Raw genomic sequence first — 288358 nt, forward strand, 5'->3', positions numbered from 1 at the left:
AAACTCTCTAAATTGAGGAACTGAAGAAAATTTGAAAACTATCTTTAGAGTGGTAAGAACTTCAGTGAAAAGTGAAAGCAGATTCCTCAAGAGTCCCAGTGCTTTACCTGAGGCTTGCTCAGCCAGGTTTACCTTGGGCCAGTTATCAGTCACGATCCCGTCAGTATAAAAACGTGCTAGGGGTATAGGAAATTGGTGCTGGCCATTAGCACTCTGCCCTGGGCTAACAGAACACCAGCTTCCTATCTGAATGTGTGCCCCTCCCAACACTGAGATATTTCTGAACTTCTAATGAGATCTGAACTCAAGTTTAGTCTCCCTAAGCCATGGCTCCTGGGCCTCACCCAGCTTGCCTTTCACTGTTGCTATCTTAGCAGACCTGACTCCTGATTTAGCCTTCCCACATTCCATCTGTCACCAGTTCTGCAGTTTCTTCCTCCACATCTCTCTCATCATCCCCTTGAATCCTGATTCAAGCCCTGGCAATCCTGTCCTCGGCCTTATTACATGGCTTTTGAGAGGGCATGTCTTTGAAGAATGAAAAAGCATGCTTCTGTGTGAGGCAGACCCAAGATGTAAATGAGGCAAATTAACATACTCTAATTTGTACCTACAAAGAAGGAAAACTAATACTTATCAGGTACCTCCTATGTGCCAAGTAATGTGCCAGTTATTTTCAGACCTTATGAGGGCAGGCATTACAATTATTTTTAAATAATATTCTTAACACAGAAACTACTTTACTGTAGCTGTGCCTGCTCTTCAGGAAGCACACTAGATCCCAGTGGCAAATATTACACAGATAGAGTTCTATCTGATGCAGATGCCAGTTTGGCTCACTTTCAATCAGTCTTCAAATTTCCTCACTCCTGGGCACTTCTGTTCAGTCACCCAAGTCTAATCTTTTCTTTAAAAAAAAATTAATTAATTAATTAATTAATACCTGCGTTGGGTCTCCACTGCTGCACGTGGGCTTTCTCTAGTCGCGGTGAGTGGAGGCTACTCTTCGTTGCAGTGCACAGGCTTCTCATTGCGGTGGCTTCTCTTGTTGCAGAGCACAGGCTTTAGGCGCGTGGGCTTTAGTAGTTGTGGCTCTCAGGTTCAGTAGTTGTGGCTCCTGGGCTCTAGAGCGCAGGCTCAGTAGTTGTGGCACACGGGCTTAGTTGCTCTGTGGCATGTGGGATCTTCCCGGACCAGGGCTCAAACCCGTGTCCCCTGCATTGGCAGGCGGATTCTTAACCACTGTGCCACCAGGGAAGCCAGCAAGTTTAATCTTTTCATAGTCAATTCCTTCTCTACATCTTGGGCTGAGTAGCCTACTCTTGCCTCCACGCTCATCAGTGGCTCTGCACCTTTCCTGTGTACAGAGTATGGAGAAGCACCTGGGCTTGTCTCCATTAACCAAGAAATGGTTTCCCTGCCTGCCAGCCATGTTTCTAGCTCACCTAAATCCCATTCCCCCCAGATTACCGCCTAATCAACTGTTCTTTGGAAGTTAGAATTTGCTCTAAAACTCCAAGTCATGTGGATATTTAGTACTTGTTAGCCACTTTTTTTTTACAAAAAAATTTTATTGGTTATCCATTTAAAATATAGCAGTGTGTACATGCCAATCCCAAAGCCACTTCTTAATTATCCATAAAAACTGGGTAAAGTTTCGAATAGGAAAGTCCATATTTAGACAAAAATATATATTTAGCTGATAGTATTACTTTCCTTCCTTCAGTCCTGACTTCACCCTGTGAGGAATCGTGAAGCAGCATCACTGGGTTTTATCTCCACCCCCTTTCCAGTCAGGGAAAAGGCCCAGAGGTGAGGGAAATCACAAGTATTGTGAACCCACAAAAACAAGGCCGGCTGGCAACTCATGAGTCATGCTCCTCTTTGTATTTTTTTAAAAATAGCTAAAAAATTAGCTAAATCAAGATCTTTTCTTAGGTCACAGGCTGCTGTAAGAAGTACACTTTTCCAGTAGGTGGCAGTATTTTCTTTCTTCAGTTTAAGCAGAATTCAATTTGCCTCAAGGTTTGTTGTTTTTGTTTCTTAGTTTTACTATTCGCTTAGTAAACTGCAGGTGACAATAGATAAGTTAATGAAACTGATTTTTTTCACTTTCTTTTAAAAAATCACTCTTGGAGGCTTCTAAAATCCCCAGGTAGGGAACTTCTGCTTTGGCTGCAGTTGATAGCAAGGTATATATTGAGATACACCATGCTCTAAACCTTCTCCCCATTTCTTGATAGAAGTTATTACTAAGTACTAGCTAATGATAATAATGTTTTGGGGAAAATATTTCAAGATTTCCTGCCTCTGTAATAATAAAACAAAATTAAAACACTGACTCTAGAACTGTTTTTAGGGCAAAATATTCATTAAATTATGCAGACACCTTTCTTGGCTGGTTAATGAGCTTAAGAAAATTATCCACACACCCTATTTTAATGTTAACACCTATATTTTTGCAGCTCCACAAGACCTTTCAATACCCCAACAGATGGTTAGGCGCTGTCACATGTCTCACAGGAACTAAGCGGTGCAGAAACTAGGTTTGAGGATGGAAGGAAGAAATGATTGAAAATCCAGGAACATATGCTGGAGTTAAAGAAGGAAGTGGTAAATCAGTGGAATAATATCTCAGATACTTTACCTTCAGAAATACTGTATTAACCAGAGTAGGGGAGGCAGGATTTGAAGCATAGGCTTCACTAATTTATCAGAAGTACTCTTATAAAGAAAGCCTCAAGTTGCTGGAGAAATGTTCCAGGGCTCACTGTTTTCACTGAAAACACAGAGACAGCCTGGATTTGGTCAAGTCCTCCTGTGAATATTCGATTACTATTAGAAGGCACAGCGATTGTTAGGTTTTAGGGTATTTTAAACCAATCCTCTACTTTCGAGACTACCCGAGGGCACTTTCCCAGCCCTCCCTGAACTGCTTGGCCTCGGCGCTGCACCTCCACCCCCATCCTCTTGTGCGCGGCGAGGACCTCTGAAGCCCTCTGCCCGGCCTCGGCCTCGTGCACTCTGCAGGGCCAGATAAACGCTGCCCAGCCCGGCGACTCAGACGCGCTGACAGGTGGCCTCGCCCGCCTCCCCGCCGCCTGGGGCGGCGCTCCTCTCCGCTCCAGGCCCGCAGCCGGAGCCGCAGCCGCAGCCCGCGAGCCAGGTGTAGCTGCCCGGCTGGCCCCAGAAGTCAGGCGGCTTCCCCAGGGGAGAGCAAGGCCGGAGAGGGGTGTGGGGCTAGCCGCGAGGCCGCCCACAGGAGCAAAGGGCATCCAAGGTCCGACCCGGGCGAGGGGTGAGCAGCCCGGGAACTTCTCGCGCTCCTCAGACCCGGGCCGTCCGGCGTCCGGGCTCTTCAGCACTGCGTACCGCCCCTCGGCCTCCTCCGCCCTTCGCGTCCTCGACCCCCGGAACCCGTCCACGCCTCCAGCGCCCTTGACCCCACGTCTCTGTCACCCCCGGGCCCCAATTGGGCCGAGGGGTCACCGGAGTCGGTGAACCACATTCCCAAGGACGAGCAGCCGGTGGCAGGACCGTGCCCTCTCAAGCGCCCTCTGGGTCCCCTCCGGCCTGCACTCCGGCGTCTCGAGCGCCCCGGCCCCTCCGGAACACGCAAGCAGCAGAGGGCAGGCATTCACTTGGACCCCTCCCCTTCCCCAAACTTCTTCCCTCCGCCAGGCCGTTCCTCCAACCCGACCCCTCTGCGCCATCCGGCTCCTCCCTCTCCGCTCCCCTCCCCTTTTCTGGTCCCCACTTAGGAATCCGCCCCCCCACCCCCGCCGCAGGCCGGGCCCGGGGATCCTCCCCCGACTCCCCCCGCTTGCCGCCGCTGCCGCCGCCGCCCGGGTTCCTCTCCCCCCTTCTCGGGCGCTCCCTGCCAAGCCCATGATGTAATGGTGTATGTTAATCAGTAGCATGTGGGGAGCTCCGGCTCGAGCGGCTCAGTCCTCCGCGAGCCGACACTGGAGGCAGCAGGAGCGGCGGCGGCGGCGGCCCGGACCCGCAGCGCCGCACTCTCTCAGCGCCGCCCGCCCCGACGGCATGGCCCGCAGCCCGCGCTCCGGGCGCCCCCAACCTCGCTGAGAGCCGCTGCGGTCCCGGACCCGCGTTTGGGGCCGCGAGCCGCCAGGATGAGCCGCTCCCAGGTGAGCGCCCTCTCTTTTTGCCCCAGGTAGGGGGCCCGTGGGTCACTGGGTCCCCTTCCCGGAGGGGAGAAGTTCTGGGAGCCGGGAAGTTCTGGGAGCCGGGAAACGGGGTGCTGGGAGCGAGCCGCCTCACGAGGGCTGGCTGAGTCGCTGGGCTCTCTTCGCCGTCCGCTGGCTGCCACCCGAACAGGGTTAGGACTGGGGGAGCCCCCGTAACCGAACTTTTCTTCTTTGCGGTCCTTCGGGGGCGTGTGCGGGCGGCGCGGAGCCGCAGTTCCCGCGGAGCCGCCCTGCCCGCCGGGGGAGGCAGTGCTGTAGGCTCGGCTGTCTCCGCGCTCGGCGTTCGCCCGTAGCCGTGCTGCCTTCGGCCTGGGACGCGCGGGCGAGGCGGTGGGCCGGACAGACCCGCCCGTAGGCGGCGGCAGCGGGGGCAGGATGCCTACAGCACACACACGCGTACACACTCACATACACACAGACGCACACGCACGCACACATCTGATCGCTCAGGGCGAAGCAGGCCCTCGGAGACCTCCCGGGTGGGCTGGAGCGGCGCGGCGCGGGGTAGCCGGGGCTCCGGCTGCGCCTCCGCCCGCTGGACGCTGAGCTTTGGGTGGGGAGAGTTTATTTTTGTCTCGAGCTGTTGCCGCGGCTGCTCACGGCCTAAATCCAGAGGGGCGCCTGGCGGTGGAGATGCTGGCTGTTGCTGTAGATGGAGCTGCAGCCGTTCGGCAGCTTCTCCGGGAGGAGGAGGTGGCGGAGGAGGAGGCGGGAGAGGAGGAGGAGGAGGAGGAGGAAGGAACTCGGGCTGCTGCTGCCTCCGCCTCTGCTTTGCATTAGCCCCCACCCCCACCCCCGCGCCCCTCCGCAGCCGCATTGCAAGTTTTCTGCGCGAGAAAGATCTGTTGCTGGTGCGGGTGTTTGCAGGCACAGTCCCCGAGGCCACCCCGGGTGGGGTGTGTGGGGAGCACTAGCCGTTCGCAGCGGCAGCAACAGGAAGCCGGGCGGTCTCCTCACGCACCTGGGAAGGAGGCTTCTTGCCTTTCCCAGAACGGGAATAGCTCCTCTCCAGCATCCGGGTGCGAAGGGGGCGGCCGGAATTTGGGGGACCAAACCCCCCGCGGGGCGCCCCCCTCCACCCCTTCTAATGCACTCGTTTCCCGCGCGCGCTCCCTCGCCGGCCGAGGTCTCACTGCAGCCTTTTCTCTCCTTCCAGTGGTGATCGCCACTCGGGAATGCGGGTGTGAAGGGTCCGAGCTGCCGCCCAGCGGGGGAGAGACCCCGGGACGCCGGAAATCACCATCCCGAAGCTGCGAGAAGAAGGCGGGGGGGAAGAGAGCATTCTTCAGTTTGTGTGCCTTGTGGGGAAAAAATTTTTTTTAATTGTTATTTTAAAAAAACAAAACAAAAAACATTTCCGTGCTACTGTCTGTCATCATCTCTGGGGAAATCAGCCAGAACCACCAGAACGTAACTGAAACCAGACGAGAGAGGCAGGAGCCGAGGCAGTACCTGCAGCGTCCGGGCACCAGAGCCACCTTGGAACGGGAACGCGTCTCCGGCGGCCGCTGGGCTGCGGCTCCACCAAACTTTGGGGCGGGCGGGGCGGGCTGGGGCTCGGAGGGGGCTTTGTAGACCGAGGGCCGCCCCCTAACCATGATGTTTCGCGACCAGGTCGGGGTGCTGGCGGGCTGGTTTAAGGGCTGGAACGAGTGCGAGCAGACTGTTGCGCTGCTGTCGCTGCTCAAGCGCGTGAGCCAGACCCAGGCCCGCTTCCTCCAGCTCTGCCTGGAGCACTCGCTGGCCGACTGCACCGAGCTGCACGTCCTCGAAGGCGAGGCCAACAGTCCCGGTAAGTGCGCGGCCGCCGCCGTCCCGCTGTCCTGTCCACGCCCCCCACCCCTTCCCAGCCTCGGGCCTGGCCCCGCCCCCCGACCGCTGGTCCGTGGCGACAGAACCTCGAGGCCCCCGGGTCCTTGGCGTCTCCCGCCACCGGCCCCCGCCCCAGGCCCTGCCACCCACTAACCTCCGCTGGCCGCTTCGTTGTTTTGCCCACTGTCAACTCCCTCAGTCCATTCCATGTGGTAGCTACGGTAGCATGAATGATTGATTTTTCTCTCATGCAGTTTCCTGGGAAATAAGTAAGTCAGGTCACGTAGAGTCTGGATTTTCTGGGCTCTTCCCCCGCCCCCCCCTTTCTTCTTCTTTTGGGCAACGTGGCTCTCTGGATTTCAGCAACACATGAAGCCTGGGACTGCCCTTCAGAAGACAAGCTTTGATGAGGCTGTATGAGGAATACATGAAAATCCAATTTTATTATTCATTTTTCCCCACGGATATTCCAATTTTAGAGCTCTGTCTTCAGAATAATTTGTAGGTGATGCTATAGACTATTAAAATATTTGCCGTTCGTATACTACGTGGTTATACTTAACTATCACGACATTATTTATATTGATATACGTCTTGTAGAAAGGGTCTCATAGGGAGCAGGCGTGAATCAGGGTCCTTAATGCTTTTGTCAGGAAACTTTACTGAACATAACAGAATTGTTTCCTCTTACCCTGCTAGTGTATTTACAGACACCTCGACTAGCATAGAAAGTGAATGTACTGAAAGGTTCAGCAGTTTGCTGTTTGCTAGCACGGGTGGTGACAGACTGAAATTATATCCGGGCCTGGGGGTGGGAGGTGAGGCTGGGGGATGGGGAAAGGTCTGTTGGTTGTAATGTTGCATGGGGAAAATTCTTTAGTTCATGCTGCAGCAGGAGGGTGAACAGAGCCCCCAGTGTTTACACAGAGAAAAGAATGCAGGGTCCTCTTCCAGCTGTTCCATGTTAGAGCCGCCAGCCTGCAAGACTCAGCAGAGGGCTGGGCTGCCATTTGATGACGGGGTCCAGTCCAGGGCAGCAGGGCCTGGGAGACACGAAAGTGAGTGTGCCGGCAGCGCAGCAAGAGGGGGGCTGGCCTGCTCCTCCCTCCTCCTCCCTGGTGTTGTGCCCGTGGTGCTGGAAACACTAGGATGGGATGTTTCCATATATAGAATCCTAGGCTGGCAGTGACTGCTGGAAATCCTCACAGCCCTTTTCCTGACCAGACAGGACTGCACCCAGAGGATCCGGTGCTGCCTAGTGTGGTGGGCCATCCTGAGGGAGATCCCACAGGTCCCACTGGGATTCAGCCTGAGCCTAACAGCCCACCCTGTTGGTTACTCACAAGGGTGGCAGTGGCAGGGCCCCCTTCTCTTTCAGTTCTGTGTTTATAAATAGCTGAAGGGCCAGTCTCCTTCATAAGGGTGTGGAAACATAACTAGGATAACTGATGACCTGCTCTCTTTACTTCCATTCTTTTTTTAAAAAAAAAATTATTTATTTGGCTGCGCCGGTCTTAGTTGCCTCACAGGGGATCTTTGTTGCCGCGTGCCAGATCTTATTTAGTTGTGGCATGCGGGATCTAGTTCCCTGACCAGGGATCGAACCCCGGCCCCCTGCACTGGGAGCTTGGAGTCTTAACCACTGGACTATCAGGAAGTCCCTCTTTACTTCCATTCTTAATGTGACAGGGTAGCCTGGATCACCTGCTTGATTTTGCTTTTTCAGGTTTGACAAGCAAGGTTATATAAACTTTTGCGTTTTATAGAATGCACAGAATTTAAGTACAGTGATTTATGTTGAATGCTTGACCTCAGTGCTTGTAGGGGCTGTTTAAAACAATGATAATTAATCCTTAGGTTACTCAAATGTTAGAGGAACATTTTTTCCCTTTGAGTAAAGGAGAAGACTTTTCCCAACATAGCAGCCATCCGTTTAGTAAGTGAAGCCATTAGATGTATGGAATTAAAAAGAAGTTGCTTAGCTTAAAAATCTTTTACTTTAATAAACCAAGAAAAAAATTGAACTTCTGTGAGTTTAAAAACATAATTTGGTTATTTTTCCCCTCAAAAAATCTTTTTTAACCATACTTATTGGTGTAAGCTGCCTACCTATTCATGATGCTAAATGCTGTAGATATATGAAACCATAACCATTATGTAAGATAGGGACCATTTTCCAGTTTCTGGATTAATCTTTCAACCTGGATATTTTACTTCCTTGGAAACTTTGCACTTGTTTTGTTATGTGGCCAGGACAGAAATTTATTAGTGAGGTCATGTGATGGTTTGGTTTACTTCTGCATTAAGGGATCATAAGGAACATCGAGATTTGCCCTAGAATGCCTGTCTGGAGCACAGCTCTCTTACGTATCTGGAACCTAGCCAAGTACCAGGCAAGGGGCAAAAAACGCCTACTCAGCATTGGAATAGATGGCGTAAAGTCTGGGAGAATACTTCAGATGTTCTTTCAGAACTTACTCTTATTTTAGATAACAATCCTAACTTTTTTTTTATTTGAAAAATGATCCATAGAATATATGGGGTAGCACATTTAGAATGGGGTGAGGAGTTGCTGTAACCAGTGGTGAAAAGTGACCCCTGACAGCTTGACAACTAGGAAAGAAACAGAAAAATTATAACTTTAGATACGAGAGTTGGGAACAAAAGCCCTGAAGGTTTGGGAATATTAAGGTAGGAACCCTCAATCGGACTTGCAGACATTACTTAGTAATAACATAAATCCATGATGGCTATTTACCATTAATGAGAGTGAACTACCAAAAAAGATAAATTTTTAAATACACTCTTTGAGAAGAGAGGGAAATATGCCATAAATGTTGGAAATATTAACACTCAAGGTAATTAACCTCCAGAGCTCTTTTGGCATGTGAAGCTATTACCCATTCAGAAAACTAGGCTGTTTAGAATGACTCATTTATTGGCTGGCTGAGGTTTCCTATACCAAAATCATCATGTGTGACTTACTTTATTTTGTAATCATCAATTGAACAAACACATATTTCTTCTGGTGTTCAGAGATTTTAAAACTTGGTGCATGAGAACGAAATTCTTATCTGGGGCTTGACCTCAGTATAACAACAAAAAAATTACTAATAATGCAAACTTGGCTCTGTTTTCTACAGGACTAACGTTAAATAGATAATCCTTCACATTAAACATGGTTTATTTGAGATCCATGGGACGTATTTTGATACTAACTTTTTGTTCTCTTAAATTTAGCATTTATTGAGATTCTAGTGGTTCACTGGTTCATCCTTTGCCTCAGGTTCGTGGTCATCTGAGATCCAAAGAACATGGTTGAGTTAGTCCTTATGGATTTGTTTGTGTGTTGTGTGTGTGTGTGTGTGTGTGTGTGTTTTACTCCGGATTTGGTCAGTGGGTACTGGTCATGCTCAGCTCTCTAAAGTAGAGGCTTGTTTCCAGAATGCTCATAACCTTAGATACGTGCCCTTCAGCCACCAGCCCAGGTTAACATTGAGATTTCTGGCCAGTCTCAGTTTGTAGCTCTCTGTTTTTGGTGCTAAAATGTCATTTGATACCTAAAAATGGAACCCGCTGAGTTTACTTGGAAATATTCAAAGAAAAATGGATTGTGTGGCACTAGTTTAGGACTTTTGTCATTTGAACTTGAAATATTTTTTCCAGTGGAGATAGTGTAATAAATGGAGATTCACAAGTGAATCCACAAGTTTATTAATTCACAAAACAGTGCATATTTTGTGGGGAAATTGCATATGTTTGTAGTAAATAAATGGCAAAGAGATTGTTGCTCTACTTATAATTAAATACAAGAGAAAGGATTATCTGAAATGGTAGTGTTAAAGACAAAATTAATTGTGGAGATTGAAAAGGGCTTGTGGGTGTATTTACTCTCATTAGAGGGCAAAGATGTGGGTCCTATGTTTTTATGGTTTTTGGTTTCCATGGTATAGGTATGCCATACCTTAGTTGATTTTTTAGATCATAAATTGAGTAAAAGGAAAGCAGAAGAGTATAGGCTTTCCAGATGATATTTCCTAGATAAGATCTTGTTTGTAGTTCTTTCTTTTTCTTTTTTTTTTAACATCTTTATTGGAGTATAATTGCTTTACAATGGTGTGTTAGTTTCTGCTTTATAACAAAGTGAATCAGCTATACATATACATATATCCCCATATCTCCTCCCTCTTGTGTCTCCCTCCTACCCTCACTATCCCACCCCTCTAGGTGGTCACAAAGCACCGAGCTAATCTCCCTATGCTATGTGGCTGCTTCCCACTAGCTATCTATTTTACGTTTGGTAGTGTATATATGTCCATGCCACTCTCTCATTTTGTCCCACCTTACCCTTCCCCCTCCCCATGTCCTCAAGTCCATTCTGTACGTCTGTGTCTTTATTCCTCTCCTGCCCCTAGGTTCTACAGAACCATTTTTCCCCCCTAGATTCCATATGTATGTGTTAGCATACTGTATTTGTTTTTCTCTTTCTGACATACTTCACTCTGTATGACAGACTCCAGGTCCATACACCTCACTACAAATAACTCAATTTTGTTTCTTTTTATGGCTGAGTAATATTCCGTTGTATATATGTGCCACATCTTCTTTATCCATTCATCTGTCGATGGACACTTAGGTTGCTTCCATGTCCTGGCTGTTGTAAATAGAGCTGCAGTGAACACTGTGGTACATGATTCTTTTTGAATTATGGTTTTCTTATGGTATATGCCCAGTAGTGGGATTGCTGGATCGTATGGTAGTTCTATTTTTAGTTTCTTAAGGAACCTCCATACTGTTCTCCATAGTGGCTGTATCAATTTACATTCCCACCAACAGTGCAAGAAAGTTCCCTTTTCTCCACACCCTCTCCAGCATTTATGGTTTGTAGATTTTTTGATCATGGCCATTCTGACTATGTGAGGTGATACTTCATTGTAGTTTTGATTTGCATTTCTATAATGATTAGTGATGTTGAGCATCCTTTCATGTGTTTGTTGGCAATCTGTATACCTTCTTTGGAGAAATGTCTGTTTAGGTCTTCTGCCCATTTTTGGATTGGCTTGTTTGTTTTTTTGATACTGAGCTGCATGAGCTGTTTGTAAATTTTGGAGATTAATCCTTTGTCAGTGCTTAATTTGCAAATATTCTCTCCCATTCTGAGGGCTGTCTTTTCATCTTGTTTATGTTTTCCTTTGCTGTGCAAAAGCTTTTAAGTTTCATGAGGCCCCATTTTTGTTTGTTTGTTTGTTTTGTTTTTTAATTTAATTTTATTTATTTTTTTATACAGCAGGTTCTTATCCTGTCATCCGTTTTATACACATCAGTGTATACATGTCAATCCCAATCTCCCAATTTATCACACCACCACCTCCCACCCCCCGCTGCTTTCCCCCTTTAGTGTCCATACATTTGTTCTCTACATCTCTGTCTCAATTTCTGTCCTGCATACTGGTTCATCTGTACCTTTTTTCTAGGTTCCACATATATGCGTTAATATACGATATTTGTTTTTCTCTTTCTGACTTACTTCACTCCGTATGACAGTCTCTATATCCATCCACGTCTCTACAAATGACCCAATATCGTTCCGTTTTATGAGTAATATTCCATTGTATATATGTATCACATCTTCTTTATCCATTTGTCTATCGATGTAGGCCCCATTTCTTTATTTTTTTTAAATTTCCATTTCTCTAGGAGGTGGGTCAAAAAGGATCTTGCTGTGATTTATGTCATAGAGTGTTCTGCCTATGTTTTCCTCTAAGAGTTTTATAGTGTCTGGCCTTACATTTAGGTCTTTAATCCATTTTGGGTTTATTTTTGTGTATGGTGTTAGGGAGTGTTCTAATTTCATTCTTTTACATGTAGCTGTCCAATTTTCCCTGCACCACTTATTGAAGAGGGTGTCTTTTCTTCATTGTATATTCTTGCCTCCTTTATCAAAGATAAGGTGACCATGTGTGCATGGGTTTATCTCTGGGCTTTCTATCCTGTTCCATTTATCTATACTTCTGTTTTTGTGCCAGTACCATACTGTTTTGATTACTGTAACTTTGTATTATAGTCTAAAGTCAGGGAGCCTGATTCCTCCAGCTCCGTTTTTCTTTCTCAGGATTGCTTTGGCTATTTGGCATCTTTTGTGTTTCCATACAAATTGTGAAATTTTTTGTTCTAGTTCTGTGAAAAATGCCATTGGTAGTTTGATATGGATTGCATTAAATCTGTGGATTGCTTTGGGTAGTAGAGTCATTTTCACAATGTTGATTCTTCCAATCTAAGAACATGGTATATCTCTCCATCTATTTGTATTATCTTTAATTTCTTTCATCAGTGTCTTATAATTTTCTGCATACAGGTCTTTTGTCTCCTTAGGTAGGTTTATTTCTAGGTATTTTATTCTTTTTGTTGCAATGGTAAATGGAAGTGTTTCCTTAATTCCTCTTTCACATTTTTCATCGTTAGTGTATAGGAATGCAAGAGATTTCTGTGCATTAATTTTGTATCATGCAACTTTACCAGATTCATTGATTAGCTCTAGTAGTTTTCTGGTAGCATCTTTAGGATTCTCTATGTATAGTATCATGTCATCCGCAAACAGTGACAGCTTTACTTCTTCTTTTCCAATTAGGATTCCTTTTATTTCTTTTTGTTCTCTGATTGCTGTGGCTAAAACTTCCAAAACTATTTTGAATAATAGTGGTGAGAGTGGACAACCTTGTCTTGTTCCTGACCTTAGTGGAAATGGTTTCAATTTTTCATCATTGAGAATGATGTTGGCTGTGGGTTTGTCATATATGGCCTTTATTATGTTGAGGTAAGTTCCCTCTATGCCTACTTTCTGGAGAGTTTTTATCACAAATGAGTGTTGAATTTTGTCAAAAGCGTTTTCTGCATCTGTTGAGATGATCATATAGTTTTTCTCCTTCAATTTGTTAATATGGTTTATCGCACTGATTGATTTGCATATATTGAAGAATCCTTGCAATCCTGGATTCCATAAACCCCACTTGATCATGGTGTATGACCCTTTTACTGTGCTGTTGGATTCTGTTGCTAGTATTTTGTTGAGGATATTTGCGTCTATGTTCATCAGTGATATTATCATGTAGTTTTCTTTCTTTGTGACATCTTTGTCTGGTTTTGGTATCAGGGTGATGGTGGCCTCATAGAATGAGTTTGGGAGTTTTCCTCCCTCTGCTATATTTTGGAAGAGTTTGAGAAAGATAGGTGTTAGCTCTTCTCTAAATGTTTGATAGAATTCGCCTGTGAAGCCATCTGGTCCTGGGCTTTTGTTTGTTGGAAGATTTTTAATCACAGTCTGAATTTCAGTGCTTGTGATTGGTCTGTTTATATTTTCTAGTTCTTCCTGGTTCAGTCTCAGAAGTTGTGCTTTTCTAAGAATTTGTCCATTGCTTCTTGGTTGTCCATTTTATTGGCATATAGTTGCTTGTAGTAATCTCATGATCCTTTGTATTTCTGCAGTGTCAGTTGTTACTTCTCCTTTTTCATTTCCAATTCTATTGATTTGAGTCTGCTCCCTTGTTTTCCTGATGAGTCTGGCTAATGGTTTATCAATTTTGTTTATCTTATCAAATAACAAGCTTTTAATTTTATTGATCTTTGCTATTGTTTCCTTCATTTCTTTTTCATTTATTTATGGTCTGATCTTTATGGTTTCTTTCATTCAGCTAACTTTGGGGGTTTTTGTTCTTCTTTCTCTAGTTGCTTTAGGTGTAAGATTAGGTTGTTTATTTCAGATGTTTCTTGTTTCTTGAGGTAGGATTGTATTGCTACAAACTTCCCTCTTAGAACTGCTTTTGCTGCATACCATGGGTTTTGGGTCCTTGTGTTTTCATTGTCGTTTGTTTCTAGGTATTTTTTGATTTCCTCTTTGATTTCCTTAGTGATCTCTTGGTTATTTAGTACTGTATTGTTTAGCCTCCATGTGTTTGTATTTTTTCCAGATTTTTTTCCTGTAATTGATATCTAGTCTCATAGCGTTGTGGTCAGAAAAGATACTTGATATGATTTCAATTTTCTTAAATTTACCAAGGCTTGTTTTGTGACTCAAGATACGATCTATCCTGGAGAATGTTCCATGAGCCCTTGAGAAGAAAGTGTATTCTGTTGTTTTTGGATGGAATGTGCTATAAATATCAGTTATGTCCATCTTGTTTAATGTATCATTTAAAGTTTGTGTTTCCTTATTTATATTCATTTTGGATGATCTGTCCATTGGTGAAAGTGGGGGGGTTAAATTCCCCTCCTATGATTGTGTTACTGTCAATTTCCCCTTTTATGGCTGTTAGCATTTGCCTTATGTATTGAGGTGCTCCTATGTTGGATGCTTAAATATTTTCTATTGTTATATCTTCTTCTTAGATTGACCCCTTGATCATTATGTAGTGTTCTTCTTTGTCTCTTGTAGTAGTCTTTATTTTAAATTCTATTTTGTCTGATATGAGAATTGCTACTCCAGCTTTCTTTTGATTTCAATTTGCATGGAATATCTTTTTCCATCCCCTCACTTTCAATCTGTATGTGTCCCTAAGTCTAAAGTGGGCCTCTTGTAGACAGCATATATATGGGTCTTTGGGTTTGTTATTGTAGGTCTTTTCCTTCTCTTGTGTTTCCAGCCTAGAGAAGCTCCTTTAGCATTTGTTGTAAAGCTGGTTTGGTGGTGCTGAATTCTCTTAGCTTTTGCTTGTCTGTAAGGGTTTTAATTCCTCCATCGAATCTGAATGAGATGCTTGCTGGGTAGAGTAATCTTGGCTGTAGGTTTTTCCCTTTCATCACTTTAAATATGTCCTGCCACTCTCTTCTGGCTTGAAGAGTTTCTGCTGAAAGATCAGCTGTTAACTTTATGGGGATTCCCTGGTATGTTATTTATTGTTTTTCCATTGCTGCTTTTAATATTTTTTCTTTTTATTTAATTTTTGATAGTTTGATATGTGTCTTGGTGTGTTTCTCCTTGGATTTATCCTGTATGGGACTCTCTGCGCTTCCTGGACTAGATTGACTATTTCCTTTCCTATGTTAGGGAAGTTTTCAACTATAATCTCTTCAAATATTTTCTCAGTCCCTTTCTTTTTCTCTTCTTCTTCTGGGACCCCTGTAAGTTGAATGTTGGAACATTTAATATTGTCCCAGAGGTCTCTGAGGCTGTCCTCAATCCTTTTCATTCTTTTTTCTTTATTCTGCTCTATGGTAGTTATTTCCACTATTTTATCCTCCAGGTCACTTATCCATTCTTCTGCCTCAGTTATTCTGTTATTGATTCCTTCTAGAGAATTTTAAATTTCATATATTGTGTTGTTCATCATTGTTTGTTTGCTCTTTAGTTCTTCTAGGTCCTTGTTAAATGGTTCTTGAACTTTTTCCATTGTATTTCCAAGATTTTGGATCATCTTTACTATCATTACTCAGAATTCCTTTTCAGGTAGACTGCCTATTTTCTCTTCATTTGTTAGGTTTGGTGGGTTTTTATCTTTCTCCTTCATCTGCTGTGTGTTTTTCTGTCTTCTCATTTTGCTTATCTTACTGTGTTTGGGGTCTCCTTTTCACAGGCTGCAGGTTTGTAGTTCCCCTTGTTTTTGGTGTCTGCCCCCAGTGGCTAAGGTAGGTTCAGTGTGTTGTGTAGGCTTCCTGGTGGAGGGGACTAGTACCTGTGTTCTGGTGGATGAGGCTGGATCTTGTCTTTCTGGTGGGCAGGACCGCATCCAGTGGTGTGTTTTGGGGTGTCTGTGACCTTATTATGATTTTAGGCAGCCTCTCTGCTAATGGGTAGGGTTGTGTTCCTCTCTTGCTAGTTGATTGGCATATGGTGTCCAGCACTGTAGCTTGCTGGTCGTTGAGTGGAGCTGGATCTTTGTTTTGAGATGGAGATCTCTGGGAGAGCTTTCGCCGTTCGATATTACGTGGAGCCAGGAGGTCTCTGTGGGACCAATGTCCTGAACTTGGCTCTCCCACCTCAGAGGCTCAGGCCTGACACCCAGCTGGAGCACCAAGACCCTGTCAGCCACACGGCCTTTGCTTTCTTCTGCCAGTTTTCCCCAGGATTCTCCAGGCTCTGGAGCAAGTGGGATGTTCCAGCTGGTCTTATCCTGGCCAGCAGAAGCTCATGAAGAGGCAGAAAAGTAGTTTTCCTTCTTCTATTTTTAGTGAGTGCTTGGCCAAGAACCAATTTTCTCTAGGGCACCTCATAAATGGAAAAGCTTATCCAGGTTAAAAGTTCTTGCTGTGGCCGCTGTAATTCACGATTATCTTGGGTAAGTTTAACCCGCTTGTTTGGCCTTAAAACAAAATTTATTCACCTGATGCCTCACGCTGGGCCCAGTCTAGCTTCAGTCCAGCCCAGTCTCCTTTCACTTTTTCATCAACAAACATTTACTGACTGCCTACTACTTTCCTGGCCCTGTGTTATGCAGTGGGAATACAAAGGTAATTTACTGTATTCCAGTGCCTGGTGCATAGATACCAAGTGTTGAGTAAATGACTAATACCATATCACAGGTACAGAAACATAGATATAGGAATAAAAAGGGTAGGGGACAGGTTCTGGGAGCATTGTGAATGTACAGCTAATTGCCTGGAGGAGTCAGGGAAGCCTCCACTGCAGAGGAGATATGTTTGAGTTTTGAAGGGTGAATAAGAGTTGGTTCAGTATGTAAAAAGGATTGTAGAGAGCCAGCTTGAAAGTGTTTTCCATGCAGAAGAGATAGCATTTATAAAAACGTTGTCTTATGAAAGGGCCTTGTTGTGTGCAAGAAATAATGAGGTCAGAGTGGCTCAAAGGGTGTAGAATGCTGGGATCTAAGAGAGAGAAGTTAAAACAGAAGTCATGTGTGTGCAGGTCTTTGCCAGCTAAGGAATTTGACTTAATCCTGCAGAGATGATAGAGAACCCAAGAAGACTTTTAGGCATGGGTGTGCTGAGAATGAGGAGGAAAGAAGAAGGAAGTTAAAAGATGAAAAGGGGGTGTGTGTGTGTGTCTGTGTACACTTTTGGGAAAGCTTTGTAATATATGCATGATTCTCTGAGAGGCAAAAATGGGAGAAGTGAGGCAAAGTTTGGTTCAGACAATTTCCATTTTGGCCACATGGTGGCATCATCAGCCAAAGGCAGCTTTGTTGCTCTCAGCATGCTGTATGGGGGAGAAGGAAGGACTGAGATAGAGAGGAAAAGAAGGTATTACCAGGTGACCATTTATTTATATCCATAGGAGGGGATATGTCTAGAGGATTCTTAGAGTATGGATTTTGAATTGGGCTAGTCACTTAATTTCTGAGCCTTAGTTTTCTCATCTGTAGAATGGGACTAATGAAACCTCGTTATTGGCTGGAAGCTACTTGTTAACAATCCAGTAAGGACCTATTCTGTCCCCCAGGTTTAAATTTGCCTCTAATTAATATGAAATTTATATAAATAATGTTTTCCTAAATGATAGGGCATCTTTTTTTTAAGTTTATTTATTTATTTTTGGTTGCGTTGGGTCTTCATTGCTGTGAGCTGGCTTTCTCTAGTTGTGGTGAGTGGGGGCAACTCTTCATTGCAGTGCTCAGGCTTCTCATTGTGGTGGCTTCTCTTGATGCGGAGCATGTGCTCTAGGCACACGGGCTTCAGTGGTTGTGGTACACGGGCTCAGTAGTTGTGGCTCGTGGGCTCTAGAGCACAGGCTCAGTAGTTGTGGCGTTCAGGCTTACTTGCTCTACAGCATGTCGGATCTTCCTGGACCAGAGCTAGAACCCATGTCCCCAGCATTGGCAGGCGGATTCTTAACCACTGTGCCACCAGGGAAGTCCTGATAGGGCACCTTTTATTTAAAGGATTATCTGGAAGAGATTGAAGGTGACTTGGAACCTGAAAAGATATGAGTCTACTTTGCTCCACCTTCTATATTTTAGCTGTATTACTCTATTTTATATCATGTTGAGTCCTAAGAAACACAGCCCTGACCCAGTTTTCCCAAATAACTTGTCAACACTTTTTACCTTTAGTTGGTAAATGTGAAAAAAAGAAATCATTTGGAGGAATGAAATATCTAGGGACTTCATATCTGAAACACTTTTCACTTTGGGTGTTGTAATTTTCTTTGGGTTGGTCTGGGATGACAGGGAGCAGGTCACACACATTTGTGATCTTTGTTGCAAATAAATTGCATTTGGTTGTTTAGCTTGGATGCTCAAAGGTTTTAGCAACTGAGTATGTGTTATAAATAGGTCCCATCAAAGCAAGTAGAAGGCAGACAAACTTATAGCAGTCAAATTGGTTTGTTTATGTTTAAATAAACAAACTGAGAGTGAAATGAGTGTCAGAAGGGCTGAGAAGTAACTGAAAACTCCCCAGTATATCCTAGAGGCTTAATTCTAATAAGAATTGACAACACCAGAGAAGAGAAAATACTCTCCTCCTTGACCTGAGGAAAATTTGGAGGTTTTCATCCATGAGGGAAGTGCCTTACGTAAGTCATTTGCTAGGAAAGCTGTGGTGCTCATAAAAATCCTTTTTTTTCTTTAAAAAATATAATTACTACTTTGAATTTTTAGCCTGTTCCTTTCTTTCCATCTTTTCTAATCATTCCTTCCAAGGCCTTACTGAGTTCATCCAGTTCACATAGATTAAGATGCAGAATCAGACGTCTCCTCTGAGCTATTTTTTGCTTCTGTGGAAGCCGCCTGAGGCAGGAATCTCCCAAGGAAAGCAGAACTTTCAGAAAAGGAGGGAAGCTTTCTCTCAAGGTTAGCTAGTCAAGGCTTGGGCTTTGCTCTGAAGACTGCGCTCCCGGAGCCAGCCGGAGTTCAGAGGAACCTGCTGCTTTTATTATATGTAGGAGCATTTCACTCCTTGGGACTCATAAGCTAGTTCTAGGGTTTTGTTCTCACCTAGGTATCATCATTTTAATACAGTTTTCCTTGTCTTGGTTTAGCAGGGAGAAAAAAATCAATCAAACGATTCAGTGGTTTCTTTTATGCAATAGGTAAGACTGTTAAGTGGTACCTGGAGAAGAGTATCTGGTAAGAAACTGTGGGATCAAGTTCCTCACTACTTATTAATTCACCAAGTCCTGCAGCCGAGAGCTGGGAGCTGTGTCCAAAGGCAAAGGAGGTGTGATGATTCCCCTCAAGGAGCTTACACTCGAGTTGTGGAGGTAAAACAACATACATACAGTTTATCCCTGACTTATGGTAGTTTGCATTAGACAATTTTTTGACTTTACGATTCCAAAAGCGATATGTATGCTGTAGAAGTCGTTCCTGGAATTTTTTTTTTTTTTTTTTTTTTTGCGGTACACGGGCCTCTCACTGTTGTGGCCTCTCCCGTTGCAGAGCACAGGCTCCGGATGTGCAGGCTCAGAGGCCATGGCTCACGGGCCCAGCCGCTTCGCGGCATGTGGGATCTTCCCGGGCCAGGGCACGAACCCGTGTCCCCTGCATCGGCAGGCGGACTCTCAACCACTGTGCCACCAGGGAAGCCCTTGTTCCTGGAATTTTGAATTTTGATCTTCTCGCAGGTTAGCAATGTGCCCCACAGTCCTCCCTCGTGATGCGGGGCAGTGGCAGCCCCCAGTCAGCCACACAATCACAAGGGAATACAACCAATACTCTTAGAAGCATTCTGGACCCATATAACCATTCTGTTTTTCACTTTCAGTACAGTATTCAATAAATTACATGAGATATTCAACACTTTATTATAAAACAGGCTTTGTGTTGGATGGTTTTGCCCAATTGTAGGCTAATGAAAGTGTCTGAGCACATTTAAGTGGGCAAGGCTAAGCTAGGTGGGTTAAGTGTATTAAATGCATTTTCAACTCATAATGGGTTTATCAGGAGGCAACCCCGTTGTAAGCTAAGGATGATCTGTTTATATAATAATTCGACCGTAAAAAGTTGCTAAATGCTGTGCTTCCAGTGAGAGAACAAAACTGGACTTGAGTGAAGTGGAGAGAATAGGATGGGTTGGGTCATCCAAGAAGTAACGAATGGAAGAAGTAAACTTGAGTGGGTCATTTGCAACAAGTGCTTTAGAGCTTACAAGATTCTTGCCTTTTTAGTACCTTTAATGAAAGTTTTGTCAAGAAAACCACACATATAGTGGGGAGTCTGTTGGACCATGTAAGGGGCAGGATTCCAGGCCCTTTTTTTAAAAAAAATAAATTTATTTATTGATTTTTGGCTGCGTTGGGTCTTCGTTGCTGTGCGCAGACTTTCTCTAGTTGTAGCGAGGGGGGCTACTCTTCACTGTGGAGCACAGGCTCTAGGCCCGTGGGCTTCAGTAGTTGTGGCTCGCGGGCTCCAGAGCGCAGGCTCGGTAGTTGTGGTGCACGGGCTTAGGTGCTCCGCAGCATGTGGGGTCTTCGTGGACCAGGGCTCGAACCCGTGTCCCCTGCATTGGCAGGCATATTCTTAACCACTGTGCCACCAGGGAAGTCCTTCCTGGGCCTTTGAAAGATGAGTATGAGTACATTAGAAAGAGGGGAGCGTGGTGCATATTGTCCATCAGGAATGAATTCTTGAATGAAAGAAGGAGCAATCCAAATACTCCTCTGATTTCTAACATGTTTAAAGGAGGAAAACAGCATATCAGCTCACGCCAAAATTTTTTCCCTAAAATTACCCATTAAAATTATGAGACTTAGTAGTAGTTCTCTTGGTTCTTAGTAGTTCTTAGTAGTAGTTCTCTTGGTTCCTTTTAGTAGAATACTTCCATATGTTACTTTGATTAGAGCTAGTGTTAAGAAGAAACATGTTAAACACTTACAGCAGGGATCCCCAACCCCTGGGCCACGGACTGATACCAGTCTGAGGTCTGTTAGGAACCGGGCTGCACAGCGGGAGGTGAGCGGAGGGCGAGCCAGCCCTTCATCTGCTGCTCCCCATCGCTTGCATTACCACCTGAGCCATCCCCGCACCCCCAACACCATCTGTGGATCTTCCACGAAACCGGTCCCTGGTGCCAAAAAGGTTGGGGACCGCTGACTTACAGAAAAAGATAAAAGTGTCTTAAACTAGTTTTCAAAATTTAATATGCATACAGATCGCTTGGGGATCTTGTTAAACCGAAAATTCTTATTGAGGAGGCTTATGGGGAGCCCAGAGTTCCTGCATTTCTAATAAACTCCCAGGTGCTGCTGCTGCTGCAGGTCTGTGGACCACACTTTGAGTAGAAAGATCATAGGCTATTAGAGGTGGAAGGTAATTTAGAGGTAATTGGTGCATTGGCTTTCAAGTTTTATGGATGAGTATCACAAGGTTTTTGTTTGCAAATGAAAACTTAGATGGAAGCTTATGGTAAGTGGATGGTCCCCCTCCCACCAAACCCCATCTCCACCCCCCAACACTAACTTTCCAAGGAGAGCAATTTGAAATCTCTGTGATTTCCCCAGGCTTGGAGATCGTCACAGCCTGAATGGAGGCTGGGATTGAGGAAGGCAGATCTGAGCTATGTTGTAGCGTTTCCCAAGCTTTTTGGCCATGCCCCTGCTGGAATTTCCAGGCATTCTAATGATCAGTGTCCCATGGAAAATGAGGTTCCAGGAAAGATTTCTGTGTGTGAGTGTGTGCTGACGCTATGGACTGTAAAGTTGAGCTGGTAAGAGCAGGAATGTTAACTCCAGAGACCGGATGGGAGAGATCTCTTCCTACTTCCCCAGCATCCTCCCATAAAATGCAACATAGGAACTTCTGAAGCAGCTTATCCTGATTTGTCAGTAGAATTCAAGTGTGTGTGTGCAGCATAAATACATATAGAATACGTACTTTCATTGTATACGTTTATATCTGAGTGAGTATGTGCACCAAATATGTGATTTAAATATGTGACTAGAATGGCGATGGGAAACCACTTTTGAATTTCTCAAGAGTTGTGAAGGAGGGCTTCCCTGGTGGCGCAGTGGTTGAGAGTCCGCCTGCCGATGCAGGGGACACGGGTTTGTGCCCCGGTCCGGGAAGATCCCACATGCCGCGGAGCGGCTGGGCCCATAAGCCACGGCCGCTGAGCCTGCGCGTCCGGAGCCTGTGCTCCGCAACGGGAGAGACCACAACAGTGAGAGGCCCGCGTAGCGCAAAAAAAAAAAAAAAAAAAAAAAGAGTTGTGAAGGAATAATAGAGGAATCATCAGAAGCCTCCATAAATAATGATGTCTCTGAGAAGGCAAAAAGGAGGGAAAAAGTAAGTTCTGTACCTTGTGAGGATATGTGAGGTCAACAGTGATCCTGTGCAAGATACCAGAAGAGTATCTGAAACTTGATATATGAGCATTTGGATGAGGAAATAGGAAGCAGCCTGGTTTTCCTAAGAATGGGAAGACTGGGTCATGGAGAACTAATGTCATTTCCCTTTTGGTGGGGGAATAGGAAAGGAAGGGAGATAGCATTGACATTTGCGGACAGTCTTCTGTATTCTGGGCAGATTACAGGAATTCTGGTAGGCATTCCATATCTAAGTTTCAGCACAGCCTTTGACAAAGCCTCTTATTTCTTGATGAGTAAAATGGAGACCTGGGAGGGCTGGATGAGAGTCACCCACCCGTAAGAGGGCTGGGTGGCGTTAGAGTGACTTCTGCCGCTGTCAGCCTTAAGGGAGGTCTTTGGTGCTGTGCCTTGAGGCTCACACGTCCTACATCATTATTCATGTTGACTGCGACTTAGCCTGGGGTCCCCAAGAAAGCAGAGCGTGAGGCAAGGGCTGGCGTACAGGCAGTTTATTTTTGGCAGTGATCCTGGGGAACAGGAAAGGGGGCTGGGGAGGAGAGAAACAGGGAAGGAGGGGAGGCCAACACAAGCCTGTGTGGTTGAACTTGTCACTGTCATGGGCACTGGGGCTCAGCCCCATGGGACCCTCTGAAGGGCCATGCAGACTGTGCCTCAGAAGGGACGGACACGGTGGGCATTTATCCACGGGCTCCCCTCTCCTCTTAGTCAAGGGTTGCCCCAGGGTGCTAAGTCCCCGTACTTCCAGGTTTGCACATGTGCACGTGCTGATCCTTTCCACAGTGTCCCAGGCATGGTGTTGGAGAAGCCCCAAGGCAGAGAGCTAGAGAGAAGTGGCGTGATGGAGGTGGGGTGCTGTCAGGTTTCACCCGCCTGAAGCTGGTGGCCACAGCAAGGAATGGGGTGTAAACTGGACTGAGAAGGTGTAATTATCAAATCTGTGGGTGAACCCAGAGGGATAGCTGAGAGCTTGATGACAGAATCATGATCCAAAATATTTCCATATAACAAGATGACTATTAAACCACTAAAAGTGTGGGCTCTACATTTGCGTCCCCTAGACCTCCTCTGGGGGAGACATGGCTTATTAGTAGTGTGCACGAAAAGGACTTTGGGCTTTCAGTGGACTTAGAACTCAGTATGAATAATGTCACAAGGGGGTTGCCCCCCAAAGCCGCTAAGCTTTTAACAGTACATTGTATATACAATGCAATGTATAATAATATTTTATTCAGAACAGGTCTTCTCGGCAAGCCAGCCTGTTCCTGGAGTGTGGGGTGCAGTTCTGAGGAACTGCACACTTTGAGGAAGATGAATGAGTCAGGATGTGGCTGGCAGGAGGAGGATGGTGAGGCACTTGAGAACCAGGGGGAACATTCAGGCTGGGGAAAAAAATGACCAGAGAACAGGACAACTGTCATTGGTTGCCTGAAAAGTTAGCTTGGAGTTGAGGTGTTCCGTTCCATATCTGTATAGAGGGCAGTGTGTGGAAGCCAAAGCTCATTTAGCTCAAAGTAAAGAAAAACCTGGCAATGGTGAGAGCTCCCAAACAACGTCACAAGCTGCTTTAGGAGGCAGAGGCTTGAGCTTCACCAGAGGTAGACAAGCATTCAACATCATGCAGGGCACAGAATAACTTCTAAATAAGGTTGGCCCTTATTTCTTGTGCACCTGCTCTGTGCCAGTCACCTTACTGAATTCTTTGCATACATTATCATTTGCATATATTCATCCCAGCACCCCTTTGAGATGAGGTAGAAGCTGTCATTTTTCTGTTGGTCAGGGAGGAAACAAGCAGCTCGGCCTCAGAACGCCTCCATGTGCTTCTCCACTGCAGGGAGACAGTATGGATTTCTCTAGGAAAGAAGCGTGACCTCTTAGTGACCTCCAAAGTCCCTTCTAACCTTAAGATTCTATGATTTCTGTGAATCAGGAATAAAGATAAAACTTATCCAGAACTGTCCAGAGCAGAGGAGAAAGAACGAGAGAGAGAATATGAATAAATGAATGAAGGAGTGAATGCATAAGGGCGGGTCTTAAAAGTCTTCTTCAAATTATTTCCAGCGTATTCCTCCTGTGCTTCTTAGCCTGTTTGGGCTACAGATTTGTGGCACTTTGTTTAGGAAATGCAAAGTAGAGTGATTTTCTGTGCTTTTTTTGAAGTAGGCAGTGTGGTGAAGCTAAGTCACCATGAAGATTAGGGCCACCACATTTAAGAAGAGATGTAATGAACCAAATGCAGTCTTGTTTCTTTTGAGTCACACAATAGCAGTGATAATCTCTGATTGTACCAGTCATTTATTAGCAAAGGTTAATGGTAATTGCTATCTGTGTCTCCAGATCTTTTTTGTTCCCTCTGTGTAGTTCTAAAAGTGACTGTAGGGGAGTTCTCTGGTGTCCTAGTGGTTAGGATTCTGGTCTTTCACTGCCTTGGCCCTGGTTCAATCCCTGGTCGGGGAACTGAGATCCCGGCAGCCACGTGGCATGGTCAGAAAAGTAAATAAATAAAAGTGACTATGGGATATTCTTTATATATGGTAATGGATACCTTTTCTCCCCTCCCACCTTTTTTAGCATTTTGTGGTGTTGGGCGCTGTGCAGATAGCTACACACACACAACTATCTTCAATTATTGAATAGATGAGTGATACGAAGAGGCAGAACTAATGGTTGTAAAAATTAATGCAATATAGTGCAATAATTAGATAATGTGCTTATTATTACCTAGAGTCTAGCACATAGTAAGTGATTAATAACTGGTTTCTGAATTATGTATTTTGTGTGTATATATTATATATATGTATATAAAGTAAGGTAACATAATACTATGTAGATAATACAAATAGTACAATAGTATGTGCATAATACAAAGTAGTATAGTAAATACTGTGTATATAATAGAAACTATATATTGTCTCCATTTTACAGATGAGGAAACTTAGGTTGAGAGTGGTTGTAAATGTGCTGAGGTCATCGAGGTGTTTGTGATCTAAAAGCCCATATTGAATCTTCGTCACTGTAGAATGCTGCAGATCTCCTGCACTTCTTGGGTAAATAAAATGTTGGTGTTTAAAAGAAAAGTACATAAGGGTATTTAATGGTAGTTTGAATAACATTTTATATATTCAATCTTGGAAGAATTCTTTTCAGCTTGTCTATTTTAATGTCCCTCTTATTGATCACATTTTAATCCTATGTAGCTTGACATGGCTTGGCTTCTTTTTTCCTCTGGCATTAAAAAAAAATTAAGTGAAAAGCACTGATTCAAACATTTCCCTTCCTATTAGGGAGATTCATGGGACGGGAGGCTTCTGCCGCCTCTGCCTGAACAGGCAGGACTTGGTGAAGGAAACAGGCTCGGCAAGCTGCAGAGAGGAAGGAATGAGGAATGTGTTATCTAATAGCTCGTGGTATCCGTGACTTTGACAAACTAGCAATTGATGATCCTGGGTCAGGATCTCCTTAGGATTTGGAATTGGGCAAAGCACCAACTTGAGGGCTGTAAATTAAAACAAGCTCTCCCATTGTTTTTAAATGGTGGAAAATTTCTGAAGATTAGGAAAACATATAGTTGGTCTAAGAGTGAATTCTACTTATTTCATTTTCTAGCTGCATAAAAATTAAGGAGGTGAAAGAGGCCTTGTCTACTCCAGCCCCTCTTTTGAAGATTTGAGAAGACTGAGATCCACTAAGGGTACCTGCTAGTAGGGAAGGGCTGGTGTTACACCCAGTTGCTTCTCGGCCATCTATGTCCTAGACCTTGATCTCCCACAACTTTCCCGTGGCTGACTCGGCCACCATGGTCACCACATTGAATGACTGTGCTGGGCATGGGAGATATTCTGTTTACCTGATTGTCAAAGCGTTCATCAGGATGGTCTCCTTCCTCAAAGTTGTTTCCAGACTCCCCCCCACCCTTTTTTGTGTCTTTACCCACAATAAAGCACAGATTTGTTTTCATTGGAGAATGATTAGCACTCATATTCTGAAATGACAGAGAGTTATATCATAGGAAGGTTTGGCTTTATTTTGGCATGTTTTAATCACAGTTCCAGTAATGTCCTCTTGGTTTATGCAGGATCTGACTCAGCCCCTGGAGTTACCCTCAATCCCAGCAGAGAACTGGGTGTCATTCATGACTGCCCCTATGGCCCCTATGGGAAGGATTTCGTTCACTGGTTGGTGAAGCAGTTCCTTTGCATGGCGATGTGGTGGAGCAGCTGAGACTCCTCCTGAGAACATCCCCTGACCCCTCAGGGCTCGCTGGCACCCTGAAGTCACCTCCTTTACAGCATCTGTCGCAAGACCTTGTCATTGTTCATCTTCCAGACTAGTCAGTGTCTTAGTCACTTTTGTCCTCCAGCACTGAATATTGTGCCTGGACTCAAGTGGTTTTGGTACATTTTTGTTGAAAGAATGGATGAGTGAATACAAAGAAATTTAACTTATGGCTCTTGTCCAGACGGGGCTTACATCTTGGATGTGAGAAAAACCTAAATGCGTAAAGACTGAGTGATAAAAACAGGACAAGATGATAATCCTAGTGCTGTTACCAACAAGTATGTGATAAAGGCCAGATGAGAGAAATAGATGTGTTACTTTTCAGTCCCTTACAGAAGACATGGGTTAGCTTAGCATCATCCCTTAGAAATGTATCACTGTGTAAAAATGATTTAAACTCTCTGAGCCTCAGTTTCCTCATCTGTGAAATGGAGTTACCTCTACAAGAGTCACAGGGCTGTTACCAGGATGAGGTGGGATCACCTATGTGTAAAGTACTTTGTAAGCTGAATCATGTTATATAAATGTGGGGTGACATTATTTTCAAATGACCAACTGAAACAATGGGATAAAAAGTTCGGGAATGTGGGTGTTTTAAGAGGTCCAGGAAAAGATAACCATGGGTTCTTTTTCAGGATTTCTCCTTGTTAGCAAGAGCTGAAATAAACACACAGTTCTAGTAATGAATACCAGCCACCTCTGGGCCTGTACCAAGGCCTGGATCTGATGATTCAACTGAGACTTGTAGCTAATGGCCCGGAGTCCCCACAGGCTGGCCTGGCTGTAACTTGTCAAAGTTCGATTTGTGTCCACTTTTATCCTTTTAATTGATTAGATCATTGAGTGCGCTCTCTTCCAGTTTGAAGGACTTCAGATGTCAGTGTTAAAGAATTTCTTTTGGGGAAAGTTACATGAAATGCTGTATGGTGACCACTATATCCCTGCCTGCAAATATTCTGGTATGAGAGTTCATAGAGCCATTGAAAGCATGCCACAGGGATTCTATACATGAATTGGCAGGTCTGGATTCTTTAAAAACTTGTGATAGTTAAGTTTTAATTTAAGCTTTATTATTATTATTTTTTTTTTTTTGCGGTACGCGGGCCTCTCACTGTTGTGGCCTCTCCTGTTGCGGAGCACAGGCTCCGGACGCGCAGGCTCAGCGGCCATGGCTCACGGGCCCAGCCGCTCCACGGCATGTGGGATCCTCCCGGACCGGGGCATGAACCCGCGTCCCCTGCATCGGCAGGTGGACTCTCAAGCACTGCGCCACCAGGGAAGCCCCTAAGCTTTATTATTAAAGAGGTAACTTTTTCGTAAAAGTTATTATCCAACTTACAACATGCAGTGGGAAATCTTTGAGTATTTTTGTATACCTCAGTGAAACAAGAAAATAATTACACTCTGCTTTTTATTCTTTAATGTTATCTTCACCTTTACCTTTCACGGAACAAGCATTAGTTGGAAAAGGAGAACAGTCTTTTGCTGTTGTTCTTGTTTGTTGTTTTTTTTAAACAAAACTTGCTGTTCTCACATTTTTGTTTTAGTGGCAGAATTTCAGTGTTAGCAAATTTTCCAGATTATTGTGGTATTTGCAGATGATTTGAGCACAGTTAAAATATTGAAACTGTGAGCTGTGAGATCAAATTTGGATTTCGTGTGTGATTCTGATATTAAGGTGGTAATGAGTTACACGAAAATCACCGCGGTGCATATAGGTTTAGTTGGCAGTATTTTCGGTAGGAATAATCTGGACAAGAATTGCTACTACTGGTGCTGCTGCTGGTTTTCTTTAAGATGCTCCCCCCTTTTCATTGAGAGAGAAGGATTCCCAGAGTTAAAATAGGAAATGCTGGAGTGTTTTGTTGAACTCCACAGGAAGTCAAATGGTGAGTGGTGTTCATGAGCTTCTCAGTCCTTGGATAGAGCAGATGTGTGTGTCTGTGTGAAGACAAATCAGGAGGTGACTTGCTGTCCCTGGTGCTCCCACATCCCCCTCTGCACACGACCAGCTTGGCACTTAGCACATTGGGTTGCACTTACTGTGTTAGCTAAGGAACGGTTCCAGGGTAAAGGAAGCTACAAAGAGATGACAACGAAATGCAACATGGGGTTCTGGATTGGATCCTGGATTGGGAAAAAAAATATTGCCGTGAAGGACAGTATTAGGACAATTGGTGAAATTTAAATGTGGGCTCTATCTACTATAGAGGATAATACTATATCAATTTTAAATCTTCTTAATATTATCCTTATGCCTTGGTCACATCAGAAAATGTCCTTATTATTAAGAGATGCATGCTGTAGTCTTTAGGGGTGAAGGGACATGATGTCTGCAACTTATTCTCAAATGGTTGTCGTATGTAAGGTGACAGATTAAGAATTGGTGAATCTTGGTGAAATGTATAAAGAACACATTTTTTAAAATAAAAAGTTCAACATGTTTACCTCTCTTAGTTCTTGATATCCTTCACTGAAACGTTGGCTCCAGGAAAGAAAGGCCTGTGTTTTTTTTATCACCCTTGTGTAGGTTGCCAGATAAAATACAGGATGCCCAGGTAACTTTGACTTGCAGATGAACCATGAATAGTGGGACATACTTATAGCACTTATACAAAAAACAAAAAAACAAAAAAAACCTGTTTGGTGTATCTGCAATTCAGAGTTAACTGGGGTTCCTGTATTTTTATTTGCTGATTCTGGCAACCTTGTCCTGAACCAGCAGTGCCCCCAGTAGCGCCAGGGATGTATCTAGGAAATGTCCTCCCTTTATGGGGAATGAATGATATGGCTTTTCGGAATCCTGATCTGAAGGCTCCTATTAGGTAAAACCCATCGTGTCTGAGCACGGAGCTGGGACTTTACCTGTTCTTGGACTTGATCTCCTCCCGTCCTACTCCCTTTGATGGATCTTTTCTCTTTGAGCTGATGCGAGCTTTCTCCATTTCTCTGTAGTTGGTGGAGTCAGCTGGGTTACATTTTATACTAAGTTACCCACATCCTGACACTCCTGACAGCTTTAAGATCTTCTTCTAACCCACTTGAGTAGAATGGATGCTGGAATCTGTTTTGACAGCTGTTGAAAACCTAGACTGTTGCTACAGCAGGTTAAAGAGGTTATTTGTAACACTGGTATTATTGTAACACTGGTATTATTCAGTGAACCTTTTGAAAAGATGTGCACCCTGTTAAGGCAAATTGTATTTTATAGAATTTAAATGATTTTGATGTTCACGGTTAAATTATCAAATATAATGCTCCTAGGAATTATACATGTAGTAATATTTTCCATTAATTTTCCCCACCAATGTAGTAATAGTACATTACAATGATCTCTATTATCAGTGCCTTTTAAAATGCAGGTGTAGAGTCTTTAAAATACAGCTAGTCTATTGCCAGCTGTCCCATTGATAACCTTCCCTTTAAAAATGACCTTTGAGCAATTTATAAAGAATGAATATTTATAGTATTTTCTTGTTGAGCTGCTAAAAGAGGGGTCTATGCAAGTAACAGGTGGCTTCAGTTGGCCTGCGTTCACTGAAATGTGATTCAAATAAAGCATTGCATTATTTTACCATTGGAATTGTGATTATGTGCTAGACTGACTTCATTTTTGGCAAATCGCATGTCAGTGTTGAGGTTTGGGTTTAGGGTAGGCTGTCTTGCGTGTGCAGGAACAGGAGAGCTTTGCAGATGAGACATAGCAGCTGAGGGATGAAATATCCAGGATCTTCTTTATGAAGCAGAGGAATTTTTACCAGAGGAGCTGTTGTTCTACTGGGCTTTAGGGGCAACTGTTCAGGTGAACCCCTTAGACTTAAATGTTCCTTGGTCTTAGCAGAGGGCTCTGTCAAATTAATTATCAGTGCAGTGCTTAGCACATAGTAGGCACTCACAGTAAAATTTGTTCAATAGAATGAAATAGATAGTTATGTTTAGGTTATTATTTAACTTTTTATATGATTTAATTACTTGAATTCGATCTTTCCGTTACTGCCCTTTACTCAATTGCTTGGCAACACACTTGTTAACATGTTTTCTGATTAAAATAAATGTTCCAATCTAAGTTTATTCTAGATAATATTATAATATAAGGAATTAGGGGCATTAAATGGATGAAATGGAATTTGTCACAAAAGCTATTTCTGAGAAGTCTATTTTAGTAAGCGTACTTTCTCCTGTGTCTGAAAAGATTTATTACTTTGTGCAAATCAGGTCCTAGCAAATTGGGTAGAAGAGTTTTTTTTTTTACAAAACAACATTCTTATAAGGAGAATTACGTTTCTATGGGGAAAAACTGAAAAAGAGAGATCACATAAATAACCCCTGTAATCTTATTTCTCATTTTCTCGAATATATTTGAGTCTTCTTTCCTACCATCACTACACAATTTTTTTTTACACACATACACAAAATTAGGACCATATGAACATATTGTAGTGTTTATATGTAGTGTATACATGTGTTATATGCTGTTCTCTGAAAAAATATATTTAAACTGCCTTTTAAAGCTTAATATACCATTCATATTTTAATGCATCACCATTAGTTTTTTTACAACAGTATTTTTAATGACTATAGGATTTCATGGCATGGCTGTGCCATAATTTATTAAACCAAAGCCTTATACTTGGTCATTTAGGTTATTTCCAGTTTTTTACAATGCTGTGATAAGCAGCCTTTAAAGCACGGTTATTACTTTGGGATCCATGCCCAGAAATGCAAGTTCTGGGTCACACATCCTTACAATTTTGTTTATAGTATATTAACCATATTGTCCTTCTGAAAGTTTGGGCAAATGACTGCTCCTGTGAACATTTAATTATTTAATTCTTGTACACTTTTTTCTACAATGGATATAATTAAAAGCAAGCAAAAGAAACCTATTTTTGTTAGGTTCTTATTTTCAGGTACATTTCTTTGATGATTTTTTTTATATTTATGGTTCAATTATAGGTTTTATCCTTTCTTTCTGTCTCTTTTTCAGGGCATTTGTTTTTACTTACTAATTTATGATCATTATCACATATATATATTTTTTCTTTCCAGTTTGTATAATGTGATTTGATGTCCGGAAGTTTAGAATTTTGATGCAGTCAGTCTATTGGTAGGAAAAGGATTTTTGAGAGCAAGTGATATTTCTATCAAAAGCTTATTTTCTCCTCCTGTGTGGTATCATTTAGTTTTCCAGAAGGAAGGAAGAGGAGCTGCTCAGTTTTAGTTTAATTCCTTCAGGAGAGTTTTAAGTTACTAAAATGTATACAACTTATGTATTAAGAATCAAGATATGTCTGTATTTGCGTTGTTTGAATAGTATACCCAAAAGCTCAAATTAGTACCTTCATCCTAGAAAGTTCTCATTTTGGAGTTTGGTCCATTTTATATCAAGGCACATTAAAGGTGGGACAAGAGTTAAAATGGATGAGTGATTCATTGTGTGTGAAATTTTCTGAAGACAGAGTAATTTACATACTCATCTATCAGGAATGCCCAGACTTGGGGATGGTAACAATGACTGCAATAGGCCTGTCACAGCTGATGACTTTCTGATTCATAGACACCTACTGGGTCAAAAAGCCTCATGCTTTTCACTCCAGGGATGGAATTTTGTAGCCATATGTGGTATGAATACTTTGGTTAGATTTTCCATGTTGATATTTTTCTGTCCATTCTGAATCAGATTTGTGCTGCCATGTAAGTAGCAAGACTCAACTCTATGTGAAATTATTTCAGAAGCCAAGCGATATTAACATCAGTTAAGCCAGTGATTCTCAATGTGGGGAGTATGCGTGTCCTTCCAGAAGGTAATAAGGTGACTTGTGTCGTTCATTCACTAACTAATTTTATTTTGTGCCTATTCAAAACTATGTTTTTGGTAAGAAGCGACACCTGTGGTGTTAGAAGCTGAGATCCCACAGTATACAAGACATAGCCCTTTCCTTAATTTGAAAGCAAAGTCCATTGCTTTGATTTGTTTTAATCATGATAGCTTCATTTTAATTTTCAAAGTCAGGAATTCCCTCTTTCCCTAGATGTCTGTGTGGCTCATTTCTTCATGTCCTTCAGGTCTCTGCTCATATGTCTCCTTCTCAGAGAAACCTTCCTGACCACCTTCTCTAAATCTCTTACCCTGGTTTCTTTTATTCACCATGTTCATCACCATATGACATATTAAATTATGTATCTGTTTATCATCCAAACCCCCCTCTAGAATGTAAAGTCCATGAAAGAAGGGTGTTGTCAGTTTTGTTGACTGCTTTCCCACCCCAGCATCAGAAACAGAACATGGAATATAGCAGGCACGCAATAAGTATTTGTTGAATAAATTACTTCAGTGAATATTTGCATGCCTGTGACGTGCTGGCACTGTAAGTGGTGATAAATGCTGTGAAGAAAACTAAAGCAGGGTAGGGCTTCCCTGGTGGCGCAGTGGTTGAGAGTCCACCTGCCGATGCAGGGGACACGGGTTCGTGCCCCGGTCCGGGAAGGCCCCACATGACGCGGAGCGGCTGGGCCCGTGAGCCATGGCCGCTGAGCCTGCGCGTCCGGAGCCTGTGCTCCACAACGGGAGAGGCCACAACAGTGAGAGGCCCGCGTACCGCAAAAAAAAAATAAAAATAAAATAAAGCAGGGTAAAGAGACAGAGAGATCTTAAAAACGTCTATCTTAAAAGGGTCTGGGTTATAAGGCAGGAAGACACTGGTGAGACAGCCTTATCTTCCCTTTTCTTTCTCCTGAGTGTCTTTGCGTCCTCCCCTCTCCCAGCTGTGTCATAGCCACTCTGTTAGTTGTGCCGAGGCTTTCTAAGGCGTGACATTACATTCTTTTCATGCCTCACTCCAAGTGGGCCTTCCCACTTGAGTAACATGAAAACCCAAGTGTGGTCAGCTCTCGAGTTTGTATTTCCCAGACCCTCAGGTGACATGCTTTCCAGCAGCTAGCTTAAAAGTAGCCAAAGGTTGCCTTAGGATTTGAGAGAAAGTTAAATGTTAGTAAGTGTTCAAGGCTGCTTTTATTATAGTTTTCATTTTTTTGCATAATAATCATGTGATTCTGAACTTAAGTTCTTTGAGAGATGCATAATAGAAAGACTTGCAAGTTTTAAGTCAGAGTTCCTTATCTCAGACCTTCCCTTTCCCCACTTGCTTCTGTAGCTTGTCATTCAAACCTTCTAAGATCTCAGCTAGTGTCTCTCAAAGGCAAAGTGGTAGCACCCAAAGAGGATGGATGAGGGCTGTTCTTTGGTTATCACCATGACAGGATTTTAGCACCTGTCATGGGATACCCAACATCCTGCAAGACAGGAGACAGGAGACAGTTTTTCCCATGAGAAAAATGTCCTGCCCAGGTGCCCCTAGCATAAATGCTGATTCTTTCCCAGTCCTTCTCAACAAGGGTGGTCATGGCCTCTATGGGGTACTTTAGAAACCTGTGAGATAGTGTTGGTTTTCACAATATTAGGGGGTGGTCCGCTACTGACATTTAATGGGTGTGGCCAAGGAGGCTAGAAGTCCTGCAATGCATGGGGCAGATGTCCACCTTGGAGAATTTCCCTGCTTCCCACTTGACTTTCCAATGTCCACCAGGCAACAGGGAAGTGAAAAACCCTACTGATAATTATCAGAGCCTACAACCAACGCTATAAGCAAAAGGTACTTTTGCACAACTTGGCTGGAGGTCTGTATTTTTTTTTCTTCTGGACTTTACCTAGAGTCACCTTCCACACTGGCACCATTACTTGTGGTTTGTAACTGGCTATCAGTTGGTGTGCATAGCTGTTGCATTCATAGTGATTGTAGGATAGGGGCGAGGATCTGACCACTTCATTTTGTCTTCTGGAGAGCTCGTGTCTAAAAATGTACATATTGTAATGTATATTCTACCATTATAAATTATTTTCCTTTTATTTCTCCTTTATATTGCAGCTAGATCGTAACATTGATTTATTAGAATTGTCTGTGCATTACGTTATATTACCTGTGATGTTCATTACAGATTATAAAGGGGGCATGGAGTCTGATGAGCTTGAAAACCTTCACTCTAACCTGACAGAGGTTATATTTCTTACTACTCCTCTACATGAACCCTGTTTCAGGCAAAGTTATTTGCTCTGAGTCCCACATTTTCTTTCCCTCCACGTGTGCCTCAAACCACGCCTTCTCCTCCAAGTTCCTTCCATCTCCCCCTCTATAAACCGCACCCACCCATCAGAGCCCAGTTCCCTGGGCAGCCTTGTGAAGTCATCATTCCTCAACTACCACAGCTCAGTGACTTTCTATTTTTCTTAACTACTGTAGCACTTGTAAGAACTCCTCATTCAACACTTGTCTGCAGCCCAGTGGCATCAGGTATCTTTTTATGTTTAAGTTATCTCCTTGAATAGCTTGCAAGCTTCAGAGGGTCCACTTGACCCTGTCTTTTCGTCCCATGCAGTGCCTAGGAATGCTTGATGTTTCGCCAGCTCTCGCTCATGGGCTGCACTCTCTCGTCTTCTTTCCTTTCCCAAATATGAATTCTTTCCTGTCTGTCATTTTGCTCATTACAGAAGTAAAGCACGTTCATTGTTAAGACATTTAGGGAAAAGTAAAAGAAGAAAATAATCATCATTACTGATTTGCCACCCAGAGCCACTCACTGCCTATCATTTTAGAGCATTTCCTTTCAAGCTGTTTTCTCTGTGTATATCTATGTTTTTAACAAAATTAGAACCATGTACTTTATATGGTTTGTATTTGGCTTACCCCCTGCTTACTTCACTTAATGCTATATCACGAGAATTTTCCTTCGTTACTAAATAGTCTTAGGAAACTATTTATATAAAACAGGTTTTACTGAAAATTTTAGACATACAAAAAATAGAACAGTATGATAAATTCCTAGATACCCAGCATTCAGCGTCAGTAACATCAGCATTCTGCCATTCTGAATATGTGTTTTTTTTGCGGTACGCGGGCCTCTCACTGTTGTGGCCTCTCCCATTGCGGAGCACAGGCTCCGGACGCGCAGGCTCAGCGGCCATGGCTCATGGGCCCAGCCGCTCTGCAGCATGTGGGATCTTCCCGGACCGGGGCACAAACCCGTGTCCCCTGCATTGGCAGGCGGACTCTCAACCACTGCGCCACCAGGGAAGCCCCTGAATATGTGGTTTTAAATGGATGCATACCATTCCATTGTTTGGATGATACATAATTTATTTAAGCATTTCTCTGTTATTGTAAATTTAGATGATTTCTACTTTTCTATAATTATAGAGGCTTACGTTTTTGTTCTTCTTGTCATAATTATTATTCATGCTTTCTGGTTAACCTAATTAATTTCTTCATGATTAAGTAACTATGATTATTATTAGTTTTGTATTCTGGGATTTGTATTATATTTCATATCTGTGGCTGGTTTCATTGTCATTTTTCTTTTCTCCATCCATCAAATATTTCTTGTTCTAGCCAGAATGAGTCTCAAATGAATTACAGTAACAAGTTATGTTTCTCTATTCATTTTTTTTTTAGAGAAAAAAACTCCTGAAAACTGGCAATGTAAAAGAATGGTACTTACTTTCTAGATAATTTAAGAGACACTTGCAAGAAGGAAGGAGAAAATGGTTTCAGGAGAAACAATATCTGGTAAATTATAGTCTTTGCCCAATGGAAATTTATTTTACAAATACTTAATTTTGCTTAATTTTGATTGAAAAATGGCCCCTCTTATAGGCTGGAATAGTGACCATCTACCTAAACTAAGGTGCCCTTGAACCAGTATGTATAAGTGTTTTTATCCAGCTGATTTAAGTTTGTATTTTAACAAGTATATTTGGTATTAATTTAAAAACCCAGCATCTTTAAATGGAAAGGACCTACATACAGCTTCTCTTTAAAAAGGTAGTTTCTCAGGCAGTGGAGAGAGATGGTTTTATTAGATCTGGCCCATTGTGAGCTGTGGGAGAAGGAGCAAGTGGGAGACAATTGTATGGGTGGTAGGATTACTAGTTCCCTGTGAAAGCGAAGGAAGGATTACTGTTGCCCTAGTTCTGATGGGATTTCTTCTGCAGTATCTGCTGAAATTTCTAGACCAGATCATATACAGGAAGATGACTCATGTACCTACCTACTCTAAGAAATGACTGTTTCTTGTATTACAAAGTAAAATATGGTTGCTGTAAAACAAAAAGTAGATTTTCAGATTTTTATAATAGATATGTATAACATAGAAAGCAGAAGTCTCCCATACCCATACCCCTTGCCACTGAATGACCATGCTAGCAGTGCTGAGTATGCTCATCTTGATTTCTCCATGCCCATATTAGCATATTTTGTATGAATAACATACAGAAAAGAAATGCTACTTTTTTTTTTTTTTTTTTTTTGCGGTACGCAGGCCTCTCACTGTCGTGGCCTCTCCTGCTCCGGACCTGCAGGCTCAGCGGCCATGGCTCACGGGCCCAGCCACTCTGCGGCATGTAGGATCTTCCCGGACCGGGGCACGAACCCGTGTCCCCTGCATTGGCAGGCGGACTCCCAACCACTGTGCCACCAGGGAAGCCCAGAAATGCTATCTTTTAAAATGCTTGTGTTAATTTGGTAATCAGTAACTGTCCAGACCTTTGACGTATAGAAACCACATGCAGTTTCTCCTGGTTAGAGGTAAGATGCTAAGTACAAATAACAGGACAGAACTTGTTAGGTATAGAAAACTATAGCAGAAGGGAGAACGTAAGAAAAGGAAGGAGTTAAGAGCCCAATATTATTATTCAGAGGTTAGATTTTTATTGCTGAATCAGATTTAATTGGTGGTTGTACTTTTTCCCTTGGGAACACATTAAAATAGTCACTATGACAAGATGACTAAATCATGAATGAATTGAAAATATTAAGCTAGTCTCAGTCATACTAACATATCAGCAACTTGTTGGAGCTTAATTTTTGCATTGCAGTTTAAGTGACAGGAATGTACATTGCCAACATTAGGACTTTTAATTTTGGGAACACTGCAAATAATGAATTTCACAAGGTCTATTTCCAGTTTAGGGCCAACCATGAATGATTATATTGCTACTCTAACAGGTGTTTAAATAATGAAAACAGTAGAATATCTGTATGTGAAATACCACTTTGTTCATTCATTAAAAAAAAGCCTACTCTGTGCCATGAGCTATACTCAGTATTAGAGAGAGAAACTTATAAGACTTGCCCCTGTCACTCTCATCTCCCTCATCCTTCATGTCCCAACACAGAGGTCACCTATGATGTCCAGCCCTTTTAGCTCTACAGACTGACTTAGCAGATTCCTCATTGATGTTCTCACATTTGGACACATCCTACTAAAGCATTATCTCATTGTCTTGTAAATAACGTAGATACTGAGTTCTCTGAGGTCAGGGACCTCATATCTCATAGCCTCAGAGTCAGAATGGATACATAGTTGGTGCTAAATGTATATAGATTAATACATAGTTACTGAATAAATGACTGAAAAGTTCTCAAAATGAAATGAAAAATCTAGTAATGTTGACTAAAATCTTTACCTTCCTAACTACAGTACAAGGGGTCAAGAAACAGTCTTGAGAGGAGTAGTGTCCCTCTTAATGCAGATCTTTAGCGTATGATACTTTTTTAAATTAATTTTTATTGGAGTATAATTGCTTTACAATGTTGTGTTAGTTTCTGCTGTACAGCAAAATGAATCAGCTAAACATATATCCCCTCTTTTTTGGATTTCCTTCCCATTTAGGTCACCACAGTGCATTAAGTAGAGTTCCCTGTGCTATACAGTATATTCTCATACGTTGTCTATTTTATACATAGCATCAATAGTGTATATGTGTCAATCCCAATCTCCCAATTCCTCCCCCCACCCATACATTTGTTCTCTAATGTATGATATTGATACTTGAATATTAAGATAACTGGATTAAGCATTGCTCCTAAAAGTGTTTTTGGGGGGATCTTGGTTCCCCGACCAGGGATCAAAGCTGCGCCCCCTGCAGTGGAAGTGCAGAGTCCTAACCACTGGACCACCAGGGAATTCCCTGCTCCTAAAAGTGTTTAATGGGGTTAAATGGGAAGAAAAGTTTCAATATAACATGTCTTAATGACACATCTCTTTCAAAATTATTTAAAAATTATTAACCATCTTATGTGGGCATTTCAAGAAAACATAAGAACAAGATCTTTGCCCTATGGAGCATATATGATTTCTAAATTTTATTTCTAGTGGGAGGATACCATTTTTTGCCTTTCCTGTTACCTGTTCCAGAGTGGGACTGGTAATCTAAGGATTTTAGTAATTCAGAACTGTGATTTAGAAATTAGAGTTCATGTAAGGTTCAAGAATTAATATCTTTTAAAGCTAGAAAAAATAGAGTCAAGGTAGCCTCACCTCTTTCCCCTGTGGAATCAGACTTGTAGGTGTGGAAGGGAGGGAGCTTGATCTTGTCTGTTTAATATCATAAGTACATCGTGGTATGTGATATGGGAAGATGTGCCAGTCAGGTCCTGGCAGGAAAGAGATTGGCTCCCTCAAAAAGGGTAATGGAGGAAATAGAGGGACTCCTAACAAAATCTAGGCAGAGGTCAGGGAAATCAACAAAACTTGGCAAAGCATCCTAGAGTTAACAATAGAAAGCCATTGTCACTCCTTGGTCCTAAGGAGACAAGGACAGAGAGAACCTCTTGTAACTTGTAAGAGGTTTCGCTGTAGGAAAGTTCTGCCTGACAGGAACTGTGGGCTTTCAGGGGAAGATTGCAGCAGCAGGAACTGGGGGATAAATACCCCAGCCTTTCTCTCTTCCCTCCCTTTGGTTTCCTGCTGGCCATTCCACTGGATGACCCAAGTAAACCCCAGAGATCAGGGAGCCAAGAGATGTAGGCTGAGGAGGGTGGCCTCCTCGGTCACAGAGCAAGGTAAGAAGGAGGGGGGCATGGATCTGGAGGGGCAAATGGAGAATATCCAGCCAGGGAGGAAAGTCTTTAAGTTATAAAAAGTAGCCTTCCCTGTTCATAGCATTCCTGTGTTCATTTGAAGGGTTAACTGGTGTGCTTCATTTGTTAGGATTTTATTGCTTGCAGACTAACCTGTAAATCAGATGTCATGAAAGGGAGCCCCATGTGGAAGAGTTTTGTTTGGGTTACAGTATTTTCTTTAAAAAAAAATCTATATTGTCTTTGGGGAGATCCACATCAAAATGTGAGTTTTTTACTTCTTTTGGCAAGTGGAAAATTTGGGAGCATTGAGCATGCAGTCCTGTATGGAAACAATCTGCTAAGCCTAGTAGTAGCTACCCCTTTAGACAGGTAGGAGCTCTTCACTTTGCCTCAATCCCCACCATTCCCTATTGTGGTCTTAAACCCACATTGCTTCTGCCTGGTCCCTGTAGACATTTGAGTTCATGAACCTGGCTTCAACAAAGCAATTTAGAGAAGGAAGGACAGATGAGTCACACAATCTAGAAAGAGAATGAACTGTGTCTTGGAAGACACACTTCTCTACAAAGGAAATAGAGAGACAGGGAGACCAATCTTGTCCCTAGAGACACAGTCTGAGTGTTAGACTAACTAGGAGAAGGTTTTTCATAGATGAATGAAGTTCAGTTTTACTCTTTTAGGTCAGTCTCTAAGTTTTCTTTTAAACGTTTCATTCTTTTCCATAGAGCAACGGTTGTTGAATGGCATGTGTTCCCAGCTCATCCCTTATTTCAGAACAAGGGCGTGCTAGGGAAAGAGAAAGGCTGAGGTGGGGCCCAGGGGACCTTGAACCAGAGGGAAGATGAGGAGACTCTGGAAATGGGGAGAGGAGCCTTTCTGCTCTTTGGTCCATTCTTTCCTCCTAACGGCTTCTCTGTCCCTTCACAAGAGCTGGGTACATGCTGGGGCCCGAATGAATGGACTCAGAGTTCCCCTCTCCTTAAGCCTGAAGATTGGCTATGTAATTTTAAAAATTGTGGTAAAACATACATAACATAAAATTTACCATTTTAACCATTTTTAAGTGTATAGTTCTATGGAATTAAGTACATTCCCGTTGTTGTACAACCATCACCACCAGCCATCTCCAGAACTCTTCGTCTTTCCCAAAGGGAAACTCTGTGTGCATGAAACCCTAACTCCCCATACCTCCTCCCCCAGCCCCTGGCAACCAGCATCCTACTTTTGTCTCTATGAATTGGATTACTCTAAGTACCTCATATAAGTTGAATCATCCAATATTTGTTCTTTTGTGTCTGGCTTCTTTTATTTAGCACAATATTTTCAAAATGTATACATGTATCAGGATTTCCTTCCTTTTTAAGGCTGAATAACATTCCATTTGTATGTACATAGCACAGTTTGTTTATCCATCCATCTGTTGATGGACATTTAAGTTGTTTCTGCCTTTGGCTATTGTGAATAATGTTGCTATGAACATAGGTGTACATACATCTGTTCAAATCCCTGCCATCAGTTATTTTACTTTTTAAAAAATTTAATTAAATCAATTTATTTATTTGGCCACGCCATGCAGTGTGTGGGGTCTTAGTTCCCTGACCAGGGATCGAACCCGTGCCCCCTCCAGTGGAAGCATGGAGTCTTAACCACTGGACCACCAGGGAAGCCCCAACTATTTGTTATTTTAAACATTACATAAGTAATCCATGTAAAACCCACACAAACTGTAGAAAACTTGAAAGATACAGATAAAGTATAAAAGCAACCATGGGTGACCCCAGCATCACCAAGGATGATGATGATAGCATGTGTGTGACCCTCGCTGTGTGCAAGGCCCTCTGCTAAACAGGTGCTTTACCTTTTTATTCCTCATAATGGCTTATGAGGTAGTCATGATTGTTCTTCTGATTACAAATGAGAAAAGTGAAGCACAAAGAAGGTTAAAATGTTTAAGATTATACACAGAAAATGGCACATCCAGTATTCAAACTCAGGCAGTTTGGTTCTGGAGTCTTTGCCTAATATAACCATTATGTTATCCTGTCCACCAAGGCTAATTGCAACATAGCCACAGCCTTCTAAAGTTTCCCCCTGCAACTATATGCATATAGCTATGTGCATACACACAATGAGGTAATACTGTATACATCCTCTTTTATAATTGGCTTTCTGTATTCAGTAATAAAAGCAAACGTCAACATCTTTAATGATTATGTAGTGGCCAATCTTATGAAGATATCATGATTGTTAAATATTGTTATGACAGAAAAAAATATAGTTTTGTCTCAGTTTTTCACTATTATAAAATACTGTGCTGTACTTCTTTATGCACATATTTTCAAACACTGATCCTCATCTTTTCCTTAGGAAAAATAGTTTTACTATGTCAAAAGTTATTTTTTATCTCTCTCTCTTTATAAAAATTGCTTTATTTTTCTGATTTTAAAAGAAACACAAGCTCATGGCAAAAAATAAGTAAATCAAGACAAAGCAGAGAAGAAGATAAACAACCTGTTTATTAATATAAACAACACTGTCAGGAACATCCTGTTACTCACACTTTTGTGTACTTACCCTGATTTCTTTAGCATAAATTCCTAGGAGAGGAATTGCTGGGGTAATGCACATTTTTTTAAAAAAATTATTTATTTATTTTTGGCTGCGTTGGGTCTTTGTTCCTGCATGCAGGCTTTCTCTAGTTGCAGTGAGTGGGGGCTACTCTTTGTTGCAGTGCATGTGCTTCTCACCACTGTGGCTTCTCGTTGCAGAGCATGAGCTCTAGGTGTGCGGCCTTCAGTAGTTGTGGCACATGGGCTCAGTAGTTGTGGCGCACGGGCTTAGCTGCTCCGCAGCATGTGGGATTTTCCCGGACAAGGGCTCGAACCCATGTCCCCTGCATTGGCAGGCAGATTCTTAACCACTGCGCCACCAGGGAAGCCCCTGGGGTAATGCACATTTACATTTTTGATAGATATTCCCAAATAATATACCTATTTTTAAGATGTTTAATTTCTATTGTCATATTGACCTATATTTCTGGAGTAATAGCCACTATTCAAAGAAGTGAGGTCTCAGATATGGACATACATAAGCCAACATAAAGTCAACCTGTTACGTAGGTCAACCTGTAGTGTGACAGGAACACACTACATTTTTATCTACTAGCGCCATCATTATAAATAATCTCAGCACCTTAAATTATCTTTGTTAAACTATAGGTGGGAAAATTGGAGCCCATAATTTTTTAAATGTTTAATCTTTATTTTTACAGATTCTTCGAAGCAAAATTTACATGCCATAAAATTCACCCATTTGAAGTGTACAATTCAATGATTTTTAGCAAATTTACAGTTGTGTAATCATTACCACAGTCCAATTATAGAACATTTTCATCACCCTGTAAAAGATTCTTTGTGCCCACCCTTAATTCCAGGCAACCACTAATCTACTTTCTGACTCTATTGTTCTGTTTTTTTTTGTGGTACGCGGGCCTCTCACTGTTGTGGCCTCTCCCCTTGCGGAGCACATCATGCGCAGGCTCAGCGGCCATGGCTCACGGGCCTAGCCGCTCCGCGGCATGTGGGATCTTCCCAGACCGGGGCACGAACCCGTGTCCCCTGCATCGGCAGGCGGGCTCTCAACCACTGCGCCTCCAGGGAAACCCTGTTCTGTTTTTAATATAAATGGAATCCTACAATACGTGGTCTGGTTTGTTTCACTTAGCATAATGTTTTCAAGGTTCCTCCATGTTGTAGCATGTATCAGTACTCCATTCTTTTTTTAATGGCTGAATAATATCCCGTTGTATGGAAATATCACCTCTTGTTTATCCATTCATCAGTTGATGTGGAGTCCAAAAATTTTGCATAAAAAATTTTTTTCTTTGAGGTACGAGCAGATTTTTTAAAAACATTGTAGTGCTTGGGTTGTATCAAGAGAAACGGGCTCCAATTTCTATGATAAAAGATTTAGAATTAGAAGAATTGAGTTCTAATTCTGGACCAGGTATTTCTCTGTCTATATGATCTTGGACAGGTTACTTGGCTTGTCTTAATTTTCTCACCTATTCAGTGATGAAGAATGCCATAATTGACTCCCAGTATTATCATAAAAATTAAATGAGATAATACCTAGGTGAAAATATAGAGTACTTTGTAAACTACAAAGCAATATACAAATATACCCATATCATCAATAACAGCACTAATACTATTCCTAAATTTTTCAGGTAGCGTTCCTTCTGATTAGTCCTCAAATTACAGGTTAATTAGTTCAGTGGACATCCCATTAAAACTCTGTGCCTCTTTTCTTCTTAAAACACTGGGGTTTCTCCATTCGAACTAAAAATTTCAGGAGAATTTATGGACTTGTAGTCTTAGATCTTGGAGAGAAGAGACATGTACTCCTGCATACTCCCAGATCATTAATCCTACTTTTATTCTACTCCAAACCTTGTACCACATCATTTCCTAATGCCAGACTGGAGTGAGTAATAACAACCTTTTGGCAGATCAGATTTCAATTTTAAAATCCAGGAAGCAAAGCCGTGTCCTGGCCTTTCTTCTTTTTAAATTATAGCCAAATGTTCCTTTTCTGTTTTTAGGCAAGTGAGATGCCTGGTTTCTGCCAGACCAAAGGGGAGCCAGGCCCCTCCTCTGTACACATCACTGTCATAAACCCAGGCATTCTGGTGAGGCAGCTACTTATGAAATAATATTGCAGCATTAAGTGCCCACACCTGAAATTAGGATCTTTGGAAGACATTTTCCAGGATGTTGTTGCTCTTATTACGGGTTTCGTTTTTCTGTTTGTTCCTAAAAAAGTCTTTATTAAGTTCACCCAGTACTTACGTTGACGTAGCTGCTTGGAATTTGGTGAACTATCAACAGGATGTGATTTCTCTCAGAATTTGTTATTCTGCTGGTACTGTGCTGTGGTGTTTTTGTGACTTGAGTTAGCCACCAGAGAACCCCTGCTCTTTACTTTCTAGACTAACGTGATTTCTCTCTGTTGCCCAGAACTTTGGGCTGGTATCTCTCAAGTAACTGGTTTAGCATGTGAAGCTTATTAAAAGCGCGCTACTGACAAATAATATGGGTCTTGCCTGGAGGAGCTATTGTAGAGCCCTTTTCCTGGTAAGATTTCAAGGCAGTGTCCTTCATTTTCTTAGCAGAACATTAGCCATCAGTATCCACACACTGCACTTGAAATGCTCATCACAACCATAATCCTTCCTTGAGGAAATAGTCTGCAGGGCAGGTTGGTCATCAGTTACTCCAGTTCTCCAAGAGCTACCGTTTTGCTGTGTTAGTACCAGAGACCAGCTTGCTTAGACTATGCTAACTCAGCTGTGCACAGATCTGGGTTTCAGCATCTGGGCTTTGGCTTCTTCCAACAGTTCAAGGAGGAAATGGCCACCTGGCTTCAGCTGAAGTCCCCCTTCCTTATTTTATGGAGGGATTATGCCATAAATTCCTCTTTGAGCTCAGCAGTAGACAATGGACTGTCCCTTCTAACAAATCCATCTGCTTCCACATTTACGAAATTGAGAATTCCTAACCTATCATGTTTCCTTTTTAGCTGTGACTTCCTAAGCTGAGAGCCAAAATTAGTGCTTCGTTACAATAACTCTCATCTCTATTTCCTGGTAGTTATCTCCCCTTTCTTCCATGTGGATTAGCTCTTCTTTCCTTTACTCCAATTATCCTGTACATGTGTTTATTTTAAGGCATTTAAAATCCTTTATGGAAGTAGGTAGTTCAGATTATAAATAAAATGGCATCACTTGCATTATTGTTACAGTCACATTATTGATTGGTCTTTGGTGTTAGTCTCCTGCTTCCCTCTGAATTTCTTTATCCTTTTTGATTCATTCACATTTGGATAGAGATGAAAAACAGGAATAGGGGCCAAAAAGGAATACAATCCTCAACTGAAGCTGGGCAACATTTTTGTAGTTTAAAGTATAAAGTTATAAAGGCTACTGTGCAAATATTTTTATTTTCATGTAAATCAAAGAGCCATCACTTGTCTTAGCTACAGTATAAGGGTTAGAGTAATTGGCTAGTAGACTTTGTTGAGGTTAAATAGTGGATCTCACAGCCCAGGGCTCCCCTGGAGCCTTTAGGGTTGGAATTTATAAAGCATTTTTTAGTTGAATCGCATGTCTGGGTGCAGAGTTGTTGTTTTAAGCAGAAACCAAGGCTGATGACTTGGAGAAAAAACTCAGACACCCTTATGTCACTTTTCATAAGAACTGATATGGGTGCTGGGGTTATAAGGCTACAGTCTGGCTAGAGTGACTTAAAGACTTTAGGATAAGATGATGATTCTAGGTCGTAGGAAAAAGGAGAAAACTCCAAAGGCATCTGGCAAGAATGATGGAGAGAATATCAAGGAAAACAATATAAAAACAAAGGGGAAAGCAAGACAAAGACAGCAGGATCCTGGGGATCCAGGTGGTACCAGAAACTTCTTCTCTTCTTCCTTCAAAGTCTCAGCTGGACCCAGGGAGGCTTGTGGTTTAGAAGGGGGATGTGGGAGTGAGTGGTCATAGCTTAGGTAACCATGGAATCAGCAACCCCTTTACTTGGAACATCTTTCCAGGTCTGGACCATTCCCTTAGGATTAAGTGGAGAATCGCTGTTCAAAGGGGAAGCACATCCATGTACTGCTGTGTTATTTTCAACTGGAATAATGTATTTACTTATTGCTAGAAGATGCCCACCCCTCAATCCCCCGCCTCTTTTAAACCAGAATGGCACCAACAGTGGCTTCAGGGATGAAGGTACGTCCCTTTGTGTCTGTCCTAGTCAAGGCTCCTCTGGTTACATGAAACAGAAGCCAGCGTAAGCTGGCTTGAGGAAATGGGGCTCTATTGCAAGCATACAAATAAGTTCTCAGGGGAGTGGCATGAGACTCCATGAACAGGAAACTTGCCAGCCTCAGAGGGGCTAGAATTGAGATGATCTGGGCCCTCAAGGCAGCTACTTGCTGGATTTCTGTCTCAGTGCATCATGTCTGTCAGTCCAAATGTCTAAGTCCTTGTTACTTCAAGTGCGGACTGGGGACCAGCAGTATGGACCTCATCTGTGATCTTGACAGAAGTGCAACCCTCCCCATCTGAATGTGCATTTTAACAAGACCCCCGGGTGATTTGCTGCCCATTAGAGTTTGAGGAACACTGGTGTAGGTCACTGGCTACTTACAGAGTAGTTTCTTTTCATCGAGTGCCCACCCTAATGTCATCATCCTGGATGGGGGGGGCAGGGCCATGTGACAAACATGAACACCACTGGGGCTTGTAGGAGGGAGAGGCCAGGCCAGGCACGTTGTATACAGTGCCCAAGACTCTTGGACTTTCCTTTAACTTGTAGCATCTCTATCAGGGCCGTGGGGGTTCCCAAGTGCTAAGACAAAGTTGATAGAGAAATCTAGTGATTTACTTAAAAAGAAATAAAACTGGTTGTAGTGCCATTACTACTTTAAAGTGTCATTGTTTTATTTATCTTACTTTCATTAGCCCAAAGATAATTAAACCTGAGAACACTGTAGAATCTATATAATTTAGTTGTACGAATATGAGTTTTGAACTCTGACATAAATGAGCTCTCGGGTAATTTAACAATAGCTACCTTTTGCTTTGAGCTAGCAGAAACTAATCAGTGCTAGTGTTTACAAACCTGGTAGTGCCTAGCTCTGTCTGGAGTCCAGTGTGCATAGCTTGGCTCCCATAATGCCCATTAGCCTGTGAAATTGATTTTTTTTAATGGTTGTAAGGGCATTTGGCCTATAGCCAAGTGTATGATGGAGCAAATGTGTCCTGTTTTAGTATTATTCTATGAGTAAGTAGTTGGACTATTCAAGGACTGGTGTATGTGGATTAGTCATTCCCAGGGACACAGGATTCTTTTGTAATTTGGTACATTTGGTACATAGAAGGCATCTTTTAAAAAGGGAGATCTTTTCTACTTCCATTATTTTATTTTATTTTATTTTATTATTATATATTTTTTGTGGTACGCGGGCCTCTCACTGTTGTGGCCTCTCCCATTGCGGAGCACAGGCTCCGGATGCGCAGGCTCAGCGGCCATGGCTCACGGACCCAGCTGCTCCGCGGCATGTGGGATCCTCCTGGACCAGGGCACGAACCCGTGTCCCCTGCATCGGCAGGCGGACTCTCAACCACTGCGCCACCAGGGAAGCCCCCATTATTTTATTTTAAAGAACTTTTTGCTTTCTTAAAAATTAATTTTAATTTTTTTTTTGCGGTACGCAGGCCTCTCACTGTCGCGGCCCCTCCCGTTTTAATTTTTTATTAAGACAATTTTTTAAGAGTACTTTAAGGTTCTCAGGAAAATTGAGAGGATGGTACAAAGATTTTCTGTAGGGCCTCCCTGGTGGCGCAGTGGTTGAGAGTCCGCCTGCCGATGCAGGGGATACGGGTTCGTGCCCCGGTCTGGGAGGATCCCATATGCCGCGGAGCGGCTGGGCCCGTGAGCCATGGCCGCTGGGCCTGCGCGTCCGGAGCCTGTGCTCCGCAACGGGAGAGGCCACAACAGTGAGAGGCCCGCATACCGCAAAAAGAAAAAAAAAAAAAAAAAGATTTTCTGTAGGCCCCCTGCCCATATATACTATTATTATTATTATTATTATTATTTGAGTGCTTTATTCCCTTAGCTCACCCTTGCTGACCACAGTTGTTTAAGGTATGGTTAGCCGTTTGCTCCTTGCTTGGCTGTTCCAGTTTTTGGTATTTGAAGTTGCTGATTTCTCCCTCTTTAGTAACTGTTTCAGCAAGAATGGTAGATTTCCATAATGCCTTTTAAAGAGAATATGTCTCTGTAAGGCACATGGTACATTTCTCTCTGAACTTCTTGAAGACACATAAATTAAATCTGTATCTTTATTGAAGCAATTCAGGTGATGGGAAAGAGTCTCCTGAATCAAGAAGGAAAGGAGGAACCAGGGATGGTGGCAGGTGATGGGAAAGAGTCTCCTGAATCAAGAAGGAAAGGAGGAACCAGGGATGGTGGCAGGTAATGGAGAGACTTAGGCCCCTCTTCTGATGTACAAAGTGAAGTTCCAGTGCTAAGAAAACTCCCAGTTCTCTGAAAATATAGTAAACTATCAATAAAAATCATTTTTCTTAAAAAAAACTCCCAGTTCTGGGTAAGGAGTGTATGGTGTGTCTGCGCAAGATGGAATTTTATTTTGGGAACACCATTGGAAACCCATTAGATTAGGTGGTCTTCAGTCTCTTGTAGTCTGAAATTTTATGAACTCTTTTTTTTCTTTTTTTTTTTTTTGCGGTACACGGGCCTCTCACTGTTGTGGCCTCTCCCATTGCGGAGCACAGGCTCCGGACGCGCAGGCTCAGGGGCCATGGCTCACGGGCCCAGCTGCTCCGCGGCATGTGGGATCTTCCCGGACCAGGGCACGAACCTGTGTCCCCTACATCACAGGCGGACTCTCAACCACTGCGCCACCAGGGAAGCCCTGAAATTTTATGAACTCTTACGAACGTTGTTTATCAGTCCTAAATGAAGAGAAAAAGAGCTCCCTGCCTTAAATTTATATTCTATCTAATATGCACTTTTAAAGTTTGAGTTTCCATTGCACTTCTGATCTTCTTTTAAATCATGAAATCTATCACTCATACAAAAGAATATATCATATTTATGTGCCATTAAAGATTAATAACCGCCCCTGCTCCTCAGCTGAGAAATAGAGCATCACAGTCTTTGAAGTTGTCTCTGCTAATGTGCATTTCTAGGCCGCTTTACTGTCTCAGACCCGTGTACTGCAGTGTCTTATTTGTGAGCAGTAGCATCAGTGGGTACCCCGTGACAGTGGCCCAGTCATTTTTCCTCATGCCCAGACCTTTTCAGGTTTGCAATCTGTCTGATTCTGGACTTAAGAATAGTTAAGTTTTACCACTTAGAAACTGATCTTTAGTAAGCTAAGCAGCCTGCTGAAAAATAGTAGCATTGTTTGTGATTTTAATTTTCCTGCTCACATGACAGTTACAGTGGCGGTAGCTTCCCTGAGCACAGGATGAATATCTGTCAGCTTGAGGTTCTGCCGCAAAGAAAGCAAGGAGCCGGGATGCTGAAAATCCACCCCGGAGAAAGCGAAAGACCAGGAGAGCATATCTAATGGAAACTGTCTTTAACTCATCAACATTAAATCCAGATAAGTTGGCATTATTTCCTAGGTGCATGCTAGGGGCATTGAAGGCAGTCACACTTTCATTTGTGACCTGGATTTTCTTTGCCATCTATAATTCCAAGGAGGCAAGATTGGATGCATATATTTTTAAAAATATGTGCTTTGGTGAAAAGCAGAGTTTTGAAATAAGGAGACTGAAGGATACTATTACATTGCAGTGAAGTAGCTATCACGTTGCTATTACATTGCGTCACTTAAAATAGGAAGGAAAGCCCCACAGTGATGCAGATGTCTCACAGGACAGTTCTCAGGAGACCCTGTGGATTGCCCATCCTGCTGCAGGTTTGGGCCCATGGCCAAAGGTGCTGGTTCTTTTTTTTTTTTTTAATTTATTTTATTTATTTTCGGCTGCATTGGGTCTTTGTTGCTGCGTGCGGCCTTTCTCTAGTTGCAGCGAGCGAGGGCTACTCTTTGTTGTGGTACATGGGCTTCTCACTGCGGTGGCTTCTCTTGTTGCGGAGCACGGGCTCTAGGTGCATGAGCTTCAGTAGCTGTGGCTTGTGGGCTCTAGAACGCAGGCTCAGTAGTTGTGGCGCACAGGCTTAGTTGCTCCGCGGCATATGGAATCTTCCGGGACCGGGGCTCGAACCTGTGTCCCCTGCATTGGCAGGCGAATTCTTAACCACTGTGCCACCAGGGAAGCCCCTGGTTCTTTTTTAGAAATGACCAGAGCTGACACTAAGTGAGTGCTTGCTGTGTGCCAGCCATCGTGTTCAGCACTGTGTTTACATGTATCATCTCACAACAACTCTATTGAGTAGGTGCCATTATAAATGAGGAAATTGAGGCCCAGAGAAGCTGCAGCACCTGCCAGGGTTGCATTACTTTAATCAGTGTCTCTGCTAGAGTCTTGTAGAGAGAGCATTGCATGGGGTTACAAGGATGAGTTCTGGGGCAGACCATCTGGGCTCACACTGCACTCAGCCACTTACTAGCTCTCTGGCCTTGGGCAAGTTCATTTAACTGCTGTGTACCTCAGTTTTCTCATCTGTAAAACAGGGATAATAGCCTTCCCTTCCTCCTAGGGTGGTGCTTAGGACTAAGAAGTAAAGACTATAAAGCACTTGGTCAGGCCTGGTATATAGTGCATGCTTAGGAAAGAAGAGCTAATTTGCAGAACATGGAGAGTCAGTGTTGAGCATTTCTTGAAGCCTGAGACTATTCAGATATTTTAACATTTTAGAAAATAACTCACTTTTTATTATAAGCAATAATGTTTATAATAGAATGCTTAGAAAATATGTAGAAATAAAATAGGGAAAACACTTTATACCACTATCCAAACACAACTTCTGTTAATACTTTGCTCTGTTTTCTTCTGTGCTGTTTTTAATATCGTTGTGATCATAATTATACTCTATAAACAATTTTGCACTCCTTTACATTTAAAATGATAACATAATGATGAGTATTATCATTGTAATATCTTTACAAATATAATTTTAATGGCTCTGTAATTTCTATACTGCTCCATTGCTTGGTATTTGACTATTATAATTAATTGTTTTCATAAAAATCTTTGTGAATAAACTGTATTTTCCTAAAATAACTATACTTCAGTAAAAAATGGTTAAAAAATAGATTGGGGGCTTCCCTGGTGGCACAGTAGTTGAGAGTCCGCCTGCCAATGCAGGGGACGCAGGTTCGTGCCCCTGTCCGGGAAGATCCCACATGCCACAGAGCGGCTGGGCCCGTGAGCCATGGCCGCTGAGCCTGCGCGTCCGGAGCCTGTGCTCCGCAACGGGAGAGGCCACAACAGTGAGAGGCCCGCGTACCACAAAAAAAAAAAAAAAAATAGATTGGGTCATTAAGAACACACACATATATATATAACTTTAAAAATCGAATTTTCACAGTAATCACTTTCCACCATGACTGACTTTACAAGTAGACTTCTTAAGGAATTCGTGTCCTTAAAACATCCTTGTTAAATCGTTAAAAACAAGTTATTCTTCTGACTCTCTGGTAGAGAAAGAGTAGAGCTTAACTTAGAATAAAGCAATAATGTACTCAATTCGGTGTTTACTAGGTGCCCATTTTTACCTTAGGACTGTTCTAAGTACTGGGTTGGCCCAAAAGTTCATTCGGGTTTTTCCATAAGATGTTACCAAATCCCGAACGAACTTTTTGGCCAGCCCAGTACTAGGAGGGAAAGTGTAAAGATACGTTTAAGGATCAGCCCCACCTTTTAGGAACTAGAAAGCGTGTCCTTTCTATGGTAAGGAAAAGAGCTCAGACCTCTACATGGCTTAGTTCTGGTGTGTGTGTGTATATGTGTGTGTGTGTGTGTGTGTGTGTTCACACGCTTTTGCAGCATTGCTTCCATGCCTCAGGCAGGCTCACATGTAGTTTCTAATAGTGAGAGCTCAAGACTGGAGAGCCCCTTGCAGTCCTGGTTGCCTATCACAGATTGATAGGACTTTACTGTTTACAAGCTGCTTGCGGAATGTTGCTTGGTGCTGCTTAACCTGTGGCACGTGTCTGCTTCTAACGTGTCCCTTTGTGGGAGGCAGGGCTGAGCCCTGGCAGGGAGTATGGCCCTCATGCAGTCAGGCTGGCGCAAGGCTGCTTCTCTGAGGCAGGCACGGTAACCTCAGAAAGGTGAAGGGCACAGGCCCGGTTTGGTCTCCGTGCTCTAGAAATCATCACTAGACCGTCAGCATTCATTCAGCACATTTCTTGAGGGTTTTCTGTAAGACATCTTTTCATAATGTCTGTTTGAAAGGCTGTTTTCAAAGTCCAGAGAGATTTAGTGACTCAGAAAGTTCTTCATTCAGCAAGCTTCATGATACCTGGCACCATGTTTTTGATACCCACCTCTTGTAGTCCTTTAGTTTGGTGGCTGAAGGGAATCTTCAGTTGGGTTTCTTCCTCACTGTGGAAATGCTGAAGAAGGTGTAAGGGTGGTCGACACATCTTCACGTATTTGCCAACGTTGTCTTTGGTGCTACCCAAGAAGAGAGAACATTTGAGCCTACTTTCGGGGGAAATTCCTCTCTGGGCTGTGTATTCCTTCTTGCCTGGTGGGAGGTGGGGGTCAGAGGGTAGCCTGGCCAGTGGAGCTTCCACAGAGTCTGAGTGGATGACTCTTACTGGAGCTGGGTTACCATTGGAGTCATGAGAACATGAGGCCTCGACAGAACAAGATATAAAGGAGAGACAGGAGTTTAGTGATGTCAGTGGTGGAAATAGGGAATAGAGCTAAGGCCAGGGAATGGAGCAGAGGGCCTGGGTTACGTCATCCCAGTGGACATTCCTGATGGGCAGGTGGAGAGAGCTGGCGGTGGAGCTCAGAGAGCTCTGTGTCAGAGGGAAGTTCCTCATGGGGATAGGCAGTCATGGGAGGTAGACATAGTTTCCATTTACGAAGAGGGGCTGGTCCAAGCTCTGAGAAGAGAATGGAGTCTTGGGCCATGCCCATGGTAGGAGATAGTAAGAAGTGTGTAGGAAGAAGGAGGGCTTCGAAGTTAGGAGAAGCAGCAGGGCATCCTGCAAGCCAGGCAAGGAGAAGGGCTCTCAGTTAATAGCATAAAAATGACAGAGAGAAAATCATTTGAATTAAGACCTGAATCTGAGTCCTGGACTTTGCCATTTACTGTGTGGCCTTAGTCAAGTTACTAAAGCTTTCTGGGGAATTTCACACCAGCCAATTGGAGATGATTAGAACACTTTCCATACCTGACCAAGTCGTAGTGTGGATCAGAGGAGATAATGTATTGGAAAGCACTTAGTATACTGAGGTGTCTCATACAAAACTTAGAAAATCTGCTTTGAGTCCCAGTGTCTCAATCCAGACCTTCACCTGTCATGATAACTATTAGTTTTTGTTACACCCTGCCTGATTTTATAGATTCACATTGCACCTGTGTTTTTATCATATGTTCTCAGATATGTATTGAAAAGAAGTGGGGCATAAATAGTAGAAAATAGCTTTCTTCTATATCCTGCCAGCAAATATAGGAAAATGCTAAGCTAAGCCCAGGTAGGGCACGGAGTATGTCTCTTTTGTTTAATACTGGACTTGCTGTGCCTGGCACACAGTAGGTGTTGAGTTAATATATGTGAATGAATGAACAAATGTCTTGCCAAATTCTTTGAGCTGTGAATTTTGCATTTAAGCTAGCTGGAAGAAGGGAATCATACTCAGAGCCACCCGACGTTGTCTTTTTAGTGGGAGATGAAGGCTATGATTTTATTAGGTGAAAACATGGAAAGAATTGTTAGTCATAGAGTCACAGATTTAGAGGTAGAGGGGACAGCAGGAGAAGCAAGATTTATTATTACCACTTTTTTAAAGGTGAGGTGCCTGTACCCAAGAATGTGGAGTAACTCTGGCTGGACAGTTTGTAACAGAAGAGAGGCAGAGGAAGGTAAAATGTTTGTCTTATTCTTTGTACCTGTAGGAGGCAGAATAACGGCCTCCAGAAAATGTCTGCATCCTAATCCCAGGGACGTGCGAAAATCTCATGTTACATGGCACACATGCAGATGGAATTAAGGTTCTTAGTTTAACCTTAAAACTGGAAGATTCTTTTGGACTATCCGAGTGGGCTCCATGTAATCACAAGGGTCCTTAAGGGGAAGTGAGAGGTGGAAGAAGAGTCAATGCCAGAGAGATGTGATGGGAGAAAAAACTTGATCAGCCGCTGTTGACCTTGTGGATGGAAGGGGGCCATGAACCCAGGAATGTGGGTGGCCTGTGGAAGGTGGAAAAGGCAAGGAAATGGATTCTCCCCCAGAACCTTCAGAAGGAACACAGCCCTGCTGACACCTTGATTTTAGCCCAGTGAGACCCATTTTGGACTTCTGACCTCCAGGAGTATAAGATAGTAAAAGTATCATTCTTTTTAAGCCACTAAGTTTATGATGATTTGTTACAGTAGCCAACAGGAAACTAATACAGTTCCAATATGGTCTGCCCCTGATGTTTCACCTCTAGAGAATAATGTGCTTTTTGGTATTCACATGCTTTTGTGCAGGGTTAATTTATGCATCTGGAGAGGAAGGTGAATTTAATAGGACACAGTTTGAAAGAAATAGCTGTAATTGACTAATAAATCATCATAGGTTCCTCTTGGCCACACTGCACTTCTTTTTTCTGCCACATGATTATTCTGAGTGGACCTTTCTTGGCTATCAAAGAAAGTGCAGTTAGTTAAGTCCTTCATGAGTCAGACTGACAGCAAAAGTTAGCAAAATCATTCAGAATATCTTCTTGGAGTGTTTAAACTTGCTTGTGGGATCTTGTATTGTTTAGTCTTTGAAATAAAAGTAAAATTACCATCTCTTTGTGGATATCTTTCCCCAGTAAGGAATTTATTTACTCTCTGAAAAATGGGAGCCTATTATGACTTTTAGAAACCTCTTTTATTGGCACTGCTGATTTTTAGTTGGAGTATCACAGTGATTCGACTATGTATGGTGTGTTTCTAACTTTCAGCTGGTTAGTGAATTCCTTTTGTCTTTCCATCTTTCCACAACCTGGTTTTTGTTTTTCTCTATAAATATGACCCATCCCTTCCAGAGCTAGATTACTTTCATTCAGTTCTGAATATTTAATAAAAGTTTCAAAAGGAAGCAAGAGTTTTTGTAGCATTTTCTCTTCCAAACAAGCTAGGGCTCAGTTCTTCAAATGAGAATGAAACTTAAATGTGGCCAAATCAGCATCGTCATTTGAAATGTTGAGAATGTATTTCTACAAAAATATAAACTGAACTTTACAATGTAAAGAAGGAACAAAGTCATCTATAGAAAAGCAAGTCCAGGCCCCAGAGCTCACAGAATACCCATTATAATCATTCCAGAAAAGCGTTTTCTTTACCGGAGAACTTACCAGCTAGCTCAGCCTGGCACAGCAACAGGCTGACACTAGCTCTTACTATTCTCTCCACTCGGTGTCTGGAAAGTATTTATTTTTTTAGTACATTTCTCTGACCTTTGGTTCTGTGCCTCTCCAGCTGGATATTGCTTACAGCTAAATGTTTTCTGTGATAAAGTTAATTTCCGAAGCTTTCGATTTTTTTTTGAGCCAAGTTGCATGTAGCACTCAGTCTCTGTTGACAAAGTCTTACTACTATAAAAGTCCATTCTGATTTTTTTAAAAAGTCAGGCAGTTTGATTCTCCTGTGAAATAGCTAATAGTCAATGATATAATAGTTTGACTCTGACACAATCTCACGATAGCTCAGCTCTAGTGCATTTTTTAGGAATGAGTGTGGAAAAGATAAGCTATGAAAAGCACTTGTAACCAGATGGAAAAGAGGAAGTTTTGATTCTTTCTCTCTCTGAACAGCAGATATGCCCAAATCTTCAGAATTAAAACAAGAAGCTGATAGGGCCCATGATAGGCTTAAATTTTTTCTAAGGTTTCCCCTAATAATAATGATTAAAAACCAGCATGATGATATCTAGAATTTATAGCACATTTAATTTGTACATTAAAAATCATATTCATTGTGATTACTCAAGGCTATATATAATAATGGCATAGAAATATAGTACTTTAGCCGAAAGGAAGCCTTTGACTCTTGGCTGGGCATATGGGTCTTAAAGAAGAAAAAAACCCTAAAAATCCTAAAAACCAAAGAAGTAATAAGGGAAAATTGATGTTAATAATGTCATAGCTCACTTCCCTTTTTATTCATAAAGCCCCATTTATTAATAGTAACAGCATCAACAATAATCATATTCCTTCTCTGCCCTACAAGTGGCCTTCGAGGTTTCACAGAGCTCTTCATTCTGCCTGGTGGGTGTGCAGTGCTCAGAACACTGGTTGCCTTCCAGAGTGGGCCGAAATTCCCTAGGTAGCCCCAGGTCCCAGAAAACCATTTGATCAAGCTTTACATAGAAATCAGCATAGAGAAGGCATTTGAAGAAACTCTTCCTTATGTTAGGCTTTTCCCCTCTGGTTTTGTCCCCTGGCTTCCTATAAGGTCAAAAAGAGAGCCTGACATACTAGATTCTAGTAACATACTGAGTTTGATGGGAAATAAACCAGCAAGAGCTGTTGTTATTGCTAATAATTAGTGTCAACAGATCTCCTCAATCTGGATGGAAACCCCCAGATGGGCCTTCCCTTGATTGACCCCCCAGATGTGCAGACCCCTTGCTGAGGTCAGCTGGGTAGGTAGTAGTGGGTTCCTTACACCACTGGAACAGGGTTTCTGTTGGTTTCCAAATTGCATCTCTGAATAGCACAGAATTTGACTCTCTTTTTTTTTTTTTTTGCGGTATGCGGGCCTCTCACTGTTGTGGCCTCTCCCGTTGCGGAGCACAGGCTCCGGGCGCGTAGGCTCAGCGGCCATGGCTCATCGGCCCAGCCGCTCCACGGCATGTGGGATTCCCGGACCGGGGCACGAACCCACATCCCCTGTATCAGCAGGCGGACTCCCAACCACTGCGCCACCAGGGAAGCCCTAGAATTTGAATTATTACTTAAACAGCTGGTTATTTATGTTTGGAAAATAACGACTGAAAATTTACCTGGAAAAAATCTTTATTCAGAGAAAATCCTTTCCATCAGATTGCATATAGCTAGTCAGTTTCTTCTAATTTTCCTTTTCTTTTAGCCTATCCCTTAATGTCCATATTTTCATGATAGGATACCATCACTTTTGTATTCACTTGAATATGACAGTGTAATCTGCATGTCTCCCAGCCTTCTTTGAGTCATTAGAAGCTCTTTCCTGCTCCATAGAATTTGGGCTGTTATTAATTTTACTTCTTATTTAAAAATCTTATCTTTCTTTGAATGTAAATGTCTTCATTTTCCCTAATGTCTATTCCGGCAACTCTAATTGCTGTTTCTTCAGTCTAGGGTCATCTTCATTAGATTAATTACTGTGGAAGCCTGTTTCCTAAATGTGCTAATAGCATGAAAATGACTTATTTCCCTGTTCTCTGTCACACTATGCTAAGAAACAGACAAAAAGAAAAATTTGTACAAGAAGACTGAAAAATATCAGTTTTCTTGAATGGCCCTTTTGAGGGAGCTGCACCCACTCATCTACTTGGGTATCAGGACTTGAGTGTGAGGGGCTAAAACCAGTGTGGAGGTTGGAATGGGGTGCTACCTGAGACAGTCAGTAGTGGAAAGAGACACAGTCCTCCTAAAGAGGAAGAGCCAAGGAAAGCAAATATACTCGCTGATTCTAACAGCAAGAACAGGATGCATACCAGGGGCAGAAGCCTTGGCTTGGGAGCTGGGTGGAGATTGGAGGGAGGTGGGAACAGGTTGGGATGACATGAAGCATCCCATGGGACTGGGTGTTTCTGGTTTGCCTCTGTTGGTAGTAGGCTATGGTGTATGTATACTAGGCTGGTTTAAAGGTCTGTGGCTGGTTGTGAGCAGTCATGATGCAATAAAAATGTCTTTACAATGTGCCCAAGGGTTCTCACATATTGCTGAAAAGGTCACCCTGTCTGAGATATTTGGACCATTATGGTGCAACTACTGTTTCTGAGTTCCAGCTGGGGCTTCTGCCTTATAACGCCTGCTTTCCAGTTCCCACGTCCACATGAAGGTGGACCAAGGGGTGACTGATTTGTTTGCACTTGATCTTTCTTCCACACCGTGTTCCTTAAGTTTCATATAGTACATCCCTCATTCTACCAGTTACCCATCATAAGACAGTTTGTATCTTTAAAGCAGAGATTCTCAAAGTGTGGTCTGGGGAACCCTATGATCCCTAAGACCTTTTCAGAGGATCTGCAAGGTCAAACACATTTTTGCAATAATACTAAGACATTATTTGCCTTTTCGCTCTCATTATCTCATGACTGTTTAGAGTACAAGTTCATCGGTAAAGATTCAGATTCCACGTTGCAAGTAATCTTTAAGGAAATGACCAGTTGTGACGTTTTAGCCTTTATCAAAGAAGAATATCACAGTTATCTGAAACTGTATTAAAGTACTCCTTCCTTTTCCAGCTACATTTCTGTGAGGCTAGATTTTCTTCATATACTTTAACTGAAAGAACATCACAACAGACTGAGTGCAGAAGGAGATATGAAAATCTAGCTGACTTCAGTTAAGACAGACATCAAAGAGATTTGCAAAAATGTAAATACTGTGGCCTTTCTCACTAAATTTTTTTTCTGCAAATCAGTCATTTTTCGTAAAAATATGTTATGTACTTTAATGTATAATGGGTTTACTTATTTTAAAATAAATTAATGAATAAATATTTTAAAAATTTCTTCATTTAAATTTATAATATATTTAATCTGGATTTATAATATAGTATATCTGGATAAATATAATCTATATAAACAAAAGTTCTTTGGGGTTTTCAGTAATTTTTAAGAGTGGAACTGGATCCTAAGACTAAAAAGTTTGAGAACCTCAGCTTTAAAATAAGCATTTTATGGATAAGGCAAAAATTTGGTTGTTAAATGACATAAATATATACCATAAAATCAGCTATTGATAATAGAAGTGACTTTTAAAAGGCACTTGGTCTGGATCTCTCTTGTCTTCTGTGCCAGTGGTTAGTGTGTTTCCCTCTTCATTCTTCCCCTTACACACCAGTTGAATCCCCTTAGCTGTAAAACCTGATGTAGGCCTTGTATAAATACGTGGGAAACAGTTACTATTTATTCTCTTTTCATAAAATGTTTCTAGGTGCCAGTAATACTTTAATAAAAGCAAGCAGTTTTTGCCCTTTTTGCCTAAGGGACACGGAGCTTTACAACAAAATTTCATTGATTTTTCAGTTATTTACCCGTTAAAATAAGAGCCAGAGAACAGCCTCCTAAGAGGAAGACTGGAGAAGCCACATTTTTCCCCCAATTTAAAGAGAGAGAGCTTGTGAAGTGGGAAGTGGCTGTGTGATTGTCTAATTAAGTCCTAGAGTCAGAGGTGAGGCCAGGGTCGGGATGTGTTCTCCGGAGTTCAGCTCAGTCATCTCAAAATGTACCATTATTACTGTCACCTTTCTTCGGTGCTCTGCCCAGTGTGTGTTCCATAAAGATTAACTGCCAAAAGTGTAAGTTAGATGCCACATCTAGTGCAGAGGGAGATGGACCAGAAGTCAAGGGCCCTGGCTGCTTCTCTAGGCTTCTCACAAGCTCACCTTGCAACCTTGAACAAGTCACCGAGCCTCCCGTGTGCTCTGGGTCATCTGTCAAATGAGGACTTACCTGCCAGGAGAGGAGGGAGGTAGTTTTAGAATGTAATTTTCTGGTTCTCTATCTCATTGAATGCTCACAGCAAACCTCTGAAGTAACTAGGGCAGGTGTCATTACTTTCATTTTGCAGTTGAGGAAATACCTGAGATTATGTGATTAGTAAATGATGACACTTTATTCTTTTTCCTAACAATACAAAAACATGAACCAGTCTCTTGACCCTTGAGAAACACCTGTTCAGAGCACAGGAGATGTATTTGACTTTTCAAGTTGGAACTCTGAATTATTTCATATAGAAATATTGTTACCTGTGGTTCTTCAGGACTGGATACTTTAAGTACTACATTTCAGGAACATCCTGGGCTACATAGATGTTTGTGGGTTGACCTAGGACCCTCATCACCTCTTATAGCATTGTTTCTTAAAAAAGGTGTTGCAAGTTCTGTATAACCTGTATATAAATAAGCTTTTAGAATACAAAAAAATTCTGCAGCTAGGTACTCTCTGTTCTCTATTTTAATGTTTATCATTTTTATTTTGTGACTTATTTGAAATCACAATATGGTATTACTAATAAGTAAGAATATTTTACCTGAAAGTGATAGTGTTAAAAATATACTATTTCAAAAAGCTTTACTCCATTATTTTATTATATTACATTATTATGTAATATTACATAAAACATTATTAATAATTACAGGAACTTTTTTGCCCACGTGGAAGGCAGATTTAATTATATAATAGAAGTGAGTGGGGAAAAACTTCTCTCATCAGAAATTTCCTGTGTAAGAATAAAATTTCATTGTACTCCATCCTCTTTCAAATAAATTTACTTGTATTTATAGTTGGCTATACAATTTACAGTATATCCTGTGAGACTCTGTATCAACCACACATTATTTCCAGAGAAGATAACTACCACTAAATAGCTGCCTCTATTTAAGTGTAGAGAATGAAAATATAAACCTTCCCATAGGAAAGGTTATAAATTGCCTTGCTCCCTGTGCTCATGCACATTTTATACCTGTCTTATTGTTCTCTTTAGAACTATTCAAAGTTACTCCACACTTTCTTATATTCTGGGGAAAAATTTTTTCCATAACTCTATTGAATTATGTGGCAAGGCCTAGTTTTTGTTTTTAACTCTTTAGAACTTAAGTTTTTCATGAACAGACCCATCTCCCAGAAAGATTACATACTAATCTATTATGTTATTTTGCTCTTCTTATCCCATTAGAAGCCTATTCTGCTGGTTAGAGCTTTGTGCCGTTGTATAAAGCTGCATATGTCTTGGTGGTTGTGTCAGTACTCTTTAAAGCATAGGATCTGCACGTGGGAAGGCTCTGGTTGAGGTCCCAAGCTTGCTGATTGAGGCAAGGTGATATCTCAAATCATCCAAAACAAATCGCCCCATCCTTAGATAAGTGGATATAGTCAGCATAATCTCTCTCATTGGCTTATTCCAGAATTTAATAATTTGGAAACTTGACTTGTGAATTCCTTTGATTAAACTAAGCTTTTATAGAATTAAACTTATTATTGTTGATTTATTATTGCTAAATTGATGTAATTATTTTGTTTTGACAAATTCAGAGCCTTTTAATGCCTATCTTGTCACCAACCTTGTTTATTTTTCCTGAAGTAACAATGCACACTTCAAGAATTCTGAATTTTCAAAAAAATTTGAAACTGTATTTTATAAGGTAGCAATAAAGAAATAATTCTCTTTAATTGAGAAAGGAGAATTTTGAATGTGAGCTAGTGAAAGCTGAAGCCAGAGCTGGAATTTGTTTCCAGTCAACTTACCCTTGAGTAAAATTGATCCTTGATTTACTTATATGTCAAACAGTTATTCAAAACCCTGGTGAGTAACAAAATATATATTTACAAACCAAAGGGTTTTTTAAAGGTACTGAAGTTATGTATTTAATAAAGTGGAGGTGTGTAAATATGGTACCATTTTTTGCAATTCTCTGAGAATAAAGGAAGGAAGGTGAAAAGGTCATTCATTTCCTTGAGGTAATGTATTCCATAGGATATTTCTCCATAGGTATTTCTTTCTCAATTGTGCATGAAAAGATTGTGGCTCCCCAAACACAGTAGGCTCTTTCAATCGGAAAGAAATACAACTGTGCATTAAAATGCATAAATGATCAATAAGTTATATGAACATGCAAATATGAATTACTATGTCAGTAATTTTACTGAAAGCAATAAACCATTTTCTTTTCTTTTTTTTAATTATTATTTTTTTACATCTTTATTGGAGTATAATTGCTTAACAATGGTGTGTTAGTTTCTGCTTTATAACAAAGTGAATCAGCTATACATATACATATGTTCTCATATCCCCTCCCTCTTGCGTCTCCCTCCCACCCTCCCTATCCCACCCCTCCAGGCGGTCACAAAGCACCAAGCTGAACTCCCTGTGCTATGCAGCTGCTTCCCACTAGCTATCTACCTTACGTTTGGTAGTGTATATATGTCCATGCCTCTCTTTTGCTTTGTCACAGCTTACCCTTTCCCCTCTCCATATCCTCAAGTCCACTCTCTAGTAGGTCTGTGTCTTTATTCCTGTCTTACCCCTATGTTCTTCATGACATTTTTTTTCTTAAATTCCATATATATGTGTCAGCATACAGTATTTGCCCTTCTCTTTCTGACTTACTTCACTCTGTATGACAGACTCTAGGTCTATCCACCTCATTACAAATAGCTCAATTTCGTTCCTTTTTATGGCTGAGTAATATTCCATTGTATATATGTGCCACATCTTCTTTATCCATTCATCCGATGATGGACACTTAGGTTGTTTCCATCTCCAGGCTATTGTAAATAGGGCTGCTATGAACATTTTGGTACATGACTCTTTTTGAATTATGGTTTTCTCAGGGTATATGCCCAGTAGTGGGATTGCTGGGTCCTATGGTAGTTCTATTTGTAGTTTTTTAAGGAACTGCCATACTGTTCTCCATAGTGGCTGTACCAATTCACATTCCCACCAGCAGTGCAAGAGGGTTCCCTTTTTTCCACACCCTCTCCAGCATTTATTGTTTCTAGATTTTTTGATGATGGCCATTCTGACTGGTGTGAGATGATATCTCATTGTAGTTTTTTTTTTTTTTTTTTTTTTTTTTTTTGCGGTATGCGGGCCTCTCACTGTTGTGGCCTCTCCCGCTGGGGAGCACAGGCTCCGGATGCACAGGCTCAGCGGCCATGGCTCACGGGCCCAGCCGCTCCGCGGCATGTGGGATCTTCCCGGACCAGGGCACGAACCCCTGTCCCCTGCATCGGCAGGCGGACTCTCAACCACTGCACCACCAGGGAAGCCCTCATTGTAGTTTTGATTTGCATTTCTCTAATGATTAAAGATGTTGAGCATCCTTTCATGTGTTTGTTGGCAGTCTGTATATCTTCTTTGGAGAAATGTCTGTTTAGGTCTTCTGCCCATTTTTGGATTGGGTTGTTTGTTTTTTTGCTATTGAGCTGCATGAGCTGCTTATAAATTTTGGAGATTAATCCTTTGTCAGTTGCTTCATTTGCAAATATTTTCTCCCATTCTAAGGGTTGTCTTTTGGTCTTGTTTATGGTTTCCTTTGCTGTGCAAAAGCTTTGAAGTTTCATTAGGTCCCATGTGTTTATTTTTGTCTTTATTTCCATTTCTCTAGGAGGTGGGTCAAAAAGGATCTTGCTGTGATTTATGTCATAGAGTATTCTGCCTATGTTTTCCTCTAAGAGTTTGATAGTGTCTGGCCTTACATTTAGGTCTTTAATCCATTTTGAGCTTATTTTTGTGTATGGTGTTAGGGAGTGATCTGATCTCATACTTTTCCATGTCCCTGTCCAGTTTTCCCAGCACCACTTATTGAAGAGACTGTCCTTTTTCCACTGTACATTCCTGCCTCCTTTATCAAAGATTAGGTGACCATATGTGCGTGGGTTTATCTCTGGGCTTTCTATCCTGTTCCACTGATCTATCTTTCTGTTTTTGTGCCAGTACCATACTGTCTTGATTACTGTAGCTTTGTAGTATAGTCTGAAGTCAGGGAGCCTGATTCCTCCAGCTCCATTTTTCGTTCTCAAGATCGCTTTGGCTATTCGGGGTCTTTTGTGTTTCCATACAAATTGTGAAATTTTTTGTTCTAGTTCTGTGAAAAATGCCAGTGGTAGTTTGATAGGGATTGCATTGAATCTGTACGTTGCTTTGGGTAGTAGAGTCATTTTCACAATGTTGATTCTTCCAATCCAGGAACGTGGTATATCTCTATTTGTATCATCTTTAATTTCTTTCATCAGTGTCTTATAATTTTCGGCATACAGGTCTTTTGTCTCCTTAGGTAGGTTTATTCCTAGGTATTTTATTCTTTTTGTTGCAATGGTAAATGGGAGTGTTTTCTTGATTTCACTTTCAGATTTTTCATCACTAGTATATAGGAATGCCGGTGATTTCTGTGCATTAATTTTGTATCCTGCTACTTTACAAAATTCATTGATTAGATCTAGTAGTTTTCTGGTAGCATCTTTAGGATTCTCTATGTATAGTATCATGTCATCTGCAAACAGTGACAGCTTTACTTCTTCTTTTCCAATTTAGATTCCTTTTATTTCCTTTTCTTCTCTGATTGCTGTGGCTAAAACTTCCAAAACTATGTTAAATAAGAGTGGTGAGAGTGGGCAACCTTGTCTTGTTCCTGATCTTAGTGGAAATGCTTTCAGTTTTTCACCATTGAGGACGATGTTGGCTGTGGGTTTGTCATATATGGCCTTTATTATGTTGAGGAAAGTTCCCTCTATGCCTACTTTTGCAGGGTTTTTATCATAAATGGGTGTTGAATTTTGTTGGAAGCTTTCTCTGCATCTGTTGAGATGATCATATGGTTTTTCTCCTTCTATTTGTTAATATGGTGTATCACGTTGATTGATTTGCGTATATTGAAGAATCCTTGCATTCCTGGAATAAACCTCACTTGATCATGGTGTATGATCCTTTTAATGTGCTCTTGGATTCTGTTTGCTAGTATTTTGTTGAGGATTTTTGCATCTATGATCATCAGTGATATTGGCCTGTAGTTTTCTTTCTTTGTGACATCCTTGTCTGGTTTTGGTATCAAGGTGATGGTGGTCTCGTAGAATGAGTTTGGGAGTGTTCCTCCCTCTCCTATATTTTGGAAGAGTTTGAGAAGGATGGGTGTTAGCTCTCCTCTAAATGTTTGATAGAATTCGCCTGTGAAGCCATCTGGTCCTGGGCTTTTGTTTGTTGGAAGAGTTTTTATCACAGTTTCAATTTCAGTGCTTGTGATTGGTCTATTCATATTTTCTATTTCTTCCTGATTCAGTCTTGGCAGGTTGTGCATTTCTAAGAATTTGTCCATTTCTTCCAGGTTGTCCATTTTATTGGCATAGCGGTGCTTGTAGTAATCTCTCATGATCTTTTGTATTTCTGCAGTGTCAGTTGTTACTTCCCCTTTTTCATTTCTAATTCTATTGATTTGAGTCTTCTCCCTTTTTTTCTTGATGAGTCTGGCTAATGGTTTATCAATTTTGTTTATCTTCTCAAAGAAGCAGCTTTTAGTTTTATTGATCTTTGCTATCGTTTCCTTCATTTCTTTTTCATTTATTTCTGATCTGATTTTTATGATTTCTTTCCTTCTGCTAACTTTGGGGTGTTTTTGTTCTTCTTTCTCTAATTGCTTTAGGTGTCAGTTTAGGTTGTTTATTCGAGATGTTTCCTGTGTCTTAAGGTGGGATTGTATTGCTATAAACTTCCCTCTTAGAACTGCTTTTGCTGCATCCCATAGGTTTTGGGTCGTCGTGTCTCCATTGTCATTTGTTTCTAGATATTTTTAAATTTCCTCTTTGATTTCTTCAGTGATCACTTCGTTATTAAGTAGTGTATTGTTTAGCCTCCATGTGTTTGTATTTTTTACATATCTTTTCCTGTAATTGATATCTAGTCTCATAGCATTGTGGTCGGAAAAGATACTTGATACAATTTCAATTTTCTTAAATTTACCAAGGCTTGATTTGTGACCCAAGATATGATCTATCCTGGAGAATGTTCCATGAGCACTTGAGAAAAATGTGTATTCTGTTGTTTTTGGATGGAATGTCCTATAAATATCAATTAAGTCCATCTTGTTTAATGTATCATTTTAAGCTTGTGTTTCCTTATTTATTTTCATTTTGGATGATCTGTCCATTGGTGAAAGTGGGGTGTTAAATTCCCCTACTATGAGTGTGTTACTGTCGATTTCCCCTTTTATGGCTGTTAGTATTTGCCTTATGTATTGAGGTGCTCCTATGTTGGGTGCATAAATATTTACTATTGTTATATCTTCTTCTTGGATCGATCCCTTGATCATTATGTAATGTCCTTCTTTGTCTCTTCTAGTAGTCTTTATTTTAAAGTCTATTTTGTGTGATATGAGAATTGCTACTCCAGCTTTCTTTTGGTTTCCATTTGCATGGAATATCTTTTTCCATCCCCTTACTTTCAGTCTGTATGTGTCTCTAGGTCTGAAGTGGGTCTCTTGTTGACAGCATATATATGGGTCTTGTTTTTGTATCCATTCAGCCAATCTGTGTCTTTTGGTGGGAGCATTTAGTCCATTTACATTTAAGGTAATTATCGATATGTATGTTCCTATTCCCATTTTCTTAATTGTTTTGGGTTCGTTATTGTAGGTCTTTTCCTTCTGTTGTGTTTCTTGCCTAGAGAAGTTCCTTTAGCATTTGTTGTAAAGCTGGTTTGGTGGTGCTGAACTCTCTCAGCTTTTGCTTGTCTGTAAAGGTTTTAATTCCTTCATCAAATCTGAATGAGATCCTTGCTGGGTAGAGTAATCTTGGTTGCAGGTTTTTCTCCTTCATCACTTTAAATATGTTCTGCCACTCCCTTCTGGCTTGCAGAGTTTCTTCTGAAAGATCAGCTGTTAACCTGATGGGGATTCCCTTGTGTGTTATTTGTTGTTTTTCCCTTGCTGCTTTTAATATGTTTTCTTTGTATTTAATTTTTGACAGTTTGATTAATATGTGTCTTGGCGTATTTCTCCTTGGATTTATCCTATATGGGACTCTCTGTGCCTCCTGGACTTGACTGACTATTTCCTTTCCCATATTAGGGAAGTTTTCAACTATAATCTCTTCAAATATTTTCTCAGTCCCTTTCTTTTTCTCTTCTTCTTCTGGAACCCCTATAATTCAAATGTTGGTGCATTTAATGTTGTCCCAGAGGTCTCTGAGACTGTCCTCAGTTCTTTTCATTCTTTTTTCTTCTCTTCTGCTCTGCAGTAGTTATTTCCACTATTTTATCTTCCACCTCACTTATCTGTTCTTCTGCCTCAGTTATTCTGCTATTGATCACATCTAGAGTATTTTTCATTTCATTTATTGTGTTTTGAATCATTGCTTGATTCATCTTTAGTTCTTCTAGGTCCTTGTTAACTGTTTCTTGCGTTTTGTTTATTCTATTTCCAAGATTTTGGATCATCTTTACTATCATTATTCTGAATTCTTTTTCAGGTAGACTGCCTATTTCCTCTTCATTTGTTAGGTCTGGTGGGTTTTTATCTTGCTCCTTCTCCTGCTGTGTGTTTTTCTGTCTTCTCATTTTGCTTATCTTACTGTGTTTGGGGTCTCCTTTTTGCAGGCTGCAGGTTCGTAGTTCCCGTTGTTTTTGGTGTCTGTCCCCAGTGGCTAAGGTTGGTTAACTGGGTTGTGTAGGTTTCCTGGTGGAGGGGACTAGTGCCTGTGTTCTGGTGGATGAGGCTGGATCTTGTCTTTCTGGTGGGCAGGTCCACGTCTGGTGGTGTGTTTTGGGGTGTCTGTGGATTTTTTATGATTTTAGGCAGCCTCTCTGTTAATGGGTGGCATTGTGTTCCTGTCTTGCTAGTTGTTTGGCATAGGGTGTCCAGCACTGTAGCTTGCTGGTCGTTGAGTGAAGCTGGGTGCTGGTGTTGAGATGGAGATCTCTGGAAGATTTTCGCCATTTGATATTATGTGGAGCTGGGAGGTCTCTTGTGGACCAGTGTCCTGAAGTTGGCTCTCCCACCTCAAAGGCACAGCACTGACTCCTGGCTCCTCAATTTGGGATGATTTGTTGTCTATTCATGTATTCCACAGATGCCGGGTACATCAAGTTGATTGTGGAGCTTTAATCCACTGCTTCTGAGGCTGCTGGGAGAGATTTCCCTTTCTCTTCTTTCTCACAGCTCCCGGGTGTCAGCTTTGGATTTGGCCCCACCTCTCCGTGTAGGTCTCCGGAGGGCGTCTGTTCTTCGCTCAGACAGGACGGGGTTAAAGGATCAGCTGCTTCGGGGACTCTGGCTCACTCAGGCCCGGGGGGGAGGGAGGCACGGAGTGCGGGGCGAGCCTGCAGCAGCAGAGGCCAGCGTGACGTTGCACCAGCCTAAGGCGCGCCGTGTGTTCTCCCAGGGAAGCCGTCCCTGGATCCCGGAACCCGGCAGTGACGGGCTGCACAGACTCCCCGGAAGGGGGGCATGGACATTGACCTGTGCTCGCACACAGGCCTCGTGGTGGCGGCAGCAGCCCCAGCATCCCACGCCCGTCTCTGGGGTACGCGCTTTCAGCCGCGGCTCGCTCCTGTCTCTGGAGCTCCTTTAAGCAGCGCTCTTAATCCCCTCTCCTCGCGCACCAGGAACCAAAGAGGGAAGAAAAAGTCTCTTGCCTCTTTGGCAGGTCCAGATTTTTTCCCGGACTCCCTCCTGGCTAGCTGTGGCACATTAGCCCCTTCAGGCTGTGTTCACGCTGCCAGCCCCAGTCCTCTCCCTGCGCTCCGACTGAAGCCCAAGCCTCAGCTCCCAGCGCTGCCCACCCCGGCGGGCGAGCAGACAAGCCTCTCGGGCTGGTGAGTGCCGGTTGGCACCGATCCTCTGTGCGGGAATCTCTCCGCTTTGCCCTACCCGGGTACGTGGGGAGTTTCTTGCCTTTTGGGAGGTCTGAGGTCTTCTTCCAGCGTTCAGTAGGTGTTCTGTAGGAGTTTTTCCACGTGTAGCTGTATTTCTGGTGTATCTGTGGGGAGGAAGGTGATCTCCGCGTCTTACTCTTCCGCCATCTTCCCCGGAAGTCTTTTTTTTTTGTGGTACGCGGGCCTCTCACTGTTGTGGCCTCTCCCGTTGAGGAGCACAGGCTCAAGACACACAGGCTCAGCGGCCATGGCTCCTGGGCCCAGCCGCTCCGCAGCATGTGGGATCTTCCCTGACTGGGGCACGAACCCGTGTACCCTGCATCAGCAGGCGGGCTCTCAACCACTGCGCCACCAGGGAAGCCCAGTAAACCATTTTCTTAAAGACATGAGCTCAGGCTTAGTTTGTTAAAATTATGTGAGGAAGAAGAACCTCACAATTCAGAGAAAAGTGGTATAGGAAGATAGTTTAGGTGTAGCCCGTTCCCTGGTGGATTCACATTTTGGTCTTCTTTGAAGTTGAGAAAATGAGCAAATGTCTGGTATCCCATACTGCATGTAGTCATTCTGATGAGCCATTGGATTTCATGATTCGTTTTAAGAAGTCATCCTACCTCTTTTTCCATCAGGGTTGTAACTACCACTACTTGCACATTATCTATAGAATTAATAGTCAGGCACGGATGACGGTAACTTTAAACTGGACCTGGATCACCATTCAGTAAGTGTACCCAAAACAATTTTTTTCTCTGCAACTCATAACTATGCCTCGCTTAGAAACTTCTTGAAAATTGGGTACCTGATTTTAAGCACGATGTAAACTATGTTTTCACAAGTTTATTGATGACTACCTTGTGTGGGAAAGACATAAAGCCTTCCTGACATCAAGACAGATGATACCTTTTAGGCCTGGCCCTGGGTTATTGGAGGAGATTAGTATGAGAGGATTTGTTCTCTAAGGAGCCATTCCATTCATTACCCTGATTTTTTTCAAGGGTGGGCAATTGATTGTGCCCCCAAACTATTAGTCTTTTGGTGACAGACACCATAAGAAGAAACAATTCAGTGCTTTCAATTTGGATGAGGTGGCTTCTGGTACAACTCAGAATAAACCTGGCCTAGAGCTATATGGTATCGCTGATGTACTTTATTTCCAGTGGTGTTCTAGGGTCAGCTCACACCACCTCCCACGAGCTGACAGAGAACAACTCTTCCCAACTGCACTTTCAATGACATCACCTAGGTAGTCTGAAATCAACCATGTTGGTAGTCTTAATACCAGGGAAATTGACACATGCTATAAATCCTGCCCTTCACCCCACAGAGAATCAGTTGTTAAAACATTTACTAACATACTACTGCTTCAAAACCAAGAGATAGTACATTTTGAAGTTTTGAGGTTTTAAACAATACCTACCAAGAATCAATCATAAAGGAAATATCAAATAAGTCTTTTGACATTGAGAAATCACAAATTTAGCCAAACTACCTCCACCCAAGCATTTATCAAATTCATCTCCCTTCAAACTTGAAAATGATCTAGAGATTTTAAGCCTATGTTAGCATAGATAAATATGTCTTCAAATATATATATATATATATATATATATATATATATATATATATATATATATATATATATATATATATATTTTGTGTGTGTGTGTGTGTGTGTGGTACACAGGCCTCTCACTGTTGTGGCCTCTCCTGTTGCGGAGCACAGGCTCTGGACACGCAGGCCCAGCGGCTGTGGCTCACGGGCCCAGCCGCTCCGTGGCATGTGGGATCTTCCCAGACCAGGGCACGAACCCGTGTCCCCTGCATCGGCAGGCAGACTCTCAACCACTGCGCCACCAGGGAAGCCCCAAATATATTTTTAAATGTTAATTTGATTTAATAGATCTTTCCGGGATCTCTCTCTAGTGTGGAGAGAGCCAGGTACAGTTACTAAGGTATATTCCCTCAGGGCTGCTAATCTTGACTGGTACTCACCGAAGTTGGCCAATCACTAAGATGCTTTCCTTTCCTTTTTTTTCCCTTTTGTTTGTTTTATTTTTAAGCTAACACTTGTCCTTTGGAAGATTACTTAGAGATGTCTTGGGCAGGAAAGAAAAATGTTTTATTTCACTATTTATTGGACCTCTATAAAGTAATGTACTTTTTCCTAAGGCTAACTATACAATAGGGCTAACATTCTATAAAAAAAGTCATGTCTTTTTTTAAATGCTGAAAAAGTATATAGTTTTCATATAGGAAGATAAGAAAGCCCCTCTTTATGGATCAATATATCACTTTAAATATATTTTGAGAGTAGGTTTGTAGAATATTTTCCAACGTGAATACAACTGCCATCATCTGTTAATGATTTAAAATAGCATGAATTATAAATGGAAAAATTGCTAAGAATGATAATCCACTTATTGATATAATTAATAGGTAATTACTTCAAGTCAAAATGTTAATTAGCCAAGATCAGTTTCGGGTATTCAGATACAGTTGTTATCAAGACTTTGAAAATGATAACAACTTTCTTACCACTGCATTCTAAATTATATTTAAAATTCTTTAATTCCTTGAAGGCAGGAGAGAGAATCTTGAGATCCTGCCTTCTCATTGACATTTTTCTTTTCTGGCTGTGTCCGTAAGGCACGCCTTAGCACTCAGTGTATTTAACATAACAGGTGTTCTTTCCCTACATAACATATACTTGGAGAAATGACTCGAACTAATTTAATCTAGAACATGTTAAGAAATCGGGAAGGAGATCATGCTTGTGGCTAGGGATAACCATTTTTGTTTCAGCTGGAAGACAAAAACAAAGGTAGGCAAGTCAATTACTTTTAAAAAATATTGTTCTCCTTTGGACTTGGGAGATGTTTGTCTTTTTTCATTGACCTCAGGAGAACTATCATGTGGATGACCTTAAATTTAGCCACACTAACCACTGACAGCATCCCCCTAATTCAGCCTCAGCTGTGATGTGAGGTGATGCATAGCCATGAGACTGGTGAACACCTCTTGCTCCAGGCATCCAACTAATATAGATGGCTACCATTCAGTGGGTACCATATATACTCCAGGCCAGTGTGGAGAGCCTTCCATACATCATCTCACGAGATTGACAATATTATCACCCTCACTTTTCAGATGTTGAAATGAAGGGTTTGGGAGATTAACTAACTCATCCTAGGAGTCACAGTTAGCAGCTGTCAAACCAAAACTTATCTGTAAAGGGACCTCACATCAGTGCCCATCCCATAGGGTTGTTTGAGGATTAAAATAATTAGCAAATGGAAACTGCTGAGAACAGTGACTGAAACAAGAATAGGCACTGGTTAAGTGCCGCCTCCATCATCATCATCAAAACTAGGTCAATCTGATCCCCAAATTGGGGCTAACAGCCCTGCCTAAAGTGCCAAGTGAATAGAATAGTCAGTGGCATTCTCTCTGCTATGGTGGCTGTGGTCTACCCAGAGAATTCCCAAATGAGGCAACAGATAAGTAGTGCAGATTTGTATGGCATTGGCCCTGCCTTCCCAGTTTAGGAACAGCTTCTCTTGGTATAAGGTGGAGTGATTTTGACTGTTTTTAGATCTGAGCTCGTGTTGTTGTTTTTTTTTTAATTGGAACTAAACCAGGTAGGAAAGAAGTCTCAAGGAATACGGGCTAAAGCTATGGGGTTTTATAAGCAAACGTAGGCGTAATTTAAAAATTGAACCCTGGGGGGAAAATCAGTGTTCCATTTCTTTTTCCTTATGTTCAACTGAAGTTTCATATGAGATCAGGTGACGAAGGGAGAAAGGAAGAGATGAATCTGAGAGTTATTTTGAAGGTGTGACCTCTAGGGGAAGGTTTGGTGCATTTCAACTCCCAGATTTCCTGTTTGAATTTTGAAAATAGCAACTCTTGAACCCAAATGGCACAATCACAGAATAGCCTTCACTTGCTAGCACTCACCAACACAGAGAACCCAAGAAGACTATCACCAAGCAAGACCCTCAGGGTTAAAAATGCCCGAAGGCTGTTCAATTTGTGTTTATTTTCAGATCTCCTTTTTGAGGGACAGAAGCATCCCCTAGATTCCAGATCAGATTCTTTCTTTCTAGTTTCCTCTACCCAAAAAACCCAAACCAAACAAAAACAAAAAACAAATCTATTCCCTAAAATGTACAGAACATTGATGCTTTCTAACACATTGTCTAAGAAAAAAAGGGGGAAATCTTCTGATTTGAAAGTGTCCAAATACAATCAGACTCACTTTTGATATGTCAGTGAAGCAGAGGGGAACAATATTTTGGAGGGAATTCTGCAGCAATTAATCCTTTAAGAATTATTTTTATTCATTCATTTAGTTCTTCTGTGTAACTCATAATCTATGAAATTTAGGAATAGAATAATCAGTATTTTATGAAAATTTTCCTCTGGAGGAAGGGAAATATTTCATTGATTTTTCATGTATTAGAATGTGCTACCTTTGTACAATCTTCGTGATTTTGACTTAGAAAACTAATTTTCCTTAATGGGAATAGTTTTGTGGTAGTGACACTAGGATACAGCTTGTTAGTGGGGGAAAAAGCTTATTTCTTTATATTAATATTCTGTTGTTTTTGTTTAAATTAGAAGTTAATCATTTAGGGTTAGTTATTTTGTTACATCAATTTTGATGTTTTACTGAGAAAGGAATAGTTATAATGTCTCTCCTCCACTTTGCATTCTTATTATCTAGTTCTCAGAGAAATTTTTTCTCAAATAACCAGGCAACTGGTGGAGGCACTGTTCAGGGTCTGGCAGAGGAGGTAGGATGTAGGATTATCATGGGCCTCACATGTGCACTTGTGATGTTATGTTCAAATGAACTTACATGTAAAGTTGTACTTTGTGTAAAGGCTTTGGCGTAATAAATGTAAACACTCACAATATGCCACAATTTGGGTAATTCTGCCTTGGCATTAGGAACTTCAAAAAATGGAATCAGGGCTTCCCTGGTGGCGCAGTGGTTGAGAGTCCACCTGCCGATGCAGGGGACACGGGTTCGTGTTCCGGTCCGGGAAGATCCCACATGCCGCGGAGCGGCTGGGCCCGTGAGCCATGGCCCCTGAGCCTGCGCGTCCAGAGCCTGTGCTCCGCAACGGGAGAGGCCACAACAGTGAGAAGCCCGCATACCGCAAAAAAAAAAAAAAAAAAAAAAAAAAGGAATCAGCTCAGGCCTCTGCAGACAGGGCTTTGCTGATTTGCTCTTGAGTGTCAGGAGCAGCGATTCAGGCTGTGGGAAGGCTCCTGGCCCTGGACCGGCATCTAGGCCAGTCTGTCTCAGCCTGGGCTGCCTGTAGGATCATCCTGGAGCTTTCAGCATTACTGATTCCTGGTCTCCGTCCCTGAGACTCTGATTTCATTGGTCTGTCATGCAGCCTGGGTATTGGGATTTTTGCTCCTCAAATTGGGGTTCATAGATCATCAGCATCTCATCGCCTGGGAGCTTGTTACAAATCAGAATCTCAGGCCCAACACCAGCACTACAGAATCAGAGCCCACATCCCAGGTATGTGCCGTCAAGTCTGAGGAGCACTTTTTACAGCCCTCCTAGGCTGATGGGTCTGAATGGCAGCTACGAATGGAAGTGGTTTAGTTCTGTAGCTGAATAATGAATTGATTTAGAAACTGTTGAAACCCATTGGATAGTGTCTAGAATAGATTTTGTTGTTTTGAAAACAGAAACATCACTGCTGCTGAGATCATTTCTATAAAGGCAGACTTTGTTGAGTACAGTTGGGATCATTGGGAGTCACATGATTCTACTGTAGACTGAGAACTTGGCAAAGTTAAGTGAAAATATGTCAAGATATTGCCATGAATGAACCACACTCCTGGGTCCAGTCCTTGGTCTGATGTGTCAACATACCCGGAGGAGATCCATCTCCAGGGGCAGACTCGGTCTCCAAACTCATGAGAGTAAAGTGTGAAAACAGGCCATGGAGAATTTACAGTGAGAAATATGACTGCCACAGGGCAGTGCTTTTTCTCCTTGCAAGCAGACCTAGATGAAAAGGCAGATCATACCAGAAGGTTGTTTGGTGAGTAGGGGATCAGAACAGGGAAATTGGGTGGATGGAAAGGATTATGTTCTAAGTTTGGTCGTTTTCTGTCCCCACCACTAGACTGACAGCCCTGTGAACGCAGAGACTTGTTCTGTTCACTACTGTTCTCCCAGCTCCCAGGAGCGTGCTGGACTTGCATGGCTTCCGCCAATGCTTTCCCCAGTGACTTTCCATACGCTCTGACCCCGTGGCTGGCCAGCTTCTTTTCTTTTGACGTCTTGATGGCCTGGTTGCTCTTTAGTCCCATTAGGTGTCTCTGCTCACCTACACACCTGTCCCAGGTATTGCTCCTGTGTTTTGTCTCTCAGAGGCTATCTTACTTCTCCAGTTTCTAGCTTCTCAGCAGGACCTCGGTGTAGTCCTTGTGTACTTTCCAAATTGTTTTTAGTATCATAAAGCCCACTTCCATTTTTTAAAGACCCTGAGCAGGTGGGAGAGCATTTACATTCACAGCTAAGTCAAGTCCATATCAGTGAATATTGGAGTGTGGGGCAGGGGGCCCAAATCTGTTGATATTAAATGATAACTATGACGGCAACTTTGTTCAGAAATAGCTTGGCCATTGGTGAAAAGGGAGGAAATGCGTAAAAGATGGTTCCAAAGTATTAATCACTGGACGCTGGGAAAATGATGGCTAATTTCATTGGTGGAAATAGAGAAATCAAGATAGGAGTCTGGGGCTCCCCTGGTGGCGCAGTGGTTGAGAGTCCGCCTGCCGATGCAGGGGACACGGGTTCGTGCTCCGGTCCGGGAAGATCCCACATGCCGCGGAGCGGCTGGGCCCATGATCCATGTCCGCTGAGCCTGCACGTCTGGAGCCTGTGCTCCACAATGGGAGAGGCCACAACAGTGAGAGGCCCGCGTACCATAAAAAAAAAAAAAAAGATAGGGATCTGTTTTGAAGAGAACAAGGATGAGCTTGATTTGGACTTGCTGAATTTGAGTTAAGGGAGGGTATCAATGTGGAAACATCATGAACACAGTTGGAGACAACATATGGGAGCTCCCAGTTGTTACTGCATTACCTCCTTTAGAATCTCTTGGCCTGGAATATTCTCATTCTTTCTACTCTCCCTGAACTGTTGGAAGGAAATGGACTATGGCTGCCCAGGACCCTTCTCCTCTAAGTTTGCAACCAGGAAAAATATGAGAAGGATATTTCTGTCTTCATAAGAACTTAGTGTGAAGAGACAGTCTGATGGAACTGGTTTGATTTCGTCCACTCCTATTTAATTTCTATGATATCTTCTCTAGTCGCATGGTAACTTACACATCACTGTGCAATGTGAGAAGGACAAAGACATCAAGTATTACTGAATGACTCCATACGTCTCTTCCAGAACCACTTCCATTGACTCTTACTACACAAACCCTCACTGAGCCAGGGATCCCAAGCATTACTGATCTAAGACCTTTTGGAGACCACCTGCTTTGACATCTATTTCAATGCTAGCAGGAAATTTCAGAAACAACCAATTTAACTGAGCGCAAATGATGTGCTCACTGAGGTTTGGTAAAAAAGCCTACAGTTGAGACCTAGAAAGTAAATGCTGTTTTCCTTCTGAGTCACTTGTGACTTTTAATAGACCGAGAACTGACAGAACTGCCAAGAAAGCAAATAGTTTTATTCATATGACTGTACAATTACTCTCAATTACTGCATTCAATTGATGCGCACCACCATTACTTTGTAATATGTAGGACAACCTGGGAAAAGAGATTTTATTTTTGTGGGGGAAAGTGACCACAAATGACTAAAACTTGAAGCATACAGAAAGATATGCAAGGGCTTCCCTGGTGGCGCAGTGGTTGAGAGTCCGCCTGCCGATGCAGGGGACACGGGTTCGTGCCCCGGTCCGGGAAGATCCCACATGCTGTGGAGCGGCTGGGCCCGTGAGCCATGGCCGCTGAGCCTGCGCGTCCGGAGCCTGTGCTCTGCAACGGAAGAGGCCACAACAGTGAGAGGCCCGCGTACCGCAAAAAAAAAAAAAAAAAAAAAGAAAGATATGCAGTAGTTTTTCTTAAAAAGTATCAGAAAAATCGAGCTTCCCTGGTGGCACAGTGCTTGAGAACCCGCCTGCCAGTGCAGGGGACACGGGTTTGAGCCCTGGTCTGGGAGAATCCCACATGCCGCGGAGCAACTGGGCCCGTGCTCCACAACTGCTGAGCCTGTGTGCCACAACTACTGAAGCCCACGCACCTGGAGCCCGTGCTCCACAACGGGAGAGGCCACCGCAATGAGAAGCCCACGCATCACAGAGAGGAGTAGCCCCCACTCGCTGCAACTAGAGAAAGCCTGCACACAGCAACGAAGACCCAACGCAGCCAAAAATAAATAATTTTTTAAAAAGTATCAGAAAAATAAATACAACTTTTCAGAGGGCATTCCAATTGTAAGGATTTTGTTGGCTAATCGAAGTCTTTGGAACGCACATCTGGAGTTGACAGCCATCGTCAGTCTGTCTGTTCTTTAGGATGAATAGTGACGTGAGTTTGGGTCCCCATGCTTTTTCTGAACACTACAGTGCTGCGGCAAAAAGCCCAATCGTTTCTTTTTTAACAGCATTTTTTGGTGGGTGGCTTCCCTTGTTCCTCCTTCCCCAACCCTCCATCCCTTGCAAAACAAACAAACAAAAAAAGCTTTCAGGAGATCAGGCAACCCAAAGAAACTGCCAGTGATAGTGTTCTGTTAATCCTATAAATATTTCTGTAAACCTGACTCCAGTGAGACATAATTCGGCAACTGGAATAATGGGCTTTCCTGCTGTTGCAACCAGAGTGCAAGTGCTCCAACTTGCTGAGCAATTACTCCCACATTTCTGCCTCCCCACACTGTCATTAGTCTTCCCTACACTAGGTGTGAGATTGTAGGGAAAGTAAGGTAAACACTGCCGTGCTGTAATTAGCTGCCGCAAAGTTCAGTGGCAAAAATAGCAAGAATACGGTTTCCTTCTAGAACCTGGAAAAACCATTTTGATTTGTTTGTGAACCCAGGTGGGGCTCGTTTATTGACAGACTGTTACTCTTCTGATCACCAGGTGATGTTTACACAATGAGATGTTAAGTCCCTCCACACCTCTTTAAAAATCTGTTTCCACATTTGCAAGTGTTCTTGGAGAAAGGACCCCCCCACTTCCTTTCTTCATTTTCTTTCCTGCATCATTTCTCTATACATCGCACCTCTAAATGATCCCACTCTGATTTGATCTCTCTTTGACTTCTGCTTAAAAACTTCTAGTTGTTTCTGAAACATGCTAAGCAAAGTCTGTTTCAAACAATACCAAGGTTTGGTATTGTCATACTGGATAGCAGCTCTACTGCTAGGTGTTTGTACACATACGTGTGTGTGTGTGTGTGCGTGTCTGAGTTACTTTGTCCTTTTAAACACAAGTTTCAGGAAGTCAGGAAAGGTAGTAGCTCTACTTTAATTAATGTCCTCTTTTAGCACCTGATACAGGGTGATTAACACACTTAATGTTAGATGTTAGAGTTTATCTCCTTTCCATCAGAATTTAACTTTCCACAGGATACTATATTTCTTTCATGCTAATCTATATTTTAATGGCCTCTAAATTGTTAATTGGAGGGTAATTAGTTCTAATCTAGTGATAATGCTATGAACATAGAGTAAGAAGCTAATTGACATGGCAGGCTACCAACTAGAATTTTATGAACTAAAACTTTTTATCTCTTGCACAACAGTGAGTGAACTCATTATGGAAGTGCCATTCAGGAAGAAAAACGGCCTTGCCTACGGGTGTTCTGTACCTTGTGGCTGCATCGCTGATTTCTGGGTGATGGCTGACTCCTTTGACTTTCTAAGTAGAACAGCATACCTTTAAACCAACTTTGGGGAAGTTGGTCTAAAAAACTATATGCATATTTGGTTGGCATATTTTTGTTTTCAGTTGCATTTTTGTCCCCACTAGATATAAGGAACTCCTATGGAGGCTGAAGGATGTACAAAGCAGGAGAACATCTAGTAAATCTAGACTCTAGTCGAAATAATAATACATTCACTGAGCAGTACCTAATAGTTTATAAAAGGATTTCATGTATGTGGTTTCATTTGCTCCTCAATTTGAATTATTGAGGTCAAGGCAGGTATTTTTATACCCATTTTATAGTTAAAACAGCCAAGATTCAGAAAGTTTAACTAACTGGTCTGTGATTATGTGGCTGTTGTTAAGTGATAGAGCCACGCCAAGGACTTGAGTCTGTGACTTCTGCTCCAGAGTTTTTTTCCTGATCACATCCTGCTTTTCTCAGCTGTTTACGCATAAAATCTTATTGTGTAATTCTGAGCAATTGCCATTCCCTTAGAAATTCAGAAAAGTTACATAATCATAACCAAGCTAACTCATCATCTTTTTACCTTCCCACTCCCAGACCCCTGAGTTAACAAATTCTACTCCAGTACTGACTCTGTTCTTCACTCAAGCTCAAAAATAAAACTGTCTTTGAAAAGGAGGTAAAAATGATAGAAAGTAAAGAAAATCAGGTCAAGGGGTGCTTCTGACCCTTTTTTCTTTTAAAGAAAATTTTAACTGCTGCCTAAGATGTCAGTTCTCAGTCTAACCCAGAGTAGTTTTTCAGAGACAAAACGTGTTAGTTACGTTTGCTGTCCTCTGGCTGGTCCTAGCCTGAGCTAGTGTACCAGAACTTTATTTAGTCGGCTTTTAAAATTTATTTATTTATTTATTTATAAAGATTTATTATTTATTTATTTATTTTTGGCTGCATCGGGTCTTAGTTGCAGCACGCGGGATCTTTCGTTGGGGCGCTCAGACTCTTCGTTGGGGGTGCGCGGGCTTCTCTCTAGTTGTGGCCTGCGGGTTCTCTTCTCTCAGTGTGGTGCACAGCCTCCAGAGCACGTGGGCTCTGTAGTTTGCGGCACATGGGCTCTAGTTGAGGCACGCGAGCTCAGTAGTTGTAGCACGCAGGCTTAGTTGCCCCGCGATATGTGGGATCTTAGTTCCCTGACCAGGGACCGAACCCATGTCTCCTGCATTGTAAGGCAGATTCTCTACCACTGGACCACCAGGGAAGTCCCTTTTGGTCAAATTTCGATTACTTAGTGCCTGCATATCTGGTACACAATCTGTGTTTTGCGTTCATGTGTTTGTTTGACTGAGATTTACCTTTTCAATCGTTTACTATTCCTTAGAAGCTCCACCAGAATGTAGACAGGAAAACAAAGACAGGAAAATCTAGTGAGTCAGCTCTGCTGTATGTGAGCGGCTCTGTCACAGTGTGGACAGCATAGAAGTTGCTGGAAGATGAGGTCTCAGCGTCCCAAGGCAGTTTCTTTCATCTTTCTCTGCCCTCCCCCGGCTCCTCTAAACCACTGGGAGATGAGAGGGCCCAAGTTCTATTTGTGTCTGTTAGTTTATTTGTAAACTGCAGGTCAAAAAGTAATATTATGTATAAAATCCAGACTGGACAATTGCTCGTTTCATGCAGAGAGAGAGCTTTAAAGGAAATCAGCTGACTTCCTGACTTGCTGAATGAAGTGTGAGTTTTAGTTTCTATCCTGTTAGGAAATGACATGTGAATAGAATACTTGTATGAGCAGGCTTTTATTTTTGTCAATGGCTGGAAACTTGTAAAAAAAAAAAGAAAAGAGAGGTCTGTTTATTTTAGCATATCAAGATTCATTTCTGTGAAACAAAGGCAGAAATGGCAGTTTCTGAACCTTTGGTGGTCTCCATCCTGAGATTCCATTTCTTCTCTTCTTCTGCCCAGAGTTGTTGGGTCGCCATAGCAACATGACTCCTCCCCCACAACCCTGTAAGATTAACTGGATACAGATTTAGCAGCAAGTGAGGCCAAGATCAAAATCCAAATTTAGGGCACTGATCACAGAAAGTGGGAGGTCTGAGGCCAAGGACCACTCTGCATCCCTCTGTGGGCTGCACGTGATATGATGGGCGTTCTGCCCTGATGGCTTAGGTGGCACTGCTCAGAGACCCTGTCAGCCACGGAGAGCTCAACTGCCACACTGCAGATGGGATCACACCCAGGATGAGAGTTGGATAGCTGTGTGGAGGAGTATTTAGTGCAGTAGTGTAACCCTATATCAAATGAAATTGCTGGAGCTGTGAAGTCAGGCATGACACTCTTGGGCAAGGAATGATGGAGAAGGGCATTCAGTAGGTGCTGCAAACATAAAGGCACTCTGTGCCCAGGAATGCTTTCTAGGGGTCTTCGAGATCCTATAAATGGTGATAACCATGACAACAATTGCTCACATTGATTGAGCGCTTAGGTTGCCCTAAACGCTTTGTACCTCGTTTGATCCTTCTGACAATCTGAACTAGATGCTGTTATTTTAAAACAAGGAAACTGAGGCAAGGAGACGTTAATAAACTTCCCCAAGGTTACGTAGTTTGTAAATGGCTGACTGGGATTCGAGCCTTTGCCGTGTGACTCCTGAATCCAGGCTCTTGATTCTTGAAATATTGCCTCTAAAGCAGGGGTCCCCAACCCCCGGGGACCCATGTTAGGAAGTGGGCTGCACAGCAGGAGGTGAGCGGCGGGTGGGCCAGTGAAGCTTCATCTGTCGCTCCCCATCCCTCGCATTACCGCCTGACCCATCCCCCCCCACCCCTGGTCCGTGGAAAAATTGTCTTCCATGAAACAGGTCCCCAGTGCCAAAAAGGTTGGGGACTGCTGCTCTAAAGGATCTTTACTTATCCTCTTGAAGGCTCATAGGTAGAGTGTTCAAGGGAGCTTAACTGTAGTTTTTTTTAATTAGTTTTTTAAAAACTTTTTTTTATTGAAGTATAATTAATTTACAGTGTTGTATTAGATACTGGTGTACAGCAAAGTGATTCAGTTATACATATATATACATATTCTTTTCCATTATGGTTTATTACAGGATATTGAATATAGTTCCCTGTGCTATACAGTAGGACCTTGTTGTTTATCCATTTTATATACAGTAGTTTGTATCTGTTAATACCAAACTCCTAATTTATCCCTCCTGCACCCCCTTCCCCTTTGGTAACCATAAATTTGTTTTCTATGTCTGTGAATCTCTTTCTGTTTTGTAAATAAGTCCATTTGTGTCATATTTTAGATTCCACATATAAGTGATATCATATGATATTTGTCTTTCTCTATCTGGCTTACTTCACTTAGTATGATAATCTCTAGGTCCATCCATGTTGCTACAAATGGCATTATTTCACTGTTTTGTTTTTTTTTTTGCAGTACGCGGGCCTCTCACTGTTGTGGCCTCTCCCGTTGCGGAGCACAGGCTCCGGACGTGCAGGCTCAGCAGCTATGGCTCACGGGCCCAGCCGCTCCGCGGCATGTGGGATCCTCCCAGACCGGGGCACAAACCCGTGTCCCCTGCATCAGCAGGGGGACTCTCAACCAGTGCGCCACCAGGGAAGCCCTATTTCACTGTTTTTTATGGCTGAGTTGTATTCCATTTTGTGTGTCTGTGTGTGTGTGTGTGTATACCACATCTTCTTTATCCATTCATCTGTTGATGGACATTTAGGTTGCTTCCATGTCTTGTTGAAAAATGAGCAGAAGACCTAAAGAGACATTTCCCAAAAAAAGACATACAGATGGCAGATAGATACATGAAAAAATTCTCAACATCGCTAATTATCAGAGAAATGCAAATCAAAACTCCAGTGAAGTATCACCTCACACTGGTCAGAATGGCCATCGTCAAAAAGTCCACAAACAATAAATGCTGGAGAGGGTGTGGAGGAAAGGGAGCCCTCCGACACCGTTGGTGGGAATGTAAATTGGTGTAGCCACTATGGAAAACAGTATGGAGGTTCCTTAAAAACTAAAAATAGAGTTGCCATATGATCCAGCAATCCCACTCCTGGGCCTATATCTGGAGAAAACTCTAATTAGAAAAAATACATGCACCTCAATGTTCATAGCAGCACTATTTACAATAGCCAAGACATGGAAACAGCCTAAATATCCATCGACAGATGAATGGATAAAGAAGATGTGGTATATATATATATATATATATATATATATATATATATATATATATATACACACACACACACACACACACACAATATAGTTTTTTTAAGCACAGATATTATTATAGTTTGAATTGTGTCCCCTCAAAAACGTTGAAGTCCTAACCCCCAGTGGCTATGAATGTGACCTTATTTGGAAATAGGGTCTTTGCAGATGGGATCAAGTTAAGATGAGGTCCTTAAGGTGGGCCCTAATCCAATATGACTGGTGTCCTTATCAGAAGGGAAAATGCCAAGTGAAGAGAGACACACAGGGTGAACGCCGTATGACGACAGCAGCGGGGTTGGAGTGATTGCGGCTGCAAGCCAAGGAACACCAAGGAAGGATAGACAGCCACCACTAGAAACTGGGAAGGGACAAGGAAGGACTCCACCCAGAGTCTCAGAGGGAGTGTGGCCCTGCTGACACATTGATCTCAAACTGCTAGCCTCCAGAACTGGGAGAGAATAAATTTGTTATTTAAGCCACTCAGTTCATTACTGCCACCCCAGGAAGCTAATACAAATATGTTCTTATTGTACCAGGTTCAGTCGATACAGAGGCACACAGTGATGCACGAACATTCCCATTCTGCTTCATCTCCCCCTTCCTATCTTACTGACAACTGCTGGTGACAATTTGTCTCCTTTCTATGCATGTATATTTACGTTCATTTTTATATAATGGGACTGTATTGTATGCATTTTACTGCAACGTTTTCTTTTTAAAGCTTACACATGTATCTTAGAGATCTCTAAGTCTTTAGCTTTTTTTTTAAATTGTAAAATACATGTAGCATAGAATTTACCATTTTTAAGTGTGCAGTTCAGTGGTATTAAGTACACTCACATTGTTGTGTAACCATCACCAGTAGCCCTCTGCAGTGCTCTTTTCATCTTATAAAACTGAAACTCTGTATCCATTAAACAAAAACTCCCCATTTTCCCCTAACCCCTAGCGCTGGGCAACTACCATTCTACTTTCTGTCTCTAGGAATTTTACTACTCTAGGTACCTCATATAAGTGGAATAATACAGTATCTGTCTTTTTGTGTCTGGCTTATTTCACTTGACATCTCCTCAGGTTTTATCCATGTTGTAGCATGCATCAGAATTTTCTTCCTTTTAAGGCTGACTAATATTCCATTGTATGTGTATACCACATTTTGTTTATCCATTCATCTGTCAACGGACACTTGGGTTCCTTCCACCTTTTGGCTATTGTGAATAATGCTGCTATGAACGTGGGTGTACAAATACCTCCCTGAGATACTGCTTTCAGTTCTTTTGGGTGTATACCCAGAAGTGGAATTGCTGGATCATATGGTAATTCTATTTTTAATTTTTTGAGGACTTGCCATACTGTTTTCCATAGCAGCTGCATCATTTTACATTCCCACCAGCAGTCTACAAGGATTCCAATATCTTCACATCCTTGCCAACACTTGGGGTTTTTTTTATAGTAGCCGTCTTAATGGGTATGAGATGACACCTCATTGTAGTTTTGATTTACATTTCCCTAATGATTAGTGATGTTGGGCATATTTTCATGTGTATATTAGCCATTTGCATGTCTTTGGAGAAATGTCTATTCAAGTCCTTTGCCCATTTTTTGTAATAGGCTTGTTTATTTAAGGAGCTCCTATGGATGGACATTAAGGTTGTTGGCAGTGTTTGTCTATAAGAAGCAGCACAGCAATACATAACCCTGCAAAATATATCATTTCACACATGTACAAGTTTATATTTAGAATGAATTCTTAGAAGTAGAATTGCTGGGTCAAATGGCTATGTATGTGCCTTTAGGTATTGATGGATATTGCCAGCTGGCTGTCTGAAGAGATTGTATCAATCCACAGTCCTAACTAGAGTATATAAGGGAAAGTATGTGGGGTAGAGGGAGGGGTTACTTTAAATTGAGTGGTCAAGGAAGGTCACTCCTTGGATGTGACATTGAGATTAAATCTTAGATGATAAGACAGAGCCATCCATGTAAGATCTAGGGTCACAACAGCTGGGGCTAAGCTACAAGGCAGAAGTGGCCCTGGTGTGTCCAAGGGCATGAAAGCAGACCAGTGTGGCTGAAGGCTGGCAGGGGAGGAGGAGGGTACCAGGCTGTGAGTTGGACAGGAAGACAAGGTTCACATAGACTCTACTCAGGAGTGTGTTCTATTGGTACATGCAAGGGAAGCCAGTAGAGGGAATAAAGTTTGGTTTTATAAGATCACTCTGGTTGTGGGGTTGAAAGTAGACAATTGGGGGCAAGTGGAGGGAGGCAGGGATATTACTTAGGAGCTACTGCAGTGACCCATGCAGGAGAGGGCATGGTGCTTGGATGCCTGGGGTGGTGGTAGAGATGGGGGCGGTGGAACCTGTGAGCTTTGCTAATGGATTGGACACAAAGGACTAAGGGCTTGGGTGTGGGGGTCAGAGGGGAGGAAGACAGGGAGAGAGAAGACTCAGGATGATGGTGGCTTCTTGGTTCTGTCACTCACTAGAGGTATGACCTTGGGGAGGTAATCTCACCTCTCTGTACTTCACTGTTCTTTATACAATGAGAGTAATTTCAGTATTCTCATCTGGTGGTTATGAATAAATGACTTAATATGTGTAAAATGCTTTCAGTCTGGGACATATTGAATTTGAGTTGTTTATTATATCTCCAAGTCCAGTGTTGAATAAGCAATTGGATATACAAGTCTAGAATTCAAGAGAGTGATTAAGGGTGGGGATATAAATTTGGAAGTTGTTTGCCTTAAATATCATCTATAGGGCATGAGACTGCATGAGATCACCAAGGGAGAGAGGGAAGATAGAGGAGAGACAGGGACTAAGAATTGAGTCATTTCAGTATCAAGAGTCAGAGAGAAGTGTAGGAACTAGCCAAAGAGGGTGAATTGGAGCCAACAGTGAGGTTGGCTGAAAGCCAGGAGAGCGTGGAGCCCTAGAAGCCAAATGAAGAAGGATCACCAAAGAAGAGAGAATGATGTGCTGTGTCCAGAGCTGCTCATAGGTCAAGTGAGAGTCTTACCTTCTTCCACATGGAATAGAGATCTAGCAGTCAGCACTGTGTGTCAGCATAGAGGAGACTGGGAAGACACCTAGTAGATGCAGAGCTGTCAACAGCATCCTCAGAAGAAAAGGGAAGCATCTTCCTCCAGCAGTTCTGGCTTCTCAAGAAGAGAAATGAGCAGGGATGGAAGGTAGGTTGGTTAGTGACACAGTAATGACTTCTTGACCCTTTTTTGACACTGGTTGTCTTAAACTGGTTCTAAATGGCCTTTTAGAATCCCCAGCAGATGAAATTTATTTCCCTTTTGTTTCATGTACCACTGAGGATCTCTTGAATTCTTGAAATTTTTATTAAGAATTCCTCATACGCCAATAAACAATGCCCAGACTCAAGAGCCTCTCTGCTAACACATTGCGCTTATGTTTAAGGAAGGTCTTGGGCAACAGAACAGCTCAGTTATTGCACAGAGACCTAACGCTCGTAGCTTTTTGCCAAATGGTCACCATCCGTACATCGTTCCTTCCTGAAGGGATGTGAATCCTCAAGGCTATTTTTGCTACAAGGAAAATATGGCACAACATATGGAGTCTTCACCCTCCAGGAGCAGAAGCAAAGTCTTGTCTTTGCTTAAGCAGGCCACTTGGTGAATGCCACAGGCTTAGGGCAACTGCGATCCTCGTGACTCATGGGTGACTGTACCAGGGAGCCACATCACAGAGCAGCTGGTCTGAGGAGCATTCTAACCTGATGTTTCCCAAAATGTTGTGCATGGAATTTGCCCCATTTGTCATGCTAGGATGACTGTTAATCCTACCCAAATTTCTGTGTACATTAATATTTTACCTCGAACCTAAGTAGTAGAATTCTAGAATATTGCCATTCTGAAGGTGAATATTTAGTGAGGGATATTATAAACTTTTAGTCTTATGGATAGTCCCTCTTAAGGAGAATAAACGTGAAAGAAGAAGAGGAGTTATAATAAATGATCAAATAAGCTATTTTTTAAATTTCCTGATTTAAAAGCAGATTCGTCTATAAGTAAAACAGTTTCTACCAACAAGGACCTACTATATAGCACAGGGAACTATACTCAGTATTTTGTATTAACCTATAAGTGAAAAGAATCTGAAAAAGACTATATATATATATTACTATGTATAACTATAACTATATATATATAACCGAATCACTGTGCTATACACCTGAAACTAACACGACATTGTAAATCAGCTCTTCTCCAATAAAAAACAACATCAACAACAACAACAAAAAACAGTTTCCGTTACTATCTTTGAGCAGCAAGAAAGGTTTCTCTAGGAGATTAAGCTAGTCACTTACTGTTTCAGGAGAGATTATACTTTGAGTTATAATAGAATCCTGAAATTAATTTCTGTTATCATGAAAACTGTTTGTAATAATTTGTAGCTAAGCTAGAAATTGAAAAGTTAGTTTTATTATCTGGATCCAGTGTCTACTGATGTTCTAGGAGAGTGGACATGTAGCCAGTTCTATTATAAATGCTGCTGTTGAAAAACATTCCTCCTTATGTTAGACAGGGTTGATTTTGCCTTTTGGCATTTATTATTTGTTAACATCTGACCAAGTTTAGGTTTATTAACCTTAGGGCACAGAATCCCATTTCTCTCTCTAAATGGCTGAGCAAGGTTGGCACACTAGAGGAAGGGACATGGCTTAGCAGCTCTGGACTGTGCCACTTGGTACTTATTGCTCCCAGCAGTGACTTTTATCTCTCTAAACCTGTTTCTTCATCTCTGTTGTGGGGTAGATAACCTGCATCACAGAGTTATCGTGAGAACTGGATTAAATATTTTATGTGAAGTTCTTAGCACAGTGCCTGGTGCATAGGGGCATGGAATACATGGCAGCTATTATTATTTTTGTTGTGGTCTCCTCTACCCTGCAGTCTTGAAGATGTAAGAAGAGAAACATGGTGGTTGAGCCTTGGTGAACTATCTCAGCATCTTTGTTTCTGCCGTGTGTGTTACATGCTTGTCTAAAACACCTTGCTCTCATCTAGCCCCATCTTCTCTTCCAATGGAGGCATCAGGGTTGGGAGTGAGGGGACAGAGGAGGAGGTGGGGGGCAGCCAGCCTCACAAGTGGGGGCCGCCCCTCGCAGCCACTACCAGCTGGGCCACATGAAGCAGCAGCAGCCAGGGTGACCTGTGTCAGTGGTGGTGTCAGTTCCCTCCTTGCCCCTCAGACAGGCTCCTCTCACTCTCAGAATCTCTCAGCATTTCTCTGCAGAACCTGCTTCCCCATGTTCAACCCCGCGGTTTTTAGGTTGTTTGTCCTTTGCTTTGGGGTTTCAGACAGGCCAGCTCATATCACTGAATCCATTTCCTCAGGATGCTAGTGGTGCCTGCTAGTTGCCTACGTTGATTAGATGTTTTGAATGTCAAGTCAGCATTGATTAGAACACACACGCACACACACACGCACACACACACGCACTCACACACACATGCTTACATGCTACCACTTTCTAGTTCTAATACATCTGGCTCACTGATGAGAATGTAAAGAGGTCTAACATTCTTCTATTGACAAACTACTCCCTGATAAAAGTGCCAAATCCTTGTGATTGTGTTTATTTTCATTGGATCTGTTTGGCCAAAAAGTCTGCATAAATTGGCTCATTAGAGGAAAGTACTTGTGTTTGATAAAAAAAAAATAACCTTGGTATTTTGTTTTCCGTGTGCCTTCAAATCACCAGTGCAAGCCTTTTACCCAAGCAAGTCAAGGCAGAGAGTGGCTTCTGTTTCCTTCCCCCAATTAAACAAGACCAAATACCCTTTCCTCAGAAGTGTTTTCTCTTTCCTTCTCTTCTTTTCTCCCTCCCTCTCTATCTCTCTCTGCCTCTCTGTGTCTCTTTCTCTCTTTCTCATAACAGTATCTGGCAGTTTTTGTGCCATGGATTTCCACATTTTACTCTGGTTTGTAAATTTGTTTCATGACCATAAAGATCTGTAGCTAATCCCTGAAATCTCTTAACCTGTGTTTGGGATGTAAGAGGTCCCAATTGACACAGAATCAATTATTTATTGATTTAGAAGGAGAAAAATACAGAACAGCAAAGACATTGTCAGGATTTATAGATCTCATTTTGGTTGATGGTCTCTAAGACAAGCCTGTTTGGGGACTCACCACTGAGGGAAACTGTTCCCAGCAGAAGGGGCTCCTTTTCCGAATTTAGACTGTTCCGGGTGGTCGTGAAGAAGCTGGCAGTTTTGTTTGCAGACTTTCTGGTTTCCTGAGCAGTCTGGTGGTGACAGCTAGCTCTAGCTGTTTCCCCGTGTCATCGCTCACAGGAATGGTGCTGAATAGTCAGAGGTGGCACTAGGCTTTGGGATGGCAGCAGCTTCATCAGTGTGCCCTCACCCCAGTCCTCAATTGTCACAGCAGCAGGTCGTGCCTCGGAGAATAACACCTGCTAGTTAGTGTGCCTGGTGCATTGGGCAGGCTGTGGGGGAAATGCCACAGTCTGATCTCTGTTGATTTCCCAACAGTTACATTCTCCTTGCTTCCTACTGGCCTTCGCCTTCCAGGCAGACTAGGTTTTGTCTTCCATAATAAAGAATTTCCTTTTGGTCTTTTCCACTAGTTTTCTCCCAGGTTTCTTCTCAGGGTCTATAACTTCATTCCACCCCTGCTCTTGAACTTCACCACTCTGGGTTTCAACCTTTCAGTCCTGATGAATAAAAGTCTGCTTTTACTTCCTGATGCTTTTCTCCTCTCATTCAACAGTCTATTGAAAAGAAACATATGTGCTCGGAGAGAATTGCGCTGTATGATGAATTAAACTCTCTGAGCCTTTGTTTCTTTTCTCATCTGTAAAATGGAGATAATAGTATTACTTACTTCTTAGGGTTATTGTCAGTGTGAACAAGATAAAACATATAAAGTGCTCAGAATAGTGCTGTACATGGTCTTCACTCAGTAAAGGCATCATCATCATCATCATCTCTTTTTTCATCACCAGCATCACCAACAATTCTGGGTCTACAGGCAGGGACCCCTCGTAATTTTGATAGTATGATTATGTGTTAGGCTGTACAGATCACAACCCAAGTCTCCTCTGGAACTCATTTCATGTGGTACTAATTTTCCCTTCTATCTTATATTTTGGATTTTCAAGGACTAGTCTTCTTGACCCTTATTTTCTGTACGGTTTTCACCTCACTCATTCATTTACTACATCATATTTAACAAAGCTGCTCTATAAATTAAACTGCATTTAATCAATATAACAGCACTATGAGATGAGGGCATTACCTTCTCCATTTTACATGTGATAACATTTCAGATCAGAGAGACTACATCTTTTGCTTATGATAACCAGCCAGTAAAAGGCAGACCCAAGATGCAAACCCACATCTTCTGACTGCAAGTCTAGTGTAGTTTCCGTATGGAGCCATTTATTGTGTGTGGAGGAGCAAAGACATTTAATTTTCTATCAAGGCTTTAACTAAAAAGTCGGTAAATTTTAAGTTGTTGGAAGGTAACTATTAGTTCTAAGTCTCTTTCTAAAATGCATATATCTAGTCTTCTCCTAGCACTATGCCTTGAACTTACTTACCAGGTTTCTTTCCTGGCATCACACTGAGGACTGAGGTCATGACACCAAGGATGAGACTTTGTCTAGGCTGGAAAAGTAGTCTTAGTGGAGTATGATACAAGGGCTCTCCATTCAACAAGAGTGGCACCAGGTATACTCTGAGAATTGGAGGTGGATATAGGTGACACAAAAACAAGATGTCTGCGAACCTGACATAACTGCTGCCCTCAAATTGGCCTGGCATTGGCTGTAGAAGAATCCTTTTTTAATTCATCTGGTGCTGACCTGGCCCCAAATCCAGGAAAATCTTTGCTCTGCTACCTGGGCAGCAATAGATACCAAATTCATTCATTCATTCAGCGGACATTCACTCAATACCACCCGTGTGCCTGGTGCTGTGTTAGTCACTGAAATAACAGGGATGAAAGATCCTGTGGAGTGGACGATCCAGCTTCCTGGTTCCTGGGTGGGGGGTTGGGGGAGAGAGGGAGAGGAGGAGGAAGGGCAGAGAGTCAGATGAAGAGAAAAGCTTTCTGAATCAAGGGGGAGGCAAGTCTGCCGTAACCATACCTGCAAACCCTGCATTTCTGAACATGGTGTCATATGCCGGTGAGTACTAATAAATATTAGGAGATATATCACACAGTGTTATTGGCCCGCCAGAACCTCTGAATGATGGAGAACCCAGCAGTGAATCCAACATGCAGTTGGAAAGCCCTGAACTGTAAAGGAAAATAACTTCCTTTCCTCAAAGTTCTCAAGGCAATTTACTGATTCAACTGTATCTTTAGTTCCTCTAATATCTGGGTAGGAAGGCATATATTCAGTAAGAATAAGGCATTGAATCAGCAAGCAACTTGGTAAAAATCATGTAGACAACAGGCAAGAGCAGGGGAGTTAGTTAGAACCTCGCTCCAAGAACTCCATCCCTTAAGGAAGATGTACATATTAAAATGGAGTGTTATTCAACCTTAAGAAAGGAAAGCCTGCCATTTGCAACAACATGGATAGATATTGAGGGCATTATGCTAAGTGAGATACGTGAGAGAGACAAATACAGTATGATCTCATTTATATGTGGAATCTAAAATCAAACAACCAACCAAAGAAAAAACAACCAAACTCATAGAAAATGAGATCAGATTTGTAGTTACCAGAGGTAGGGGTGAGGTGGGAGGAGTGGGTAAAATGGGTGAAGGTGGTCAAAAGTTACAAACTTGCAGTTACAGGGGCTTCCCTGGTGGTGCAGTGGTTGGGAGTCCGCCTGCCAATGCAGGGGACGCGGGTTCGTGCCCTGGTCCGGGAGGATCCCACGTGCCGTGGAGCGGCTGGGCCCGTGGGCCATGGCCGCTGGGGCTGCGCGTCCGGAGCCTGTGCTCCGCGGCGGGGGAGGCCACAGCAGTGAGAGGCCCGCGTACCGCAAAAAAAAAAAAAAAAAAAAAAAACAACTTCCAGTTACAAGATAAATGTCTTTACTATGGACTTAATGGGGGTGTAGAGTACAGCATGGTAACTATAGTTAACAATATTGTATTGTATATCAGAAAGATGCTAAGAGAGTGGATCTTAAAAGTTCTCAGAACAAGAAAAAATTTGTTACTATGTGTGGTGATGGATATTAACTAAACTTATTGTGGTGACCATTTCCATGTGTGTGTGTGTGTCAGTTATACTACATACTAAATCATTATGTAGTATGACTGAAACAAATAAAATGTTATATGTCCATTATATCTTAATTTATAAAAAAGAACTCCATCCCCTGCTCTGTTGACTTTACTTCTACTCTTCTTCAACAAATCTGATTTTGAAAAAGAACAATAAGAAAGGGAAAAAAGGAATACACCCTTCAGAATTGTTTGCCCTAATTGTGAAACTCACTGAGTAAGCGCATTATTGGTCTAACTCCACGCGAATGAATTGACTGTGAACCTTCTTCTCAACCCAGTTGTTGGTCACAGCAAGTGCATGCCTCACACCCATGATTGTTTGGTTTCAAAACCCAAAGCTGCTCCTTTGACTTTGTTGCTAAACCAGACATTGGCAAATGTCTGCCCTTTAATGGAAGTACCAGCCTGGAGCTAGGAAGTCTCCTTAGGCCCGAAGATTTATAGCCGGAGCTCTCAATAGGTTGTTGTTATCATATCCAGAAAGTATTTTAAAATATCCCTGAAATGCCTTGACAATGGGCTTAGAAAGTTTAATTTCCATTTAAGCCGGTAGGCAGGGGTTGGTATGCTGTTTGAAGTTTTGTGGTGTTATGAGACACTCAGAGAAATATGTGTGGCAAAGTATTCCAGGTATGTTTAAATTGTCAGTTATTGCTTATTCTGTTGTGCCTTCAAAGAGTGTTTTTGTTAAGGAGGTCACAGGGATTTGACTTCTTCTTTACTGAAGAGAATAGTGGAAAACTGCCTTCTCGAGAACTGAAAAGAAATGAGTCACAGGTTTTTTGTTTGTTTGTTTTTTGTTTTTCACTTTTGGCTTAGAGAAAAGAGCCCTCTCCACCAGTGGGAAGGAGAAAAGAAGGGCTCTAATGGATGGGAGGTGCCCAGCGAAGAGGCTTCACACAGCGCTGGGAAGGCAGGCAGGCCCACGAGAGACCTATTGGGACAAGCTCTCATTTTGGTGGCGAGCTGGGGACACAGTCAGAGGTCAGTTGGGTGATCTGGAGACTTGAGAGCAAACCATAATGACCAGCCATGATGCAGGGGTGGCTACAAACAAAAGTATATCTTCTGTTTAGAAAACTTTACCATTCTGTAGAGTTTTCACACATATTTATTAAATTTGAGCTTGTCTGTCCCACTGCTGGGAAGAATGAGACAGGGAGGTGTGCCATTTCTGAGGTTACTAACTTGTGGTAAACGCAGATCTTCTCAAAGATGAGCACTTATAATCAAATTTGGGGGAAGAGGCTATGGTTGTAATAGATTGAAAACAGGAATTAGTGTGGAAGGTTCTAAATTATACCTAGTTTATGAATTTAAATTTTGATTGATGATAACTAACTTTTATCGAGCACCTATTATATACCAGGCATTTGGCTAGGTACTTGACATAAATGATTTCATTTAATCCTCACAATTCCATTAAGTAGGTAGATACTGTTTTTTGTTTGTTTGTTTTTGTTTTTGTTTTGCGGTACACGGGCCTCTCACTGTTGTGGCCTCTCCCATTGCGGAGCACAGGCTCCAGACGCTCAGGCTCAGCGGCCATGGCTCATGGGCCCAGCTGCCCCACGGCATGTGGGATCTTCCCAGACCAGGGCACGAACCCATATTCCCTCCATCGGCAGGCGGAGTCTCAAACACTGCGCCACCAGGGAAGCCCTGTAGATATTGTTTTTTATCACGATATTACAGATGAGAAAAAGAAGGCATAAGAGGTTGCATGCAGGGACTTCCCTGGCAGTCCAGTGGTTAAGACTCCACGCTTCCACTGCAGGGGGCACGGGTTCTATTCCTGGTTGGGGAACTAAGAGCCCTCATGCTGCTTGGAGTGGCCAAAAAATAAATAAATAAACAAATGAACAAAAGAACCATTCAGGAAAAAAAAAAAAAGAAGTTACACGCAGTTAGTCACACAGTTAGGAACTGGAGGAGTCAGATTCAGGCAGAAAACTGCTGAATCCCTGATCTTGAGTCCTCCCATCACTGCGTGCATACAGGTCCTCTGCACAAGACCATCCTTAAGCTCAAGGTTTAATTACAGTGTACAACTTTAGTTGTAGAGGAGTTATGTTTTTGTAACACTGTAGTAACTTCATGATTATGATTCAGACCTTCGATTAACCCATGAGTGGTGCTGTAGAACCTGTGACGGGCAACACTATATGATAAAGAAGGAGCATAAACCAAAAAGCCCAAGAGCTGAGGGTGAGCCTTGCCTCCAGAGTCAGGCAGTTTGAAGAAATGGGCAAATCCTTTAACCTCTCTGGGTCTCAGCTTCTTCATTTGCAGCTCGACTGAGTTGTACCAGTTGAGAGCCTCTGTCATCTGGTGATCCCATACTCAAATTGTAGGAAAAGTTAGCTGAAAATGCTACCTAGAGTTATTAAGTAACAGTCAGTGAAATGGATACAAAAGGTTAATGGTCCAATAATATGGATTAATTATTTTCAAGTTAACTTATTTGATTTCTAACTAGTACAGTTAAAAGAATTATACAAAATAGGTACAAAAATAAATTTGAATAGGCCTCAAGGATTTAAAGTGGAAAAGTAATAGTCTTTACCAAATGTAAAATAGATAGCTAGTGGGAAGCAGCTGCATGGCACAGGGAGTTCAGCTCGGTGCTTTGTGACCACCTAGAGGGGTGGGATACGGAGGGGGGGAGGGAGATACAAGAGGGAGGAGATATGGGGATATATGTATACATATAGCTGATTCACTCTGTTATAAAACAGAAACTAACACACCATTTTAAAGCAGTTATACTCCAATAAGGATGTTAAAAAGAAAAAAAGAAAAAGTAATAGTCTTATTTCTCTGCCTCCCAACCCCCAGTGGAACCCCCAGTTCCACTGCCCAGACATAACTAGCGTTAGAAATTAGCTCTACATATACAACTATGCAACACATCTTTTATGTGAATTTATAAAAGACTCTGCTAGTTTCTTTAAATTATCTTAATTATAAAAACAATATGTGACTGTATGCACTTGGTAAAAAAAACATTTCGAACAAAACCTGTTTGTAAAAAAGCACAAGACTTTAAATTTATGCATATTGAATTTTATTTCCTTCCACTGAAAAATGAATAAGGCACTCTGCTGGAAAATATTAGAATTGAGAAAATATAACTTTCAACATTATGGAAGTATCAAAGTATTAAAATAAGCTTTCCTTTTGTTTTAGGTCTTTTAAAAAATGACAACAAAAGTCATTTAAGGCATTCTTACTTAAAAAAACTTTCGCATGATGATTCAAGTTTTGAGAATCCAGGATACTTCTCCATTTCCCTCTAAATGAGTTTTGACTGTGAAGAAGTATTATGTTTTGAAAAACCTCTGGAGAGGATTTCCTGTATCTTTCTTTTTTGTTTTTCGTATAGCTGGTAGGATTTTGTTATATAATTCTTTGATTTTTTTGTTTTTCACAATGATCAAAAGTAAAGAAGTGTTGGGGGCTTTCCTAAATTAGTTGCAGTACTCCATCCTTTGTATTGTTACTCTGTGTCTCATTGTAAATCAGTAACTCTTCCTCTAAAGTTCAAGTAAATTGAATCGTGCGATTTTGGGCTGTATGATTTTGACTCCATTCTCTGTGTAGATAGAATGCATGGTTCCAGGGTTAGCTTCCTCTACATGACCCAGCTTAGCTTGCTGGTGCCTTAGAGCCACAGTAGTCCCTGCTGCCTGGGTTCTGCTCAGTATCATTAATGACTTCATTAATTTTCACATCAGATAGTCAAGTTTTAGTGAGGGAGGCTGAATCCAAACCATGCAATTATACAGGGGAGAGCTAGTTGAAGATCTTTTAATACTACCTGTCCAAGAGGAGGCCTAATGAATGGCTTCTCTGCTTGAGCTACCCCACATTCAGGGCCCACATCTGAATTTCAGCTACTGAAGACAGGGAGAGAGATTTTAATGCTCCAAATGCATGGAATGTGTGTACCCACTTTATTTGTTCACTGGGATGATGAACCTTTAAGCACTCAATATAAAATAACACCCACATGTGCTTTCAATTATAAGTCTTTCTTCTCTCTATTATTGTTTTGTTTTTCAGATTTTTTAAAAGACTAGTATGATTAGTTATATCCTGCCCATTTAACCACTTTCCACATTTCACTTTTAAAATGAAATCATCCTTCTTGCATTTAACTAATGGAAAGTTGTTTCACTTGCCAAGCAAGGTTCCACTGTCCCTGAAATAAATTTTCCAAAGAACTGGAAACTCTATGCAGCTTTTATACAAGAAGCAGAATGGAAATGTTCAAATTTATGTTACTCTGATACATATTTTCCACAGTGTGATATTTAAGTAATATCCATCACATTGTATGTGAAGATATTCATTTGACTCTCTAAGAAGAGCAATTGTATTCAGGATTTCTCTTTCATCTTGCTTCCAACTTCCTCAAGTATTGAAGTTTATTTTGTTTACAACTATTGAAAATAACTGATATCATCAGCAGCAGCTGACATAAGTGAGGGGTCGTCATGTATCAAACATTGCTAAGAGATGAACAGGTCTGATCTCATTTGATTATCACAACAACCCTATGAGGAAGACAGTTATTATTTTCTCTGTTTTACAGATGCTTAAACCAAGAATGATGAGGGATTAAATAACTTGCCCAAGGTCCCTGGCTAGCAAGTGGCAGAAAAGGAACTCAGATGCAGGGTAATTCCAAAGCCTAAGTGCTTTCCCACTATGCTATTACCCTTATTAAAACATACTTTTTAAAGAGCTCTCTATGCTTGGCATCATTAACTATTGGCCTTGCCCCCAAGAGCATTCAGTCTAAAATAGTAAACTTTACTGAGCAGATAGTAGGGTGTAACAGCTGAGCAAGCATCAAAAAAGATATAAACTGAATTAATATTCAATTAATTGAATAGCTGTGCTGCTTGACAGGGTACCCACCAGTCACATGTGGCCACTGAGCACCTGAACTGTGACTAGCTCAGCTGAGGAACTGAATTTTTAGTTTTATTAAATTTGAATTAATTGAAATGTAAATAGCCACATGTGGCTAGTGGCTATCATACTGGAAAGCAGAGGGACAGTAGAAGGCAGTAGAAGGATTAAGCCATAGGAGGCAGGAATGGAGGCTGAGATGCATGGACCTGAACTTGAGTGTAGAGAGAAGCCCTTGTCAGCCCTCTGGAAGGACACTTGTTACAGCAATATGAGGAAGCAAAGGGGCAACTGGAGGAGGTGTGGGATTTCAGGCATGAGATGAGTGGGGCAGACACAAGACTGAATAGAGGGAACAAGAGGGACGGACCAAGCAGGACTTCTGTGGTGGGGAACGTGGCAGGATTTGGCAGCTGACTGATTGTGGGTTGAAGTACAGTGGAGGTTGGCAGCTACTTCAAGGCTTCCAGCCTGGTGATGGAAAAACAGCTCCTTTCTGCACTAATTTCTGTTGGCAGAGGGACATCTAGCTTGAGATGCCTTATAAACAGAGTATGTATCCTGAGGCTATATCTGAGAAACAGGTTGGTAGATGGATAAATAGATTTAACATTTGCATAGTGATAATATTTAATCCATGTGCATAGAAAACATTCAGAGTTATTGTACAGCATTTAAAAAATAGTAGCAAAGTCAGTGACTGGAGTGGAGTGAGTGAGGCAAAGTGTGGTAGGAATTGAAGTTAGAGGCGTAACCTTATAGGCTATGGAGCTACCAGGAGCCGTACGGTCCATGTAAAACTTTGGATTATATTCTATTCTAAGTGTGATGGGAAGCCTTTGGAAAAGTTTGATAACAGTGAATTTCATTGGACTTTGTAAATGACCACTCTGAATGTGGTACAGAGAATAGACTTTAGTGAAAGAGTAAGTATGGAACCGGGGAGCTCAGGTAGGTTACTCCAGTATTCCAGGTGAGGGATGCTGATGGCTTAGACCAGCATAACAATGGTGGATGTGGAGACAAGTCGGTGGGTTCTGGAGATAATTTTTCAAGGCGGAGTCAACAGAATTTGTTGTTGGAGGAAATATGTGGTGTGAGAGACAGAGAGGAGTCGGGGGTGATTCTAAGCTTTTGCGCTAAGTAAGTGAGTGGTACCGTTTATTGAGATGGGGACCATGGAAGGAATACTGGGGGTTTACAACCAAAATCAAGAATTCAGTTCTGGACATATTAAGCTAGAGATGCCTATGAGACATCCGAGTGGGGCTGTCAAGTGGGCAGTTGAACATGTGATCCTGGAGTTGTCTCATGATTTGATGAGTTGTGGTTTATTAAGGTTTTTAGGGGAAGGAAGGAGCCAGAAGAGAGAAAGAGAAGCTGACTGACAAGAGTATTCAAGCGTGGGAGACATAAACACCACCCCCGCAAGTCGTAAATGTGGGTCCCAGGTGTAAATCTGGGTGGAAGCCGTAACCTGGGCCTCAGAAGCTGGCCGAACCCCCTGACGCTGAACTGTGAAGCAGAGAAGGCGAGTACCCCAGCACCCCGCATGACTCAGACCAGACGCCCGGACCTCAGGCGACTGCACCTGACAGGGAAGCCCCTGACAGGAGGCCGCCCCTCAGGTGTCTCTGGGCCCAAGGAGAGGAGCCCCCAACAGGATGCCTGGCCCTCAGGTGACTCCGTGACAGGACGGCTGCCCGAGAATTTTAGAAGTTTCTTTGGAGGCTAGAAATCCATACATTTTAAGACTTAACCAGGAGGACCTTCCAGATGGTGGAGGAGTAAGACGTGGAGATCACCTTCCTCCCCACAAATACATGAAAAATACATCTACATGTGGAACACCTCCTTCAGAACACCTACTGAATGCTGGCAGAAGACCTCAGACTTCCCAAAACGGTCTTGGTGCTCCAGCCAGCTGTCAGGCCTGAGCCTCTGAGGTGGGAGAGCCGAGTTCAGGACATTGGACCACCAGAGACCTCCTGGCCCCACATAATATCAGTCAGTGAGAGCTCTCCCAGACATCTTTGTCTCAATGCTAAGACCCAGCTCCACTCAACGAGCAGCAAGCTCCAGTGCTGGACACTGCATTCCAAACAACTAGCAAGACAGGAACACAACCCCACCCCTTAGCAGAGAGGCTGCCTAAAACCAGGCTAAGATCACAGACACCCCAAAACACACCACCAGATGCGGTCCTGCCCTCCAGAAAGACAAGATCCAGTGTCATCCACCAGAACACAGGCACCAGTCCCTTCCACCAGGAAGCCTACACAACCCACTTAACCAACCTTATCCACTGGGAGCAGGCACCAAAAACAACACGAACTACGAACCTGCAGCCTGCAAAAAGGAGACCCCAAACACAGTAAATTAAGCAAAACGAGAAGACAGAGAAATACACAGCAGATGAAGGAGCAAGGTAAAAACCCAGCAGACCAAACAAATGAACAGGAAATAGGCAGCCTACCTGAAAAAGAATTCAGAGTAATGGGGCTTCCCTGGTGGCACAGTGGTTGAGAGTCCGCCTGCCGATGCAGGGGACACGGGTTCGTTCCCCGGTCTGGGAAGATCCCACATGCCGTGGAGCGGCTGGGTCCGTGCGCCATGGCCGCTGAGCCTGCGCATCCGGAGCCTGTGCTCCGCAACGGGAGAGGCCACAGCAGTGAGAAGCCCACGTACCACAAAAAAAAAAAAAAAAAAAAGCATTCAGAATAATGATAGTAAAGATGATCCAAAATCTTGAAAATAGAATGCAGAAAATACAAGAAATGTTTAACAAGGACCTAGAACAACTAAAGAGCAAACAAACAATGATAAACAACACAATAAATGAAATTTAAAATTCTCTAGAAGGAATCAATAGCAGAATAACTGAGGAAGAAGCACGGATAATTGACCTGGAAGATAAAATAGTTGAAATAACTACCGCAGAGCAGAATAAAGAAAAAAGAATGAAAGAGTTGAGGACAGTCGCAGAGACCTTTGAGACAACATTAAATGCACCAACATTCGAATTATAGGGGTCCCAAAAGAAGAAGAGAAAAAGAAAGGGACGAAGAAAATATTTGAAGAGATTATAGTTGAAAACTTCCCTAATATGGGAAAGGAGATAGTGAATCAAGTCCAGGAAGCACAGAGAGTCCCATACAGGATATATCCAAGGAGAAACACGCCAAGACACATATTAATCAAACTATCAAAATTAAATACAAAGAAAAAATACTGAAAGCAGCAAGGGGAAAGCAACAAATAACATGCAAGGGAATCCCCATAATGTTAACAGCTGATCTTTCAGCAGAAACTCTGCAAGCCAGAAGGGAGTGGCAGGACATATTTAAAGTGATGAAAGGGAAAAACCTACAGCCAAGATTACTCTACACAGCAAGGATCTCATTCAGATTCAATGGAGGAATTAAAACCCTTACAGAAAAGCAAAAGCTAAGAGAATTCAGCACCACCAAACCAGCTTTACAACAAATGCTAAAGGAGCTTTTCTAGGCAGGAAACACAAGAGAAGGAAAAGACGTCCAATAACAAACCCAAAACAATTAAGAAAATGGGAATAGCAACATACATATTGATAATTACCTTAAATGTAAACGGATTAAATGCTCCAACCAAAAGACATAGACAGGCTGAATGAATACAAAAGCAAGATCTGTATATATGCTGTCTGCAAGGCACCCACTTCAGACCTAGGGACACATACAGACTGTAAGTGAGGGAATGGAAAAAGCTATTCCATGCAAATGGAAATCAAAAGAAAGCTGGAGTAGCAATTCTCATATCAGACAAAATAAACTTTAAAATAAAGACTATTACAAGAAGAACCTAGGGGTAAAACAGAAAGAAAGACACAGACCTACTTGAGAATGGACTTGAGGATATGGGGAGGGGGAAGGATAAGCTGTGACAAAACAACAGAGAGGCATGGACATATATACACTACCAAACGTAAGGTAGATAGCTAGTGGGAAGCAGCCACATAGCACAGGGAGATCAGATCAGTGCTTTGTGACCGCCTGGAGGGGTGGGATAGGGAGGGTGGGAGGGAGGGAGACGCAAGAGGGAAGGGATATGGGAACAGATGTATATGTATAACTGATTCACTTTGTTATAAAGCAGAAACTAACACACCATTGTGAAGCAATTATACTCCAATAAAGTTGTAAAAAAAAAAAAGACTATTACAAGAGACAAAGAAGGACACTACATAATGATCAAGGGGTCAATCCAAGAAGAAGATATAACAATTGTAAATATTTATGCACCCAACATAGGAGGACCTCAATACATAAGGCTAAGAGCCATAAAAGGGGGAATCGACAGTAACACAATCGTAGTAGGGGACTTTAACACCCCACTTTCACCAATGGACAGATCATCCAAAGTAAAAATAAATAAGGAAACACAACCTTTAAATGGCACATTAAACAAGATGGATTTACCTGATATTTATAGGACATTCCATCCAAAAACAACAGAATACACTTTCTTCTCAAGGGCTCATGGAACATTCTCCAGGATAGATCATATCTTGGGTCACAAACCAAGCCTTGATAAATTTAAGAAAATTGAAATCACATCAGGTATCTTTTCCGACCACAATCCTATGAGACTAGGTATTAATCACAGGAAAAAAACTGTAAAAGATACAAACACATGGAAGCTAAACAATGCGCTACTAAATAACTAAGAGATCACTGAAGAAATCAAAGAGGAAATCAAAAAATACCTAGAAAAAAATGACAGTGAAAACACGAGGACCCAAAACCTATGGGATACAGCCAAAGCAGTTCTAAACGGGAAGTTTATACCAATAAAATCCTACCTCAAGAAACAAGAAACATCTCAAATAAACAACCTAACCTTACACCTAAAGAAATTAGAGAAAGAAGAACAAAAAACTCCAATGTTAGCAGAAGGAAAGAAATCATAAAGATCAGATCAGAAATAAATGAAAACAAATGAAGGAAATGATAGCAAATATCAGTAAAACTAAAAGCTTGTTCTTTGAGAAGATAAACAAAATTGATAAACCATTAACCAGACTCAGCAAGAAAATAAGGGAGAAGACTCAAATCAACAGAATTAGAAATGAAAACGGAGAAGTAACAACTGACACTGCAGAAATACAAAGGATCATGAGAGATTACTACATGCAACTATATGCCAATAAAATGGACAACCTGGAAGAAATGGACAAATTCTTAGAAAAGCACAACCTTCTGAGACTGAACTAGGAAGAAATAGAAAATATAAACAGACCAATCACAAGCACTGAAATTGAGACTGTGATTAAAACTTTTCCGACAAACAAAAGCCCAGGACCAGATGGCTTCACAGGCGAATTCTACCAAACATTTACAGAAGAGCTAACACCAGCAGAGGCAGGAACAGTCTCAAACTCATTCTGCGAGGCCACCGTCACCCTAATACCAAAACTAGACAAAGATGTCACAAAAAATGAGAACTACAGGCCAATATCACTGATGAACATAGATGCAAAAATCCTCAAAAAAATACTAGCAAACAGAATCCAACAGCACATTAAAAGGATCATACACCATGATCAAGTGGGGTTTATCCCTGGGATGCAAGGATTCTTCAATATACGCAAATCAATCAATGTGATACACCATATTAACAAATTGAAGGAGAAAAACCATATGATCGTCTCAATAGACACAAAAAAAGCTTTTGACAAAATTCAACAACTATTCACAATAAAAACTCTCCAGAAAGTAGGTATAGAGGGAACTTACCTCAACATAATAAAGGCCATATATGACAAACCCACAGCCAACATCATTCTCAATGTTGAAAAACTGAAACCATTTCCACTAAGATCAGGAACAAGACAAGGTTGCCCACTCTCACCATTATTATTCAATATAGTTTGGAAGTTTTAGCCAAAAAGAAATAAAAGGAATCCAAATCAGAAAAGAAGAAGTAAAACTGTCACTGTTTGCAGATGACATGATACCATACATAGAGAATCCTAAAGATGCTACCAGAAAACTACTAGAGCTAATAAATGAAGTGGATAAAGTAGCAGGATACAAAATTAATGCACAGAAATCTCTTGTATTCCTATACACTAATGATGAAAAATCTGAAAGAGAAATTAAGGAAACACTCCCATTTACCACTGCAACAAAAAGAATACAATACCTAGGAATAAACCTACTTAAGGAGTTAAAAGACCTGTATGCAGAAAACTATAAGACACTGATGAAAGAAATTAAAGTTGATACACAGAGATGGAGAGATATACCACGTTCTTGGATTGGAAGAATCAACATTGTGAAGATGACTATACTACCCAAAGCAATCTACAAATACAGAGCAATCCCTATCAAACTACCAATGGCATTTTTCACAGAACTAGAACAAAAAAATTCACAATGTGTTTGGAAACACAAAAGACCCCGAATAGCCAAAGCAATCTTGAAAACAAAAAACGGAGCTGGAGGAATCAGGCTTCCCGACTTCAGACTATACTACAAAGCTACAGTAATCAAGACAGTATGCTACTGGCACAAAAACAGAAATATAGATCAATGGAACAGGATAGAAAGCCCAGAGATAAACCCACGCATATATAGTCACCTTATCTTTGATAAAGGAGGCAAGAATATACAGTGGAGGGGCTTCCCTGGTGGCGCAGTGGTTGAGGGTCCGCCTGCCAATGCAGGGGACACTGGTTTGAGCCCTGACCCGGGAAGGTCCCACATGCCTCGGAGCAGCTGGGCCCATGCGCCACAGCTACTGGGCCTGCGCTCTGGAGACCGTGTGCCACAACTACTGAGCCCGCAAGCCACAACTGCTGAAGCCCACGTGACTAGAGCCAATACTCCACAGTGAGAGAAGCCACTGCAATGAGAAGCCCGCACACTGCAACAAGAGTAGCCCCCTGCTCGCACAACTGGAGAAGGCCCACACGCAATAATGAAGACCCAACGTAGCCAAAAATAAATAAATAAAATTATTGAAAAAAAATAGGAATATACAGTGGAGAAAAGACAGCCTCTTCAATAAGTGGTGCTGGGAAAACTGGACAGCTATATGTAAAAGAATGAAATTAGAACACTCCCTAACACCATACACAAAAATAAACTCAAAATGGATTAAAGACCTAACTGTAAGGCCAGACACTATCAAACTCCTAGAGGAAAACATAGGCAGAACACTATGACATAAATCACAACAAGATCCTTTTTGACCCACCTCCTAGAGAAATGGAAATAAAAACAAAAATAAACAAATGGGACCTAATGAAACTTAAAAGCTTTTGCACAGCAAAGGAAACCATAAACAAGATGAAAAGACAACCTTCAGAATGGGAGAAAATATTTGCAAACAAAGCAACTGACAAAGGATTACTCTCCAAAATATACAAACAGCTCATGCAGCTCAATATGAAAAAAACAAACAACCCAATCCAAAACTGGGCAGAAGACCTAAATAGACATTTCTCCAAAGAAGATATACCGATTGCCAACAAACACATGAAAGGATGCTCAACATCACTAATCATTACAGAAATGCAAATGTAAACTACAATGAGGTGTCACAACACACCGGTCAGAAAGGCCATCATCAAAAAAATCTACAAACCATAAATGCTGAAGAGGGTATGGAGAAAAGGGAACCCTCTTGCACTGTTGGTGGGAATGTAAATTGATACAACCACTATGGAGAACAGTATGGAGGTTCCTTAAAAAACTAAAAATAGAGCTACCATATGACCCAGCAATCCTACTACTGGGCATATACCCTGAGAAAACCGTAACTCAAAAAGAGTCGTGTACCACAATGTTCATTGCAGCACTGTTTACAATAGCCAGGACATGGAAACAACCTAAGTGTCCATGGACAGATGAACGGATAAAGAAGATGTAGCACATATATACAATGGAATATTACTCAGCCATAAAAAGAAACGAAATTGAGTTATTTGTAGTGAGGTGGATGGACCTAGAGACTGTCATACAGAGTGAAGTAAGTCAGAAAGAGAAAAATAAATTCCGTATGCTAACACATATATATATGGAATCTAAAAAAAAAAAGGTTCTGGCTAACCTAGGGGCAGGACAGGAATAAAGACACAGATGTAGAGAATGGACTTGACGACACAGCAGGGGAAGGGTAAGCTGGGGCGAAGTGAGAGAGTGGCATGGACTTATATACACTACCAAATGTAAAAGAGATAGCTAGTGGGAAGCAGCCACATAGCACAGGGAGATCAGCTTGGTGCTTTGTGACCACCTAGAGGGGTGGGATAGGGAGGGTGGGAGGGAGACGCAAGAGGGAGGAGATATGGGGATATATGTATATGCATAGCTGATTCACTTTGTTATACAGCAGAAACTAACACAAAAATGTGAAGCAATTATACTCCAATAAAGATGTTAAAAAAAAAAAAGAATCAACGAGAAAAAAAAAGAGTGGGACAGAGGTTTTAGGAATTTGCAGGGTCCTGTTTTGGGAAGGAGGCGTTGAGCAGGAGAGGAACATGTAATTCTGACTGTGATGTTGTTGAAACAGAGAAGGTGTTTTGAAGACACTGGCATAGTGTGGTGGTGGTCACCACTGGGAGGCTTTGGTGTGGTTCTCAAAGAAGGGGGAAGGTAGGGAGAGAGAGTGGGCAAGCAGAACTGAAGGTTAGTGTGGTGCCAGCACAAGGACGGGGTAGAAGTCAGGCTATAGCTTGACCTTGTCATGGTGCAAGTCAGTTTTTGCCTGCTCCTTGTGCATGAAAGCATTTTTAGGCTATTTAATAAATTTTTATGCCTCAGGGTAGAATAACAGAGTGGGAAGTGTTGACTTAAATTGTTTTTTGAAGCAAGTATAAATGTCAGAATTTAGGAGAATTGTACGCTGGAAAAAGATTAGTTTAGAAGGGGGAACTTTTTTCTACTTTTTCTCATTTGACTGTAAGTATTTGTCACACATAATCATCTTGCCTGCTTTTATAATGTAGGATTTCCATGTACATGAATGTATATATTTCATATTTTTTCCCATTAAAATGGCCAGTGTTGATATACTCGGTATTAGTTCCTAGTCTATTCAGACTTCTAGCCATTGGAAAGAATAGCTATTAAAAAGGAGGAGAAGGTTTTCTATTATTCTTACTGGCTTATAACGTACAAATAGGGTAATGGGAAGGGTTATCGAGAACTCTTACTAACGGGAAGATTGCTCTAGAGAGAAGTTTCTTGTCTTCCCACTTACCTCCTCTCTAGTAGTTCACTGACAAGTTGACAGAAGAGAATGAAAGTGAATTAAATCCGTCAGACTCACAACTTTTATCAGATAAAAGACTTGGAATAGAGGGTTTACATACTGTTTATAGAGAAACCTTTACATCCCTTATTGACTCACCAGTCCATCCTGTTCCTAAACCTGTATAAGTAATTAATAGTTGCTTAAATAGATAAAATTAGAATTCCTTCCCCAAGTCCTGTTGTTAGATGAGGATCCCACTGTTACTGGCTGGTGTTTTCCCTTCTTGCATTTGTTGGCATGGTCCCATTGTCAAACTCTTGGGTCACTAATCGGCACTGACTCAATCTTGTCCCCCTTTGTCTCATTATAGTAGCTCCTGAGACTGGATTACAGTTCTGTGTCTTGTGGGTTGGCAGTAGGGAAGAGGACTTCCTTCCGACCCTCGTGCTCAAGCAGCTGTTTCTCCCAAAACACCAGTTTCCCCAGGCCCCAGCTGGTTCCTCCCTGCTGAGAAGCCAGAATATGCCCAAGTCACTGCTAGACCAAGTTCATCCCATGAGAGTGCAAATGACTGCGATGCCTTTTCCCAGCATAAGCTTTTTTTTTTTTTTTTTTGCGGTACGCGGGCTTCTCACTGTTGTGGTCCCTCCTGCTGCGGAGCACAGACTCCGGACGCCCAGGCTCAGCGGCCATGGCTCACGGGCCCAGCCGCTCTGTGGCATGTGGGATCCTCCCGGACCGGGACATGAACCCGTGTCCCCTGCATCAGCAGGCGGACCCCCAACCACTGCGCCACCAGGGAAGCCCCCAGCATAAGCTTTTATCCTCTTTGTCAAGAGCTTATTTTGTCATCCTCCTTCCCTTCCCCTATAAATAATCCATTTCCCCCCCACCAGACTCACGGAACAGAGAGAGGCATGCCCATGTCATATGCCTGAACTGAGCATTCTTTCTGTAGTTTTTACTTGATTGGCCTTTTAGTTCTTTTCTTTCATCCCTATCAGGATCTCCAGACTGAGGTTGTGGAAGGTCAGAGTTAAAACCGATACTGAGTGCTTTTCATCTGAAAAACTGAGCTCCGTGCTTTCTGGATATTGCAGAAGTTTCCCCTGTCTGCGGCAACCCTTGCCATACTTTTGCTTCACTATTTCCGTTTCAAGGTTTAGAGGCCCTGGTGATAGGGAGGAACTATAAATAAGAACAACCCCGAGAGTGATAGGATGAGCTCAGATGATCCTTAAATTTTTGGCCTTTCTCTTGGTTTAGAATTCCTTAAGACCTATTATAGTGACTTATTTCACTTGACTCAGAATACCAGGCCTTTAGAGCTCCTTATGTCACTTACAGAAAGTGACATATCATGGCTATGATATCTGTCAACTCACTGCTTATTGAAATGCCTTTTATTATAATGCTCAAAGTAAAGAGGGGGTGAAGTGGACACTACCTTAATGATATTTTACACACACACTTAATTGCCCTGAGGAAGTTCAGTTACATGAGTTGTAACATAAAATGACTAAGTTCTCTACTCTTCTTTTGTTTGACAAGTTCAGTTGTCATTTAACAGATTTTCCTTATGGGAGGTAAGCTTATGCTTTCTACGGATGAATGAATGCCTTGCAACTAAATTGGTGTGTGGGAATTTAAGCATATTAAAGAGTTGATTCTTTTTAAAAACTTACTAGTAGAAATGCACTACCCACGAAGAGATTTTGTAAATAATCTCTTCTGGATGATTAATATGTATATGTAGTCGTGCTGATAGCTTATTTGAGATATCCATGATATAAATATTGATGCAATGTCCTTAAATAAGGAATACTATACATTATATGTGTATGCATATATATTCCAGAGTGGTAATATATTCAACTTAATCTTTATTTGACCTCTGAAGGCCTCCCAAATTTGGAAGGGCTGTTGATATTTCCTCATAAACAAAGTCCTAGGACTTGGCTTCTGTATAGACATCGGAGGAAATGCCCAAGGACTTCTGTGTGCTTATTGTAGTAATTGTCTTCACTGTGCAGAACATTATTCCTTCCGGCTAATTCATCTTGCTCCTTTTTGCCTCCTTCCTTCCATGTGAGGGTTTAGAAGATAAATTATACTCAGGAGTTAAAGTTCTCTGCAAGTTCACACCGCAAATTGTAGAAAGAAAACCAGAAATTTACACTTCCACCCTTTATCTTAATTCCTAGCCTGTGCTAAACTCCTAGGATCTATAACCACCTCATATGATGGTCTGGAATTCTCCTGGTTTCAGTGGACCAGAGAGAACTGTGGCAGTCAGACCTCCATTGCATATTTCCTGGCCATATAGTCAAAATGGTAAAAGAATGAAATGGTCAGATCTCTAACCTTTCCATTTCTTTGCTTTATAAATGAATCACAGTGATCTATGAGTGAAAGAATGTAGCTCACCAGTGTCATTTGGGATCTTCTAAAGTAGTAGGAAACTCTGCATTCTTCAGACCAACTTGTGGCATGCCAGCACATTCCTCTGCGATGAGGTGGAGAAATACTGGTGGCGGTCTGGGATTTGTAGGGCTGGGTCGGGGAGCTGCTGTTTAAAAATACATTTAATTATATTCCTTCTCTGCAGTAATATTGATACCATTTTTAGCCCATTACAAATACTGTGATTTTCATTTAAATCATGTCCATTATCTTATTGACCTAGTTTTTATTTTGTAATCAAAATGTTCTATTTCTGGATAGCTTAGACCAGAATCTTTTTTTTTTTTTCTTTTTTAAGGCTATGGACCCTTTGTGGACTTTTTTCTTCCATATCTGTGTGTAGATGGGCTGCCTCTGCGTGCACTGAATTATAGAAAATGATACTATCTTGTAAGGGTGCAGCTTTTCTCTATTTAATTTGGCAGGATGCCCTGGGACCTCACATCTGGTGACTTTTTTTGATGAATGGGTGATGGGAGAGTTAAGAAGTTCTACTTGTATTCAAAATGAGAGGCAGAGGTCTTGATTATCTTTTCTCCTTCTTTCTTTGCTCACCCTCTGCTCTTCTGCCCTGTCTCTCTTTTCAGCTTTCTCTTCTTTCTTCTCCACTCCTCCCCCATATGCTATCAACCTCTTACAGAGTTCTACTCATCCATGCTCTCTCCTCACATACTCTTTGATACTCATAGGATCCCACTTATTTTAGGCCTTTGCCTTTTCTATGTTTCTTTCCCTCCTATTTTCTTCCTGCTCTCTTCCTTACCTTCTCCCTCTTGGTCTCAGCAATACAGGCCCTATGCTTCATTTCTCAGCTCTGGCTGGAAGCTTGTTCCGGGGAGAACCCCTCTGGAGGTGTTCCTGGGGCTCCGATCCTGGGGCTCATCTTTCATCAGTGTCTGATCAGGGCCTTGAGACCCCTGAGGAACTTTCCACTTTACCTTCAAGGTTTTGTTTTCAGTATTATTTCTCACAATCCTTCTTGACACACGAAGGTCCTTTGTTCTTTTCTCCAGACTATGAACAGAATCAGGGAATTTTAGGATGCAGAGTGACCAGCCATCTTATTTTGCAGGTGAGGAAGTAGAAGACCTGAGAATGGTTTCTCCTAAGATTCGAAGGCAATCTAATGGCAGAACCACTCAACTACCCCATTTCCTGACTCCTGTTTTGGGGTCTCTTCTCATCACGCTCTTCCTTAGCCAGGAAGTCATGTAGATGTTTTGTCTGGTTCCTGTTAGCACTCATGTCTCTCAATCACCGTTAACCTTCTCAAATATTGTTTGGCTTAAATGACATTTTAGAGTAACTGAGTCTTAAATGTGTCACTTTCTTGTCAAAAGAAGACACAAAAGATGAAGTGCAGTGACAAGAGTCTCTCTCTGAGTTGTTGGGGATCTTCTCAGGAATACTCTTTTGCTCCAGGTCATTTCTGTTGATGTAGTCATTCCTAAGAACTGGTAGATGACTATGACATATAATATTCAAACTTGAACTCCTTCCTGCCTAACTGGAGTCTCTCTGCTAATCAGGAAACCACAGTTAAAGCTGTGTCCTGAACTCTGCCCAGCACGTCAGCTTGGCCAGGAAGGATAGGGAAACCCTATTGGTAGCAGCCACCGGGGACTAAGGGAGTAACTGGAGGTCAGCTAGGAACTTAGCAGGGAAGACATCAGCACAGGGGACATTCCAGCCACCCAATTGTCTCCTTGTCTTCTAAATTTTCTCTGTGGTTGAGGTCAAGCAAAACCCAGGATGTCAGCCCCCGGGCTAGGAACCCTACACTTTGGTATTTTATGATCTAACAACAATTTTTTTTTTTTTAATTCAGGAGGCTCAGCATAGGGTTGTTAGCTTTCATCTTGGGAAGTAAGGATATTAAAAACAGCAGTAGAAAAATTGTCATATAATGTTATAATCTTTTCATAAAAGAAAAGATATTTCAGCACCAGAAGTAGGAAGAATATAATCTCAGAATAAAGGAGAGTCTTCTATACCACACACATAGAGCTTCCAGAAAAACTCATATTGGGTTGTCCAGATTTTTCTTATTAAACCACAGGCCAGTATAAATTTTGTCCTAGAAGCAGTGTTGACCTGTGATACTTGGGAACTGCCAGCCTTCACTCCATGGCTAGTAGACTCCTGCCCCCTCTCCGGGGAGAGCACAGAAGAATGCACGAGGAAGATGGCCTATGAAATAGATCCTCAGTAATAGGAAGTGTTCAGTAAATGGTGTTTATTTTTATTCTCTCTTGGAGAAGCGAATTAGGCTATTCATTAGAATGACTATTTCAGGTTGGGCTTCAAGGGACACTGCTTTTCTTTGCTTCTTTTCTTTGTAGACTGATCTGATCTTCAGCTTTGTAGATCTGAAGGTTGATTTGATCAGTTACCTCATGGATGATCTGGGAAGACTTACACTTCCCAAGTTCAGAGGAGGCTAATCCATAGAACAAAAATGCCGGTTTGTTGCTTTACATGTAGAAGATATGCTTTTTCAGAGACCACCTCGATAAATCAGTCTGCCCAAATCCCATGTCCTCCCTACAGTGGGGGTGAGGGAGGATGGATGCTGGTGTGGGAGAGGGCAATCATGGCATCCACTTTCCTTGGGGATGACAGGCTCAGAGTAGCAGGAACTGGTAGACTGAATTTATTCCAGCAATTTAGGGAGCCTATTGTATTCACTGCCATTGTTTTTTTTTTCTTTTTCTCTCCTTTGGACATTCCTCCTCGTTGAGAGACAGTGAAGCAGAGCGGTTACGTGCAAAGGCTCTGGAGCCAAAATGTCTGGAAATCCGGGCTTTACCTCTTACTAGGTGTGTGACATTGGGTAATTTATTTGACCTCTCTGCTTCAATGTTGTCATCTGTAAAATGGAGATATTAATAGAATTTGCCTCATAGGTTTGTTTTGATGAGGAAAGGAGTTGATACGTGGAAAGTGCTTAGGAGTGCTTGGCATATAATAAATGATCAATACATATGTATTATTATTATAATGAGTATTATTGAGGAAGCTAGTGGACATGGAAAAATGAATACAAATTAGATGGGCAGAATTGGTTAGATTCTTACCCTTTAACTTTCCTTACTGTAGAATTCAACTCTCTGGTAACCTTTGGTTTCGGTTTTTACCCTTCACCATTTCAGTAGATTTTCATATCGTGTCACTCTGTCTAGATTGTTTTTCACTGTGTACTGTTCCCTGCTGACATGGAGAGATACTCTGATCTGAAGCTGTCAAGTCTTCTCTTCCCAACGTGCACCTTTGGAGAGGCTTCTGTTCTCAGTGCGGTGGACTCCTGTATGGGTCTCTTCCATAGGTCACTGTTTCCCGGACTTTTCCCCTTGAGTTTGAACTTGCCTTATCTGGAGGTGGTAGCTCTTGACATACCAGACGGGCATGAACCTGGCCTGCTAAGATAGCGGGTGATGCTGAGACACTTGTGTAGATGTGCTTTAAAATAAGTAGCAAAAATCATTGTAAAGCTGATTCTGTGACTAGCTTTTTATGTGCTTCCTCATATTTTGCTAAGCCACAGGGGAAGGTGACAAATAACCTGATTATATTCCATTTCTCCATCCCCTGGAGAAGCTTAACAACTATTTTCCAGTGGGAGTCAGTGCCAGATTGACTGGTATTCAGGATGCCTTTTATAGGAATGCATGCATTCCATCTAATCTATAGATGTGTTTAGCACCTGTAGTGTGATCATTTTTCAATTTCTTCACTAAACTTACAGTGATAAATTACAAGTTTTTAGCCATTAAAATATTTTACTATAAATATTCCAGGTACATTGGCCACTGAAGCAAATTAATCCACTTACCACCTATCTGTGGTGTAATGAGAAACTAAAACTGATAATCAGCTAATCCTTCTCCTTTTTTTTTTTTTTGAAGTATAGTTGATTCACAATGTTGTGTTAGTTTCAGGTGTACAGCACAGTGACTCAGTTGTATATATTCTTTTTCAGATTCTTTTCCCTTATAGGTTATTACAAAATATTGAGTATAGTTCCCTGTGCTATACAGTAGGTCCTTTATGGTTATCTTTTTTTTTTTTTTTTTTTTTTTGCGGTACGCGGGCCTCTCACTGTTGTGGCCTCTCCCGTTGTGGAGCACAGGCTCCGGCGCAGGCTCAGCGGCCATGACTCACGGGCCCAGCCGCTCCGCGGCATGTGGGATCCTCCCGGACCGGGGCATGAACCCGTGTCCCCTGCATCGGCAGGCGGACTCTCAACCACTGTGCCACCAGGGAAGCCCAAGGTTATCTATTTTATATATAGTAGTGTATATATGTTAATCCCAACCTGCTAATTTATCCATCCCCCACCCCTTTCCCCTTTGGTAACCATAAGTTTGTAAAACTTTCCTTCTGTAAGTAACACTATCGGCTCACATAGATACTTTTCCTCACTACTCTGTTGTGTTCCCATCCCTGTAAGCACAGATTTCCTCCCTGACCCCTTCCTTATTTTCCAAGGCAGCTAGAATTAGCAATGTGATTGGGCTGTTGGTCTTGCTTGTTCATTGCCAGTTGAGAAGTCAGATGCTAGGTTTTCAGAGGGGAAGAGTTGGGGTCAGCTGGAAGTACTATTTCTAGTTTTGTGGTCAAGATTTTTTGTAGAGAGTGTTGCAATCTTGCTGTCAAAGTTGTGCTGGGTTCTCTACTAAGGCATGGGCGCCTGTCTGTCTCTGCAGTGGTGCAGTCATGTAAAATGACCACCAGCTCCTTCCTAGGGGTCAGCTGCACCTGTAGTCCAGGTCAGCCATGTGCAATAAGTGACAATGTCAAGAAACTTCATATGAAGACTTGAAATCAGCCAATGAAGAGCCAGCCTTTTTCCCACCTATACCTTGGGCATGAGAATGTCCTCTTTGGGTTCTACTTTGCAATTTGGTAGACGTGGATAGTCTGAAGATTGTTCCGTTCAGCTCAGGAGCTGAGGCTCTGCGGGGTAAAGATACCCTTAACAACCCAGCTCAGCTTTAGGTTCTAGGATCTTGAGATCAAGAATTTTCTTACATTGAATCCCACAAAGTAGATGTGAAAGGTGCTTAAAGAGAAGGTGTAACTATCTGTTTTCTAATTCATTAGAAATTTTAACCTGGAGCTGCAGAGCTCCCAGACCTTTCACAGAGGCTCAGCGACACCCCCTCATGGTCTGGATCTGGGCTATATTCTCCTGCCAGGCCTTAGCCAGCCCCAAAGTTTCAGCCTTCTTCTCTGAGCAAATGACTGCCAAGTCCCATCTTTAGATTGCCCCTCTCCCAAGCCTCAGACCCACATTTCCAAAAGTTTGTATGACATCCTGCTCTGGGTTGCCATGGCCCTATCACAGCCTGCCCAACAAGAAGAATCTCCTCCTCACCCAGTATTGCCTGCCCTCTCCGCCATTTGTGATGCTCCCACTGTGGTGTCCACTCAGTCTCCAAATGAGGGTCAGTCCATATTCACAGGCTTCCTCCAAGGAACTCTTCCCAGCATAATGTCCTTACTTTTCATTTTTTATTTCCACTGTTAATTTTATTCGTTAAGATTATTCGTTAGAAGAGAAGTCAGATTGGGGAATTAGGTGCACCTCATGGCTGGGCATGTCCTACACACTGTGCAGGAAGTAGAGAATGAGCAGAACTGGGCCAGTCTGATGCTTTGAAAAAGATGGCTCTGGGCAAGTTGCTTGGCTTTTCTGAGGCTCAGTTTGCATACCTGTAAATTGGGGATGCCTTGCTCACAGGGTGCTTGTGAAGGCCTGATATCATAGGTGAGGAATCAGGGAAGGAAGTATTAATGACACTTGGGAATGTAGCATCCATCTTATCTCTGGCTCTGTACAAAAGAGAGATGTTTAGGATTGCAGTTCCACATGGCTGTGGCTGGTTCTCAATCCCTTATGTGCCCGGGCATGTGAGAAAGTGCTAACATTTGTTCAGCACACTGGGGTCACCCAGCTACCCTGGGCCGTCCGTCCCTGACTGCTCGAGGGCTGAGGGGATCAATATCTCCACAGCCTATGGAGATGCATTTGAGACATGTCATGGTTGAGAACTGTCTCACAGTTCACAAGAGACCTGCCACCTTCCCTGGTGGTATCCATTTTTATCATGGCTATTTAAAAAATTTTGTGTAAGCGTTTATTCCATTTAAGTCAGAGACGTGACAGAGTGGAGATCCATAGTAGCCAGGGTCAAGGCTTTACCTATTCTCTTGCTTCACACAGAAGGGTGTGTGATCATAGAACATATCGGTGGAGACCCCTACTGGTTGGGACACTTACTGATACCCTACATTCTCACCAGGGAGGATCCTGAGACCACTTTTCTGCTCCCTCTACACAGGATGTGGAGCTGCTGACAACCCTGTGGGTCTCCACACTCCATGCATCCCCCAGAGAGGTTTGGCCTCCAAAGGGGATGCCCTGGGAAGTTCGTCCAGGATTTCCTGTGCTGCTGGGGCGGCTTCCTGCACTGGGCAGCAAACCAAAGGTCACAGACTCTGCAAATGCACCGCCTTTGTTGCTCAGTGGAAGGCCCGGACCACAGGGGTCCGAGTTAATTGATCACACTGGGAAAACTACTCATTGAAGTTGGATGTAGCAGTATGATGGAGAAGTGACTGAACTGATTTAGGACGGGCTTAACTGAAGAGCCAAGCTGCCTCAAATCCTTCATGGAAGTAGGCAGGATGTAAATAATAAATCATAAATAAATAAAACTCCAGAGCTAAATAAAACCCCCTTTAAATATACCATCCCTCACAGCTGCAAGTATTGCAAAGCGGAATTAGCCAGGATGGACGATTAAGGGCTTTCACTCCTCAACACTGAGACTGGATTCAGCCTCAGATACTTTTCATCCAGAATATTTTTATCCAAACCCTGTATAGTAGCAATGATGAGTAAAGTGATAGACTGAGATCTGAAGTACTGAACCAAGGCAACTAAGTCGATTTTTCAATCCAGCTGGAATTTTACGGATTCAAGTTTTTAGTCAAAGGATCTTAAGATACAGTGTGAACTTCCACACCTCATAAAGCACCATCAGATAAGTATACACACACACACATAACGTATATGCCATAGACATCTGTATATGCACTTATATATATAACATATATACATGTATAACTAAAAGGCAGTATATTATATATAATATATAGACAGGTATATATACTTTAAAATATATAGCATATATACTTTTATATATAACATACTAGGTATTTTAAAGTGTATATATTTTTATATAATAGATACTATGTATTTAAAATGTATAACATATATACTTTTATATAAATACAATAGTTACTTTTAAGTATATAGTATATATTATAGAAAGTATATAGTATACATATACTTTATTTTTTTATTTTTTATTTTTTTATAAATTTATTTATTTCTTTTTGGCTGTGTTGGGTCTTTATTTCTGTGCGAGGGCTTTCTCTAGTTGTGGCAAGCGGGGGCTGCTCTTCGTTGCCATGCACGGGCTTCTCGTTGCGGTGGCTTCTCTTGTTGCGGAGCATGGGCTCTAGGCACGCGGGCTTCAGCAGTTGTGGCGCACGGGCTTAGTTGCTCCGCGGCATGTGGGATCTGCCCAGACCAGGGCTCGAACCCGCGTCCCCTGCACTGGCAGGCGGATTCTTAACCACTGAGCCACCAGGGAAGCCCTACATATACTTTAAAATACATAGTATATGTACTTTTACATATAATATACTATATATTTAAAAGTATATACATACCTGTATAGTATAGACTTATATATTTATATACTTATATAATGTATATCCTGTCTTTTCATTTTTCTTTCTGTTTAGCCAAAAGCACAGCTACTTTTTCTTTCTGTCCTGTTTATAGCAGTGTTACTTATTGCATCTTATGAGGAGGCTTATCCAATAGTCTGTAAGATAAAAATTAAGCAGACCAAAAAATATATATATATATCTTCCAAATGGCAAAAAAAAAAAAAAAATTAAGCCCAAATTATCCTTCAAAGTCTTAGGAAGGCACCAAGTTAGAGACCGACCTACAGTTCCTCCCTAGGTCCAACTTGGTCATTTTCCCCCCTCCATTATTGGAATAGATCATTAGGTATTTCTTTGGATGAGCCTCTGATGAGGTACAGAGAAGCTCATTGGATCCACTCAGCCATTAAGCTGTGCTCTTTTCCCTCTGGCAAGTGCCAGATGTCTGTGGCATGCTGGGGTAGTCAGCTGGTCTCTTGTGGGCCCTCCTCCTTCTCCAGTCAGTTCAGTTGGAAGCCAGTTGAGAGTTGCTTGTTGCCAAACCTGTTTATGCCAGTTGTACTTTTTCCATTTAGGACATGTAGCTAAATATTATGTAAACAGATATATATGAGTGTGAAAAGGAGAGGTGTTTCTATGAAAACTATACTGTTGTCTTGGAAAGACTTGTCAATGATGAATTTGATTTTAAAAACCAAAAACTGTGGCCAAATTAAGTATAAACAAGATAATTCTAAAAGATTAGGGGAAAATTTATAGAAATCTAGGCAGCTTCCCCAGTCAGATTGCTTTTCAGTTGTTTGGGGGTTGTTTTCTTCTTTAAGAAACTAAACCTGAAAATCGTAGTAGATCTCTGGTTTATACAGGAAAGACAATTGGGAATTCCAGACAGTTGGACCCATCATCAAAGACAAGGCATTGCTCCTGTACCAAATTTGTGAATGAGTGTACGCTCATATATTTAAATATCTATGAATAAATGTCAGTTGATATATATAACAAGAGTATCATTTTTATGATTCCATGCTTTAACCAGTTTTTTTTTTTTTTAGATTGTCAACCCAATCCAAGCTACTATATGTGTTGGATTAGAGAGTTTCTTTTTTAGTTGCGGCATGTTGTGTAAAATATACATGTCTACTGAGCATATCAAGATGCTTATACTATGTGATTTACAAGAGAGCTGAGCCAGGCTGAGGAGAGAGCAGACACACCTCCTTTAGCACCCTCATCCAAGGACACATGCTAATTGAGGGAAACTGTAGGCTGAACCCTTTGCGCAAGCTCTCTGGAGCACACTCACTTTCTGTCTCCCATCCTCTCTCCCCTTCTTCCTCTCTCCCCTCTCTACCACCTCCCATTCTTCTTTCTATTCCTCTCTCCCTACGCAAATGTAGTTGAGGTCAAAGAACTCTGAAATAGAGGAGAAACCATTTGGAGTTGAACAACAATATATTTCAAAGCACTTGTTCCAAGAAAGATAAGATCTTTGGCTTAAAATGGTTTGAATATATGTTTATTTATGTGAACTAAGCAGACAGAGAGAGAGAGAGAAGGAGAGGGAATTCCTTTAAATAATGAGCTTTGCTTTATTACAATGTGGCTTACGTTAGGTGGTTTAGGAATATACCTATTTCTTATGAAGTGAGATTAGGATATAGCGAAAGAAATCTTACTTGAAGTGTCCTAAAATCCAGTGTGTTTTAAGTCATTTTTTATCCTCTTTGGTCTAAAAACATTGTGGAAGGACCTCCCTCTATTTCTGTGCTGTGTCTAGACTCTGTATCAGAGCACAAACAACTGCAGGAAAAATGTGAGAATGCCTGTGGATTCCGGACATGTTAACAGAGGTATCTGAGAACCTCAGGAAGAATAATATTTTACAGTGAGGTGGCTGTCGTCTTGAACAATAGAAGCCATATGAATGTGCTTTAATTTATGCTAATGTGGAATGCTTAAAATCATAAAACAGTTATGACGATTGGGTTCCTGTTCACCCAGGGAATGCGGCTCCCAAAGATAAGTCCGCCAGAATATGAACTTCATAGGAAAGCATGAATCCACCCACCTCCAACAAGTAAAGGGCCGTCCTTCCTTTCAGTATTAGCTCTTAGGGGTTTGATTTTGATAGATTGTGAGGTATTTTATTCTAGAGCATAAACCAGATGCTTCTCTCAAGGTAATGAGGAACAACTGATGGCTGCCAGATAAACTAGAAAAGAAATGTTTCTCTCTGCAATTCTGGACAATAATGCAATTTAATGGCATTTCACCTGAATGGACTTTTAAGATGGATGGATTTTTCTTTTGCCTCTCAGGGCATAGGTCCAAATTTGGAGCAGATGGCGGAAAAGATGGATGGCCACAGAGATCTCCAGGTGAAATTGGTTGGATTTCCTCAATCCTCCTTAATTCCTGTTTGATCAACATCTATGTCCATCTGTCTGACCCTACATAATGGACCCTGGTTTCTGAGGATTTTCTGGGTCCAGAATAACCAAAATGTGCTGACTAAACTCTGAACAGATTGAAAGAACCCCTCACCTGATATTTCAGGCTTTTGGAAGAAAGGGGCTGTCTCAACCTGGAATCTTGTTTTCCTTACTTCGAGTAATAGTGGATTTTCTTTCCTCGTAATAAGAAGACACAACTGGGCAGGGTGTGAACCGTAAAGCTCAGGGAGTGAGTTTAAGAGACAAATTGCTTCCACTGTTGTTCAGGTAAAACCTAGTAAAAGAGAGACTTCGGGGTTCTTAGATTAAGTCTGGTGAGAGACACGAAGTTCCCCGTAACTAAGCAAGACTGAGAGTTAGAGGTTACCCCAACTGTGGAACAAGGAATAAGAAGCAGCAGATGATTGTGGGAAAACCCCAGAAGTGTTGTTCTGGGCCACTGAGGTCAAGAGGGGACCCTCAAGATCAATGGAAGGAGGGACCTATGGGAAGTACTAGGGACAGCAGTGCCTTGTGGATTTAATTTTAAAATGTCTTTGTGAGGTCCTTGATCGACAGCCTGATAGTCTCATTAACTTCCGTGTTAAGGTAGGCCTATTGACGTAATTGTTTTTGCTCATACTGGAGACCCTCCTGCTAACCAGTTTGTATTTATTATTTTTATTGTGGTTGTAATTAGCCTCCATTCAGAGCCAGATGCCTTTGATTTATAAATAGCATATATTGCCAAAGACACTTAGCTAGAAGGACAAATGATTCCCACTTAAGATGAGAATTTCTCTGTGATTGACAGAGTAAGCATTGGCCTTTTGGTCACCGTAGGCCTTTGGACACATATGTACTCCCACATGTTGGAGGAATGGAATATACCAGCAAACTAAAAGCTGGCAAATCACAGGTGCTTAAGACCCTGGAAGAAAGTGCCCCAGAGGTGTACACTTAGTTTTAAGAAAAGCTAAATAAGTGTGACATTTTCGATGGGGCTTTTCTTCACTTGAGCAGAATGACAATATTTTACTAGTCAACCGAGAGATAAATCAAGATTTAAACCAACTTCTCACCTATCACGCAAAGCTTAGCCTCAGTAGTTATTAAAAATAAATGGGATTTAAATAGATGTAGACGCACCTATTTTATTTCCAATTTCATGCTCTTGTATTTTGCAGTATGGTTTTAGATCTGTTTGTGAAGCCTGAATGGGGTAAAAACAGCCTGAGAAACAGCTGGGAGAGGAACAGGCTTTCAAGTCCAAGACAAAGTCCAGGCTCTGGGTTCAGCTGTTACCAGCTCACCAAGTGACCTCAGCCCAATTTCCTCACCTTGAACATGGAAACAATAATGCTTACTGTCTTCTTATGGGATGCAGTGATATCTGTGACTGGCATCATTAGTGGCTTTGTGCTGAGAGATGAGGGTAGAACCCCTCATCTCTTCCTCAGGGACCATGTGTGGAGATCAGGGCTCCAGGGCCAGGAAGGGCATTGGCTTTTATTCTCTCCCTAGTCTCCATGGCAACTGCAGTATTGCTACCCCAGGTCATTCTGATTGAAGAGTCAAGGAAAGGTGCATGCCATGCCTCCACATCCTGACATTCTCCTGGATGACCTGCTCTCTTGGTCATCTTCTCCCAGCCCACTGTGCTGGTGACTTGGAGGAAGTCTCCATGGTCCCCCTCTTTCTTGCTGTCACCTGCTATTTGTTTCACCAGTAACTGGGACTTCTAGGGGAATAGTAATTCTCCACTGACAGTTTTTCTCACATCCATCACTTTATGTTCTTGATAACGTTTACTGAGTCCTTACCACGTGTAGGCACTGTGCTTACACTCCACTGTGTTATCATTTTGTTAACATGAGAGAACTGTGGATAAGAGAGGTTAAGAGAACCCCCCTGACAGCTGCTCCATGGGGGCCCCCTCTCTCCCGAGGCTGCAGACACCCCTCACCCTGTGTCCTTGTGCCTTCTTGGTGCAGTTGTCCTCCAACTGTTCTCTCTCCACCCAGCTCCCTCCTGTGGCCACCAGCAGGTGGATCTCCCCATACCGTGCCATGCGCTTCAAAAACTGCCACTTGTTTTTTCACGCACCAGCCCTTCAAAAGCTGACCTCGCGTGTCTTCGCTCCTGCTTTCCCAAAACCAGTTCTCGGCAACAGCCGAAATAGTGTCTTTCCTAGTTCCTAAATACTCTTGTGCGTCTGCACGTGTGCCTTCCTCCACCGGAAACAGCCTGCCTCTATCTCCATCTCCCTACTTCCGCCCCTTGCTCCAGGGCCGAGCACAGATTGGCAGCCTGTGCTGCCTTCTGTGACTGGCTGGACAGGAAACCTCTTCTCTTCCTTCTGAGTTTTTGTGGTACTGGCTGTGTAATCACTCAGATGACATGGTAGATGACATAAGGGCTGGCTGCATACTATTCCTTGCTCTGGTCAAGATCCCTAGAAGGATCTTGTCCACAGGCGAGAAAGCCATAAAGAAGTTACTGACAGTGTTAGGGCTGGAGTTCAGTTTCCCCAAATCCCAGACCGGTGATTTTTTCCTGTGATAACTTTTTACCTTCTGTCCTTCCTTGGAGGGCGCAGACTTTATCCTGTCTATATTTAAAGTTCATGTAGCGTCCAGTGTAGAGGCTTGTATCTAGGGAATAGTCAGCAGCTATTTGTTGAAAGAAAGCAAATGAAAGAAGATAGGAAGAAAAAAATAATAATAGCTAACACTGACATGCACTTCTATTTTAATTTTATTTATTTAAGTTTCTTTTGTTTTCTAAAATTTTTATTGGAGTATAGTTATAGTTGATTTACAATGTTGTGTTAGTTTCAGGTACACAGCAAAGTGAATCAGTTATACATATACAGGTATTTTATTTTAATTTAATCCCCTTTCTAGTTTATTCCCTATAACATCCCTATGAAATAGGTACTGTTATCACCAGCCCCATTTTACAGGCAAGAGAGGTAAGTAACTTGCCCAAGGTCACAGAGCTGGTGAGTGACACTTATCAGGACCTGAACCCAGGGAGTCTGGCCCCCGAGTCTGTGCTCCTCCTCTACCGTGTTCCCCTGTAGGGTCAGGGAGGACTGACAGACAGGGAAGGAAACGGAAAGAAGCAGGGAGCTTAATTCAGTGTCCAAGATGACTGAGCAGAGGAAATTTGGATTAGGCTGCTGTGTTTCATCTTCCTTTAATTTAAACCGAGAAGAAGCACCACTTATAAGCCAGAGCAGTGGCCAGGCTGCTGAGTCTGTAACTGCTGCCTGGATCCCTGTTGCAAGGTAATTACTGTGAAACTCCCCAAACACAGCTCCACATCTTCTTCCTTATAGTCTCTTCATTATAGGAGACTTAGTCCAGGGTCTGTTAAGGAGTCTACATACCCCCAACTCAGAGTCCCTTAGAGAGGGGAAGGTTGCCACTTTCTCCTCTGAGGCTCCCTCTAGAACGGGGGTCCCCAACCCCTGGGTCCTGGGCCGCTCTCCATCCCTCGCATTACAGCCTGAACCATCCCCCACCCCTCTGGTCCCTGGAAAAATTGTCTTCCCTGAAACTGGTCCCTGCTGCCAAAAAAGGTTGGGGACCGCTGCTCTAGAACGTGTGCTTTCCGTGGAATGCTTTCTTAAAGAAAAAGTCATAGACTTGAAATCACCACGACTCGTAATGAGTAGCTTATATGTCAACTTCAGCGAAACAAGCAGATGAAGACTATTTAATGGGGGCTTTTATCGTTAGACGCGACCTTGACTCTTTTATTTAAGCCCACTGTTAGTGTGGTCGGTTTTTTGGTTTTTTTTAACATCTTTATTGGAGTATAATTGCTTTACAATAGGGTGTTAGTTTCTGCTGTATAACACAGTGAATCAGCTATACATACACTTATATCCCCATATCCCCTCCCTCTTGCTTCTCCCTCCCACCCTCCCTATCCCACCCCTCTAGGTGGTCACAAAGCACCGAGCTGATCTCCCTGTGCTACACGGCTGCTTCCCACTAGCTATCTATTTTACGTTTGGTAGTGTATATATGTCCATGCCACTCTCACTTCGTCCCAGCTTACCCTTCCCCCTCCCTGTGTCCTCAAGTCCATTCTCTACTAGGTCTGCGTCTTTATTCCTGTCCTGCCCCTAGGTTCATCAGAACCATTTTTTTTTAGATTCCATATATATGTGTTAGCATACGGTATTTGTTTTTCTCTTTCTGACTTACTTCACTCTGTATGACAGACTCTAGGTCCATCCACCTCACTACAAATAACTCAATTTCGTTTCTTTTATGGCTGAGTAATATTCCATTGTATATATGTGCCACATCTTCTTTATCCATTCAGCTGTTGATGGACACTTTGGTTGCTTCCTTGTCCTGGCTATTGTAAATAGTGCTGCAATGAACATTGTGGTACACGACTCTCTTTGAATTATGGTTTTCTCAGGGTATATGCCCAGTAGTGGGATGCTGGGTCATACGGTAGTTCTATTTTTAGTTTTTTAAGGAACCTCCATACTGTTCTCCATAGTGGCTGTATCAGTTTACATTCCCACCAACAGTGCAAGAGGGTTCCCTTTTCTCCACACCCTCTCCAGCATTTATTGTTTGTAGATTTTTTTGGTGATGGCCATTCTGACTGGTGTGAGATGATGTCTCATTGTAGTTTTGATTTGCATTTCTGTAATGATTAGTGATGTTGAGCATCCTTTCATGTGTTGTTGGCAATCTGTATATCTTCTTTGGAGAAATGTCTATTTAGGTCTTCTGCCCATTTTTGGATTGGCTTGTTTGTTTTTTTTGATACTGAGCTGCAACGTGGTTGGTTTTTAACTCAACCCCCAGTAGCTGTTAGTATTTCTGCTTGTGATAGCACCACTTTTTTCTCACACACAGAAAAGTCTAATTTAAACTTGTCGTGAGCTTAAGAGCACATTAGGGGAAGTAGCCTATCACTTAGGAGATTGGAAAGATGATTTTGCAAGCATTTAAAGAACACTTTGCACCAATAATCCTAAAGTGAATTGAATACTATTGCAGATTTGATAAATCAGAGCAGAACCATGTTTAAGTGTGTGCTGTATTTTGAGGGATTCCCTCCTGCCCCGCCCCTGCGAGGTGAAAAGCACTGCTTTTCCTATATGAGGAAAAATAGTTGTTTATGCCCCAGACCAGTAACATGTTTTTGTGGCGAAGTTCTGAATGCATTGAGTGTTTGTTGTGGCCCAACTAAGACAACTTTATAGATTAATGAAAAGTGATTTATTCTTTCTTCTAAGCAAAACATTTAGTTCTCTCTCTGCCTCTTTGACTCCAAACAAATCTGTCTGGTCCCATCCCTTGCCCCCCGTCCCCACCTGCACCCCCCTCTTGTAGATGTCATGGTACATTTTTGTGACCGTGATCCTGTCTGTTCCTAGTAATTAAGGGCTCTCTGAGCAATGTGAGAGTAGGTTACTGTTCATCTAGTTTCTTGCAAGAACCGTGCGTGTGTGAGGGTAGCTTTTCACCTAAAAGACTAAAACACAGAGTCCAGGAAGTAGGGAAAGAACAGGCCAGGTGACTTGCTCTTCTTAGCTCCTGCAGGAGCCCAGATCAACCCTGAGGGAAGCAGAGCTGGGTTTATAACTCTGTACTATATGTTTTACCAGCTTGTGACCTTGGCCAAAAGAGTGAGCCTTTCTGAATCTCGGTTCCCATCTGTAAAATAAGGATGATAAGGCCTAGATGCAGGGTTATTGAAAGGATTGCAAACACTGGATAGCAAGCTCCTAGCATGGGTATATGATAATTGATAAGAGTTTTTGTTGTTGTTATTGCTGATCTTGACATCACTGTCATTAGCGCTGCCTCTATAAGCATCTTGTGCATTTGGGAAGAACAAAGGGGAACTTGACTGCTGATGCCTCGCATGCACATAGCACACAGCTTTAGTCTTCAAAACTACCTGCCTTCCCTACCACAGCAGCTACAGTTGCTCCAAAAACAACCAAAGTAGGGACTTCCCTGGTGGTCCAGTGGTTAAGACTCCACACTTCCAATGCAGGGGGCGTGAGTTCGATTCCTGGTCAGGGAACTAAAATCCCACATGCTGCACGGTGTGGCCAAAAAGGAAAAAAAGAACAACCAAAGTAAACATAAAAGTCACAGCCACATAGGGATGAAAACAAAGAAGGAGGTGTTTCCTCACTCTAGCAGGGGATCCCTTAGCCGAGTGGGTCCCTTCTTCCCTCCTTGTCTGCTCTCTTCCACCTACAAACACGCAAATGTTGACAGGCACCCACGGAGCATGTGCAGGACTTGGGGGCGAACCGTAGGGGCCAACGTTGAATCAGACATGGATTCTGTCCTCAAGGAGCTTACCTGCTACCAGGAAAGAGGAAAGGCCCATAAACGTCTTGAAAGTTAGGAAGAAAATGGTAGGACCATAAGAGAGAGAGCACTAAAGGGCTATGGAATTTAGGAGGAGAGAAAAATTTTAGCTGGAGTTGGGACATGCAGGTTTTATGAAAGAGGCAGCCTAGCCTCATCTTAAGAATGCAGATTCTGGAGTTGGATCACCAGGTTTGAACCTTGGCATTTTGCTACTTGGTTGCGGCTCCTTGAGTGCTAGGCTAGGTCACATCTCTGTGCTTCTGCTTCCTCATCTTTAAAATGGGGATAACGATAGTACCTACCTCTCAGGGTTGTTGCAAGGATTAAGGGAGATAGGTAAAGTACTTAACACAGCACCTGGCACACAGTGAGTCCCCTGTTAGTGTTTGTTAAATGAATTTGCCAAAGGACAGCTATGGATTTACCCTTCAAGGGAAGGTGGGTGGTGTTCTTCCACATGGAGGGTTGCATGAACCAAGGCAGAGTCCACACTGAGACACGGGCTTGGGGAAGGTGAGAGAGGGGGAAGGCAGCTCGAGATGAGACCATGGGGGGTCTTGAGTGTCAGGCCAGGAACCTTGGACGTTACCGAAAATGTGAAACGTACTCAGTCTTCCGGAATTCAGTGTGCATGAAGCCAGAATCTGAACCTGTCTGAGGGTAGGTCTCCACATCTCAGTTCCAGTGAACCTGGCGATGAACCAGATGCCAGTGGCCGTGAAATCGAAGCTTGGATTATCAGGCCTGAATTGACACCTCAGGGAAGATGTGCAGCAGAGCCCCGGCAGGAAGTTAAAGTCAGGGACAAAGAGGTGGGAGGTGCAGAGGCATGGCGGGGTGGGGGTGGGGGGTGAGGGCAGGAAACGTTACACGTTGCCCCCAGCTATTGCTTCCTTTTCAGATTACAGATTTTTTTCTTTAGCGTATAGTCAGCTGTTTCGTTGTTGTTTTATTTCTTTTAAGCCTCGGGATGCACCCAGTCATCTTTACTCTCTTTCCTAGGGTGGCGGGGAGGTGGGGATGATCAAAACCAATCACAGGGGACTTTGTTTTCAGTCATCTGTGGCTGTTGCGCTTTGTGCGGGCGTGGAATCTGTCATGCTCTGCCGCGTTCTCTCCGCACTCATAGCTGGGTCAGTAGGACTTCAGAAAGGGCTGCAGAAAGTCACAGAGCCCCTGAGAGGATGCCCGTCATCTTGGGATTTGTTTTTAAGGGAAAAATTGGAGGGTTGGAATGCCTTAGGTTTGATTTGCTTTCAACTTTAGCTATGTAAAGGCTACATGCAATTTTTAAGGAATCGTCCATGTTACAACAGGATAATACAGTCAGCCCTCCGTGTCCTCAGGTCCCGGAACCGCAATTCCAATCTGAGGATGCAGCACCTGTGGATAGCGGGGCCGACTGTATTGTTTTTTAAGTGTTATGGGGATGTGGGAGCAGTTCCTAAGACCACATGTAAGCCATTTAAAATTGTTTTTGGAACAAGGTAAAGCACGATACATCTATATATGTACCAAATCAAGATAAATTTCCATAAAAGTCTGTCTGTAAAGTGGGAACAATGAAATGATAAAGTGCCACTGTACATTCATTTGTGGCTCTGAAACCTGCTATGCATCTTCCCACAAAGTGACTGAGAGTGAAATATCACCATATTAACGGTTGCAAGAGAGATCTTCTGGCCCAGGCTGCATTCTGCCTGCAGCCGTGGTGCACCTGAGATCTAGAATGATCTCCAGGGAGGTGCCTGGGGCCGTTGCTCAAAGGTTCCCTTGCAAGCTAGGAAGGTAGACATGCACATTCAGGAATGGTGGGGAGTGTTTGCTGATGTGAGCTTTAAAGGCATCTTTTCCATCCGCCTCTGGTGGCTCTTTTTCAGAGCATTGTATTCTGTTCTTGGAAACCACTGCTTATCCATCACATCCTTGATGAAGAGTGAAGTTTGCCCCCAGCTGTCTGACGGCCAAGTCACATCAACTTCAGTGGGGGTGACACATGTCCAGAGGCAGAATTTGGCTCTATCAAACTTAGGCCTAAAGGTCCTGATTAATATATTATGTAAGAAAGAGTGAGGTCATAGAAACATTCAGTCTCATACCTTGAACCAAAAGTTATCCTTATTTAGTGCTTCCAAAGTTAGAAAACAATACAGGCAATAGACGCTCCCTCAGGATCGTGAAGAAATAATGGCTGTCTTGTTCTTGACCGTGGGTTTTGTGATGGTGTCAGCAAAGCAGGCTGCCTGTTGCTTTTAGCACTTGAAGTTTGGACTGGTTTCATTAACCCTCTCAGCCGGCATTCGGGAAGTCCACTGAATCCCCACCTGCTGTCAGGGTGCCCAGGCATCACTGGGGGAAGCTCTACAGTGGAGCCCTGTGCCCTGGGGTGAGGGTGGGTGGCTCTGTGGCCCTTGGGAAGAAGCAGCGGCCTCTCGCCTGGCAGCCCTGCCGCTGTGCGGGCCCTTCAGCAGCTGAGTCTAAGAAGAAATAGCGTAACGCTTCTCTCGGATCATCATTTTGGCTGAGCTAAAGGTAGATCAAATTTCACCCTTAAATAACTGTCTTCTGTCTGTGTAAACAGTCACAGCCATTACTGTTAAACTTCAGACCTCAGCCCATGGATCTGGATTGCTTTCTTTTTCAGACCTTAACTCCGGGGACCACTCTTCCCTGCTTTCTGAAGCCTCCGATGCTATCTGAGCATGCAACCTACTCTCTGAGTCTTACAAAGCCGTGCTTAGGGCACATGCAGTTAAGGAGGGGAGGCGTGTGAAAAATTCGTTTACTTCTTCCCACTGGGACCTAAATCCATTTTAGCATTCCACTTGCATCCAGAAAGAAACGCCAAAATGTTAAATCATGGCGTTCTCATTCTTTTCAATGGGAAGAGGAGGTTATGCAAAGGAAGCTTATGTTCCTGTGGGATGAGTGAGAAGAACCTGGAAAGAGGTTTGCCTCGTTTAAGAAGTTAATATATTCAGTGGCATCAAAGATGCTGCCAAGTCAATCTAGTCCACGTTTAGGGAGAGAAGCAGGAGCTTTGCTGCTCTTCTAAGTTGCTTTTTGGATATAAATTCTCTTAACAAGTAAGAATGCAACAGCAGCTTGCTTAAAACTTGAGAAACAAAAGAAAAGGCAGTGGGTAATTGATTCTGTTCTCCAAAGGCCCGTTTGACACTGAGTGGATCCTGGCTTGGTTTCTACCATACGGGTGTTTAGTCTCTGCCAGCAGGAGGACACAGATGGAGTCTACCTTTCTGCAGATGCCTTTAAATGAGAAGGAAATCCATTGACACGTTGTCATAGTGACAGTGCAGTATATCCCTTAGCATCGATGTAGCCATGCCCCAAATGACACCCAAATCAATGAGATGGGAAGAGATTTTAAAAGAAGGCACAGCATCCTCTACCATGGAGAGCAGCTTATTTTATACCCAGGAAGCCACGGAATCTTTCTGAAGTGTTTGCTTGAGGGCCAAACTTTAAACTTATTCCTTAGCCACGCATTAGGTCTGATTAAGCAACAGGGTGAGAACATGCGAATAGATGTTTCAGCAGTGAAGAGCTTCAAAGTCTTGAGTTTGTTACCAACTGTAAGATTTAGGAACTCTGTGATTTAATCACAATGATTACTTCTGGCAGCAATTCAATCAAGCTGTCATATCAAATGAAGTTTTATCAAGTTTTGTCTGGCAGGGATATTTACCAGCCAGGGTTCCCCAACACAGTGTGTGCTCACTGCATTTATGAAAACGAGGCTAGAGCCACCCCGTAATATCAGTGAGGTCACCTTAATTGGCCTGTTTTAAGGCTCTGTGGCTATGGGGACATCAGAGCCCAGGGAACAAGCGAGTAGCCTGTTAGGAAGATCTCATAAAAGCGTTTCCTCCCTTGCACGGTTTAGAAAATTCAGCCCTTCAGTTAGTGTCTTGCTCGTCAGGCACAAACCTTAACCTAAATATAGAGGGCTAAAAAAGAATCCTTCCATGGTAGGGCTCCCTTAAATTAGCTCAGCTAATCTATTCATCTGTGTACTGACTCGTGCCTAAACATTGGAGGCCAAATCCAAAAAAAGAAAAAGCAAGCCTGTGGCTCAGTCCTAGGAAAGATGTAGAACAACTGAGTATAATCCTGGACAAAGGAGCCCCTGAATACTGCAGCAGGTCCTTATTAGAAAAGAGATAGGCTGGCTCTTCATAATCACCCTTGTTCGTTAACTGCTCATTCTGGCTTTACAGGTGCTTTTGGTGTATTCACAATTCTCCGTTTATTGTGATTCTTCTCAGTTTCAATATTTCTACCTTGCTGGGCTTCCCAAAATACACTCAAATAAAAATCTTCTTAATAGATAGCCAGGATGACAGTGTTCTAGGTCTTTATCTCTTAAACCTAGGAAGCTATTCTCAAGAAAGAGGACAGCTAAAGGCATCTGGACTCCAATTTCCTTAGCTAGAATGGCAAGAGGGAGCATGCCAGGAGGCAGAAGAGGTCCCCATGGTCTAGAGCCTTGCGTTATGCATTTTGCTTCCCACTGAAGCCAGAGGCCTGTGTGTACCTGCTGAAACACTGCCCATGACCTGCTTGAATTCTGGCCATTTTGTTATCCAACTTGTTATCTTCGAGCGCCTTCCCATTTCTCTGTGAAAGCCGGCTAGTGGAAGACACCTGAAGAAGAAAGTCAGGACAAGAGAAGGTGTTTGGAAGTGGTCAAAAGGTAGTGCAGTGTGTGTGAAAGGGGCTGTGGAATTGTCCTTGAGAAGCTATTATTGGTCCTAGCAGTTTTACCACACTGCGTAGTGTTTGGGTAACTACCGGATCATGGTGTTAGAATCCTTGTAATTGGATGGATCTATGCTTTTGGCAATCTTTGGAGAAATACATTTTATGAATGCTTCTATTTAAAGAGAACAAAACAATAACCAAAACACGCCATTCTTATTACCCTACCTCCCCCACGCACATAGCATTCTGATGTGGTTTATTCCTGAAACTGACTCATTCAGCTTTTCTCCTGGAAATGGTCAGTATGTACGCCTGGTTAATGGAGAAAATCAGTGCACTGCCCAGGCACAATGCCATGACTCATTCCTGGCATTTCAGGGGCTTTGTGATGGAAATCATAGTTCCAAGCTACAGTTCTTACCAAGTGGATGTGTGAATATTAATGAAACAAAGCAAGGTCTCTGGTCCTACTGCATAACTCTTGCCATAGATTCAGTGTCTGCTCATGAAGTGGAGGTTCTTCTCCACAACCCACGCTTGCTTGAATACCACAATGTTGTTTTAATTAGTCTTTTAAAGCACAGTAAAATATTTGGCTTTGGTGAAAGGAGGAAATTCTCTCATATGTTGGAACTATTTGGTTGAAAGGGCATTTTTGTCTACTGAATTAGTCTCCTGGGGGTTATACTAATATCTGAATTCTTTTTAAATTGTCTCTAATGACTTACAGCCAAATATCATTCATTTATTCTCTCTATCCCTCTATCTCTCTACCTATCTATAATTGTGTGTGCATGTGGCACATTTATTTACACACACACGTATATATATATATATATATATATATATACAGTCTACTGGGAGAGCATGGATGATGGAAACCCTGGATAATCCCAACCTTTTATTTTAATTTTTTTTTTTTTTTTTTTTTTTTTTGCGGTACACGGGCCTCTCACTGTTGTGGCCTCTCCCGTTGCGGAGCACAGGCTCCGGACGCTCAGGCTCAGCGGCCACGGCTCACGGGCCCAGCCACTCCGCGGCAATGTGGGATCCTCCCAGACCGGGGCACGAACCCGCGTCCCCTGCATCGGCAGGCGGACTCTCAACCACTGCGCCACCAGGGAAGCCCCCAACCTTTTATTTTACCTTCTGCTTGACCCAAACTTGTCCCCAAACATTTTTCAAGTGTCATTCCCCATTCTTTGTGCTATGTAACATTTAAAAGTAGTTAAAAATACAAAAAAAATAGACAGCAGGAAGAAGTGGGAGAAACAAGGAAGACAGATACTCAAACGCTTATTTTTTACTGACTTGGGTTTGAATTTGGGGTCTGACAGACTGGTTGGACTTTGTGGAAACTCACAGATGAGCCGGCTGCCCATCATTCTTGGAGATTGGGACTGAAGGTTAAAATTTTTTTTTTTTTTTTTTTTTTTTTTTTGTGGTACGCGGGCCTCTCACTGTTGTGGCCTCCCCCGTTGCGGCATACAGGCTCCGGATGCGCAGGCTCAGCGGTCATGGCTCACAGGCCCAGCCGCTCCACGGCATGTGGGATCTTCCCGGACCGCGGCACGAACCCGCGTCCCCTGCATCGGCAGGCAGACTCTCAACCACTGCACCACCAGAGAAGCCCTGAAGGTCAAATATTTAAAGTTGGCTTTTGGTGATTCTTATATGTCTAAAGTCCATTGGACCAAGAATATTTGGGCGCTGCTAATTGGAAAGTAGCCATTGAGGAGATATTTTCAGCAACAGAAGAGAATGAGCAATATACCTGATAACTCAGCCATTTTATTCTAATCTTGTCTTCTCTAACAATAGGTCCCTGCTACATGCTCTTAAAACACCAGTGCTAATATTATGAGAAATGAATTACATGAAAAACAGTCTAATCTTTTCCAAGTGTGCTAAAAATACCAATGTGCAACGAAGAACATTTAAACTTTCTTCCCTTTCCAGATGATGCAGGATCCTAGGCAAAGACTGGATTTCAGAGTGTACCCTGGGGCCTGAGCCCAAGTGAAGCTTTTAGCTCATAGGTGTAAAGATCTTTAGACAAGGACTTTCAGAGCAAATGCCTTATCATTACACTTCATGCTGACTTTAGATGTACAAATCATGTTTGCCATGTCATTCTTTGGAAGTGGCTGGTGATGGAAGGGTGTTTTTTTCCTTATGAGGAAACTGAGGCACAAGAGATTATTACATTCCTAGGCTGAATACCTAAGGCTATGACCCCAAGACCCCGTGTGCAGTTGGGAAACAACTTCCAAGCAAGCTGTTTCGTGTTGCTGGTTTCCACACGGTAACTCTTCCATCTGTTTCTCCTTACCAGATCCACCCATCTCTCAGAATGTGTGAGGGGAAGTACTGCTTTCTGTTTGATAGCCTTCAGGATTTGACAAGAGGATCTTGTCTGCGACCTGAGGTAGAGAGGACAGGATGGGGTGGTGACCTGGAGGATTTGGAGGCAGAGATGGTGGGACAGGTGTGTGTGTATCCAGAGAAGATGCAGTGTGTGTGTTCAGAGTCCCGCTGGGCCACGTTCCCTTGTGTGTGTACTGTTCCACAGTCCTTCACCATCATTCATTCCCATGTTGTTTGGCAGGAAACCTCGCCAGCATGTCTGACATCGCTGTGTATTTCTTTAGACAGAAGTCTTTTCTTAGGCCTTATGGAGCTGTAGAATAAGAACTATGCAAGTGAAAGAGTAACAGTCTTAATACAACTGCCAGCTCTTCGGTTTGACAAAAAATAGTTACTTCTGAGAAAATAAAACTTAATAAGACAATGCGTGGAGAATTGGGCCTTAATAACTACCGCTCACTTTTGAATGCTTCTGCCGCAGAGTTGCATCTTACCAAGGTGGTGTAATTTTGAGGTCTGTGGCTGAGAGACTTGGATTGTGTTTGTCCCCGGCCTGTGAGCAGAGGTGATATTTAGGGTTGTAATGTGGGTATTGAGGCCTTTTTAGCGTATGATTACTTTTTGATAGGCTTATTTTAAGGGAAAGTTAACTCAATTAAGTTACTTAAAATATAGCCACATTTGTTAAATATCCTTTTCTGGCAAACTGAAAAGTGATTTAGTTGAAACAAGATCCAGAAACTTCTGTTCCAACACATTTTTCAGTTCATCATGTTAAAGTTTGAAGAAAACTCAATCAAAGTACCCAGCGTCACTGAGACCTAATGAAGCAGTTTATATTTTTACTTTATGTTTTTTACTTCAGAAGCTTGTGGCCACGTAGAGTAAAAGAAGCCTCAGGCTCTTAATCTTTTCAGTGGACGCTGCCAGTGAGAGTGTTGTTATTGTTAGATAATCATAATGGTATGTTCTGGAGGCTCTTTCCCCTCACCGGACACACCCAACTCACTCACACCCCGCCAGCAGAGCCAGAGAAAGGAGAATAAAGCAGTGTCTTATTTGCTTTTAGAATCTGATTCTCCATTGCTTTGGAGACATGCTGGGATGTGCGCTTAAACTATTATTAAATTTCTGATGTCCATCCAGGACATTTAGAGTCATTCGTAAGAACTAAGAAAACAGTGAACAGGTCAGGCCGAGCGGTGCAGACCTTCTTCCAGCAAGCCTTAGCCTAGCCTCACAGTGAGAGGCCAGAGGACAGCAGCGCCAGGCTGGGGAGCGGGGATTAAGCCTGCACAGAGGACCCGGGGCGCATTGCTTCACCTCCACCAACCTCAGCTTCTCACCGCCTGCCTAGTCACACTTGTCTTGAAAATTAGGTGTGCTAATGTTTAGATAGAGATTTTGCCAACTTTTAAAGAAAGTCCTCCACAGATGTTAGATATTCATAACCAGAGGTTGAGGAGGTAAACGTAATTATGTGTGCATGTTGATCATTATGTGTGTGGGGCACCGCTGATTTTAGAAAAGTTTTTAGTCACTTTTTGATGGAGCCCCAAGTGAAAAATATTCAGGGAGACCAGTTCAGCAGTTCCCTTACGTTTAAACAAAGTGGAAATTGGAAATCTCCCCAATGACAAGCAGTAGAAGTAAGTTGTGACGGACCACTGCTCCAGATGATGGAAAAAGATTTATGACGGATGCAATAGCCCACTTTAAGAAGAAATGCAGAGCTCTTGAAGAGAGCTATCATGACATCCAGTGTTGGTCACAGGACTGGCCTTACAGGGAGTGCAGGGGTGAATATTATGAATACCCCTGAGGTGGGTATTCCATTAAAGGGGCGTGTGGTTCAGGAATCCCTGGGTGAAGAAGGAGCCCTGTTCTCATCCCCCAACATGGGCTTTAATGTCTGAGGTCGTAGGGAGCCTGCTGCATGCATGGAAGAATCTTGAGGTATGAGTTTATAGGGGGAGACATCTGTAAGTTATACCTATTCCCAGGACTCAGAAAGCAGCAGAAGTAGCTGGGGCTTGTTCAGTTCCCTGTCGGCCTCCTGTCTCTTCTGTTTCAGTCCATTTGCTCTCTTCTGTGACCTCTTCATCTCCCAGGCCAGGTCTGTACAGGAGAGAGTCACAGAAAATAGAATAAGGTGGTTTCCTGAGGGCTGTTGAGTGCTGGTGCCAATGGTAACCAAGGGACACACACCATACATGGACCCCTAACTCTCATCCAGTGTCCATCCCAGCACACATCCCACTGAAGGCTCATCTTGTGAATCTCTCTGACATTTCCCAACTCCTGGTAACCCTGTTGATATTAATGCTTACTGATCATCACTTGTATTTTAAGCATTTACTTTTGTTCCAAAAAGTATTGAAGATGGAGTTTCTCAGCACACAGTCAACATCCCATGATGTTCTGTTCCGTATCTGTACTCTGACTATGGCTGCATTCTTCAAAAGATAAATACGAAAGATAATGCAATGGAGAATAAATGTGTGCCAAATTAAAGCATAAAAGGAAATAAAGTAAGAGCAAATTTCCACTCTACTAACAGGATAGGCCAGCCCTATTTTTCAGGCATTCGGTGACTTCTGTTTAAGCCAGGCTGCCTTGTACATAGGCCTGTTGGAAAGGAAGGAAACGAATGAACAAGGAAAAACACCGTTTTCAGCATCACTGGCTACCTGGATCACCAAGCCTGTGTTCTTGGCAGCCAGCATATCGTTTTCTTCCGTAGCCAGCCGCTGTGCAGTGCTGTGAAAGGTGGGCCCTGCTGGGGGAAGCTGTGTACCCAAGCGAGCACCCTGCCTGGTTCTCCATGGATAGAAGTATGTGCTGATGCTCTGGCCTTTACAGGCTCAGGCTCCAGAACACTGGGGGAGAGCTGTCGTCTCTCGGAGTCACAGCCATCTCCCTCCCGGGGTACCCCTGATGGCGTTGGAATAGCAGGTAGATGGCATCTGATGCTAGGATACTGTAGGGTTGGCCTAAAACCCGGGCACAAGTGGTTGTGAGGTAGAACACAGTCGGAGGCGCAGGACCACGCCAGGGTTCAGGCAGGGTCACAGAAACCCCCATTTCTGTCTAGGAAGACCCCCGAGGGTGGCGGCGGTGATGCCTGAGCCCAACACAGTCACATACGGATCCTAAATTCGTTACTAAAAGGGCTCATTCTGAGAGAGGTTGAAGAGTGCTGGCGGGAGGCTGAGCATGAGATTGGGAATCCAGAGTGACCTTTTCTCTATCAGCTTCGTAAACTTCTATGATTCTTCCACTGAGAATCGCTTCTCAGTTTGCTTTATTCCTACCTCAGAGGCCACCACACACACACTCCTCTTCCAGCAGAGCTCCAAAAACACTCTTCCGTCTGAACAGTTTTAATCAGAAAATTTAGATTACTTCCTGCAGATTGCCTGTTTCATGAAGCATGAGGCACAGGAGTCTTTTTGAGAGGATTGTTTAAGTGATCATTTGAACCAAAAAGAAATCACCTTTTTTATTCTTCAACGTGAAAGGCTTTTCCAAGCCACCTGATTAAAGTCTAAATTGTTCCACACAGGAGCATGGGAGGCATGTCTCCAGGTATATCCAGAGGCTCACAGTCTTTGAATAAGTGGGGATGTAGGAGATCTGTATGGAATCCCTGAGGCCACTAGACTCACAGAGAAGGGATTTTTCAAATCCTGTCATTTGAAACTCCAGGCAAATTATTGGCAGAGAAAACAGAGTTTTCCAAAGTCAACCCATCATTGGCTCAGATTTTAATAGAAAATCAGGAGTCAAGAAAAGTTAGAAGGTAGAGACTTTAAAGTCAGGCCTGGTTTTAATTTATATGTGGTTATTCTAAGCAGTCAGAGAAGCACCCTTCCCCCAATACCCCGTCCCAGGCATAAACTGCTCACCCATTATAAAAGACAAATTAACTTTTATTAAGGGTGCCACCTTAAGGGTCATTAATTTAGTAAATTAACTGACGTTCCTAGAAAAGCTCCATGGCTTGTGCCAGTAAATATTTACCCAGCTAGTGACACTTCAAATGGCACCCCAAAATCCCTGGTCCACTTCCAAAGGGTGAGCAGTTTACTTTCAGGAAATGGATTACTCACTTGTGGAATCAGACCAACACCCAGGCTGCTCAGTTTCAACATCCTTTAAAATGCAAAAGGGAACTTTCCCTGCCTCAAACTTTCAAACCTTTTCCAGATGGTCCGATAGGGGCGAGTGCTTCAAGCCCAGTGAGGCTGGTCTAGCCGGGGTGGCTGAGCCCCCCGTGATGCTGGCCACAGGCTGCTGGTGTGTTCTGCTGGGTGGCTGATAAGAGGCATCCCCGAGTGCCTGGAGAGAAACGCCTCCTGTGCCTGCCCCGTTTTCATCTGCCAGACACCCACAGAAACGAGGGAGATCTGTGTAAAGGCCAGAGTGTGCTCAGCTGGGATACTGCCCCCACTCCCACCCCTCCGCCAGTTGCCTCTGCTGGTTTCACTTCTCAGCCGCAGCTGCCCACAGCTGTCTGGGAAATGGATCTGAGCCTGGGGAAGCAGCCGCAGGGTGGGTGGGGTGGGATAGGTCATGTGTTTTGAACCTAGACCTTTCTGTCCTGGTAGCCAAAACAGGCAGGCCGTGGGCCCATTCTGTGAGCCTTTTGATTGGCGGTTAAGCTGAGCGCCTCTGAGGGAGACCCTGGGGAGACACTGAGGACCCTGGACCAAGAGGATGGTGGCCAGGGGGGCGTGGGGTCTAGAAATCCTATTATCTAAAGATGATGGGACTTTCCCGGCGGTCCAGTGGCTGAGACTCTGCACTTCTACAGCAGGGACGCGGGTTCGATCCCTGGTTGGGGAACTAAGATCCCACGTGACGTGCGGCCCCCCCCCCAAAAGATTATTAGAAGGAACTGGGGAGTTTTAGCCTGAAAAAGAAAATTTAGGGGGATGGCTATCTTGTGAAAGGGGAAGTTGATTTTTTATTGTATTTTTGCATTGTAATAAAATAGACATTACATAAAATGTGCCATTTTAAAAGTTTTTATGTGTGCCGTTCTACTACATGAATTATATTTATAATATTGTGCTACCATCACTACTCTCCATTTCCAGAACTTTTTCATCATCCCAAACAGAAACTCTTTACAGTTTAAACAGTAGCATCCTCCCTCCCCTGAACCCCTGGTAACCACTATTCTGCTTTCTGTCTCCATGAATTTGCCTATTCTAAGTACCTCATCTCAGTGGAATCATATAATATTTGTCTATTGTATGGGGCTTCTTACACTTAGCATAATGTTTTCAAGATTCATTCATGTTGTAGCATGTGTCAGAATTTTCTTCCTTTTAGGGGCTGAATGATATTCCATTGTATGTATGGCCCACTCTTGTTTATCCATCCTCTATTCTCTATTGATGGATTTTGGGGTTGCTTTTGGTCATTGTGAATAACGCTGCTATGAACACGAGTGTACAAGTATCTGTAGATTTATTCTCTGTAGTTTCAGAAAAACTGACCTTTGTTGAATGGAAAGAAGTTGCAGAGAGATGGATTAGGGCTCCGATAATTCTAGCTCTTTGATGGTGGAAGTGGGCTCCCCGTGGCTAGGCTCAGCCCAGGTGACCATCAGGGAGGAACAAAGGTGGGAGGCCCACAACTAGTAAAGGAAGGGCCAGAGAATCTCTGAGGGCCCTTGCATCTCCAGAATTCTGTGAGTCTCAGGCAGATGGACTGTGCATCCTAAAGGGAACCATCTGGAGAAGAAGAAAGTGGTGTCTGACCAACTTTCCCTTGGAACAAAAGGGAAAGTGAAATGGTAAATTATTTATCAACCAGGGGAGGTGACTTGCTGAACTATCTCTGGCTGGACTTGAGATCAGAGGCTGATGATGGTGTGAAGCTCAGACAAAGGCTCTGTTTAGTCTTGGGGAGAGTTTCCCAGAGCTCCTAAGAAAGCTCCTTTGCACACTAGCATCTGGTGGTGGTGAGTGGGGGTTCTCAGCACAATCCCCTGATGTCTTCCCAGAAAGGAGGGCTGCCCCTGGGAGACCGGAGCCCCATCTTCATGTAGGCTATGCTGGTCCAGGTCAGGGCTGAGGGAAGGTGGAGAAAGCTGGAATGGGGAATATCCAACAGTGAATGTCAGCTGAGGTGGGGATGCCCTGGGATCCAGCACAATTAGCTTCATTCTGTTACAGTTGGGGGTTTTCTTATCATTAATTGGGGAGGCCTAGCCAGAGAATTCCAGTATTCCACAGTGAGTTTAATTGTGGGTGATTTCATTCTGCCCTTTTTATGTTGAAGCCAGGGGCTTGCGTCATACAACAGTGAATTCAGGGAGATTTTTATTTGCATGTGAATCATCGCTTTTCCAGCTGAATGTCACTTACTTGGAATTTTCATCTGATTTTGTTTTTGTTTTTGCTCTTGGTGTTTTTCCATCAGGCTCTTTGGCTAACCAGAAAAAAAAAAAAAAATAGAGGAAGGGCTCAATCTGACTGGAACAGGGTTTGAGTTGGCAACTCCAAAAGGAGAGTATTATGAATGTGAAAAAAAGAAAACGGATGCTTTATTTTGCTTTGAGGGAGGGACCGAGGCCAAGTCAAATTGAGAGCTCTAATTTGGGAATGGTGTTATTACAGGTCATTGGGAGTTGGTTACGCTCTAAATTGGGAGGCCGGTCACATGAGGAGGCAGCAAAGACGGATCACATGGGGGACACTGGGGCTCTTTTACAATGAAGTTTTATTTTATTTACTACACAGTTAAAATGCACTTCTGTCATGTTGAGGAACCAAGTCACCTTATTGGCTGGTGAGCACTCCCTGTCTTGGCCCATCAGTTGTTTTATAAATGAGCTAGTTCTTCCCATATGTGTGCTTTCTGAGGCTTTATTTAGGTACTGGAATCTGTTCAGTGATTAGTAGAGCAAGCCATGTACTGAAGGTTATATGTCTGTTCTTCCACCTTCACATGCAGATCTTATTCTGAGGGTCTTGCTTCCTTTTCTTCCAAAGGCTCTAGCCATTTTAGATCTCAATCAAGACATTCTGGTAACTTTAAAATACATATATGTGTGTTTATGTGTGCATGTATATGTACATATATATGTTTATGTATTAGATTATCTATTTCTTAGATTACCTTTCATTTTATCAGTACTGTTACTGTTAACTTGCAAAATAAAAACAAATACTTGTTAGTTGGGTCCTGCCTCACCATGGGCCGTTAGGAACAAAGTATTCTTCCTACCCTCAAACTGCAAACTCTTGACATTCTTGGCACCTTGGGGATGACCAAGAACAGTTGTGTGTGTGGTAAAACTGCTCATTTTTCTTGGAGCATTGAGTCAGCGTTCTTGATATATAAAAGGCCTGAGTAGTTAGCCGTGTTTGAAATAAAAACAAAAAAGCAGCCCAGGAAGAATATCAGGAATTCAGTGTCCCATGCAAACAAGTTGTGCTCATGGTCCTAAATGAGACACGTTACTAAGGCTGTGACACGGAGTCTGCTGGTGCTTCGGAGGCATGCGGACTGGCGATGCTTGTGATCGGGGTTAGGAATAGAAGGTGTGTGGAAACTTTCTATAAAAGGCAGCTGGGTCCCCTGGACTGGTGTGGACAAGCGGTCAGGAAGCTCTGGCACTGTTCATGGCCATACTAGGGTATGGCTGCCTGACCCTGGCTGAGCTTCTCTGTGCCTCAGTTTCCCTGAAGCACCATATTGGTTTTGGGAGGGGAGGATAAGGACTTCCGGAGATGTAGGAGATGTGAGATGTGATCAGGTAGATGGAGGGAGCTTGGTGTCACGGGAGCTCAAATCAGGCCTGTGTCCCCAAACAGGGCTGGGCTGCTAGTCTCCTCAGGCATCATCCACTCTGGGTGATGCCTCTGATATCACAATACCCAGCTGGACACTCAGTAGTGCTGATCTGTGCCCAGTGGACACCAGAGGAGGAAAGAAAAGGCGGAGGACGAAGTGGAGAGGGAGGAGTTGGCGCAATCCCTTATGTGACCATCCCATCAACTCACAACTTTTTCACCTGACATCTGGTTCAGGTGTAATGTGTTCAGCCCCATACAACCTGTACAGCGTCTGCGCCCTCCCTCCCACACTCAGCAAAATATCATCGTCCTCTAATCGAGAATTTTGCTCCTGTTGCTGCACGTGTCTCGTGGTTCATTGTCAGACCCGTAAGTTGATAACTTCTTCACTAAACGGCTCTCCGGAGCAACCGTTTAGAGGTAATGCCCTGGCTTTGTGGTCCAGGCTCCTCTGGGTCTCCTGCAGACCCCTCTCCACCCTCCTCCATGGGACCGCACAGAACTCTGGGAAGATGAGGGGGTGGCTTGTGAAGGCGTGATTCTATGGTAACAATGCTTTAAAACAGGAATTTTCACCTTCTTTGTATTCATGAGCCATCCCAGGCCTGGTCAGACTTTGTTTCTTGTTCTGACAACGCTCTTAAAACCCACATGGCCCAAATCGTGGCTCCCCCATGTAGTCTTAGAAGGCGCTATCACTCCTTTTATCTGGCTAGATGGCTATGAATAGAAAACTTGAGAGATCAGCCCTGTCTTGGAAATATTATGGCATTTTGCTGGCTTATTTGTTGGTTAACTTTTTAATCCAGCAACTTCCCCTTAAAAATAGATTCCTGGGCTTCCCTGGTGGCGCAGTGGTTGAGAGTCCTCCTGCCAATGCAGGGGACATGGGTTCGTGCCCCGGTCCGGGAGGATCCCACATGCCACGGGGCGGCTGGGCCTGTGAGCCATGGCCGCTGAGCCTGCGCGTCCGGAGCCTGTGCTCCGCAACGGGAGAGGCCACGACAGTGAGAGGCCCGCGTACCGGAAAAAAAAAAAAAAAAAAAGATTCCTTTTGCCCTTTGAATTGATTCCTCTCAGCCCTTCTCCTGGTAAGAAATTAGTTTTCCCACCTGGTTTCACACCAGCCTTAACTTGCAGATCATCCCAGGGCTGGAAATTAATTGGAGCTGCCTCAACCAAGGAGGCTACGATTTTCTCTTAGTTCCTTTGACCAGGGGTTCTCAAACTTAAGCCTGGATCCGAATCACCTGAAGGGGTTTTTAATCACAAAGTTTTGGATTCAGTAGATCTAGGGAGGGGTCCCAAATTTACATTTCTTACAAGTTCCCAGGTGTGCAGCCCCCTACATTTGGAGAACCAGTGTGTTAGGTCTTTTTGGCTCTCCTGTTCTCCCCTCCTCCCCCTTCCCCAGCCTGTAGGGGAGGGGCCCATGGAGCCTTAGCCTCGTTCCTCAGATAATGGGGACTGTTGCTAACAATTAGAGGACATTCACAGTGGGCCAGACAGTGGTCTCCATGCTTTACACAGATTAAATAATTCAAACAGCACAGCAATCCTATGAAGTGTTCCATTTTCCAGATGAGGCCCTGAAGTGTACAGAATTGCCCAAGGTCACACAGCTAACTAAAAGGAAGGTCGAGGTCCAGACCCAAACAATAGAGCTGGAATCTGTGCTCTCAATGCTTTATTATCTTTCTTTTCCTTTTCCTCAAGTTACTTAGAGCACCTGGTACTCCTACAGTTCTTGGAAGCGAATACCTCAGAAAGGAGCCCCAAGACAACTGAGCCCATCTTAGGCACTTGTAATCTGCATACTGGGGCCCGAGTCTCCAGGCAGCTCGGCTTCCCCGTGTGTGTGTGTGTGTGTGTGTGTGTGTGTGTGTGTGTGTGTGTGTGTGTGTGTAGGTGGGTGGGTGGGAAGGGCTCTCAGTGGATAGGACCTTGGGAGGGGGCTGATGTGAAGACGCCGGGGGGGCGTCCACTTGTGAAGAGAGGCCAGACCTCCCCTTCTGTTGCGGCCCAGTGTCCCCTCACCATTCTGCCTTGGTCCGGAGATTTCTGCTATGGACCCTTAGCACCCTAACCAGAGACAGATGAAGCCAAGAAGGAACAGATCTGCATCATCAGCTGTGATAGAAAAGTGCATGTGGGGCTTCCCTGGTGGCGCAGTGGTTGAGAGTCCGCCTGCCGATGCAGGGAACATGGGTTCGTGCCCCAGTCTGGGAAGATCCCACATGCCGCGGAGCCTGTGCGTCCGGAGCCTGTGCTCCGCAACGGGAGAGGCCACAGCAGTGAGAGGCCCGCATACCGAAAAAAAAAAAAAAAAAAAAAAGAAAAGTGCATGTGTCTTTTCTCCAGTCTGATCCAGCAAGCATGTGTGATCAGCACTGTCCTTGGCAAACAAACAGTAGAGACTTAAGTGGGAGGCACTGGCCCTGCCCTCAAGGAGCCCACGGTCTAATGGAGGAGAAAGAGTATCGTATGTCACTGAGGTAGACAGTGTGGTAGAGAAGCAGTGAGGGCCAGAGTAGATCAACAGGATTCAAGGAAGGAGGTAGATTCTTAAACCACGTCATGGATAATGGCAGGGGCAGGAGGGAGCGAGTGTGGATGTATACAGGGCATATCTACAGCAAAGAATATTTAATGATAAATAATAGTCTCTTAGGATTTGAACAGCCAAGGTTAAGTCTCTTTTGGTATAGTTGTAACTGATTAAGCTCTTCATGTTTTTCTAGTAAATAATGTGTCAGATGCTGGCTGGAGGTATACTGGAAGTTCTGGAGTTACTTTAGAAAATAGATTCTACTCCTTACGGAGTTGCCTGTTCTATAAATGGAGAGCTCTTTAAAGTATTTCTCTACCCCTCTGGTCTGATTCTTTCCAAATTCTTTGTATTACAGACTTCTCTATGGGGTACAAAACTTTTCCCATGGCTATCTCTGACCCTGCACACCCCATTGAAAAAGAGGGATCCTAGAACCAGGCCATATACACTGATAGGGACCAAAGATAAATATCCAGTGGATAAATACATCCACCTCCAAAGGTGGTGGCATAAAGCCAGATTAAAACAAAACAGGCCGTTGCTGTCACTCCCTGCTCTAGATTAGTGTGGCCTAAGTCCTCTCACTGTTTTCGTGTCTTCCTTGGGTTTAGAATTCTAGACGCTGTGTTTGAGACTCAGGAAGCATGAGCAAGAGGCCCTTGTCCACAGACATTATAACTATGGGCTCTGAGCTCTTGTCTTCTCCTGCAGCATTCCCACAAAGTCTCCTAAAGCAGAGTGCCCTCATCTGGTCAGTCCTGCTGATTCTGGCCCAGCCGCTGGCCTGTGGGTCTGTTTAATTTCACAGTGAGATGCCCAGAAGGAGGGAAATGGCCTCTCCTTTCTGATTAGAGAATCACATCCTTTACCATCCTTTTCTCCTTCAGACCCCACTGCCCGGGAGAACTTCAGAAATTAAAAAGTAGCCCTCCTTCTCAAAAAATCTGAAAAGTCTTATTCTGTGTGATTGCCTCGACAGACCTACTAACCTGAAAATGAGTTCAGTGCACAAGTAAGAGGTGAAAATGACCTGCCTTTTCTGCTTGCCTTTGCATAAATTCCTGGAGTTGGCTAATAGCTCAAGAGATCCAGTAAGGGAAGTGGGCTTCTAACTCCCAGTAAGGGAGGTGTGCTTCTAACTCCCTCTGCAGGGCTGTGGGTAGTGAGGACCAGAGGGTGGGATTGGCTCCGTCCTAGGGTTAGTCACCCAACTCTGTCCTTGGGCGGTTAACCAGGCCCTTCTTTTCAAATACATTAACAGTTAATTTGTGACCATGGATTCAAATATCCTGCTTTCACAAATTTGTCCATTCTATCCTCTGCCGAATAACTTGTACATGTATTTAAGAATTCCTACCTAAGGGAGTGATGCAAACATGTTACTATCAACTTTTCCAACATGGGTATTTTGGGCATATGTGTGTGCTGTTCCTTGGTGACAATATTTACATGCATCCCAGGGTTCTCACATTCACACTCACACTTTGGATTCCCATCTCTCAAGATGGGAAATTTTGTCGAGCAACTTCCTCATTATTTTAGAAGGTGTGGGACCCGGTGACTCAATAGTCCAGACTCATTTCAAGACATAGTACGTCTCCACGTGGTCAGAGGTGGTTCACTCTGACCCTTGCCAGACCTGTGAGGTTTACAAACCTATTGTGTGAAGTGGCTGTTGTTCAGTTGGGTCTGCTGGATGGAGCACAGACTATTCCTTTGTGATTTGGCCTTGTTTATAGTCCTCCTGACACTCCTTGGTTGACTCTGTCTGGACATTGCCAGGGATTTTGGTCCTGGAGTTCTTCGGTAACAAATCTCACGGCAGTTAGGCTCCCTGGACCACAGTGTGCTTCTTTTCATGCTCTCATTTCCAGTGCTGCTTATAGAGGAAGGCCTGAATCTAAGCGCAGGAGTGCAAAGCCTGTTTTTCTCTTCTGCAAGGTCAGCGTGAGGATTGCTAATTCATTATTTTGAAATACAATTGGAAAGTCATTTTGTGGTATGTGGGGTTTGTCAGTGGTGGTCTGGGAGGGCGAGAGGGGCACTGAAGATTAGCGACTGGGAAAGCTTCCTGCTTTGGGAACATTTAACGCCTCTCCTCGGAGGGGTTTTGGGTATTAAAAAACTAGCCGAATGTGGTTTGCAAAGATTTGTCTTGCATTTGTCAAGAGTAAGGTAACATTTTCTTCATCTCTAATTTGTATGACTCTTAGGAGGCCCACTCCTATGAGGTTTTATTAGAGCATAATCACTTATGGCCAAAAAAATTTGGACACGCCACAGCCTTAACACAGCCCTATTGGCATTGGTTTTGTCTCTTTCTTCAACAGATGTTTGCAAAAGAGTCGCATTAAATGCATTTAATTCTGCTGTCTCAGCCTAACAAATCTTTATCATGAAGATTACTTTAATTGGTGTCAGTTACAAGCAGGAAAAGCTCCCATTATGCTTTTGTTTTCTAGCACTTGGGGAAATTTTCCATCCTAAATAGAATATTGAAATGGGGGATGTAGTAAAGATTTTGAAAACTGAGCTAATCATTTTATTTTCCTTTTTTACATATTCCTGTTTCTGTTTGACGTTAAAGCTAAAATTAATCAGAATTCCACAGAGCCAAACAAGAAAGAGGTGACTGAAGAGTTTTGGGGTGACAGTTGGTACCTTCTATTGCTTGCAGGTCACCCAGTCCATCAGTCTTTGTTTAAAGGAAATTTCTAGGGAGAACCTCAGATTTTGAGTAAGAAATCCCGAAGTCTAATAAACGATCAAATAAAATACCTGGGGACAATTTTATATAGCCATTTTAAAACATGATTAATAAGGAAATGGTAATGCAAGGGAAAATGGAGACAAATCACTAGCCTCATGAAGCTTATATTCTAGTAGAGAAAGATGGAAACTGAGTGTGGTACACAGCAGGTCACATGATAAGTGCTGTGGAGAACAATAAAGCAGGACGGGGGATAGGGAGTGTAGGGTGAGGGGGCGATGTGGGCAGTTGAAGATTGTGTACAGAGAAGGTCTCACTAAGAAGGTAACATGTGAGCAAAGACGGAACTGAGAGAGGCTGGATGTGGGTCTGGGGGAAGAGCGTTCCAGGCAGGTGCAAATGTTGGGAGGTCGGCCCAGGTCTGGCATGTAAAGGAACAGCAAGGGAGCCAGGATGGACTGACATGAATGAAGGACAGTAGTAGGGGGTGGGCTAGATCCCAGAGGGGCTAATAGTCTGTTCTATGGCTTTTACCATTGGAATGTTTGATCAGAGAAATGACATGACCTATCTTCTGGTATAAAAAGATCATTCTGCTTATTATATTGATAATTAGATTCTGGAAATATTTTGAAGATCCAGCACATAGGATTTGCTGACAGATGAAAGTAGTCGAGGATACTCCAAGGTTTCCACCTGAACTACTGGGAAGATGGAAAAGCCATTTGCTGAGATAGAAAAGAAGACCAAAGGCGCAGGTCTAGTGAGAGTGAAAGCAAGAGTTCAGTTTGGGACTTGTTAACCTATGCTGGAGATACAACTCTAGGAGTTGTCTGCATACTCGTCACGCCAGAGGTCAGAACTGAGGCAAGTGCTGGGGGAGTTGGCCTGTCTTATGTGCCCTCAGGGGTGGGGCAGCCTCAGACCTATGAGAGTTAGCCATTGCCAGGAGGAGGTCAGAAGCCTGAAGGTGAATCCCAACCCTAACTTGAGATTTCAGGACTAGTTACTGCTGACCTGGGTCCTTCAGGAGCAAAGGAGACCTCCTGGATTGCCCAGCCATGCTGGTACCCTGGAGAAAAGGGACCAAGATGGAAAGTCCCCATTGAAGAGATGACAAGATCACTTGGGAGCAGTAAGGGATTATTATAGGTATCTGTTGGGGCCAGAGGTGTCTGGTTCTTGCTCTTTGAGGAAGGTCAGGTGCCTATGAATGACCAGCCCCTAACCACCATTGTACTTTCAGAGAAATCGCTGGTGGTTATAATGGGCTATAGAGTCCACTATGTAGATCCCTGCCTTTTCTAGTGAATTCAAGGGGCAATAGCATTTTTTTTTTTTTTTTTTTTTTTTTTTTTTTTGCGGTACGCGGGCCTCTCACTGTTGTGGCCTCTCCCATTGTGGAGCACAGGCTCCGGACGTGCAGGCTCAGTGGCCATGGCTCACGGGCCCAGCCGCTCCATGGCATGTGGGATCTTCCCAGACCAGGGCGCAAACCCGTGTCCCCTGCATCGGCAGGCGGACTCTCAACCACTGCGCCACCAGGGAAGCCCTGCAGTAGCATTTTTGAGTGATTCTTTTTGCCAAGTAACATGAAGCTCCCTGTACTAGTTAACTATTGCTATATGACAAATTACTCCCAAACTTAATGGCTTCACATAATAATGTTTATCTCACAGTTTTCTGAGGGTCAGAAATTTAAGATGGCCTCGCTGGGTGGCTCTGGCTTAAAGTCTCTGGCAAGGCTGCAATCAAGATATTGACTAGAGCTGGAGAATCCACTTCCAAGGTGGCTTACTCACATGGCTGGCAAGTTGGTGCTGACTGTTAGCAGGAGGCCTGGGTTCCTCCCCATATGGCGGCCTCCCCTGGGGCTGCCTGAGTGTCTTCATAATTGGGGTGGCTATAGCTTCCGCCAGAGAGAGTGAACCAAGAGAGTGAGGTGCAAGCTGCAATGCCTTTTATGACCTGATCTCAGAACACCTCCTTCACACTCTGTTGGTCACATACAACTGTTCAGATTCGGTGTTGAGGGAGAGTACACAAGGGCATGAAGACCAGGAGGCAAGGATCCGTGGGGACCGCCAGCCAGAAATCACCCTCCTTGAAAATAGGGAGGAGGTTTCTATCTCCTCAATCTTTTGTATCTGCTCAAAGCATTGAGCACCACTTCCATGTTATCTGGGGTCCCCCATCACAACTGGTCTAATCCACATCTCTTGCAGGGCTCCACCAAATTACTGGGATGTTACTTTAGCCATCCCTAGCTCAAGAGGATCCCTTGGGAGATGGTAGGCAAATGCAGGTGCCAACACAGGAATCCCATTGTTTGCCATGTTGGTTTTTGCTATATTCCCCCTGACTTTTTAGGTGCCCTCTCAGCTCCCATCCCTACCAAATGCATGGCATGTGGTATTCCCACTGTCCTTCGGTCCCTGATTTGTGCAAAGATGCACTACAGTTAGAAGCCTTTATTACATGATGTGTCTAGGATTGAGTTTGTAATACAAATTCTTCCAGGGAGCTTTTGACCATTTAAGACCCACTGTATTCCTGCCTTTTTAGCACATTTATTTAACCAGTGCTTCTTGTACGTGTGCATTTAATTTCCAGCCATTTCTCGCGTGAGCAAATTGCCTAAATACACTTGTGAGAAACTCTGTTATGGTAAATGTTATTAAACTGAAAACAAGGGTATAATAAAATAACAATTTGAAGGTAATTTACTAACAACTGGAGCCCTTAAACATTGACATACCATTGTGTAGTAATAATACCAGACTTGGTATTTAAACACCTTCTTTGTCACTCCAAGAATCACTGGGACTGCTTCCTAATCCTCATGGTCTTTAATTATAGCTCTTTCAAGATTTTTTTTACTACTCCTATGTCACTGGTTTATAAATTATAAATCATTAGCTTTTACCCACATAAAACATCCAGAAAACTTTTATCTCTGCTGCTTATCCAGAGAAATAATAAAGAAAATATTCAGAGAAAGTAATAGAGGTGAGTTGGCATCACTGAACCTTATTGTTCTTGGACTTCGTTCTCTAGACTGTCTACCGACTAGAGTGATATTGGGGTGAATGATAATAGAAACTGCATCACAAAAGTGATCGATTAGTTGAACATTTTGAGGATTCCTGGGTCTTCCCCAGTAAGGAGAATTCCTTGAATACACATCTCAGTAAAGGCTCCTTCTGCCTGGAAGGTGGTGTGGATGACACAAAGAAGGCCAGTGGGCAGCTGGGTGGGACCTGCCATTCCTATACCAAGTCCCCGCACGCAGGGCCTGGCTTCTGTTTTAAGGTGGAGATTCTCACTCTCGTCAGTGCTCTGGGGATACTCCCCCTGAGAGATTGATTCAGCCAATCAGTGCTGGCTGATTAATTTGCCATAAGGAGGGACCTTATGTACTCAAAGGAGCCAGAGAGACTAGGTGTTCTCAAAGTCCATATACTCAGTCCAGGAAGACCTCCACAGGAAGCCAAATCATAATCAGAAACCATTTATTCAGTTGTCCTGAAAAATCATCATCACAGAATCTAGAAATCCCTTGTCTGTATGGTCAGTTCATCCTCTCCCTAAAGGTACCTGGCGAGCTAAATCATAGTCCGAAGTTTGTTTGGTGAGTGGATAACCAGGATGAGGGAAGCTAAGTGAGGGGAATGTTTAGTGGCAACAGGTTAGCTTCATGAGTCCAGCTCAGAATGGGAATGACCTCGCACTAAGGACTGAATTGCTAGAAGCCAAAGGGCTAAAACTTCCTTTTTCCTAGAGGGGTACTTAGATAGGTGTATCAGTTATCTTTACCCCAAACGTAGAAGCTTAATACAACAATAAACATGTTATCGCACACAAGTTTCTCTGGCTCAGGAATACAACGCAGGGCCCCTCAAGATGTTCTCTGGAGTGTAGTCACCCGAAGGCTTCACGGAGGCTAAGAGTTCTGCTCCCAAGTTGGTGCTGCAGGCAGCAGGGCTTAGTTCCTTACCATCCAGACCTCTGTCCCTACTGGGTGGCTTGAGAGTCCTCGCAGCATGGCAGCTGGCTTCCCCCAGAGGGCGTAACCCAGGAGAGAGCAAGATAAACGCTGCAGTGCCTCTTCCAATCCATGAAGTCACACACTGTCACTTCTGCTACACTGTATTTGATAGAAGTGACTCATTAACCCCAGCCTGCTCTCAGAGGGAGTTGATTGGCTCCACCTTTTGGAGAGGACTGACCAAGACATAGTGGACATAGTTTAAAACCACAGAAGGTACGTTGTCCTCTTACCTTCTTCTTTTCTACACTTCCATAGCCGACCCAACTCTTCTGCTGATCCATGTATTCTTAAAATTTTTTTACATTATTATATTTGTAAATATAATGTACATATAAACATTTTGGGGGCTTCTCCGGCAGTCCAGTGGTTAAGACTCCACCTTCCAATGCAGGGGGTGCGGGGTGGATCCCTGGTCGGGGAGCTAAGATCCCATATGCCATGGGGTGCGGCCAAAATTTTTCTTTTTAATTAAAAAATTTTTTTAATTGTATGTGTAATTATATATTATATAATTATATTTTAATGTATTATATAATTACATGTGTAGTATATAATTATATATGTAGTATATAATTATGTACGTAGTATATAATTACGTATGCATTATAAATATTAATATATTTAGCTTATAGCCAAGCTCTTCTAGTATGATAGTCATTATGCATCTTTATGCTACTTTGCATACCCCCATTCTGCCACCTCCCTAGCTGGGGGACCTGGGGCAAGTTACTTGACCTCTCTGTGCCTCTGTGTCCCCATCCGTAAAGTAAGGCTGTAATAGGACCTGTGTCATAAGCTTCGTGTGAGGATTAAGCGAGGAATTACATGCACAGAGCTTAGAAGAGTCCCTGGCACACAGAAAACATTCAGTACTCTTAGCTCTCAGCATGGCAGCTGGAGCAGTGGCAGAAACAGTTTGATCCAGTAGGTGTAGTTAGCCCTCAGAAGGCCATCGTATTTCCATGTTCCCAGAGGTACTAAACAAAAGTCATAGTTGTCTTCATGGCCATGCCACAGCCCTACAGCATCCAAGCCCTGTCCCGAGGATAGAGAAAAAACCTTTTCAGGCCTGGAAGGGACCAAGGGTCAGCAGCCTCTTTGCTGTGCTTGTTCCTCCTCTGGATCCCAGGTTAATCCCTGCCAGAGAGGGCTTACCTGGAGATAACATGTTTAGTTTGTACTCTGAGTCCTATTTATTGATAAATTTTGTTTTTGTTCCTAAACTGTTTTTAGGCTGACCTTTCGTGGAAGGGTAGAATAGCCAAACGGGGAACTAACCTGGCAAAAAGCTAGGGAGTTCCTCAGCCTCAAGGATTTGTATTAAAGGTTGTTCCCAAATTTTATTTTTAAACATACATTTTTCAGGGTATACACTGGCTATGTGTGATCAGTGTTGGCGTTGGACATAGATCCATCTTTACTTCAGGCCCCTTTGCTTCTTGTCAGTGCCTCTTTAGTTCCTTGGGCTTAATGAATAGATTTTATCTTTGTCCTAAGCATGTTCATAATTTAAAACATGCTGGGTGTTTGCTGAAAAGGTATTGATGAGAAAGTTAGAACTGATGCTTTCTTCATCTCCCAGAGCAACTTTAAAAGAAAGGCTGTATACCTAGTGGAATGCATGAGGGTTGTCTTGTGTCAGGTGGCAATTTGCTAAATATAGGGAGCTTGCAGGGACCTGCTGAGGTCATCTGTGCCCTCCCACCCGCCTTCCCCATCTGAATGTCTCCAGCCCTGTGCTAGCCAATTCAGGAGTCACCAGCCACACACGGCCTCTGAGCATTTCAGCTGTGGCTAGTCCAAGTTGAGATGTGCTGTCAGTGGTAAAGTACTCCCTGGATTAAAAAAAAAAAATTTATTGAAGTATAGTTGATGTATAATATTGTGTACATTACAGGTGTACAGCATAGTGATTCACAATTTTTAAAGGTTATACTGCATTTATAGTTATTATAAAATACTGGCTACATTCCATGTGTTGTACAAGATATTCTTGTAGCTTATTTTATACGTAATAGTTTGTACCTCTTAATTCCTTACCCCTGTACTGCCACTTCTCCTTCCCTCTCCCCACTGGTAACTACTAGTTTGTTCCCCATATCTGAGTCTGCTTCTTTTTTAAAAATTTATTTATTTATTATTATTTTTTGGCTGTGTTGGGTCTTCATTGCTGCGAGGAGGCTTTCTCTAGTTGCAGCGAGCACGGGCTACTCTTCATTGCGATGCGCGGGCTTCTCATTGCGGTGGCTTCTCTTGTTGCGGAGCATGGGCTCTAGGCGCATGGGCTTCAGTAGTTGTGGCTCATGGGCTCTAAAGCGCAGGCTCAGTATTTGTGGCGCATGGGCTTAGTTGCTCCGCAGCGTGTGGGATCTTCCCAGACCAGGGCTTGAACTTGTGTCCCTTGCATTGGCAGGTGGATTCTTAACCACTGCACCACCAGGGAAGCCCTGTTTCTTTTTTATTATAGTCACTCGTTTGTTGTATTTTTTAGATTCCACATATAAGTAATATCATATAGTATTTGTCTTTCTCTGACTTATTTCACTTAGCATAGTACCCTCCAAGTCCATCCATGTTGTTGCAAAATTTCATTCTTTTTTATGGCTGAGTAGTATTCCATTGTATATATGTACCACATCTTCTTTATCCATTCCTCTGTTGATGAACACTTAGGTTACTTCCATACCTTGGCAATTGTAAATAATGCTTCTATGAACATTGGGGTGCATGTATCTTTTCAAATTAGCATTTTTGGTTTTTTCGGATATATACCCAGCAGTGGAATTTCTGGGTCATATAGTAGTTCTATTTTTAGTTTTTGAGAAAGCTCCATACTCTTTTCCACAGTGGCTGCACCAATTTACATTCCCACCAACAGAGGGTTCCCTTTACTCCACATCTTCACCAACATTTGTTATTTGTGTTCTTTTTGACGATAGCCATCTGACAGGTGTGAGGTAATATCTCATTGTGGGTTTGATTTGCATTTCCCTGATGATTAGCAATGTTGAGCATCTTTTCATGTGCCCGTTGGCCACCTGCATTTCCTCTTTGGAAAAATGTTGCCAATATTTTAATCAGGTTGTTCTTTTGATGTTGAGTTGTATGAGCTGTTTATATATTTTGGAAATTAACCCCTTATTGGTCATATCATTTGCAAATATTTTCTCCCATTCAGTAGGCTGTCTTTTCATTTTGTCAGTGGTTTTCTTTGCTCTGCAAAATCTTTTAAGTTTAATTAGGTTCTATTTATTTATTTTCACTTTTATTTCCTTTGCTTTAGGGGATGGATCCAAAAAAGTACTGCTGTGATTTATGTCAAAGAGTGTTCTGCCTGTGTTTTCTTCTAGGAGTTTTATCATCTCTGGTCTTACATTTGGTCTTTAATCCATTTTTTTTTTTTTTTAAGTTTATTTATTTATTTTTTTAATTAGTTTCTGCTTTATAACAAAGTGAATCAGTCATACATATACATCTGTTCCCACATCCCTTCCCTCATGCATCTCCCTCCCTCCCACTTTAATCCATTTTGAGTTTATTTTTGTATATGGCATTACAGAATGTTCTAATTTCACTCTTTCACATGTAGCTGTCCAGTTTTCCCAGCACCACTTATTGAAGAGTCTGTCTTTTCTGCATTGTATATTCTTGCCTCCTTTGTTGTATATTAATTGACCATATGTGTGTGGGTTTATTTCTGGACTCTCCATTCTGATCCATTGATGTATGCATCTATTTTTGTGCCAGTACTATACTGTTTTGATTAATGTATCTTTGTAGTATAGTCTGAAGTCAGGGAGCATGACTCCTCCAGCTCTGTTCTTCTTTCTCAAGATTGATTTGTCCATTTGGGGTTTTCTTTGTTTCCATACAAATTTTTAAATTATTTGTTCTAGTTCTGTGAAAAATGCCATTAGTATTTTGATATAGGTTACACTGAATCTGTAGCTTGCCTTGGGTAGTCTGAAGTGCACCCTGTATTTTGAAGACTTAATACAAAGAAAGTGTAAAATGTTTCATCAGTAATTTTTACTGCTTACAAGTTGAAATAATAATACAATGATATAATGGATTAAATAAAATATATCATTAAAATTAATTTTACCTCCTTTTTACTTTTCTTTTAATACTAGAAAATTTTAAATTGCGTATGCTCGCATTATATTTCTATCTGACAGTGCTTCTCTGGACCATCTATCTCTATTCTTCAAGCCCCGAGGATGGAGGTTGTAGAGACTTCCTTGGTGACTCCTCTGAGTCTTTTGTCATTCTGGCACTTCACATCCAATCTTATTCTCTCATGCTTCAATTTGAAGACTTCTGCTTCAAGTAGTTGACTGTCCATCTCCTTATGAAATCCCTACTTGGAAAAAGTCAAGTATCTCTTCATATTATTCAGTTATAAGCCCATTATTTTTTACCTTTGACTTTCTACCTCTTTTCCAACTCTGATAATATTTTTAAATTTTATTTTATTGAAGTATAGTTGATTTATTAATGCAGTGTTGTATTAACTTCCACTGTACAGCAAAGTGTTCAGTTATACATACACACACACACACATATATTATACTTTTGCATATTCTTTTCAATTATGGCTTATCACAGTATATTGAATATAGTTCCCTATGCTATACAGTAGGATCTTGTTGTTTATCCATTCTATATATAATAGTTTGCATCTGCTAATCCCAAACTCCCAGTCCAACCCCCCCCCACCCTTGGCAACCACAAGTCTGTTCTCTACATCTGTGAGTCTGTTTCTGTTTTGTAGATAAGTTCATTTTTGTCATATTTTAGATTCCACATATAAGTGATATCATATGGTATTTGTCTTTCTCTTTCTGACTTACTTCACTTAGTATCATAATCTCTAGGTCCATCCATGTTGCTGCAAATGGCATTATTTCATTCTTTTTTGTGGCTGAGTAGTATTCTATTGTATATATGTACCACATCTTTATCCGTTCATCTGTCAGTGGACATTTAGGTTGTTTCCATGTCTTGGCTGTTGTGAATAGTGCTGCTATGCATAGAGTTGCATGTATCTGTTTGAATTACAGTTTTGTCCAGATATATGCCCAGGAGTGGGATTGCTGGATCACATGGCAACTCTATTTTTAGCTTTCTGAGGAACCTCCATATGGTTTTGCATAGTGGCTGCACCAATTTACATTCCCACCAACAGTGTAGGAGGGTTCCCTTTTCTCTACACCCTCTCTAGCATTTGTTATTTGTAGACTTTTTTATGATGACAGTTCTAACTGGTGTGAGGTGGTACCTCTTTGTAGTTTTTTTGTTTTTTTTTTTATCTAAGAACTTTGCCTTTTAATTTTTTTTTACAAATTTAATCAGTTATACATATACATATGTTCCCATATCCCCTCCCTTTTGCGTCTCCCTCCCACCCTCCCTATCCCACCCCTCCAGGCAGTCACAAAGCACCGAGCTGATCTCCCTGTGCTATGCGGCTGCTTCCCACTAGCTATCTACCTTATGTTTGGTAGTGTATATATGTCCATGCCGCTCTTTCACTTTGTCACAGCTTACCCTTCCCCCTCCCCATATCCTCAAGTCCATTCTCTAGTAGGTCTGTGTCTTTATTCTTGTCTTACCCCTATGTTCTTCATGACATTTTTTTTCCTTAAATTCCATATATATGTGTCAGCATACAGTATTTGTCTTTCTCTTTCTGACTTACTTCACTCTGTATGACAGACTCTAGGTCCATCCACCTCATTACAAATAGCTCAATTTCATTTCTTTTTATGGCTGAGTAATATTCCACTGTATATATGTGCCACATCTTCTTTACCCATTCATCCGATGATGGACACTTAGGTTGTTTCCATCTCCGGGCTATTGTAAATAGGGCTGCTATGAACATTTTGGTACATGTCTCTTTTTGAATTATGGTTTTCTCAGGGTATATGCCCAGTAGTGGGATTGCTGGGTCATATGGTAGTTCTATTTGTAGTTTTTTAAGGAACCTCCATACCGTTCTCCATAGTGGCTGTACCAATTTAAATTTGTAAAAAATTTTATTTATTTTTGGCTTTGTTGGGTCTTTGTTGCCGTGCACAGGCTTTCTCTAGTTGTGGCTAGCGGGGGCTACTCTTCGTTGAGGTATGCAGGCTTCTCATTACAGTGGCTTCTCTTGTTGAGGAGCACGGGCTCTAGGTGCACGGGCTTCAGTAGTTGTGGCATGCAGGTTCAGTAGCTGTGGCTTGCGGGCTCTCGAGCGCAGGCTCAGTAGTTGCAGTGCACGGGCTTAGTTGCTCCATGGCATGTGGGATCTTCCCAGACCAGGGCTTGAACCTGTGTGCCTTGCATTGGCAGGCAGATTCTTAACCACTGCACCACCAGGGAAGCCCCCTCATTGTAGTTTTGATTCACATTTCTCTAATAATTAGCGAGGTTGAACATCTTTTCATGTGCCTGTTGGCCATCTGTATGTCTTCTTTGGAGAAATGTCTATTTAGGTCTTCTGCCCATTTTTCGATTGGGTGGTTTGTTTTTTTTCATAATTGAGTTATATGTGCTGCTTGTATATTTTGGAAATTAAGCCCTTGTCGGTCACATCACTTGCAAATATTTCTCCCAGCCTGTAGGTTGTCTTTTCGTTTTGTTTATGGTTTCCTTTGCTGTACAAAAGCTTGCAAGTTTGATTAGGTTCCATTTGTTTATTTTTGCTTTTATTTCTATTACCTTGGGAGACTGACCTAAGAAAACATTGGTATGATTTATGTCAGAGAATGTTTTGCCTGTGTTCTCTTCTAGGAGTTTTATGGTATCATGTTTTATATTTAAGTCTTTAAGCCATTTTAAGTTTATTTTTGTGTATGGTGTGCTGGTGTGTTCTAACTTCATTGATTTATTTACATCTGGCTGGCTATCCAACTTCCCAGCACCACTTGCTGAAGAGACTGTCTTTTCTCCATTGTATAGTCTTACCTCCTTCCTTGAAGATTAATTGACCGTAGGTGTGTGGGTTTATTTCTGGGGTCTCTGTTCTGTTCCACTGATCCATGTGTCTGTTTTTGTGCCAGTACCATGCTGTCTTGATTACTGTAGCTTTGTATCAACTCTGATAATTTTTAATGACCTTCCCTGGGTCATCTCTGGTCTCTGTTTTTTTTAATAGAAATTTATTGGAGTATCTGGCCTTTATTATTTTTAAAACTTGGTATCTGAAACCACCCAGCATGGCTCTAACATGGGCCTGACTAATGCAGAGACAAATAGAAGGAATTATTTCCACTATCAAGTACTTGACTGGTCCTTTTGATACATTACCTCATTGAATCCTATAACACAAGGAGGGACAGGTGCTCTTGGTAGCACTCTTCACTGATGAGGGAGTTGAGGCTCACAGAGGTTGAGTAACTTAGCGAAGTTCCTTTGCCAGTTAGGTGACAGAGCCGGGATTCATGCCCATGTGTGCCTGACTCTGAAGCCCATTCTTTCATTACCTACCATGTCTTTCTCGCCTGATACTTTTCATTGAATACACCCCTTCGTCTTGAGAGGCCTTATCCTACACAGCTGGTGCATTTGTAGCTTATGGTCAACACTGACTCTTGAGCTTGTTCTGGTATGTTTGTGCCTCACTAGAATTGTGAAGCCTTTCTGCTAAATTCCAGAAATGCCTTTTCAACCCTGCAGATACTTTGTGAAAGCCCTAGCCCTTCTACAGTCATCACTGGGCCAGAGTTGATGTGTTCAGGTGTTCGGAATGACTTTTCTGAAGGGAGCTTTCTTTCCTATCATCCCAGGCCCCATGGATAACTATCAGTCTCCAAAACAAGCTACTTTTCAAAGGCCAGTTAAGGCAATTAATCCATGTTTACCTAACAGCAAAAGATTTGTGTTTTGAATAGTAGGGAATAGGAAGGGTTCCTTGGGAGAGTGTGAAAAACAAATCTTTTCATGGATGAACCTTGAAGACATTATGCTAAGTGCAATAAGCTTCTCACAAAAGGGCAAATACTATATAATTCCACTTAAATACAGTAACTAGAGTAGTCAAATATATAGGGACAGAAAGTAGAATGATGGTCATCAGGGGATGGGAGAGGGAATGAGGAGTCTGTGTTTCATGGGTACAGAGTTTCAGTTTGGGAAGATAAAGATATGGAGATGGATAGTGGTGATGGCTGCACAACAATATGAATGTACTTAATGCCACAGAACTGTACACTTAAACATGGTTAAAATGGCAAATATTATGTATATTTTATCATAATAAAAATAACCAAACAGATCTTCTATATTTAAAGAAAAATAGCTTGCTTAGCATGTGTGATCAGAGGTGCCACTGTAGCGAAGTCTTGGGTCTATTGTTCATTCTAGCTTTGAGATCACAGTCATTTTCTGAGTTAGTTTCTCATGAGGAAGGTGCAGGCGTACTTCACCGAGCTGAGGGGTGTCCTTTTATCCCTGACAGATTTCTCCATCTAGGAAGTTTTACCAACTTCAAACAAATGCCTTTGCCTGGGCCTCAGCCACTTTCCACAAATGTCTGGGGAAGGGAAAGCAGCCATACCTTCGCGGACTCCACTATATGGACCCTTGATTATACTCACTTTTCCATGGAGATTTTCTTATTCCTTCTTCACCTATCTGAGGGTATGCCTAGACTTTCCTAAGAAATAAAATGGCTGTAAATTGTATTTGTTTGTACCGAAGTGGTCATAGCCTCTTTGGAGACCTGCATGAGAATTAGATTGAGCACCCAAACATCTCAGAGCGTTTGTTTCACGTTTCATTGAAGTCACTGCCCCCTGACAACCTGAGGTCAGTTATCCAACTCAATGCAGAGACTGTTTTTGAGAAAATTTATGCAGGGTACGTAGGTTGAGACTCTAATCCCCAGGAATTCTCTTTACAGCGTGGTGCTTGGTGCCACTGTGGGTGTAATTGCTTATTTGCCCTGCATATTTTCCTTTTCAGGAATCATTAACCAATGGCAACAGGAGTCCAAGGATAAAGTGATTTCCCTCCTGTTAACTCACCTGCCTTTGCTGAAGCCAGGAAACCTCGACGCAAAAGTAGAGTATATGAAACTGCTGCCCAAAATCCTGGCGCACTCCATTGAACACAACCAGCACATCGAGGAGAGCAGGCAGCTGCTGTCCTATGCTTTGATCCATCCGGCCACTTCGTTGGAAGACCGCAGTGCTCTGGCCATGTGGCTGAACCACTTGGAGGACCGCACGTCGACCAGCTTTGGCGGCCAGAACCGAGGCCGCTCGGACTCTGTGGATTACGGGCAGACGCACTACTATCACCAAAGACAGAACTCCGACGACAAGCTTAATGGGTGGCAGAACTCTCGGGATTCTGGGATTTGCATCAATGCCTCCAGCTGGCAGGACAAAAGCCTGGGGTGTGAGAATGGCCACGTGCCCCTCTACTCCTCTTCATCCGTCCCCACCACAATCAATACGATTGGAACCAGCACCAGTACAAGTAAGTCCCCGAGAAGCCCTTTAGCGTGGTCTGGTTTGGCGACTTGCTGTGTGAGGCATGTCCCACTGGGAATGTCTGCTCTGAGCACCCTGTAACCCTGGGAGAGAAGGGCCGATTGGAATTGGCTGTGGGAAAGGGCTCTTTGGACCCCATCTTTGTCGTTCTTTCAACTCTGGAAAGAGAAAAATGCTGGGCAGCTAAAAATGATTGATGGTCCAAATTCGGGTTACAAACAGACCAAAAAAAGAAAAAAGAAAAAATTAAATGAGACAGATTAAGTGGTGAAAGAAGGAAACTTCCTGTTTCCACAAACAGAAATGCCTTTCACCCGCTATCTTTCACCTGGGGTTTTTGGATTTGCTGAGACACTGAGTTCCCCTGTGATTCTCTAAACCTGATTCTAACCCATGGTTAACCAGACAGCCTCATGGGCTTTGTGCGTTTTCCTTTCTTTTCACTTCTTTTGTTTCTTTTCCTTTCTTTTTTTCTTTCTTTCTTCTTTTTTTTTTTTTTTTTTAATTTCACCCTGGAATGTTCCCTCCCTTGCATCTCCTGGTTTTAATCCCCAGTTGTCAGGGTCACTTTTCCTCCTGACCAGGGGGAACAGGTTTGCTAACTGAGAATGCTGCTCTGTGCTGTGGCCTGGTGTGGATGCTGTGGCCTTCTCTTGCTCAGTCTAACCCCTTAGGAGAGGTGGGGCGGGGATGGCTTTGCGGGAGGGGAGAGCAGAGGACAGCCTCCTCCTCTTTTGACCACTAAAGCAAAGTACTCTGCCCACAGCTGGGACCAGGGCCAGGAGTCCTCCTCTCTATGGCTCCCCACTTAGGCTGAGCAAAGTGACAAACATGCCACTGGTGCTTTTGCAAAGTGGCAACGTGGGAGAGTGGCCTGCCATTAAACAGAGTTCCCTGATGCTAGTTTGCATGTGTCCCTGAAGACAGCGTCAGTGCATAGATAACTTTCTTGGGGAAAAGCTTTTGCGGTTAGACCTTATGTGCCTGTCAACATGCAGGAACCCCCAATTAAAAGATCTGAGAGGATTAAGGATTGTCAGTGACAGTTTCTTGGCCTCTACCTCCACTCGGATCTTTTGGCTAATGGGCCTTTTTAAATGGCTTTCTCAAATACATAAGAGTGTTGAATTTTTACTACATTGATTGAAACAGTACTTTAGTGGAATAATCAAAGAAGTACTTAAGATACCGCATTGATAATGCCACAACATGAGAGTTTAAAATTCTTTCGTCCATTTTCATATTTAGATGTTGATAATTTTCAAATTTGGGGAATTAGGTGATTATTGCATCATTAGTTTATTGTGTAAGAGATTCTGGTGACAGTTTTTTTCACAGACTAGTAATCCAGGGAACAGTTTCACTAACCTCTGTGTGACAGAGAGTGATGGCTTGAACTATTCAAGCAGACACAGGCAGGCTGGGATGACAGAGCTTCTTGGCCGGAGTTTCCTGGGTCAGTGACAGAATCCAGTAATTGTTACAAAACTCTTTGATAGCTGGGAGAGACGCGGGCTCTGAGCTGCCTACCCTCTCAAAACTTGGTCTTTTGTATTTTAAGGGGTTGAGTTTTATGTCATTTGTCTTGAAATTAGTCTTGGGTCATCACATTTCCATCTCTGCTGATTTACACATTCCGGGGTCTTGATAAGATTAGTACAATTTGAGATGTTTATCAGATTGTAGTCAACAGACACTTTCATATTTCACTGTGGCTACCTCGCCCAGCAGAGGGGAGGAAATGCTTAGATGATTGTCATGGCCTCCTAGGCCTTTGAGCCCAGTGTAGTACTTGAGCTGAAAAGGACTTGGAGGTTTAACAAAGTAACTATATTACGTATCTTGAGAAGAAAGGGGTTAGAGCCCCTTTTCAGAGCATCACTAAAGAAGATAACAGCTCAGATCTCTCCTCCAGAAAGTTTCATTCAAACACTTAGGTCATATCAGCACTTGCATTTCAAGAACATCTCTTTAACAAAACATTAGTGTCATTGCTTTACCCCTCTGCATTGTCGATAGTGGTTAAATTGTGCTTATCAAAACTGCAATCCTTTGGGTCATTCATTCGCTTGTGCTTTTATCAAATATCTTCTCAGCACCTGGGAGGCAGCTTGACAAAGTGGGCAGGACAAGGACTTTGGTGTCACTGCTTCCTGCATCCAAATCTCAGACCTGAAATTAGCTAACTGCAACTTGGCTGAGTTACTTCACGTCTCTGAGCAAGGTCCCCACTTGTAAAATGGGAATATTCATGATATCTGCCAGCGAGGGTTGTGGTGAGGGTAAATGAGATTATGTACATAAATGCCCAGCCCTGGCCAGGGCTGGCAACAGTAAGCACTCAGTAAGTGTCTGCTAAATGAATGAGAGAGACTGGGCAAGACAGTGAGAAGCAAAGTGCTAGCACTAACCCCCAGACTCTGTGCCCTCATTTGCATTGTATCTTTCCTGAGCCCAGACCATGCAGCATGGTCTAGGGGGACTTGAGTCTCCTGTGACCATTTCACTGCAATAGAAAATGGTTTGGCCTTAAGTCTTCAGATTCCAAGGTAGAAGAGTACCAGCTGTTTGAGAAGAAGCAAAGGAGGTTGCTGGCTGAAAAAGAGTGAGTGAGGTAGACAGCAGTGGGAGAGGTTGCAGAGGTAACAGGGAGGGAGACATCTTACAGGGTATTGTGGGCCATTGCAAGAACTTTGACTTTTGCTCTCAGCAATCCCATTGGAGGATTTTTGGCAAACGAGTGATGTGATCTGACTCATGTTTTAAGGGATTGTTTTGGCTGCTGTGTTAAGAATAGATTGTACCAGGACAAGGACAGAAACATGAAGGCTGGTTAAGAGACTATTGCAGTAATCCAGGCAAGACATTGATGACTTGCACCAGAATGGCTGCAGTAGAAGGGGGGAGAAGTGGTCAAGTCTAGATGTGTTTTTGAAAGTACAGCCAAAAGGATTTCCTGACAGAATAAATGAGTTGTGAGGGGAAAAATTCAAGAATGACTTCAGGGTTTTTGCTTACACAACTTGGAAGGATGGCACTGCCATCAGTTGAAATGAGGAAGTCTCTATTTATTGAGGAGGTTTGGGGGTAAGATTGGGTGTTCAGTTTCATATATGGTGAGTTTATACATCTGTTAGACAATCAGAGATGTCTAGTAAGCAATTGGACATATGAGCATGCAGTTTGGGAGAGAAGACTGACCTAAGATAGACATCTGGGAGTTCAGCACATGGGTGATATTTAAAGCTATGAAACTATGAGATGAGATTACCATAGTAGAGATGCAGATAGAGAAGAGAACCAAGGGCTGAGCCTGAGCACATCAACATGAAGGCTGGGAAAAAGCAGAGGAAGCAACAAACCAAGGAGAAACCATTGAAGTTGGAGAAAACGCAAGTGTATATGTGTGTGTGTGTGTGTGTGTGTGTGTCAAGGCAAATGAAGAAAAGGTTTCAAGAAGGAAAAAGTGATCAACTGAGTCAAATGCTACTGATAGGTCCAATAAGATGAGGACCAGGAAGTGACCATTGGATTTCTCAAAGAGAGATCTTAGAGATCAATTGGAAATGCTTCACACATGATAGGTATTTAAGGGATGAGGAAAGTTGAGTTAGTGATTCCAAAGAGATAAGAAACAAGATAGGGAGAGAAACTAGCTATAAGCTTGATTTTGGATTTATATTGACTTTGAGAAGGTGCTGGCACATTGAGATGGAGAAAATGATACATTAAAAAATAGATGATGGAACCACACAGATTTTTTGAAGGAAGGGATTAAGATGAGGCTAAGAGTAGAGGGCAAAAACTATGTCCTAATCTAACAAGGATCAACCAATTTTCATCCATTTAGACAGAGGAGAGAGTACCTTTTATTGATTACAGAAGTTAAATCAAATGAGATCTCACAGGATCTTTGAGCTGGGGCTTTTCTTCCATGAGATAAGAGAAGAATGGGTTCAGACAATCGAGAGTCTATGAAGCACCATTTTGGAGAGCATCAAGGTGTTTCAGACGAGAGGGGAGAACCTATTTTCAGTACCTAGCTCCCCTTTTAAGGCTACTCATGGGTCTGATGACTCAGAGCAAGAATGTGCAGATTCTTCATCATGAGCCTGTGGGACCAGAAAGGACCAAGGTATTGGCTGTCACAAATCATGGCCTTTGTATTGACCATCACAAGCAATTCCAAGTACAACATGCCTAGAACCTGGCTTAGCATCTTTAGGTTTGCTTTCTGTCTCAAGTCTTCCATAGAAAAAGTAAACTGTCCAGGAAAAGAACCATCCAGGTTTTCTTAAGAGCCCACAGAATTTCGCTGTGGGGAGGTCAGTGCCACCTCCATTGCCCCAGACTGACTTTCTAACCATGTTCTACTCTTCACTGGCAGAATTTGACCTGGGAGAAAACCATGTGCTGCAGTTACAAATGAAAGGAACTTGTTTCTATTCAAATCATTGCCAATACATGATTTTTCTTAGCATTCTTTACATTTGGATTTGAAAACATGCCAACCTTTGCTAGCCTAGACTGAGGCAAGAACTCAGAAGCTTTGCGTTACAAAAATTATTCCAAAGTGCTCCATTTGAACTGCCCACTTCTTCTACAGTCTCATGGTGTAGCTTGGAACCTTAGTATTTCTTTTATTAATCTAAATTGATTTTTATGATGATAAAAGCAATACATTAAAAATTTGAGGGTACCATAGATCATGAAAAGTAAATTAACAGTAATCGCTGCATCGTGCTTACTACATGCTGGGTACTCTTCAAAACGCTTTACATAAATATTAGTTCATTTAATTCTTATAATCCCCCGATGTGGCTATTACTGTTATTCCCATTTGACAGATAAAGAAACCGAGGCACAGAGAGGCCAAGCAACTTGACCAATGTCACAGACCATCCAAGTCTTATACCCCAAGTATGCTTGCTTTGCACTGACTCATATACTGAGCATTCTGTGTCCCAGTTCTTGGTTGACATATTTGCCTCCCCTTCCTGATTATGAACTCTTTAGGGACAGGGGTTTTGTCTTCTTTATCCCTCTTTCCCAGCACCTCGAACACCCTCAAAAAGTCACAGAAATGTTGGAGATGGCAAACTCCTGGCACGTGTTCAGCTGCCACTCTCCTGTGGTAGAGCATCTCTTAGATAATGGCTGTCTCCTGCTAAACCCAGATGTGGCCTCTGCGTCCTCCTCAATATGCCCCTCAAGGCAGCCACTATAATTCAATAAGAGATGGCATGTGAGCTGAAGCCTGTCTGCCTGCCCTGCCAGAAACGTTTGCTGAACAGTAGGGACTTAATAAATTCCTGGGCTCACTAGGCAAATGTTCATGAAATTAATGAATTTCCAAAATAAATAAGAAAGTGTCCTTGGGAATTCACTAAATATTTGGCGATAATATTGATCATTTAGCATTCTGTCATAATCCTTACAGTCATCCTGACTTACGTTACCAACTTGGTCTCAATACTAACAGGCTTTTAGTAAAATACTGTGATCTTGATTATGGAGGTAGTTATATGAAGTTATATAGGTGATAAGATGCACAAATATATACCCAAAAAAATAGTGTGTACAAAAACTGCTGAGATCTGAGTAAGGTCTATAGTCTTGTTAAGGGTGTTGTGTTTAATGTCAGTTTCCTAGTTTTGGTAATACACTACAGTTGTGTAAGATGTCATCTTGGGCGATGCTGGGGGGATGGGTACATGAGACCTCTCTATGTAGTATTTTTGCAATTTCTTGTAGATCTGTAATTATTTCAAATTGAAAGTTAAAATGTAAAAACTACTGGGGCATCCTGTGCCTTGATATTTCTTGGACTTTGATCCTTGTTTCTCAGCCTTCCTGCGGGGTGGAGGGTCCATCCCTTCATGGAAAGGATGGCTGCTGGGCCCCAGAGAGCCAACACCTGAAACAAAACTACTTCAGCAGGGCAAGGTGAAAAGGAGGGATGTTGTGGATCTCAGGAAATGGGGCTCCTTTGAGAACCCTGAATCTGCAACTGAAAAAAAAAAAAAAAACCAATTCCATCAGCCCCTTAGGCAGCCAAGGCCAGCTCTTTCAAAGATGCCCATTTGGCGCAAGAAGTCCTTTTCTCTCTGCCCTTCCCATTTTCTTACAAGGCTGCCAGCTACTTCGAGCTCATTCCAGCCATCCTGTAAAAACCCATTAGAACACCAATACTCAAGGGGAGGAGAGAGAACACTCAACTTTGGGCAAGCCTGATAAGAAGAGGTCTTGGCAAGTGGTCTCCTGGAAACTGAAAAGAGGGGCAAGGCTTGGAGACCTTGCTTGTGTCTTGCAGGCTGCAGGTCATCCCCATCCTAAGCCTTGGGAGCCACTGGTGTCCTTTGGAGTTCCTTTAAAATGTTCATGGAATTATTTTGTCTTTTACCAACAGACTTTCTTTCTTGGTGGAAAATTTCTTCCTCCCCAAAACATAGCCAACCTGGCATGTAACTGAAAAATTCCCTTAGATCCTTAACCCCTCATTTGCTCTTCAAAGAGGTAACTCTAGTTGCTTTGCTTCCTTTGAGAAGCATTTATAACAGCTGGCATGATATATTTTTAGCTTCAGCTTCCTTCCCCTTTGGGGGAACCTTTTTTTAAATATGGCCCTGGCCTTCCTGATATGACATTGTGAAGATGGCTCAGTGATATCTCGGAGGACCCAATATTGCCACTGCCTGATCCTTCTCCTGTTTCCAAGAGTCCAAAAGTTTTACAGGACAGTGCTTTTCCTCGCTGTGTCTAGTGTTTGTTTTCTGGGGATTGGGGAAGAACAATCAGAAAAAACACTGTAGTAAGCAAGAAGCCTGCTAGTTTATTATGCATCGGAGATCCCACTGCTTGGGAAAAGTCAAAGACCTCCATGGTACACATGCCTTGGGTCATGAGGCTGTACCATCCGGCCCCTATCCGGGAGGAGTTTTTTCGACTCTAATGACAGTGAGGGTTATTAAACACTAGATGAGCTCCAGAGGAAGGCAGTAGTGTTTCTAATTCCCCACTGTACTTCAAAAATAGGATAGATTCTGGCTGGAATAAATGGCTTAAATTGGACTAGCCTGGAAGAGGGGAGAAAGAAGATGAACAGGCTGGATTCTTTAAGACTTTTTCTGAGCCCTGTAGTCTTAGAGTTTCTATTATTTCACAAGATTTAGAGTTATAGTCTAACAGTGGCTACTCCACGAACAATGGGACAAAAAAATCTTTTAATCTTGCATTTACTTATTTTTTTTCTTTTCTCACTTTTAAAATTTCTGGGGACAAACTCAGGTTACACTGAGGAAAGATGTATCATGAGTGTAGCTTATCTTTGATGTAGTTAACATTAAGCAAATTAAACCCTTGAATTTCATGGTGACAGGTGAGGATAAATTTTAGTAGAAGCAATTACTATTAATCTGAGGTATATTTTCTAACTCTTGAACACTGTAGGTTTCATTCCTGCCATCACCTACCCCCACCCCAGTCCTCGACATTCTGTTAGGTAAAATACGGTCTTAGAAAATCTCAGGTGTAAGTCAAGTAAGAGAAGGGATATGCAGATGGGGAAGTGAGGTAGGCAGGGGACTTCCAAAATCTGGAAAGTGCTATAAAGGATTTTTGTGGATTGGAGAAAGGCTAAAACTCCCAACATACCCTGGGATAGTCATTCTTTGCCAAAAGTCTGGACTATTCCCACAGACAAATTCCATGGCTACAGTTAGCGAGTAGAGCCAATGAGAGCACAGGGTTTGCTTTAGAGATTTGTTTCACAGCCAACCTTGCCGAGATGCATCCTTTTGGAAAAGCCCAGCAAAACCCATACAGAGCTAAAAATTTATAACAGATTATTTTATACTTTAGCCTTCTCCTTTGCACGGTAAGACATTGCAATGCAAAGGGAATTATAAGGCTATAAGTGACATTTTAGATATTCAAGTTTGGGGTATAAATGATGAGGCAGTCTTGATCAAAATCAAGAACGTGGCTTTGAAGTCAGACGTCTTGGTTTTAAATTCCAGCCCCACCAATAACTGGGTATGTGACCGTGGACAAGTTACTTGACCTCTAAACCTCCTTTCCTCATCCATAAAATGGGAATACACTTCGGTAGGAGATCTCTTAATTGGCTTGATAGGGTGGATGGTTGATGTGTTAATTGCAATAGCTGTTTAAAGCAGGAAATCATTAAAAAGGCTTAAGACCTTAAACATATTATTTTAACTTAAAGTGTAAATACATTCATGTGCCATCTTTTGTATCGTGAGATGGTCCTTTCTTTGAGGATAGGGTTCCTGACTGAGGCTGCTATTGGTTTTTCCTGTATAAATCACACCCTTGATGCATTATGGTCTGTGATTTCCTTAAAATGGAACCGGAATTTGAAGACATTTGCAAAAACAGAGCACAGAATCTTTCTAGATTCTGGTTTTTCTCTTTTTATAATTTAGCTTATAGTTTTCTCACTAACACTGAATTCCACAGTAGATTTTTTTTAAAGTAAAACAATGGATATTTCTAAAGCTTGTAACAAAGTTTTTAAGCAGTTAACTTTATTTATAATTCATATGTTATTTCTGTTATACTTTTTAAAGTGATACATTTACAATAGTAAGTACAACTGGCATAAATAGATTTGGTGACAAATTCAAGCTTCTCTTGGTACACCAATAAGTCAGCTGATGGGAGCAGAAGTGCACAAGTAAATTCTAGTTTGTAAAGAGTCCATGAGCCACGGGCATCTGTGAATAGTTGGAAGGGAATGGAAAGTACTGGTTGGTCCAGTAAGTTGGTTAAGTGAAGATGAGTTAAGAGAGCTTCTTAGGGTTGTGAGGATTAAATGAAAAATGCATGTAAAGCACTTGCCAATAGGAGATACCCAACAGATAATAGCCCTAATCATTATTATTTCTGCACTGGTTGTTAATGCTGATACAAGTAAGGGGTGGTTCATCCACCAGCCCAGGCTCTGCGGTAAACTAGGGTGGAATAGGCTTCCTAGGGCAGCTCTATGACACGGCTCTTCCAATAGGCTCAATTGAAATCAAGATACTTTGAGTCAGCTCTGTAGAGAGCTGCCTTCCCCAAATACCTATATCCCCATAAGGACTGTGGCAGTGATGTATCTTACTAAATAGCTTAAAATGGACCAGAAGAAAAAGAAAGAATAAGAATAGGTAAAATTTTGTTGTTGCTTCTTTGGGATCCATTGCTAACAGGAATAACTTTTTTAATTGGCAATAAGTGTAAGGATTTTATTCACATTTATTAAAATGATCCTTAAGTAACAGAATAAGATTTCTCCAACTCAGTGTGGGATCCTTCACTCTCAGGAACTCTTCTTTATCAAGGCATGAGGTTGGGTGACCCCTAAGGATCCTGTATGGTCTTTCATTCTATGCTTCCAGACTTAGTGGGCAGGTGGCTCTAATTCCCACCTCAAGCTGCATTTCTAAACACAGAGAATGTGGCCTTCCCAAATACTTTCAGGAGCTGGAGAGAGAACTTGCTGAGAAAACATGTGGATGTGAGGGCCTGGCTAGAGTGATGCCTGGTCTGCATCCACTGGGTGCATTGGGAGGAAGCTCAGGACTGCAGCATGTTTGGAAAGTTGGAAGAATTTTGGAGTAGTCATTAGGCCTCAGGGAGATAGTTTGTGAGAAAGGGGATTATTCACACATGTTCATCGTTATCCAAGAAATTGTTTGGTGCCTGCGATATTGTTATTAACTCTGACAGGCTTAGCAGGATAATTTCAATATCCCGACTGAATGTTATATATAAATATTGTTGTAAAAGTCAGAGTTCTCTGCAAGTACAATGATGGCATCTTTGGCTAAAAATGACTGTTTGTTAAATTTTGGCAAGGTAGCTCCAAATTCACCTGGAATCTCAAAGCATTGTGGGCTCCCCTACGAAGTCTGAGAGGTTTTGATTCCCAAGAGTATCTCTAATTTGGTTATAAGGCTGACAGTGTGACTGAGGTCAGCCAGTCCCTGAATCGGGATCTGAGCTGCAGACCCTAAATTCAAGGTAAGCCTTGTCATATAGCTCACGGCTGTTCAGGAATGAGTTTTGTCAATAGTCAGTGAGGGTGGATGTCTTGCAAGCAAAGATGTGTTGCTTGAATGCTTTCTTTTTAATCTGTGTGATTTGTGAGAAAGAATTTAAAGCTTTGTATGGTCACAGTTCTTTCCCTAATTTTCTGTTGGTGATGATCTCTCTCTAGCTGGAGACAGCTGCATAATTTTTATTTGCTTCTAGAGTTATTCCCTTGATCCTCTTCCCCAGCCACTCCATCTGTATGCAGTTCAGAGAGCAGGCTAATTATGGGGTACTGGAGAAGCAGTTGCTCAGAGAAAAGCTCTTTAAGCGCTCGACTGGGGTAGCTCAACGCCGGGGTCATGCTCGTGACCATCTCCTCATTCACGTCCACACGTCTGCCTATGAGCTGCCTTCCATCCTTTTGCAGTTGCATGAACAAACTTTTTAGAAAGGTCAACATGAGAAACAAGTGCTTTTTCTTAAAGGACAGAGCAAGTAAAGGATTTCATGTTTACTTCTTAGGTCTTCACTGGAAAAATAGCCACCAAGTGGCCGAGAACAAAGATATGTTCCTATACTTAACCCAGGTTTTGTATTTTTGGCTGCCCCTGCACTGGCTTAGGAGCAAGAAGCTTTATACACTCAGGGGTCAAACTCTCAAACTGGTGTGACTCCAAGCAAAAGGGCTGATGAAATTCCTTGACCCAGGAGATTGCTTTGCCTGCAGGTCAGTTTTTTCAACTCCACTTCACCATATCAGGTAATTGATTTACTTCTGGAGATGTTGACCCTATGAGACCTCTCTGCCAACTAAATGGCATGGGCTGAGAGATACGAAACACTTAAGAATCCTGACTTTGGGAAGAGGATACAGAGAAATACCTTTCCCCTCTGCCCCTCCCTCCTTTAGATCAATCAGCTTAGATTCTGTTGGAATCATCTAGACTGGCAAAGACTTGGGGCCCTTGGTTGAGCTGTTAGAACTCTAGAAGAAGCCTGCTTGAAAGCCAGATTTGTCTTCGATGTAAAGAATCTATAGACTCCCCACTAATTATTAAAGAAACGCAAATCAAAACTACAATGAGGGGCTTCCCTGGTGGCACAGTGGTTGAGAGTCCGCCTGCCGATGCAGGGGACACGGGTTCGTGCCCCGGTCCAGGAATATCCCACGTGCTGCGGAGCAGCTGGGCCCGTGAGCCATGGCTGCTGAGCCTGCGCATCCGGAACCTGTGCTCTGCAACGGGAGAGGCCACAACAGTGAGAACCCCACGTACTGCAAAAAAACAAAAACAAAAACAAAAACACTACAATGAGTTATCACCTCACACCAGTTAGAACGGGCATCATCAGAAAATCTACAAACAAGAAATGCTGGAGAGGGTGTGGAGAAAAGGGAACCCTCTTGCACTGTTGGTGGAAATGTAAATTGATACAGCCACTATGGAGAACAGTACGGAGGTTCCTTAAAACACTAAAAATAGAATTACCATATGACCCAGCAATCCCACTACTGGGCATATACCCAGAGAAAACCATAATTCAAAAAGACACATGCACCCCAATGTCCATTGCAGCACTGTTTACAATAGCCAGGTCATGGAAGCAACCTAAATGCCCATCGACAGATGAATGGATAAAGAAGATGTGGTACATATATATAGTGGAATATTACTCAGCCATAAAAAGGAACAAAATTGGGTCGTTTGTACAGACGTGGATGGACCTAGAGACTGTCATACAGAGTGAAGTAAGTCAGAAAGAGAAAAACAAATATCGTATATTAATGGAACCTAGAAAAATGTTACAGATGAACCAGTTTGCAGGGCAGAAATAGAGACACGGATATAGAGAACATACATATGGACACCAAGGCGGGGAAGTGGCAGGGGTGGTGGTGGTGGTGGTAGGATGAACTGGGAGATTGGGATTGACATGTATACACTAATATGTATAAAATGAATAACTAATAAGAACCTGCTGTATAAAATAAATAAAATTAAATTAAAAAAAATTTTTTTAAATCTATAGACTCCCAACACCACATCTTTCCAATGGGAACTTTGATGAAATCTCTACCTCAAACAAATCCATGATGGTCATAAGGATCCCATTGGGAACCTGATCTCTAAGCCTATCACAAGCAGAGTTGGGTCTTCCTTTGGTGCTGGAGAAGTTTGCTTTTCTTCAAGTCCCACAGTTCAAATATGAGTCTGACTCTCCAGAATTGCCCCGGTTTGCATCACCACCCAAATCTATCCATGGAGGTGGCCTAGTTTTTACGATTGAAGGGAGAGTTTGGGCAAATAATCCCATACTTCTCAACGTTCCCTCCTCTGTTATACTTTGGCTAGTTCAAGAACACATGATGGTGGCATGGATCTGGCAGGGTTGCTAATTTACACTGATGGCAGAATCAGAGTCCAGAAAGGTCTCAGGCAATATCCACTTGTGGTTCAGAGCACATACTTTGGAGTCAGACCAACCTGGGTCTGACTGATTCCACTGATTCCCAGTTCCACTGATGACTAGCTGTGTGACCTTGGAGAGATGCCTTAAGCTCTCTTGGCCTTTATTTTCTCATATTTAAGAAGGGGGTAATAATCCCCACCCATGAGTGATTGTGAAATTCCTCTCTGAACCTAAGTACAGTCCTTTTTGTTTTGAAGACAAAGAGTTTACACCAACCCTCCTGATCTAAAAACTTGTGCTCCTTCAGTTCTAGGAAATTTTCTCAAATTTTAAAAATAATTCTCTCTGATTTTAATCAGGTAGTAGCTTTTCTCTTTTGATCATCTAATTTCCTTAACTTTCCCTTTCTTGTTTTCAATCTTTTTGCTCTACTTTTAGTCTTCTTGTTCTACTTTCTGGTTGATATCTTTATCTTCTACACCTACTATATAATTTTTAATTTTTGCTATTATATTTTCAAATGGCAAGTGTTCTTGTTCTTTGAATGTTCCTTTTCGTATTGCATTCTGTTCTTGTTTCATGAGTGCAAACCTTTTCTAATATCTCTAAAGATGTTACAGTTGAGTTTTGGAGTCTTTTTCAGCTCCCAACATTGTCTGTGCTTCCTTGAGTTAATTTTTCTGTTTGTTTTGGACCCTGTATCTCAAGCAAATGTCCTTTCATTTAAAAGGAAGGCACTAGAACTTGTGTGTATGAATTTCACCATGGAGAGATCTGTTTGGGCCTGGCCAGGCTGTTTCCTGGGGACTCACAGCTGTAATTCTTTTCTCATGAACTAGTCCACTTCCCCTAGAGGAATCCTTTTCTCCTTCTGGAAGATACAGGCCTGGCTGCCTGGGTCCTGGGGGCTGTCAGGAGAAAGGTGCTAAGAAGATAGGATAGTTGACTGATTTTGTGGGGTGGGAGAGAGAATCTGAGGTTGTCCCTGTACCTTAGACATACTTTCTACCAAACCTCCTGTCTTCAGCCCCTCCCAGCACCTCTGCCTTCAGAGGTACCTGATCTTGGAGTCCTAAACTTCTTGGGAATTCTGCAGCGTAAATTGTCATGCTTCCATTGCTGTGGGCATATGTGTCCCCTTTCTTTGGTCTACTGAGTCAGTTACCTTCATGTCCTTCTGTTTCCCAGCTTCCAAAATTTTGTTGACTTCAGTGGTCTGCTGATACCCATTGTCATCTCCCGTCATTTCTCTGTGTCCTTTTCCTTGTGCATTTATGCCTTTGCTATCTTTTTAGTGAGTTTCCAGAAGGAACAGTAACATCTCCATATGTTGGAAGTCTATTTTCACTTGTTGATTTGTTTATTATCTATCTCTCCCACTTGATTATAAATTCCAGGAGGCCGGGAACCTGGCCTTGTTCACTATAGTATTCCTACTGTCCAAAACACTCCCTGGCATATCATGGGTGTTGAATAAATACTTAATGAATGTATGCATGAATGAATGACATGTAATATAGATCTCTTTGTACAATGCTTACAGCCCAATAAATGATAACTATCCTAAGCATAATTATTTCAATCTTTGAAGATTAAGTATTGAAACCAAACTTTATGCTACTCACAGCCATTGATTTAAATGGGGACAAATCTATCTCTTAAGTTAAAATCTTTACTGAGAAGCATCTGAAATATCTTACCTCCCCTAGAGCTCCTTCTTCAAGCCCAAACTTTTCCTGATAGTGATCTCTTTACTAATAGGATGTCACCTGTTACTGTTAAATTAAGGTCTGCATTTGAAAGGTAAGAGACTGCCTGAAGATCCCATTTCCAAGTAGAAGCACTCCTGGAACTAGTTCTCCTCATTCATTATGTGACCTTCTGCCTGTCACCTACCTTCCCTCAGTTTCCATTGTCTTATCTGGAAAGTAGGCTGGGGAGAACAGAAAGATTGATTAAATGATCCCTGAAGCTTTTGCAGGCTCTAAAATGACAGATTCTGTGTTCTGATCATTACAAACTGTCAATAAACAATAAATCACCATCTCTAGGGCCCAGGTGTTACGATAGTGACATCCCTGTGAAATTGCCCCATCTTTTCAAATGGCAGATTGGTCAATTCATTAGATAATTAGGTATATAAATGATGGCTTCCAGGTATACATATAGACATCCCAGTTTTAAACAGCTGCATAAATATATTGTCACAATACAAACCACAGAATTAAATAAATACAACCCAAACTGATTAATAAGATTAACTGTAGTAGAGAAACCAGCCTTCCACTGGTGAAGATTCTGGCCGAAGAAGGTGTTGCTTTTTCCAATCTCCAGACAATACCTGACTTCAGATCAGTGCTGGCAATCTCTCTGACCACTTTGGCAAAAACAAGAGCGTCCTGTGGCAGGTCTTGAGTGGCGGATGGCTGAAGAGTGGTAGGCAGCCAATATGAGAAAAACAGGTGCACAGAGTGCCCAGAACTGGAAAATGCCAACCCACTGTGAAGATGCAACAGCTCTGCTTCTGGAAAAACCCAATGGCATACTGTTGTTTATGGAGACCCTAGACCCTGCTGTGTTTGGGTTACATTGTTTATGACATTGTACATAGGCCTCAACATTGGGGTCCTGCAGTGTGTTACTCTGGTGTTAAACGAGGGATTATCTGTTTTAAATCACAGATCTATTAATCTCCCCCTCTCTATCAATGACATTGATATAAAGACTAATGACCATTGATATAATTTGAATGATAAAGACCAAAAACATAGGGGCTCTAGTATTAGCTTCAATATCAATTTTGTTGAGTGACCTTGGCAATTGCCGTTATCTCTTTCAGCCTCTGGTTCCTTAAGTGATAAAATGGCAAGGGGGTAGACTGGATGATTTCTAAATCATATTCTTCAAGAAGTCCCTTCCTCTTTTAAAGTTCTGGAATTCTGAGATAGTTGGGGATTAAATAAATGAGGAAAACAAATTTTGGTGCTCCTGACACCTTCCAGTCTTCTGAAAATAATATTCTTGGAGGAAGGGCCTAAGAAATGCAACACCATCTTTAAAACCCCATCAGGACCAACTCCATTGGGTATCTAAACAACAACGACTTTTCAATAAAACATAGGGGGACTTCCCTGGTGGTCCGGTGGTTAAGACTTCACCTTCCAATGCAGGGGGTGCAGGTTCGATCCCTGGTTGGGGAGCTAAGATCCCACGTGCCTCATGGCCAAAAAAACAAAACGCAAAAGAACAGAGGCAATATTGTAACAAATTCAATAAAGACTTTAAAAATGGTACACATCAAAAAATCTTAAAAAAAATAAAAGTAAAAATAAAAATAAAACATTGGCATTGTTTTATGCCTCTACCAATTCTCTTAAGGGCTTGACTCAGGAATGAGAAGCTCTATAGCCACCCTATTGGGCACCTGGTGAGTCCGTGTTCATTTTATGGGGATGCTTCTTGAAGCACAGCTTTCTATTTAGGGAAACTTCATGGTTATCTTACATCTTTGAAGGGGGAAAAAAAACTAGGTTATTTCTCTTAAGTCTGCTGCTCCTCTAGCATTTAACTTTTTTGTTGTTTGTTTGTTTTGGCCATGCTGTGCAGCATGCAGGATCTTAGTTCCCAGACCAGGGGTCTAACATGTGCCCCCTGCAGTGGAAGCATGGAGTCCTAACCACTGGACCTCCAGGGAGTTCCCTCTAGCCTTTAACTTAAAATGAAAGGATCTTGGTTTGGCTTTTTTATGCAAATGCTCATCTGACTCTGTCCTCAGAACACCCACAGAAGACCAAAGCCATAAACTCTGTGAGCCAGTCAGGGAAAGCCCAAGTGGAAAAGAGATGCTTCCCAGGCAGCTGAGCAGGTGATTTCTAATTCAGTTATAGGGAATCTTCATGCTACTCAGAGCTGCGGATTTTAAGTGACTGCATGGAATAGCCAAAGAAACAACATGCACATTTACCATAGAAGCAAGAAAGAAGAGAAGATCTTTTCTGATTTTAATGCATTTCTCCTGACACTGTCATTCTAAAATGGAGAGCCAGGATTCAGAGAGGCTTCTTGGTCCTGGTGCATTACCACCTCCTCAAAAACTCTGATTAGTCCTTGAGATACTGTAGCAAATTCATTGAAATTGAAGTCACCTAAAATTTTTACTTCCTTCAGCAATTCTTCACCTTCATGCAAAGTGTTACTTAAAATATTAACACTGCCTTACAGCTCCTAGCAGCTGTGTGCTTCTGAATGATAGAAGGTGATGGCTTAATAAGTGATAGAAGATACTGTTTGCATCTGTTGCCCTGTCTTTTATTATTCTCTTTTTTGGCGCCTGTAGCCCTAGTCACTAGCATAGTGCCCTGTGCATAGAAATGTTAGCTAAGTGTTTGTTGGATGAGTGAGTGAATAAGGCAGTTAGCTTAAACCCTTGTTGCAGGAAGGTAAAAAGTTTATTTCAAAAGGATCTTGCATACATCATCTTAGTGGGCCTTCGTCATCCTTCCTAATACCCAGCATATGCCGTACACAGAGCAGATGCTCAGCGAGTATTGGATTGATGGATAGATGGATGGATGGATGGATGGATGGATGGATAATACGGGCAGCATGTGATCCCACAGCAACCCTGGGAGGTGGGTAGGAGAGGTATTATCATCGTTATAACTATTTTCCAGATGAATACTATGAGACCCTGAATGAGGAGGCAGTGGACCTGCTCGGGGTTTTGGATATTGAGTGTTCAGTGTCAAGGCCCAGTGTCAGGGCTGGAGTTCTTTCTTCCATGAGAAACAGTGTGGAGTTGGGCTGAAGAACACAAGGCAAGCTTGCAAGTCAGAGAACCTTGGGCTTTGAAACCTGGCCCTCGCCCCTTCCTAGCTGTGTGATCTTTGCCAAGCCCCTTACCCTCTGCACCTCAGCTTCCTCTCGGGGAAGCGTGTGTTTGTGTGTTTGTACGTGGGGGAGGAGTAACGATAGACCCACTGCGTAGGGCATTAACTGAGGAGTGGCTGGAACAGTGTGAGGACGCATTTGGCAGTGCTCCACACTCGGCCGGCCTCTGTGATGGTAGCCGGTGCTGCGGTGGTGCCCGCCCTCGTGTGACCTCCTCTTCAGGGAGAAGGTTCAGGAAAGGTGGTCCTAAGGATGTGCTTTTGGGTTGTGTTTGGGGAAAGGACAGTACAGTATCCCCAGCCTAGGGCCGGGAAGAAAGAAAGAGCCTAAAGAGACAGAGCATTCATTCGTTCAGTCACCCTTCCGTGAAAGCCTAAAACGTGCGGGAGAAAGGAGAGCGTTGGGGTGAGCCAGGAAGGGGAGGGATGAGATCGGCTAGTGCCTCCCCTGGTGCAGAATGTAGTCCGCGGTGAGCAGCTGGCAGCTCCCTTCCCCTAACACCCTCGCTGGCTGTCCTATCGGTGTTACAAGGCAGACTTTTTTAAAAATAGGGGGAAATAAACAATGTGAGGAAAATATCTTGTCCAAATGAGAATGGCACTGCATAAATATGCTAATAGCATCATAGCAGATTGGCTTAGGGAGGGGCTGAGAGATCATCCTCTGGGCTGTAATGGCTTTTTCAATGTTGTGCCCTCAGCTTGTAGAGCTTGACACATGGGCACCCAACAAATGTCTGATGAATGAAGGAAGGAAGGAGGTCATCTAGTCCAACCTCCTTGTTTTGTATATGAGGAACCCAGTGTCACCTAGCTGTGTTATACGTTCTTAGCTTGAATTTCTAAATATAATGGAAGTACTTAGAATCTTCAATAAGGACTTCTGGCAATCGGTGTTGCTTACCACTATCAGGACAAAGAGAAGGTCTCGTAAGGGGTTCTTTTCTTTTTTTTTTTTTTGCGGTACGCGGGCCTCTCACTGCTGTGGCCTCTCCCGTTGCGGAGCACAGGCTCCGGACGCGCAGGCTCAGCGGCCATGGCTCACGGGCCCAGCCGCTCCGCGGCATGTGGGATCTTCCCGGACCGGGGCACGAACCTGCGTCCCCTGCATCGGCAGGCGGACTCTCAACCACTGCGCCACCAGGGAAGCCCGAGGGGCTCTTTTCTTTAATGGAAAAGAAGGTGATTCACGTGCCCTGACCCTCCAAAATGGAAATGAAATGCGAACACAAAATGAGTGGGAGGAAAGGAAAGACCAAGTTGAGTCTGAATCAAAGGAACGTTATTCTGAGTGGGGCAGAGAAAAGATTGTCTGTAGATAAGAATTCTAAAAGAACAAGAAAGACACTTCTTTTGGTATGACAGGCCATGGTAGAAAATTCATCTCTTGTAAATCTGTGAAACACTATCAAGCAATCAGAGATATTTTTCATACTGCACATAATACACTGAAAATGCTCTATGAATATCATTAGACTGGCTAGTAATTTGAATTGATTTTTCAGTTAGCAGTGTTGGTTTATATTGGGTTATTCTTACTCTGACGACTAATAACTAATATTTCTGTAGGACTTTCTGTACACTTACTTTCATGTACAGTAAATGATTTAATTTTTCAGCAGTCTTATGATGGAGCCTTTGATAGCTACTGCTGGAGAAAACTGAGGCACAGAATGGCCATATGTCTTCCAACCCAAGTCCCAAATTCTTACTTCAGCAGGCTGCATTTGCTGTAGATGATGCCTCCCCCAGTGTCAACAGAACAGGTGTCAAGCCAGTAAGTCAGAGCTGGGTGTGTAGCCAGTACGTCTTAACCTTGAATGTGCACACAAATGTGCACACAAATCTCCTGGGATCTTAAAATGCAGGTCCTAATTCTGGGTCTGGGGTGAGGCCTGAGAGTCCAGCCTTTCTAACAAGTTCCCAGATGCTTCTGATGCTACTGGTCCATGGATCTAGAACACATTTTTTGCTGTTTGTGAATCAGTTATGCTCTCACCTACCGAATTTCCAGACCAAGAGAAAATGTACTCAGAGCTTTCTGCAGCTGATTCATGCCCAGAGAGAGCCTGAGGCTGACCCCTGACCCTCTCTTCCTGCCTAGCAAGGATGAAATGGCCATAGCAAGAGGCAGGCACTATTGCCCAGGAGTCAAAACATTGTATAGGGAGTCTTTAGAAATTTCTGCCCAGATATCATTCACGTTGGAATTCTGGTTCCAAAATATCTATTTTACCTGGAGGGCAGGACAAGAGTGATAAAATCCTGGGCTGAAGAGCCTGAGCAGAATTCTGCATGTGAAGCCAAAGCGATGATGTGTATGTTTTCTTTTGAAGTGACTTAAAGAGTAAAAAAATGCCCATTCTTTGGGGGCATTTTATTAAGACCAGGCGGCCAACCTGGGGAGGTTTGCAATGTGCAGGATGTGGGCAGAGTTTGAGGGGAACACTGAGGTAAGAAGACAGCCCAGGACGGTGGTTCTCAGCCTGGCTAGCCATTAAAACCACTCACGTGCATGAGAAAGTATGAATGCTCTGACTCCACTACAGGGATTTTTCAGTTACTTGGTCTGGGCTGGGATCTGGGCACTGGGATTTTTTTTAAGGCTCCAGAGGGGTTGAATGTGCAGCCAAGGTTGAGAACTGCTAGCCTAAGACAAAAATGCTCCAGGATGGAAGACGGAATGAAGAATTTTATCCATATCTATATTAGTCTGTTCTCATTAGTTGCAGTGCTGATGTTCTATGAAATCCCTGTGGATACTGAATTAGCAAACACTGAACCCCCATGTGCTACGGGAAATACTAGGCTAGGTTCCTGCAAACCTCATGACATTTTCATTAACCTATCAATACATAACATTATTTTATATATGTTTAAAGGCATCCTATTTAATATATATTGTTGATTCATTAATATCTGCATTCAAGGCCAACAGCACTCTTACTCATGCTGAACAAAACTTGTCCAATACATGTGTTTTCTCCCTAAAGCACATCACAGCCTCTTGCACTGAGCAACACTAGCCAGCACACCAGCCCTACACTTGGGGGCAATTTTAAACAGTAAATCACAAACGAAAAACAGCGAAGTTAGAAAAACATGGCACTGAACAACCTTGTAAAGGACACTGGTTTACAATATGAGAACTGACATGGGAAGGCTGAGCAACAAGGCCTGTTCGACTCCAGCCAGGAACACGTGCTCCAAGGACTCATTTTTTGCCAGTCTGCACAGGTCCGTGAATGACGATGAGAATGTTGCGAATGTTGATTTTTGGTTACAAGAAATTTTTAGCAAATAGGTGAATTCGCAAATACAGAATCTGTGAATACGGAGGATCAGTGATATATAAGACATAATAGAGGAACACACACTGTATAGTTTGTATGCAGGTCAAGGTGGACATAGAAGTAGACAAGCAAAGAGACCTATGGATCTGAGCTGGCTGTCTGGGGTCAGCCCAGCCCCCCTGATCGCCCTACAGCCTGTTCTCTTTGCTGCCCGGATCTTAAGGCTCCAGACAGCCCTCCCCATCTCATACCCAATAAGAAATGAATGCTGTTCAATTCCTGTCCTTAAACTAGAACAGTCCTGGGGCCTGAATTATGCCAGGAACCTCATGCTTGCAGTGTCTCTGGAAGTCTTTTATTGCAGGACTGATTTATAATACCCAAGTCGATGAGTTGAGAGCAATTACGTAAACGCTGTTTCTCTGGGATAGAGAAGAACGGTCCGGTTTAAATGAAAAATGCGGTGCCAAGTCAAAAATTCAAATCGTTATGTGTAATTACAGACCGCAGTAAATCAATTTTACAAACACAGTACCAATCTCACTGTGTCCCAACACCCACAGGGTCAGGTTGTGACCGTTTAAGATTTGAGAAGAGGCTGAAGGTGAAGAGAAGGTGGGAATTGGGATGCGTGAAGCCTCAATAGCTTGTCTTGAATCACATGGTGATGCAATCAAATATAATTAAGAAACCAGGAGAACCCAAACCATCCAATTTCTCTTAATTAACACCCCCCCAAATAATCTAATTAGCAGTGTAAGCTCAAATTGTGGGGGTTTTTTTCTTGAATGGTCATTTATGTGTATTGTTACACTTGACATTTGATTGAATGCTTTAATGAAAACAAGAACCAATTCCCTCATCAGTAAATTGCCGGCCGAAATGCTGAGAATCTCCAGTTCTCATTCTTCTATCAAGGAACTAAGTTAAGAATTAGTCAGGACTGCATAATACATTTCTAATTATTTATAACCCGTCTCCTAACACTAGAAAGAAAAGAAAAAAGATTGCTGCTTAATCAAGGCCAAGTTCAGAGTTTCACACTCTGAAATCCTGGCACCGGTCCTGCGTTTGGCTGGTGCTGAGTAGAGACCCTGATGGCAGTAGGATTTCGGCATCTTCTAATGATGCCAGTCCTTGCCTAATCAGTGCTGTTGCATTTAAGAGCCACCTTGCCCTCTTATCTGGGGGCCTTTTAAGCTCCAGTGGCAGTGAAGACTTTGCCAGTAGTTCAGCTCCAGACAGGAGTTAGTAGACAAGACTCCAAAGTATCCTTTGGAAGCCCCTTTTAAGTGTGACCCCCTTCTCCTCTGGACAAGTGCTGCCGGTGGTGTCAAGATGCAAAAGGATACCCTGATGATTTGTTCAGTGACTCTGGTAGTGGCCTTGGGATTGATGCTCTGAGGGGGGGTTTGGTTGCTCAATCATGAAACCCTGGCTATTGCAGTTCCAAACTTGGATTGCTTTGCTGGTACCCGCATTCAGTCAGCAGCTGGGGAGTGTTAAACACGGGATGGACAGTGCATTTTGTAAACCTAAGAAGCACTTCTTGGATAGACATGTGAGCTGAGGTAACAGTGATTACAATTTGAGAGTTATCTTTTAAGAAAGGGGTAGGAGGGTAGTTTTGTCATCAAACATCTAACTTTCTGAGTTTCTCTAGTCTCTTCCTTAAACACAGTGACTGGAGCATTTTTATGGACACACTGGTAAACAAAAAAGGAAATAGCTGCTTCAGTCCACTCCTAGCCACTTGCTTGGCTCAAATATTTTCTTTACTTGGTGTCATAACCAAAATGATTCAAATTCTGCAACTCTGTCTAAACTCTTCACTCACCACATGAGTAGAAATTCCACGGACAAACATAAGGTCTAAGAAGCCTAAGGGTTAAGCACATATAGATATAACTATAGATATGAAAAGGAACATATTTCAGGGAAGTAGAAGTGAACCCAATACACAGGAACCTTACAAATGGCTGGGTTGATTCCACAGTCCCTCGAATTGGCTGAAACATCTGCTTCAGTGGTGTCAAGTTACTTCCATAGTTGATGTCATTGGTTTTGATAGAATGGAATGAGAGGATTTGGGCAGCTTCCTTTTAGGGCTGCTTGATTTGAAGTTCAACTTGCAAGATTCTACTGATTTCTATAAAATGTATGTATTGGCTTCTTGTCTAACTTATAAATAATGACAATGTAAAGTCAAACAGCAGTTTTCTAAAATGGATTTTCTACTGGATGACACCCAGTTTTGCCATTATAGAAACTGACAAAAGAGGACAAATGAAATGTACAAAAGATTAATGCAGCAATAAAAGTCTGCCAGAAACATTCTAATTTACTTCTTAAAAGCCTAAATGTTTAAGTGATAATGTGAAGGCAGAAACATACATCTTTGCTCTGCCCAAAGGCCAAGCCTTCTGTGGAGTAATAAGGGCTGACACCAGTGACAAGGACTCACATCATGGAAAAACCTCTCCAGGTGCTTTTCCCTGCGTCAGAATGCGTTCACTTGAATGTGGTATGAAAATGAGACTGAACGGGGAAAAAGAGATTTGGCAGTGTGTATTTGTCAGCCTTGTTGGCATGTTCTTTGTGGCTCTGTCTTCTTCTAGAGCCTCCATTTGTTTTGTTTTGTTGCATAGGCGAGTGTATACTTTCTCTTCAGAGAGCGTGTGGCTTCCTCCCTGGGCTTGTTGGGAACACCCGGTCCGCCCCCTACATCTTTGCTTTGTAGCATGCTCTTTCTTCTTCCCCCAGGATGAGGTGGAGTCTAAAGCTGTGTGGGGGAATCATCTTCTGGTGTCCAGATGTTGTGAGCACTGGTTTTCCAAACTTTTGGACAAGAAGCAGAGCACAAGCATGCAGAGTGGAGGCATATAACCTTTCAGATTTGCTTTTAATCTATTCCCTGAAGCAATGAGACGGAGCATGTTAATTTTAACTGTAATAATTAATATTCCCTTCCCCCTCCAACCCCCGACACAAATCTGTTCTTGGCCATGAATGTGACTGGTGTTGTCTTTTTTTTGCATGATGTCACTGATTAAATACCCAAGTTTTTTTTTTTTTAATGTATTGTTGCAGTACTATTAATCTTTTCTTCCCCAAAGATTCCCACCACAGGGCCTCAGATTACTGGTTGTGGCACCACAAAACCAACTAAAGAAGAGGAATCGAGGGTCTAATGTCATTTCGCCACTGAGCCTTACTCAAAGATGTTGGCTTTTTTAAAAAGCAGATGCCTAGAATTATGCATACAAGTGGTGTTAGCAGAACTCTACTCTTTGAAAATGGAAAGCCTTCAGTAACAGTTCCTTAGATGCTCTGAAATCAGTGTTCTCAGAAGAAACTCTTGGGATGGCACCCGAAAGATGCCTGTTAAGCAGGCCTAAGCTAAGGGAATGAACAGAAACACTCTCCCCAGTAACTTTGAAACAATTGCCATAGCTATTTTATAGCTGGCAATGGCTTGAGCTTTTTCTCCTTTAAACTTGACAAGTATCAAACCACCTCCTGCAGCAAAACTCTCAAATTGGTGTATTCACCAAAGGTTCTGCTGATGCTTCTGAATTTCTTTTGGGAGTAGGTCTAGAAAATATTGTTAAAGTACACCATTAGCAACATGTAAGTAGAATATTCCCCGTGCTTTTTCATAGCCTGTTGACACATGTAACATGTATCACCCGAATAGGGAATTGACCTGGACCTTTTCATTCAGGAAAGAAATTCTAAGTTAATATTTTAAAATAATATGTAAATATTTGATTTCCTCATTCTATTTTTTAAAATCCCTAAATTAGAATGAGTTGTTTTTGTAAAGTTTAGTCATACTAGCAATTAGATTGAATTCTGTCACATGAGCGTCTAGAATTTGAAAAATTAACAAAGCATTAAGTATTTCTGTGAAGGTCAACTTCTTGAATTAGAAATGGAGAGACTGGCTTAAGAAGAAAGAAGAGTGAAATTGCAAATCATGTCTATGTGGCTGAACTCATGAGGGCCTGATGAGGCTGCAGAGCCCAACCTTGGGTTGAGAAGACAGGTTATTGGGTTTGATGAAAGAGAATGACATTAGGAGTATGGGTGTACTTAATGCCCTTATTCAAAAGGAAATCAGCTTCAGCAGTCTAGCTTCTAGACTCCAGGGCAAAATGCTGAGCCTGGAGATAGGTGGAAACTCACAGTGGTAGCAATGAGACCTGGTGGTGGAGTGAACTTGAGGAGGTAGTGTAACTGTGAAAGGCACCAGAGGACTTTAAACATACGAGTTCCCGAGGCCACTAGGTTCCCCGTGGAGCTCAGCAAACACAGCGGAGAATAGCAGTCATCTCTATCATTTATTGAGTTTGGGCCTCAGTTTTTAACAAAAAACTGGGATCCCCGTAAAACAATAATTGTACTTCAAATCTGATGATAAAAAAATGACAAAAAGAGCTATGAATTCAGCAACTATAAATGAATTTATATTTTATTAATTTTAATACTCTCTACATACGTATAAAAACCACGTATAGCACAGCGTCTCATCTACTAACCGGTGCACATAGGGATTCCCAGGTCCTTCCACTACCCAGGGGCCCCCAGCTCACAACATAGGGATTATTGGATTACATTGCCTTTCAGGGCCTTGCAGCTCTGAAATGTTATTAATCCATGCTCATAATACTAATTTTAAAGCATTACTTGCATTCACTGTATAAGTTTAAGGAAAACAGAGGAGTATGCAATGTATCTTTGAAAGATCTCCATTACTGTTTGTTAGGAGAAAGTTTCAGTGTAAGAGTTGAGCTTCAGTCGTCCGAACTGTTCGTGTATGAGGATCACTTCACTCCTTGACAGTGGGGTACAATCCTTAACCTAACAGTGGACCAAGGAAAAGCTGGGCCCATATCCCAAACCTTCCTCTTTCCACACACCCCATTATTTGTCATATTCGAAGGCAGGAGAAGTAGTTATACCTAATTTTCTTAAAAGAGTCTATCTTGAAAAGTCTTTTCCTGAACCTAATTTCAATAGCTAAAAATCAAGGCAAAGTCAAGTTTGGTCAAAGGAAAGGGGAAAGAAATCTGATTTCCAGGCTTTCAAGAAAATACTTAAAAGAACAGAACCCAGCGCCAGGTATCGTATTTTCCCCTAAAAATGTGTTGAAAGTAGTCTCATGAAAGGTGCTTGGAGATGAAAAAGAAATCATAAGGTATGACAGAGCTTATTGCCAGATTATAAGACCCTCTGCCCTCACATCATACTGCTCCACTGCTGAAGCAAGATTATTTTTAGCTGCTTTTCCCATATTTCAACTAGACTTGCTCAATATTTATTATTTATTTTTAGTTCACTTGAAGTTATAAATGTTCCAGCTATTATAGTACTCTACTGTCATATGTACACATACATACATACATATGTGTACATACCTGAGATTTCCTATTCCTAAAAATATAAGCGATACGGGCTCTATACACTCTACACAGTATTAAGTTTTAGCTTCAGTTTTTTCAAGAGCAAGAGTCACAATTTTGCCCCCCTGGGCAATTGTTAGAATGAATCCCCCCTGAAATATGTTGTCCCTCCAGCGCTCATTATTATAAAGTCACAAAATTCAGGACCTCGGTTCAGCTGGAACTTGCCAACTTCTAATCAATAGTGAGATTTTTTGGCAAGGTGTGTTTAATTCTGCATCATTTGAATATTACTCTGGGGCAGCTTAAGTCTGAATGGAGCGCTGCTGTTGTCTGGCGTGCAGCAGTCAGCAAGCGAGAACATTCCAAAGGTCTGCCTCTAGCTAGAGTTATTCTGGGGCAGCTAACACAGTGTGAAGAGCTTCTCAGAAGCCTGACTTCACTGCTCTCGCCTCCCTACTCATAGGGAAAGGAATTTTATTTATTTATTTTTGCCTGAATATCCATTCTTCCTCTATTTACCACCACTTCAAATGAGTTCTTTCGGTTGAAAAGAAAAAAGGAGCCATGGGACAGCCATCCACCCTTTGCCCCGGGCCACCTCATTCATTCCACCGCTGTGTGGCCTGTTTTCTCACACTCTTTCTGTCCATGGCGTTTATTCTTTCGTCTGCTATTTTATGCCAAACAAAGTACTCCAGCACCTGAAGTAATACCAAATTCGGCTCCGCGATCACCATTACCTCTACCTCAAGATTTGTCTTCACGCCAAAGTGGCCTTGTTGGCAGGTGACCTGTCACCTGCTCCAGTCTCCTTCCCGCAGGAAGGTGAGCCTGTATTGCCTCCAGGCCTCAGTTCCCTTTGGAGAAATGAGGTGTCCGCCCCGCACAACTTGGCTTTCATGTAGGTGTGGGCCCCCGCTGGCTCTCAATCCACGGCCCTCTCTGCAAACCAAACCAGAAGCTTAACGAGAGGCATTGTGCTTGGTTGCTATGGCAGGTTCGCTCCTACGGGGACATTTCTGAGTTTGGTGCCAGCTGTGGGAATCTTTATGATACAGACAGGGTGGGGCCTTAGGTAGAAAGTCCCTGGGAAAAGGTCCTGGTACCTCAGGTATAATTGATTTTTATTGGAGACAGAGACCAACCAAGTTTGTGCCATAATCCCTGTAGTTTCGGTCAAGCTCAAGGTTATATGAAGAAATGGGTGTAGGTTTCTATGAACAAATCCCTATAAGTCCTGGGAAGTTAGGTAAACATTTAGTAGATTCCTTGGACACTGACAGCCTCCCCAAGGACACCCATCAGTGGGAAGGTAGCATGGATTTTAAGAAAACTTTCGGTGGAAAGAAACAAATTGGCTTCATCTAATAACAGAATTCAACTGCTACCTGTGTCTGGTATTGTTCTCCACATCCAGAAACGGGGACTCTCTGAGCGGTGTTACCACTCATGGTTATGGATTCAGTTATAGCCTCTGACCAGGTGGAATGCTAAGGGTTCCAGCAGCTCTGAGCTGTGCGTGTCTCTTTGGCAAGGCCTGTTTTTATGGTTTCGGGCTCACTCTAATCCTGGCTGTGAAGAGGAGCCCCCGTTTCCCCTCTGGGCACACCTGGCTGGCACCATTCAGAGCATCCACCAGATATTCTGAAATGGTTGCAGAGGTACCAGGAAGCAAAGACCTCTAAGCTGGAAAGTCCCAGCACTTGGGGCAGCCCTGAACAAGTCTGCCCAATTTTGTATAAATACTTAGACAGGCATGAAATGAATTTTCTGGATGTCTGGCTTTTCTTCCTATTGGCTTCTCTCTTCATTTTTGCTGCTGCTTCCTTTTTCTTTTTTTCTTTTTCTGCTTTTTCTTTTTTCTTTTTCTTTTTCTCTTGCTAATTCGGATCCAACCAGGTAGCAATGCATTTTCCAGGGAGCCTTTTTAAATAGTTTCTTCCATAGTCTAATTTAGTGGAAATGCAAGCTGTTTCAGCCTGTTAGGATCCAAAAAAGTTCTTAACAGTGTTCCCTTTGCATATTTTGAAGTTAGATGATAATTCCTTGCCTTTGATAGAATTGACCCAAATTAGAAATTTCTCAGGTTACAGATACTAAACGCGGCAGCTCCCTTTTTCCCTCCCTTTTTTCTTAATAAGGAAGTGTCTAGCCCTTCTGATTGTCCCTCTTTCACACACAAGACGGCCCTTCTGGCCACATGAAGCCAAACGGAAACACTGACAGCAGAGGTGTGAGCCCCATGGCTCTCAGGGCCTGGTTAAGGCCAGCTGACCAGGAGCAGCCTGCCCTCACCTCTACTGCCCCAAACACACTTTTTGCAAACACTCAGGCTTTCGGCTCTGGTCTTTATCTTTTTAAGTGGGTGGCAAGGGAGCCTGCTGTTCAGGTCTCTGTGTCGGTGCTGCCCCACCAGAATGCGGTTTAACAGAAAGCAGAACTTCTTACATTGGGATGTCAGGTCCGCTGACTAAAAAACGCACAAAGATGAACGCCAGCAAAGCATTGCTAGTCCGAACTTGGGAGGGTACATACCTCATTGGAGGGGATAGAGCCTGAGATGGAACTTAATGGCTTCCCTGAAAAATGTTTAAAAATGCATGTGGCTCAATTCCATGTGAACACTGCAGCAGTCAAAATAAACTGGACCTGTCAGTAGCCAGCTCAGAGAGAAAGTTATGAATAGACTTATTTTGTAAGGTTGTCACTTTACACGCCCAGAAAAACCAACCAAGGGTAACGTCGGCTCCCTCGGCGTTGATTTTGGTTAAATCCCTGCCTTGAATGACCTCAATTTAATTTGGCTAGTTATATGTGAGTTGTTGCTTTTTCCTGGTTTTCTGGAAAAGAAATTAAAAATGGGGGCTACGCAGATGTTGCCCCCTGCACGGAAGGGCTGAGCACGCTGGTAGAAACCAGTCCCGGCTTACTGAGAGCAGCCCACTGGCTTCTGAATGAACGCCTTGTTACCTGGAAGTGTTTTCAATATAAAGCTTGGCGTTAACCTGCGAAGCCAAGAGAAAGAATCGGCCCTTTCACGGACAGCTGCTGTGTCCCGTACCCCTGGTAGTGTTGGGCTGAGCCTGCACCCCCTTCAGAGGTGATGGTTCCCCCGATTCCTGGTTGGAAGGACTAGTCCACTTCGTCTAGCTCAGCCCAGCAAAGATCCCCAACGACGATGACCGGCCTGCCTGCCCTTCCAGAAGTCCACCCTTAACGACATGGGTAATGTCGGGTTTTGTGTGTTTCCTCCCCTGCAAAAAAAAAAAATTATCCAGGACATGTTCTTTTCAGTCTTGGCAGATGGCCACTTAGCCAGGCTGTCAAGCCTCACCTGATGTATGGGGCTACTACTCCAAATCCTGATTTCTAGAGTTGGAACTGAACCCAGATCCCAACCCACAAAAGCACAGGTCTGGGCACTCTAGGTGTAGCCTCCCTGGAGAAGCCCAAGCCACCCAGAGGTACAGACAGCATCCTTTTTAATCACCCCCGAAGGGAAGGGCCACCCCATGCCCACGGATGCAGTAATAAGACAGCGCCATGTCTCAGGGTGAAGAGGTACTGTGGGTTCTTCTGCGACCCAGGCTAAAGGGGGGGGAATAACCTATTTCATTTTATTTTTTTTTTCCAGTTCTCTCAGGCCAGGCACACCACAGCCCTTTGAAACGATCTGTGTCCCTTACCCCACCCATCAATGTGCCAAGCCAGCCTCTAGGACATGGATGGATGTCTCATGAGGACTTACGAGCTAGAGGACCCCAGTGCCTCCCCTCCGATCATGCCCCCCTGTCACCACAAAGCAGTGTAGCCTCTTCAGGAAGTGGTGGGAGTGAACACTTAGAAGATCAGACCACTGCTCGTAACACATTCCAAGAAGAAGGTAGTGGTATGAAAGGTGAGTGACTGCCACTGGCAACAGAGTCCATCCCTTTATATGGAATCAGGAGGGTGAGAAGAGAGATAGGCAGTGAAGAGGAAGGAGCCCCCCCCCCACCCTGCTCCCCAGGCTGACGGAGCTGACTGCGGAGGAAAGGGCTCGGATTCCCCTTCCAGGGCTTCTTGCCAAAACCTGGGAAGAGCAAGAGAGGTCAACACCCTCTTTTTTTTTTTTTTCCGAATGCAGTGACTTGCAGACAATTAAATGTGTCACAGCTGGCGGTGATAGCATCTACTGTTTGCATGTACGTTCCTCCGTCTGCCCTGTTTGTAAAGACGCTGAGCTGCTCCAGCCTTCTACCTCACTGCTTTGGCCAGGGAACCGTCGATAATTTAGCAAAACAAACCACAGGATCTTTTTTCAAATCTCTCTTAGTGTACAATCGCAGTGTTGCTTTCTCTCCTCTCTCCCTTTTCCTTTGATATCCAAAGAAGCTTGCAAACCCTTTTTCTCTGCATCTGTTGAAGGGACATGAAAAAAATACCACTGAGACTCTCTGACAGTGTTGTAAGCCTGATAGCAGATTTGCATACAGGTGATAAAGGCCTTTTGTGCAGCATAAGTAAATGTTCCTACATTGCCCTGTAAATCTCTCCTCTTCTAAAGATACTCATCGGGAGATAGAGATTTCCAAATTACCCATGGTAGGTTCAGAGAAGATACGCACATTCTGTAGTTTCAGATGCAAGTTGTTCAAGGGCTGGGAAGCCCTTAGGGAAAGATGCTCATCAGAGACACATTAATAACAATCTTAGATGGAGAAACAAGAGCTAGTCGTGCTCCTGGGACTACGATGCTGAGGGGCGGCTCTGAGGGTGCCCTCGTTGCTGGCATGCATAGTCCTGAGGTTGTGCTGTTTCTGATCGTACCCTTGAGAAGAACTAGTGTTGACATAGGAGGCTGTGTACTGAGTTTCCTCCCCACCACAGGAGTGTGGCACAGGGAGATGCCCGCCATTGCCCAGGTGCTGGTTGTAAGTGAGCACCAGGCTGAAAAATGGAGCTTGCCCACCAGGGGACATGAATCTGACACAAAGACAGTTCCCTGGAGCATTCCTCCCTCCCAGCTGCTCAGGCCAGCATCCTCCCAACCCACCACAATCTGTGGTGGATACTGTGCTGAGTGCCCAGAGTGGGTGGGACACATCTTGATGTTTTCCTCTCTCTGGTGATACAAATCGGTCATTAAAGGTGTTTAACAGGCAGCAAAAACAATGGCTCCTTTTGGCACGGTGGGGATGTGTGTCCTCTTTTCTTTCTCTTTCACAGTTCTCGGGGAAATGTGTCATAATTTTGGAGACCTACCAAAACCCATTTTTGAGTTTATGCTACATGGTTCTGTGTTCAAGCAGCTGAGCCCCGGGGGATGAGTAGCAGGGGAGGCTCAGCCACGCTTGGCCCAAGAGGGGTAGAAGCCATGGTTACTCAGGACTAGCTTCTTGCCGAGTGAAATGGAGCATCTGGACAAGTGGAGTGTCTGGACAGATGGTTTCCAAGAAAGCTACATGTGGTTCTAATTGGTAACTGTGGGAAGGAGGCCTGGCCTTTACGTTGAAGGGCTTGGAGGGTCTTGTGGGAAGCCTATTGTTCTCCAGGACACAGGCCTCTCCAGGAGGAATGCTGAGTCTGCTGTCTGCTTATAGGAGCTTCGTTATCTTTTTTCTTGTTTCCTTTTGCTTTCTTTTCTTGGTTTTCTTTCTTTGTTTTTGGTTGTGAAGCCCTCTGTATACCTTAGACATTCTCCCAAAGCAGGTAAATGTGTGTTCATTGCATGCTGGCCTTTCAAGGTGAGAAATGAGTCATGAGAGCAGGCTTTTAAAGAGAAACGAATGAGAGAAAAATGGAATAAATGTCCTATCCCTGTTTTAGAATAAAAGCCAAAATATTCCAAAGTTCAAGGAACATGCCATATATCCGCTTCTTTGATTCCTTCTTTTAGAATTGGTGAGAATTGTCCCCTCAGAGCTTCTTCGATCTGAAAATGATACAGATAAGATATGATAGCCAAGATTTACTTTATAGGCCCAAGGCATGTGGTCAGAAAACAGGCTCTTTGGTGACAGGACTAAACAGAGGACCCTCTTCTGTGTATATCCACCTTCTGCTGACCTATTGAATGGTCCTTCTCCCAAAGTATACAGTCCTTAGTGAATTAACTGGCAAAACCTATCTGAAGGAAGGAACATAATAGACGATGAGGGTTCTATGTGTGGGAAAAGTATATTTGCAGTTCAGCTGGTAGGTCAAGCCGTAGAAACATCCACACCTGAAAACAGCATCATTCCAGAGTGTCGGGGCCAGTGTTTATGCCACCCGAATGCCCCTCCCCCACTGCACCTGGCAACAGCTTCCCTCGAAGGCCACCCCTGAGGACCCCCACCATCAAGCGCTGCTCAGGATGGCCTCCCAGGAGAGCGCAGAAGCAACCCTTAACAAGCCAGTCCTAAGAGTGTGTCATCCGATTCCCCTGTCCAAGAGCAGACACCGGTTTAAATTTCCAAATTCGTTTGTATTTTTCTGAGAAATGAAATCTGAAATCAAATGAAGTGCTTTTGAAGAGAGCTAGCTCTTCCTCTTGGATCCATGTCTCTTCCTTTCTGTGACCTGGCCCTTTGGCAGGAGTGTCGGCCTTTTAAAGCTACTTTTTGGTCCACCTCAGGATGCCATCATCTAATTGCTATTTTCCTACTTTTTAGACACCCAGTTTACGAGAACAACAAGGAATCTGTAGTAGACTTTGGAGGAGTTCCAAGTCTCCAGGGGATGCATGTCAGCCCTCACCCCACACCTTGGGGAAAGAATAAAAATTCCCGTAATGGAGCTTAATTTAGTGTGAATTCATCTTTCTTGACAGCAGCTGTGCGTACTTTGCCGAAACGCTGTGTTCATCCGAGGCTTCCTTTTCATCCAGACAGATGAGCCAGGTTTGGCTACACATCGTCCCTTAGGAATGTGCCTCTTGGGTCCAGAGTGGGAAATAAAGCTCACAGCCCAGCATTCTTGCCCTTTTTATTTTTCACAAACATCCATCTCTCCCTCTTTTTGTCTTGGTGTCAGCGTTCCCTGCCAGGGGTTGTCACTAAGTTCTCTCCCAAGTAGACCAGCTCCTGCTCTCAGAGGATTAACATCATCTGCCTGCTTTGCTTTGTTTTTCCTTTTATAGTAAACACACATCCTGAAGGTTTAAGTCAGCTCCGAAGCACAGAGCGGATGTCCCTGGCAGTAGAGATCTCAAACTAATATCTCAGGCTCAGGGAAGCATGGGATCAGCTACTCAACTAGAAGTTGATGAACAGAAGTGGGACACTGAATGGTAATATGGAAGTTTCCCCTTCAACATGCCCTGTGGAGGCTACTAGTAATACATGTTTGGACGGAATAGGCTGACTGTGGTTTCTAAATTCAGTTGTCCTTGTTCCTTGCAAAAGCTTCACTGTGACTTATCCCAGGGGAAAGATTCTTGATTCTAAGTTGACACACAATTCTATTCTTCTCCCCCCCATATCACATGAGTAGAATGTGCTCTCTTACCCCTTTGCTCATACAAAGCCTCCAGGTGGCCAAGAGGGGAAAAAATGACATTCCCATAAATTCCTGAAAGGAGAAGAAAATAGAGAACAGAATTTCATTGGTGGGAGAAGTACATCTGCCCCTCCTATTAGCATCATGTCTTCAGAAATTTTGTATAAACCCAACACCTAAAGACTTATCCGAAGGCAAGGGCTGTTCATGAGTTATATGGCTGTTCTATGGGAACAGAGACGAGGGAAGAAAGACCGATTAACAGGTTTCATTTTTGTCCTCAGCAAGTCAGCTGCCTTTCTTGAGCCCTTGCTGAGAGAGGCTTTGGACTGGTTACTGGGGAGACAGAGGTGAAGGAGATGGTCCCTGTCTCAAGGGACTCACTATCATGCGAGCCACAAACAGAGACCTGATGCATGTACACATCTGTGAAAACATCTTGTCTCAGAGACTTGCCCTGGGTTGAGGCAGGCAGCAAAGAAGGCCCTAATTCAAAGTGGAGGGAAGTCAAGGGAAGTTCCTGGAGGGGGAGAGGCCTGGAGCTTCAGCTCGGAGCAGGATTACAGATTAGCCAGATATATAAGGTGAGGGAAGGGCATTCTATGCAGAGGGAATATTATTCGTGAAAGCATGGTTATGAGACACCTTGACCAAGTGCATCATCCGATGGCTTGTGTGTTAGGGGCACATGGGAACAATGTCTGGAGAGGGACGAGCCGGATGCTAGGCATTGCAAAAGATTGGAGCTTTTTTCCTGATATGGAAGGAATTTAGCAGCAGACTGACCTGCTTAGATTTACATATTAGAAATAGGACCTGAACAGAAGAGTGGGAGACATACCAAAGTAGGGGAGGGGCAGGGGATTCTGGATTTGGAGGCCAGCTGGGCAGTGGGGGATGTTTCAGTACCTGAGGAGGAAAATGAACTTGGACCAAGCCGAACAAAGGAGACAAGGTAGCGTGTTCGTGGGGTCTTCGTAAGATAGACCTGAGAGAGCTCTGAATTGAATTGCACTGATTGAATGTAGACAGGGATGGAGCATGAGGAATTTAGGACGATGCCCAGCTTTTTGCCTGGGACATCTGGGTAGCCCGTGATGTCATCGACAGCAAAGAGTAAATCGGAAAAGAAACAGACTGGGAGGACAGCGTGCGGCCGGCTGAGTGTGGGCCCCTGTAGAAGATTCCAGTGGAGGCGCGCCAGCCAGGCCCACAGAGCACCATGCTCTCCCCTGGCTCAGCCTCCCTAAGAGCCCTGGCTCCCCTCCTCACCTGCACAGTAAGCATTCTGCCTCCCTGTGGTGAAGTTCATGTGGGGAATTCACTAGACTTCTGGCTAGTAAGGCCCATAGATTTAGTCTCCTAAGACTGAGAAGCTCCATGATTTTCTCATTGCAGTTGTCGGTGTGAGAGGGGTAGAGATGGGGGGTGGGGTCTGTTTCTCTTGAGATGAGCTTCAGCCTCACCATTATGAATGAACATTGGCTGGTATACTTATGAGGTATGGCACTACGTTAGTATAAAAATATAGGGGTAATTTAAACTTACATTGTTTGCATATAGACATGATAAAGGTAAAAAAGAAACCTTTGGGTCCAGTAACCTTGATAGAAACATAGCGATTAAGAGCGGAGGGAACCATGAAAATAGGCTCAGGTTTTCTTTTCTAAAGAACCTTTCTTAGATGAAACTTATGTAAACTTTTTTTCTCCATAGCAAAGGAAATATATTGCCTATTCTGAAATAGCTGGTTTGGGGTTTTGAGCTGTAGACCTTTGAACTTCTGCCTGTCTTAGAATGAGATGAGGAAAACAAAATATGGAGAAGTGTTATTTTTGTAAGACAAAGGAACCCATCAGAAACCTTTGTAAGAAAGGTTGTGAATACAGCATTTCTGAGGGTCATAAGGATGTGAGTGACGACAAAGGAGCGACACAGCCCCTTGTGTGGCTGGGACACTTTTCAGCATGGCTGTCATGGGAACAAGTTACTACTTTCTGAATGCTGACTTTCTAGATGCTGTCTCGAATCCACCTAACTTAAAGGCCAGGATTTAGTAAACTTACTTCCCTTTCTTTATTCCCAAATGCCAACATACGACCTGTGTGGATAGGTCCTAATGGGCTCAGACTTGTGCTCCCTCTTTTTAGATAGGCTGAGAGGCCCTGATATCTTTGAAAAGTAAATCCCCAGGATTCCCCCAAATTCTAAAGGTTGTGAGACTTACAGCTGCTATTTCTTACAAAGTGTGTGTCTTCAGCTAAAGTGCTTTAAGGACAGCTGTCAATGTGGAACCCAGCTGCTGTTGACGCAAAGCAGGCTAAGAGTAGAACACGACTTACGGGTGTCACAGCCGATGGAAACTGGGAGAAATTTAGTCCTTCTGTTTGTATCAGACACTTCAAAGAGGGTATTTTACCCAAACTCGACCATCTCTGTGCCTTCCAAGACCCACACATGCTCCCCACAAGCGTGGAAGCCGGAGGCCACCATGGACACGTCCCAGGATGGCGGAGCCTGCTCCAGCTCCACAGGGACCCGAGACCAAGGCACCTTCTTTTTTTTGCTCAGGGGCTGGTACAGAACGGGGCTGTTCATTCCACTCTGGCCAAAAATAGACAGGCTTCAGTTATCTTAATGGTGCTGCTAGACTTCTTCATTTTCGAAAGACATGTTTTCCTTCTTGCTTCAACCCTGAAGAGTTAGTCCCTTCTTGCTCCTACATTGGTTCTTCTCCCTCAACGACCAAGGATGTAGTCATGTCTTGGAGAGAGAGAGGGAGTTGTTTGAGATTAGCCTGGCTCTCCATGGCGAATGGGAGTTGCTCTTCCATTTGCAGGTACCAGGACCACCACAGTGAAGCCTCTTGTGGAAAAGGCGGCTGTTCATGGTTCTGTCTTCCAGGGATGCCTTACTCCCTATACCCTTTACATCATTCCCCATATTGAGCTCTTCTGCAATATTGGTTCCATGTTTCTCTCGTGCGGGACCTCCTTGTTTGTGGGGCAGGTGCTGCATGGCCTGTTGACCTGAATGATATTTGCAGCCATTCCAGCAGCAGGCATTTGAGCAAAGCAGCCCAAGTTCTAATTGGAGCCCAGCTTCTGTGTGAGCTGTAATATGCACCACAAAGCCTCTCGGGGGCTGATTTATCCAAACTCTAAAAGGTAAATAGAAAGCGTAATTGGAAACTTGACCCATTGGTAAAGGCCAACAGGTAGACATACCAGCGTATAAAAGATGGGTGAAGCACTATTATCAAAAACGCCCGTGAGAAGATAAACTACCGTGGACTGCAGCAAGACGTAGAGGAGCTTCATAAGGATGGACACTGTGGCATGGGAGCCCACTGTCCACACATGGGTGGCGCTGCTTTCTCCCAGAAACTTCCTACCCTTTGCCCTTGTCAGTTTCCTTCATGGGCTTCTCTTCCCTCACCTTCCCCTAAAAGCCTGGTGCTCCCAGGGCTCCACCTTGGCTCTCCCCTCTTCCCTGAGTAATCTCACCCACTTCCGTGGCTAAAACAAGTACCATGTGCTACTGACAAGGAAAGTGGTTCTCCAGCTCAGCCCCCTCTTCAGAGGTCTTGACCAGTTGACTTCTCCACTTGGATGGCTCAAAGGTGATGACACTCAGCTGACCTAAAGTGGAGTTCACCATCTCTCTCCTCTTACCCCAAATCTGATGCTCCCCTGTACTTTCCTACCACACCTACACAGAGGAACCATTTTAGGCTCCTTTCTCTCCCTTATTCCCTGTACTTCCTTAACCTTCAAGTGCTGTGGATTTACATACTATCCTTCTCCTCTGCCACTGCCCTCCTGAGCTTGGACTCATCTCCTGGCCTCCACTCCCACTTCATCCAGCCCAGCCTTTACATCGACAGCCATCATCATTCTTATATACTCGTCTGATTGTGCCTCTACTGCTCAGATTTCAACAGTTTCTCATCACCCAAGCCAAGGTTGACTCTCCTTGGTTCGGCATTAGAAATCCCAATCATCTGACCCTTGCCTATTTGTCCCGTCTTATGTCTAAGCTCTTCTCTAGAATTCACCCAAGCCTTTGCTTGGCCTGGAATGCTCTCTTGCATCTCTGCTTTGCTTATGCACTGCTCCTGCTTCCTGAGATGGCTTCCTCATTATGATCTGCCCAGTGACTCCCGGACCAATGCTACTGTGAAGCTATCCCACTCCCCAAGGCAAACCCAAATGCCCATTGTTCTGTGCCCATCCTCCCCCCCCGCCCCCCCCCCGCAGAACCTTGAGTAGACTTAGCACTTGTCCTGCATCTTTTATAATTTTTTTGTGAGTTACCTGTTTTTTTGTATTAAAAATTCCTTGATGGCAGGGCCACGCCTAGCCCCCATTATAGGCATTCAATAAATGTTGAGTGAGCAAATATCAGGATTCCCACACTTGGCAAGGAAGTCAGTTCCAGCGTGTAGTAAAATCATCTTTATCTTTCTCACACTGCATAAGAGAATAACTTTCTAGTCTGGGACCTCCATTGGCATGTCCGTCAGAAACAGCCCAGATGAAGTTAAATGGCTGTGTACCAGCCAGAGGCAGGAGCCCAGGCGGCATGCATGCTTTCAATCACATATCAGCCACTCCAGGAAACACCCCTGTTGGTCTGTGTCTTCCAACCATAGGCCTGAGGTTATGTTAGCTGGTTCTCAGCTTTGCATCCAACCATGTAGTATCTGGACCATGGGAAAGGAACTGAGCTTTTAGTTAGAATTCGTCCCTGGCCAACATCTTACAGAATCTAGCCTCCAAGTCATTGGAGTTCCTGGCTTCAGAGGAGTGAAATGGTCAAGGCACTCAGTTCTCTGGTGTGTTTCCCTCTTAATGGAGTTTTGTTTTAATCCCTGGCAAAGGAAGGTGCCTCACCGCCAACCAGGGGGTGAAAGGTTAGTAAACTACGTTCTTAAGAACTGGGATTTCCTCTTCTTTGTTCATCAGTTCACGTTGCAGGAGGAGATGGCACATGGCACTGAGCTAGGAACTGACCCTCTAGGAGCAGGTTCAACATGCCTACCCAAGGCACATATGGCCAAGAAGAGCTTGCATTTCTCCGGAACATAGCCAGAAATAACTCTTCAGGAAGGCCTAACTCACCATGTTCTAAAGCTGTGTAGGAACCTTTTCTGGGGAAACGACTCCCAGTGACCTACCTACATTTTGATTAAATGAGTGAGGCAGGCTCTTCATCCCTCTAACCAGGGAAATTCTAGTTGTCGAAATACCTTTATAGAAAGGAATGAGTACTGACTGGACTGAGACTTGCCAAGCCAAGATTTGCACCCCACTCTCCCCGGCTCTTAAAACACCGTATTGTCACCTTGGCTTATAAAGCACCCAGTTTGCATCGTGATTTAGTAGCTTGGGATTCTATTTGTTTTATCATCAGTGGATTTTGCATGATTAAGCTGTAGGGCACCCAGTGAAAATTTAGCCCATGAAGTTGCTCCATATTCTTTTATGACAGATTGTACCCAAGCGTGGCATTGGGTTACCCAGACTTCTCTGAATCATGATCACTGAGTTTTCTGAGCAGCTCCTTGGGACCTTTCAAAGATGTAAACAACAAACGTGAAACCTGGTGATAAAGCAGTAACATGTCAGTGGCCTAAAAGCCAGAGATATATCTATTTGCTGCTCACTTTGTGGAAGTATTAGCATTGTTTTAACAGCAACAAAAGCATGACGGAGAATCAAGTCTGGTCGAATAGTTCCAGGATGTCACCAGAGGCAAGCAGATGTCCTGAACTCTTGATCCAACCACAGCTTGAGTTGAGGAGGATGTGAGGATTGGTACTATGTGTCTGGGGAAGCCCTGTCTCTTGTGGTTAACAATGGTCCCAGAAGGACTCTCCACTTGTCGCAGTAGAATGAAGGGCCTGCAAGCACAGAGTCAAGTGACTTCTTGCCTGAGATGACTGAGTCTGTTCTTAAAATGCCATTGGCCATCCAATTCTGTTTCTCCAGAAATTCCTCCTCTTCGGTCTTCACATTACTGCAAATCAAGAAGTAACCTCACCAGGCCCACTCTCCCCTGCTATATCTTTGAGTTTCAGGTGATCGCCCCATACCCACATTCCCTAAAACTAGGTTGGGTTCACCCAGGTGGCAGGGCCTGATAATCAGAGTAGGCCAGGCCTCTTTAATCAATCCCTGTTACCTACTCTAAACATTAAAAAATTAGAAGTTTCCACTTATTTTGTAGTGTTTGTGGACTCTGTCAGCACCTCAGAATAAAGCACTTAGCGATAGATAGTATCTTGCGATCAACATGGTTAGTAATGGATAATAATTCATAGAAAGCATGAATAATGTTTATCCAGTGCTTCAGCATTTCAAAGACTTTACAGTCACTGTTTATTCAGCCTTCCCACTGATGGGCTATTTGGTCCTCATTCTACAAAAAGTTGATACAATGTAGGAAAAATCTGGGAATCTGGCAACCTGGCTCTAGTCCCTATTTCACCACATGGTTGCCCTGTGATCTAGATTTAATGACTTAATTTTGCCATCTGTAGAATGAGCTGGGGTGGGGGAAGATGATTCTAGAGACTTCTCAAAGATCCTATCAGCTCAAAAACCCTGACTTTAAAAGAGCATGGGCAAGTGCTTTGTTTTGGTTGCACTTAGCAAGGTAATAATTCTCCTGTGGATTTTCAATACAGTTACTGTTTAATTTTCCTAAATCTAGAATCCCAAATGTAGGAATTATTTCAGATGTGCTTTGGAATTCCCATTATCCCATAGTCTAGGCAATCTTTGGACCTTTCAAGTCCTGATATGTGGTTGACATACGAGGAGAAGGTCAAAGACACATCCAGATACATGACTTAGCTAGGAGAAATGGTCAGCAGACACACACACACACACACACACACACACACTATGTGGTAGTTTTAGAGTGCAGGATGCCCTTACTCCCACTGGGGTATAGGACGTCAGAAGACAAGTCAGGCTAAGAATGACAGCAGCCCCCCATGGGGAAAGTGCTGCTGCCTGGATTTTTTCCTATCACCGTGGAAGTGGCAGAAACAGCATATGGGGATCTGCACTAAACCTAGAAAGAAATTATCCTGAGGATGAAGACTCATCATATGTAGTTTACGTTCTAAGTCATTTCTTTCGAAATCAAAAATGAAGTAGTCTGGCTAAAGCAGTGAATCCCTGACATTGTGGGGGTCATGAATCCCTTTGAGAATCTTATAGAAGCTGTGGATGACCCTCTGCCCAGAAAAGCACCCATGTATTCACAAATTGGGATGTAATTTTAGAGAATTGCCGTATGCTCTGAAGCCCATGGACCCCAAGTCAGCCGCCCCCTGGTGTAAAGAGTAAGGGAGCCCAACAGTGGGAATATCAGAACTAGATCAAGACTTCTAAGTCTGTAATTTGCTGACAAAATTAAACAAGTAGTAACATAAAGGTTTTTTTTTTTCTTTCGTTCTTTTCCCTCTGACCACCACCTTCTTTTCCTTTCTCCCTTCCCACATCTCTTGTCATCTCTTCTGTTTCCCTCTGAATTTCTCTTCCCATCTCCTGTGCATCTCGCACCACAGATGTTCCAGCCTGGTTAAAAAGCCTCCGCCTGCACAAGTATGCTGCGCTTTTCTCCCAGATGACCTACGAGGAGATGATGGCCCTCACTGAGTGCCAGCTGGAGGCTCAGGTATGTGCTTGGCTGGCTATCCCTGAGAAGGTACCCCGGGTGGAATCTGACGTTCAAGTCCAAGGCAGACCTTGTTTGAATCCATACCTGTACCCACCTAGTAGCTTGCCTTGTTCTAGGAACTGCCAGGTGCTGGCCAGCATGCCATGGTGAGTAGGGCTGGGTTCTTGCCTTCAGGGTCCAGTAGGAGATGGGTAACCACAGGGCAAATGAGGGTGAGGAGGAGTGATATGAAAAAGAAATAACCTAGGTGCACACTTCTAGGGGGCTGGGGGGAATCAGAAGAAGTAACATTGACCAAGGCCTCAAAGAGTCCGTGTCCCTGCTTTTGTTTTCCTGGGCCCCTCCCTCTGTCTGCCCGGCCAGGACTGGTTTGGAGGATGACAGATTGGTTGTGTATTGTCCAGTCCGGTTACAAATCACCTGACTTCTAGTAGTTAGGAAGTCGAAGCACCAGCTCCTGTCTCAGACCTTCCCCAACACTTGTCCAAAACCACATTCAGACTGGTCTTAGTTGGAATGGAGAAAGTTGTACAACATATTTTCTTCTAACCACCCTAAATAGCATAGGACAGCCATCGAGCATGGGATTACCCCAGGTCTCAGATGTCAGTTCCCTCTGTGTGCCATAAAAGGACAAAGTTCCTCCTTCCCTCTGTGGGTACCGAAGCCCAGGCCAGTCAGCAGAGCCCCTGAAACTAAGCACGTTTCCTACCATGCTGTGCTCGGGCAAATAGATCTGACCAATGTCTTTGTTTCCCTTGTTTAAAATGCTATTTGCCTGTTTCAAATTGACCTCAGTTTCCTTTGAGCGGTGATTTGAGAGAATTAATGGTCTGAATGGGCTAATAGTATTTCCCCTGCAGGAAGAGGAGATTATACCATTTGGGGCATGGCTGGTCTGGACGCAGACCTCCCAGCAGATCCTGGTTTCCCACTGCATATTCAGTATCCACAGTTAACCTCTGCAAGCCTGGCTGAATACCAGTATTGAGTTGTAAGACAAAGCCCAGAGTCACTGCACATTCTCAGAGAATGAAAGGCCCTAATTTCAACTTCCTAACACTTCTCCCACTGCTTGTTTATCTCGATCACTCCTTGAGATCCCCAGGACTGATGAGAACCTCTTCTAAGAGCATTCTTGTGTTTGGGTCAGAGTTGAGAAAAAAATCTCAGTCATCAGTTGTTCGACTTGAGAAAAAACCAGAAATAATTGACACAGAGGGCAAAGCCAGAGGCCAGCACAGACTTTTCAGAGTAAAAATTCACTTGAACCCAAAGTCAAGGCTAAACAGAAATATGCCCCCAGTGCTTCATCTTAAAGAGTGGGTTTAGACATCATTTGAGTCTTAGTTTTCCTCAGTAAAGGCAATACCTCTGGTGTTCCCATTTTTAAGGGAAATTTTATGAATATTTGCAAGAGTCATCAGAAGTTTACATTAGAGACCTGATTTGAGAAAGAATCTTCTATTTGGAAATTTGCAGTCTCTCTAGTCAACAAATGTCTAACTCAATCAATCCTTGGGCTCACCACTGATGCACAGTTAAGGAGATAAAATCCATAATCCTAACTGTGAATCCTAATCCTCTATCTGAAGTGATGACTGAAATATAGGTTTAAGTTCTCTATTCTAGTTTTCCTTATGGAGAACCAAGAGGGGCTGCAAACTGACAAAAACTAGCCTGTGTTGTCTGACACCAGGTGAGAACTGCACTGGATTTCATGTCTCCTCGAGATGGGTAAACATAGGAAAGCTTTGAGAAAGCAATGCATATCTCTGTGTGGGGTTGGAACCTTCAGGAAAACTGCAAGGGACCAAAATGATAAAACCTGGACACAAGGAGTGAGTCTATGACCTAAAAGTGATCTTTTAAGACTATGAAGAAATTTCATGCTGGATGGGATAATTGGCTATTTCTCATTCTCCTAAAGGCCACAGGCAGATGTGTAGCCAGATGGAGTTAAAGTATTTAGTAAGAAGAGGTCGATGATAATGGATATTGAGGAGTTATAATATTTAGTAAGAAGAGGTTGATGACAATGGATGTTGAAGAGAGAGACAAATGGATATTTACTAGTCTGCACACATGTGGGAACCAAGAAGGCAGTAAAGTACTAAATAGCTTCCAAGAATCTCTAAGCTGATGCTTAAAAATATGTTTTTAAATATAACTTTTACTTCATTATAGAATGTTACCAAAGGTGCAAGACACAAAATTGTCATCAGTATTCAGAAGCTCAAAGAGAGACAAAACCTCCTGAAGTCTTTGGAAAGGGTAAGTTATTACCGGGTGATGGACCCCTTCCACCTTCATCGTGGGAAATTGGGCCAAGGGAGATTCTCAGTTGAAAGTGTCATCAGCAGGTCTTGTAGAGAGTATCATGCTGTTTCCTTACCAAAGTCAGAAAAAAATGAAATGATTTTCAAGTGACGTTTCCTGGTTATACATGCTTCTGTGTAATCTAACCACTGAAATGTACTTATTCCCTGCCTCCAGGCATCCCACAACTGGCCATCCCAGAGCTCTGAGGAAATGTTTTATATATATTCCCTTCTGCCTTTTATATGTTTGTAGAGATGAAGGAGTGTTCAGCCCACAATTAGAGGCTGCAATCTTGACACATCAGTGTAGCGAACATACAGATGTGCTTCATTCCTGCTGTCCACCCAGGGAAGGATCTTATTTTGAGAAAAGCTGCCCCCAGAGTGGCAAACAGCAAGTAAACCCCAGGCTTCAACAGAGAGGATCAAAATCATTTGACAGACAGGCATGGTAGGCTCTCCAGAGAAAAATTTCAGACATTAACTTACCAGAATGGGTCCCTATGACTCTGACAGGAACCCTCTCAAAAGTGCACAGCGCTGAAAAAGAGTTTATTCCATTGTTAAAAGCAGTTTATTCGCTGCTACCATCCCTTTTTGTGTGCTGCCTAAGCATGTTCTCTTCCTGTCATTGTATCTGGATGTCACCATAGTAAGGATGTCATTTTTAGGGCTTGGTGACTTTATGAGTTCATCTAAGGTCCTAAAGAGGGCAGACCTTGTGAGCCAGTGCTGCCTCGGCCCCGGTGTGGAGATCCTTGTATACTGCTGTCGGGAGGCAGTTGGGAGTGGTGGGTGGGAAGGTACTGATATTTGCTGCCTTCAGAGCTTGAGTTGTAATCTCTTCCAGTAATCCCAGGGTGCCTTTGGAAGGGAGCAAAGTATGGAGGTAGGTGAGGCTAAAGCAAGTTTTGTAAGCACATAAACATTTTAATGTCATGGGAATTTTTTTTACCTTATTCACAAAGATGTGTGACAACATAAAATTATGCTGAATGCATATCTTATAAAATATAAAGTAGGGCCTCCCTGGTGGCGCAGTGGTTGAGAGTCCGCCTGCCGATGCAGGGGATACGGGTTCGTGCCCCGGTCTGGGAGGATCCCATATGCCGCGGAGCGGCTGGGCCCGTGAGCCATGGCCGCTGGGCCTGCGCATCCGGAGCCTGTGCTCCGCAACGGGAGAGGCCACAACAGTGAGAGGCCCGCATACCGCAAAAAGAAAAAAATATATATATATATAAAGTAATATGTAGTTACAGAATATACATCTTTATAAGGAAGGTGGGTTTTTAAACCTCTGGATGGATAGAGAGAGGCTACACTCATAGGCGCCTCCTTGATGAAAGGCCTGTTCTTAATTAAAGTGCATCACAAATGACAAGTAACCTATCCAAGTGACCTTGAAGTTGTTGTTGTTGTTCTTAATTTTATATCAACTCCTTTACCAGGCAGTTTGTCTAACGGAGTGAGTACTGCCGTTTTTATATAACTGTTCTCTTTGGGAGAACATTCAACAGGCCAGTTTTCTCCTTATCTGTTAAAAAGCACAGAAAACATTTTACATAAGGATTAGATTGCTAAGCATTCTGGTGACAGAGCGATGTTTTCCGCACTTATTTCTGGAGCATCCTTCGAGAACTCATCCATATCCTCTTGTCACTGAGGATATGCACCCGCCTGGGGGACAGAGATGGAGCTGCTGTCGGCTGCACTCCATGCAACACTGGACCAAATCAGCACGTGGAAACACAAGGGCAGCAAGGTGGCTCGGGCGGCCCTCACGTGCCACTGACTTCCTATCTAGCCTGTCATAAGTCCGTGACACTTTCTGTGTCCTATATTTCACACCTAGAATAATGTTGACTCCACACAAAGACCTTCTCCCTGGGTCACTGGACTGGGAATGTTAAAAAGATGACAGGGCTTCCCTGGTGGCGCAGTGGTTGAGAGTCCGCCTGCCGATGCAGGGGACGCGGGTTCGTGCCCCGGTCCGGGAAGATCCCACATTCCGCGGAGCGGCTGGGCCCGTGAGCCATGGCCTCTGGGCCCGCGCGTCCGGAGCCTGTGCTCCACAACGGGAGAGGCCACAACAGTGAGAGGCCCGCGTACCGCAAAAAAAAAAAAAAAAAAAAAAAAGATGACAGCTGTAATACAGAGTCTGAAAGCAGCTACTGGCCAAGCAGAAAGCATGGTGAGTTTACTCGGTGTGACTTCCTTGAGGACGGAAGCTGTGGATCACCACGTTGGGCTTGCTTGGGAACACCCGAGTCCAGACCCCTGCGAGCTTGTCCCTTCAGGAGCTGATGGCCTGGGGGTGGGAGTGCAGCTCTCCTCAGCATCCACTGAGGACTCAGCCCCTGGCCCTGTTCCCTCTTCTCTGGGAGCCGCACCTCTCCCGCTCTGCCAGGGAGAGGGTTGTCGGTAACCGGTTCCCACATAGGCCACCAGCGACAGGCTCCAATCAGCCATTTCTCTGACATTCCAGACATCCTCAGCTGATTATGCTGTTGGAAACGCTGTCATCATGCCCTTGCCTCCTATGGCATTCTTACCTCACATAGAACCCAGAGGTTTCTAAGGAGATGGCCGGGACCCGCCCGTGGCTAGTTCACAATCAGCAGCCACTGCAGATAAGCTCTAGGTCCAGAGCACTTCTGCTCAGTTACTGAACACTGACTAACCAGCTGCCTTGGACTAGATTTCCCCCGTCCACTGGAGGCTCACCGTGAGGAACCGGTGGTTCCCACCCTCGGGGAGCTCGGGACACGAGGTACCACAGATAGATGTGTAGTGGTGCTCTCAGAATCCAGCGTGATCCGCGTCCTCGCTGAGGCTGGTGGGGACGTCTTCCTGGGATGAAACAGACCACTCCACCACGGTGAGGATGGAAAGCAGAGGGGAGCCAGTGCTGGCGGGAGGACTCGCTGGGAATCCGTGGCCAGTGGTGGGCCCCTGAGCCAGGGCAGGGGCCGTGACGGTGGAGAAGGATGAGAGGGTCAGTTAGCGGGAGTCTGGGCATTGGCAGGAGGTGTGGGCTTGGGTGTCATGCCATTTGGGAACTGAAAATAGAGGAGGAGCTATAGTGTGGGAGAAATGGAGTTGAGTTTGGCAGGTGCAGTCTGAGGTGCCTGGGGGAACACCCAGGCAGAAACGGCAAGTCAGTGTCCAGGAGAACAAGTCTAGAGTCCACAAGGCGAGGAAAGGCTCAGCTGTGGGTCGTTTGTGTGTGGATGGTCGTTGGTACCCCCAGAAGTGTGTGGCGAGTGGTAAGAGCCGAGAACAGACCCTGGGTGGGGAGCGGCAGAGGACATGGAGGGGCCAAACAGCAACAGACCCCCGAGGGTCAGAGAGTGAAGGAGCGACCCTGGAGGGGTCACATCCCATGAGGACTGTCACTGCCCCCTGGAAGTGGCCACCAGCAGCTCACCGGTAGCCGTGATGAGTAGGGTTTCAGAGAGATGGGAGGGGAAGCAGAAACCCAAGAACCGGGGAGCGTGAAAGGATATCGAGGCTGTGGGGTCAGGCAGTGTAGACTTCTCAAGGTATTTGGTAGAAAAGGAAAAGGGAAGATTAGAATGGTCACTAGGGCAGATTTTCCAGCATTTATCTTTAATAATGAAAATGTTTCCACGTGCTTTTATTTACTGTCTTTTTTCAACTGACTCCCAAATGATGAAGCTGAACCATTCTCTGAGCCTGGGAACCTGGCCTGGAGAAAGGAAACACACACACACACACACACACTCAAACACACTCACTCTCACACACTCACACTCACACACACTTGTGCACTCATATACACACACACATACACTCACACGTGCACTCACACACTCATGTGCTCACACACACTCACACTCACTCAAACACACTCACTCTCACACACTCACACTCACACACTCACACTCACACTCACACACACACACTTCTGTGTTCCCGCTGCTCCCTGTCCTGGCAGTATCCTCGCGCTGCATGGGTCCCGGTAACTGTAAGCATCTTAGGGCAAAGATTCTCTCATATTTGTTTTTAGACCCCCAGTGTCTGACAGTGCCCGGCCCGTAGGGAGAATACAGTTAAGTAGATGCAGGAGTGCTATCTGTTGGGTGAGGAGTCCAGTTCTTCTCCCACAGAGAGAAGGAAGAGCCGTGGGAAGTTACATAAGTGCCGGGGCCGCCACTGGCAGCCAAAGCTCTCGCTTGCAGATGACGTGCAACTTGTGTCTGTTACATGCCCCTAGAGAGGCTCTGAACCAGTCTTCCTCCAAGACCCAAGAAATCCAGGCCAGGAAGGCTGGGATCATCAGATTGTAGCCTCCTTCCCACTTGTCGGCCCTGAGCTGTACCTACCTGAGTGGACTGCTGTGCAGGAAGGACCAGCCTTCCCACTTCTGCTCGCACGTGAGCTCCTTGGCTCCACACGGGAGTTAACAGGCAGCTTTGCTTCTTTTTGTGTTCACAACACAGGATTATATTTATGGTATGAAGGATCAGTAGAGACTTGGGCTGCTTCCCTGTTTTTGTCAACATGGAGAATTCATTCCCACAGCCAGTCGAGGGTACAGGATTGAGCTAGCTTCCTTCTCAGCTTGGGCCCTCAGTGCTAAGTTCTAGACTTTACTCTGAGGAGTCAGGAACGTAACCGGATGGTCATAGTGCCACCCCGCGGAGGCTGGCATAAGCAGGAGTATTGCCATCTGGTCACAAGCCAGGTGTTGTCTTTGAGACAGTGGCTTTGAAGTCAAAACAGAAGTCAAACAAAGCATGATTCCTGGTTGTGATATTTTCAGAAAGTGTCCAATGTTATTCATTATGTTTATGGTTTCCTTCTTGGTGTAGCTGTCCCCAGTAGAATAAGATCTGAACTTGGGACAAGAATATGCTCCCTGTTTGAAGCAGTTCAGCTCTTAGCATAACCCAGGTCTCCTTCCCCATCACTGAGTAACTACAGAAGCCTTCATGCCATGTGACGAGAGCAGACAAGGTTTCAGTGGCAGTTGACAGAGTATCACAAGTGTGCATTAGCTTCCCTCAGTGGTAGCTGCCACGTGGGATGGCACAGCAGGGGTACATGTGGTCACCCAGAGGGGCCTGCCAGCTCCGCCTGCCCAGCCTGCTTTCATGGGGAAGCCTCATCCCTTCTCTCTCCTCTCCCTTCCCCTCCTCAGTCAGGGCTGACCTTCCACACCCAGGTGCTGGCTGGGCGGCTGGCAGAAACTGGAGGACCTCGAGGCAGGGGTCGCCCAGTTGGCACACAGTTTGGTCAGAAAAGGCTGCAGGGGCTCTCCTGGCATAGGTCAGCTAGCTTGCCTCCCTGTGTCATGCCCTGATAGATCACCAGGTCCAAAGTCAAGGAACCAGTCACGTGACGGCATCAGACTCTGGGAAAGGGCTGGTCCAGCCCGGGCAGTGGGAAAACTGGGAATGACCAGGAGCGTCCTGACTCACGCATCAGGCTGGCAGACACAGGCTGCAGGCTGGTCTCACCACACACAGCCCTCTCTGCCAGGTTTAGAAGGAAGAGGGTAGACTCTCAGAAGTCTGCCTCTTTAAAAGGAAAATGGGATTCTCTCCCCTGAAATAGGCCGGATAGTGGCCCTGGCCAGGTTTGAGACAGTTCTGGTGGCTACTTAACATTTCACTTCCCTCCGAATCCCTGGGTGCCAACTAGGCCGAGGCACAGTTCAGGCTCTGCTTCCAACCCACGAACAAAGCAGGTTCCCGCCAGCGACGGGGCAGGCTGTCGGTGTTTTGCTGCCCAGAACTGAAACATGCCTGTCCAAGGCTGCGCCCTCAGATTTCCTCTTTCTAACTGATTGATGGGCAGTCTGGGTGTAGAAATGATCACGTTCCATGAGCCTGTGTTCCTTGATATCATCAAGCAATTTTTCTTGGTAAGAGAGGATCCTTGCTATTCTGGGCTCTCAGAAGATTAAATACTTCATTGGTAATCAGGGCCCTGATAGTCACGGTCCTTCCCGGGTCCCGGGCAGAGGTCTCCTGCATAAGCATTGGGCAGCACTGTGGCAAGGCAGGTCCACCCACCACACCAGGGAAGACCCTCCAACCCCTGACCTCCAGCCCCAAGCATCTGAGCCTGTTCTGCGCCTCTGTGAGCACCTGGCAAACAGATAGATGTCTATCAGAATCAACTTTCATTCCTTTTCTAATAAATAATGCCCAGGATATAAAACTCTATGTATAGGAGGATCTAATTTTATTATATAAAGTCATGTATGTATTACAGACAACTATATACATTACAGGCATACCTCACTTTGTTGCACTTCACACATACTGCCTTTTGCTTTTTTCTTTTTAACAAACTGAAGGTTTGTGGCAGCTCTGAGTTGAACGAGGCTTTTGGGGACATTTTTCCAACAGCATTTGCTTATTACTTCATGTCTCTATGTCACATTTTGGTAATTCTCACAATATTTCAAACTTTTTCATTATTATTATATTTGTTATGGTGATCTGTGATCTTTGATGTTACTATTGCAAAAAAAATTATGACTCGTTAAAGACTCTGGTCATGGCTAGCATTATTTAGCAATGAAGTCTTTTTTTTAAAAAAAGATTTCTATTTTATTTATTTATTTTTTGGCTGTGTTGGGTCTTCATTGCTGCGCACGGGCTTTCTCTAGTTGTGGTGAGCAGGGGCTACTCTTTGTTGCGGTGCGCGGGCTTCTTATTGCGGTGGCTTCTCTTGCTGCGGAGCACGGGCTCTAGGTGCGCGGGCTCAGTAGTTGTGGCTTGTGGGCTCTAGAGCGCAGGCTCCGTAGTTGTGGCGCACGGGCTTAGTTGCTCCACGGCATGTGGGATCTTCCCGGACCAGGGCTCGAACCTGTGTCTCCTGCATTGGCAGGCAGATTCCTAACCACTGTGCCACCAGGGAAGCCCCAATAAGTATTTTTTAATTAAGGTATGTACGTTGTCTTTTTTAGACATAATGCTATCGAATATTTAATAGACTATAGTGTAGTGTAAACATAACGTTGATATACAAGAGAAAACAAAAAAAATTTGTGTGACTTGTTTTATTGAGATAACTGGTTTATTGAGGTAGTTGGGAACCAAACCCGGAATATGTCCAAGGTCTGCCTGTATACTATATACAGCTCTCATCTCATGTAGAAGAAATTCTTGCGTCCCTGCCCCGGACTGCTGACTCCTACACTCAGGCCCCCTTGGCTCCTTGGACCTCATTTTCCACCCCCTCCCCTCCCTGACCCCGTTCTACCCCAGCCTCCTTGCTGTTCCTCACACACTCCAGGCTCCCACCTCAGTGCCTGTGCCCTCTGCCTGGAGCGCTCTTTCCCGGGAACCTGCAGCTCAGGCTCAACTGGGTTCCTGCTCCAATGTCACCCCGTCACAGAGCTTCCCCTCCCAGCAGCCCTGCCCTGTGCCTTAGTCTCTAGCATGACGAATGTTCATCTCATGGCAGGATGTGAACTCCCTGAGGGAACCCTACTGGCCTTCCCGCCATATCCCCATGCCTAGCCCAGTGCACAGCAGGTCAGAGCACCCAAAACATACCTATAGATTTAACAAAGAAGCACATAACACTGAAACCTGCAGCTTTACAAATATTAACATCATCACAACCACCTGATGAGGCAGGTCCTACTGTAAACTTCATTTTATCCACAGGGAAACTGAGGTACAAAGAGGTTAAGTCATTTACCCAAGGTCACCCAGCAGTGTCAGAATTCAAACGCAGGCATCTGTCCTAGAGTCTGTGCTTTTAACCACTGCCTGTGTTGCCTGTATCATGCGCTGAATGAAGGTGTGAATTAGCGTGTTCCTTCATCTAAAACAAATCACACGCAGGTCAGGAAGCCACCATGTGACCCTGTATAACTTTGTTATACAGCTTCTAAAGTGTGTGAATGTAAACTAAATAAATGCATTTTAAAGAAAGGCATTGAGGAAGCCAGGGAAGGAAATGTACCAAAATCATTTTAGTGATCATCACTAGATAGTGGGATTTTAAAGTGATCATATTTTCCTCGCTATACCTGTATGTATTTTCCAAGTTTTCTACCTGGGCTAACAATAGAATGATTCAGTTTTAAATGGTTGCTCTTCCAAAGAACATTCTAATGAAGGGGTCAGCAGCCCTGAGCCCTGCGTGGGAACAGCTCGGGGAAGAGGCGGGGCGGCATGGAGGAGGGTCACCCAGTTCCTGACCCTCATGGAGGTCTTCTCCCTCTGACCATCCAGGACATCATCGAGGGGGGCAACCTGCGCATCCCCCTCCAGGAGCTGCACCAAATGATCCTGACTCCCATCAAAGCCTACAGCTCCCCGAGCGCCACCCCCGAGGCTCGCCGCCGGGAGTCCCAGGCCTCACACCCTCCTTCGCTGATGGGCCCGGAGAGCCAGAGCCCCGACTGCAAAGACAGCGCCGCGGCCGCGGGAGCCACGGCCACTGCCTCGGCTGGGGCCAGTGGCGGGCTCCAACCGCACCAGCTGAGCAGCTGTGACGGGGAGCTGGCTGTCACCCCCCTGCCAGAGGGGGATCTCCCTGGGCAGTTCACACGTGTCATGGGGAAAGGTAGGACCCGATTCTCCCGCCTCCCCTTTCCTCTTCTCGACACCACTGACCAGAGCTCCCAGTCCCCGAGGACCTTCCCCAGGGTGCTAGGCGAACTACCAGAGTACATGTCATTAGCCCATTTTACAGACGAGGAAAGTGCGGCCCGGAGAGGTTCAGGTGTTTGGATCTGAATTCCAAGCTCTCTGATCCCCAAAGGCGTCTTCCCTCCCCCTGGCTCCCTTCTCTCCCGCTTCCTCAGACCAGGGCCTGCTGGGCCCTGCTAGCGGAGCACTCACTGGGCCTTTGGACGCTCAGGCTGAAGGCAGCCTTCCCACGGGCCGCAGAAGGTGCCACATCCACGCGGTGTGTGTCTGTAAGGCAGCATAGAATTCCCACATGGTCCTTTGGGTAAGAGCGCCCCTTCTGCCTGTGACTGCCCTGTGCCCGGCCCTTATGCACATATCCTTGACCCTGTCTGACACTAGAATAATTTGTGCTTGATGGGGTATTTCTCAAAAAGTCTCGATTATTTTTAAAATGTAGTGAATACCAGTACTTTTCCTTTGGGAAGGGGAAACAAGTTTTTTCTCTTCCACTGTGCAATATTTCAGACCATTTAAAACTGGGTTCTAACGAAAAGGACAGCTGAATCTTACAGGTGCAGTGAGATACTCCGTGTAGTACACGTCCTTAAAAAGACTTAAATCTGTAGAAATCTGGCTCAGAGGAGATGGTTTGTAGCATCCCTTGGAGCTGAAATGCCAGTAGCTTCCTGGTCAGGGTGGGTCCCGCCACCTTCTCACTCTCCCCCACCCCCAAGTGGGCTCTTCGCTGTGTGGATTAGAGCAGATGGCCCCGTGGGTGGAGGTACAGGTGGGCGTGGTTATCTGAGAGTGTGGTACGTCACCCCCGTTCCCTGTGACAAGACCATGTGGGCTCTGCCCTCAGGGGACTCGCAGTCCTCTGACATGGTGTCTTTTTAAAATTTAACTACTTTCAAATAAATTATAAAATTAATTCATGCTCTACATAAAAAATCAAAGCTAAACAAAATAGTGAAAGGTGAAAAATATGCCCACGTCCACCCCAGGCCCTGCCATCTTCGTCCTCAGAGGTAATCACTCTAAACGGTGCAGAATATCCCTTCAGAAACATTATAATCATATACAAGCACATGAGCATCCTTTTTACACACACACAGGTCTTGCTTACATGTTTCTCTGCGGCTTGTTTTTTTTTACATTATATGCTTTCAGTATTTCTAGCAATACAAAAGCACCACCTCATTCTTTTTGAAAGGCTGCGTACTATTCCCCTGTGTTCATAAACCATAATTTAACAGGGCCACAATGGACACTGAGATGGTTTCCATGTTTTGTTATTACCAACAATGCTATACTGAAAATCTATGTGAAACGGTATAAATGGGATTCTATGACAGATTCATTATGCAGGATTAGGGAGAGAAAGGAATCCTGATGCCCGGTTTCAAGCTTCATGGCGAGGCATTTTTACTTCTCACTGACGTCTTTGTCCAACCATCTCCACCTGGCCTTCTAAACGTTCCCATCAAAATCAGAGCATCAGGACCTCTAGGATGAGAATAGAATGGGCTACACTAGCGTGGCCATGACCTGTCCGGGGGGGTTGTATCCTCCACCTGCAGACTAGCTCTGCTCTGTCTCTACGAGAACTTCCTGGAGTGTGTAGGTGTGCATGTATCAATGTGGGTGTCGCTTTGAGAAAATCACCCTCCTGTGATTGAGTAGCAGGCTCCCTGCTCATGTGCGTGCCCACACACCTGACATCCTACAAGACGTGCCAGCCTCACTCCTCCAAATGAGATGTGCGGCTCATTCATAAAATTATGGCTCTTGCTCTCTGATAAGGGCTGATGGTCTTTAATGCCTTTAAAGTCCCTCTCAAAAGGAACCTCTTTCAAAGACAGGGCTCCGATGCTGCTGCATTCTTCCTCTCCCAGAGTGGGCAGGGTTGCAGAAGGCTTAATATAGAATGGTATGCGTGGAATTAACCAAAGGGGCTTCTGGAGGCAAGGGCTCCTGTGGTGACCAAGCCTTTGACTTCAGTGGAATGAGGAGCCTCTTGGCCTTTTTTGTGTACGTGACATAAACCCACAGTCACACATACCTCTCAAAATATTGGTCCTGAAAGGAAATCAGAGGTAGATCTCAGAGGTCAGGATGGGTGTACATTTCTCTAATTCACCTTCCCTTTTTTTTTTTTCTTAATTCCCAGTGTGCACACAGCTCTTGGTCTCCAGACCCGACGAGGAGAATATAAGTTCCTATTTACAGCTCATAGACAAGTGTCTAATCCATGAGGTGAGTAGTGACAGGTTTCACGAAATTGCTTTTTGTCATTGCTTAAAAGTGGTTCTCAGAATTTCTGTGGTGTGATCATTTGGGTCTCCAACACCTTGTGTTTGAGTGGGGGGGGGGCGGTCATTAATAATAGCTTGGCAGAACTTGGCTGTGGTGGCTTCAAACCTAAACGCAGCTTGTGTATTACTCTGGGGTCCAAAGATTCACCTGGACTGAGCTCTGACTTGGGGGCAAATGCCTGAGAGAAACGTCTGGCTCCAGAAGCCTGCCCGAGGGACCAAGCCTGGGGTGGCCGACCACAGTCCTGCCACCTAGCCCCGGGGGTGTGGAAACATTTTCCCTTTGAGCTCAGGAAAATTGGAGGAGGGCGGGGAGAAAAGGAGAGCGTTCAGAAGAAATAATGTGTGTCCGTGTGTATGTTGTATGTGGTTTGGTGGTTATTCTGCTGTATTTTGACTTGTGATTCTTATAAGAATTGTTTTTATTTTTTTTAATTTTTATTGGAGTATAGTTGATTTACAATGTTGCATTAGTTTCTGCTGTACAGCAAAGTGAATCAGCTACACATATACATACATCCACTCTTTTTTAGATTCTTTTCCCATAGAGGTCATTACAGAGTATTGCGTAGAGTTCCCTGTGCTATGCAGCAGGTCCTTATTAGCCATCTATTTTATATAGAGTAGTGTGTCTATGTCAGTCCCAATATCTCCCAATTTATCCCTCCCCCCAACCCCGCTTTCCCCCTTGGTAACCGTAAGTTTTGTTTTTTTTTATATCTGTGACTCTGTTTCTGTTTTATAAATAAGTTCATCTATACATTTTTTTTTAGATTCCACATATAAGTGATAACATACGATATTTGTCTTTCTCTCTCTGACTTACTTCACTCAGTGTGACAATCTCTAGATAACCTCCACCCAAACTCCCACTCACCCTTTTCAATGTCCAATCCTGACACTGCTCTCATTTGGGCCAGCAAAAAAACAATAGGAAGGAGAGAAGACAAGAATAGGGGATGGATTTTAGAGCTCATTCATTCTGTAGATACTTATTAAGCACCTAGGTCCTGCCCCTGGCTAGGGAGCTTCCTGTGGGAGGGGAGTGGGTGAGACAAAAGGAAAACAGGTCACCACACATATGACAATAAGGCCACCTCCGAGGAACTGGAGCCCAGGAGGTGTGGCGGGTACCTACCCAGAGCCCAGAGACACTCCATCCAAGCTAGACCTGAAAGGCGAGCAGAATCTTAGTGGGAAAGTCTTGGTCCGTGAGGAAGCGGAAGAGAGCAGTCAGGCAGAGGGAGCAGCGCTTGGAGGGGCGGAGGATGCTTGGAGTAGGCTTCAGCAGGGTCTGATCAGGGGAGCATTTACATTTCTGGAAAAGCAAACCGGAACCCTGCTTCCTCTCCCACACCCACGCTCGGCACTGAGCCTTGAAGGTACTGGAGGACAAGTTCCCTCCCACCTCGCCTCCAGTCTACTGAGCCCAGGAGACAAAGTAACGAGTCCTCCAGCTGCCTCCGTTGGATGGTGCAGTAGCTTCCTAATTGGTCCACGCCAGCCCCGACGCTGTGGCCTGGTGCTTCTCCCTTTCCTGCCGTCGTGCATGCCCTCCCTGGGCATCCTGGCTCTCCTTTCTGTGTCTTTCCCCTTTTCCTCCCTGGAGCTCCAAGTGACAGGTGCCAGGGTGGCCCCGTGTGGGCTCATCTCCCCTGACTGCAGTGGAGGGGGTGCGTCATTGACGGGAGTCACGGGCAGAAAGGAGCTTGTGCCCTGTCTGCTTGCCTGCATTCGTGTCAGGATGGAGGGGCCTGCTCTCTGCTTCGGGAGGGAAAATGGTGTGTGAGGCTTTTTATGATTTGAGTTTGAGTAGAGGAAACACGTTTGAATAATTTTACACAGCCTCGGGTTATTCTGTGCATGCAGAACCCACCCTCCCTGCAAGGCCCTGTCGAGGCACAGCCTCCATCCGGACTGAAGACTCACTGGGGCTCCGAGACACAGGGCTCCCTTTCACAGCCCGATCTTGCTGTTCTTTAGCCAGTGGATGGGAGGGTGTTGACTGCAGAGACACCTTCCTTCCTCCCCAGGGACAAAGGAGCCAACTCCCTAGAGGAGTAAAAGGACAGGAAAGTTCTGAGTCTTATTTCTGAGACCAGTCGCTTCGTCTCCTGGACTATAAGCCCAGGCTTCTCACCTCCTTGCCGTCTTGAGAAGGTTCTGGGAAGACGAGCTCTTGCCCCCTTTATGACCCTTGTAATCCAGCCACAAGAGCTGTAGGACACATCTTCATCCAGACAGACATATGGGTCTGGGCCTGACAGGGACAGAGAACTCAGAAGTGGCTGGCCGGCTGTGTCTGGGCATTCTGGAGTGTGGAGTCTTCCTTCCCCTCCAGCCCCCGAGGAAGCTGCTGCCAGCGCAACCCAGAGCTGCCTGGCGCGGGCTGAGGTGAGGCACTGGCATCCCAGCCGATAGCAGAGCTCCCACAACTGAGTGCTATTTGCAGGCACACACAGCCCTCAGAAATCACTCATTACCAGCCATGGTCTAGCTGCTCTCCAGGCCTCCCAGCTGCAGCTCCCAGGACTGAGAGGAACAGCCACATACTCAGCACTCCTAAGGGGCCCGTTCCCTTCTGCAGCCCCAACTATGTGAGCCTGTTGCCCCGCGGCTGAGTGGATGAGCTGACCTCTCTGAGGGGGCATAAACATTTCCATCTTCTTGGGTACTCTTTGCCACCGTGGGAGATGTCACATATGAACCAGTGTCCCTGGAAGCACTTTGAATGCACATCTGTAAAGTGAGCCATATACTCCTTTGTCACTTGGAAACTCAGGTGGGCTCCAGACCAGCTCAATGTTGTAGTTTTGAGACCTCGAAGTCATTGGTTGGAGTTTAAGGCCGTGGTTAAATACCAAACCTTATGAATGTGATGGACATTCATATGCCGCCACCAAAGGGCTGGTCCATGCAACCGAAAAACCTAGTCAGGTGTCTGTGGGCAGCACACAGTGAACCATGACGAAGAGCCAGGCATGTTCTGAGTATTCTAAGTGCCCTTCGTGTGTGAATTTCATTTAATCCTTATAAGATCCCTTTGATGACGTATTATTAACCTGAGGTTTTAGAAGGAGCTGAGTCTCAGGTAGAGTAACTTGCATAAAGATGTGCAGGGGGGGCTTCCCTGGTGGCGCCGTGGTTGAGAGTCCGCCTGCCAATGCAGGGGACGTGGGTTCGTGCCCCGGTCCGGGAGGATCCCACATGGAGTGGCTGGGCCCGTGAGCCATGGCCGCTGAGTCTGCGCGTCCAGAGCCTGTGCTCCGCAATGGGAGAGGCCACAACAGTGAGAGGCCCGCGTGCCGCAAAAAAAAAAAAAAAAAAAAAAAAAAAACATGTGCAGGGATTCAAGCCCTGCCCATTTGCATCCAGAGGCTTCCACTGACCCACTGGGCTGGACTCTCCTCTCCTCCCCGAGTCATCTTGGCCAGCGCACCTGCATCTTGTGTCCTCACTGAATAAGCTGGTCAGAAGCAGAATCTACCCATCCCTTTATTAGTCTAGCAGAAATGCTTGACTTTTGCAGTTTTTGGAGCTATTCCTATATAGCTGGACACTCACTGAGCATCACCAGCAAGTGAGAGGGACCACAGAGGAGAACCACATCCTCACCTTTTAGCCGTGAGACCCTCCACCATGCACCTTAAGGCGTGTCAGCACATTTTTCTCTAACGGGGCACTGAGTGCCTGCTGGGGAAGTCCTTCTTGATGACTGTGCTCAGTGGCGTCTGGCTAAGGTCAGCCAGGAGGAAGGGGTTTGCAAGTCGTCAGTAGCTTTTCCACAATATGACTAACGTCTTCTTGCTTTTGTTCACATAACTCTCCTGGGTTCAGGTCCTTAAAGATGAAATGTCATTGGAAGAAAATAAAGCTGTCATTTTTTTCTGTCTGTTTAAGGAATCTGTTTCCTTTATGGGAAACAGACATATAGTCTGTTACTCTAAGTATTCATTTATTTCTGCTTAAAGTATTTCATGCTTTATTGACAGAACTACTTGGGTATGGTATCTCCATCACTGTTATTGCTAATCAGTCAGATCCGGTGGATTTATGACAGTGCGTGGACCACAGTTCTAGGCACTTGACAGGGGTTTCCTATATTGCATGTGTGGTCCTCACCATCTAGAATACTACATGGCCATGGCCTATCTGCAGCAGAATTCCCAGGGCACTTGCTGCAAACACAAACCCCCTAGACTCCTCTCCATATCTATGAAATCAGGCTCTGGTGGGGAGAGGAGGTTCAGAAATCTGCATTTTAACAGTATCCTGGGGGGATCCTAATATATCATGAATTTGAGAGTCCCCGCCTTGGGGTCTCATAGCCCCTGTGAAGTCCTTCCCTGGGCTTCGCTTGAGTACATAGACTGTACACACAAAGACACATGATATAGGTGAGAGTGCATTACGTATGGAGCAGTAGTAGGTAAAGCAACCCCAAACACCGATTTTACTAGAAAAGACTTGAGAAGGCATCAGATCTACCCATTTTCCTAAACCTTAGACAAAATTTAGGTGAGGAATGGTGCACTGGGGTTATGTAGAGCATGGGGCCCTTTAACTGGAGATTTCTCAGCAGAGGCCAGACACGCCGAGCGTACATTCCCTTTTCTGAAGCCCCACAGACCACTCCAGGGTGAACACACACCGTCAAGCAGATTGATTTTTTGGAGTGGTTTAGCATTTCCATGGATTATGAAAATGCCTGTAAAAGCCCTAGTAGTCAAAAATCAATTTTGCAATTCATTCTTGGTTAATAAACAGAGTCCAGAGTGGAGTCAGGGGAAGGTGGAAAGTGGGTATGGATCTGCCAGAAATGCAACCAAAATCGAGGTTGTCAAAAGCTTAATGCGGGGCTTCCCTGGTGGCGCAGTGGTTGAGAGTCCGCCTGCCGATGCAAGGGAGACGGAGGCCCACGTACCACAAAAAAAAAAAAAAGAAAGCTTAATGCATGTACCTTACCAGGCACCTCCAATGTCAAATAACTTGAATTTTCAGTACAGGCAGTGCCCAAATAAAACTGACTGCTGTTTGGAGCAGGTTGGAAACAAGGTGAAGAAAAGGCAGCTGCAGGACTCCGATGTTTCCCCGATTAATCGCGTGTTTCTCCCTCTAATGCCAGGCTGCGTCACCCATTAAAAAGTCTTGTTTGTTTTGCAGGCATTTACAGAGACACAGAAAAAACGATTGTTGTCATGGAAACAGCAGGTGCAGAAGCTCTTTCGGTCTTTCCCTCGGAAAACCCTTCTAGACATATCAGGATATCGACAGCAAAGAAAGTATGTTGGAATTTCAGCCTTTGTACTGCATGGTGGTTCCAGTACCTCACTGTCTGCTTAGGTTCCAGGGGCAGGACTACACAGGGCATCATCCCTTGTTTATCTGGGCGCCCTATGACAAGTCCAGATCGCATTCCTTAAACAGGTGGGGTTGGGAAAAAGCTGTAGAGGGAAAGAATTCCCAGAGGAAGAGCTGAATGTGATCTGTGGCAACTCAGTTTACATGGTCAAAATGACGGTATGAGTCTGGATGGGCATCGAGTGGGGAGTGGGTATGATTTAATGAATGCCCACAAAACACCTGGTGGTTTATCCACAACAGGGGGCTCTGAAAGGACACAAACGGGTTGTTCTCTCCGCACCTTAAGTGGTAGTGTAATTTTTTCTCCCTTCTGGCTGCAGACAAGCTAATTATAGTTGGTGGCAGGGTGAAGAGCCCAGTGCTAGTCTATTTTGGTCTGAGCTGCAATCTAAGAGTGGAGCCGTACCATTCTTGATTTTTCATAGTACTTCAGCTTCTTGGATGCAGTTAAAAATAAGCCTCGTTGTACTTTAGAATCCATTACCTTAATCTGGTTTTAAATTGAGGAATCTAATTGCATATTAAAAGTGAATTACAGTGACAATCTGGGGGAGGAATCACGGGGAGGGGTACAGTGAAGCCTTGAACAATGACAGGGAGTTTGGGGGAGACAAGGGAATGCCGATGATGCAGATATGCTGAAAAATCAACATTCTATTTTACTTTTTTCAACATGAGCAGATTAAATACTCATTTTTTTCGCTTGCACCTAGCAAGTTCTGAGTTCATTTCTCAGTGCATATGTAGAAGCTCTGTCTGTGTTAAAATGTTGGGCATTTATTTGCATAAGTGTGCCTTGAAACATCACTGTTTTATAAATTACTTCAGGGAGATAAGGCCAGTTGGAATTTGTGAAAAGTCTTCATTGAAGATTAATGTAAAAATTGAAGTGTTATCATATTCCAGCATATATAGCACAGCTATTTATTAAACAAACATTTAGCATGTACTTTGTGCCAAGTGGGTATCCAAGCACTTAAGAAGATTAATACATTTAATCCTTGCAACAGCCATGTGAGGTAGAGGTGCTATTATCAACCCCAATTTACAGAAGAGTTGGGAGGCAATGGCATCCGGGATTTGGACCAGGCCGGCCAGCGTCAGCTCCAGAGTCAGTGCTCTTAACCACTGCGGTTGCCGGGCAGCTCTCCTGGTCCCCGGAGGATGTGCAGAAAAGACAGTCAGACAAAACAATACTCTATTGCCAGCTCCTTGGCCCCAAGCCTCCCTGGAGGGTTGGGCTGGACCACCTGTGCACCCTGAGGATTCCTGGGGGCCCAGATGAAAGGCGAGGCCTGCTCCTTAGCCTTCTTCCCTGGGGCTGCCCCCTTCCCAGGCTCTCCCTCTTCTCGTAAGGTGAGCAAAACCCCCAAGAAAGAGGAGGAAGATCCGGACCCCTCTTGCAACACCAGGCGCTTGGGAGACAAGTTCCAACAGGAGGAAGGAATTCAGAAGTTGAAGATGAAAACAGAGCTTTCAAGCTCTTTGCTCTTCCCCCCCACAAAGTGCCATCCGCTGCTTCTGTCTGCCCTGCTCTGTCCTTGGTCCACATCACTGTTCCCCTTAACCTTGACTCCTCTACAGTGTTATTAACTGATGCTTGAATTGGGCTAACCCAAGGTTTGCCAGATTGGTCCTCCTTTTATTGATTAGATCAGAATGAATTCAGTCATCAATTATGGATGTTCAACTGGAAGTTGCTGAAGCTCCAGAAAATAACTCATTCTCATAAATATTACCTCTGGGATCTTTTCATGCTATTAATTTGCTTTGAAGACCTGTTTTTCCCATAATACAAAGGTAACTACAGCCCAGGCCCTCCTTGAATTACCACAAATCCCAAATTAATTGGTTCTTATTAATGTTATTTGATCAGTCTTTTCATGCATTTCAAGGAAATGAACTCAGTTGGTTAGATTCAGGAAAGCACAGAAAGACACAGATGGGCAGAGCTAGAGAATGAGAAACGAAAACTCACGTTTGTCACTTTGTTCTCTCCCTAGAAAGAATGATTATTTCATTAAGCCTCGTGATCTTAAGTGACTTAAGCTTTCACTCTGGTTACCAGCAGTGGCAACCCTCAATAAGCCTGACTTTGTAATAACCAAGTTTAGGACACCATGGTGAGATCCACCGTCATTCGACGGCCTAACCAAATTCTCCCCTCCATCCGGCCTATCCCCAAATTGTTCTGGGCTCTACCAGCTCTGTGAATGCTAACTTTAGGAGTCCACGTTTCTCCCGTGACTAAATGTCCCATTACAGAATCCTCTGCCTACATTATATTGCTTAAGAATATAGTCTTGCCTGCCTGGAAGCACAAATCATTTTAGCATCACTCGCTGACTGCTCTGTTTTGCATATGAAATAACTTTTAAAAAATCCAACCAAAAAGGAAGATGAGCAAAAAAGCTGTCTGCACTAAATAAGGAAAAATCTTCGGAGAATACTAAATCATCATACCAGGTGGCCAAAATTCTGACTCCAAAAACCAAAGGACTAGTTTTCATAGTTTAAAAAACAACCCCCCCCCAAAAAAAAAACAGCCCCCTGATCCTTGTGTCCACCTGTCACATGTTGTCCATACTCCAGAGGGGTCTATTCCATCCCTTGAGATTACTTCGACTCCTCTGGGCCCGAATTTCTTCTTTCAAACCAAACATTTTAAACCTTAGTAAAAGGAGAATGGGAGAAAGAATGAGATAAACCAAGAGCCCTAGAACCCGTGAGTGTCCTTCTCACCACGTGTACATGAGCCTCTGACTGGAATCGGGAACCATTCTTTTGGGTCACAAAAGCCTAGAAGTGGAAAAACATAGCCCAGAAATCAGTTGCCACCAGCTCACCGTGGCATTCTCTTCCCTGCTCCCCCCCCCACCCCCAGGAAATTTAGGAATTCGAAGGAAGAGACACTTTCTGAGATCAACTGTGCTGATGACTTAGATGCTCCACCCCACCACACACACGCGCGTGTGCACGCACACACACACACACACACACACACACAAACACCCCTTTCTCCCTCAGGAAATAACTGTTTTGCAGCACCTCCCCTCCCCATCATCTGGTTAAACTACGTCAGCCCTGTCTCCTGGAGTCTCCACACAGGCTTGGTACAAACCTCCCCTGTGTGGCTGGGAAAGCAAGTCTATTCCATCTTGTGGCCATCGGAGGTAAAGCATTTTGACTGAAACATCGGTGAATGACTAAAGCTGACTCTTCTTGGAAAGAATGTGCTGGTTCCTGAAACCCTGCTGGCTGCTGTGCACCCTCCCAGAAATTGAGGCCTGCTGGAGAGGACGAGTTCTTCAGCACTGAGCTCACCAGACCAGTGGGAGCACGGTGTCCGAGCATGATGCCACGGGTCCACAGCCGCCTCCCTGCGTGGACCCAGGCGAAGCCTGTGACCTCCGGGTCTTTCTGTGGGGAGGGCCTGAGGAGTGGGGAACAGTCGGTGTCCTAGGTCCAGAGTGATTGCAAACATCATCATCTTCCTTCTCATATCCCTCCTCTTCACCTGGAGTCAGAGCCCTAGACATGGGGTCAGCTCTCCCATTTGGAGAGGTGATTATAATGCCAGAGACTCACTCATTTGTTCACTCCACCTGCATTTACTGCCAGGAGCTGATCCAGGCAGGAGGGACCTGCAGGATTGATAAGGACAGACACCATCCTTTTTCTCATGGAGCTTACGTCCTAGTGGGGCTCAGAGGCCACTCCTTCCAAGTCTGCTGGACAGACAGACATCAGAACCGGACTGTGGTCTGAAGGAAGGGGCACAGATCCTGGCTCTGCCGCTTTCTTACTGTGTGGCCTCTTGACGGGAACGCGAGTGCTCAAGGCCCGTGACACGGTGGAAGAAGGCTGTAGAGCACACGGGTTAACCTTCTGGGCTCGTATTCCTGCACTGCCCGCCAATGGCTGTGTGACCTTTGAGAAATGATTAAGCTCTCTGTTTTACTTCTCCAGCTGTAAATGGAGGTAGAGTGCCTACTTCATAGGATTGTCGTGAGGATTGAAGAATCAACATCAAAGTCCCAGGGCGGTGCACGTGATGTTAGCTCTCAGATGTTAGCTGTCATTTAGTCATAGAACCCTGACCCCCGTAGACCTCATAATGGTCAACATGTGAGCAGACCCCAAGGAGGCATCCTGCTGGCAGCCCGGGGGTTGGGAAGGGCTGAGGGTGACTGACGGCCCCTGTTCTTTCCTCTTGGCTCTCACAGCCGCGGCTTCGGGCAGTCCAACTCCCTCCCGACGGCTGGCTCTGTGGGCGGCGGCATGGGCAGACGGAACCCACGCCAGTACCAGATCCCCTCCCGGAACGTCCCTTCCGCCCGCCTTGGCCTCCTGGGCACCAGCGGATTCGTCAGCTCCACCCAGCGCAACACCGCAGCCAACCCCACCATCATGAAACAAGGAAGACAGGTCTGCTCGGCCCCGGGGAGGAGGGTGGGCAGGCCCAGCTCAGGGCTTGAGGCTCCGGACGTCCCCCCAGGCAACCCCAAGGCGAGAGGAGAGGCCCAGGGGGGCTAGACTGAGGACAGTTGTCCCTGTGGCTCAGAGGTCGTTTGCACTGTTTCTCGGGAAGACAAAGCGAGGCCACAGCAGCAACTGGGTTCGTGGGGATTTGTTTAGGCTGCCCCATGACCGCCTTAACCTTGGGGGCCCTGCACACGGGGGGCCTTTAGGAAGAAATGCAAGACCTGTTTCTTCTTTGCCTTGATCCTTGACCTGCCCCAGCAGATACCACTGCCTTCCAAATTTGGCTTCCAGAGCATCTAAGGGCTTTCTTAGCCTTTTTATCTGAGGCAAATAGCTCCTTTGTCATGGTCCCAGCTGTGGTGGAGAACCCACAGGAAGGAGCCTGAGAAAGGCTGTCAGAGGGAGAATTGAAACATTCTCAGGCAGTCAAGGCCAGGCTGCCCAGAGATTCTCGCCGTGGGATATAGAGCCACAACCTCTGTCCCCTGGGTCCTCGTCCCAGTACTCCCACCCTCCCACCCAGCACCTCCCACCTGTGTAGCCCCTGCTTTGTGGGGACTCTGCAGGTCGGGGCTGGGGTTAGAGGGACACCAAGTGAGTCTGAGGTTCTGGGTTGTCACGAGAAACTAAGGGATGAGAGCTTGATTTAAAAACAGGAAACAGTTCCTGGCAAGACAGGCAGGATTCACTCCCCCCAGGGAAGCAGCACAGGGTAGGAAAAAGTCCCACTCTCTGACCATTGTGGGAAGCCCCCAGATGGGTCCAAGAGGAAATCACTGCTAGGACACCCGCGTAATAATAAACACACAAGCTGAGTTGTGCCAGCTCTTTGCCAGCTGAGAGGTTCTTTTTTCTCCTCCTTGCTTTGTAGTAAATTGTAAGACTCTCGCAGAGAAAATCAAATGAGAGCCCTGAAATAGTTTGTGCTCTTCGTTGCAGACATTTATAGAACTCCCCCCATTTCCTAGAAAAGTGATAGGAAAAGCAAAGGCAACAGAAGGGATAAAAAGAGTTTTGGAGCTAGCAAGGGAGATTGGTGTCCAGATTAAGCTGAGGCTTAGAGAGGAGGCTGGGGCTGAGGACGTTTCACCGGGGGGGAAGGGGGGGATTGAACGGAATCAAAAGCCCCTCTCTCTAAGTAAGCAGATGGATTGCGCTGGCCTATAAGCCCTTTCCCAGAAGTTAGCAGAGAGTCCTCCCAGGGTACTTGCCTCCTGGATTCTGGCTGGGGCCCCCCCCCAGGTGTCCGGACTAACGGGTTCTGCTTTCGTGTTTCTCCCTAGAACCTCTGGTTCGCCAACCCCGGGGGCAGCAATAGCATGCCAAGCCGCACCCACAGCTCAGTCCAAAGGACCCGCTCGCTGCCTGTGCACACTTCGCCACAGAATATGCTGATGTTCCAGCAGCCAGGTAGGACCCGGCCCTCCATCCCTCGCTCTCCTCTCGGGGAGGCCAGGTCGCCAAAATAGATGCCCCAGTGAACCCAGGCAGAAAGTGCTTAGCCTCAACTGTCACCGTGCATTCTTTTGAGCTTATAGAAGCCTTTCCTTTTTTAAACGGTGCCTTGCCAGTGTGAATAGCGGCTGGTTGGCTGGGAGCCAGCACACGGAGCTCGAGTTGGTTGCGATCTGTTGGGGGTGTTTTTGATCCTAGTTATATTTCTAGATTGATGCACCCAGAGATATTACTGGGGAGTTTTCAGGGGGGAGTTGGGAGGCGTTTCATGGGTTGCGTGTGTGTCGTTGGTATATACGTGGGGGAATGTGTAGATAGTGAGACAGAGGAAGAAAACTTGACAGTGCTGATGCTGAGACACCTCTCCCTGGTTTGGGAGTTCCTTGCACACGTGACCGCTGATCCAGCCATCTTCCCTTTACTTGGTTAAAGAGCAGCTTGGTGCACCTCATGTCAATTTCACCTTTGACCACGCCTCCTCAAACAGAGTAGCCAGAATTACATACAGCCAACAGATGCCTGCACGTTTTTCTGTGCAGACGGTGACCTCTTAGACTCCATGAGTAATGCAAAGCCCCGCAAGCAATTACTACATGGGTTGCACCTAGAGGAAGGTCCTCACCCTGGGTAGACGTGCTCTGTACCATGTCTTATAGGAGTTTGAGGGGAAATGTCACTGTGGCCTGGGTGGGCAAGGAAGCTTCTTAGAGCCATAGGTGAGCTTCAGGGAGCAGAGGGTGAAGGGATGGAAAGAGGAGGGTGGAGTTCAAGCAGAAGGAGCTAAGAGAGCAAGACTGCAAGGGTATCAAGTCCCACAGCGAGTCCCACGGCGGCTCGGCAGAGGGGTCAGGCTGAAGTAGCAGCAAGTAGACCGAGGAAGCTGGAAAGACTGCAGCCAAAGGTGGGGCCCTGAATCCAAGGCCGAGGAGCTCAGACTTCAGCTGCTCTCAGTGGGGAATCGATAAAAGACTTGGAGCAGGGGCGTCAGACAGGGCTAAGCATGGAGGAGTGAAGGGAAGGCAGGCTGGAGGAGGAGAGGCCACCGAGGAGAAGGGCGGGGGCTGATAGCAGGGAGCCACCAGGGCATAAGGTATGTCAGGAAAGGACGGGACGTCCACATAGTCCAGAGGCTGGTTTAAAGTTGCTTCTTGACGGGCTTCCCTGGTGGCGCAGTGGTTGAGAGTCTGCCTGCCGATGCCGGGGACGCGGGTTCGTGCCCCGGTCCGGGAAGATCCCGCGTGCCACGGAGCGGCTGGGCCCGTGAGCCATGGCCGCTGAGCCTGCACGTCCGGAGCCTGTGCTCCACAACGGGAGAAGCCACAACAGTGAGAGGCCTGCGTACTGAAAAAAAAAAAAAAAAAAAAAAGTTGCTTCTTGACTTCTAGGACTCTATACCTATTTGTTCATTTTTGTTTTAAAGCTCCTTTTCTTCATTTTGATACTTGCTATTTTTCTTCCCAGGAAGAAATACTTGATAAAATTTGGGGGGTGTGAAGGCCTTCTCCCTGGGTCATTTAGTCCCAGCCTCTGTTTGCATGTAGAATTATGTATAATCCATTCCCAGTAAAAAGAGAATCTGGACAAGATTTGAAGACATACTGGGCACGAGACCTTTCACCTTAAATGAATAGTTCACCCTGACCTCAGCCCCAGGACTGCAGCCCAGCCACCGGGCAACCTCACGGGAGCCCTCGCTTAGCCAACCACTCTCTTCCAATCCTCACATACTTGTAGACTTCTCCATTCTTTCCTACCTCTTTTTTCCTCCCTGCAGCTCTCTTCCAAGTCCTCAGTCATCCTCTTTGTCCCCCATCTTAATTGGGCAGACCAGGCCCACCAGGAAGAGCTGGGTCCTCCCTGGGAGAAGAACCATTTGGGTCTGTTGATATGAATCTTCCATCTGCACTATGTTTCCCCTCTGCTGTTATACAGCAATGCTGAACAGTGGCTTATGCTCAGGTCAGCTATGACCCTAAGATTGTTTCCACCCTCTTCCCATGAAGCCTCTTGTTCCCATAGTTAAAGAATCAAATAATACCAAACAGCTTGTAAGAGAAAATGACTCCCCCTGCCCTCCCCTCCCAGCCCATAGTCCCATCTCCAGAAGCAGCACTTCCAACTGTTTTCAGTTTTCCTGGTAGTTATCTGCAGGTCTCTCAATAATGTTCTTCACATACTGGACTTAGAACTCTAGAACCCTTGGGTTATTGTTGTTGTTTTAATTAACCTCTCACCCGAGCATGACAAACCCACTTCCAGCAAGGCCCTGATGAGGCACGGCATTTCTAGTAACCACAGCACGGGGACAGGACTGCTCCATATTTCCTGATTGCAAATACCCTGGTTAGGGCTCAGCAGAAGCCACTCCTAAGTCCTGCCCAGCACCCTTGGCCCATGTGGGGTGGCTATTCCTGAGACATGGCCATGAAGGGCAAGGCAGGGCACAGCTGTGACCCAGGATCCCTGGCTAAAGGGAAAGCAGGCTGCAGAAAGTTCCTCCTCAGCCTTTGCATCTAGGGCCTGAGGGCCAGGGGCTGGGACCAGACCATAAGCATCACGTCAGGTAGGCAGAAATCAGGAAGGCAGAAAGTGGCTTTCATCTATACACAAGCAGTAGTAATTTTGAAGGCAAAATGGAATAGAGATGTGCGACCAACCCAAAATTAAATACTCAGAAAACTGTGCTACATTCCAACATAGTGGTTTCCTCCTGGCCATTAGATGTCTTCAAAGCACCCATTTTGACCCATCTGAGCAAATCTTGAAGACTACAATACATTCTAAGGAAGTTTGGATTCTATAAACTTAAAATAATCCCATCAAGATGATGGAATGTCTCCGAAGAATAAAGAAAAGCCTGGGGGCTAGAACCAGCCTCCAAGTTGTATATCAATTCATCAGTCACCTTGCTTGAATTTGCGAGACACTTCTTTCTTTCCTGGACCTACAGAATCCGTGGGTCCCTTGGAGGCCAGGGCAGGAGGGGTGGTTCTTCACTTCATTCCCATGTGGACAGATTTGAGATGTTTCCCAGGACAAGCCAGGAGAGCCATCGGTGATTGTTGCCTCTTGCTGGCCTGTGGGATGAGTAAGAAACATGAAGCTGGTCCTCCCAGAGAGAGGAGGACAGGGTCTGATACCATCACCAAGGGGTGATGAGCTCAAAATCAGGGTGGTGCCTGGCGAGAGGGATCATGTTTCTCTGAGAGGTAGGGTGTTTTCCCAACTGGAAAATTAGTTTGGAAACTGCTCGCAGAATGACACCTTATCTTGGAAGCAGACCCTGCTGACCCGGGCTCCTCCACCCTTGGGATCAGAGAGGATCTCAGAGCAGCCCTGGCGTGACACTAGGAGGCCACGGAGGCTCCCCGCCACCTAGAGGGCCCGACAGGAAAGGGCAGAGGGGGCCAGCAGCTGACTTCAAAGGAAAAGCATGGAGAAAGGTAGACAGGGCAGCCTCACAGGGGACCTCATCCTTCCCTTGCACAAAACCATGTGCAAACTACCTTTGGTGCTGGACCACCCAGATGTGAGATGGGTAAAGCAGTGCCTTACCTGGCAGCATTTCATGATGTGACATATCTGTTCTGCATCGCAAACCTCCCCTATGCAGCGGCTCATGACTGGAATCCTTCCATCATTAGAACACCTGGGAGCGTAGGGCACGAAGCTGTTATCATTCCCTTCTCCTTAGTGTGAGTGAGTTTCAGACTCCTTCCAGAGAACTGCCTTTAGGAAGAGAGGGGAGAGGGGGAGTGCCGTCAGTGCACTGGCTCCACTGAGGGGATGGAAGGGGCTGCCCCGCAGAAGCAGAGGCCAGAACAGGGACCCACTTAGAGTACCTGATCAACATTTGCTCCCTCCTTCTAGTAATCCAAGGCAAACAGCCCTGCTCAGGACGGACAGAGAATGGGCAGGGAGGTTGGCAAATGAATCAGTTCTATCACAGCCAAGAGCCCAGCTGGGTCTGTGCCCCCCTGCTTCTGAGAGCCAAATTCAGAGAGACCGACTTGGGGCAAGATGGTACAATAGTGTCATGTACCATAGTCTCCTCATCATTTTTTTTTTTTTTTTTTTTTTTTTTTTGCGGTACGCGGGCCTCTCACTGTTGTGGCCTCTCCCGTTGCGGAGCACAGGCTCCGGACGCGCAGGCTCAGCGGCCATGGCTCACGGGCCCAGCCTCTCCGCGGCATGTGGGATTTTCCCGGACCGGGGCACGAACCCGTGTCCCCTGCATCAGCAGATGGACTCTCAGCCACTGCGCCACCAGGGAAGCCCTCCTCATCATTTTTTGTGAAAATGTGGGTCCCATAGGATTTCCGCAGCACTTAGTTCTGCAGATCTAGGAGTGAGGTCCCCAGAGAAGAGCTCCATTCCCCACAGCAGATTCAGGGAGCAACTGCGTACCTGTGTTCCCTGCCGCCTGCCCACCACTACCAGCTCTGCACGGCCGCATCGGCCCATTTCCCTGCCCGCACTGATCCCTTTTCCTTTTGACACCATTCTCCCCCTTTCCTCTTGGTTCCCGCCTTCCCTTTATCTTCCTTCCTCCCCTCATCACAGTTGTGTAGCTCCCACTCCTGCATTCCCTGCCCCTTCCTCAAGAGCCTGACTTTCCTCATTTCTCGCCTTCCAGCCACCCACTTCTCACTCAACCAGACTCAAAGCCCTCCTGGTTTACTCAGCAGAGTGGCCTCAGCTGTCATTGGCAAAGTGGGATTCCCAAGGTTTTTCCTAGAATGCCCCAACTTCTTTCTTATTCTAAGGTCCTAAGAACATTGGCCTCTCTACCTCAGCCTCAGGGACTTGGAGAGAGCAGCAGAAGGACACTTCAGGTGCCACAGCCATGAGACTCAGCTGCAATGGCTGCTTCGGCCAAGGAAAAGCCACGTGGGGGTCCCCCAGGTGGACCCTGCAGCAACACCTCATTAGGGATGGGCGCTGCTTCCTTCCAGAATCCTCTTGACCCTGGGCCTGAACGGCAGTCCTTGTTCTTGTGGGACTTCTGAAAAGGCACGATTTGAAAGTCCCACGTCAGCCTAGACTTTGGGCATCCTAGAACTGGAGATCCTCAAATACATCCTAAATACTGGAAGGGTCTGATGGGGAGGGGAAGAATCCCTCGTACTCAGAGATGCCATCCGAGCTAAGGCAACAGGCCTGCTCAGGCCACAGGACAGAAGGCTCAGAGTCTATCCTTTTTGCCCTCCCGAAGACTCGAAACTACACCTGCCTGGTCCGTTACAGCTGGGGGCCCAGGATAAACGCGATGAGCCCCCAGGCTGAGCAGGAGCAAGGACAAGAGTAGGCCTGTGGTCCAAGTGGACCTGTGGGCAGGAGCTGCCCACACGCTTAGTCGGGGCATGGAGAGCTCTGCCCACCAAGCCACCCGTGGCTGAGGGCTTCCAGCCGAGATGGAAAGCTTCTCTTCACCCGTCTGGTCTCCCTCTGTCTCATGTGTGCAGGGAGATGCCACGGATCTGTTTTTATCAAATACACAATTAAAAAGTCACACTATTAGGAAACTCTAGAGTGTGAACATACGGGCTTCTCCCAAGACTTAGGATTTTTCAAAGCTGCTCTGAGAGTGGCTGGGAGTCACGACTCTCCCGTGCAACAGAGGGAAGAGCTGGAGGATAAAAAGCAAGCATGCCGACTTTCAACCTAAAAGAGCAGCCACTAGGGTTTGGAGATTCTGGAGCAGAGAGCCCCACATTTCTCAGCCCCCCTTTTTTTGGAACACGCAATCCCAGGCTTGGAAAATGCCATTTTGCTGCGTGTTGGCAAGAAATCCTGCAGCTGAAACACTTCTCTCCAAATGTCGAGCATCTTTATTTATCCAAATCTCTCCACAGTGTTTGTTTAAAGGGGAGTGCTAGAGAGTAAACTAAATTTTACAATGAGCATATGGATGGCTGTAACTGCTGGGGTTTTTTTTTTTTTTATTTGCTAACTGGCTATATATAAAATTGTGTTTCTATTTTATAGATTTCACACCCTGAAGGCTGCTAATTTTTGCATGCATATGATTTTCACATGAATGGATGAAAATACTAAAATACTCTTCCCTCTGGGTTGTCTAATTGCCCGACCCTACTCAGAGCAGTGGTGGATAGGGGTGTGGGGAAACCAGCTTCCCTAGAAGCCCAGTCGTCCTCTGTCTGCTCATGAACTGGCACAGTTGTCTTTCAGACCCATCGATGCTGGAACCGGTGTCAGAAAGAACCTTATCTTCTCCCCAGTGTTCATATCGATCCATTTTGCCAACCTTCTCTTTGAGAATTTTAAATAACGGAAACGACATCTGCCTCTGAATTAGCTGGTAATGGGGAACACAGATTGCAGGGAAGGCTGAAATGTATAGCTCCTCGAGGAAAACAAATACTTTGGTTTAGCCATTGGTTTCAACTTCCTCTCCCACCAAACCATCAACCTCATTTTTCATTCCCTCCCCGCTCTGGCCCCAAGCGCCCCCTAGTGGAGATGTGAGGGAGCCAGGAAATGGCCTGCAGTTTGGGCCGCAGGATCCTTTCCCCACTTTACAGAGAGAAGAGCTAAGGCCCAACGAAGGGAACAGCTTCCCAGGGTGTCACAGGAAGGCAGTGGCAACGCTGAGACTCCCCAGGCACTCAGAACATATCCCACTGCTGATTTTTTTCTGCCCTCCCCCATAGGATTTCACACTTCTGTCCGAGTTTCACAATAGCTGTCAGTTTCCTTCTAGTTCCATCTTTTTCATCACTCCATAGACAGGTATGAGGGGTGCAGAAGGCCATGGCTGGGTATCATGGGAGGGTCAGAGAAATCTGAGAGCATCGTCGCTGTCTGCAAGGCACTTCCAAACTAGTTAAGGATGTGCAAGAGTTCCACAGGATGGGGAGGATGGGGGAGGTGCTGATGGTGAGCCCTAGCACGACAGAGGAGGCTCAGGGGTGCCTCCCCCTTGGAGGAGGAGGGCTCAGAGCCTGGAGAGATAGGGAGGGTCCACATGGTAGAGGGGGCTTTGTGGTTAGAATGCACAGTATTGTCCTGGGTAGCGGGAACCCGCAGAGCAGACGTCTCAGCCCTTGCTTCTCAGTGCTTGGAGTTTAAGAGTGTTGACAGGCATGGCAGGCATGCAGTGTGCAGTGGAGCACCAGCTCTGGGGTGAGACCCATGTGGGTTCCTGTCCCAGCTCCGTGTCAGCTGGCTAGCCTTGACAAGTCACTTAGCCTCTGGGAGCCCCACTTGAGAACTGGACACCCAGCAGGGTCTTGGACTCAGAAGAGGCTCTTGACAGGCTGTGGTTTCCCTTTCCTGCTCCTTGCAATGAAGCAGAAATGCACCAGGCCCCAGTTCTAGGCACAGGGAGCAAAGCCAAGTCCTGCTCCAATGAAGCAAACGTTCAACTGGGAGGAGGTGACAAATGCACACATGTCAGATGTTGGTGATGGCTATGAAGAAAAATAAAGCAGAGAAAAGGGATGGGGTGGAAAAATTCTGTTCACATACAATGAACAGAAAGTCCTTTCCAAGGAGACAGTAGAGCCAGAGACGTGAGAGCAGGCAGAGAGTGAGCCATGGAAATGTCCAGGGACCAGCATTCTGGGCAGAGGGAACAGCAGTGCAAAGGCCCTGGGGTAGAAAAGGGCCTGGTAGGGAGTGAAGGAAGGGGTTGCTGTACGAGGGCAGAGAGGTAACAAGAGGCCAGGTCTTCGGGGCCTTGCAGGCCATGGCAAGGGGTTGGCTTTTACTCCGATGGGAAGCCGCTGGAGGGGTCTGAGCAGAGGCCTGGCAGACTGTGACCATGACAGCTATTTTTAGTCACCAGTTTTTTTCCAGCTGCAATGGACTCAGTGTGTCTAACAGACTCAGAGGTTGGTTGAACCTGAGTCCAGCTCACCCTCCACGCCGGCCCTGCTGGTCTCTCCCGCCCCCCGAGTCCTCCCAGGGAGGCACTCCAAACCCTCACCCTGGCAGGTGGAGCCAGCGACACCATGCCTACTTCCTCCTTGCTCTCAGAGTCCCTGTCACCAACGGAACCCTTTGTCCCTTGCAGAATTCCAGCTTCCCGTGACTGAACCTGACATCAACAACAGGCTGGAGTCCTTGTGCCTCAGTATGACCGAGCACGCCCTGGGAGGTGAGTGCACCCCCCCCCCCCGCACGGCACTGCACCCCTGCGAGAACCCCCAGCCACGTGCCATCCTCCACAGCTCGGGAGAGAGGGAAGGGCACAGGCCGAGGAGGCAGGGGACAGCGAGGGAGAGGGAGAGCGGCTGCAGGGTGGTGTCGGACCCTCGTCAAGCCTCGCGATACACAGTGGCCGCCAGCGCCCTGCTCCTCCTCCTCTGGGAGGTGCCTCGGGGCCCCGGAGACCAAGGCTGCCCTCTTTCCCCAGGGGCTCCACCTCCCAGGGCACACTGGAGTCCCAGCCCCGCAGCTGTCCTAGCCCAATGCGGGCACTGGAGGAGCCAGGAACACAAGACGTGGCTTTTAGTGGAAACATTCCCCCACAGCACTGGATTCCTTCCTTCTCGGCACTAGATCCCCCAGTCCGGTCCAAGCGTATCCCAACTTGCTCTAAAAATAGAATTTCTGAAACCAAAATCCCTCCTTGTTTTTATATCTCGCTGTTCCAATGGCTTCCACGACGCCCAGAGCCCCAAGCCGTCCGAGGCGTCCTTCGCAGTGTGACAGGGACGGTCTAGTTGGATGCGCCAGTGGTGTGCAGGGCTGCAGCCCCTGGAGGAGCTCCCAGAAGCAGCTGGGTCGTCCCACTGTGTGTTTGGTCTGCAGCCCTGCATTGTCACAACAGCCCTGGGAGGCCTTCAGTGCCCTCCTGGTACTAAACGGGTGCCTTCCTCTGGCCTGGACTCACTGCCAGCCCTGGGGATGTTTGGCAGACTAGAGAAGAGACATCCGCCCCTTCCTGCCAACCTCCAGGGAGGCTGTGAGTCATGGAGATTGAGACAGGCCTCCTGTGACCCTTCCCGACAGCCCTGTCCGGTCTGGACGTGCTCACCCACCGCAGAGCCAGAGACGGGTACACGGAGAGGCACAATTTGTGCTAGCCCAGGAGCAGCAAAAAGACAGGCTGTCATAAGCCACTGCTCCAGAGAGCTTTGTCCTCCTGACCAGGGGTGTTTAGATTTTCAATCTCTACAAACACAGTCTTATCCTGAAACCAAATAGGACAAAGGTAAATGCTCTGTGTGAAGCAGAGTACAGGCCGGGGCTGCACCCACCTGACCTCACCCATGCAAGGTTCTCCATAGCCTGGAGAAAGCCTCCACTCAATACCAGAAGGGAGCTAGCTGAAGGCCTCCCAGGGCTTCTGAGCAGACAGACGGTGGGGTGCACAGCTCCCTCCGTGACCCCCCGCTGGGGTTCCGGGGAACCCCATTTGCAAGCACCACTCTCTCTCCCTTGGCCATTCAGTTCAGATCTTAGGAGCTTTGCAGCACCACTGGTTCACTCCTGGTACCTCCGCGTGTGGTGCCACCAGCTCCCCTTCTCCAGGTAACCGAGGAGATTGGGTCAGCACCCTGACGGCCCCTGAGGTGTAATGGGAAACAACCCAAAGGTCCATCAGCAGATGAATGTGGATGGACGAGATGCACTATAGCCACACAGTGGAATGTCATTCAGCCTTGGAAAGGAATGAAGTACTGTTACTTGGCTGATCTGTGAAAGCATTATGCTAATGGGTGAAAAAGCCAGACACAAAACGCCACACCGTGTATGATTCCCTTAATGTGACGTGTCCGGAATAGACAAACCTACAGAGACAGAAGGCAGATGAGTGGCTGCCAGGGTTTGGAGGGAGGTGGGAATGGAGAGTGGCTGCTAATGGGCACCAGATTTCTTTTGGGGGTGACAGTATATTCTGGAGTTAGATGGTGGTGATGGCTGTGCAACCTTGTATTCTATGCTCAAAACCACCAAATTGTACAGTTTAAAAGAGTGAAATTTGTGGTGTGCAAATTATATCTCAATTTTGTCCTAAACGGAAGACCTCCGGACCTGAGCCTTCAGGCCAAGCTCAGCCCCCTGTAGGCAGCCCAGGTGCCCTCCCACCTGACACCTGACAGGCGCTGGGTTGCAGGGTGACTCCACTGAGTCCTGCATTGCCTGTGAGAGTCACCCAGGAGGACTGACCTCCCCCCGGGCTTGACAGATCTCAGGTAACTGGTGTGTTGGGAGCTGTTATCAATCTACTAAGTACTAACATAGCATCATTAATAGCAGTAATGCCAAATGCTCTTTATTAAAGGGAGGTCTTCATTGAAAGACTTCATTTTTAGCCTGGTCTTCTATTTTTACAGGAAACATCTGTGAACTGTTTTTTTTTTTTTTTTTGCTTGCTAATGTTTTCATCTTGTTAATCTCCTAAGTCTTTTTATTGCTGTGTTTTTTTTTTTTTCAATAATCCTCTCTGGTGGGAAGCCTCATAAGCAGCTTCCTGAGCAGGGAATGCAAATTAGGTTCAGGGTGGCCCAGTTGGGTGCGGTGGCAGCGGTGTGCCCTCCCACTGTGACGGCACCTTTCTGCTGGCCGACCCCTGCCAGGTGCCAACGGAGATGACTTTGCTGGGAACAGAATTTCTGCCAGTGAGTGAAGTTATCTTACACGAGGACGAATGATTAGGGAGAGGAAAGCAGGGCAGTAAAAGATGTTCCGGGGCTTCCTGGTGGCGCAGTGGTTGAGAATCTGCCTGCTAATGCAGGGGACATGGGTTCGAGCCCTGGTCTGGGAGGATCCCACATGCCGCGGAGCAACTAGGCCCGTGAGCCACAACTACTGAGCCTGCGCGTCTGGAGCCTGTGCTCCGCAACAAGAGAGGCCGCGATAGTGAGAGGCCCGCGTACCGCGATGAAGAGTGGCCCCCGCTTGCCACAACTAGAGAAAGCCCTCGCGCAGAAATGAAGACCCAACACAGCCCTAAATAAATAAATTAATTAATTAAGAAAAAAAATTAAAAAAATAAAAAGATGTTCCTCTGCTTGCATCTCAAGAAAAGAGGGGGAGAGGTGTCCAAGTTCCTAGGACACCACATCCCAGGATGGCCATTCTAATGGGGCTGCGCCCCGGGGCCCCAAGCCTTGGGGCCCATCCTTTTGTGCTGGCATCTCTGCTCTTTCAGTCTCCTCCAGTAACTGCTGCCCTCTCGGTGTTGGTCTCAGCTACTTTTCCCTAGCCTTCCCTATCCATCTCTCCTCTTCTCTCCCCAGGCCCCTCCGACAGAACCGGTGAGGAAGCCCAGGGGGTGGGTTGCCTCTGCCATCTTGGTGTGTGAGTCTTTATTTAAGGCTTTCATCTGGCTCCGCTGGGCTTGCTCCTAGGAGACTGGTGGCCCCAGGTGTTCAGGGAGTCTCAGTACCAGCAGAATGAGTCTGCGAGGCTCCGCCCGGCAGAATGGCGTCCATAGTGAATCAAACCATAAAGAGGAATGCACGGTCCATCCTCGGATGTTCTGGGGTTTGTGCTTCACCTGATCCCGTTGTCATTCCTCCTCACCTTCTCTCCTCACTTCTTGGGACTTAAGGCTCCACTTATAGCCGATATAAGTGCAAATCGGGAAAAGGCTCCACTTTCTCAAGACATTATTCTGCCTTTCATTTGAAATTTGCCACAATAATGATAAAACCTATGATGGGCGCGTGTGAATGGTGCCCCTTTGAGTTCTGCAGTGCACGACCCGCACAACTGTAAATGGTGAGTCTGGACTTAATCCACTGGTCATTTCCCCTGCAGGTGAACACTGACCATCACCCTTGGAGGATGAGGTATAGGGTGAGAATTCTGTGAAAATGCAACTTGGGGCTGGGTTAGTTGAGATTTTCTTGTTTTCAGCTCCTACTTCAACAACTATGAAAGGTTGACATTAATGAATGGACGAGTGAGGCCCAGCAAGAGTGTGCACTGTGCTTCTACAGACGAGGGAGTGGCCTCCGCACCCTCACCCCACCCACACACGTGTGTGTGCACACATACACACACTCACTGTTCTCCCACAGCCAGTTACCACTGCTGAGCCACCACTCAAGAGGCTAAGGTTGACACGCGTGGAAGGCAGGGAGAGGTGATTTGTTCACATCTGGGGACCTCTAGGATTGATAATCTGAAACAACAGATGCTCTCAGGGGCCATTTGCTTCCCTTCTTTAAAATCTCTCAAAAAATCATGTAGAACTTTACACACACACACACACACATGAGTACAAGTAAAACTGGGAAAATCTGTAAGATGGGTAGATTACATCAATGTCACTATCTTGGTGGTAATACTATACTATGCTTTTGCAAAATGTTACCTTAGGGGCAAACTCAGAAACAGGGTGCTCTTTCTTATGTGGACCGACAGTGATCTCATTAAAAATCTGAATGAAAGAAACATTTTTCCTCCAAGTCCCTGCTGGCAAGATGCTAGCCTGGCACCACCCATGAGGCGGCCAGGAGACCCCTGCAGTGGGCTCAGTACTCCCCTGTATCACTTAGGTCCCCCAGCTTTCCCTGGAACAGTCGGCCACGCCCCTCTCACACCTGAGCTCTGCCCACTGCACCTAGACGCACCTCTGCTAGACGGGCCTTGTGATGCGGAGGTTTAGACCAAGACACATCTACTGACATGTGGACATCAGCGAAACCAGGGGGGCATCCTGCATCCCATCCTGGCCCTCATTTAGTGGTCACTGAACATCGTCATTTCTACCTCCTGTGACTAATCCATGCCTCTCTCTGCTCACTGGAGAAACTCTAGCATGGACCATTGTAGGGACCTCTTAACTGGTTCACCTGCCACCAGCCATGCCAGAGAAACCATTCTGAAGTCAAATCTGGTTACTCTACCGCTTATAAATCCCCAATTACCTATGTCCAAGCTCCTGTTAATAGTACACAAGACCCTTATGGTCTGATTCTGGGGACTCTCCCACAGTCCCGTGTGAAAAGGGGTTGGGCAGGCATCGACTCCTTCTGTGGTCTGGCTCACTCATGGACTCTCCTCTCTGACAGGCATGTCCCCCACTTTCTCTATAGCCTGGTTTCACCGATTCTCCATAACACCGACATGGCATATGCTGGGTGGCCTCGGCACTCTTGCATGTCCACTGGATCTGTCAGTTCCAGGTGCCCAAAAAAAATCTCATCCTGGTGTCTCTGCCCCTGATCAGATTCTTGAGACAGAGAATCTGGATCACTTTGGGTCAGCTGCATCCCCCTGGTCTGCTCAGCTGTGATCAGGGATCGCAGTCACCACCACTCATCCCCGGCCTTTCAGCAGGGACTCACGGGGAAAGGGAGATGCTCCCAAAGAAAGGGACATGAGCTGGACAGGTCCACCTGCATGTGTATTGCAAAACCTAGCTGGCTCTCTGCCGTATCTCCTGCCACTCCTCCTGTCCTTCATCCTAAACCTCCAGCCCGCCCCCAGGCCCACCATTTGATGAACAGCATCACGCCTGTACATGAGCTGTATGCCCTCCTCACCCTAATACTCTCCTGCCTCCTCTTTTCTTCTCCTACCAGACCATCTACAAAGTCATTTTCTTCCTCTGTGAAACCATCCTTGACTTCCAAGGGCAACCTAAACACTCCTTGCCCCATGTTCCTGCTGTGCCTGGTACCTACTCCATTACAGCAACCATCCCTCATATGTCATTGTCAGTTTACATGTCTGTGTCCTGTCTAGGATATATATATACTTGGACTAAGTGTGAGGATTAGGTCTTTTCATCTTGGTTTCCAGGCTCAGTATGGCTCCTGGCAAAAATAGCTATGTTGAGTGGGTGGGTATGTGAAGAATGAGTGAATGGATGGATGGATGAATTTAACCCTTATCTGTCCTCAGAGACTGGGAGGTCCAACGAGCATGACGCTGGAATCGGTGGGCATGAATGGAATTGCTTGGCTCACCTGTGCCCATTGTGTCCTCCTTTCTCTCCCAGACGGGGTTGACCGGACCTCCACAATCTAGAGCTGAAGATGAGAGTGACCGCGCTGGCCGTGAAATCGACTGCTGCGGGTCCAGTGTTAGCCATCTTCAGGGTTGCACAGAATCCTCCAGATACTTTGCAGCCTTTTTTTTCCCCCTGGTCCCTCTCCCATTTTGATTTTGTGAGAGCGTAGGTCGTCCTTGTAAACATATCAGTAGACCTGGGACTGGTTATTTTGTCATTTGTTTCTGTCGTGGGATGGCTTGGTGTGGGGCATGGGGAGGGATCTCTAAGGGAAACATAGGACTGGGAACGGGTGGAGGGAATGCAAGTGGCTTCTTGGATGGAAGTGAGGGGGAAAAAAAAAGAGGGTACCGCTTGGAAAGAGATGAGAGACTTGGGAGGGAGGCAGAAGCCCCAGCCCTTGGGAGCCTTCTCAGAAGCCTGCCTTCAGAGTCAGGCCCCAGGAGGAAGGCACGGATGCCTGCGACCAAAGCACAACGGCGGCTCGCTCTTTTATGTCTCCCCTGATTGGATTCCCTGAGGCCCCTGCTTGAAATCCAGCCGCAGAAGAAGTCCACATGGCAACGGGGTCAGGAAGGGAGAAATTCCCTCCAACAAAATTTCAGATAAACTTTGATTTGTGTATTGTTTACATAACAATTTTAAAGGGTACATAATGTGTAAAGAGTTGGGATAGAACTTTTCTTCATACTATGGTTTTTGTAAAGGATTTGTCGCTATGGATTCATTTTTTTCCTCTATTTTTATAATAGCAGCAGGGTTGTCTTTTTAAATGGCTGCCAAGCTCTGCTTCTCGGGAAGACGGAGCGGTCACGTAGGCCTGAGTTGTGTCTCCCACCTGTGGGGGTGGGAGAGGTGTGTCGGTGGAGTTGAGGATGTGGCTGGAGTGGGCGGAGCACTGGGAAGGGCGCCACCATGTGATCGGTTATGGGATTGCGCGCAGTCACCTAGAGAGTCTAAAGGAATCCTGCTGCCCTTTCTACGCTGGATTTGCTTCTCACCCGGAGAACCTCTTTCTCCCCACCCTACCGTGGGGTGTCATCCTATCACTCCTGTTCTCGTCCACACACACACACACACACACACACACACACACACACACACACACACAGGTGGGTACAAGTTTCACTGGAGGAGAAAAGGCAAGGATGGATATTTTTCCCTAGCAAGAGGCCTTAATACCCAGATAATAAGCTCAAAAGGCCGCTTTTGGGGGGTTGCTCTCAGGAACCCCAGCCTGGGGGCTTCAGCCCCTTGGCTCGCTCACCGCTGAGGAAGAGGAAGAGAAGAGCAAGGTCCGGCAACAGTGTATAAACGGTCAGTCAGCAAGTGGCAGAGAGAGCTGCGGGGAGACGTCCCAGGTGGGCAGTGGAAGAAGATGTGAGAAAGGTCGACTTCATGATGGAAATGATGATTCTATCACGCACGTCAGGGATTTGCTGTGTTGTCGGCTGATCTATCCACCCGCATGGAAGGGAGACAAAACTACTGCTTACATGGTGAGAGATTAACAAACTACGCTACCAAAAAGTAATAGCTCTATTTCTTAAGGGCAAGAAAGGCTACATTTGGAATTTAATGCAATGGAGGGTATTAGAGGAAATCCAAGAGGAGCTGTGCTCTGCGCTGGAAAATTGGGTTGTGTAAGTGATGGTGTGACAGCTCAGCCAGAGGCGAGATCAGGGAGATGGTAGGAGGCCTGGTTATTGAATGGGTGTCTGGTACCATTTCTTTGGGTTTGATTTTTAGCAAAGTCAGAGTCGAAATTAAAGAGATCAGACCATGAAAATCACTGCGTTTGCTTGGGGTTATTTTTTTTAAATAATGAAGTAAATACAATTTAAAAGGCCTTAATGAAATCCAAACAGCTTTCTTCTACCTTCAAGATTGAAAATGTACACCCAGCACAGCCTTGGATGTTGTGAAGCTTGCAAAGTCTTCTTAAGGTCTAAAATGTGGGACCATCTTAACCACAGAGAGCCTTTAGCAAGCAAAGAACATTTGAATCCACAACATCCTGCACTGCGTTTTTTAAAAAGGTGGGGGGCTCTCCATGGGTGACTATGTTCTAAAGATGCAAATTCATTTGCAGAAAGAGGCAGCATTTTTTAGTTGATATTTTTTAACCAAGTGCCATTAACATTCATCCTCCGCTCCCCTTTTCTAAGCAAGCTTAGGGTTACTTGGGGAATGTGTTGGGATGGACAATCGTGTGAGCCGGGAAGGACAAGTCAAAGATGTTGAAGGCCAAAGGCAAGACCAGAGGGTTTGCGAAGGTGTTTTTTGGATGCTAAGAACGTTAATGGAAGAAAAAGAACAATGGTATAACACATCTTGTGGAGAAATTAAAAAGCATTCAGATCTGCTGCAAAACACGTATATCCATAAACACTCGGGTTGTTCAGAAAACAGATTGTGAACACAATCACATTAGCATGAGTCCTTTAAAAGGAAGAAGACCTTAAAGTATTTGCAAATCTGAATTTCTATTTATTCCTTCACTGAATATAGAAACAATGGTTATCTGATTATTAGAGATATTATTTTGGATATGTTACTTATTAACTTGCTATGGCTGGTAACCATGATAAAGTCTGTTATTAATAACAACATAATTCTTTTTTTAAAAGAAAAGCTTATTTTTCATTGACTGTGTATAGATTTATCTACTTAGTTGTGTTTTGCTCTTAGTGTTTTAATTTTTTTTTAAGTTGAGTGTTCTGATAAATTTTGGGAGCCTGTCCCCACCTTGTTTTGAGTCCTGTGTTGACTGCAGGTATACAGCTCAATCTAAAAATCCTAAAGCAAAAGAACTTTATTTATAAAAAAAAAAAATCAAACAGTTGCATGCATATAAGGCTGTGAAGTCAGATATTTAGTAATAAAGCGGCAGTGCCTTTTTTTTGTATTTACCCATTGACCCCCAAATGCAACTGTTTTATATTAAGTAAATAGTAAACATTAAAAATCTCAGAGTAAAATCTATTTCACTACATGGGTTTTTTTTCTCCCCTTGTTCTGATTTAAGCAGTGTGTATTTGACATCTCTACATTGTCCCAGGGACAGTGGTGTTCTACGATATTGTTATCATGTATGATGTTTTATTGGTGCTTTTTATTCATAGTGGTTTCTTACCAGAAACAGTAGGAAGACACACATGAACTGTGTACAAGAAATGAAACATTGCTGCTGATATGTTTTGTTTTGTTTTCCACATGCTTTTTGAGTTTCACTTTTTAAACCAAGGGCCAGCAAGCAAAATAGATGCCCTGAAGCGGGCGGCTATTTGCACCAAGCTCTCCAATGCTGTGTATTGACGGTCCCTTTTTGGTACTCAGGATTGGAGCTAGAGCTGGGCCCCCTCTCCCATTCATTTGAAGAGACACTGAGGGAAACAAGGTTTTCTTTTGAGGTGTCGTTGGCTGCCTTTTACGGAATGGGCACCTTCTCCGGGTCTTCTGTTCTTCTACCCGTCTTGTAGCTACTGCCAGTGCAAGGTTTGTAGATGCACGTTCCCCCTCTGGAACCGGGATCTCCCTGAGAGCCTGGGCTGGGGGCTGAGCTGGGTTGAATGCATAGGCGCACAACCAGAAGGGCAGCGAGGGGAGGAGAAAGCAGCCCCCATCTCGGTGGCCCTCTGGGGATGTCTTGGGCAGGTGGCCCCAGCTTGGGTGCAGGGAAGCAGCCTAACCAAGGCGTTCAGGTGTGCCTGTTACAAGAAGGCCCTGGGGAAGGATAATTTGCACATGGGGCTGTGATAACACTAATGTTGATTTTTTGTTTTACAAGTCATCAGAGATGTTTGCAAAGTGAGTTTTATTTTTTTGTAATTCCTTTATCTTTACTTAAAGGTGAATGTGTATTCCTCTGGGAGGAATAGGAAGAAAACAGGAATGTTAATAATGTCAAACAGAAGACTTCCTCCCTTATTAATATATAACCCTCATGTATTTATGCCTAATGTAAGCTGACTTTTAAAAAGCTTTCTTTTGTTGCATGCCCCGTGCAGGCATCCCTATTGTACATGCATGCCTTTCGTCCTGTTTTCCTGTATAAAGTTAGTGAACAAAGAACTATTTTTGCCTAGTTCATGTTGCCAAGCAATGCATATTTTTTAAATTTGTCATATATGGAAATAGCATGTTTGTTACATGTAAAAGCTTTACTGATATACAGATATACTAATGTTTGAAGAAGCTGTTCTTTGCAAGTGTACAGTTTTCAAATGTTACCAGTGAAACACCCTTGTGGTTTAAACTTGCTACAATGTATTTATTACTCATTTCCTCCCATGTAACTAAGAATCATGGCTATATTTCATATCAACGTTATATTGAAAGTGAAGGGAAATGATTAATACAAGGTTTTGTAACACTGGTGTGCGTCTTTTTTCATTTTCTTCAATATGGTCAATTAGAAAACAAGAACTGAATCTTAGAAATAAGCCAGCCAGGAAGAATAAGCCTGACATCCCTGTAAACTGGTCCCCCCTGACCGTTCTATGAAAGCTGTGTCTTCCAACCATGAGCTACTACTTTTTTTTAACAAAAAGGTAGGGAGAGAGGTGTAAAATTTTATGCAGCTTGATCTGTGCCCAGAGTAACCAATAAATGTATCACCTGACTTAGGGGCATGTTTCTAAATAAAAACTCTAACCTTGCAGGTGGTACTGTTTATAGCTTGCTCTCCACCCTCAGTGCCTTTGAAATCATATTTTACCCCTTAACCACAGCATAAACAGTAGCCTCCTTGGAGCCTTGGGGTTTTCAATACACATGGCTTGAATCTTATTTTAATACTTCTAATTCCAGTAAGATATATAATATACATCAATATAAATTCTAAATAATGTGTCAGTTAAGCATATGGTTGGAGAGACAAACCTGGGTTTGAATTTGGCTCCAACATTCTCTGGCTGTGTGATCTTGAGCAAGTTACTTAACCTCTCTGAGCCTTGGGTTTGGTTTGGGTTTTGACCTATGACACTCAAGGTTTGTGTAGTTAAAACTCTAGTCCAAAAAAAAAAAAGAAAGAAAGGTAAAGACAAAATAAAACATAGGATACAGAGGTTATTACCACCAAAACCTAGCAACCTGAGATTTCTCTGAGGCAACCACAAATTAACATTGTGACAGTGACCATCCGGTGACTGCCTTTCCGCCAGGCTCAAGCTGCTCAAGAGACTGACAAAATCCAAAATGATCCCTGGAAAAGTGAAGAAATGCCTTGTAAGCTGAGACATTAAATGAAATTCCTCCTACAGTTAAATTCCCATAACCCAAATGAGCTCTATCTCGGTATTCTGTGAGGAGGGGATAGTGTATAAGAGAAAAGTTGAGCCTCATTTTTGAAATGTGTGGAATGAGGGGAGATAAGAGAGTTGTGAGATTAGAGGGACCATAAAGGGCTCAGCACGGTGCCCAAAACGGGGTTAGTTAGCAATTTTTATCAGTAGAGCCATAGCTCTTTGTCAGCCATCTTTGTAATGGAATGTTCAATCCTAGATAAATGGTTACTCCTGTAGTAAAGTTTTCAGGACTCCCCCTAGCAGCCCCTCCCAAAAAGAGATTTAATTGCATTTATTGAAAGGGGATGGATATCTATATAGCGTACTGGCTCGGAAGAGGCTGCAATGGGTTTGAGCCAGGAATCCAGAAGGAGCACAGATGGGTACAATCAACTCATACTCTCCAAGCTAATGAGAATGGCGGCCCAGGGGAACAGAAAAAGGGACCAAACTCCTGTGAAAGTACCTTGGTTTTGTCCCTTGAACAGTCACTACATCTGTATGTAGCCCTGACTCCTGATCAGCCCAAGACCTATTGTCCCCAGAGGCTGAGGGGAGGGCCTGGGGGTAGCGAAACTCTCATCCATAACCAGAACCTAATCCTCTAGACAGATGAGCAGTCAGGGTGGATCTGGCCCCCACCCCCCCACCCCCGAAGCACAGTGTGTCAGCCCACGCCTTGTCCAGAGGCCCCTTTTCCCAGTGAGCTGTGGTGGCACATCAAGCTCAGGCACTGATCTCACAGGTACCGTTCCACAGGCTTCTACAAGCACTCTCATTTGCTATCTTCCATCCACACATCACACAACTTGAAAACTACCCCTTCCCTGGGCATTTCAGCCTCTGGATGCTTAACTGTAGCTCTAGGATGGCCTAGCTCACTCGGTGCTTCTCAAACTACCTGTGAATTTTAGTTGTAGGGGGTGGCTGTTTATTTCCAACCCACATAGTCTAATTCTTTTTTAAAATACAAGAAAAATAAAAGAAAAAAATCACAGTCCCCCAATCTCATGCTGGATTCAAAAGACAAAATTATTTTGTCAAATTGCTAAAAAGTAGTCCTATCCTGGCTCCCTAAGTTCTGGGATCAGCCTGCAAAATCAGACTGGGAGATTGCCCTCAGGATGAGACGGTGGAAATCCTGACGCCAACATCTCCCTCCGCTGGGCTAACAATGCCTGCAATACAGCAGAGGAGTAACCATCGCATCACATCTGAGAGATGCATAGACATTGGCCCAAGAACAGCAAGTGCTGGGACTTCCCTGGCGGTCCAGTGGTTAAGGCTTCTCCTTCCAGTGCAGGGGGTGCGGGTTCGATCTCTGGCTGGGGAACTAGGATCCCACATGGCTCACGGCCAAAAAACCAAAACATAAAACAGAAGCAATATTGTAACAAATTCAAGAAAAGACTTTAAAAATGGCCCACATCAAAAAAAAAAAAATCTTTTAAACAAGTGGCAAGTGCTTTGTTCACTGGGCATTTCTAAGAGCTAAAAACGCAATCCTTGAGAAAGGGGACATGTCAGCAGGGAAGGAAGAGGAGGGTCCAGAAGGTAATGGGACCGGTGGTGGGAGGTTAGAGCCCAAACCTAAAGGGCTTGGAAATGGGTCACGTGAAAGAGCACCGTTTCCATGGTAACTTTGAGCAGTGGTCTTCATGCTCCTCCTCTCAGTTTCTGGCCCAGTGTCTTGAGACCGGAGGGTGGCCCCTCTGTGTGTGTGTGTGTGGAGGGGGGGGTCTGCCCACGCATTTGGGACACGGGTACATAAAGTAGGAAATGTGGGTGCCTGGGAAGTTGCAAACTTTGGCAAACGTCAGCACGACATCTCAGTTACGACCAAGGGGCTCCGCTGGAGCGCGTGATCTTTCCCTGTCCTCCCGGGTGTCAGCCCACCAGCCTTGCCCAAGGGGCCCTTGTGCACAGACAGTGACTTCTCTGTGATATGAACCTGGCCATTTGATGACTGAGAATTTCCTCCAAGGAATATTTTTCATTCTTCAGTGGTTTCTACTTCAACTTTTAAAACCCACGGAGAAATATTTTGGCAACGTTATAAAGCTCAGACTTTATAAAAAGACAGCTTTGTGTTGACATTTGACTCAGAGCGCATGTTTTTAAATAGTGTGTTCCACAGTTTTTTGAGGTTTTATGTTTTTAAGTCCAATCCAGGAGAAACAAAATCGGAGCTTTGGTGAGTGAAACGGTCCCACCAGAGCTATTGGAACTCAAGACAGCTGAAAGGTTCCAGTTAAACCTCCCTGTGGGGACCACAGCCGGGACTGGGTGTCCCTGTTTGTGCCAACATCCTTGGGAGATAGTTCCAGTTTTCCATGCCATAAAATTCTAACAGGCTTGGAGTGAAGTCAGGCGAACCTACAAAGCCCCAAGATCAAATCTGTCCAATTGGACCTCTCCACTTTGCTTTCTGTTAAGCTTATCCCAGATCTGTTCACTGGGAAAAAGCTAAACATGGATTTCCAGTACCTCTACCTGACTGAGTCCCTTTTGGCATTGACCTATACCTGTGTTACTCATCCAAGATGGAATATGTCCAAAGACAGCAAATTGTGGATGAGAGAAATAAAATGCATACATGACATCATTTCCCTCCCTCCATTACCAAAGGTGCATATCCCACCCGGGGCGGAGAAAACACACCCTATGTGCTTTCTCCTGTTCAGTGCTTTGGGGTCTAGATGGCTTCATCTCCTAACTGACTCCACTTTGCTCTCCTAAGACACAGACCCCAAGCCCTCGTTCACCTGCAGTCACTGCATTTATCCAGAGGTGCTTCCAAAGTGTTCAGATCCAACCCATCTCCCAGAAAAGGCCTCAGGAAACAGACCCCCATTTTGTTGTCTTCCTCCTACAACAGGATTTCCTGGGGACCAGGTGCTGACCAGCTGCATGTCTGGAAACAGAGGATACTTTGCAGGGGACAAGCACCAAGGTCCTTCTGGACCCAGTAGGTAAAGTCCAGTGACAGTGAGCCATCTGTCCTGTGCCACCCAGAGAAAACCTGAGATGCCCCATCAGGCCCCCTGGGGGTCTTTTTAGTCTCTTAGCCTGAATGATATGAGCCCAGGGCTCAGGGTGTCCACGAGGGGGCAGCAGGGGAATAAGGGTTGCTGCTCTCTCCCCAGCAGACGGAAGTCAAACACCCACCAAACCTCCCAGCTTCCTCTGAAGAGAGGAAGCAACCCTGATGAAAAGTAGTTCTTGGAGAGAGCCTGGGATCATTCCAGATCTGGAGGCAAGAGAGAGCTTGTGAATCTGAGGAACAGAAGTAAGTAAACAGACAACTGGAACGGAGAATGGGGAGTGGTGGGTTTAGGGCCTGGGGACTAGCTGGCACCAGTGGCAGAGTCATAAAGGGCCTTGTTAACCGTGGTGAAAAGTGCAGACTCCACCTTAACTACTGTAGCTGCCCTTGCCTGCCAGCAGTGTGATCACATATGAGGTTTTTGGTTTTGTAGAACAAAGAACCTAAGTGAAAAGCCTCCCTCCTGCCCCAGGCACTCAGCACACCCCACCCCCAGACATTCAGAGTTAGTTTCTTCTGTAGCCACCAAGAGATATTTTATACATTTACAAACACTGATATATTTTCTCTCTTTTTACACACAAAAGAGCACAATGTGCACAGTGTTTGTCATTGTGTGCTATTTTTCTTTTTTTCCGCTTAGATCAGTTTTGGAAACCACTCTCTATCATTGCCTCATACTTTCTGAGGACTGCTCCGGGCTCAACTCTCTGGGCTAGTGGGATCTCACCAGTCCCGTGCTGATGGGCACTCACGCTGCCTTCATTCTGTCTGTTACAGGCACTGCTATGATGAAATACATTGTACATGGGTCGTTTCACATATGTACAAGTGTTCCCACAAGTGGGAAAGTGGAATTGCTAGATTAAAGGGTATTATATCAGCGTTCTCCAGAGAAACACCAGTCAGATAGATAAATTACAGAGAGATAGATGACAGATAGATAGATAGATAGATAGATAGATAGATATGGGGGACTTATTGTAAGCAGTTACTCATTTGTAGGGGCTGGTGAGTCTGAAATCTGTAGGAAAGGCCAGAAGACTGGAAACTCAGGCAGGAACTGATACTTCAGTCTTGAGGCAGAATTTCTCCTCCTAGAAACTTCAGTTCTTGCTCTTAAGACATTTAACTGATTGCATGAGGCCCACCTACATCATCAAGGGCACTCTCCTTTACTTGATGTCACCTGACTCTAGGTGCTGTTAACCACATCTACAAAATACCTTCACAGCAGCACCTAGATTAGTGTTTGATTAAATAACTGGTACTAGAGCCTTGCCAAGCTGATAACCATCACATTTATCATTTGTCATTTGGCTAACTTTTCCCAAGTTGTCTTCCATAGATTTATACATCTGGCAGCAATGGATGACAGTGCTTTATTTCTTACCCTCTCAGCAATTCCTATGTCACCAACTTAAAAAATATTTTCCAATCTAATAGGTGAAAAATAATATATGTCCTTTTCATTTGCATTTCACTTATTTGAGTGAGGGTGAGCATATTTTTATATGCTTAATAGTCATTCATAATTTCCTTTGAACTGTCTGTCCATATATTTGCCCATTTTCTATCAGGTTGTTGGTCTTTTTCTAATAATTGGTAGAAGCTCTTTTTATATTGTGGAAATTACCTTTGGTCTATGATATGAGTTAAAATACTTTTCCCAGTTTGTCTTTTGATTTTGCCTATAGTGATTGTTTCCATTGAGAATTTTTTTAAGGTAGTTGAATTTCTTGATCCTTTCTTTTTTGGCTTCTGTATTTTGGATCTTATTTTAAAAGGCCCTTTTTGCTTTGAGATATACTATTTTTCCTCTAGTACTTTTATGGATTCACTTTTTTACATTTATACATTTGAACCATTCCTTGTGTAAAGTATGAGGTATGGATCCAATTTTATTTCTATGCAAAGATGGCTACCCAGTTGTGCCTATTCTGTTTATTGAATAATCTATCTTTCCTCCACAGATTTGAAATGTCACTTTTATAATATACCAACTTCCTCTGTGTATGTAGGTCTATTTCTAGACTTACTTTTTTTTCTTTCCATTGATAAGTTTGCCTATTCATCTACCAGCATCCCCACTGCTTTAATTATTACAACTTAAAAATTTGCTTTAATATCTAATAGGCAGGTTTATATTTTAGAAAGATCACTCTGACTGCATTCTGGGAAATGGCTTTGAGGAGAGGCAGAGTGACGCTGGGGAGACCCACCAGGGGCTACTGCATTATTCAGACGACACACAAGCTTGAGTGAGTGGTGGGAGGGATAGGGAGAACTGGATGGATCTATGAGATTCTTAGCGGGCAGCAGCATCATGGTTAATGACGGACTGGATGTGGGGATTGAAAGAGAAATTGAAGGGTCCAGAATCCTCCCCAGTTTCTGACTAGGGCAGCTGGGGAGACGAGGTTCCATTCACCCCTGAAGGAGTGAGCTACAGGTAAGGGCAGCAGGTGGAATTTGTTATATTACTGGACCTACCTCATCATTCAAGATAAGTCACCTGGGAGAAATAAGTACTAGTTGGTAGTTATGCAGAGACAATTGTGCTAAGTCAGTTAGGTTGGTATTAGCTTATCCCCACACTGCAGCCGAGGAAACTGATGCTCAGAGATGTCAAGCAACTTGTCCGAGGTCACAGAACTGTCATGGGGAAGAGCAGGGCAGGGGTTCACGTCCAGGTCTGTCTACTCTCAAATCCTGCTAGGAGGGGACCATAGCTGGCTGTCAGGCTCCGAGATCTCCCCATATGAGCACTTGCACTTAGGAGACTGCGGTGAATCTCCAGGCCTTTTCCTTCCAACATCTGTCGCAACCTGAGACACAGGCCACAGGTATAGGCAGGAGAATTCTATAAAATGACTGCCTCAAACATTGGTTAAAATATGGCCCCTGCTGGAGGACGAGGAGCCTTCACAGCTGTGGTGCTCAGCCTGGAACACACACAGATCACGTAGGGAGCTTCACCAGCTGCTCATGCTGATCCCGCCTCCAGAGACTCTGACTTCGCCTGGGGCATGACCCGGGGGCGGGGATTTTAAGCTCCCAGGTAATTCTAATGCTCAGCCAAGGGTGAGACCCACCCATTAAAGGGACCTGCTTCTCTTTTAGCGAAGTGGTCTGTGACTGTGTTTCTGCCTCTTTAGTAGATGAGGGTAAAGGCAGCTGTCTCCACTCACTCATTAGAGAACTAAGCACCTGACCCATCACAGTCCTTGGGCGTCCTACCTATGGGAATCCTCTAGGCCCGGCAGAGTAAGCAGTGGGGTTTCAGCAGGCTCAGAGCCACTTCCGAAATTTCTCCCCCCCACTAACTTGCAACTGTGCTTGCAATGCCTACCACAAAGACTCACTTTTGGAAATGACTTGTACTTTAATTAGGTTAATCCATGTTGTTTCTTGGGATATATAACACATTAGCCGAAGGATCCATCTGCCAGAATTCATCCATCTGATTATCCACGTATCTGTCAGCGTAAGTTAGATTATGCTGCAGTAACAGACACCCTCAAAATGTCAGTGGCTTAAAACCACAAAGACTTATTTCTCACCGAGCAGTACGTCCATCCCAGCTCAGCTGGGGCCTTTACTCCACACAGCTCACCCTGGAACTGAGGCTGGCACAACTGCCACCACCTGGAGCGTTGATGTTTACCACAGCAGAGGAAAAGAAGGATGAGGCTTCCACCAGAAGTATCGCGGCAGCTCATACTTCATCCGCCAAAGCTAGTCACATGGCCACGTCTGACTTCAAGGGAGCTGAGATGCACAGTCCTACCCTGCACCCAGGTAGGTAAGGCCCTGGGGTCCCTGTCTGGCCAATTCCCAACTGTTGGGGAATTTTATTTTTTTATTGAAGTATAGTTGATGTACAATATTATGTAAGTTACGGGTGTACAACATAGTAATTCACAATTTTTAAAGATTATACTCCATTTATAGGTATTATAAAATATTGGCTAAATTCCCTGTGTTGTACAATAATACCCTTTCCTCTCCCCACTGGTAACCACTAGTTTGTTTTTTATACCTGTGAGTTTGTTGCTTATTTGTTATGTTCACTAGTTGGTTGTAGTTTTTAGATTCCACATATAAGTGATATCACACAGTGTCTTTCTCTGACTTATTTCACTTGGTGTAATACCTTCCAAATTCATCGATGTTGTTGCAAACGGCAAAATTTCACTCTTTTTATGGCTGAGTGTATTCCATTGTGTGTGTGTATATATATATATATATATATGCCACATCTTCTTTATCTATTAATCTGTCGATGGACACTTAGGTTGCTTCCCTGTCTTGACAATTATAAATAATGCTGCTATGAACATCAGGGTGCGTATATCTTTTTGAATTATTGTTTTTGTTTTTGCTTTGTTTTTTGGACCTATACCTAGGAGTGGAATTGCTAGATCATATGGCAACTCTATTTTTAGTTTTTTTAAAATAAATTTATTTATTTATTTTTGGCTGCATTGGGTCTTCATTGCTGCAAGTGGGCTTTCTCTAGTTGAGGCGAGCTGGGGTACTCTTCATTGTGGCACGCAGGCTTCTTACTGCGGTGGCTTCTCTTGTTGCGGAGCATGGGCTCTAGGCACACGGGCTTCAGTAGTTGTGGCAGGTGGGCTCAGTAGTTGTGGCTGGTGGACTCTAGAGCACAGGCTCAGTAGTTGTGGTGCATGGGCTTAGTTGCTCCGTGGCATGTGGTATCTTCCCGAATTAGGGCTCGAACCCATGTCCCCTGCATTGGCAGGCGGATTCTTAACCACTGTGCCATCAGGGAAGTCCCTATTTTTAGTTTTACGAGGAACCTCCATACTGTTTTCCACAGTGGCTGCACCAATTTACATTCCCACCAACAGTGTACGAGGGTTCCCTTTTCTCCACATCCTTGCCAACATTTGTTTGATTTTTGTTCTTTTTATAAATTTATCTATTTTTGGCTGCATTGGGTCTTCGTTGCTGCACACGGGCTTTCTCTAGTTGTGGCGAGTAGGGGCTACCCTTCATTGTGGTGTGTGGGCTTCTAATTGTGGTGGTTTCTCTTGTTGTGGAGCACAGGCTCTAGGCATGCAGGCTTCAGTAGTTACGGAACGAGGTCTCAGTAGTTGTGGCTTGTGGGCTCTAGAGTGCAGACTCAGTAGTTGTGGTGCATGGGCTTAGTTGCTCCGTGGCATGTGGAATCTTCCCAGACCAGGGATTGAACCCGTGTCCCCTGCATTGACAGGTGGACTCTTAACCACTGAGCCACCAGGGAATTCCCAACATTTGTTATTTGTGTTCTTTTTGATGATAGCCATTCTGACAGGTGTGAGATGATATCTCATTGTGATTTTAATTTGCATTTCTCTGATGATTAATGATGCTGAGCATCTTTTCATATGCCTGTTGGCCATCTGCTTGTCTTTGGAAACATGTCTACTTAGATCTTTTGTCCATTTTTAATTAGGTTGTTTGTTTTTTGTTGTTGAGTTGTATGAGCTGTTTATGTATTTTGGATGTTAACCCTTTACTGGTCATATCATTTGCAAATATTTTCTCCCATGCAGTAGATTGTTTTTTCGTTTTGTCAATGGTTTCCTTTGCTGTGCAAAAGCTTTTAAGTTTAGTTAGGTCCCATTTGTTTATTTTCACTTTTGTATCCTTCACTTTAGGAGACAGATCCAAAAAGATATAGCTATGATTTATGTCAAAGAGTGTTCTGCCTATGATTTCATCTAGGAGTTTCATGGTTTCCAGTCTTACATTTAGGTCTTTAATCCATTTGGAGTTTATTTTTGTATATGGTGTTAAGAATGTTCTAATTTCATTCTTTTACATGTAGCTGGCTGCTTATTGAAGAGACTATCTTTTCTCCATTGTATATTCTTGCCTCCTTTGTCATAGATTAATTGACCATAAGTGTGTGGGTTTATTTCTGGGCTCTCTATTCTGTTCCAGTGATCTATGTGTCTGTTTTTGTGCCAGTACCACAGTTTTGCTTACTGTATCTTTGTAATAGAGTCTGAAGTCAGGGACCATGATTCCTCCACCTCTGTTCTTTCCCAAGATTGTTTTGGCTATTTGGGTTCTTTTGTGTTTTCATACAAATTTTTAAATTATTTATTCTAGTTCTGTGAAAAATGCCCTTGGTATTTTTCACAGAAATATTATGGTAAATGACCATATTACCCAAGGCAATATCTATAGATTGCCTTGGGTAATATGGTCATTTTAACAATATTAATTCTTCCAATCCAAGAACACAGAATATCTTTCCATCTGATGGTGTTGTCTTCAGTTTCTTTCACCAGTGTCTTACAGTTTTCTGGGTACAAGTCTTTTACCTCCTTAGGTAGGTTTATTCCTAGGTGATGGTAAATGGGATTGTTTCCTTAATTTCTCTTTCTAACAGTACCTGTTAGTGTATAGAAATGCATCAGATTTCTATATATTAATTTGGTATCCTGCAACTTTACTGAATTCATTGATGAGCTCTAGTACTTTTCTAGTGGTGTCTGTAGGATTTTCTGTGTATAGTATCATGTCATCTGCAAACAGTGACAGTTTTACTTCTTCCTTTCTATTTGGTTTCCTTTTATTTGTTTTTACTCTCAGATTGTTGTGGCTAGGAGTTCCAAAACTATGTTGAATAAAAGTGGTGAAAGTGGGCATCCTTGTCTTGATCTTGATCTTAGAGAGTATACTTTCAGTTTTTCACCATTGAGTATGATGTTTGCTGTGGTTTTGGCATATACGGCCTTAATTATGTTGAGGTTTGTTCCCTCTATGCCCACTTTCTGAAGAGTTTTTATCATAAATAAATGTTGAATTTTATGAAAAGCTTTTTCTGCATGTATTTAGATGATCATATGATTTTTTTCTTCAGTTTGTTAACGTGGTGTATCACACTGATTGATTTGCGGATATTGAAGAATCCTTGCATCCTTGGATAAATCCCACTTGATCATGTGTATGATCCTTTCAATGTATTGTTGGATTTGATTTGCTAGTATTTTGTTGAGGACTTTTGCATGAATGTTCATCAGTGATATTGGCGTATAATTTTCTTTTTTTGTGATATCTTTGTCTGGGTTTCGTATCAGGGTGATGGTGGCCTCATAGAATACATTCAGAAGTGTTCCTCCCTCTGCAAATTTTTGGAATAGTTTCAAAAGGATAAGTGTTAACTATTCTCTAAGTGTTTGGTAAAATTAACCTGTGAAGCAATCTTGTTCTGGACTTTTGTTTGTTGAGAATTTTTTTTTTTTTTTTTTTTGTGGTACGCCGGCCTCTCACCGTTGTGGCCTCTCCCGTTGCGGAGCACAGGCTCCAGACGTGCAGGCTCAGCGGCCATGGCTCACGGGCCCAGCCGCTCCGCGGCATGTGGGATCTTCCCGGACCCGGGCACGAACCCGCGTCCCCTGCATCGGCAGGCGGACTCCCAACCACTGCGCCACCAGGGAAGCCCGGGAATTTTTAAATTACTGATTCAATTTCAGTACTGGTAATTGTTCTGTTCGTAGTTTCTATTTCTTCCTGGTTCAGTCTTGGGAGATTGTACCTTTCTAGGAATTTGTCCATTTCTTCTAGGTTGTCCATTTTATTGGTGTATAGTTTTTCATAGTAGTCTCTTATGATCCTTTGTATTTCTGTGGCATGGGTTGTAACTTCTCTTTTTTCATTTCTGATTTTATTGATGTGGGCCCTCTTTTTTTCTTGATGAGTCTAGCTAAAGGTTTATCAATTCTGTTTATATTTTCAAAGAACCAGCTCTTAGTTTCATTGATCTTTTCTATTGTTTTTTCAGTCTCTATTTCATTTATTTCTGCTCTGATCCTTATGATTTCTTTCCTTTAATTAACTTTAGGTTTTGTTTGTTCCTCTTTCTCTAGTTGCTTTAGGTGTAATGTTAGGTTGTTTATTTGAGATTTTTCTTATTTCCTGAGGTAGGATTGTAGTGCTACAAACTTCTCTCTTAGAACTGCTTTTGCTGTGTCCCATAGATTTTGGATCGTTGTGTTTTCATTTTCATTTGTCTCCAGGTATTTTTTATTTCCCTTTGATTTCTTCAGTGACCCATTGGTTGTTAAGTAGCATATTGTTAATCCTCTACTTATTTGTGCTTTTGAAGTATTTTTCTTTTAGTTGATTTCTAGTCTTATAGCGTTGTGGTTGGAAAAGATGCTTGATATGATTTCAATTTTCTTAAATTTACTGAGGCTTGTTTTGTGGCCTAGCAAGTGATTTATCCTGGAGAATATTCCATGTGCACTTGAAAAGAATGTGTATTCTGCTGCTTTCAGATGGAATGTTCTCTATATATCTATTAAGTCCATCTGGCCTAATGTATCATTTAAGGCCAGTGTTTCCTTTTTGTTGTTGTTGTTAAAAATTTGTTCAGTTTTTTTTTTAACATCTTTATTGGAGTCTAATTTCTTTACAATGGGGTGTTAGTTTCTGCTTTAGAACAAAGTGAATCAGTTATACATATACATATATCCCCATATCTCCTCCTTCTTGCGTCTCCCTCCCCCCCACCCTCCATATCCCACCCCTGTAGGTAGTCACAAAACACTGAGCTGATCTCCCTGTGCTATGCAGCTGCTTCCCACTAGCTATTTTACATTTGGTAGTGTATATATGTCCATGCCACTCTCTCACTTTGTCCCAGCTTACCCTTCCCCCTCCCCATATCCTCAAGTCCATTCTCTAGTAGGTCTGCGTCTTTATTCCCGTCTTGCCCCTAGTTTCTTCATGACCATTTTGTTGTTGTTGTTTTTTAGATTCCATATATATGTGTTAGCATATGGTATTTGTTTTTCTCTTTCTGACTTACTTCAAGGCCAGTGTTTCCTTATTGATTTTCTGTCTAGATGATCTTTCCATTGATGTAAGTGGGGTCCCCTACTATTATTGTGTTACTGTTGATTTCTCCCCTTATGTCTGTTAATATTTCCTTTATATATTTAGGTACTCCTATGTTGGGTGCATATATATTTACAATTGTTATATCTTCTTCTTGGATTTATCCCTTGATCATTAGGTAGTATCCTTCTTTGTCTCCTGTAACAGTCTTTATTTTAAAGTCTATTTTATTTGATAAAGGTATTGCTACCCCAGCTTTCTTTTGATTTTCTTTCCATCCCCTCACTTTCAGTCTGCATATGTCTTTAGATCTGAAGTGAGTCTCTTGTAGGCAGCATATATATGGGTATTGTTTTTGTATCCATTCAGCCACTCCATGTCTTTTGATTGGAGCATTTAGTCCATTTACATTTAAAGTAATTATTGATATATATGTTCTTATTGTCATTTTGTTAATTGTTTGGAGGGTTTTTTTTAGGTCTATTTTTGTTTCTTTCTTCTTCCTTTGTTCTCTTCTCTTGTGATTTTATGACTATCTTTAATGTTATGTTTGGATTCCTTTTTCTGTGTGTGTGTGTGTGTGTGTGTGTGTGTATCTAGTATAGGTTTTAGGCGTGTGGTTACCATGAGGTTTTAAGTTGCTGATCTCTTAATCTCAAATGCATTTTAACAACCCCACATTTGTACTCTCCTTCCCTCATGATTACTGTTTTTGATATTATATTTTATATCTAATTGTTTTGGGTATCCCTTAACTGCTTATTGTGGATCTAGATGATTTTACTACTTTTGTCTTTTAACCCTTCTACTAGCTTTGTGTGTGGATGATTTCCTAACTTTACTGTATGTTTGCCTTTACCAATGGTCTTTTTCCTTTCATAATTTTTGGGTTTCTAGTTGTGGCCTTTTCTTTTTCACTTAGGGAAGTTCCTTAAACATTTCTTGTAAAGCTGATTTGGTGGTGCTGAAGTTTTAGCTTTTGCTTATCTGTAAAGCTTTTGATCTCTCCATCAAATCTGAATAAGAGCCTTCCTGGGTAGAGTATTCTTGACTGTAGGTGCTTCCCTTTCATCACTTTAAATATATCATGCCACTCCCTTCTAGCCTGCAGAGTTTTGGCTGAAAAGTCAGCTGATAGCCTTATGTGAACCCCTGTGTGTTATTTGTTGCTTTTCCCTTGCTGCTTTTAATATTCTCTCTTTATCTTTAATATTTGTCATTTTAATTACTGTGTGTCTTGGTGTGTTCTTCTTTAATTAATACTGTGTGGGAATCTCTGGGCTTCCTGGACTTGGATGTCTGTTTCCTTTCCCAAGTTAGGGAAGTTTTCGGCTATTATGTCTTCAAATATGTTTTCAACCCCTTTCTCTTTCTCCCTTCTCCTTCTAGAACCCCTATAATGCAAATATTTGTGCATTTGGTGTTGTCCCAGAGGTCTCTTAAACTGTCCTTATTTCTCTTCATTCTTTTTTTTTCTGTTCAGCATCAGTGATTTCCACTACTCTGTCTTCCAGCTCACTGATCCATTCCTCTGTATCATTTAGTCTCCTGTTGAGTCCTTCTAGTGTATTTTTTCATTTCAGTTATTGTATTCTTCACCTCTGTTTGATTGTTCTTTATATTTTCTAATTCTTTGTTGAAAACTTCTAACTTTTCACTCTGTGCATCCATTCTTCTCCTGAGTTCTTTAATCAACTTTACAATCACTACCCTAAATTCCTTCTTGGGTAGATTGCCTATCTCCACTTCACTTAGTTCTTCTTCTGGGGTTTTATCTTCTTCCTTCATCTGGAACATGTTCCTCTGTCACCTCATTTTGCCTAATTTGCTGTTGTATTTTTATGTATCTTGTATTTTTATGTTATGTTTCCCGACCTTGCAAAAGTGGCCTTTTGTAGGAGATGTCCTATGTTTCCCAGCAGCACACTCCCCTCATCACCTGAGTTGTATGCCCTAAGGGTTCCCCCTACAAGGGCTGTGTGTGTCCTTCTATTGTGGCGGGCTGACTATGTGGGTGGTCTGGTAGACTTGGCTGGCCCCCATTCCAGTTGGTTGCCAGGCTCTGCCTCCTGTGGAGGCTGCCAGCTGCTGGTGGACAGGACCACGTCATGAGGTGGCTGATTACAGAACTCCAGGAGGTGGCTCCAGGGCTAGTGCTGGCTCACTGATGGATGGAGTCAGGGTCCAAAAGACTCTGTTGTTGTTGCCTGCCTCCTGGTGGGCAGAGCCAGGTCCTGGGGTTAGTGCTGGCCTACAGGTGGGCAGAGCCAAGTCCTGGTGTCTGGTTTCAGGGCCCAGGGGTCCCTGAGCTGGTGTCAGATTTCTGGGGGTGGGGTGGGGTGGTTCTTGACACAGTTGGGTACACTGTCTGGGGTGTCTCAAAGCTTGTGTTGACCTGCTAGTGGGCAGGTTCAAGGCCTAGCTGCTCTCAGGGCAGGTTCTGGCCTGCTGGTGGGTAGACTGGGGTCACAGGTTGTGGGATAGTGATTTTCTTGAGTCTGGTGTCTGCCCCCTGATGGTTGAAGCTGGTAGAGGGGCTAGAGCAGGCTTTCTGGAGGGCTGGATCAGGGCCCAGGAGATTCTGGGGCTGGTGCCTACCCACTGTCGGTGGAGCTGGGTCCTGGGCCCTCTGGTGGGCCGGGCCATGTCCAGAGGTGGCTGTGGGTCTGGAGGTCCTAAGGCAGCCTGTCTGCTGATGAGTGGGGCTGTGTCCCCACCAGTTAGTTGCCTGAGGTGTCCCTGCACCAGCACCTACAGGCTGTAGGGCCAAGGCAAGGCTGGGTCCTGGGGTTAATAAGCTAGAGGGACAATGGCACTTGCCAGCATCAGTGTCCATATGGTAGAACAAGTTCCCAAAATGGCTGCCACCAGTGTCTGTGTCCCCAGGGTGAGCTGCAGTTGCCTCCTGTCTCTCCAGGAGACTCTCCAGGATTAGCAGGTAGGTCTGACTCAGGCTCCTATCAAATTTCTTCTGCCCTGGGTCCCAGACCATGTGAGATTTTGTGTGCACCCTTTAACAATGAAGTCTTTATTTTGCCCAGCCCTCTGGGACTCCTGAAGGTAAGCCCTGCTGGCCTTCAAAGCCTAATGCTCTGGGGGCTCATCTTCTCAGTGCAGGACCTCCAGGCTGGGGAACCTGATGCGGGACTCAGACCTCTCACTTCTGTGGGAGAACCTCTGCAATGTAATTATTCTCCAGGTTGTGGATCACCCATAGGGATATGGGAATTGACTATATCGCGAGTCCACCCCTCCAACCTGTCTCACTGTGGTTCGTTCTCTATGTCTTTAGTTGTAGAACATCTTTTCTGGTAGGGTCTGGTCTTTCTCATCTATGGTTGTTCTGCAAATTGTTATGATTTTGGTGTGCCCATGAGAGGAGGTGAGCTCAGGGTCTTTCTACTTTGCCATCTTGGCTGATCTCCTGTTGAGGATTTATTTTTCCGAAAATATTTAATGAGGTAGCTGAGATCAAATATCAAATCCACAGCATGCACAAAGGTGGTTAATAAGTGCTCAGGCATTTTAAAATATATGTTTAAATGAAGACTATGACAGTGCCTAAAAAATACTCATTCTTCCCAATTCCTCAAGAGGAATTGCAGAGTCCTCTGCAGAATGAGAGCAGCAAGAGTAGGTGAAGCCAGACAGGTGGAGAAAGGAGGGCGCTCTGGGGCATCCAGCTTTGGTGAAATGGAGCGCTCCCTAGGGAACTAAAATACAGTCGGTGCAAGAGAACAAACACCAAGTAGAACTCAGGGACATGATGGGCTGAGAAGGGGCCTTGACTCCACGCTGTCAGGGACACTTTCATTAAGACTGAGGCAACACTGGGGACTTCCCTTGCGGTCTAGTGGTTAGGGCTCTGTGCTTCCACTGCAGGGGGCACAGGTTCTATCCCAGGTCAGGGAACTAAGATTCTGTATGCCGCACGGTGCAGCCAAAAATAAGAGAGATTGAGGCAATGGTCAGTGCAGCTCCCAATTCCCAGGGTGCCTGGAACTGCCCTCAGGAGGTAGTCGGGCCTCCTGCCATCTCCGCCACGAACACTTCGGCCACTGCTCAGCGGCTCAGCCCCAAGTTCTCCTCATTGTCTCCTCACAGGCACAAGAAAGTGTAATCCTTCCCTCTGCCCAGGTGGGTGAGGTCCTAGGATCCCTGATTGGCCAGTGTCCTTACCCCCCTGGGCACATTAGCAAGACAAACTGGTCACTTTATCTAAGTTCACTGTCTCTCTTCAAGCTCTCAAAATCTGGAGGAGCTTGATGTGGCCTCATGGGACCAGGTGGTATCCTGACTGACCGGTTGACCTCCTGTCCCACCCGTGGCACACGGTGGAATCGCCAGACCTCAGAATCAGCCCCAGCCTCAACTGTATTAAATTCTCCTCCTCTGCCAGCTCCCCCTGGGCTCTGAGCAGGCCAATTTCTTTTATCACGCGTCTCCAGCTGGGCTGCAGCCTGTGGATCACTCCAGGTTCAAAGACTCCAAAGCAGAGGAATTTAATGCTAGGAAAAGTGCTTTTATGAGCAGCGGTTCTCACCTTCCAGGCACATTTGAGGCAGCTCTGACTCAATCTCCCATTCAAAGGTTGGGTTCAATGGAGAGCCAGCAGGAAGCCAGCAACCTGACCGTCTGAGGGTCTGACCCAAAAAATAAAATAAAAAGGAACAAGTGCTAGAGAGCAGAAGTGCCTGCAGCGGCCTCCTACCCACTTCCACTGGATGTGCCGGGAGTGAAGAGGCTTCAGCTCAACCCCTCCCTGCAGCCAGCGGAGCCCCAGGAGGACGAGCTGCTTCCTACTTCCGCTCTGCCGCTGACAGAGGTGTGGGAGGTGCCTGGTGCCTATTGTGGTTTCAGATGTCCCTTCAGAGAAGCTGCCCACAGGACCCTGGCCCTGAGCTGGAAAGGGCCTTCAGCTCCACCAGATGGGCCCCAAATCCCAATTTAGGCACATTTTCAAGACACTTTGCTCTTCATATTTTTCTTAAAGAGGGTGTCCCTTGACCAGGACTCTGGGAAGATCTTAGGAACGCAGAAGCTTTGTACCCATTTTGGAATCTAGTTTCTCTCACCTTGAAAATGGGATTACTCCCTGTCTGGGTACCTTGAAGAAAGTGCTGCAGGACTGAATAGACCGGCTTCAAATCCCTGGGGCTTCAGAGCCCAATTTCCTGAGTTCAAGTCCCAGCTATGCCTCTCCCCAGCTCTGTGTCCTTGGGGAAATTACTCTGCCTCTCTGTGCTTCAGTTTCTTCATCTGTGAAATAGGGGTAGTATCCAGTGGGGTTCTAAATACGTAGTGAGGTAAATATTTAGCCCTCTGTTCAGAGGAGCAAATGAGCTGATGTGTGCAGAGGACCTAGAACAGTGCCCGTCCCATAGGTTGTGCTCTTATTGATTGTTACTGGCTAACATTATTTTCATTATTACAAACCCCAAGTGCGGTCCAGTCCAAGCCTCACCAGCCAATGGCAAGAGTCATAAGCTACAAAGTCAGAACTCAGGGCCGTTCCCAGCACTCTTCCCAGCCTAGAAAAACCCACAAACCCAGGCATCCTATGGATTGACCATCTCTTCATTCTCCTTGGAATCTACAGCTGTGGCTGTAGGCTTAGAGACGGGAACCGTGAGCTCCCGCGATGATGCCACCCAGGGGCTGCTGAGAGAAAACGTCCTCTAGCCCCCTGTATCTCCTGTGAGCAGGCAGGTGGAGGCAAAGGGCACTGACACAGCCTATTAAGTGCCCCAGCCAGTAAGGGCTGGGGGACGTCATCCTGCAGGGGGGAAGAACCTTTGGAGTGTGATGAACCTGGGACATGGCATTTCCTTGGGGATTCCTTCCTTCTCCTGTCTGGGCAGAGGTTGTTGACAAAGCCACAGGGAGGTAAGAAATGAGGGAGACTCAGAGCCAGGGAGAGGTCACGGTCCAGGGTGGGATGGTGGGATCTGGGAACGTAAGGCATTCTGACTGCTGGGGGCAGAGAGGCGTGGGGCGGCTTGGTTGTTTCCAGGCAGACTCAACCTCCAGGCAGATGCTAACTGACCCGGAACTCACAACCCAGGGTCCTGTGCACACACACACACGTCATACACCTTGCAAGCTCATGCATGCACATACACACACACACACACACGTCATATACCTTGCAAGCCCATACATGCACACACACAAACACGTCATACACCTTGCGAGCCCATGCATGCACGCACACATACATGTGTCATACACCTTGCGAACCCATGCATGCACATACACACACACATACACACACACGTCATACACCTTGCGAGCCCACACATGCACACGCACACACACACACACACACACACACCCATCCCCAGGGGTGTTACTCCAGTTCCTGCAGCAGCTTGGTGACTAGAATCCCCCAGGCTTAAGTGAAACCAATCAGCGTATTCAGTGGACGTAAAAAGGAAGAAAATCTCACCTTAAATCTTTTCCCTGGCAAACCTCCTGTCACATTCTGGCGGCTGAAGAAGTGGTTCCAGAAACGGGAGGGGAGACAGCGTGGCGGCTGATGCCCTCTGGTGGACAGTCTTGGCTCAGCTGCCCGTACATGTGCGCGGGAACAGCACAGCGCAAATCAACAGCACAACACAAGTCAGCACACGTTTCTGTGCCTGATGGGGGTGCTGCAGAGAAGGCGAGGGTGAGAAAGAGGCGACGCTCGCTTCTGAGGTGCCCACAGCCTCCCCCATCATGTCTCTCCTAGCCTGACTTGTTCTCCCCGCCCCGGCATCCGGATGGTAACAGCTTAAACATAACCAATAAACAATCATGGAAGCTCCTCTCACCGAATCCCCATTATGTCCACATCCTGCACAAGGCTCTTCTCATCCACCACTTCTCACTGTGACTTTAATCTTATCTGATTTTACAGATGAGGCTCAGAGCATGTAAGCAACTTGCCCAGAGTCACACAGCCAGCCCATAAATACCAGAGAAATGCCAGAGATTTTATTTACATGTATTTATTTAAAATGCATACACTTGGTGCAAAACTCAAATCTTACAAAGGAGTTCACAGTAAAAACACATCTCCCCCACCACTGTCCCCCCGGGTCACCACGCCAGAGACAACCTCCGTTTTTAGTTTCTTGCAACTTGTCCACAAATATTCCATGCGTATCAAAGGAGTCCTTTTTAAAAAGCACAAAAGGTAGCATGTTATACGCTCTTTTCAACCTTGCCTTTTTCACTCAACAATATCACTGAAGGTCATTCTGTAGCAGTAAATGTACAGAGCTGACTCATTCTTTTCAAGAGTCTATTGTATGGAATAACCACAGGTCATTTAATGGCCCATGGATGGGCATTTTGATGTTGCCAGTCTCCTGCTATTACAAATACACCACAATGGGGACTTCCCTGGTGGCGCAGTGGTTGAGAATCCGCCTGCCAATGCGGGGGACACGGGTTCGAGCCCTGGTCCGGGAAGATCCCACATGCCGCGGAGCAACTAAGCCCATGTGCCACAACTACTGAGCCTGCGCTCTAGAGCCCGTGAGTCACAACTACCGAGCACGCATGCCACAGCTACTGAAGCCTGCGCGCCTAGAGCCCGTGCTCTGCAACAAGAGAAGCCACCGCCATGAGAAGCCCGCGCACTGCAGCGAAGAGTAGCCCCCACTCAGCGCAACTAGAGAAAGCCCGTGCACGAAGACCCAACGCAGCCAAAAATAAAATACATTTATAAGTGCATCCATTCTTTAAAAAAAAAATACAGCACAATGAACCTCCTTGCACGTATGCCCCTTTCACACAAGTGGAATTGCTGCGTCAAAGGATATGTGCATTTGTGATTTTGAGAGATGTCACCCTCTTCCCTCCAGTATGGCTGTACCACATGACCCCAGGCTCCACCACTGGCAGGGAATGGAACCCAGGGCCTCCTGACTCCACAGCCAAGGCTGTCTCTCCTACAGCATGCCCCTGCTCGACAAACCCTCAAAGTCACAACTCGGACCTGCTGGACAGGCCCTAAACACCTTTGCCAGAGCTGTGCCAGGAGGCTCTCGTGAACCACCTTGGAAGCACGGGATTCATGGAGAAGGGGAGCCTTCCCGGCTCTAAAGGTAGAAGAATGTCCCTCCAGCCGTAGCTCCTGGACAGACATGGCCCTTTGGGGATGCACCTTGGTCTCCCCAAGCATCTAAAAGGAGGCAGGGAAGTGACCTCTATCTCCGGACTTCAGAGTCACCAGGCCCTCCCTCGGCCACTCTCCCAGGATCTGCACACACTCTGGTCTCTGCTGAGAGGAAGAAGCTCTGTTACCAGGGAGCCTTTGAGACTTTGGCCTCACTGCACTGTGTTCCACACGGACGAGCCCGTCTTGCTGGATGCCTCTACCACCAAGCAGCATGCGCCTGTGAGAGACGGCAAAAGAAGGCCCTGGTGACTCGCTGCCCCCTTGTGCAGCCTCCTTCACCAGCAAAGCTCCCTCTCCTCTCTCCCGGTCCCCCACTGGAATCCAGGGACACCTGGTGAGTCAAGGCCAAAGCAGTCTTACTGCTGAGGGGACTGGGAGGTGTGGGCAAGGACACCTTCACCAGCACAGAAGACAGTCAGCCAAGGAGATCCACACCATACACTTGGAGGGTTCCAGAAGGTGGGGAGGTGAAGCAAGAGTCCCAGCAGGGCCTGTGCAGCCCACCAGCCTTGGGGGCTCTGGCTGTCAGGGAAGCCCAGCTGGCTCCCGCTCAGCACCTGGAAGAAGCCATGACTGGAGATCTGGGAGTGGAGGTGAGGCCTGGAAAGCTGCCTGGATGGGCTCCAGGCTCTGGGGCAGGCGGTGAGCACAGCCAGGCAGGGGAGCACTCTCCTGGCATGCTCACCTGGCACAGCAGCTACTGTCATTACTTCAAGCACACACCCCTGCCTGCTGACTGGGGCAATGTTGTCATCCTTATAACACAGACAAGGAAACTACCCAGCCCTTTATACGGCAGAGCCACAAATCAAATCCCAGTTTTCTGACTGGACATTTGAAACCTAGGGTCATGCCAGGGAGCCCGCAGAGTGACATCAGACCGGTAGCCCTCAAGAGACTATCCCCAATGGAACCCAACATCAGTTGCCCTTTAGGTTAAAATACAAAATTTGTCTGAAAATTAACTAGAAGTCTTCAACTACAAGATGACAAGATTCCTGGGCCTAATACTCAGGGACCCTTGTGCAGTGCAAGTTGTCAGCCTGACTTTGCTCTATTTTGTCTTGTGAGTGTGGATTTTTAGAAGTCAGACTCCTGCCAGCTTCCCCTAAAAATGTCAAGCTTCCTCTAACACGTCAGGCATGCCTCCTACCACCAGAGGATGTGATGTCCCAGTTGGCCTGTGGTCCTCACCCTTGACTCTGCATTAGAAACACCCAGAAACCATTGCTCATTTTTTAGGCATAATAATGATACAATGGTTATGCCTTAAAAAAAAAAAAAAGGTATCTCTTAGCCATATGTACTGAGCTGTCTATGGATGAAATAATCGGATGTCTGCAACTTGATTCAAAATAACTTGGAGGGGCATGAGTCGGGGTAGAGATGAAACAAGATTATCATATCGGTAACTGCTGAAGCTGGGCTGTGGGTAGATGGGGTTCATGATACGATTCTATCTACTTTTGTACATGTTTAAATGTTTCCATAATAAAAAGTAGAAGGAGGAGGAGGGAGTGTGCGGAGAGCTTGGTGAAATGCAGCGTCTCAGGCCCCTGCCCGGGGTTGCTGAGTGAAGCTGAGGGCGCAGGCATCTGCCCTCACAGACGCCCTGAGAAAGCTCAGGGTTGGAGCCCTGGAGCACCCCTGCAAAGGCCCGTCTGCTGTCAGCCGCCACTCAGGCTACACTCGGCGTCAGTGCCAGGAATGCGAACCGCCTCGGGCTCAGCCTTTGCCTGCCTGCCCCACATCACTGTCAAGACCCCAATGAGAAGAGGGGCAGCATCTGCGCACGGAGCCAGTTTAATCTTTATTAAAATCTCTTTTGTGCACGATGTTCCCAAGTTGTTTCTTTGTTCCTGGTATCTGGAGTCGCACAGCTTCTGATGTTTGTCTTGGAGATGGAGCTAGTTTAAGTGACACAGCGTGGTGGTGGAAAGACCAATGCCAACCAGCAGGAAACATCCCCACAGCCGGGCTGCTGTGCCTGGTCAGCCTCCGGGGGCCTCGGCTCCGCCGCCCGCTTGGAGGGCCCCAAGGAGAGCTCTGGGCACGGCAGGCAGAGATGCGGGCAGCCCAGGCCTGGCCAGTATCACTGCTCCTGTGGTCGACTCAGAACTCAACTGAAAGTTAAATCTGATGAAAGCTGACTCAAACTTGTACCTAGAGTGGGCTCATCACTCTGGGCTCCCCTGGGCCCCGGAGCAAACAGAGGCCTTCAGGCTCCATGCACCTCCCCAACCCTTCAGCCAAACTTCTACCTCCTTATCTGCTTTATTTATTGAGGGTGTAGGTATGACCTTTTTTATTTTTTAAGGCTCTGCTTCTTAAAAATATATATCTATTTTTTAAAGTTTGAAAGAACTGACTTTGATATATGAGGAAGACCAGAAAATGTGGCCGAAGCGACTATAAAGCTGAACAAGTGGGGACATCGAGTGGGACAACCAGGCTGGAAAACAGTTGGCGGTTTCTTACAAAGTTAAGCACACATCTACCCCGTAATCCTTCCATTCTACTCCTATGTATTTGCCCAGCAAAATGAGCCAATGATGAGGAAGATTTGAGTCTGGACACCTCAAAAAATCCTCAGAAGTCCCTATCATCCAACAGGAACCATGTGCCATTCCCCATTTCTGACCCGTGCAGAGGCAAGATGACTTGGTCCCTTGTGCAACCAAGTGGGAAGTACCTTCTCCCCATCTTCACATGCACAAGCACCAGGCTCAGAGGGTCAGGTCCAGCCAAGGTGGGGGAACTCCCCTGAGTGTTAACATCTTTCAAGGTGAGAGAGAGGACCATCACAGGACAATCCCTGTTGTGAAAGTAACCAGTTTCCAACTTGTCAACTGTAAGCTATAAAGTAGCTTATAATAATAAGCATTTATAATAAACACAACAACAGACATGAAAACTGGCTTTTATTGAGCCCTCAGCAGGTTCCAAGAACTCTACAGATATCGTCTGATTTAGTAATTCCAGCAATCCTGTAATGTATTATTCTTATTTTACAAATGAGGAAACTGAATCTCAGAGAGGTTAAGTAACTGGCCCAAGGTCACACAGCTGATAAGTAGCAGAGCCAAGAGTTTGAGGACAGCATCTGCTTTTTCAATTCTTGGGGTCCCTTGTGAGAAGTCACTTCTCTGCTGCCTTCAGTGTAGTTGGAGAGATTAATGAAATTCTCAAGGTCAAGTTTCCCATTTGACCTTTTATTTCGTGAATTCACAGGCTTGATTATTTTTCCATCAGCCCCCTCCAGAAGTAGATAGAACCATAGCCCTTTCCCCTTACGCTCTTGACCGTGTCCCTGGCAAGGCCATGAAGGTGTAAAATAAGTATTGGTTAGAACCCTGCTTGGAGACAGGGAAACTGTCTAAGGATCCTAGGCTGCCTCCATCTGTGAAATCCAATATTCACGGTCATCATCATCGTCATTATAATAGTTAATATGCATTGAGTGCAAACTCCCTGTGCTAACTGCTCTTTTTTTTAAGGTATTAACTCAGTTAATCTTCACACAATTCCTTGAGACGGATACTATTATTATCTCATTTTACAAATGAGAACTAAGGGCTGGAGAGCTTAAATAACCTGCCAGAAACAGCAAAGACAACAGCTCTCAGGTGAAAGGATCTCTATTCTAGTTACATATACATCCTGGGGCAGAAAACAAGGTCTCAATGTCTACAAGGCGGAGGGAAGCTAAGCCTCCAATGGCATCTACTGTGGTCTGACTCTGTGATCCTCACCCTGCCGTACGCAGCCCCCATCAGGACTGGGGGTCCATGCCCGACTCCTCAAACATGCACTGCCATGGCTTGGAAAACACACGTAGCTTCCTCAACACGCCTGTTATAAAACTGCCCATCCCATGAGGCTGAGCAGTTGGTCAAATACCATCTGAAAAACTGAAATTAAATAACCCTGTGGAAAATATTCTATATTAGGAAGATCAAACCAGATCTACAAGAAAGCCCTATGAAAAACACAAAGCCGTTTCATGGTGATTAATAATAAATACTGGCACAGTGCTAAGTTTGACCAAATGCCTTCCAGGAGGCAGTTTTCCTCTCCATGGCAGCCAACTGTGTGTGCCACCCATCCTCCCAAAGCCTCTCCTCTGTGCACTCAACACCAAAAGACCCCAAGTCCCTTCCCAGCAAGGAGGGCTGACTACATCCCCGCATGATGCTCTGATATTCTTAGTCTCATCCCCTTTGTGATGCAGGCCCGTTGGCGTGAGGTGGTTCCTGCTGGGTTTCCATCCCCTTTGTGATATGGGCCCTCTGGTGTGAGGTGGTTCCTGCTGGGTTCCTCATCCCCTGACCCTCAAAGAACTACAGGGTGTCCAGGATTATCACCTCAGAAGAGTTCAGAGCTTACCTGTGCCACACCTGCTTTTTCCATTGTGAAAAGTCTTCACCCCCATGGCATTATGTCACCTTGCAGGACCCTTTACGTCAGCCGACTGTAGTTAGCTTTGGCCAAGTTACTTGAGTGTCATAACCCAACGTGAAAGATGCAATTTGAATTCCTCTCAGTTTCCAGCGCCTCAGAAACGAGAGGCATTCGTGTTTAGTTCTCCTACAGGTTGCCTCTCCGAGCTTATTTATGACTATATTGGATTCTGATGACAGGAAATTATACATAAAACCTCCATCCTCTTTCCCACATTCCGGGTAATGATGCAGTTTCTCTCACACCTTGGCAGCTCTTCTGGGAGCACTTACCGGTTTGGGATGATGGAGGGGCCATTCTAGCCCGGGCTTCACGTGCGTAGCTCACACCACCTGCTTCGGCTGGAGGGAAACCAGTGTCCCCTCCGACTTCCCTGCCTCCCAGGCCTTGGCCACAGCCATTGCTTTTCTCCTCATAAACTCAGTTATTGGAACTGGGGGCAAAACACCTTGTGATTTTGCCATCCAGATTCATCCCTGGACCTTCTAACTAGAATGAGTTGCACTAAAGTCATTTTTGTATCATGAAAAGAGCACAGAGTCTCTACTTCTCCTCAAAGCCCAGCCACACCACCCCAGGACTGCTAGTTCTCCCCACACATTGCTGGTTACATATTACAGATTATAGGTCTGATTCAGAGTGGATCCCATGCCCATCACCTGGGCCTGAGGACCTGCATACATAGAAACACCAGAAGCCTGGCATCCATACACAGCTGGTCCTAAACTACCTACTCAACAGATTATCCACAAACCTCAGACTCGAAATATCAACCCTGGCCCCAAACACTCTATTTACCCCATCATCAAGGAAACAGACACCACAAAACACAATGAAAAACTTTTGACATATGATTTTCTGCATGAATGAGGGGAAGAAAAGGGGCAAGGACTGGAGCTGTAGAAAATCAGTCTATTAGTTAGCTAGGCACCCTGCCTGCATCCCAAAGCCACCCCAAGCCTCTTGCATCCCAAATCATGCTCCATCCAGCCCTGCCCTCAGATTAGAAGGCCCACTCAGGGATGACTGAAAACAGACACTTAGGAAGATTGGTTTTAGGCTCTGAAGGCTACTAGCAACTACTTTAACTGCCCTCAGCTCCCTGGCAGCACGCCCCAATTTCATCTTGCTAAGTGATAAGTAATGACACTTAAATTCCATCGTCTGGAAGCAAGAGAGCACAAGATATCTCTGCCAGCCAATTAACCACAAGGAGAATGTTTCACCTCGCAGAATCCAAGATATTAACAAGGAGATGCTCATTTTTCACCTATAAGATTGACAAGTATATTTTATTTTCTTATTAAAATGTTTTTTTAACTTTATAAATTTATTTATTTATTTTTGGCTGTGTTGGGTCTTCGTTGCTGCGCACAGGCTTTCTCTAGTTGTGGCGAGCAGGGGCTACTCTTCATTGCAGTGTGTGGGCTTCTCTTTGAGGTAGCTTCTCTTGTTGCGGAGCATGGGCTCTAGGCGCGCAGGCTCAGTAGTTGTGGCTGGCGGGCTCCAGAGCGCAGGCTTGGTAGTTGTGGCATATGGGCTTAGTTGCTCCGCGGCATGTGGGATCTTCCTGGACCAGGGCTTGAAACTGTGTCTCCTGCATTAGGCAGGTAGATTCCTAACCACTGCGCCACCAGGGAAGTCCCGACAAGTATATTTTAAATTGCGTCTATACACAGCTGGTCAGGAATATGCACTTTCAGAATAATTTAGGAATATCAATCAAAGTCTTTTTTTTTTTTTTTTTTTTTTTTTTGCGGTAGGCGGGCCTCTCACTGTTGTGGCCTCTCCCCTTGCAGAGCACAGGCTCCGGATGCGCAGGCTCAGCAGCCATGGCTCACGGGCCTAGCCGCTCTGCGGCATGTGGGATCTTCCCAGACCGGGGCACGAACCCGTGTCCCCTGCATCGGCAGGCGGACTCTCAACCACTGCGCCACCAGGGAAGCCCCAAAGTCTTTTAAAATGTGCTTAACTTTGACATAAAGAGGAAACCTCAAGGATGTTCATTATAGCAGTGATTATAAGGGCAAAAATATATATATTGGAATCAACCTAAAGTTCACCTAACAGGGACCTGGTTAAATAAATCAGAACGTTTTCATATCATGAACGTTAGGCAATCAAAGTGATGATGTAGTGTAATCTGATGACATGGGAGAATGTTTATAGTACAATGTTAAATGGGAAAAGCAGGTGCAAAATGGTATGATCCCATTTTTTAAAATTATATATATACCTATGTAAATATGAGTATATATAGATATATATATTCTGAGATAAATGTTTCAAAATGTTATTAGTGGTTATCTATGGGTTAACATTGGGTTATGGGTGATTTTTACATCTTTATAGTGCTTTTCTATTTGTTCAGCATTTTTCCACCATGAATATGCAACAGTTTATGATCTGAATTTCGTAAAAGGTTATCACTGTTAAAGGTGCATCACCATCTCTAGGGTTCTTACCAGTCTTCACTTTGAAGGAAAGGAAGGAAGGGTGGGTACCCTAGACTTGGCCAGGATATTCCAACAGCAGTAGTGATGGAAACAGTTCTAAATGAGGTGGGACTGTCTCAAGAATGAAAGGCTGCTCCACTAAGGAGCTGCTATCCACAGGTGAGAGTGATGCCTTGAAGGCCCTCAGAAGATCAGGATGCCCTGAAGCTGTTCTTGTCCTGGCCTGGGACCCTGCCAGTGTGGGCAGGGCCTCTGGTCCCTTCCCCTTGTCCCTTTACCAGCCCAGGGAATTCAGCTGCAGTTGACAATCTTGGAAATGGGCAAGTACATAGACAGGCAGATATAGGTGCTTAGCAACTCACCAGAAGGTCAGCAGAGCCGTGGAGACACTCAGCTTGGAGCCAGCTCACACTTTGGAAGTTTTTCCAGCAGCAGGACAAACAGAAGTCATAAAGGAACCATCCAAGGAAACACATCTTTTCAACCCAGCTAGTGTCTGCTCTCCAGAGAAATAAAATGGGTGCTGTTTAAATATAGCCAGCATTTTCTTCCATGGAAATTGTGGAAGAGGAGATAGAAATCATGCGGCTCTTTAACTTATTAAGTAGCCAATTAGTAGTGAAAACAGTTGGCAAAAATAGTTATATTAGAACTAACCAATGAGACCCAAGCACCAATGCACATTCCTATGAAACAAATCACAGTCCACAGCTACACAAGTTTTGCAAAGCACTACAAAAGGGGATGTTAGCAGTTAAGGATTGAATGTCAATATCTAAACTCGATTATTTGTTAAAACAAAAGGCTGAACTGAAATCTGACCCCTGCTTGGTGAAGTGTTTCCTGGTGTGATATGCGAGGGTGGAACAGGGGGATGTCAGAAAAACCTTCAGACCACTGACCAGCCCAGATAGTCCCCCAGGGCAGTCTGGTTCGAGCAAGAACAGCTCTTCCCCAGGGAGATGGCTCCAAGCCTGCAGCTGGCCAAAAAAAATGGAAAGAATGCGTCCTCATGGAAAGTTTGATTGGGAGACATCCCCAGTCTGAAAGTCTTTGTCCCCTCTGGGCACAGCCAAGTCTCATATCATACAACAAATGCCAGAAGGAATTCCCTTCCACTTTCTTCTGTTTGGCGAAGATGGGGACTGGCTAGGCCAGATTAACAACAGCTCAGATCTGGCCGCATCCTCTGTGCTGCAGGAATCTCCCTCCAGGGTGCCTACGAGCCCCACCCTCTTCTCAGCAACCAGAAGTCAGTCTCAGCAACCAGAAGTCCTGTGAGGCCCAGCCTATCTGAATGAGTCTTGAAGAATAATCCTCAGCATTGTGGAGAAGATGTGATTTAATACAAATTAAGGAGGAGGAATTTCACCCTCCTGCCCCATCCCAGGAGTCCAAATCAGAGAAGACGGAGGGAGTCCTCTCAGAGAGGGGAGCTGGGGAGGGCTCCAGATGCCCCAAACCTCTGACCACATGGCCCCAAATCGTTGGACAACTTCCCCGCCCAGTGTAACTATGGGGTTGCAGAAGAGCTACGTGGGGTGGGTGAAGATACTAAGATGCTAAGTCCCTACCTGCCTGAACTAAGGCGGCCATGGAGCGACTGCCCCACTCGGGAGCTGTGCCCTCAAGCTCTAAACTTGGTGGATCCAGGAGGAGCCGAACCCTGAAGTGGACACAGATGGTTTGACCAGAGAGAAATGAGGAAAGGAAACCCCTGGACCAGCTCAGCTGCCCAAGCATCCCATGGGCCAGGATCCCCACTCTGGGCTCGAGGGCTCTGCTGTAGAAAGAGAAAAGGCCCGTAAAGAAAAAACTGCCCTGAGGGAGAAATCGCCAGGAATGCTCCCATCACCTAGTGCCACACCCACTGAGAAGTATCCCCAGGAAGAAGGAAGCCAACAGCCACTCTGCAAACATCTCCAGAGGGCCAGGTGCCAGACACAGAGGTAGATTTGACCAGGCCCTCATGGCCCAGGGCAGAGGGGTCCTGAGGGCAAGATGGCTGTCTCTGATCTCCCCCCACCCCCACCCTCCGCCTCCATCAGCCATGAGCTAGTATCGCCAGCACACACACACAGACACACACACACAGAGACACACACACATACACCCGCAGACATACATACACACACAGACACACACACACACACACACCCCTAGCATCTAGGAAGGGAAATTCTATCTCTTGCTTATAACCAAGTTACCCCATTTTCTGACCTTAAAAAAGAACAGCAGGTTTCCTTTGAAGGTTTCAAACCTTATTAGCCACAGTGGGAAATGACGCTTTAATGGGGCTGTGATGGTCTGAGCCTCGGGCGTCTGTGTATGCAGCCATATTACTTAGCAACACCATAGCCGCTTAGGTTTAATTTCCTAGCTTGCCTGATAAGCAGGCTGCAAATGTAATTTGTGACGCCGCAAGCTGGGCAAACTCACGGGGCTATTAGATGAGTCACCGGGTGATTGAGGCCACTGTGCCGAGCTCCGCAGAAGAAGGGAAATGAACCCTGATCTGTGGGGCCAATGGCGCTCGGGCGGTCACGGTTTTCTAAAGCGTCTGGGAGCTGTGCTGCCTCCTCTCCTGCTTTCTGGTTTGGTGCCATCGGTTATTAAGGGAAGCTTCACTCACCTCTTAACCCCTGTCAGAATCCTCTTCCAGCTTTCTGAAATCCTCATTGCTAGCATTACAAACTCAGAGCCCTGTAAGAACAGACAGCTAATAATAACAACAATAGGAATGACCGTAATAAGAGCAAACATTTTTGAACAATTAATAGACACCGTTCTAGTTGTTTTACATGAATTATCTCCGTTAATTTTCCTAACAACCCCAAGAGGTAGGTACTACTGTTATTCCCATTTTCAAATGAGAAGACCGGGCACTGAAAGAGTAGCCTCAGTTGTAAGATAATAGGAGTAGTGGCGTGACTGCCCACTAAACAGGGCATGCCCCGCCAGAGGGAACAGCTGTCATTCAGGGCCAATCAGCAGTTACCTGGTTGCCAGATCCACCACTTTTCTAAAAGAGCAGGAAATCCAGATTTTTATATAAAATGCCGTGAGTTTTAAACCTCACCAGCTAATACAGCTGTTTAATAAATACTTTGAGAACCAAACCAAGGACGTCTGCCCGCCAGATCTGGCCCATGGGCCACCAGTTTGCAACTTCTTCCTCATTAGAACAAGTACACTTGTACATCAATAAGTACACTCCAAAATGGATAAGCAACAAGGACTTACTGTATAGCACAGGGAACTCTGCTCAATATTCTGTAACAACCTAACCGGGAAAAGAATTTGAAAAAGAAGAGATGCATGTATATGTAAAAAATAAATAAATAAATAGGTACACTCCAGTTTTTCAGCCTTGCTTCCATGTGCCTCTGGCCCCCCAGCCCTTGGATCAGCCTCGTTTAGCTGTGTCCCTTCTAGAGCCTCAGCTCCATTCTTCCAGTAGCTCAGGATAACGGTCTTAGTGTCACCCTCAGAACCTTCTCTTTTCTCACATCTCACAGGCAATCTGTCAGCAGGTCCTGTGGGCTCTCCCTTAAAATTTATCCAGAATCTTCCACTTTTCTCACCCCCACCAAAACCACCCTGATCCAAGTCACCATCATCTCTTCTTTTTTTTTTTTAAAGGGACTTTTATTTATTATTTATTTATTTATTTATTATTTATTTATTTATTTATGGCTGCGTTGGGTCTTTGTTGCTGTGCGCAGGCTTCCTCTAGTTGCAGTGAGCGGGGGCTACTCTTCTTTGCGGTGTGCGGGCTTCTCATTGCAGTGGCTTCTCTTGTTGCAGAGCACAGGCTCTAGGCATGCAGGCTTAGTAGTTGTGGCACATGGGCTCAGTAGTCGTGGTTCGTGGGCTCTAGAGCTCAGGCTCAGTAGTTGTGGCGCACGGGCTTAGTTGCTCCGCGGCCTGTGGGATCTTCCCGGACCAGGATTCGAACCCGTGTCCCCGGCACTGGCAGGCAAATTCTTAACCATTGCGCCACCAGGGAAGCCCACCATCATCTCTTACTTGGAAATCATGAGCCAATGAGCCACCAACTACGCCCAGCTTCCCCCCTTACTCCATTCTCCCCAGAACAGCTACCCTGCCCCTGTAAAACCTAAGTCAGATCTGGCCACCTTTCTGATCACCCCCCTCCAATGGCTCCATCTCACTCAGTGAAAGTCCTAAACGGCCCTCGGACTGGCCCCACCTCCCACCTCTCTCTCCCTGGACTGCAGATACACTGCTTCCTCCTTGCTGTAGCTCAAATATACCAAATTCAAATGCGCTCCCACCTCAGGCCCTGGCACTCCTACTCCCTCGGAGTCTCTCCCCACAGGTATCCTCTTATCTCTCATCCTCTCTTCACTCTGTTCAATTGCCACCTATTTGGAAAGATCTTCCTGGACACTTACCCCAAATAGCAAACCTCCCCATCCCTCTCCCTCCCCTGGTCCTTCTCGCTCAGCCCTAGGACAGACCATATATCATCTGTTCCTGTTTTCTCTCTTCCCACTAGAAAGCACCCTTCATAAAAGGTGGGAATTTGTTTTCTTCTCTGGTCTGCCCCTGGTGTCTAGAACTGTGCCTGGTATATAGTAGACATTCATTAAAGATTTGTTGAACGAATGAAGAAATGAACACAGTGGGCGCTTATGAGAGACGCTCCCTTCTCAGATCGCTATACACGCCTTGGTCCCATCTTCTCTACACTCTGCGTGCACCTGGGGGACTGTTGTCTCCACCACGGCTGCTGCTTAACAATCCCAGCTCAGTAGAGTGCCAGGTTGATTGACCAGGAGACAGTCCTCGCTCTCGCCCACCTGCCATGTAGAATAGGAGCTGGTGATCTGGGAGCATCTTGCCCTGGATGGAAGGAGCCACGGCTCAGTCACGATGTTGATGAATTTTATAATTACTCTGGATGAGACATGGCAGGTTTTGCGTGAGAGTAGAACATTTTAATCCTTAATTACAAGACTAGATAAAAGCTCTTTACTCATTTATCTGCAGAATGTGTGTATTTCTTTGTTGGCCTTAATTTCATTTCATATTTATTTGAAAGCACATATATTCTAGGAAGGACTGAATATGATTCAGCCCTTCATATTTCTTTCACATAGACAGAAACAGAGAATTATAGACTGAATGATTCCAATTCCATCCAAATTCTCCAGAAAGCCTGGACAGAGCTGCAGTAATTCAACACATGTTCCCTCCACGGACCTCCATGAACCCAGCATGGCATGGTCAGCCCTCCACAGGATCCCTAGAGGGCAGGGCCCGCCCTGATTAGCCATAGGTGATGTCTTAGATATTCATCCTTCCTTGGCCACTAAATGCTCCAGCTCAACAAGAAGATAAGCCAGGACATCAGGATGACCAGCCCCAAATCTCAAGTTTACTTGGGAAGGAAGCATAGCCAAGAGGCCCAATAAGACATGCCCATGTGTGGCAGGGAAAGGCTTCATCTAGCAGCACCAACTCTAAAGCTGATGGAAGAGGATCTAGGAAGGTGTATAGATGTGTAGCTTAGTCCTAAGCCATGGGTGGGGGATGCACTGGACCATTTGTCATTTTGCTGAGGGACCCAGCATGTGAAAAAAGCAACTCCATTTGACTACCTTCTCTGTATCCCACAGTCTTGCTCTCTCAACACCTTTTCATCATTGTCTCAGAACTTGCAAGTCAATGTTTTTTCCTTGAATGTTCGTTGAAAAGTTCTCACTTTGGGCATGTATACCCCACCCATCATCACTACCCTCTCACCCCCAGCTGCTCTTCTAAGGATATGATAAGATCTTATTATGAAAGTGTCCACAGCCTTGCCTCCTCTGCCAGCCTGCAAAAACCAAGCCTGCAAATGCCAAGAGACTTCGCCTCTGCCTCCCCCTCCCAAACAGGGAGGGTCCTTTCTCCTGGAAGAATGGGTGAGAGGAGGGAGAGAGGAGCAGTACTTGGCGACAGTTTGAATTACAGGGAGGGATGTTCCTGGGCAGTTGGAAACACTGCGCACATGGTAGATGAAGGCAAGAGGTTTTATCATTGTTTCTGTGATTTATGATTTATTATGTGATTTATGGAATCCTCTGGACAGTTTTATTTTTTTTAATTTATTTTATTGAAGTATAATTGATTTACAATATTGTGTTAATTTCTGCTGTACAGCAAAGTGATTCAGTTATACACGTATATATATTCTTTTCTATTATGGTTTATTACAGGATATTGAATATAGTTCCCTGTGCTATACAGTAGGACCTTGCTGTTTATCCATTCTATATATAATAGTTTGCATATGCTAATCCCAAGTTCCCAATCCATCCCTCCTCCCAGCCCCCAGCCCCCTGGGCAACCACAAGTCTGTTCGCTATATCTGTGAGTCTGTTTCTGTTTCGTAGATAAGTTCATTTGTGTCATATTTTTGATTCCACATATAAGTGATATCATATGGTATTTGTCTTTCTTTTTCTGACTTACTTTGCTTAGTATGATAATCTCTAGGTCTATTCATGTTGTTGCAAATGGCATTATTTCATTTGTTTTTATGGCTGAGTAGTATTCTGTTGTATCTATGTACCACATCTTCTTTATCCACTCATCCGTCGATGGACATTTAGGTTGTTTCAATGTCTTGGCTACTGTGAATAGTGCTGCTATGCATAAGGGTGCATGTGTCTTTTTGGATTATAGTTTTCTCTGGATATATGCCCAGGAGTGGAATTGCTGGATCATATGGCAACTCTATTTTTAGTTTTTTGAGGTACCTCCATACTATTTTCCATAGTGGTTGCACCAATTTACATTCCCACCAATAGTGTAAGAGGGTTCCCTTTTCTCCCCACCCTCTCCCTCATTTGTTATTTGTAGATTTTTTTATGATGGCCATTCTGACTGGTATGAGGTGATATCTCATTATAGTTTTTATTTGCATTTCTCTAATAATTAGCAATGTTGAGCATCTTTTCATGTGCCTGTTGGCCATCTGTATGTCTTCTTTGGAGAAATGTCTATCTAGGTGTTCTGCCCATTTTTCGATTGGGTTGTTTGATTTTTGTTTTGCTTCATTTTTTTGTTATTGAGTTATATGAACTGTTTGTATATTTTGGAAATTAAACCCTTGTTGGTCGCATAATTTGCAAATATTTTCTTCCATTCAGTAGGTTGTCTTTTTGTTTTGTTTATGGTTTCCTTTCCTGTGCAAAAGCTTATGTTTGATTAGGTCCCATTTGTTTATTTTTGCTTTTATTTCTATTGCCTGGGATAACTGACCTAAGAAAACATTGATACAATTTATGTCAGAGAATGTTTTGGCTATGTTCCCTTCTAGGAGTTTTATGATGTCTTATATTTAAGTCTTTAAGCCATTTTGAATTTATTTTTGTGTATGGTGAGAGGGTGTGTTCTAACTTCATTGATTTACACAGGGCTGTCCATCTATCCCAAAACCACTTGCTGAAGAGATTGTCTTTTCTCCATTGTATATTCTTGCCTCACTTATTGAAGCTTAATTGACCGTAGTGTGTGGGTTTATTTCTGGGCTCTCCATTCTGTTCCACTGATCCATATGTCTGTTTTTGTGCCAATACCATGCTGTTTTGATTAGTGTATCTTTGTAGTATTCCTCTTGACAGTTGTAAAGAAGGCTAAGCAATGGACTTGAGCTGTTTGTAAGTTGCCTTGGGATCCTGGACACTGTTTCTTTTACCATATCACTCTTCACTTGGGCCCAGGCTTTGAAAGGATTACAAACAGATTTACTCACTCTGGGATGTTCAAGGAGAAAAGTTTGTCATCAGACCTGCCACTAACAGTTGTGTGACCTGGGACAAGTCAGTCATGCTCCCCCAGTTTCTTCATCTACAAAATGAGTCATCTGGAAGGAATGAGCTCTGAGGTATCGGCCCTAAAACTTATGACGCTTGAAAGTTCTATTCTAGGCAGTCAGGGAATGATGGTGATGAGGTAGCATTCACTGAACGTTCACTCTGTGACAAAATCTTTAAAAGCATCATCTTAAGAAAAAAGGTCTAAAGTTTTTATTCTGGGTACTATAATTGCATGAGAAGATGAGTTTCTAAGAATGATGCCCGGCTGCTGGGGCGGAGAATTGGACATCTGAGCAAAGCACAAATGTGCTGATTCTTCCCCAAATTATCATTCTACTGTGATTTCAAGCCCAGAGACCCCTTAGCCCACAGAACCTCTGGACAGCATAATACAGGGGTGGGGGGGTAAAAGGGGGGCTCAAGTGGTGCCACAGCCCACTGTTTACTGCATGTTTCGATGTTATTGGCCCAAGATTACTTGGGGGTTCTACATTCAAGATTCCCTTCTTTTTTAAGGTGTCTAGTTTGGCCACTGAACCCTTGCTTCAGAAACAGCCAGCCATTTGTAGCAGGGACTTTCCCTGGGCCCCTTTCTGCCCAGAGGGGCTGGGACAAGAATGAGGCAGCCAGGAAGCTGAAGCATCTACTCTTTGGGATGCAGGGGTAGGTAAATGGGAACAGTTGGGTTAATAGCCACAGGTAGGAGTCGGATCAGACTCAGCAGCTATCCTCGGGTAAGAAGACTGCTTTTTAAATATTTAATTTTGGAATGTTTTGAAAGTTCACAAAAGTATTTAGGACTATATGGTCAACCGTCATTATCCAGCTTCAATGATTATCAATAATTTGCTAATCTTGTCTCATCTATCCCAACCCCCCATCCTGACCCCACCCGCAACAGAGTATTTAAAAACAAATCCCAGACATGAAGTCATCTCACCCAGAAATGCTTCAGTAGGCACCCGGCTCCACCCTTGCTCCCCATACTCATACACCATCAAATGTCTTTGCATTCTTTCCATCCTCTTTCCCATATCCTGCCCACAAGTCATCCCTAAAATAAGTTCTAGACCCTTCCTCCTTCCTTCTCCTTGAGCCCCTAGCCCATCAATAATCCCGTCTCATACCTGTAACCCTCAACATCTCCCTAGAGACTAATTCTTTTCTTTAACCTATGAACCTGGTCAAGACTCTCCTACCTGAATAAGTAGCTCCCCGACTCCTCATCCACTCTAGATATGGCCCCTTTATCTCACTCTCCCTTTAGAACCGACCCTCTTCAAAAAGGAATCTACACTTGCAGCCTCTACCTCCTGTGTTCCCATCCGCTCCTCGAGCAGCGTTGGCGCTACCAGGTTAATGATTTCCCCGGTACCAGACCCAAAGAGCACTTCTGCAGTGTGGTCCTGCCTACTTACATGGGTGTGCTTATCAATGCAATACAAGTTCATGGTATATAATTTGAAAAAGAGAAGAGGCAAATAGGAAAACTTGTATGAGTACTAAATAAATAATAAAAGAGAATTTTCTATTACTCACTTTGGTATATTTGCTGCTGATGTTTTACATATAGATTTTCATATTTTAACAGCTGCATGGTAGTCTACCATAGGGTCATGCCATGATTTAGTTCCTGTTGTTAGACATTTAAGCAATGTCAACTTTTCAATATTATGAACAACTCCAGAATAAACATACTCACAGACACATATCTATGCACACATCCATCTTGATTTCCTCATTTTCACTCTTTTTGGAAACCCCATCTTTGCATTGGGCACACCCATCTCTCAGGGTTTCCTGAGTCCCTTTGTGGATGGTCTCTGGGGAGTTCTCACATCTCCAGTCTCCCCACTCTGTATCCTCTCCCTGGCTGGCCTCGGCTCCACTGGTCTGCACTTGACTTTCACATCTCTGCCTCCAGCCCAGACCTCACTCCTAAACTTTATTTACTAGACATCTGCCCTTGGATGTTCCATCTCAATGGTCATGTCTAAGTGAAGGCTCCACAGCCACCTTTCTCCCCACTCCCAGTACCCTCCGAAGCCCATTTCTCTTATTATCATTACCTCAGCAATCAGTGATGCTGTGATTCCCAGACACTCAAGTCTCCCAAACTGGGGGTTGTCCTGCACTAATTGTCTTCAGCTGTTTGCAGACAAGCTCTTTCATGTTCTACCTCCTAAATCTGTCTGCTATCCCCTCCTCAGCCTCCACTGTCACTGATCTAGTTGAGGTCTCATTATCCTCTCTGAATTAATGAAATAGCTCACCTCACTGTCCTCCAACTCTGATGACAATCCACATTTCTGCCAGCTTTCCACAGCTTCCAGATCAGTTCCTGGGCAGGACATAGGCAGGGACCTCTGTGATTGGGCCTCTGCCTACCTCTTCCACATTCTTTCTCCACTCTCGCCCTCCATTGTGGGTTCCACATATATTGGAGCTCTTTATGTGCTTCAAATATTTATTGACATGCATCCTTCACTAGGTTTGAGGACAGAGCAGTCTCACTCATCTTTATATTCCAACACACAACACAGACTGAAGGGAACAAAGCCATGTAGGAAAGATCTGTGTCCTCCCCATTGATGGCAACTATGGTGACAAGGAAGGGGGCTATGTGCTGTCTCTAGGGAGGTCTTCTCAGGGCAGGCAGGACCTCACTCCCAGGACTCACCTGGGCTGGTCACCTGTGGGTGGAGACAGAGCCTGACATCCATGAAGCCTCCTTTCTGCCCAACCCTTCAGAAGCTGCTGGAGCCAAGGTGGCCCAATCCAGCTCTCCTGGAACAAAGGGAACTCAGGGCTCTACATCTATGACCACCTTATTGTTCCTATCTCTGGTAATGAAATTTCCAGCAATGATGGACTCACTGAAATATAGCTTCATTCACAGAGATGTTTCTGTAATTAGAAACATAATAAATGAGAATAAGGGAGCAGGAGACAAGAAACAGAGTTTAACTCTTTACAGCCAGTGAGGAATTTAAAGATCATTTCATAACTGTGAATGCTGGGGAACCGATGCTGACCTATTCCATGCCAATTCCTCCTTGAAGCCCAGATGGCCACAGCTCTTTGCTATGCTTGTGGGGAACCACACAACTGTGTTACAGCTAGAGCAGAGGTCAGCAAATTATGGCCTGCTGGCCAAATCCTGCCCACCACCTGCTTTTGTAAGGTCCAGGAGCTAAGAATGATTTTCACATTTTTTAATGATAAAGAAGAAAAACCAAAAGAACACTAAGTTATATGTGAATATTAGATATTCACATAAAAATGATATGAGATTCAAATTTCAGTGTCCATAGATAAAGTTATACTGAAACACAACCACACTCATTCACTTATGTATTGTCTAGGGTATCTTTCATACTATAAAGAGTGGCTGCAACAGAAACCATGTAACCTGCCAAACCTGAAATATTTACTATTAGGCCCTTTGCAGAAAACGTTTGCCAAGCCCTGATCTCGAACACAGAAGGCCCATGAATTACAGAGAAATAAAGATGTGAAAATTCAGGCCAACTAAGGTTAGATGAAAGCAATGACTCCTTTATTTCATCCAAGAATTCACATACTTCACTTCTATCATTTTTCCCCAAAAACTTTACTTTAGTTGTAACATTCAAAGATATTTCAAATAATCATTACAGACACTGTAGTCACCCTATTCTCTTGGCTCTATATATGTCGATAAAGATATAGATATATTTTTAACTTTTAATTAAGTACAGGCATATGATTTTTTAAAAAGTCAAATAGTGACAGAAGGCTTGTAATTAAGCAAAAGTCCTCCCCACCGCCCCAGTTAAACAGACAACACCTTAAAAGTCGCTGTTAAATCTTAATAGTTGAAAAGTTAGCTGTTTCTCCTGTATTTATTACCTAAAAATTGAGCATAATTGCTCTTTCTTGATTGTTCAATTTAGATGTTATCTAAGCTGCGTCATGACAGATGAGGATTTAACTCATATTCCTTCCTCTAAGAGAGTTTTTCTCGCAATTTTTAGATACCTCAGTAATCAGTGTTTACATGATGAGTATGTAAATATTTCTCACCACAGAGACAAGTAGTATTCTATGGTTATATTTCTAAGTTATACCTCATTTTGTTTTGTTCCATGTATTTAAAAGCTAAGAAGGGGAACGCTGTGTCCCAATATTATCAGAAGTTCTAGACCTCCAACAATGATCTTCCCCAAACTCAGGACGCTGCAAATTATGAGAGCAATTACATGTCTTTAAAACAGACTATGAAGCACAGATGTTGCTTAAAAAAAATAAACAGTCTGTTCAAAATTACAGGAACTCAGGCCTGAACTTCCCTTCCAAATTGTAATATCTCATGTGGCATTTATATAAGGTAGATTTTGGCCTTTTGCTTCTGATCCTGAGGGAAAAGAGTAAGAAGAAAATGATGATGAAGACAGTTCTGCAGCCCTCATTTCCTCTGCTTACAGAACATTTTATCAAAGAACAAATTCCCCCAAACCTCCCTGCTCAAATCTCTAGTGTAAAATACAGTCGAGAATGCCACAGCTCCCGGCCACGTGCTACACTTATAATGAAAAGCTAACTATCTCCTTGAAGGGTTCTCAAAAAGAACCAACCAAGAGTCCTGCCCAACCTCAGAACTTTGTTCCATGGGAGCCCAAGGGATAAAAATGGACAGTGGCTCAAACTCTGATCTATCTCTGGGTAGAAGGATGTTAAAAATCACAACCCAAACTTCATGAGGTCATTTCACATATTTTGGGTTCAGAGCTGACTTATAAATAAGAGCTTTCTTATTACAAACAATGCTGCAACAAATAACCTTGTACACAAATGTCACTTTCACATGTATGCAAATACATGTAGAAGATAAATTCCCAAAAGTAGAATTGTTGAGGCAAGGGATATATGCATTTAATATTTTAAATTTGAATATATCTATATGGAGAGAGAGAGAGAGAGAGTCTTTCAGAATCAGATCTTCTTTGCTTATATTCCATATATGATTTCTAGATCTAAAATGTGTACGACTACATGGCTAAAATTAAATTGTATCTTCTATGCATTGTATGTGTTCATTTTTCCAGGCTAACTGGGGAATGATTTATCCTAAATTGCCTTTCTGGCCCACATAACTCCCCATGATGTATTTGTTTGAGGACAGTCCCTTCTAATTCCACCTATCCCCCGCTACACTCTTCTTTAGATCCCTTCTAGTCCAATTTCATCCCTATATTGTGGTTTATGATCGCCTCAATTCCAAGTTCAGCAATGCTCTGCCTTTAGGAGAAATGATAGCTTATAATACAAGGTAGATCCCCACTGATTCACTTTAGACCAGTAAGAATTCTGACCCCAAAAAAAGGAGCCTGCTGCCATGATGACTTGGATTACCCTGACCAGTAACAAGCAGAAAGAATATGCTCATTTCTCAGAGACAGAGACTGTGAGGGCCCCTCCTCCCAGAGATTACCTCCCACTCGAAGAAACTAAAATTATTTTTCATTAAGATGTACTTAGAAAAGGTAAATATCCTTTGATTTAGATCAAATCCCTTTTAGAAATACTTTTAGCAAAGTCTTCCAGTCTGTCCTTAGCCAGAAAACCCCATTAAGCAAAATACTATTGTCTCAACTCCATGAAAAGTATTTCTATAAAGTTAGTACCAGTTTTGTTGAAGGTAGAAGTCTGTATGCTTATTGCATTTGGCAGCTTCAGTGATTTGATTTTTGCTGAAAATAATGTTTCAAAGTATTGGATAACCAGAGAAATGAAAGAAAGGGCTGTCCCATATTCTCTAGGAGAGGATTTGTAATACTCTTTGAGACCCAATTTGATAATAAATGCATTAAAAGACTGTTAAAGTCTTTTATGTTAAATAAAGGTAGGACAGTGAAAATATTGTCCCCCTAGTAATATATTACATTTTTAAATGATATCCAATTCTGGTAATACCTTGCCAGGAAGTAATCTGGAATATTTATCAAGTCTTTTTAAAATGTGAAGGGAGGGGGTGTGATTACAATAAGGGAATACAAAGGATTTTTTAAAAAATTTTTATTGGGGTATAGTTGATTTACAATGTTGTGTTAGTTTCAGGTGTACAGCAAAGTGAATCTGTTATACATGTACATATATCCAATCTTTTTTAGATTCTTTTCCCATATAAGCCATTACAGAGCATTGAGTAGAGCTCTCTGTGCTATACAAGAGGTCCTTATTAGTTATCTATTTTATATATAGTAGTGTGTATTTGTCAATCCCAATCTTCCAATTTATCCCTCCCCCTTTACCCGCTGGTAACCATAAGTTTATTTTCTACATCTGTAACTCTATTTTTGTTTTGTAGATAAGTTCATTTGTAGCCGTTTTTAAGATTCCACATATAAGCGATATGATATTTGTCTCTCTCTGTCTGACTTACTTCACTCAGTATGACAATCTCTAGGTCCATCCATGTTGCTGCAAATGGCATTATTTCATTCTTTTTTATGGCTGAGTAATATTCCATTGTATATATGTACTACATCTTCTTTATCCATTCCTCTGTTGATGGACATTTAGGTTGCTTCCATGTCCCGGCTATTGTAAATAGTGCTGCAATGAACACTGGGGTGTATGTATCTTTTTGTATTATGGTTTTCTCTGGATAGATGCCCAGGAGTAGGATTGCTGGATCATATGGTAGCTCTATGTTTAGTTTTTTAAGGAACCTCCATACTGTTCTCCATAGTGGCTGTACCAGTTCACATTCCCACCAACAGTGCAAGAGGGTTCCCTTTTCTCCACACCCTCTCCAGCATTTATTGTTTGTAGATTTTTTGATGATGGCCATTCTGACTGGTGTGAGCTGATACCTCATTGTAGTTTTGATTTACATTTCTCTAATAATTAGTGATGTTGAGCATCTTTTCATGTGCTTTTTAACCATCTGTATGTCTTCTTTGGAGAAATGTCTATTTAGATTTTCCACCCATTTTTTCATTGGGTTATTTGGGGTCTTTGTTTTGATAATGAGCTGCACAAACTGTTTGTATATTTTGGAGATTAATCTCTTGTTGGTTGCTTCATTTGCAAATATTTTCTCCCATTCTGAGGGTTGTCTTTTCGTTTTGTTTATGGTTCACTTTGCTGTGCAAAAGCCTTTAAGTTTAGGTCCCATTTGTTTATTTTTGCTTTAATTTTCATTACTCTAGGGGGTGGATCGAAAAAGATCTTGCTGCGATTTATGTCAGAGTGTTCCGCCTATGTTTTCTTCTAAGAGTTTTATAGTATACGCCCTTACCTTTAGGTCTTTAATCCATTTTGAGTTTATTTTTCTGTAAGGTGTTAAGGAGTGTCCTAACTCCATTCTTTTACATGTGGCTGTCCAGTTTTCCCAGCACCACTTATTGAAGAGACTGTCTTGTCTCCATTTATATTCTTTCCTCCTTTATCATAGATTAGGTGACCATAGGTGCGTGACTTTATCTCTGGACTTGCAGCATTGGAACCATTCAATATCGACTATGGTGGTGGATACACCAACCCATACGTGTGATAAAATTGCATAAAACTTGGGCTTCCCTGGTGGCACAGTGGTTAAGAATCTGCCTGCCAGTGCAGGGGATGTGTGTTCGAGCCCTGGTCCGGGAAGATCCCACATGCTGCGGAGCAACTAAGCCCATGCGCCACAACTACCGAGCCTGCGCTCTAGAGCCCGTGAGCCACAACTACTGAACCTGTGTGCCTAGAGCCCGTGCTCCACAACAAGAGAAGCCACCGCAATGAGGAGCCCACACACCACAACGAAGAGTAGCCCCCGCTCACCGCAACTAGGGAAAGCCCGCGCGCAACAATGAAGACCCAATGCAGCCCAAAATAAATAAATTTATTTAAAAATATATAAATAAAAAAATTAAATTGCATTAAACTTAATACACACATGTGTCAGTACAAGTATAAGTGGAGAAAACTGAATAAGACTGGCGAATTCTATCAATGTCAACATCTTGGTTGTGAGAGATTGTATGATAGTTTTGCTAAATTTAGTACTGGGGAAAGAAAACCTGGCAAAGTATACAAGAGATCTCTGCATAGTGTTTCTTACAACTGTATGTAAATCTACAATCGTTTTGATAAAATGTTCCATTTAAAAATGTGAACCTGCCAAGATAAATGAGGTATAAAGTACCTTTAGGTAAAGAAAGAAATTAATTTGTGTGCTATAAAAATTTTAGCTATAAGACAGAGGATAGCTATACATTGCAGGGGATGAGCAGTGAATAGCTCATCCTAAGCCATCTATTCTTGTCACTTAGGGGAAGGGAAGAGAGAAAAGGTGGTGACTTCTTTGTCCCAGTAAATCCATATCTAGAGCTTTATTCTTGAGAAATAGAGATGTTTACTGTAGCATTATTTATAGTAATAAAAAACCAGAGACAACCTAAAAGTCCATCATTATGAAATTGATCACAACATTAGGACATTTCTACCATGGAATGTCATGTAACCATTTAAACAAATCTACAGGATAAGATACCAAGATAAGAGAGGGAAAGGCTATGTGTACTTTACAGTATCCAAGTATTGTAGACAGTTACATGGGGAGAAGCAGGAGGCAAAGACTGGCAGAGTAGACATCAAAGTGTTAATAATGAATGCTAAAAGGAAATTTGAGACAATCCAGGGAGTCAATGCAGTATGGGTATGTTATTAAGCAATCATGGTAGATTTTTGTTGGGTGTAATAATGTGTGTGTGTGTGTGTGTGTGTGTGTGTGTGTTTTAAATCCTTCCTTACCCTTTATCCATTGCTGTTACATACTGAAGCACATACAGGTTATGTCTGGATAGATTTGCTTCAATACTCCAGAAGTGTCAATATATTATTTGCACAATTTAAAAAGTAAGTAAAATAAAACAAGTGTTAACAGTAGTTCTTTCTGGGCTATGTAATTATGGGTACCTCATCTTTTTCTTTATGCCTTACTATATTTTCTATGTTTTGTATGATGAACAACTAAAAATCAGAGGAAGAAAAGTAGGATATGTTTAGAAAAATCAGGCCAGAGAACTAAGTGATTTATACACAGGTAATTGCAGCACTGATCATATTAATCTGGAGACAGTCCCTTTTAAGAGGCAATTTACCTTTAGACTTATCAACTGAGTGGTTGCAGATGCCCTTAACCCTGGGTGGTGGAACCGATCTCTCACAGAGTGATCCACGCAGCTGTTCTCCTGCCCAAATCGCCTAGGTATGGGCCCAGTAGCTTCCTGGTGGGTTCCACAGGTCTGAATGGTTGTATCTTAGGCTGGTGGTTTACAACTGGGGGAGCCCACCACAATAATCAAGGGCAATTTTTAATAAATTTATTTATTTACTTTTGGCTGCATTGGGTCTTCATTGCTGTGCACAGGCTTTCTCTAGTTGCGGAGAGCGGGGGCTACTCTTCATTGCAGTGCGCGGGCTTCTCATCGCGGTGGCTTCTCTTGTAGCAGAGCACGAGCTCTAGGTGTTCAGCCTTCAGTAGTTGTGGCACGTGGGCTCAGCAGTTGTGCCTCTCGGGCTCTAGAGCACAGGCTCAGTAGTTGTGGCACACGGGTTTAGTTGCTCCGTGTCA

The 288358-nt window shown here is 44.0% G+C and overlaps 1 protein-coding gene across 5 annotated transcripts; it reads left to right on the top strand.

The window, feature by feature from the left end:
- The first annotated feature begins 3826 nt into the window (after positions 1-3826).
- SAMD4A (sterile alpha motif domain containing 4A) lies at positions 3827-243017 on the top strand. 5 transcript variants are annotated; one of them, XM_081228850.1, is made up of 13 exons: positions 3827-4148; positions 5365-6000; positions 158411-158929; positions 188618-188881; positions 200027-200136; positions 202327-202413; positions 210683-211016; positions 213255-213340; positions 218563-218681; positions 222990-223191; positions 224532-224658; positions 232742-232825; positions 233084-238622. In XM_081228850.1, exons 2-13 carry the CDS (start codon positions 5805-5807, stop codon positions 233227-233229), a joined length of 2274 nt encoding a protein of 757 aa, XP_081084976.1. In that variant the 5' UTR covers positions 3827-4148; positions 5365-5804; the 3' UTR covers positions 233230-238622. The 5 variants fall into 5 exon arrangements, with proteins under 5 accessions (XP_081084976.1, XP_081084979.1, XP_081084978.1 ...); XM_081228852.1 differs by lacking the exon at positions 233084-238622 and adding an exon at positions 238631-243017 and having other exon boundaries at positions 3831-4148; XM_081228851.1 differs by lacking the exon at positions 3827-4148 and adding an exon at positions 4256-4761.
- Positions 243018-288358: the final 45341 nt, after the last annotated feature.

Source organism: Mesoplodon bidens (genome assembly GCF_964165515.1).
Source record: "Mesoplodon bidens genome assembly, chromosome: 3".
NCBI classification, from domain to species: domain Eukaryota; kingdom Metazoa; phylum Chordata; class Mammalia; order Artiodactyla; family Ziphiidae; genus Mesoplodon; species Mesoplodon bidens.

What these genes read in the sequence shown, in the direction of transcription:
- SAMD4A (XM_081228850.1), top strand. Translation starts at nt 5,805, where the DNA reads ATGATGTTTCGCGACCAGGTCGGGGTGCTGGCGGGCTGGTTTAAGGGC. An exon ending in AGAAGGTAGTGGTATGAAAG is followed by an intron (nt 188,882 to 200,026) that starts GTGAGTGACTGC and finishes CTCGCACCACAG; the next exon opens with ATGTTCCAGCCTGGTTAAAA. An exon ending in GGATATCGACAGCAAAGAAA is followed by an intron (nt 218,682 to 222,989) that starts GTATGTTGGAAT and finishes TGGCTCTCACAG; the next exon opens with CCGCGGCTTCGGGCAGTCCA.